Source organism: Scleropages formosus, chromosome 21, assembly GCF_900964775.1.
Source record: "Scleropages formosus chromosome 21, fSclFor1.1, whole genome shotgun sequence".
Classification (NCBI taxonomy): Eukaryota; Metazoa; Chordata; class Actinopteri; order Osteoglossiformes; family Osteoglossidae; genus Scleropages; species Scleropages formosus.
Window position 1 is genome coordinate 22,469,610 of NC_041826.1, and position 246,158 is coordinate 22,715,767.

The window sequence follows — 246,158 nt, forward strand, 5'->3', positions numbered from 1 at the left end:
GACCCACCGGAGAGCAGGACCGGGTCCAACCCACTGCACTGCCATCAATTTCTAATTCCGATGCAATATAATAAATCACAAGTGTGGCAGGTGGTGTTTTATTAAAGGAAACACACTTTGACCAAAACTTTGACCAAACTTTGACCAAAACCACTGCTATTTTGAACTAAACTAACTATACAGTATAAAATGCAAATGTATTATTGCTGCAAAAGCACATTTTTTTCTAATGCAGTCTTTTTCCCATTCCCGTTTATATCATGACTTTTGAGCAATTTCTATTTAGATCGTTTCCATTGTGCGCTTGTTTCAGTGGAATTCATTACATTTTCACAATGTCAGAGTCAACATGAGCATTATTTCGTTTTAAAAATTCCATGTGAGAAATGAGGTCAGTGGTGGCTGAGACTGTTTTAGTCATTGGTTTGTTTCGAATGTCGTAGAGGCTAAGGGGGGAAATCACATGTTCGCTGCGCACATCTGCGCTGCAGGAGACGCCAAGTCTCATGGTACAGCGCTGACATCTTAAAGATTGGCCGGGTTTGGAGGCTAATAAACGTGAAAGTCAAAAGCGGGATCTTTGCAAAAGTGGCAGGAAAGTGGCTCTTAATTGATGGGAGGAGACTGCGGAGGGCAGGGCGCCATGCGTGGGCACATTGGCTCGGTTGCCGGATGGCACAAGGCGTTTTTGATGGGAAGCGATGGGAGGAGTGGGGAGAAACAAGTCGAGAATCTCTGGAAAGCATGGGGTGCAACATTATTGCTATTATTATGTATTATTCTTTTGTGCTACATTCTAGTGTAAATGTAGCACTTTGTGTCATACTGTAGATACCGTACAGCGTGAGATTTTGAGGCAGCGGAACCGGTCGTGCGGCGCTTTGGCGGATCGACAAGTCGGATGCGCACGCACCCCCGATGCAGCGTCCCACAGGAGGCCTTACGTTCGCAGATATTTCTGCAGACTCACGAAGGGCCCCTGGCCGGATGCGGTGAAGATGAAGAAAACCCCCGGTGTGACAGGCAGAGCACGGCGGCGCGGCGGAATAGGTAGATGAGTAAGGGGGTGGGTGGGGGATGCCAGGGTGGAGGCTCTCCGGCCTCCCGCCGCGTCGCCGAGAAGGAAAGGGAGGTTCCTGCGCGACCTCTCGGGTTTTTCTATGGGCCGCAGAAACGCGCCGCGTCAAGTGGGGAAAGGGGCCTCCCGGTGTGTGCCGAGCCACTTTCGTCACGGCGGTGTAATTTCCACAGCCGGGGGGTACCCTCTCGTGGCGTGATGTACGCTGTCTCTAGGCATGGGCCCCATGAGGTATGATGACTCAGAGCCTCGCTCTCTGGCAGTCGCATGGTGCAACAGAGACGCCCACTTTCCGCACACACACACACACACACACACACACACACACACACACACACACACACACACACAACCTGAACCGCATGTCTTTGAAGTGTGGGAGGAAACCAGAGCACTCAGAGGAAACCCCTACAGACACAGGGAGAACATGCAAACTCCACACAGGCTGAGCAGGGATCAAACCCATGTCCTCTCACACCACCCAGGCACTGTGAGAGAGAAACACTGCTGGCTGTGCCACCGTGCCACCCTGCAGTACCTGAATAGATTTGTGAAGAAGGAGAAATGAACTCTGTGTAAGTCTACCAAACCACTTCCTCTGGGAACCTTTAGCAACACCTTCTCACTGTCAAGGAACTTGTGTGGATTTCATGGGCCACCGCTGGCTCTCAGTCGCACGTCTCCCGCGAACAAACCGAAAACCATTTCGGCAACATGATGTGTCCTCTTCCATCGTATACAGAAGGGGGTCCTGAGCACCCAAGCCCACAGGATTCTGACACTAACTTGACCTTTTTCAAACACTGATGAAGTCATACAGTCAAAATGCACAAATCAAATATGACTATTTCGTTGAGCTGCTATGTGCTGCTCAGTATTTGCTTTAGTTTTCCACGAAAGACAAATTTATTGTTCAGTTCATTGTGGGCCTGCAACTTCTTTTTGGTCAGAAGAACAGAGACCCCCCTCTGTGAACAACCGTAGCTCAAGGGCCAGTGCTGCGGCCTATTGTGCCAATTGTCCCTCTCCTTTCCTACCAATGAGGTGACTTTTCATGTGCCAAGATCATCTCTGCCTGCCACCTGACAAGTGCCCTCGCACCTCAGCTCACCTCACTGAGAAGTAAAAATGTGATATAAAGTTGGCACGTTACCTCCACACATAGCGTGCCCTGTTAATGCCACATCCTTCGAGTCAGTTCGTTTCGGATCTAACCAAAGCTCTGACGACAAGCCCATGAGGGAGATGCAGCCAGTCACCCGCTGCAGCTTTTTTGCGGTGAACATTTCTAGTTTTCTATACATCTGTCGCTGTAGCCTCTGAAGCCATGAAGACTTTCGGTGGTATGAGATGGCTCACCTTGAAGCCATTGCAGACCTCCTGCTAGACCCCACAGCTGAGCTAGAGAGCTAACATGTCTGTGGACGGTACAATCAGGGTACAACTGCATTTTTCACTCCAGCACCTGTGCCACCCAAGGATTTGCGTGACGCTCCTGTTCGTGGCATTTAACTCCCCGTTTAACGCCATCATTCCCGAGCTGCTTTGGACCAAAATGTCTTAGCTGGCAGTGCCCCTCTGCAGGTGAAGCTGGACAAGCATGCATCCAACACGTTGAGTCTGAGCATGAGAGCACCACGAGGTTGTGCGCTCTCAGCTCTGCTTTTGTCTCTCTACACCAGCAACTGCATCTCCGCGGAGTCTCTAGGAAGCTGACAAAGCCGCATCGATGCGTCTCGCGCACACCGGTGATGGGCAGGAGGCCCAGCAGCGTGTTTCCTGGTGCAGCTCCATCCACTTGGAGCTTCATGTTCAGAAGACCATAGAGATGAAGGTAGAGTTCAGGAGAAGTCCTGCTGCCACTCATTCCATCCATGGTTTGACAACCACTAGGGTAGAGTCCTTCAAGATCCCGAGACCATGATGAGAAGCCAACATCAAGTCCATCATGTACAAATCCATTAACAGAACTGCTCTCATCTATTTACAAGACTCGATCAACCACTACACCCCAACAAGACCACTACGCTCTTCTACTTCTGCTCTTTCGGTGGTCCCTCGCACAAAAGGTAAAGGACAAAGGTATCGGTTCTGGCTCCGTTGTGGTGGAACGGCCTCCCCCTCTCCCTCAGAACTGCTGAATCTCTGTCCACATTTGCAAAGGGTCTTAAAACTCACCCCTTCCAGACTCACTTTGCCCATCATCTCTTAAGCTCATGTAACATGTAAACGTTCATGCTCTATAAGTTTAAGATGATGCCCAGACAACCTTTTACACAGCTACTCCTGTAATGTAACGAAAATGTTTGTGTATCTCAAAAAAAAAAAGATTTTGGAAGGTGATCGGAAATCATCGATATTCTGAGTTTTATGCAGCTACTCGTGTGATGATCATTGGTTCATGTGGTGGAAAGAAACAAACTAACCTCACTTAAGAATCACACATCTGCATCTAAGTGTCTCTTTCTGCTAATGTAATGAACACTTTGTGTTTTCTATGAGATGTACGTCGCTTTGGAGAAAAGCTTCTGCTGACTGAATAAATGTAAATGTGTAGAAACCACAGCAGAGGATCTTCTGCACTGTTATTAACTGCAGATACAGAGTACACTGCAAGTCATAGATGATGACTTTCCATCACAGGCTTTTGCACATGCTTGTATGTGTTGGAGGAGCAATTCTCATTTCTCTGATGTCTGTAGATCTCATTCTGTCGATGAAGCATTCTGATATGTGCGCTTGATTATTACCTTGTTTCGGCTACATTTTCCGCCATAAGCAAATGCAATAGCGGTTCATTCGCTAAAAATGTTCATCCTAAACACATGTTCTTCCACCTCAACACGATGATCTGGAGAAGATCGCTGTCGGTTAATTGAACTGATTATCCTGATGCAGTAGAACTTGCTGGGAATGGATGACGAACCAAATGGAGAAACCATACGAAAGAAATAGAATTCTATTAAGTTTGTCTGCTGGTATAATTTATGTATGTAGAATTATAGGAGTAACTGCAAAACGAACGCAGCCGACCTTAAGGGAGAGTCCACTGTCAGATCGATCCCTCAGATTAGACCTTTTGACTCAAAGTGAAAATCACGTTCTCGGGCTTCAGGCATGAAATGAGACTCGGTGCTGACTGCTGATTTGCCCCCAGTTCATTTACAATAGCAATGATAATATTGTAACATTAATGTTTTGGATCATTCTGCTCATTTCTGGCACAGATTCAGTGATGTTCTGCTGGTGGTTCTTATTAATTTCCTTATACTGTCTATATGTGTGTGTTTATTTATCGTATGATCGAAGACAGATCTTCAGCAACACAGGGCAAGCTTTAAGCTGTAAAACTGGCTTCATGGAGCCAAAGTTTACCATCTGTGTCGTCGATGTTCGTCAAATCCACTGGTGCGAGTGCGTACGTGGGCATCCAGGGCTGTCTGCTAGTCCCGTTTTGCGCACGCGTGGCCTGAATCGGCCGTGCCCGGTGCGTAATCGGTTTAGCCGCTCCCAGCAGTGTCGTTGTAGCCGGCTTCCAGGTAGTTCAGAGGACGGCACTGGGATAAATCTGTGCAGCCATGGGTCACCGTCCTTCGTCCATTGCTTTTGCCATTCAGCTTCCGCCCAGGCCTTCGGTGACATGCCACCGCTGCCGTCAAGCAGCTGCGCCACGTTCCGATGGAATGGCCTTCGAGATTTCAGGCGGAGTTGCTTTTGTTGGCCAGAGGTAATAGCGGTTAGGTGACTGTAAAGCAATGGGCTAGATCTCTGTAATATGTATCTATGTAAGTATTGAGGATAACTACGTGGTGCGGCAGGTAGCACTGGTGCCTCGCAACAACTGGGCTGTGTGATTGGACGTAGGTTGGACCCCCACTCAGACTGTGTGGAGTTTGCATGTTCTCCCCGTGTTGTCCTTAGCATGCGACTGCCCTGTGATGGACTGCCGTGAAGTCCAGGGTTTACCTTGTCCAGCCAAGAGCCCCTGTGCTCCTTCAATAGGCTCTGGACCACTGCGACCCTGACTCAGACACATGCTTATCGCTACAGACCAAAGGAGATGATGTGCTAATTTTTTAACATCACTTTTCATGTCGTATCAGACCCTTTTTTCAGGTTTTGTTTAGAAATAAACCTTTTGTTATTTGTTGCTTATTAAACCAGTCAGTGAGTAAACTGACAGCTCAGTTTTCCTCATGTTTGCGGCACTCGGCCTGCTAATTTATTCTGTTTCAGTTTATTTTATTTTATTCATTTAATTATTTTCTTTTAGTTTAACTTACTGCGCTTTATGTAAATTTGATGCCTGAACTAAGGCGCAGCAGGTGGCGCAGCGGTTAGAGCTGCTGTCTTGCACTCAAAGAAATCAGCTTTGAATCCTACTTACTGCTGTAGTACCCTTGACCAAGGTACCCTGATAGAGTAAAAATTACTTGTTCTATAAATGGGTAAATAACTGTAAGCATCGTAACACCGTAGCTCGTTTCGGAGCAAAAAGTCACCTAAATAAGTGAAAGTGAGCTAGATGAGTACACAACAACAATAATAATAATCATCATCACCATAATAATAACAATGTTTAGAATTTTATGTGTCAACACAATATTGCTTCTTCAAGTCTATTTTTTCAAAAAAGTCTTGTTACCGTCTTTTATTACTTTCTGTTGTTGACATTTTATACCACTTCTGCTACAAATTTTTTTGGAGGGGGAAGCAAAATTTGCGGAAAAATATTTTGTAATGTACCAGCGTAGAGGGTGGTTTCGGATGTAGATTTGAATGTTGCTCAGCCGCACGGAGTTTGCGTGTTCTCCTCGTGTCCATGTGGGTTCACTCTCAGAGCTCAAAGACGTGAACTGCCTGCGGAGCGCGTGTCCGTGTGCGTGCGGCCGCCCTGCGTTGGACTGCCGTTCTGTCCGGGCTGCACCGCACCCCACGCCCTGCGTTTCCGGAATAGGCTCCGGGTCGCCGCGACTTTGCTTTGCTTGCATTGCAAAAGCTGTCATTGGTCATGGGTGGAAAATTGATAAATGGATAGGGGTATATTGAAAATATCTGAGCATCAGTACTTTTCCTGTTCAGCAACAAATATTTCCATTGACTCAACAGCTGTTGTGCATTTTCTTTATCTGCTACTAAGGCAGTTAAATATTTTCCTCGGCTTTAATGGTCCGCCGTTCATGAGTGGAAACTTTTTTTTGCTGTGACGTGTGACTGTTGTCCAAAATGGATATCCGGGGCGATATTTTCCGTTCTTTTATTGCATTTTTCACCAAAATGGTGTGAAAATGTGGTTTTCACGAAGCAAATATGAGTTCAGCCAAGTAAGCATCCGGTGAATTCCGACACATAAAGCTTCTATTTCACAAGCAGATTTTATCATTATATTCAACTGGCTTTCAGAAAAAGGAGCGCAAATAAATAATAATCTAATTCCCATTTTTCTTCATTCTCTCGCTCTCTCCTTTTATGCACATGCGGAAATTTATGTCTCGGTCTCACATTTCAGCTGTCGGGTCTCAAAACACACGCGAAATGTGCTCTCCAGCACCACTCGCTGGGCATCTGGCTAGTGGGAGCTTGATGTCTGCGAGCGAGACGTCCTCTAGCTGCCCTCTGCAGAGACGTCCCAGTTGCAAGCGTCACCTTCCGCACTCACCTGAGCACGCGGTGCTCTCGAACCCCCGGACAACCCGCTCCGCTGTATCCATCACATCCACCTGGCCCGTTGCAGCCTGGTGCTGACCAACGGGTCCCACAGAGCCTGTCTCCTCACTGTCTCCCATCCCTCATGTCTCCCTTATGTTGTGTGTGTTTGTGTGTGTGTGTTTTCTCCAGATTTATTATGGAAGTTTTTCTAAGAGGGCTCCTTAGATTCTCATTAGATTCTCCATCGCCTAGAAAAGGTTAAAAACCAGGCGTGAGCTAATTAATAATAATAATAACAGGTTTAAAAATAGCCATCATCTAATTATTATTATTATTATTATTATTATTATTGTTATTATTATTTTTATTATTATTATTAATGATAAGAACAACAATAATAATAATACTAATAACTCTGATAAAATACACACACACACACACACACACACACACACACACACACACCTTCTGAACCACTTGTCCCATACAGGGTCGCGGGGAACCGGAGCCTACCCGGCAACACAGGGCACAAGGCCGGAGGGGGAGGGGACACACCCAGGACGGGACGCCAGTCCATCACAAGGCACCCCAAGCGGGACTCAAACCCCAGACCCACTGGAGAGCAGGACCCGGCCCAACTCACTGCACCACTGCACCACTGCACCACCGCACCCCCTCAATAAAATAACTTTTTAGTATTATGTGGAAGTGCCAAAGGCATAAACTGTTAAATACAAATTTAGAAATGAGACATTTTTCTGTAGCTCTCATTAAATTAAGCAGCATTAAATATTTTCTCTGTCAAGAGAAGGCATCTATCCAGATGTAATGAAATGTATTTGGTGTGAATGTTTTTTTGAGAAAAACATGTTGACTGAGGACTGAGCTGCTTAGTCACACTTGGAGTCCTGGCTACTGTAGTTGTGTGCGGTGTTGAGTCAGTCCGGGCACCTTGCTCGTGTCACACCACAATAAAGAAGCAGGAAGCTCGAGAAAAAAGTTACGAGTGCTAGTGGGTGATTGCACAGAAGTATTAGTCACCGTTTTCTTGAAAATCTCACTTTAGTCTTTTTTCTTCAATGTCTCCGTGCAAAAGTGCCGTGCGTGTACTAACTGCAAACATTTTGTGCTCAAGAAATATTCTTCTCGATTCGACCTCAGAAAAAAGTCATCAGATTTTAGTTTCAAGTCAGATGCTTCTTTAAAATAAACGTTCCTTCATTCATTATTCCAATTTTTATAACTTCTTTTGGACAAAAATCCTCAGAGGTCAAGTTTATTATTAATATTATTATTATTACTATAAATGTTACTATTATTATTGCTCTTAGGTACGTACTTTTTTGACTCTTCTGCCCTTATATGCTTGTACCCATCTGTACAGCTAAATATTTTTCCCTTGTTTGTGGTGCTTTGGGGATTCAAACCAGCAACATTCAGGTCACATGTCTGTCTCCTTCATCACTTTGCTGCCATGAATGGTGATGTTTGAGCCGAATGTCAAAAAGTCAGATATTCAAAATACACACACACACACATTGTCAGAACCGCTTGTCCCTTACGGGGTCACGGGGAACTGGAGCCTACCCAGCAACACAGGGCGTAAGGCCGGAGGGGGAAGGGGACACACCCAGGACGGGACGCCAGTCCGCCGCAAGGCACCCCAAGTGGGACTCGAACCCCAGACCCACCGGAGAGCAGGACTGCGGTCCAACCCACTGCGCCACCGCACCCCCTATTCAAAATATCACAGAGGTATTTTCTCCCAAACAAACGTAATTGTGGTGCAGCCGACGGTCACAGAGCGTCATTCGATTGCGTTTTCTGTGCGGTATTTCATATTTTTGGAAGGTCTGGGCAGACGGGGAGGCTGGAAAAGCGAGCTGATTCAATTCTTATAGGAAGCTCTGCGTGTTGCGGTGAAAACGGCCTGTGGGCGGCCGCTCCTCTGCTCTGGGATCCGCGCACAGCAGCCGCCGCACTCAGCCCTGTCTCTCCCTAACATTATGAGTTCTCCGTAAATTTCCGCAAACGACTTCCGTCGAGCTGGAATCACCTTGCGGGCCGTGGTGCCGCGCACGGATGACACCCGGCGCTGTGGCGGCGAGCAGTGCGTTCCGGCACCTCCGCACAGCAGCCCAACGCACCTCGGCCGTGTCTCTTACACACTTGACGCAGCGTTGCAGCTGCTGTAGGGACAAGTGCTTTTTGCCCACGTAAAAGTGGTCAAGTGTACCAGCTTTCAGAATGACTGAGGACCAAAAAAGAGACAACAACTGCCCTTTATTACGGTAAATGTAGAGGAAACGGAACCAAGTAGGTGGGGGACGGCCTGTGCCGGTCCCTTTCTGCACCACGCTGGGATGCGGCGTTGCACGAGCCTACGCTACACCGCCGCCGGGGTGCCGGGGCCGCGCCGCAAACCCTCGCCGACAGCCGAGCCGAGCATAACTATGTCCACGGCTACAAAACAGCTCGGGTTCCCATGTTCGGGATCCCAGGGAAAAACGGAGAACGGGTTGCGTGTTCTTTTACCTTCATCACCATCAAAAATTCACTCTCACACAGGGCCTTCGTGTTTCTTTCAGTCTGAATGTGAATTTCCTGAGGCACAACCACATGCTTAAAAAAAATACACATTTATTTATGATATTATCACAGCCTAGAGCATATAAGATGAAGCTATCATATGGATACATATTTACCAATGTATCCCTACTCTTGTTTTATGTATAATATGTGATGCCCATTTTGCTTAAAATTACTTAGGCACTGATTTTTGCTGTTCCGCTGCTAAGGTCTCTGAGGTGATTTCTGCTTCCGAAAACACTAAGATGATGATGAGATGTGCGCTGTTTTAAAATAAACCGTTAAACCGCCGCATACTGATGTCGATGATGTTATGAAGATTGTTTGGAAAGTTTAACGCGATTCTCCTTTCTGTTTTAGCCAGGGGTACGATTGCATGGTGCCGGCCCGCTACATGCGTGCAGAATAAAACTCAAAGCAAGGAGATGATGAAGAACCTCAAGGCGTCATCTACATGTTTCACTGGCAACGCTGCCTGAGCTCTCTTTCCAACTAAAGCAATGAATCGTACACATAGGGAAAATTTAAAAAAAAAACTGTAAACGTAGCCAATGTATTGTTTTAGTAGGAAAATTCAAAATTCACCAATTGCCTGGAGGAGGCAGAAGGAATAAGGAAGGTGCTGAAAAGTTTGTAAAACTACTTCAGTACAGCTTCAGGATGGAATGTAATGATTTCTGAAGCCATTACTAATACAATATTTAATTGTGACGATATGATGTACAGTGAATAAAAGACTAGACAATCAGCCTTCTAGTTAACCCCTCCAATTTTGCCCACTTCTAGTTACGCAATAAGCAATAAACATCTGGCACACCTTTCTTATGCTGTGTTTTCACTTCTCAGTAGGCTAACACAAAAAGGTAAAATCTGAGTAAAATTAAATATGTTACTTCTAGCAATAAAAACCATGAGATACTGTATGTACAGTAAGTAAGAATATTGAGATATACATACCAAAAGGTAAAGGAAGCTTACATGGAGAATTATCTACTGTAGTCTGTAGTCTAGGGAGGCGAAACATAACATTTTCTGCACTGAGTTGGAAAACGTTCCCCTTTGCTTCAGAGGGGCTACCCAGATATTAGGCCAATGAGAAAACCGCATGCAAGCAGCGTGCGCTTTCCTCTCTGCACTTGACCTTTAGGCTTCAACGGCTATCCTCGTTTACATGTAAAGGTTAAAAAAATGAATCACAGACTCACTGGATGAATTGAGATTTAAGAGAATGCCAGTGAGAAGCGTTGAGGCCGTAGGAGTCTCAGTGTGCGAATGCTCTAGAGATGAATAGTGCCGCCAAACCCAATGATCGTTTCTCTTTTAATAAGTATCAAAAGTGCAATACATATGTTTCAAGATGCTGAGAGTAACATTAATTCTCAACGAGCAGGGAGTAACGGGGACAGCTGGTAGTGTGTTAGTTGGCTCTGTTTCCTTTGGACCCAAAGGTCACAGGTTTGATCCCCACCTCTGGCTGTAGTACCCTTGAGAAAGGTACTTCCCTGAGTTTCTCCAGTAAAATTACCCAGCTGTCTAAGTGAGGGAATAACTGTAACCTTAACACTGGAAGGTGCTTTGGAGAAGTTCATCAAATGACCAAATGAAATGAAACAGCGATATCTGTGCGTTGCCCAAAAAAAGGTCATATGCTTTAGGATCATAAAGTGTGAGGCATCTGTGCTCGGGAGCCCTTCTTCCCTCCTTTCTGTTGTGGACGAGGCCTTTCTCTCGGGAGCCCACGTCCAACTGCGCAAAGGTGGACAAACGGCTCCCATGGCGGATAACTGTGTCGCCGGCTGTTGGGCCGATCACGTGCGTTCCACGGGGTTAGTACGTTTACCGCGGCTTATAATTTGCATTACTAGTTGTCCTATTTCTTTATTTCTGTTGCATTTATTTGCGAAAAAAAAGAAAAATCCACGGGAGGAAAATGACAGAAATAGAGAACAGAATGTGCCCGGGGAGCTCAGAAAACCAACAATCTTGTCGAAATCGAAAGAAAGGTTGAAACACAGATAATTCAAGCGACTGCGGTGATTAAATCAGCTATTCACAAACCAGAAAGAAGCAGATAACAGCACGCTGAACAGATAATATTCGCTACTGTATGGTGAACAACAGATCGAAACGTGTGTCCGACGTCTTATGTTCGCCATGCCATGAATTATGTTGTTCCATGAAATATTCGAGTAATTTCTTGAGTAATATAATACATGAGCATGACTTCAGATGGACGGCAAGATTGTTCCATACCTTCTGAAGTAGGGAAAATGAAAGTACGGTGTGGTCTGGGTGGTAAACCTGTGAACTACTCCCATTGGGAAAGTGAATAATCCCATAACGGAAGGAGATTCTTTAAAAACTGAAACCAAACACTTCTAGAATGGATTTATTTGGAAAACACTCCAGATGCCAGGATTACTGAACAAGGGAGGAACTAGTCGATGGCGATGGAAAAGCAGCCATCCGAACAGGTATTTTTGAGAAGATGTTTTCGAGAGCTTCTGTAGGTGCCTGCCCACGCAACATCGCTATATGAAATGTAAGGATTAATCGGACAATAATTCAAGGTGATAAGAAGTTTGGTGGAGAGAATATGTCTAACGTGGCTGATGGTACCTATGTTTTTGCTGTTGAAATTCTGGAAAATATAACACAAATGTACAGTATGTGACCGGTTAAAGTCCTCAGCTGCTGCATTTTAACAAATATTTACACAAACTACATCTCTTCATTAATATTGGTCTTAACCACTCTTGCATTTATTTGTTTAGCTGATGCTTTTCTCCAAAGCAACTTACAGTTATTTACCCATTTATACAGCCAGGTCATTTTCCTCAAGGAATTCAGGGTAAATATCTTGCTCAAGGGTACTACAGCTGGAGGGGGGGATTTGAATCTGCAACCTCGGGGTCTAAAGGCAGCAGCCGCTCTAACCAGTACACTACCAGCTGAGCTATTCCGTGTACTATACCACGTCTGTACCATATCGGTACTATATCTGTTTAATGATTACTGTACAGTCTTCAGTCTGGGAAAAAAGGGGTGAAAAGGAGGATCCAGCAAGGTAGTACTAGGGGGGGGTGGTATGTAGTGTTGTGGTTAGCAATAATGCCTTGGGATACAAAGGTTGTAGGTTCAAATCCCACTTCTACCTGTAATATCCTTGAGCAAGATATTTACCCTGAACAATTCTGGTATAATGACTCTCAGTTAGTTGGGAGAAGAGCATTTGCTAAATGAATAAGTATATTTGGAGCACTTAGACTGCAGGTAGAAAGGTTTGAATTGCAGGAGGACCATATCTTTGCAACACCTATACAGGTCAGAGCTGTGAACTGGTTCGGCAAGAATGAGCTGGAGTCTTGAGATCAAAGTCGTTCGTGGACTTTCTGCAAACCGTCGGGTTATTTCCTAGAGTAGGACTGCATCACGGCGACAGTGCAGAAATACACACTTCCTCAATTTGTACTGTGTGGCTGTCATGGAACGATTTTTCAAGGCTGGAAACAGTTCCCTGTTGAGCTGTGTCAAATGCGCAGTGTGAAGTTCCCGGTGCCGCTGCCGTTTATCCGGGAACTGCTCAACACTCGCTTGCAGCGTGAAGTCGGCGTCAATTTCCAGCCGGTGACGCGTTCCGCTGCCCAGCTGCTGGCTCACTTTTTCCAGTGCATGTCCAAACGTCTCGCCGGTTTACATCACGGCGTTTCACTTTCAAGGCCGGGGTTCGCATTGCGCGTTCTGCTCTGTCCTCTCGGCATCCAGAAAGAAAGTGGCCGCAGCTCGTAGGCAGAAGGTTTTCTCAATCGGACACGCTGAGTAGGTGATCAAATGCAAGGATCTCGAAGAAAATAAAGCGCACAAAGATCAGGAGAGATCCTCACTTTCCCGAACCACTTATGCTAGTCGGTGTCACGGTGGCCCGGAACCTCTCCCAGAATCCCTGAGTGCAAGGCTGGGGTGGGGGCGTACACCCTGGACAGGACGCCACTCCATTGTAGGGTAGCCACACACATGCGCCAGCTCAGCATCACCAATTCAGCTGATTTGCAGGGCTTTGGACTATGGGAGGAAACCAGAGCAGCCAGGGGAAACCCACACAAAAAGACGCAAACTCAACACAGGCTGAGACAGACCTGAACCTATCGCCAAACAGTCCAGGCACTGCAAGGTGGCAGCACCACCCGCTGCACCACCATGCCTCCCGAGGACTAAATATGTTCTGTCTATTGTAAATAATACATAAAAATGGGGTGAAATGCTGCAGCTCAGGAAGAAAATGTTTCCCTTTGGGGTTGAGGTTATGGGTGTTAAGCTTATGGTTTTCCTACTTCACCATGTTCTCAGCGGTAGCTGAACGACAAGCAGCCCCTCCTCCTTTACTGAGAACAGCGTGAATTTTGATTATGTGGGTGACACTTTTGTTTGTGGGTCATAACAAATGTTAAAAGACAAGTGTTCAGTGCTATTCTTGTGTTTCAGAACCAAGGATAAACATTCAAACTGAGCTCATACCGTGGATCCATAATTTATTTCTTATGCCATAATTAGTTTTTTCAGTTTATTTGCACAGCCATGATTTTAAAGCTTGTTTCAGTAAAGCAACAGTAACGTTAATCAATTCTGAAGAAAAATGTCTGATGCCATGCAACTAGTTAAAGGATAGAAAAAAGGAAAAAACACTTTTTTTGTGTAAAATGACACTTCAGATGCCCTGTTTGTGTTGCCCGTTACATTGATCACAAAATGTTAAATACTATTTGCGTTCTTACATCCTGTGGGTGTTTCTCCCTTGGTTTAACCGTTCTGCGTTAGGTAATGTTCGCTCATTACCGCTTTCGTTCTTGGGAGACGGAATGATATTTCCTCTGTGTCATGCATATCTGCATGTAAAAAAAGGTTTGAGTGCCGCAGATTCATTTCCATGTCAGATGGAGACTGTGCTTAATATCGAAAAGGGACTCATATCTGACAGGTAGGCAGAATGCTGTCGTAATGGGTGAGGGGCAAAATAAATATCAAATGCAAATGTATTCATTCAAATGTTGAACCACTGCAGGGCCTTTCCTTCATAGTTTTTCAGTGGCGACGAAGTCGACGTCAATATTGTGCCAGTATCGGGTTTTCGGATCACGGACATGTCGGCGCAACAGCTTCTTGAGGGGCTTTCGAAACAGATGGACACAACTCCAAATTCATTTTTTTTTACCGGAGGGACAGGATTCCATCTTAAAAATAATTTAGGCTGGATCTTTCAGAAGGAAGTTGTGTGAATTCTCTCTAATCTCTGGGCACAAGTCTGCAGATTCTATTTCATAATGAGATGATCACCCCCCTAAATTAACAAAACTCAAGTGGCCAAGAAAGCCAGTGACCAGCTAAGTGTCCAGTTTTAAGTGAAAAGTCCACATTAATTTCACTTGAAATGTTTTTATTGTGGGGTGCGGTGGCGCAGTGGGTTGGACCGCAGTCCTGCTCTCCGGTGGGTCTGGGGTTCAAGTCCCACTTGGGGTGCCTTGTGGCGGACTGGCGTCCCGTCCTGGGTGTGTCCCCTCCCCCTCCGGCCTTACGCCCTGTGTTGCCGGGTAGGCTCCGGTTCCCCGTGACCCCGTAAGGGACAAGCGGTTCTGAAAATGTGTGTGTGTGTGTGTGTGTGTGTGTGTGTGTGTGTGTGTGTGTGTGTGTGTGTGTGTGTGTGTGTGTGTGTTTTTATTATTTACAGTACATTGACACTTTTACCGATATTTACATATTATTGGATATTGTTTAACAAGATTTTAATTTGGGTTCTTGTAAAAAGTAATATTAAAAAAATTACATTTGTGGATATTGATATTTTAAATCTGATGCCATGCAGTAATGAAAATTTATATTAAAAAATTGATAATATTTATTTTAAAATATAAAATGATCATAATATAAATACTTTTTAAATGTTGTTGAAGACCTGCAGCTGGTAGGGGGTGTGATGGTGCAGCAGGTTTGACTGGGTCCTGCTCTCCAGTGGGTCTGTGGTTCAAGTCCTGCTTGGGGTGCCCCATCCTGGGTGTGTCCCCTCCCCCTCCAGCCTTGCTCCCTGTGTTGCTGGATTAGGCTGTGGTTTGCCATGACCCTGCTTGGGACAAGTGGTTTCAGACAGTGTATGTGTGAAGACCTGCAGCTGGTTTAAGGGTAAGCAGCTGGAATTGCCACAGACACCATTATTCATTAGTTCATGATATTGTCTCAACCCATCTTTTAAGAGAAGGTTGTAGTGGTCCAGCACCAATCCACAAGCACACGGTGTAAGGTTAATCAGAGTACGGCCTGGACAGCATGCCAGACTCCTCACAGGATAGTCACTTACACACACACACACACACACACACACACACACACACACACACACACCATCTGAAGTTGCTTGTCCCAAGCAGGGTCACATTGAACCTGAGCCTAGCCCAGCGACACAGGGCACAAGGCTGGAGGGGAGGGGACACACCCAGGACAGGATGCCAACCCATCACAAGGCACCCCAAGCAGGACTCGAACCCCAAACCCACCAAGGGGCAGGACCTGGACAAACCCACCGCACCACCGTGCCCGCCCCAGTCATTTACACGTTACAGGTAATTTAAAGAAAGAAACAAACTAAGCTTACTCAAGAATCACACATCTGCAACTCTTCCTCTCTTTCTCCTAATGTAATGCACAAATTGTATTCTTCTGAGATGTACGGTGCTTTGGAGAAAAGCCTTTGCTGAATGAATGAATGTAGTGTCTCCAGTTTAAATGTCTTTGAGTTGCAGGAGAACACACAAACTGAGCCAAATTTGAACCTGCATCCAAATGGCCAAGACTGTGCAGCAGCAGTGTTATCCGCTGCACCACTGTGCCACCCACAGGGCTGCCTGACTTAGTGATTTATTTGTACATGTTTCAACATCAGTCAAAATGTTATCACGAACCAGAGAAAGTGAGAATGGGGGGTGTAATGTAAACTTTCTCTGCTCTGATGATGGCCTCTCGACTGATGCTGAACCGTGTAAATAAATCACCCAGACCTGCATACACCTAAAAATCAAACTAATTCAATTCAGTTCGGTTCAATTTCTTTTTATGGAGCGCTCTTCTCACACAGTGACACAGAGCACTGAACGGAGGCATAGGACAAAGGAAGGGAAATTGTTTGTTCTCACTTATTCTTTGGGGCTACCAGCCTTCTCTCTTATTTCTAAGCCTGTGACTTTTGTTTATTACACATTACAGCCAAACTTAGCATGTACATTGTTTTAAAGAACAACATCTGATCTGAACAACTCTGCTCGCCTTGCGTAGTGCGTGACTTCACCGAAGCGCATATTTTCAAATGAGGAACTTGTTCGCTCAAAGCGTTTCCCATGAGGATTTGTGAGGCCAGCTTCTGTGGCCGGTGGAGGGGTGGAGGTGGCTACACGAGCGGGACAAAGGCACAGAGACAGGAGAGTCCTGGAATAAAAAGGCTTTATTGAACCACAGCAGCAAGGACATGGCCCCACTGTGGACCGCAACCGCAAACAAAAACAGACATAAATCAAAGCAATAGAAAAATGATCAAATAACCCAAACTTGGCCCTTCCCTGCCCCCTGTCCACACTCCGTTACACCATAGCTACACATACCTCCTAGCTCTTGTCAAAGCTGTTTTGTGCCAAAACAAGTATATTAACCTTACTGTTATAAGTTACATTTGTATGTAAGCTTTTGTTGGACCTATGCTCCGCTTTCCAGGTGGACCACAAAAGCAAGATTTCAAATGGAAAAAAGCTGAAGATTTTTCATGAAGTGGTTTCTGTTTAAGTCTAACAGATATTCTATGACGAGTGTCGGAAGTAAAGCCCACATACTGCGCAGCCTACAGTGGGATAAAAGAATGTCACCGCATCTGATGTTATTAATGGTAGCAAAATAAAAGTTGTCAAATGTTGGTGTACGATGAAAAACTGCACCACATTCCATTAACTACTCGACTGCTGTGAAAGTAAAAAAAAAATAAAAAATTAATTTAAAAAAACAATTTGTTTTAGCGTTCAAGGCAATGATACTAACACACCCATTTCTCGCGTCACAATGAAACAACACTATTCAAAATGAACTCTTACTATTCACGATTAACTTAGTTAATGTGAAGATTATTCACATTGTTCACAATGATTGAATCCAACATTATTGTTAATGTTCAATAAAATCAATATTCTAACTCATCTAGCGCCTGCTACTTTTACTTTCAATTTAATGTTTAAACTTGACGTTTTGATAAATATCACGGAGGTCATCAGTCATCAGTGCAGAAAACAAGCCTTCATGAAGGCGGGAAGGGTCTGCGTCTGTAACGCGTGGCTTCCTCGGTCTCCTAGCAACAAGCTCGGGGGTTTACCGAGGAACTCCTCTGCGCATGCGTGCCGTGAACGCGCACGACCGGAAGTGTGCGGAACGCTGCTGCTTTTAGAGGTTTGTGTCGAAGTGGGGAGCGGTTGCAGTATGACGGGGCTATATTAATATATAGAAAATGTATTTACGAGTTACCAATCATGTTTTTGCTCATAATGTTAAGTACCACAACTATACACATCTCACCAAGGTAGCGTGAATGTAGTCTCAACACAGGCGGATGTCTTCCTTAACTATTACTAATAATATTATTTTTATTATTCGGTAGTGTAATTTTAATAAGACGTGTTCGCTGCTTTTTTTTTTTGTTCGAACCAGTGGATATTTCTATAAAGGCTGAATATCCTGGTATCGAGTGGTGGCGCTGCGAGCCGGTGTTTAAAATAAGAGACTCAAACTTTTAAGTGCTTTTTTTTAAAATCACATGATTTTACGCACACGCGGCACGGTTTGCGCAGGTTTCCTCTGTTGAAGCATGTAATAGTGTAGAATTACTCAGCTGTCTGAATATTTTAAGCGTTCGGTTCGGGGTGACTACAGTTCAAAAGTGGCGAGTTTAATATGGTAATAAAGTACTTTTCAACGAGTCTTTGTGTTAAGTCTGTCTGCAGGAGATGTTACACATTTACCTGACACTTTTCTCCACTTAAAAGTTTTTAATGCATTTATACAGCTGGGTGATTTCATGAGAGTTACTCAGGAGGAGTACCACACTGGTAGGTACTATAGCTGGGATTCAAACCCATGATCTTGGGGTCCAAATGCAGCAGCTCCAACCACTAGGCTACCAGCTGCCCCTTTTTTGAATACCTCCTTAAAACGAGCACATTGCCAGGTTCAGGACTGACAACCACCTGGCTGGTTTATGCTTTCGCTCGTATAAATACCAGATTCTTTCTCGTCCAGCTGTTTTAAACAGACATTTCGCGCATGCAACTGCTTGTTTTATTTTTTTGATCAATGCCTTCAGATGCGTGACAGTGTGACAGCCATCCTTCCCGTTGACCCCACTGAGAAAGTCCAGTGTTGTCGGTTCCCTGTGCAACATGAGTCACGTTCGCTGAGCCGAGGGCTCTTTCTTCGGCTCGTACCCCACGCTGGAGTGTAGAAGCGCCGCGCTGCTCTGTCGGCTCTCCCCTTTGTCCATGTATCGCGAAAGCGCTCTCTATTAAACTGGGTGTTAACTGTTAATTTGTCTTCGTTGCAGATGCCTTGGGGGTGTGGGGCAGTTGGCGGTGAGCAGCATGCTGGGCTACAGCAGCTCATCGCTCTCGCAGCAGCGACTAAGTCCTTCCTCGGTCCCAACAAGAGCTACAAGTTTGTGGACGATCAGGCCGGTCACGGTGGCTCGTTCTTGGTGTGTTCGCCGTCACGCCTGCTGGAGCACTTAGAGCTGAGCTGCCCGGTCAGCCAGCTGCTCCTGGAGACCGTCCAAGCCCATCAGAAGGCCTTCTGCACCGGTGCTGGAACACTAATTTTTTTGGCTGGAGCATGGAGCCTTGCAGCTCTCGAGTGCCTTAGGGACGGCATCCCTGTGTGCGACATCGTCTCGGCCCTCACGGAAGGCCTGGACTCTTGCACCGAGGCCTGTAGGATGAGCTGCGTGACGGTCGCCGAGGCCATTCGCAGCTACGGTTCGCTGAAGAGCAGGCAGGCGAACCGGGCTCATGGGGACGCTACTTCTGTCAAGGTGTCGAGCCAATCGGCGACCGGTTCGGATGTGTTCCACAGCTCTTCGGCTCATTTGCCCGGACAAGCTGCAAGCAGGTGCGGCAGCCTGCGGCCAGATCAGGAACACAAGGCTCTCGCATCCCTCCGACACCGAGCGAGACTCAGACACAGCAGGTATTTCAACGAAAAAGAGGAGAGCACCGGGGCAGAGAGCGGTTCGGAAAGGTCACCGAGGTGCGAGTCATCGTCCTCGCATCTTTGCGATTTAGGAAGTGAAGATGTTGCGTTCCTTGGCAGCACGGTCAGTCATGGAAGCGAGAATTTGATGAATCTGGTCATAGAGGCGAGCAGGATTCAGAGGGAGAATTCAGAAGGGCGACTGCTCGGTGGCACGGTCTTCGACGTGAGCAAACTGGCCACGTGTTTGGTAGAAGGGTTGTGGGAGGAGCACTCGTGTGTCACATCTGGGCTGGTCACCTTCGTATCTGTGGATCAGGCTTCTCTAATCCAGGGCCTGACGAATCAGAGTCTGCGAGTGGCCATATTTGACGGCGACCTGAGCGAAAAGTACCGCCACTTGGGCTTCCGCAAGCCCTCTGGCGTCCGGCGTGTCGCAGAAGTTTCAAATGCGCCGAGGCCACTCAGGGAAGGCGGGTGGCTGGAACGCGTCTTGGATACCCTGCTGCAGCTTGAGGTGAACCTGCTTCTTGTGAATGGGGTGGTTTGTACACACTTGGCCGAACTCTGCCTTCGCCGTGGTATTGCATTCGTAGAGCGGGTGGAGTCCGGCGTGTTGCAGCACCTGGCCGAAGCCACGGGAGCCGTGCCGCTCACTTACGTGACGCAGATGAGCGAGCACTGTGTGGGGGAGGGAGCGCTCGTGGCCATCTGGAGGGAGGGCATCGGAGACGGGCGCCGTGTGGCCGTGAACATCCGCGCAGGTAGGAGCGCCCTGGTGACCGCGGTCATCACCAGCACCGTGCAGAGCAAGTTACGGTCCCTAGAGGATCGCTTCTGGGGATGTGCCCACCGGCTGCACCACTCCCTCCGAGATGGAAAGCTTCTGCGCGGCGGCGGCGAGGTTGAACTGGACTGCATCCGTCACCTCCGAGGACTCCTGAGAGACGGCCCTTCAACAGGCGCATGCGGTCAGAACAGGTCGGCGGTGCTGCAGCGCATGTCGCACGGCTGGATGGACTACATCGCAACGCTCTTGTGGAACTCTGGGGAGTGTTCATCCAAGCTGGAGGCCTGGGATGCCTGCAGCCGAGCCGCCGAGCAGCAAGTTCCAGGGTCTACCCTGCCGACTGTCATCTCAAATCTGCACCCGCAGCTCAATGCTGACTGGCTGGAGGGCGGCAGGGGTGGCAGGAGCGCCACGCCAGTCTATGACAACATGACGGTGAAGCTCGAAGCCTGGAGGAGGGCTTTAGATCTGGTTCTGATAGTGCTCCAGACAGACATGGAGATCATCGCTGGCTCCTCGCACAGAGACACCGAGGGGCTGCCTGCACACTTTATCATCCTCTGAGCAAAACAAGGAGCGTTTGATCAAATTAAAATATATTAATTTAATTATTTTTACTTGCATATTGTGCTGCTAGGGCAGCTGCTAGTCTATTGATTAAAGCTCTTACCTGTGGACCTGAAGATTGCAGGTTCAAATTCCACCTCCAGCTGTAGTACTCGTAAGTAAAGTACTCCCCTTCAGTTGCATCAGCGAAGTTACCCAGCTGTATAAATGGGTAAATAATTGTGTCAGCTGAATGTAGCCATGTACAACAGAACACAAGTGCTGTTAGAATTTATAGGTAAAAAAGTGTTTAACAATATTTCTTTTTGCTCACCAGCGTTTGAACGATGAGAAATACCAATGCGCCCGTCCGTATGTACTGTACGTTCCCAGCTGCTGTGTCACCTCTCAGCCAATACACTCACGCTCTGTGGATCAAACGCATGAGCGGTTGTATTTCCCGTGATTGCAAAGATCAACTTAACGAATGCAACGCATGAAGACCTCCAACGGGAGCCACTGTCGAGCGAGATCGGCTCGGACCCGGGGCCGTACGCTGAGCTCCTGCTAGCGACAGAGAGGCCACGGAGAGCCGGTCCAGCTGTGTCCTGGCGTGGAGTGAGGGTGGGTTGCCAGTGTGGTGCTCCCTGGTCCTTCTGCAGCATGTCTGTTTCATTGTGTGTTTAAAAATCCCATACGGTGTGTGTGAACAGGGCTGGTCCAGGCAGCAGGAAAATGTACACGATTACAGTGAAAATGAAAGGAGGAATAAGAAAAAGTGTCAGAACCTAGGTGGAAATATTTCCTGGGCTCTCAGCATGAATCAGAACTGTCATAAATATCACTGTGTTACCCATGTGTATTAGTCAATTTTGACTTTTGACAAAATCCACGAGAACTGGTCAGCGGTCGGTCGCTCATTAGCTGGCAATTTCCCGTGCTTATACTTGGAACGTCCGTTTCCACGTTTCTAAAAAAAGGTCTGGTTGTACCCAGTCTAGGGGGGGTGCGGTGGCGCAGTGGGTCGGACCACAGTCCTGCTCTCCGGTGGGTCTGGGGTTCGAGTCCCGCTTGGGGTGCCTTGCGACGGACTGGTGTCCCGTCCTGGGTGTGGCCCCTCCCCCCTCCGGCCTTACACCCTGAGTTGCCGGGTTAGGCTCCGGTTCCCCGCGACCCCATATGGGACAAGCGGTTCAGAAAATGTGTGTGTGTGTGTGTATACGCAGTCCTTTAACTTGAAATGATGACGTCGTGCAAAAGTAATTTTGAAAAAAGAGGCGAGATTAGAGAATTATGGTATGTGCTCTAAGTGAAGGAAAAGGTCCTTTAAAATTGTGAATACTCAGTGAGTGACCATAACGGCTTCGCATGCATGTCTTTTGTACTCCCGGTGGTGTCCCTTCGGAGAAAAGCGTCTGTCGCTTGACTGTGAATGTAGGAGGCTCACTACTCCTCACCCTGGTCAGCCACGTGGTAACGCTATAGCAACGTTTCCCCAGTGGATCTCCGGCTCAAAGTCACCCACCCAGCTTGGCCTGTTGGCCGCTCTACTCATTCACTACAAATTTATGTACCATAAAATCCACTATACTTTGATTTCCTCCCACTTGTAAATTTGTGAAAATACATCCAGGTTGAGTCAGTATGTGTTCATTTTTACGTTTCATGCTCTAACTTGAAAATTCCTGATCGTGCAAAATATGGTAGCAACTGGATTTTGAATTATGTCTAATTTCTGAAACCAAACAGGTTGTTTTTTCATAACCTAACTAAATACCTGTTTTTTTTTTTTTTAGAGGTTTTTACACCAGAATGTGTTTGTATAACAGTCCATGACATGAGGTTTCAGAAAGTGCTGAAACATAAAAAGTGACTTTCTGGCTTTTTACTCGTATGTCTTCACTCTTTTTCTTTTTACTGATGTTCTCAAAACACACATTTTGATTAATACTTTTCCGCTGCAAGACAAGGAAAATGTCTTTATGAAAGACAACTCACTTTCAAAGGACTTGTATGCCATGTGTGAAAATGATGAAGGTGATTCACAGAATTTACTCAACACGTCAATTTTCAAGTAAATACAAATTCACTTATAATAATAAAAATAAAGGTGACTTTTTAGAAATTAAAATCACAGTACATTACTACTGTCCAAGACTACTAATAAAAAAGTATTAAAACTGTTACATACTCTAAATGCTTCGATACTTCAAAACCTGAATTGCAATCTGTATTTATATTCCCCTGCCTTTTTGTATTTTGTATCATTGTCCTCTTTTTATTTTTGTTATACTGTTTGCGTCGTTGTCATTAATGAAGTGTAAATAATGAAGCCAGGCGTCCTACGTAATTCGTAAGGCAGTTGCGTCACACGCATGTGCGTGTGTTTTGTGCACATGCGCAGTGTCTCTCCGAAGTGGCGCTGTGCAGCCGTTTGCAGCGGATTTAGCAAATGCTCTATTGAAATGGCAGGAATTAAAGGTAGGTTCGGCCGCGCTTTTGAAAAGGTTCTGACGAAGAGTCAGTTTAACACTTAATGCTTGACCCGCTCTGGTGCTGTTACGCTGTATCTGTATGGAGTCCTGAAGCAGCGCAGACTAGCACGACTCGTCGACTGGCTGCTAGCACTAGCAGTGCCGCTGGCGATTTTACCTCAGACTGAAATGTAACTCTAATCTACACTGCACAGCTCGCGCAACGCGCTGCAGCGCCTCCTCTGAAGTGGGGATAAAGTGTTTAGTGCGTTTAAACCGTTTAGTGCTTCGAATGCGTGGTTCCCGGACAACTAGTCTGTTTTCTCGACGTAATTATTATAATCTCAGCAGCGGGTCGTTGGGCGCAGCCGAGTTTCTTCCGTCAGCAGCGAGCGGGGAGTTGAAGTGCCCAGTCAGTGCAGTGAGTCCGTAGACTATTACGTGCTAAGTACTCAGATTTGTACTCATCTGTAGTGTGAGTAAGTTCTCAGCTATAGTATCAGTACTCATCGACTAGTACTCCTGTCGTGTCTATGATGTCACACAGTAGACTACTGAGTAGTAGAAATTTTATAATTTTTACGTTTAGCTGACGCTTTTAGCGACTTACTACTTAATCTCTTTACAATTATTTACCCATTTTTAAGGTAGGGTAGGGTAGGGTAATTCTACTATGGTCCTAGGATTGCTTCTTATTCTTCAGCATGTTGTCACTTCCCATTCACTGGTTTTTTACCATCATTCCGTCGTAGGTTATTGGTGGACTTTTAAGACAAAGTCTTACAGCTCTGCCATTTGCCTTGTTCTCTCTGAGCCATTACCATTGCATTTGCACTCCAATACAATACACACTTGATAAATCCATTTGCAACCTCTTGGAATACAGCTTTTATTATTTAAATCCATCTCTGTGGGATTAGAGTTGTTTCACTTGGTAAAATCTTTTTCCACTCTGTTAGAAAAGAGCTTTTACTCAAATTAATTTGCACTCTATTAAAATCCAGCTTTGACTAAGTGCGTCCATCACGTTGTCCAGCCCGGCCTCTGGAACACGGGGGCATTCGTCCAGCTCCCATTCACATCTCCAGGCTGCTGTGTCCTTGTCCTTTTAAAGCCATCTGTATTCTGCATCAGTCCAATACAGCAGTATTTCATATCCGTATTACAGTCCATCTAGAGTCTGTGTGTGCCTCATTTACTCTGTATGTTTAGTGTAAACACTCATCCACGAAACTGAAGGTTTAACACAGAGTCCCGCTTTAGAACAGCTGTGATGTCCTTGCAAAGTGTGGCCAATCCTTGGAAGGTGAGACTCCAGCCACAGCACAGTGTTGTGGTTCGTTTTGAGTGGCACTGCACTGAATTCATCAAATTGTGCTGTTTTGTTTCTTCCAGCGCTCATCAGCCTGTCCTTTGGCGGAGCCATCGGGCTCATGTTTCTCATGCTGGGCTGCGCTCTTCCGGTTTATGAGTAAGTGTTTGCCCTCTTTCCAGACTGAAGACAAAAATTGCTGCAGTGCGTATTGCTGCTCTTGCTACGAAGGACTGAAACAATGTTTTTGAAATCCAATGCAGATTAGGTCCTAGAGTAAGCAAGTACTCAAGAGTGGATGGGTGGATACACATATAATATATATATATATATATATATATATAATATACATACATACATACATACATATACAGACTGGCTGCTCAGCTAATGAGCACAAGTGCAGCAGCAATGTGTTTGCAAATAACTTTTACATTTGTTCATTTATCTGACCCTTTCCTCAAAACTACTTACAATGTTAAGGTACTTAGAACTATTTACCTATTTATACAGCTGGGTAATTTTACTGGCACAATTTAGGGTAAGTACCTTGCTCAAGGGTACTATGCATTTCAGGGGAACTGAGGTCTTTATTAGTGTCTCTGTGTGTGCAGGAGTGAATGAACATGTGTTAATTTGCTTTATTGTGGAGGAGGGTCTATTATCTAAGTGGCGCAGGAAATGAATTCAACTGAATACATAATAATTGTAACAATTTTTTTTTAATGTGTAACTGCTGTTTATAAAAAGAAAAACCAGTGTATTTTCTTAGCCAGCTTTTTTTTTTCCTTGTGTGTTTAAAGTTAGTTTCTATAAATGGATATCTTAGTGAGTGTCGTTTGTATGTTTTTTCCCATGTTTGCACTGTTGATGCTTCAGTTTTGTCCCTCAGTCCAAAAGCCTGCTTCAGTTGAATTGGTAATGCTTACTGTCACTTAGTGTGTGCTTGAAGTGTGTGTGTGTGATTACCTTGCAGTTGGCTGGTCACACACACACACACACACACGTGCGGTAATTCACGTCACCCTGCCCAGCTAAGTTGGCATGCAGTTAAGGGGATGCGGATTGCGGGGGGGCCCACACTGGAGTCTCGCTGTGTTTTTGTGTGTTGGACTTAACATTCTTTTGCTACTCTCGTAACCAGTGACCTGAAAATGCCTTTTTTAAGTAATTTCCTGGTCTCTGTTAGAACCACTGGTTGTTGTCTTCAGTGATGACTGTGATGCTCTTTTTCCTGCTCTGCATGACGAGACAAAGCCTGCTGAGTCGCTCTACTCTCTCTCCTCCACAGTAAATACTGGCCCCTCTTTGTGCTCTTCTTCTACATTCTCTCTCCCATCCCATACTGCATCTCACGGAGGGTCGTTGACGACACAGACGCTGCCAGTAATGCCTGCAAGGAGCTTGCAGTCTTCCTCACCACAGGCATCGTGGTCTCCGCTTTCGGCCTCCCAATTGTTTTCGCCAGAGCTCAGGTGGTGAGTGTGCATTCCCGTTGCTCTGCAACGAGCAGCAATGATGGTCTTCCCAAATACAGGCTCCCTTCTGTCTGTCAACATGCAGGTTGTGTGGAGCAAGTCGTTCTAACTCTGTCTGGAACTTGTAGCCGACAGACCCAGCTGTCGTTGCATTCAGGGCTGTGAATCAACACCACAGAGGGTGTGAGTTCTGTGCAGTTCGACTCTGGTTTTATGAGGTCCAAGCCCATTTTCAAGCGACAGCTGTGTGCAGTGCCGCCAGCTGCAGTAGAGCTCTGCTCTGGGACAGGCGTTTTTCATGGCAGCTTAATGAAGGTGCTTGCCAACCGGCTGGCCGCTGTGGGGACAAGTGATCTCGTGGTCTGATGGTGAGCTTACGTCCACCTTAGATGCACGGTCTAACTGCTGGACACCAGAAGGGTTGTGGGGTTTGATCCTTAAAAAGCCTGTGAAATATGAGGCAAAATCTGTAAATGAACAGTCAGAAGAATATGTGGCACTACATGTCCTCTTGGTATTTTCTGCTATCAGTAGGTCTTTCTGTGTTTTACGATGTCTGCGTTTAGTCTTTTTGTTCAGTGGTCAGTATGAAAATGTCTGTGTTTTGTATTTAAGCAGGTGTTAAAATCCATGTTCTTTTTAAAAAAAAAAAAAAAAAAAACCTTGGCTGCTGCATGTGTAAGATTGATGGGTTTGTTGTCTTCCCATGCAGATCGCCTGGGGAGCCTGCGCACTCGTGCTGACGGGCAACGTCGTCATCTTTGCCACCATTCTGGGCTTCTTTGTTGTCTTTGGCTCCAACGACGATTTCAGTTGGCAGCAGTGGTAAAGGCTTGTGCGCAGACTGACTTTTTAAGTGTAGTTATTTAAACGAGCAGCCATCCATTTGGGTATGCTAACAATCTGTGCAATAGCCAGTGTTCTGGTTCCATCTCGATGTTATGGTCTGTACAGTTTAGGTTCTTTCTCCTCATTTTTCTGTCTTTTTCGTCTAAGCATCCCTTGAATATAGAAGAGTAAGGGAACAAGGTTCTGCATTGTAGCCCCGGTTCTGCATTGTAGCCCCAGTTCTACATATCTGCTTGACCTCGTCATAATCTAAGCTATATTTATATTGGACAATATGATAAATTGCTTCAGTCAGATTGTTCCCTCAAGTCCTTTGGGCTAAATGGGTGCTGCCTATAGCAAAGGTCTGAAGAAAATGTTCAGTTTTGTTTTACCTTGTGTTACCCCAGACTTTGATTATTTTCATACTCGCAGCAATTCCAACCACTTTTGACTCATACGTTGTTTCAGCATCGCTGATGCGGCATCTTAAAAATGTCTTGATGGCCGTTCTTGACCTTGCATTTATTGACTGACTGTGGCCACTGAAAAACTGGGATTTATGAACCAACAAGAGAAGCGTTTTTCTTGCAGTCGGGGGTGGGGAGGCTGTGTGCCTCATGCTGGTGTTACACTGATTCGGTCTGGGTCAAAGTGTCTCAAATCTTTCCTCATGGGATTGTTCATCCACATACCATAGAACCGACACGACAAAGTGACTGCACTCTGTCACTGTAAACATTTCCACCTCTAGAGCATCACTAATAGACAATTTCTCATAAAACTTGTGGGCAGAACCAGATTGACAATTGTAAACAGGAACACTTTGAATGTAAACTAGTGATGGCTGATAGTAGCTATGAACAGCATATATGTTCTGTTAATTGCATGCGGTGCTGGGTGGCTTGATCAGGACTTTTCCCAGTTGCTCTAAATGTAGAAATAAGAATGTTGGGTCCCAACTCCGTTATATACACTGATTAACTTCCAGTTGACTGGTTGTCAAGTTCCCTTTTACTGTGTTCTGTGAGGATTGTTCTCAAACCACCATAGAATGATTATATTTTTGGTCAAAGCTGTTTGCTAACCACATTTTTAGACCACTCGTCCTACTTGAGACACATTGTAGGAATCAGTTTTCAGCCGGCGCAAAACTCAGTGTGTGACAGCATGAGGAGTGCAGCTTCTATGCAGCATGGTTTTGGCATTAAGGACTCCCCTGTGTGCCGAAGAGTGACGCTGTTTGCCGTTTTGGAAATGTTAGAAAGCGTCTGTTGGACTACCTCGGACTTCCTCTTTCTTTGTTTGTACCCAGTTATCTCGGTGGAATCTGCAGCACACAGGTTCATTTCCTTGAACCGTAATTCCGTAATGAATCTGAAATTTCTTCTTATGCATGCTTTTATAGCCCATTGCATGTCATTGGAACCTGTTAGTTCAGGGCCCCCAACATGAGCTACCGTTTATACCACACTGTGAGGTGACAGTGGTAAAACATACCTTCTCTACGTGGGTGTTAAAAGGGTCTTGAGTGAACTGACAAAAATTGTGCACCTCTTATTTTAAAATGACAGCCACTTTCTTTCTACTTCTTTAAAATCCTTATTTATCTTTTATGTACTTTTTTGCAGGGCTCTTGAGAATATCATATGTGAAAAGGTGTTAATTCTCCCATTCAGTCAGTTGAGCTTCATATTCATACAGTACTTTGGCTAATACCTTAGGGATATGTGTGAAGCTGAATTCTTTGTAAAAACCCTTAAAACAGGGTTAAAATATGTTGTATGTAAGCATCAAAAACACTTTATTTAAGGGACAAATGAAAGTTACGTTCGTATTGTTGTTTATGTAATGCAAGACCACCGAAGCGGTGGACTCGAGTCAGCCTTGCGGAACGAACACTGAAGTTCTTCACTCCACTGTGAAAACACATTTATGCCACAGTTTTGTTTTGTCAACGGGTCTGCTTATATGTAGAACAAATCGAGGTATCTGAGTTTTTTTTTTTTTTTTTTTTTTTTTCTTCATGCATTTCTGAATTCCTTACCAATAACCAACCAGAAATAATGACTGAATTTATTGAAGGGTGAAAGTTTATATGTTTGTCTGTTACAGTGAGTTGATTGATGTGTTTAAAACTCCCTTGAAGTCCCTTTGCCTTTTCCTGTAATATGTTAATTTAACTGAAAGCATTTTGTGGGTTCTGTTTGTTATTTATAAGGAAGTTATATATGTAAAATGTGCTGAACAACGTTATTGTGTTGCATCTGGACTCTGATGTCGGGGGTTCCATTGAAAATAAATCACATTTTTTGGATACCTTTTTTCAATTGGATCACATGTGCTTAGTGTTCATCAGTTACCGAGTCAATACTGATATTTATTCCTGTTAGCTGGTAAGCATCTGCTAGGCACGTGCAGGAGCTACAGAAGTAAATATTATGGTAGGTCACACAGGCTGCTCTCTTGCTTATGGTTTGAACACACCATGTCACCAAGAGATGAACATTGGCAGGATGCTGTATCTATGAAAATTTTATTTTATAATTGGCTGCAGAAAGGTACTTTACCGTATCTGGAGCCAGGAAATGTAGTCAAGTGCAAAATGCTGACATCAAATGGTTTAAAATTTCTTTTCATAATTTATCACCAGCATTATCAGATTTGATCCGTGTCTATTTCAGTTGAATACCTTTCCTGTGCAACAGACTGTTAAAGTGTGACATTTTCTGATTTTTGGTGACATTTAATTTTGGATGAAGCTATAATTGAGAAATATTCTGTATAGAGCTTTATATTGTTCTCTGAAATGTGCATCTCTTTGGAGAAAAGAGTCTGCCGAATGAATGTCAATTTATTTTTAATCAGGAATTTCATACACAAAAATCACATTTTTGCTGTTAAAAGTTTGTGTACAGATGCTGCATGATAAACATGAAGTTGACATCAGAAACATCCATAGCACCTATTTGATGTTATGTGACAGCCCTAGTAACACTATGATGCCCTCCAGAGAACATGTTGTCCATGATGGATGGTCCCCAGATCGTGGTCCCTGAATGATGGGAACTGAGATGAGGACACAGGCCTTACATCTTCTCATAAACGAGCTGGTGGCCACAGGTGAGGCAGACCTTCTGGTAGGTGTCCTCATCCAGCATCTCTTCAGGTCCATACTCGTGCTGGTGGACGCTCGTGTCCTTCTTCCACATGCTGCTCCGCACAGCTCGCCGCAGCTCTGCCAGTAACAAGACACACGCACACATTCGGGTGTGACAGCTGTGTGTACAGTGCAGGGGGAGGCTGGTCAAAGAGCTCATGTGTTAATAGCAAACTGAAGTGAGGATATCAAGATGACTGAAATCCCAGCCTCTTTGTTTGCTTTATGGCTGCAGTTTCCAATGTGTAATTGCAAGTATTTGAGTTTTTGAACAAACCAAGACTATGGGCTCACAGGGCTTCTACGAGTACCATGGTATGAACACAATGGTACAGCACGAGCACCAAGCTCTGACGGATATCCCCTACCTTTCACTTTCTTGTTGAAGCGTTTTTGCTTCTGGATCTCTCTGCCTTCCTCTCGGGACACCTTTGCTGCCTGCAAGGCCGCCTCAGTGCCCCAGACCTCTATGGAGCGCTTGACCACCTAGGCACAAAAGACGCAGTGATGCCTCCTGCTGGAGATTGGTGGGACAGACACTAGTGCCTCTGAAGAGTGACTCTTGGAGCTCAAATGCCTACCTGTAGCTTCAGGTAGAGTTTCATGTCGCCCCAACGTGGGTTGTGTGGGTTCTTCCTGAGCACAAACTTCAGCACGGGTTCCCTGAGGTCCAGGTCACAGTCCTTCAGCAGGTACATCTGCTTGGCCTCTGTGCGGGAGATTAACTTGTGTTTTGTCTCGCTGTCCCTGAAGGCACATTGAGACAAGGGAGCAGTCACTGCACTCGTCACCCTCAACAGAAGTTTCACATTCACCTTTTCAGTCACCGTTTGCTACACTATACGCGTCCACATTACATATTCATTATTCCCATTCTGTCTACTCCGTTCATGGCATTACTTTGCATTGGATGCATGTTTCTTGTGCGGGAAAAATCGCCCACGTACCTGCAACTGTCACATACAGACAGGTCAAAGTTATTGCTGAGGTACGAGTCCATGAAAGGCTTATTGCACTCTTCACATAGCAGATAATCTGGTTCGATCACGGGGGCTGAAAAAGGGACAGTTTCATGTGAACATGCTGAACCCTCCAGAGAGTTGGGGGGGGGGGGGGGGGTCTGATGACACATGCAGCTCTTCAGTGTCTTTCAGTGCAGTTTCAAAAGTACCTGGCTGGTGCACCACCTTCACGAGTGCTTGCTCTTCTTCCTCCTCCTCAATGAAGAACCCAGCCCCAGAGTCAATTATTTTGGAAACCTTGGCGCACACACCACCTAAAATGTCATTACAAACAAATACCACTGGTCAATATTCTGTATTAGAAGAACTGCTGCTTGGGGATTTTTTTTAAAGCTCCTTTATTACATACTGCAAACATGTCATAGTTAATAATCACCATCAATGTAAGTTAAAGTGGGTTTTTGTCATTCCTCTATACAGCTTGTATACAGTGGAACGAAATGTCATTTCTCCGGGACCATGGTGCAACACAACAGTACGCAAGACTACACGAAGTGCAAATACACAACGGTGTGAGATGAGTGCCGATGTCCAGCGACGTACTGTGGTTGGTGTGTCTGCGTGCAGATCTCTCCGTCCATGGGTGTGTTGAATATATGAAGACTGTGAGGGCCATGCTTTGAGGGAATGGGACATTATGGGCAGTATGTCTTACTGCTCATTCTGAGAGGAAGTTATAAGTGTAAAAATTGAAGTTACACTTGAACATTTACATTTATTTGCTTAGCAGATGCTTTTCTCCAAAGCAGCTTACAGTGGATACTATGTAGTGTTACTAGCCCACATATTTTTCAGCTCTTTTTATCCAAAGTGATAAAAATGCAACAAGTGCATTACACCAGCAGTGAGTGTGTTTTGTATCGTGCCAAAATCATGGGTTCTTGGTTATGTAGATGTTGTAGTGTCCCTGGGATATTTGTGTGGCACAGCAAGTAGCACTTCTGTCTCACAGCGCCAGGCTGGTGCGAGAGGATGTGGGTTCAATCCCTGCTCAGTGTGCGTGGAGTTTTGCATGTTCTCCCCATGTCTGCGTGGGTTTCCTTAAGGTGCTCTGGTTTCCTCCCACAGTCCAAAGACATGCTGTTCAGGTTTCCCCATAGTGTGTGTGTGTGTGTGTGTGTTCCACTGATGTATGGATGAGTGACCCAGTGTATCTAGCAGTGTAAATCACCATGGTGAATAAGATGTGGGGGCTCATAACACTACATACATAGAGTTCACTGGAAGTCGCTTGGAGAAAAGCGTCTGCTAAATAAATAAATGTAAATATGGCGGTCTGGGGTGGCCTGGGAACGCATAGGAATTTAATAAGCTTTCGATATCCTCGAAAGGGGTCCCTGTGTGTAAAATGGAATACACATGATACAGAGTATATAACTAAGTGCGGTGTCTGTCGAGGGGACGTTTCACTCGCCTTCGCTCCCGCACTGCGGTCGCCTGGCCAGCCGGGCCTGTCGCAGCATGAGAGCCCGCTGCCGCTTGCGCTCAATCTTGGCCCTGGTGGCCGCAGACAAGGGCGCCGGGGTCCCCGCGTCTCCGCTGAGCCTGGGGGCAGCGACGTCCTGTGTGCCGGACCGCAGCTCCATCGTGTTCCCCTGAGTCAGCGCCGGCCTGGCGGTGGAAGAAGAGCAGTCAGCGGTCTGCGATTCTGTCACTTGTCGGTCCGTCGGTACAAGCCGGGGGGGGGGGGCGGCGATCCGTTACTTAGTGTCAGAGTTAGTTACGGCGGTGCGGCAGTAGCTCTTCTGCTGTCCCGTGCGATGCCGCGGTCGGACCACACACGAACGAAGGCAGAACGCAGCGAGGGGCTACGAAGCCCCAGTAAGCGACGAAAAGTTTTGTTTTTGCCGCACAGGTTAATTAAAAGATGACACCAACATCATTCTTTAAAGCATGAAAACTTACAGGCAGGGCGTCTTCCTTTGTTTTGACGTAGGCGCTGGTCGCACAATAATGACGCAATTACACGTCACAAAGCCGACGCGCGGGCGGATGCTGGTCTGCTAATTGTGCGCCGCACGGGGCGGCTGCAGCTGCGGAGAGAAACTTCACGGTCTTCGTGTTAGGACGTTACTCTGGGCTCCGACAAGTATGTTTAACAAATATAACCGTGTTGTGCACGCTTTAACACTTCCATTTCTTTTTTCCAAAACTACTGTGTCACACTAGCCTAGGTCAAAACCATGAGTGACACGTTTTGCGCTTTCACACCTCAGCTGACACGTCAACGTTTTATAATATTAGGTGCCGTTTTCAGAAATACAGAAATATAATATTAATGAACAGAACAGTTCGACAATGAAACCATAATAGACTAGTGCAGAACAGGTGGATACACAAGCTAGCTGTAGGGTGTCGGACTGCAACTGACAGAGCGGGTACACGATTCCCACAATGCAGTGTTTCAGATTGATTATAATTTGTAGATGTACTGTAAACACCACTATGCCAAATTTTACATTTAGAAACTTCACTTACTAATTAAAACAAAGCAGCTTTATTTCTGTAATTTATTAATTAAAAACTTACTCATTAAAAACATAATTATGTGCTTACATGTCTTGTTTTAAAAATATGATGCTTTTAGCACTGAGACATATACTGAATGAATGTTTTTGAGTAGTCTGTCTATCACAGACACATTGACTGAAGCTGTTTGTCCCGTGTGAGGGTCGTGGCGAGCTGCAGCCTAACCCGGCAACACAGGGCGCAAGGTTGGAGGGGGAGAGGACACACCCAGGACAGGATGCCAGTCCATTGCAAGGCACCTTAAATGGGACTCAAACCCGAGACCTACCAGAGAGCAAGCACAGGCCAAACCTGCTGTGCCACCACACTCCATAGGCTGTCTATGATTTACACAAAAAATGTTTCTCAGATGAAATGCGTTTCTTTATTTTTATTTTTTCAAGGCTAATGATTCCATCCAGGAAAGAACAAGAGTCACACATGTGGCTGGATGACCTGCAGTGAATGGACATAGGCAGTTTAAACGCAGAGGACACACTGCAGTCTCTTAGCAAACCTGCTGTTGAGCAGATCATGCATGCCTGTCAGCATCAGCAGAAACGTTCAACAACAACAGATGGAAAAAGACAAGAGTATAAAGTGTAAAATAAGACAGAAAATGGACACATGCTTCAAAGGAAGCACCAAGGACATAAACATTAACACCAAGGAAACGTATTAACTGCTTTTTTCTAAACACACCAGAGAACATTTATTGATGGCGCATATAAACATGGATATGTTCAGGGCACAACGGGGAATACCGTGGTTTTGTTTTTATGGCACAATTTTGGGAATAACTAAAGAAGAACTTAAAGTAAATGCACATAGTCTGCATATTCATATCTTATGCAAAATTCATACAGCCAGTAAGAATCAGCAAATGAATGAGTCGTATCAATCCATCCGCCCATTATCAACTTGTCCACTGCAGGATTACAGTGGTCTGGAGCCAAGCCATAGGGTGTGAGTCAGGGAACATGCCAGTTCATCACAGTAAAGGTCATATAAAAATATATAACAAAAATTATTAATCAAATTAATTAAAACAAACTCTTTCATGGTTTAACAAACCCGTGGCTTTCCAAGTACTTGACACAAACCTAGGAAATATTTTGCAGTGTAATGCATTTGAATGGCCAGTATTCTAACAGATATTTTGTGAAAGAACAATTGATTATTGACTTTATTGCTATATTTGCAGAATTAGATTAATAGCAGTTCTTAATAGAAAATTGTTAAATATATACCAGTGTACATTACATGTATCATAAAATGTAATTTTGTATTTGCATCTCTTGGGAATAACCTTATATACATAAAGTATTAATTTGTCTGAAAATATACATAATGCGTTTGTTTAATATTTGAACTCACGGCTGGATAATGTGTGCTCCAAAGTTGAATAGTACTGTTTTTACACTTTGCTGGTATATCTAAATGAATCAAGTTTAAGGTTTCAACAATTTATTGTGAAATGACTGTGAAACATTTAAGTTGCATAATAACTTTACTGGAAGTCTCCAGTAAAAAAAAAAAAAAAAAAAAACATTAATAGCCACAGTGCAAATAAACAGTGTTACATTTGATTACATTTTATATATAACCGGAAATGTACATTTCAGAAACAATAATTAGCCTAAACAAAAATTTTACATGTATTAAAACAGTATTTTATCATGTGATAAAACATTTTCTGTACATCATTTTAAATGGTTTTCATTTACCATCAGTATTGTACATAGCAGCAATATCTTTATACTACGTCAGTATTAGATCAGTTACAGAGATGAAAATTTCACATTCCAGTTTCATGTTGTGTACATCTGAATATACAGTGGTTTTGCACGTAATTCACTATAATGATTTTTACATATATTATGGCCATTTAAGGAATTATTTTTATTTGGCCCAGTGAGCCCCATAGCATCTGGAGTTCTGTCCACATATCACTCAGAAAGACAACACCCAAAGAGTTGATATTATTTCTTGGATGCTGCATTATGGCTCTTGCATGGAACTTGAAATCCATTATTTGGTGCAGCTTATATGTCACTGGCCTTTAACTTAGACTAGCAAATTCCTTTTCATTTATGTCTTGTGCAAGGTAAGTTTGACGGGTTCTAAAATTACAAAATGCACAAACAGCTGCTAAGGTCAGTGTTGCAAACCCTGAGCTTTTCAGTCAGCATGCATGCATCATATATACATAATCTACTGAATAACTGTAGCCTGACACTCCACAATGATATTTTTATTACGGCTACTGGTATTTACTTATTACTGTACATTTGGGTACAAATGCAGCCTCACCATTTTCAGTGCTGTTGTGTAAAGCAAATGGGAGCCAATCCTTTCAAAGGTCTTAAATGATGCTTTCTTGTTTCACAATTTTATTTCAACTAACGGATAAATATTATGTTCCTCTACTGAATAAATCTTCTTCATTGTCAGCTAGATTTTCATACAAGATGTTCATCAGTAAAATTGCACGTTTTCCAGTTTAGAATTTGCGACTTAACAGTGAAACAAGTACTTGTCATTTTACAATCCACAGCATTTTGTTTAATTACCTCTAAATGTCTAACTAACTAAATGTTCATCACCTGTAGTAGGAAGATAACACTGTAATGTACAAATGACTATTTTCTATGTAACAGGCCAAAAACAGCAAATTATTGTCCATTTATCATTACATTCCTCTGTAATTAGGCAACTGGTATAGGACAACATAAACAATGATATTGCACCAGCCTTTGTCCTCTTTAAATCTCTAAACGTGGGAAAGAAGTAGAAACTGAAGACATTCATTTTAAATTTGATCTCACCAACAATATCTACTAATATAAATGTATTAATGGACATGCAGAAGCAATCAGGCCCGATATCTTAAACATCGCTCTGTTCTCTCTAAAAGCATCCAGTAGATCATTTTCAAGTTAAAACGTGAAATGTTTAGCTAATGTAATGACACCATAGCATGCATCAAGCTTCATTCTACATCTCGTGCATGGCCGACATTTAATGTTTAATGATTAATGCATTCAATATAAGTGCTTTCTTTATTATTTCAGCCTTGACAAGACTGGAGAATCACAGTTATTGCTTTAAAGTTTTTTTGAAAAATGACGAAACTGACATTTCACAGATATACACGACTGGCTTCACCACAGGCATGCAGGGGGAAGAAACATTCAGTAAGTTATTCAAGACAGCATAAAAGTGAAGAAAAAAAAAAATTTTACACTAACAAAAGCTGAGTAATGTACCATACGTAGAAATGAAGAAGCTGCTATGTGATGAGCGCTGCCCTAATCGGTCCTTGCTATGAAGAACAACAGCATGGCAAGGTTTCCTTCGGCGATCAAAGTATGGCTTATACTCTTAATTGCTTTTATGTACATTTATTATTGATTTCTATAACTCTGAACAAGCTGACATTGACGAACCGAACGGCTGGACCCGACACTAAGTCTCTGAAGGGAAAACTTCACAAAGCTAATGCTAAGAGGCAAGAGACAAATCCATGATCGTGTTACTTTTTAAACATGTCTTGGAGGGGACCGGGGAGATATTTCATGACGGTGTCCATGATGCTCTCCTCTTCTTCCTCTTCATCCCCACAGCCAGCAGGTACAGCCTTCTTTGGCCGGGTAAGGCTCCCCTCGGAGGCCTGCTCCATAGCGGCCTGGGCCTCTGCCTCCGCGTCCTCCCGCTTCTTGATGCCGTACTGCAAGGAGAGCTGCGGTTAGATGGTGCCTCCATATCATCCCACAGCATACACGGGGAGATTCCAAAAACTCACAGTACCTACAGATAAGTCACTCCGAGACTTTCTTACCTTGAAAGCCATCTATACCGACACTGTTCCTTCGCATATGCGGTCCATGCGGCACAGCCAGGCCATGTCAGCTCTAGGACGTCATCATATGCAAGGCGGCAACAAACTGACCTACTAGTTTTCTTTCTACTTCCAAATTATGGAATCCAAATTCAAACAGCACCCCTTCAAAAATTAAAAAAAAAAAAAAAAAAGAAAAAGAAAATCCAAAAGACTTTCAACTGAGGCGACAAAAATAAAGTGAGACGAAAAGACGACGCCGACTCAACTCCGAACGGTAAAGGAACACAAACAGCAACCGCTATCGCAGACCAACAATTCCAAACTCATTTATGAATTCAAAGCCTCCGACATCAAAAAGCCAACTTTCCTCCTTGTTGTTTACTCATTTGGCTTCTTATTTTTTCCAGAAAGCTTTCTCCCAAAGCAGATTTCGAAGTTATGTTTCTGTGTTTGTTCACTGAGCAGCTTCATAGGGATTTACTCATTTATGCAGCAGGGTAACTTTTACTGTATCAGCCCACGGACTTTCTCAGCACTGCAAACTGTCAGTGAACATTTACATCATGTTAGACCCTTCACTCTTATACCTGTAAAATGCTCCATACATGTAAAGATGTTTAAAATTGCTAAGAAGAGAAACACGCCCTATCCAGAACCTTCAATGTGCACACACACATTGAGTGAAACCGCTTGTCCCAAGCGGGGCTGCAGCGAGCCGGAGCCTAAACCGGCAACACGGGGCGCAAGGCTGGAGGGGGAGAGGACGCACCCAGGACGGGACGCCGGTCCATCGCGAGGCGCCCCAAGCGGGACTCGAACCCCAAACCCACCAAAGAGCGGGACTCGGCCAAACCCGTCGCGCCTCCAAACCCTCGCACCTTCAATGCCGTTGACCGAATAATCACATAAACATGTCCGCTGCTCGTGAGCTACAGGCCGATTTCAATTTTTTATCTAGACAGTAAATAAAAGATTAATAAAACAAATGTCCCTCGGTTTATTTTTAAAAAAATTCTAAAACATATGTCGACACAGGCACACCTCACTGTTTACAGGACACCTTCCAATAACGAAAAACCTCACAATACAGTTTTACATTTATGTTTATTCATTTTCCATATATTACAGGTTGGCCAATTGTTAATATACTGTAGTATTGCTTGCTTACCTTTCCGCAGCTGTCAGTTTTGCTCTTATTTATGATCACATACCTTGTCCCTTATGCCCTGGCGGATGACTTCTCGTTCTGCTTCCATCTTTGCGTATTTGGCCTTCCGTTCCTCCTCCTGCTGTCTCAGAGCCTCCTGCCTCTCCTCCTCCTTCTCCTTCTCCGCTTCAGGGTCCTTGTCCTCCTCCCCACCAAGCATCTTCCCCATGTCTTTGGTGGCCCCTTTGCGTGACACAAAACAAGGCCGTGTGCGAGAGCTCTGCCACGTCGACACGTCTGTTGTGCGCGTGCCGTGATAACGCTTGATGCATGTGACATTATTCCTTCCACGTAAAGTGTTTTATTTATAAAGATCCGAAAGACTATTTAAGCCGGTTTACACTATTTTAGTGAGCTGGAGTCCGTTTGCAGGGTTACATTGCAGTGATCACTATAAGACCTGCTTTGCAAGTTTACTAGTGTAATTGTGTGTGTGTGTGTGTGTGTAGACGCACTTTGCATAAGCAGTATTTTGAATATTGTGGAACATATATAGAATAGCAGCAGTTTGGCTTCCGGGCTCCGTACATTGGGTTGGATGAACATATTAACCATGTTTACCCATGCAAATTAAGCCTAAGTTGTATTTATTTGCTATGGCAAAAAATTGCATAACATATTTTGTAGGTATGTGTTCTGTTTGCGATTTAGGACAGACCACTGTACTCTGCTGCATTTCACTCCACTATGCTGTAATGCTATTGAGATTCTGTTTCACAGTGCTTTGTGGTGGTTTTCGTTATTAACTCTGCACGAGCTGTATTATATTATAATATAAATATTCTGTTGTGGGGGGGGGCGCGGTGGTGCAGTGGGTTGGACCAGGTCCTGCTCTCCCGCGGGTCTGGGGTTCGGGTCCCACTTGGGGTGCCTTGCGACGGACTGGCGTCCCGTCCTGGGTGTGTCCCCTCCCCCTCCGGCCTTGTGCCCTGTGTTGCCGGCTTAGGCTCCGGTTCCCCGCGACCCCGTATGGGACAAGCAGTTCCGAAAATGTGTGTGTGTGTGTATTCTGTTGTGTTTTTTTTTTTTTGCTCCATTGAATTAGCAACGTCAGAAAAAGAGCCCCATTATAGTTCAGTGTCCTGTCTGAGACACAATAACAATAAACGATAAGAAATGCGTTGCAGAGCTTTTTCCCACCTCGCCCACAAGCTCCCAGCTGCTGCATCCCTACAACCTTTGCAACACTTAATATCACAAATACGCACAACATGGACATTAAAATTCGCCTCACTTATACTAAAAGTTCACCTTCTGCTACGTAAAGGCTGAAATCGTATCAGACCTTTTTTCACCTTCACTAAGACACTGATTCCAACAAAATTTTCCTGAAAATTAAAATAAACTATTGTCAGGAAAATCATTCTGAATAAAAACCTTTCATCGCTTCGGTTTCATTAAGTGTTCGCACCCTTTATAACGGGGGTTCTAACAATGCTCAGACGTAACCAGTCACGCTGCAGATTACGCACAGAGAATTTTCCTTCGTCTGACATCAGCTGCGGTGATTCTGATCGGCCATAAATAAGATCTGCTGCTCCTGCAGAATTTCCCTGAAGGATTCTTGGTTGCATAACGTAGAGCTCCATAAGTAGCTGATAAAAGGGGGCACCTCAAGGACGTTTAAGATAAAAATGGGCCATCACTCATACTGACTGGGAAATTGAAGACATTCTGCAAACTCCGTCCAAGCCATTCAGCTGAGAAATGTGGATTTTACAACATTCTCAATATGTCCAGAGAGGGACACCGGAGCACGTTCTCAGCGGCTGCCCAAGAGCCAAAAGCGAGGGCCGCTATCATTGTTGTGATGAGCAGGTGCTCAGAGGTGCGGCACAGTCGAACCCGAGTTAGGGAGGGAAGGGTGAAAGAGCAGAATCATAATCATAGTACCAGTTCAGTGCTATTGCTAAGGGTACGATACCGACGGTTGACGGTCAACTCGGGAAGGCAACTTAGGAACGCAGAGGTTCTAAGATCAGCCACCGTCCTGCTCTCTGAAGCTCCTGGACAGGTTGCCTTGTTAGAGCTTACAGTCCCATTGGAATAATACATGGAGGAGGTCAATGAGGTGAACAAGATCATGTATGAGGCTGGAGGCCAAAGTGTGTGTCCATCACAGTAGCAAAGTTGGAGTGTGTTGGGTTTTACAGGCAATTAGAGCCAGTAGGCCATCACAGCTACATACCAAAAAGTGTCTTTTATTTGGGTTTCAAAAGCTCCCTTTTACACGTTTTACACAGTTTTTTTAAGTACGAAGATAGAAGATACATAAGATACTATTATAGCAGCACATCTGAGCGGAGTGTCATGATCTCACACTAAATCACACGGCGCTGCAAACACGAGAAGAAGCTCATAAAGCAACGAAGGACTGTCTTTGACCCTTTTTAAACAGCACTTGTAATGTTTTAACTTTGTTGTTATTATGCAGTCTTTATACCTGCTTGCAGACTGCTTCAAAGCTGCAGAGCAACTGCACGACTAACACAGTGACATTTTTCCCTAAATACATCACTGAGCAGTTGAAAGCTGCACAGCAACTGTGTTGTCTAGGGAGAAACTAGTTTTCTCTAAAAACTGCTGGTTGGACAAGTGGATTTCTTTCATTTATCATATTTATTGCCTCGGGGGGCACGGTGGTCCAGCGAGTTTGGCCAGGTCCTGCTTTCTGGTGGGTCTGGGCTTCGAGTCCCGCTTGGGGTGCTTTGTGATGGACTGACGTCCCGTCCTGGGTGTGTCCCTTCACCCTGTGTTGCCTGGTTAGGGTCCGGCTCACAGCGACCCAGACAGTGCGTGCACGTGTGTTATTTACTGCCCACAGTTTTTATGACCGTTTCCCTCATTCAGCTGTTTTGTGACAGTGTACACCTATACCTCATGTTACAAACATTAAAGTTACAAATTTTCAAAGATGCAAGCATTTCAGGGTCTATTCATTTCGATCGTTTGTGAAATTTCCTGTTGCAGACTGAAAAAAGGCACAGGGTTCGAGCAGCGCATATACACTGCAGCAGTGATGCACGACATAAGACCAATGAGATGTCCGATGAGTACATAAACGCAGTTTCTTTGCAGACAAAGACGAGAAGTGCAGATCTGAGAGCTCAAGTGCACCAGTTCACCATTGACCAAGTCCTGAAATGTGCCGGACGAGTGACCGAGAGCTGCGTCCACTAAAGGGCAGTTCAGCGAACGCAGCCACTGCCACACTTCTCTGTGGCACGTGTTAACAGGATGCTTTACTGATGCAACCGCATTTTACAGCAATTTGGAAAAATATGAAGTGTGAAACATTACGACTCCACATGTTACACTCATTACTCAAGAAAATATATTCCTTTTATGTAACTGTGTTAAAGAAATTAAAAGAAGGGATGAAACTGCATAGTTGCCCGAAAAACAAAACGACACTGAGATATTGGGCCTGTGCTGGAGAGTCTGGGCAGTAAAATTTCTGTCCTATACTGTCTAACAAGTAGAATTAGTAGATGATTCACAGTGCCTTGTTCCACTCATTCGAGTAGCTTGTGTCCCTCATTCGAGTGGCTTGTGCCCCTCATTTGTGTGCATTGCGCCCCTCCTTTGAGTGCCTTGTGTCCCTCATTCCTCATTCGAGTGCCTTGTGTCCTCATTCCTCATTTGTGTGCCTTGTGCCCCTCATTCGAGTAACTTGTGTCCCTCATTCGAGTGGCTTGTGCCCCTCATCCGAGTGCTTTGTTTCTCTCATTTGTGTGCCTTGTGTCCCTCAGTCCTCATTAAGTGACTTCTGCCCCTCATCTCTATAGGACAATTATCTCTATGGAAACACGTTAGCATCTATTGAAATATTATGCATTATTATTATTGTATTATCTACAATATCACATACTTTCTGTTATATTATTGCATGATTCAATTTGTGTTACATTTCATTCTTTGCATAATGAAGTAACTGGACTGTATCAGTGGAGTGGTAGAAGTCTCATTTTCCACCGTATGTCGAGGTCACTGAAAAGTTAAGCCTCCGAACCGTTTCCTCGCAACACGATCCATTTACACCGCGTGACTGTTTTTTTATGGAAAAACTGTCATTTTACTGCCGACTGCTAACCGTTACGAGGAAATAAACCGCTTAAAATGCCATGATTTGTCACGTTCTCAGGTCCTCCTTTCAGCTGCAGCCTAAAAGACGCGACCGCCGTTTTCTTACGCGGAAAAACACTTTCGACTTGTTGTCCCAGAATAAAAATAAATCCTCGGTGCGGCACAGAGTGACGCGCGCGACGCGCACGCAGAGCGGGGTGAGAAACGAACGTACCTCCGAGCGCCTGTTTCACGATGAAGTTCATGGCGATCGATGTCCAGCGCTGCGGAGCGACTCTTTATCTGGAAGAGGGAAAAGCGCAAAAGGAACGAACGAACACACACACACACACACACACAAACACACACAGTGAGTGTAAAAGTACACATCGCAGTGGGCAGCACAGCTTCACCTCCGTTTTCCGAATGGTAATAACTATTATAATAACTAATTATTTGTAGCAACAAAAACATGTGTAAAGACTAATAACATTTCATATCTGCTTTTTTTATTTTTACATATTACAGTTTGAGGTCAGTCTTTTTTATTTAAATTTCCTTTGATCGGACACACATAATAATCACAATTTCCTAAGGAACTTCTCAGGTTCCGGACACAATGAATAATATTCACAAGTGACACAAAGAAAGACACTGGGGACACGACCCGACCCCCCCTCGCGTCTCCACCTGATCGTGATTTATTCATAATATTCCGTGACGGCGCTACAGTCAGAAATATTCACACCCTTCGAGCACATTTTCCAAAAAAAAAGCACCTTTAGAACCGATGTCTACAGTCGGAGCAAAACGCGCCACCGCGTGGACGCTAAAGCACCAATACTGGGTGTGTGTGTGTCTGTGTGTGTCTGTGTGTGTACCAAAATGTGTACCAATGTGTGTGTGTGTGTGTGTGTGTGTGGGGGGGGGGAGTGGTAGGTTTACCGTACCCGCTTTTGAGTCCACCCGAAAATGGCCCCCCAACCCCTCCAGCCCGGTATTGCCGCACACCTCACCTGTGTGTGTGTGTGTGTGTGTGTATGACCGCCTCCAGCTCCTCCGGTGGTCAAATTTTGACCCGACGAGCTCTTGACCTGTACCGGTTACGTACCGTCCAGGTGTGTAAAGTTCACACGACGACATTTGGTCCCCACCACGACCGTCCCCGGAAAACAACCCGGGGGTGTGAGTGGGGGTTGGGGGTTGGGGGGGGGGGGTGAACATGAGCTACTGTACAGAAGAAGCGCAGAATAAATGAAACGAGGTAAGCAAGCAGCGCGAGGGGAGACCCCCCCCCCCCCACAATCCGCGCGGCCGGATCGCCCACAAATACCTGCGAGGTGCACGCGGGTTCCGGGGGTCCACGATCCAAGGCTCCCCGTCGAGGTCAGCACGCGCACATGCGGCGATCTCTCTCGGCTGTCCAGCTCATCTCATCTCCGTACGCCGTTTCCAGGTGCTGAGGCGGAGGGAGGGGGGGTGCGGCGCGCCGAGCGCGATCCCGCGCTCACTCAGTTCGGACCAGCAGCTACGGGCATCCGGGGTACGGAGCGTGACGGAGCGTGACGGAGCGTGTCCAAGTTCCCGGGCACGGAGCAAGAAAAAAAATGGCCAAGGGACAAAATCGGGGCAGCTTTTGTAGGGCCGGACGCATCACGCGGGCGCGTCCCCCTGCTGCGCGCGTCCTGCAGGCTGCTCTCGTTCTCCTCCGAGTGTTTACGGCGTCACCATGGCGGAGCGCGCGCGCGCGCGCCCGCCCGCGAACACTTTAATACCGGCTGGAGGCGGGTGGCACGTGCGCGCGAGGGGCTTTTCGGGGGCTCTGCTCGGGGATCACTGTCCCCTTCGTGTAGCAGCAGACACGACCTCCAGCACTGGCCCGGGGTCTGGGGGGCTGGGTTAGGGTTGGGGGGGCGCGCCGGTGCTGACGAGAGGGGCGACGTGTCACTTCCAAACGCCCTGCTCCTCCGGCCTCAGTGTTTTACGTTTAAAAGAGCAGTGAACACACAGTGGGGGGGCACACTGTGTGGCAGGTCTGGGGTTCGAGTTCTGCTTGGGGTGCCTTGCGGTGGACTGGCATCCTGTCCCGGGTGTGTCCCCCCCCAGCCCTGTGCCCTCTGTTGCTGGGTTAGGCTCCAGCTATCCACAACCCTGCTCGGGAAGAGCGGTTGCAGACAGTGTGTGTGTGTGTGTGTGTGTGTGTGTGAGAGAACACATAGTGGACGTGAACACAGAGTTCAGACACCAGTCCACGGTCGTGATGCACCGACCAAAGACCGAGGTTCTTGGAACATCTGTGACCTGGATTGTTTGTCTCACGCTTTCACTGGGAAGTTGGACTGGACACTATTTTTGTGACTTTCCATATCAAGTGAAAAATATCAGCCCGTTGCAAGTATTAAAGTACCTTAGTGGTACAGTGATGCTCTGCGCTTGAGCGCTTTGCTGTTGTGCTTTGGAGGCACTCATCTCTCACAGGAGCCACATCGCTTCCTCGCGCAGCAACGCCTCGTGATGACGGCCGTCTCATCGTCTCCCCGCTCTCGCACCATACGGAGCACCGCCGGAACACGTCCTGCTGCCGAGATTTTGGCCGGACAGTCGCCGATAGAGAGACTCTCCTCGTGAGTATTGGTCTGACCGTGGTTCGACTGAGGTTCAGACCCTTAGAAATGGCTGCGTAACCCTGTCCAGGCCCTCGGGCTTCAGCAGCTTTTCTCCAGAGGTCTTCAGAAACATCCTTAGACCATTGCAGGATGTGTCTCTATGAATCTCTGCTCATGGTATTCAAACAGCTCACTAATTACCCCCTTAATTGGGCTGAAATTGGAGGGGGGGGGGACACCGACTGGACATTTCATCACCTTCCGCACCAGGGAATGACAGAAAAATAACACCGGTGTCACTTTTCCTCTCTCAGGCTCCATGATCACTTTTCCACACCACTGCGTACTTATTATTCTGCACTTTCTCTTCTTAAACTTGCGGTTCTCTTCATGTCTGCGGGTGACGGACTGAAATTTTCAGCGCAATGTTTGCTGGGATTTCAAACGACCGTCGGCGCCGAGCGACGCGTCACAAACGCCGATTGTTCCAACAACGGTGACAAACGGAGTTGTTTAAGCAGGTGGAACAAACGTTCGGTACTTTTACCGCACGTCCAGATGCGCAGTGGAGTTGGATGGTATTAGTTCTTATTGACTGAGGGCGCAAGTTGTGAGAGCGTGCCGGGCAAAGTGCATGCTGGGAGATTTACGGCCTCCCGCCCGGCGCGTCAACGCGGTTCCCCACTCTTCAACGCTCGCCGTACATTCTGCTGACTCGGCACTCAGCCCAACAGCTGGGCCGCTTCCAAGCTACGCACTGCAGTGGAGAGACCCCCAGGGGTGTGGGGGGAGGGGAGGAGGGGGGGCACGTCTCTTTCTTTTAGAAATGTGCTGCGCCATTCCGTAAAGGAAATGTTGGTTTCCGCCTCAGTGGGAAATACAGGACCATTGTGTGTGTGTGTGTGTGTGTGTGTGTGTGTGTGTGTGAAAAGACACTGAGCTGTGCTCAGCGTACAGGACTGTTATTAGGAGTACGGTTTGCGACACACACACACACACACACTTCAAAGGATCTGCACCTGCAACGATCGTGTTGATCTCTATTCGAGTCGGGTATCAAAACACGCTTCTTTCGGACTCACCGTGCGTCCCATAAACATGCACTATGTCATCTGTTTAGAAATTATAATGTTATTGTTATATATTATATAATTATGTATTTTTACATTGTAATTTAGAAACCATTCGCAGCTACTGATGTAAAGTACACTGGTTTACACTCTCTCCTTTTGTTGGTGCACTGTGCTGCTGTGCTGTGTTGTTCTCGTGATGTGCGTCGCTGCGGAGAAAAGTGTGCGCTGAATGAGTGTCGTCGTAATTGTAATTGCAATTGCAATTGCAATGTCCTCCAGAACACTGACCCAGAAGCGGACAGCAGCCCCTACCGAAGGTGAGATTTTCAGTAAACACAGAATGTTTCCTCCTTCCGTGACGGAAAGTGAGCGTCACTACAGTGTAACTCTAACGACTTTGGGTCGTAGATCCTCACCACGGAGGATTTCTAACCGTTCGTATTTGACTCCGCCCATCGTCTCAGTGCACATTGTGGAGATTTGAAAGTGACCGAAAACTCAAGGTTTGGCTCGGTGCGGTCGATCGGCTCGTCTTTCCTCCGCGTCTCCCAGGAGACGGCAGCGACGCACCACGAGAGCCACCGACCGCTTTGACCCCCCCGGTGACCTGTCCTGTAGGGGCCCGCAGCTGGTCCTCTAAACACAGCAGTGAAACACAGCCCTGCATCTCACACACCTGGAGAAGTGACCCCGGCGTGACGGTTTGAGGCTCCACCACCTCTGCGCCCCCACCCTCCCGTCACGGGAATCCACAGGATGCGGAGCCTCACGCTCCTGCAGCACTTTGCAGTCGTCACTCCCCCCCCCCCCCCCACGGTCGATGACAGAGTCCTGCAATGCAGCAGACCTGTAACCGAACCCTGGGAGGACGAGCGCTGGGGCTCCTGCAGAGCGCTACCCCGAGCTGCTGGTCACGTGACCACACGTGGGGGAGGGTCGCGCTGCGCAAACGGGCCGCTCTTCGCTCCTCCTTCCGCACGATGCTCGTTTCGCAGCGCAGCATCAGTCATTTGTGATCCGCAGTCATAACCGCGCAATCTGTCCGCCCAGCGGCGACGCTCCGGACGCCAAGGGGTCGAACCTTCCAGCTCTGTGTCACGCTGACTTTGAGAATCCAAACAAAGGAAGAGACTATGAACGCAGTGTGCGTGTGTGCTGCCTGCAGCAGAGCACTGCAGCGCAGCATTGAAGTTCGCTCCAAATCTACAATCATAGCTCCGGTTGAGGGACGAGTCTCCGGTATTTTTACTGTATTTAGTGACGTTGCTGGCAGCGGCTTCCATTGTTAAAACAGCAGGGTAATTTTACTGGAGCAATTTAGGTTAAGTACCTTGCTCAAGCTGGAGGTGAGAGTCGAACCTGTGACCTTTGGGGCCAAAGGCAACCGCTCTAATCACTACATTACCAGCTGTCCCAGCTTTTTGAAAGGATATAAAAGATGCCTGGATGTTGAATGTTTTTCATCTTTACTGGAAAAGTGTCACTTAGAGCTGCAAGTCAGGCTTTCGTTCACCAGCACCACGTGGGACGGTCAACGCGCTCATCTCACAGGGCACCAAACATGCTGCTACAGGCCAAACCGAGTTGAGCATGGTCACGAGACCCAAGCAGCGGAACTGAGGATGAGTCAAGGTCCCCGTCACTGTCACCACCGCCGAGGCCGATTGCCCTCCCATTTCAGAGCAGAGCGCCTCCTAGTGGCACGAGACGGCAGCGCGGTCTGCAATGGGACGCGTGCGACGTTAGCAGATGAAATTATTTAGCTAATGCGTTTCTGCAAAGCAACTTACAGCGTCAAGTTATTTACAATGATTTACCCCATTTATACAGCTAGGTAACTTTTACTGGAGCAATTCAGGGTAAGGAGTTTGCTCAGGGGTGTTATAACAGGTGAGATTCAAACCTGGGAGCTGAATCCCGTCCATCGGCAGCAACTGTAAAAACCCTCAGGATCAAGCCGTGAATAAAAACGCTGAATACTTTTAATTAACTTCAAAACACTGAAACTAGTTTAAAAATACTGAAGAACAGAAGCGATTCCCACCGACATATTTAATCACAGCTGCGCACTGCTCTGTCACACGTACGTTGGGTGTTCGTTGCCTTCTGGACACTTTGGGTTTTATTAGGCACACAATCAGTAACATTTTCATAGGGACACATTTACCCCTCAGAGTCTATAAAAGTCCTGGACATGGGATTGAAGCAGAAAAATACTCCGCGAGACAGTGTAATATTTTTATTCATTTTGAGCTACAGGAAAAGCAAAACTGAAAGTATAGTAAATATCCACAAACTTTTTTTTTTTCCTTTTTTTACTGCTCACTGTTGACCAATTCATCCTTTTAAGGGAAAGAAAAAATCAGTGCTGTCATCCTGCTACTGACTCCTAACACAAATTCATTTCTTTTTAGTTTATTTTCACAGAGTGCCCTTCTCACCCCTGACGCACACAGCAGACAAGAGCTGTAAACACCGTGGAAGCGAGTTGAACCACGACGGATGCACTCTTCCAACTGGGAACCGTTACCGCGTCTCGCCTTCCCTCGGCAGCACATTTTGGATAACGTATAGAGAAAACGCAGTAAAGTTTGCAGGAAATTGTATTTTGGAAAATGAGTCGCTCGCACGGTTGTAACACGGGGAGCCCCGCGCGCACACACTTGTACAGAACAGTAGTGTGTGTATACACACACACACACACACACACACACACACACACACACAGCGAAATAGAGAATTATTTCTTTATTCGTGGGAAGCGCAAAAAGAAAATGCATAGATAGGAGACTCACTGCTGCACCCCAGTGAAGCCGCTCTAACGGTGCTCACGCTTTTGAGTTTGTTTCTCAGAAGAATAGAAAAAATAAATCGCTATCTTAATGGGAGAGAAGGAATGACTTTGTCGGGGTCCTCGGGCGATGGCTGGGAGCAGTAGGAGTGCGGTTCTGTGCCCGGCGCGGAATCGGCGCGCCATCAGCGCGCCAGCGGAGTCTGCTTGAGGGAAATGAGCACGGAGCGCATGCGCGACACGTCCTTGGCCTGCTTCGTGGACTTGGGGTTGAAGTCGCAGAGACGTGCCACGCGCTCCCACTCCGTACCCGGGTTGTTCTCGTCCGCGTCCGACAGCAGGGCTTCCTCGGCCGCCCTGCAATCGGTAGCACAGGGGACACGCTCAGCGGGCGCGGGGAGCCACGACGCAGCCGCGACACGGCGGCGCTTGTGCCGAGGACGAAACGCTGGGGATGAGGACAGCGGCATCGCACCGACTCCTGACGCCCAGTTAGAGACCACAGCGATTTAATGAGGTCATCTCTTCTTCATGTGGCACAGGGTCCCACTATGATCAAGACTCCCAGATAGAAAGTGGACATCTCAAGCCATTCAGTAATCACTAATAATAATAATGACTCCAAATGACAACATACAATAATTGAGGAATATTCCATTTAGCACTTAGGTAAAAATTTGGATCAAAATTTTAAAAAAAAAAAAAAAAAAAAAAAAAAAAAAAAAAAGGCTTTATCACCTTGCGAAAAAGTGAGATTTATTCTTCATTACTGTCTTACTGCAGCTCTAGTTGGTAAAAATGCCCTTTCTAGGGAAAAATCCCCTGATCTAGAATATTCTCAGGATCCAGAGAGGCGGAACTGAATATTCTTTGCAGCTGCAGATCAACAGACACATTATTGTGAGTTAGTCTGAACGTCAGAAAAAGCTCCAGTATGCGAGCAGGGGGATATAAAAGATTTTCATTTTCTGAAAGTTCAAGACATTCCCTGAAGAAAAAAAACACCCTACTGATCACAAGTGTGTATCAGAGTGACGTAATAGACCTGTCCAGGGTGTGACCCCAGCAGCTTTGGGCCCAGTGATTAAGGGATAGGCTCCAGACCCCCGCGACCCTGACCAGGGCAAGCAGGTAATGAGAATGAATGAATGGATGGATGGGATTGTCACAAACGCCTGCAGAACCAGAGCCAGCAGTGAGCGCCTGGATGATGGGAACCAAAGGCACTGCTGAGAGCAGGCCTCGCCCCCCCGGTTCGCTCCGCCGACCCTGAAGACACAAAACTCCGCCCCCCAAAGAGCAAAGCGCGCCCGATAACAAAGCAGCGTTCCGCAGCCGGGCACGTAGAGCCTCGCGGCGCCAGGGCCGCGCGCTCGGACGTCGGTGCGAATCCCGCCGAGTCGGCTCTCCCCGTCCGTTTCGTCCCACGGCCCGAAGACGTGCAGCAGGAGGCGACGGTGACCTCCTTAAGGGGAAACTGCCCTATCGTACCGCGGTACGCGGGGACGGGAAACCGAGGGAGGATCAACACACTAGAGGTGGAGCAACACATGATCACAGGAGGACATTCGCCTCATCAGGCACGCCGCACTGTGAGCGCTCAGCTCAGCATTTTTTTTTTTTTTTACTTAACTGTTCTAGGCGGTAGCAAGGATGGTTAATGTGTGTGCTTTAGGGCGGCCAGAAACAAAAAGAGAAAAAACAAGGAGAAACGAGAAGTGAGACACAGAAATAAGAAGCAGCTTCATGCAGACGACACAAGGCAGCCATGCAGCGCAGAAGATCGTCCTCTCTGGGCCGTCTCCCTCGCCTCAGCCCGCAGCCTTCACGCGCATCGCATCGCAGGCGGCCTCGCGAGCCGGGCCGCGGCTCGGGTTCGAACCCGAGCCGCGTGCCTCGTCCCCGCCTTTACAAATCCGCTCCTCGTCCGGCCTGCCGGCGCATGAGGGCTGCAGCACTAAGAAGGCAAATGAGGCATGAAAAATTCATGTCGCTAATGGACAGCAGTCTGGTCTAGAACTGAGCTACTTTCTAACAGTCTGCTGTGCTTGAAGCAACTGTGTATCCAGAGCAAGTGTTATAACAATGTTATTTTATTATTAATAATAATAATAATAGCAGCCATTAAAAACCTGGGACGGTGCTGTTGGGAATCACCTATATGGCGTGGAGCGTGTGTGCGCCTGTCGTTCTGCCGTTTGCTGGGTGATGTACGGAAATGTCACTCTGTCATATAATAAGGCCGCCGTATGGAAAAGGGGTATATTTCCGAACGCGGCGGTACTGTGCCGTACTTTTTCGTTGCGCCAGGGCCGAGCGTACGTGAAACGCAGAGTGTGCGCGCGCTCGTTCCGCATCTCCGATGGCGCTAAAGTAGCGTAAGGAAACACCGTCCCAGGTCCCGTCCCCAGAGAGGAGGCGCACGAGCCACGCCTGTTCACGCCACCCTGTGGCTGCAGGGAAGAAGGCGGCGGCAGCGGCAGCGCGAAGATGATCGGAATGAGGAACGCTGCTCTCCAGCGTCATTTTTAAAGCGATGATCATAAAACAAAAGCCTAAGTTGACTCAAACTGGAGACACAGTTGCTTTGAACAAATCTACGGTCGAGTGCAACTGAAACACACAAAAAACACGCATTACTTCTAATCAGCCTAATGAAACCCTCACCATTTACTACGAAAATCCTATTGGAAATTTTGGCTTTACAGCTATTATTAAACATGAGAGAATCCAAGAATCAATCAGATTTTCACTGATATTACAGAGTTAATATCGAGCACACAATGCTACAAAAGCAGTGTTAGAGAGGCACCCTTAATGTAACAGCCAAAGGCATTCTGGGTGGCAATACAGAAACTAAAAAATTAATTACAGCATATGATTCATGATGAGTTGATGGGGAAACCCAAATTCCAGGGATATTTTCAATAACTTCAGAAGCATTAATTATATGTGTCATAATAAAAGTCTTGTAGACTTTGGACAAAGTCCAGCGCGGCTCAAGTGCTCCTTTCAAGCCCTGCTAACAACACGTACCTCGACTTTACCTCATGTCTGTGGGATGTGCAACAGCACTGATGCGGAACACAAATATTAATGACACATGTTGCAAAACGCATGGAGAGGAAAAGGAAGACGTCCGTTTAGCAACATACACATAACCAATGAGCTCAGAGAAGGGCTGTTTGTAGAAGTCTTCGTCCAGCACCCTGGGTGGACGGGCATCCGAGAGGACGGCAGCGGGCAGGAGAGACGAGAGAGAAGGGTGAAAAGGAGGAGAGAAAACACAGCGACGCGCGAGCGAGGAGGAGGAGGTGCGGAGTACGGGGCTGACTAGTTAACAGCCGGTTAACAACTAATCACGACTGTTGAGTGAGACTTCACTGACCTGACAGTACAGTACCGTGGGATTAACAACTTGAGGGACAGACTGACAAGTAGATGCACTTCAGTTATGAAAAAATCCTCCGGAATTATCGGCACCCTTGGTAAAAATGGGCGGCGCTGCTGTCTCACGGCGCCTGGGTGGTGCGAGAGGACGTGGGTTCGATCCCCGCTCAGTCTGTGTGAAGTTTGCATGTTCTCCCTGTGTCGGTTTTCTGAGGGTGCTCTGGTTTCCTCCCACACTCCAAAGACATGCTGTTCAGGTTCCCCTGTGTGTGTGTGTGTTCCACTGATGTATGGATGAGTGACCCAGTGTAAGTCACCGCGGTAAATAAGGTGTGTGGGCTCATAACGCTACATAGAGTTCACTGGAAGCGGCTTTGGACAAAAGTGTCTGATAAATAAATAAATGTAAAAATGAGCAAAAGTGTACAAAATGCCTTGACTGTTTAATTCTTGTTTCATTCACGTTTAATCTTTACCTCGGTGAATGGTTACATCTCCCCTCATAAGCCGAGCGTACGATCGAGCTCAACAGTAAAGATATTTCTCGTAGCCAAAGGTGCCAATAATTGTGGAGGGACTGGAACGAGTCTATTAGGGGCGAGAACGTTAAGGTACACGGTGGATGACACATTACCACAGAGCGCACTGTCGCTTCAATCTGCGATGAGTCTCAGGCGCTGTCAGCATCTCTTACAACCTCCACTTATTTCTGTTCTCGTGATTAGCAAAGACCCCGATAGACGGGTAAGGCGCCATTCCCGCGGGGGAGGGGAACGCCGGCCGGTGCCGGCCGACGCCTACTCGTACCTGTTGTTCACCTTCGTTTTCTCCAGCTGCTCGTCCTGCCGGGCGTGCCACTCCTCCAGCTCTCGCTTGGCCTTCTCTTTCCACTCCACCTCCTGCTGCCTCGAGTTGGCATCTGGGACGGAAGGAGAGACGGCAATTCGCCCCGGGAACGCGGCAGCGGTAAGAACCACCTAGGAGCCAGTGCTCTCCGCCATGCCCGCGTACGGTCCAAGCAGTTCCAGGAAAAACTAGCGAACCAGCAAAACTAGCTGCTACACCCTGTGCTCAGATGGGGGCCAAGTGGCACGAGGTCAACTTGGCTCTCGCTAAGAGGCGGTGCCTTACCGAGGACCTCGAGGCGCTCTCTCTGCTCCTCCCTCCACTTGCGCAGGCTCTCCGGCTCGGCCCGCAGGCGGTCGACTTGGGCGACGGCGGCGTAGGCATCAGACGGGCCGTTGCTCTCCTGCCGAACCGTACACACGTACACAGCGAAGGCTAGTCTTTGGTCTCCAGTGGTGACCACAGGTGCCCCTCGTGGCTCTCCGGCTCGACTCGGACGACGGCGGCGTAGGCATCAGACGGGCCACTTCATTTGCTCCAAAGCCACGTACAGCTCAGAGTAAACAAAGTCTAAGAGTTCTAAGCAAACACAACCTAACGTGCCATAAAATTTGCACAACGCGTTATCAACTGTGTCTTACGAGAAACGCCTTTCTAGAACTGGTGTTTCAACCAAGAGCCGGTGCCCTGGTGATGCGCGGCGCCACACAAAGGGCGAGGCCTCCCCTGTACGTCTCAGGTGTCTCACACCTGCTGGCGAGCAGCTCAGAAACCATCTATAATAATGAGTCGTAATGCAAAAACTTGGGCTTCCAGAAATCGGGAACATTTGAGAAGGCAAAACTTAGTGATAAAACGCACAGAATTCCCTTGAAAGGCAATATCATTACTTGTGGCTCAGTGCTTTCAATGACTGTTCTTTTATCCCAAAACATACTGTCTGAATTTCTCAGCGTAGAGAGGGTACGAGCGACTGCAAAAGTAACATTACGAGAATTGCCTAGATCAGGAGTGTCTCGAAAATAACGCATTTGTACCTTGTAGCATGCCGAGGTCGCCCGGGGAGAGAGCGGCGACGGGGGAAAAGCAGCCACAGCTGGGGCTGATTACACTCGCTATTTCTTCCCTGGTGCCCAGCAGTAGAGAGAAGAGACAGAGGAGGAGAACGAGAGACACGAACCCGATCCCAGAGACGACGCCCGGGTCCCGACCGACCCGACTCTCCCAGCCCCCCTGACGAAACCTCATCCTACCTGTTCCCTAGTCCCCCTTTTCCATCACCTTCCTTCTCCCCGCTGTAAGGGCAAATAAAAGCCTTCACCAACAGGTAACTGCACGTCTTGTCTCCTGCCTCGTCTCTTACATCCCTATTTTAATGTCAGCATTTATTTGGCAAAAGCCCAAAGACAATAATAAAAATAATTTAAAAAAAAAGTTTACTACTGTAGGACCACAGGACTTTTAATTCCTAGATCTTCATTTGTCACCACAAGCATTGATACCTACATTACTTACAGCTCCTTAAAACACTGTATACTATTACATGCATTTCTATTATTTCATTTGTCCCTTGTTAATCATTACTTGCCCCCTACAGATGGCCAGAGGGGTTCATCTACAGCAGCAGCAACAATGGGAATTTTACCAGGACAGATGGTTGCATCATTTACATGTATGGATTAGGCACACAGGTTCCTCCAAAGAGATGTACAACTCAGAGTAAACCAGGGTGTACTCCACATTTACCTCATGAAGCTCTCCGTTAATGACTCCGTCAACAGCATCTGGTGGAAAAGCATAATTTGATGTTACGTTATTGATCAACTGTCCAGAATGCAATACAGTATCCCGGTGAAAACCAGAGAGTTGATTAATAAATAAGCCTCATCCTATTAGATCAATCACATAGGAAATATCAAACCAGACACAAATTTTTCAATAAAGAATAATTAGATGCAGGAACACTAAAACAGTGAAGATTTGATAAACACTTTACAACCACAATGCAACAAATTTTCAGTGGAGCATCACAAGCCCAAATTGCATTATAATAAAACATCAAAAGAAAGACTGCACATTAAAAAAGGTGTGTGGGTACCTGACTGTTTATGTTACAGAGAATTATTATATTTAACGCCCAACAAGTACAGCGAAGGAAGTGCCTTTAGGCATACGCTGCTGCGACAGGACGCTGCTTCAGGCTCCGAGAGCCCCTCTCACACGGATCGTGTGTGTTTTTTGACCAACAAAAAGTGGGTCCAACCGATGAGCAGCACCTTTATCCAGGTGCCTCTCGCTTTGCGTGGAAACCGGAGAGTGGCTCATGAATTACTGAAGGCCTCATCGGGTCACTGCGGCACACGTGCGGGGCCAAGTGCTGCGGCTGTAAAAGGACACTGGTGGCACTGCTAGTGTTGCCATGGTAACGAAAGGGCAGCCAGCATTGTACAGGGGGGCAGGTTTCTGGCCCAACTGCATTAGTGGACTGTGGTGCCAACACTCTGATGGACCATCTCCTCTCTCTACCACCCCCCAGGGTCACACTGCTCTCACGCCCGGGCGGAAGGGACAGTGCTGAGCTCGGTGCTCCTTCGCTGCTGTGCGGAAAGTTGCTTCTTGGAGAGCTGATGTGGACAACACGTGAGCCCCAGGGGAGGCCATCCGCTGCTGACGCCCGCCCCCCCCGTGACACCTGTCACCCGTCCCTGACTCCGGGGAGGAGGAGGAGTCACCGGGCTCCAGGGCCCCAGACACCGACACGGAATCTGTGAACGCGCCCAGCCCAGGCACGTGGAGCTCCCGCAGCCCGAGCGCACCGAGTCCAAAGGTCTTGCCTCGGGGGGGGGGGGCGGCCGCCTCCATAAAGCGTATTAAAGCGCAAAGAGAGAGAGGCCAGAGGGCGGAGCGAGAAACAGACAGTGTTGCACTCAGACACACAATATAGAAACAATGTTACACTCCAGTCCAAGCCCGCGTGACACGCACGCCGGAACAAACACATCCTGATCCTGGGAAGATATAATCTGGCCGAAAACAATCGGCACACTTGAAAGAAACTCCCGCGTCCCGCTGCCCTCCCCCCGCCGAGCCATGATGATTAAACCCCGAGAGGCGGAGCTCAGCGACGTCCCCGCCGCCGCCGACGCCGGCACCGCGCTGACCGCATCCTAGGCTAGCTTAGGCTACCGCCGCGTACCGGGCTCGGACAGCAACGACGGCACCGCTCCGCCGTCCAGGATGCTGAAGCCCTCGTCGCTCTCGATGCCCGCGATCTCGCTCTCCTGTTGGGCCAGGAAGGCGGCTGCGGGGTCCTCCTCCAGCCCGACGCCGTTGCCCATCGCGGACTGGGCCGTGTCTAGCATGTCGAAGTCATCCATGTCTCGCCAACTAACTGTTACTGGCCGTTACCCCGCGCGTAGCTCCGCCTGTCCGCTCAGTGCGCGATTAAAGCGAGGGTGGGGCAAGGCTCTGATATACAAAGAAGCCGAAAGGAGCGTTAGGCCAATCGGAGAGGGGCGCTTTTGATGGACAGTACTTTCCACCAATCAACTTAGCGCCAGCTGCCAGCTGAGTAAACGCAGCCGTTAAACCTGGCACGTACTAGTCTCGTGATGTTCGCGGTGCGCGAGACGTGGATAGGGAGCGAGATGCATGACGGTCCTGAGAAAGAAAGAAACAAAGGAAGGAAGGAAGTGACGGCGATGTGCCGGTTTGTCCCACAGAATGAGCGTCGTTCGTCAATAGAAGGTTGTTCGTGAAAGGAATTTGTGTTCCCTTTAAATTAGGAGAGCGTTTCATCAATCTTTCACCAAACCTGCAAAGCTCCTGCCTTGTCTTTTAAACGAAAATAAATCTAATTAAAAACCAAGACTGGAGCATCAGAACTGCACAGCGCACCTTTTAATCCGGACTTCATACCCATGTGTTCCCAACTTCATTTCCATCACAATTTGTTTAACTATTGTTTATTGTCAGTATTTTCTTGCTTTATTCTATTGTTATTGGGTGTCATGGTAGCTCGGTTGCCTGTGTGGAATTTGCTTGTTCTCTTTTTGTGTTTGTGTGTGTTTCCTCCCACAGCCCAGAAATGTGTTTGTTTCAGGTCAAAAATGGTTGATTCTTAATTGCCTAGGGGTGTGTGTTTGCGTGTGTGTGCTCATGGCGCATGCGTACAGTTAAGCTGTGATGGATTGGAATACATTCTGGCCTGACACTGCCCTACTATACCACTTTCTTCCGGGATAGGCTCCAGACCACCGTGTTCCTCCATTGGACAAGCAGTCACTAATAGCACATGGATGGACGTTTACTGCTGTAATTTGTAATGCCCCTATTTCTTGTAAATTTGTTTACCGTACAATTGTAACCATCTTTTTTAATATAAAGCACCTGGAGAAGCTATTTTTAAGTGCGTGATATAAAACTATTATGATTATAACGCTACCTAATGTGCCAGTTCTCATAATCTAGTTATGCTAATCACTCATATCCCCTCTTTTGCGGAATTATCAGTAAAGCGCCATTTGAGATCAACAAATAGTGAATCACACAGTTGTAATGATATTGACTTTCATGAAAAATGTAGCCATTTTGTCACATCAACATCTGATGACAAATGTCCATTAAATCTTTTTTTGCTTTTGTGCTCATTGTTATGATAGGTAGTGGATTTACACTGTGGTAACTAAAGAGCGACATCTGGTCTTGAGGATGGTGACTGAGTGTTCGTGTCTGAGCAGAGAGCAGTTCAAGTGGAGAAGGAGAAGGACAGCATGGGTGGAGAAAATGCATTGATTCACTTTATTTTTATTTATTAATTATTTAGATGCTTAAAATTTAAATATTTCCCAGTTTGTACATTTTTTCATTTAAGGGATGTTTTTCTCCAAAGTGACATACATCTCGCTGAAAAATACAATGAGCATATTACAGCCGAATGAGTTTAATTTATGAGTCTTGTATTTAAAAAAGGAATGAGTCATTTCATCTTCTTTAATTGTTCAAAATCCTATAAGAGCATCTAATTACAACCCTAGAACTGGAGAAACATAAATGGTAGGAATTTCCTTCAGGTTAAGATGAGGAGACTAGGAAGAGCTTTGCCCAAGTAAATTTTTTACACTTTTCTCCAAATCAACTTACAATGAAAATTTACCTACAATTACTTACCCATTTATACAGCTGGATAATTTTTACCAGAGCAATTTTAGGGTAAGTAGCTTGCTCTATAGCCAGAAGTGAGATTCCAGTCTGAAACCTTCAAGTCCAAAGGCAGCAGTTGTAACCACTACACTACCAGCTGTCCACAACTCTTCTAAGATACAAGCCAAAATTCAATCCTAGATTGTCTGGAGAAGTCTTTCTTACTTAAGTGAGACATCTGTCGCTGGAAAATTTTTATCTCCAAATATCAACAATATTTAAATTCTCAATAAACATCTTAAAGTTTGAGTTAATAAGTGGAGATACTTTGGATGGTTTCCATTAAGTGGAGTGGGGAGATGCTGCTGTGTAACCTGTACAACCTGTGTAACTTGTATAATAAATCTCTCTGTGCCCAGGTATATATGTGTGTGTCCCATGTCTATCAGTTTACTTTCTGTAAGCTGTGGAAGATGCCACTCCAATTCGAGTTGTGTCCCGGCCGGATGATCGGCGGCACGAGCCCCTGTTTCATTATCGCGGAGATCGGACAGAATCACCAGGGAGATGTAAAGATTGCCAAGAAGATGATCCGAATGGCCAAGGTAACTTAGAGGAGCGCTGTGTGATGCTCATTCATCGCTTCTACACTTGATATTTATGACACAATGTGTTCTGTGTATTATTGGTTTTGTAGAGATGCACACAGTGTTTATTCAGCAAATGGGAATGGGTTCTTATTATTATCCGTAAGATCAAATAAATTTCCTGTTAGTCGCTACCACTTTACACTTGGTCCTCAATTTACGAACACAATTGAGACTAGAAGTCTGTCTGTAACTCCAGTTATTTGTATGTCCAGCCACTACATCACAGTCTATTAAGGTTAACGGTACAGTTTAATCCCTCAATTTATCCTGCGGTGAAGTTCTGCCAGAAAACTATGACAGAGCTACAGTAAATTAAAACTTCACTGTAAGACTACCAAGACCAGATAGGAATTATACATGCGTAACTCTGTAGGAATGTGTGGAATGAAGGCGATCCATCACTCCTACTGGGATTTCCATTCTATTTGAACGCATTTTGTTGACAAGTAAAAGTTGGAAAAGACAATGGGAAATGTTTGTGTTTTTGAAAGTGCATAACTCAAATGTTAGCCAGCATCACCCAGATGTAATTGCAGGAGTGCGGAGCGGACTGCGCCAAGTTTCAGAAGAGCGAACTTGAGTTCAAGTTCAACAAACGCGCTTTGGAGCGGCCCTACACGTCCAAGCATTCGTGGGGGGCAACGTACGGGGAGCACAAGCGTCACCTGGAGTTCAGCCACGAGCAGTACAGGGAGCTGCAGAAGTACGCCGAGGAGGTCGGCATCTTCTTCACCGCCTCGGGAATGGATGAGGTAAGGCTGCACGGCCATCCCTTTCCAAAGCACGACCGACTGTCCTACTCTGCTTGGTAACGCCATTGTATTTGAGCATTTATGGAAGGCTTCTGGAAGGAAGATGTTCCTTTTTCCACATCCTACCATCTAAATTGTTCATTTAGAAGAGAATGTGATTTCTGTTTCACTCCATTGACACAGGGCTTCATGCATTGTCCTCTTTCTGTTGTTAGATGGCGGTGGAGTTCCTTCATGAGCTCAACGTGCCGTTCTTTAAGGTTGCTTCAGCAGATACCAACAACTTTCCTTTTCTGGAGAAGACTGCTAGGAAAGGTGAGTCACACTCCACAAGTGACTACAGCTATGTATGTTAGAGAAGTTGTAAACTTCATTGGCACAGTGGCTTAGAGGAGTGGCGGGTAAGGTGAACAAGCTCATTCTACTGCACGCAACCTCGATCAGGACCCCACCGGGTTCACCTAGTATAGCATTCCCGCTATAAGCTTGAGTGATCGCAGTGATTTTCTGCTGGACAGAACCCCACACCTATGGGCAGGGCAACAACCAGGCTTAGACTTGTTATTCACTAAATGTGCTAAGCTAAAGAAAGAAAGAAGGAATTGGATGGCAAATCATACATGGTGCTTTGGTGGCAGAAATGACAGCTGTGTCACTGTGTGTCCCTTCAGCGAGTCTTCATTTCTGCTCATTCTCCAGTCTTGCCATCTGATGGCGTACCAAGAATACACAGATACATATGTTCCTCTTACATTTCTCATTTTCTTCAAGGCAGAGACTGCAGCTCTCAGCAGTGTCTCGCCCTACAATTGTTTAGGTGCAGAGGAGCACAAACCTTTCTGTGTGTGTTCGACTGACATGAACGTGAGCGTGTGTGTTCTTCAGGCCGCCCCATGGTGGTGTCCAGCGGGATGCAGTCCATGGAGACGATGCGACGCGTCTAGCGGACACTGAGGCAACACCACCAGAACTTCTGTATCCTGCAGTGCACCAGCAGCTACCCCCTGGAACCCGAGGATGTCAACTTGCGTGTCATTACCGTACGCGTCTTTGTCCGCCACAGCTGGCACCACTGGCAGGACCCAACACTCACTCAGGGTGCCCGAGTCATGGGTTGTCGTAAATTTAACCATAAACTGAACCTCCAGCCCCATTCAGCTCTGCTGGGTCCTCTGGACAAACTACCACCAGGAGAGCTTCGGCACAGAGTGCAGAGTCCAGATTTGCTTCATTCTCATGTTGCAGCAGGTGGCACAGCAGGTAGCACTGGTGCCGCACAGCTCTTGTGGGTTTGAATGCTGCTCGGTCCTTGTGCAGTTTGCATGTTCTACTTGTGTTCATCTGTTTTCCCTCCCACAGTCCAAAGACATGTGTTTCAGGTGAACTGGTGACTCCCAGTTGCCTGTAGTTTTCTGTGTGTGAGCAGTTGTGTTTGTTTGCCCTGCGATGGAATAGCGCCCCATCTAGCGGGTGTTCTGCCTCGCACCACCTGCTTTACAGGGATAGGTTCCAGATTGCCGGGACCCTGCACTGGAAGAACTCCTTGTGATGATGGATGGCTCCATCCGCTTACTTTGCTGTAATACCTGTCTCCACCTCTAGGAGTACCAGAAGGAGTTTCCAGATATCCCCATAGGCTACTCCGGCCACGAATCTGGCATCTTCATCTCGGTGGCGGCAGTGGCACTTGGGGCCAAGGTCCTGGAGCGCCACGTGACCCTGGATAAGAGCTGGAAGGGGACCGATCACAATGCATCGCTGGAGCCGGCGGAGTTGGCCGAGCTGGTGCGCGCCGTGAGGACAGTGGAGCGGGCATTCGGCTCCGGGCTCAAGCAGATGCTGCCCTGCGAAAAGTAGTGCCACGACAAGGTGAGGATACGGGGAAGTGCATGTCGGAGAAGAAGAAGCTTCGCAGAAAAATAAACACTTTTTTATTTGTAGAGTCAAAGTGTATATTAACATTATATATGAGTGTAGAAGGGGTGCGGTGGCGCAGTGGGTTAGACCACAATCCTGCTCTCCAGTGGGTCTGGGGTTCGAGTCCCGCTTGGGGTGCCTTGCGACGGACTGGCGTCCCGTCCTGGGTGTGTCCCCTCCCCCTCCGGCCTTACGCCCTGTGTTACCGGGTAGGCTCCGGTTCCCCGCGACCCCGTATGGGACAAGCGGTTCTGAAAATGGATGGATGGATATATGAGTGTAAATGTTATATTTGAAACCCAGAGCAATGAACTGAGACTTTGAGTTGCTAAAAAGTTAATACAGTCCTGTTTATGGTAATGAGGCCGAGTAACACCTGACACCCCCCCCCCACCGTCTGTGTGTATGTCTGTATGTGTCTTGTGACCTTTTCTCCGGCACCTCAGCTGGGCAAGTCGATCGTAGCCAAGGTGGCCATAGCCAGCGGCACCGTGCTCAGCCTGGACATGCTGGCGGTGAAGGTGGCTGAGCCCAAGGGTGTCCCTTCAGAAGACATCTATGAACTGGTGGGCAAGAAGGTCAGCAAGGACGTGGAAGAGGACGCCAGCATCACGGTGGACGTCGTGGACGGCTACTGCAAGAATAGCAAATGCTGAGCTGACCTTGTTTGCCCCCTGCTTCACCACACCAAACTGTTCTTAATTTTTACAGAGTGGGGTCCTTATTCCTTTCTGTTTTTCCCCTGTTAAAATGACGTGATTGAAACTGAGTTGAACTAAATAGAACTGAAGTGGAAAGTGATCGGAGGAGGCAGTGGCTGCGTAAGCAGCTGGAGGGGAAGCAGCGTTCTACTGTATGCGCTGGGAATGTAAAAGCCATGTAAGATGTGTTGAGGCTGGTGCACGGAGACCAGCCAAAGTGGGAAATAAAGGTGGTGTAACAGATGTGTGACTCCGTCTGCTTCTTGCATCTTCTGTTGCCATGAATTGCTGTGCTGTGCAGGGAGTGGAGCCTCGCCACAGCGCCTCCGCTGAACAGCAGAGCAGAAATCGGACCAAAAATAACCTAAATGCATTTATGTATGTTACTTAATTTAGCAAATACTTTTCTCCGAAGCAACTTCCAGTGAACACTATGTAGTGTTATCAGTCTATACCTTATTTACCAAGGTGACTTACACCGCTAGATACGCTACTTACAATGGGTCACTCATCCATTCACCAATAAAGCACACTTTGTCTCTATCACTCACTCACACACCGTGGGTGAACCTGAACAGCATGTCTTTGGACTGCGGTAGGAAACCAGAGCACCCAGAGGAAACCCACACAGACGCGGGGAGAACATGCAAACTCCACACAGACTGAGTGTGAATTGAACCCACATCCTCTCTCACCACTCAGGTGCTGTGAGACAGCAGCACTTCTAGCCCCGAATAGATGATAGATGGTTGAATTACAAGGTTTGTAAATATGTTTTGATCTCCGCTTATTATTTATAGCACATATGCTCATCGGATCTCAGGCAGCATCCACATAGCGGTGCTTTGAACCCATGGCAACCATGAAGATGCCGTTTACACAGCCTCAGTAATTGCGTTAAAGTCCTTCTCTCTCGGACTCTGACTGCCTGTAATACCCAACACACTAAAGATCCCGTTCAAAGGCTCCCCAGCAAACCCCTTGCGGCTCCTTCAATGGACGCACACCCTGCCCTCCAGCCTTTGAGCAGCTCTTCGCCACCAGCTCCTCATACTTCATCTTCTTCCTCTCACTGTCCTTTATCTGATCACCTCATGGAACTGTGAGCTTCACCAAGATACTTTCAGGAAGAAGTCAATGAGTCCTTTCAGGGAGGTCTCTGTGGCGGTGACTGGAAAACTACTGAACCATCGGCTGCCAACTTTGTGGCATCACAATACACGTTTATGATATTGTAATATTTATGGGCGGCGTGGCGGCACAGCGAGCAGCACTGCTGTCTGGGTGGTGCGAGAGGACACGGGTTCGATCCCCACTCTGCGTGGAATTTTCATGTTTGCCCTGTGTCTGCGTGGGTTTCCTCTAGGTGCTCTGGTTTCCCCCCACACTCCGAAGACATGCCGTTCAGGTTTACCCATAGTATGTGAGTGACAGAGAGAGTGTGTGTGTGTTCCACTGGTGTATGGATGAGTGAGCCAGTGTAAGTAGTGTATCTAGCAGTGTAAGTCACCGCGGTGAATATGGTGTGTGGACTGATAACGCTACATGGAGTTCATTGGGAGTCGCTTTGGAGAAAAGTGTCTGTTAATGTAATGAATTTCTGCACTTTTGCCAAAATGTTACATTATATATATATAAGCACTGGCAGAACGAGTGTCAAACAGTGCGAGCGCCCTTCACAACATACACCATTTGTCTCCATGACTTTCTTCCTGAAGGTAATGATAGGAGTGACTTTTTGGGTAACTTCTGTGAATCATGAGTTTGAACTGGAAACACATCCTTCATCTTATTAAAGTTTCACTACCGTTATTTATTGTCATTGTTTTTTTAAGCATTACTCATTGCTACTGCTCTGTTTATGTGCAGTATTAATTTATTGTTTGTCATACAGTCTGTGGAGAAGCATTCATTTGATTCAAGAAGAATTTCATATTACTTGTACCTAGATTATACTTTCTACGCTAAAAACTTTCTTTCGGCGCAGAAATACTACCGGTGGCTGTTGAATGCAGTAAATATGTGAAGGTGTTTCGGTAAATAAAACACTCCCCGGCCCACCTGTGTTTGCTAAGCTAACTATAAACGGGCTCTAAACGCACCTTGCTGTGACGTGGCTCATGCCGGATATAGCGAAACGACCACTTCCGGTTCCGGCGGCGTGTCATTGCGGAAGTGGGAGTTGCTGCTGCTGCTGTTATTGGGTACCTGGCAGTGCGGTTTGTGTGTGAGGAGTGTATCGTCTCTTTCCGTGCCTGTTTATTTTCTGCACGCTCAGACGCTGCGGAAGATGCCGCTCCAGTTCGAGTTGTGTCCCGGCCGGATGATCGGCGGCACGAGCCCCTGTTTCATTATCGCGGAGATCGGACAGAATCACCAGGGAGATGTAGAGATTGCCAAGAAGATGATCCGAATGGCCAAGGTGAAGGTGGTAACTTAGAGGAGCGCTGAGTGTGTGGTGTGTGATGCTCATTCATCGCTTCTACACTTCACGTTATGACACAGTGTGTTCCCTACATATTATATATCATATGCACTATGCAGTGTTTGTTTAGCAGCAAATGTGATTTCATTACATTTCAGACACTTTTATTTCTCCAAAGCGACTTCCAATCTATGTAGTGTTATTAGCCCACACACCTTATCACCATGGTGACTTACACTGATAGATACACTACTTACAGTGGGTCACTCATCCATACATCGGCAGAACACACACACTCTCTCTGTCACTCACACGCTATGGGTGAACCTGAACTGCATGCATGATTTGGAGTGTGGGAGGAAACCAGAGCACCCAAAGGAAACCCACAGAGACATGTCCTCTCGCACCACCCAGGTGCCATGAGGCAGCAGTGCTACTTGCTGTGCCACCGGCGAAACGTGATTGAATGAGAGTTTCAAATTAGTCACTTATATGACGCTTTCCTCCAAAGCGACTTACTTACAATTATTTACCCGTTTACACAGCTGGGCAATTTTACTGGAGTAATTTAGGGTAAATATCTTGCTCAAGGGAACTACAGCTGGAGGTGGGGATCAAACCTGCAACCTTTGGGTACAAAAGCAGCAGCTCTAAGCCCTACACTACCAACTGTTTTATTATAACAGGCAGAATGTGTAAACGTATTAGTCGCTACCAGTTTACACTCAGACCTTGACTTACGAACAGAATTGGGACTAGAACTCTGACTGTAACTCGAATTGTTTGTATGTCCAACCACTACGTTACAGTCTGTTAAATCTTAATGGTACAGTTTGATCCCTCAATTTATTTTCCAGTGAGGTTCTCCCAGAAAAATAAGATAAAGATTCATATGGTGGAAAGTAACAAATTAACTATATTTTAGAATCATGTGTCTGCATCCAGGTCTCTATATTTGGTGATGTAATATTCTCATTGTGTTTTTCTGTCACTTTGGAGGAAATTGTCTGCTAAATGAATAAATGTAATGTAGATCTACAGTAAATTAAAAATTTACATTTTGTTTTGTATAATCCTAAATATTGACTGAGTGTAACTGAGGACACAGCAAAACGAGTTTTTTAAAAAAAAAAAAAGGTGATTAATTCATCATATAAACATGTGCAGCGTTTGTCAGCATCTGGTCACTTTCAGTTTTCTTTATCTGTTCAGTCAAAAAAAGGTAATAATGGAGACATTACTTGATTTATTTGTTGGGTTTGTACAGTTGATTGTACAGGATGAGTGTGGGCTGAGGAAAGAGTGATGTAAACAGTGCTCATCGCCCGCTTTCCACCTGAAGTTAGCCAGCATCACCCAGATGTAATTGCAGGAGTGCGGAGCGGACTGCGCCAAGTTTCAGAAGAGCGAACTTGAGTTCAAGTTCAACAAACGCGCTTTGGAGCGGCCCTACACGTCCAAAAATTCGTGGGGGGCAACGTACGGGGAGCACAAGCGTCACCTGGAGTTCAGCCACGAGCAGTACAGGGAGCTGCAGAAGTACGCCGAGGAGGTCGGCATCTTCTTCACCGCCTCGGGAATGGATGAGGTAAGGCTGCACGGCCATCCCTTTCCAAAGCACGACCGACTGTCCTACTCTGCTTGGTAACGCCATTGTATTTGAGCATTTATGGAAGGCTTCTGGAAGGAAGATGTTCCTTTTTCCACTTCCTACCATCTAGGTGGTTCACTGAGAAGAGAATGTGATTCCTGTTTCACTTGACTGACACAGGGCTTCATCCATTGTCCTCTTTCTGTTGTTAGATGGCGGTGGAGTTCCTTCATGAGCTCAACGTGCCGTTCTTTAAGGTTGGTTCAGGAGACACGAACAACTTTCCTTTTCTGGAGAAGACTGCTCAGAAAGGTGAGTCACACCCCAGAAGTGAGTATGGCTTTGTGTGTTAGACAAGTTGTAAACTGTAAATATGCCAAGTGAAATGAATGAATGAATGAATGAATCCCGGGGGGAAATTCAGTTTGGATGCAGCAGCTTACAATGTAGATTGTAGAACATACCTCTACATATACAGGTAAAGTGGACCAAATGGATAAAATATGTCAGTAAGTTAGTAAGTGGACAAATAGACAAGAATATTTAAATGCAAGACAGGGAGGAGTGAAGTCGCGTAAGATGATCCATGAAATTGAGGTGGTACAGGGTGTCGGAGCAGCCCGGTGCCACTTGGTCATTCAACCCCCTGGCAGTGTGAGGACTCACTATAGAGCCTGATAGCTGCTGGTAGAAATGACCTCCAGTAATTCCTCTGAGCACCACAAGTAGAGCAGCCTGTTATTGTAAGTGATCCTGTTTAACCAAGGAGGTGTTCAGAGGGTGTGACTCATTGTTCATGATGGACTGGAGTTTATTTAGAGTCGGTCTCTGTGTAGCCTTCACCAGCATGTTCACCTTCGCTGGATCCCAAGATTGAACCACCTGTCCTGATTAGCTTGTCGATCCTGCTGATATCACCAGTGGCAATGTAGTTTCACAGTGTAAAGCTTTAACTGCATATGGTGGAAGATACATCTGGGGTGTGCCCTGTTTCCGGGATGCAGCACAGCACCAGGAACCTGCACTGGACAGTCCGTAAATGAAAATAGATTGATGGAGTTATAACGGGGCGTTTATTTCAGCTATATCTGTGTATTCTACAGAACTTGATGCATTAATAAGTAGAGGGAAATATGTAGTATACAACTTTCATTGACTGCAGCTCAGTGACAAGTTACGAACAAACTGCTGGTCTCTCCTGATTCCTGAAACTGGCACAACTTTGAAATGATAATGGATAAAACACTTTTTTGCCCTTTTTTTAAATTTTTTTTAAACTGTTCTGATACCCTAAAACTGTGGTATTTTTGCTCTATTAAGCTAATGTTTCAGTGTTCAGATGATGACACTCAGGGATCCAGTGGTTTTGGAAATTTTATTGAGGTTTTTTTAAACATAGTACAAAAATTATAGTCACACATACAGTTTTAATTGACTTCTTTCATTATAGGTAACAAGATCTGAATTTGTGGCATATTCAGAAATTTGTTTTTAGTTGAGAAAATCAACATCAACCTGTTTTATCATATATGGACCTGTAAGCATCATGACATGAACACAAGTATGTGTGTTTTTCAGGCCGCCCCATGGTGGTGTCCAGCGGAATGCAGTCCATGGAGACGATGCGACGTGTCTACCGGACAGTGAAGCAACACCACCAGAACTTCTGTATCCTGCAATGCACCAGCGCCTACCCCCTGGAACCCGAGGATGTCAACTTGCGTGTCATTACCGTACGCGTCTTTGTCCGCCACAGCTGGCACCACTGGCAGGACCCAACACTCACTCAGGGTGCCTGAGTCATGGGTAGTCGTAAACTTAACTATAAACTGAACCTCCAGCCCATGTGTTTGTTTGCCCTGCGATGGAATAGTGCCCCGTCTAGCAGGTGTTCTACCTTGCACCATCTACTTCTGGGATAGGATCCAGACTGCTAGGACCCTGCACTGGAAGATCTCTCTGTGATGATGGATGGCTCCATCCTCTTACTTTGCTGTAATACCTGTCTCCACCTCTAGGAGTACCAGAAGGAGTTTCCAGATATCCCCATAGGCTACTCCGGTCATGAATCTGGCATCTTCGTCTCGGTGGCGGCAGTGGCGCTTGGGGCCAAAGTCCTGGAGCGCCATGTGACCCTGGATAAGAGCTGGAAGGGCAGTGACCACGAGGCGTCACTAGAACCGGCAGAGTTGGCCGAGCTGGTGCGCGCCGTGAGGACAGTGGAGCGGGCACTCGGCTCCGGGCTCAAGCAGATGCTGGCCTGCGAGAAGCAGTGCCACGACAAGGTGAGGATACAGGGAAGTGCATGACGGAGCCAAAGAAGCTTCACAGAAAATACAAACCTTTTTATTTGTAGAGTCAAAGTGTATATTAACATTATGTACTCACTGAGCACTTTATTAGAAAGACTAGAGTAATTAAGAAAATATTCCCCACAACATTACACTACCACCACCAACCTGGGCTGTTGACACAAGGCAGGTTGGATCCTTGGATTTATGTTGTTTTTTGAAATTCTGAGCCGACCATCTGCATGGCTCAGCAAAAATCAAGATTCATCAAACCAGGCTGTTTTTCCAGTCTTCAGCTGTCCAATTTTAATGAGCCTGTGTCCTCTGCAGCCTCAGCTTTTTGTTCTTGGCTGACAGGAGTGGAACCCCATGTGGTCTTCTGCTTTCGTAGCCCATCCACCTCAAGGTTTGATGTGTTGTGCATTCAGGGATGCTTTTCTGCTGACCACAGTTGTAAAGAGTGGTTAACTGCATCTGGCCATTTTTCTCTGACCTCTCTCATCAATAAGGTGTTTCTGTCTGCAGAACTGCTGCTTACTGGATGCTTACTTTTTGTACCATTCTGAGTAAACTCTAGAGACTTTTGTGTGTGTGAAAATCCCAGGATATCAGTAGTTACAGAAATAGTCAAACCAGCCCATCTGGCATCAGCAGTCATGCCACAGTGAAAATCAGAGATCACATTTTTTTTTTCCCCCCATTCTGGTCTTTTATGTGAATATTAACTGAGGCTCCTGACCGGTATCTTTTATGTGTTGTGCTGCTGCCACATGATTAGCTGATTAGATAATTGCATGAATAAGCAGGTGTACAGGTGTTCCTAATGAAGTGCTCCGTGAGTGGGTATGAGTTTAAATATTATACATGAAACCTTGAGTCATGAGCTGAGACTTTGAGTTGCTAAAGTGGGACAGTCATGTTTACGGAAATGAGACAAAGTAACACCTGTGTGTGTGTGTGTGCGCGTGTTTATCCTTTGACCTTTCCTCTGGCACCGCAGCTGGGCAAGTCGATCGTAGCCAAGGTGGCCATAGCCAGCGGCACCGTGCTCAGCCTGGACATGCTGGCAGTGAAGGTGGCTGAGCCCAAGGGTGTCCCTCCAGAAGACATCTATGAACTGGTGGGCAAGAAGGTCAGCAAGGACGTGGAAGAGGACGCCAGCATCACGGTGGACGTCGTGGACGGCTACTGCAAGAATAGCAAATGCTGAGCTGACCTTGTTTGCCCCCTGCTTCACCACACCAAACTGTTCTTAATTTTTACAGAGTGGGGTCCTTATTCCTTTCTGTTTTTCCCCTGTTAAAATGACGTGATTGAAACTGAGTTGAACTAAATAGAACTGAAGTGGAAAGTGATCGGAGGAGGCAGTGGCTGCGTAAGCAGCTGGAGGGGAAGCAGCGTTCTACTGTATGCGCTGGGAATGTAAAAGCCGTGTAAGATGTGTTGAGGCTGGTGCACGGAGACCAGCCAAAGTGGGAAATAAAGGTGGTGTAACAGATGTGTGACTCCGTCTGCTTCTTGCATCTTCTGTTGCCATGAATTGCTGTGCTGTGCAGGGAGTGGAGCCTCGCCACAGCGCCTCCCCTGAGCAGAAATCGGACCAGTAAGAGCCTGAACAGATGGTCGAATTGCCAGCTTTGTGACTCTGTTTTGATCTCCGCTTATTATTTATTACACGTGTTGATCGGACCCCAGTCCACATCCACATAGCACTGCCTTGAACCCATGGCTCTGCTCTACTGATCAACAGCCTCAGTAACAGCTTCTGTGTCCACCCCCCTGGCTTCCTGTGATACCCAGCATGCTGTAGGCCCTCTACAGAGACTTCCCTACTAGCCTTCGGTACTTTGATAGACACACACCTTGTTTTCCAGCCTTTTGAGCAGCACTAGTTCCAGTAGAGGAGGGAGAAGTCCCTCTGGTGCCAAAAAAAAAAAAAAAAAAACAAAAGTGTACTTTTCCCTGCATAACTTTAATACAGCACACAAAACAACAGTACAAATAATGAGAACGAACAGAAAATGATACGAACATACAAAGAGCTGGGAGAATAGACAACATGGTACAATTTAGATGAAAATATTGGAGGCTTTGTTAGTGGAGTCTTGAATAATAATGTGCTGGTAGATCATTTGAGAGTTGATTTTTTAGATAAAGTTTGGTTTCTTGTTGGTGAATCTGCATGTATGGATATTTAATTTGGTTGATAGTAAAATTAAATGGATTGATTGAAATTGATTTTCCTTACAGCAACCGAACAACCCAACAGCACATTCTCCCACAATAGTGACGTGGCGATGGTTTGCGATGGATATTTATGAATTTTTGCACTTTTTTTGCTAAAGTTTTAGTGTCTGAGCACTGTCAGAATCACTTTGAGTGCTTTTGACAACAAATACGGTTTGTGTCAGTGTCATTCTTTAAGTTTTTCAAAGGTAATGACAAATAATTTTGGGTAAATTTTGTGAATGAGCTTGAAGGAAACCTCCTTCATCTTATTCAGAAGAAGGTACTTCTGTGATAACAGTACTTTCTTCCAGCACTAATAAATAAAAGCTCTAAATACAAATGACACAGGGTTTACTGACTTTAATTAAAGTCAGAGACCCGATTGTAATATAATTGGCTTTTTTCCTCCGCAACTCCATAATCAGACTGTCTCAAAGTGCCTGGGTGGTGCGAGAGGATGTGGATTCGATCCCTGCTCAGTCTGTGGGGAGTTTGCATGTTGTCTGCGTGGGTTTCCTCCAGGTGCTCTGGTTTCCTCCCACACTCCAAAGACATGCTGTTCAGGTTCCCCCATAGTGTGTGAGTGACAGAGAGAGTGTGTGTGTTCCACTGATGTCTGGATGAGTGACCCAGTGTAAGTAGTGTATCTAGCAGTGTAAGTCACCGCGGTGAATAAGGTGTGTGGGCTCATAACACTACATAGAATTTGTTGGAAGTCGCTTTGGACAAAAGTGTCTGCTAAATAAATAAATGTAAATGTAAACTGCGCGGGGCCGCGCTGCTCCATGTGGCTGTAAAATGCGATGTTGCCATCCGGCCAGCAGGGGGCGACAGCGCGCGCACTCTCACCTGACGTTTAGCGTCACTTGCGTCACACGCAGTAACAGGAAGCCGGAAGTGTCTATGTAATGGTGGCTTGTCGCTGAACGTTTGCTTTATTTTACATTTTAGTGTGGTTGATAATTATTACTTTTTGTCACTGCAATGGGTCTCTTCGGAAAGACGCAGGAGAAACCACCTAAAGACTTAGTAGGTCTCTTATGTCTGACGAGGTTTTTGCCTTGATACGGAGCGCTGCGGCGAGCAGAAACAAACAAACGCCCGCGCAATTACGTTTAGTTATTCTGCATTTTTCTCACGATTATGGTTTCATTTATGTTCTTCTCTGCTCGCCTTCACTTTTTTCTTTGTTTGTTCCGCCTGTGAAACGAGCAGCAGTTGTTTTCCGTGGCCATGGTGGGCATAGCTTTTTATTTAACGTGTTTCGTGTGACAGACGGGTTTTTATCCAGTTTCATCGAGGTTTTTTCCGCAGAATTAATTATTTACAGCACGATATTGAATTTTCGGCGGGCGAATCGTTGTGTTTGGCCTCTTTCTGTGTGAAAAGTCACTTTTCTTCACGTCACTTAATAATCACTGTGGATGCGTACAGCACCTAGTAGTGGTGCTTAGAACTGCTGTGTGTGTGTCGTGGAGCCCGAAGGTCATACGTTCGAATCCCGCCCCTGGCAGCTGTAGCAGCCTGGAATCTGGTACTACGTACTTACCCTGAATTACTGCAGTAAAATGACCCAGCTGTATAAATAGCACACACGCAGCAGATGGTAGAAGGGATCCCAAGGGAAATGTAGTGACAGGTGTGAGCTGTCTGTGAGGTGTAGAGTACCATGGTACCAGGGACTGATCAGGTGAGGTGAGGTGAGGATGTGTGTGAATTGTCCTGCAGGAGTCATGTTTCCAGTGGAGGGAAAAGTGTAACATTTAGGTCACTCACATGTCTGTGTTTCCTTCACATTTTAGAGGCTCGAGTCACACGCCGGCTCTGACCGATGTCCTTACGCACCGTGTTACATGTTCCTGTTCAGTAAACAAACACACACACACAGAGCTCCCATTTCTCACACGCAGCACGATTACTGAGATTCTACTTTCTTCATAATAGTTATTAGCAGAGTTACTTTCCAATCTTACATTCATGTACCTTAGTATGATATTGAATTTTTGCTCACTTGACAGTAGTTTTTCTTTGATATGGTTGAATCCACTCTGAAAAAGGTGCCATGTTCAGAGCCTTCATATCAGTGTAAATAAATTACCTGTGTTTATTGTAGTGACGTGATTAGTAAAAATCCCAAATCCTGTTTGACTCGCTCAGTATTGATAACCACTTGATTCATACCTACATTCAACAAGTTATGTTTCTGTATTTGTGCACTGTTAGGTAGTACTTCATAAAATGCTAATATTTACATTTTTTCCCCACTGAAGAAGTGATTTTTAAACTTGAAGCTGCCTTGTGAACAGATTCCCAATTTGTGTTTGTAACTGGTGTCCCTGTGGAGAGGATGGGGTGCTACTGAATCAAAAGCCAATGGATGTCGTTTCTGTGTCTCTAGGTCAATGAGTGGTCACTGAGAATCAGGAAAGAGATGCGAGTCATTGACAGACAAATTCGAGGTAAGCTGCATGTGGTGAAACAAGGTGCACGTGTTCAGTAATGATAGGCTGAGGCTCGACTCCCTTTGGAGAGACTGTACATGCAATCACACAGTGGATCTTCACAGCTTGCCCTCAGTGAGTTGATAATTTAAGTTGTGTTGTCGTATTGGCCAGACATCCAGAGGGAGGAGGAGAAGGTGAAACGCTCCATTAAAGATGCTGCCAAGAAGGGTCAGAGGGATGTGTGTGTGGTCCTGGCCAAGGAAATGATCCAGTCAAAGAGGGCTGTAGGGAAGCTTTATGCCTCCAAAGCCCAGATGAACTCTGTGCTGCTGAGCATGAAAAACCAGCTGTGTGAGTAGCCTTGCAAAGGGGACCCTTCTGCTCCTCACAAAGTTCTTGTGTACATGTCACGCGATTATGTACGCTGCCAGAGTTGTGACTGTTGAATTTGACAGCTGTCCTGCGGGTTGCGGGATCCTTGCAGAAGAGCACAGAAGTCATGAAGGCCATGCAGAGTCTGGTGAAAATCCCTGAGATCCAGGCAACCATGAGGGAGCTGTCAAAGGAAATGATGAAGGTCAGTGAGGAAGCGAGCAGCAAAAGTTATGAAGATGCGCGGTCCCTGGCGTTGCACATGGACCACACATTTTCACGTATGCATTCCGAGCAATTCGGAGAAAGAGCTCCGCAGTGAAGAGACGCGATCTGGCAAAAAGCACAATAACTGTGGGCTACTGCAGCGCTGAACCTCAGTTTGTTGTGTGATCTGCTCAGTCCTTTGACCTTTTGTGTAGATCAACACAGAATACAGTGACAAGATTGCTGTCAGTATGTGATTTGGACGCTCTTGGGTTTTTCAGGCTGGCATCATCGAGGAGATGCTGGAGGACACTCTGGAAGGCATGGAAGATGAAGAGGAGATGGAGGAGGCTGCTGAGGCAGAGGTGGACAGGATTCTCTTTGACATTACAGCAGGTAATGGGCTCAGGATTCTCATTGGCCACATGAACAGCAGAGAGTAAAGAGACAAGTACATAATATTCCTATATTTATTAATAATATTTAATCACTCTGAATGTATGTGCTCCAAACTGATGTAAGGAATATTCTGTTTACATTTTACTGTTTTACGTGTTTAGACTTTATGGAGTTTCCTGAATTTGTTGAAATCTTGGCACGGTGGGGGGAGCTCCAGTGTTTTCGTGACTATAACAGGCTAGTTGGTGTTCGGAACTACTTTAACAGGTAAAAGTAATGTGTTCCCTGCTGTCAAGGTCCACTGGGACACATGGGAAAAAATATAGGAAATCAAAAACTGAAATAGTATTTCTCAGTGACTCTTTAATTTCAAGTGCGTTCCAGACCACTATTAGTACGAGGTCAAGTGTGTCGAACATCAAAGTGATGAGTATTAAAAAAGTAATAAAGTAGTAGTAGCAGACTGCGGGAGCAGTTACCTGGGTTCAGCGTAAAGATGTATGAAAAGTACTATAATAGTATAAAATGTATTAGTAACTTTTATTTAGCTTATGTCAGAAACGTAATTGCAGCCTTTCATATATTTCAAATATTATATTACTGTGTATTTTAGACACATTATTTCCCGAGGGCTTTTTCTTTGTGAAGTCAGTAATAGTGAAAACTTAGCACCTGAAATGCCCAGTCTGAGCAGAGATTGAGTTTTCCTGGAAGGGTAACACCATGTTTTCCCATGCTCACCCTGGTTAGAACTGATTTAAGTTGCTGCCTTTTGTTTATCGTTGGATGATCTTTGGCTGCAGTGAAATCGGATTTAAAGGTCAAGCCATCGCTCTCATTCGAATCCAAGATTTTCTTCATCGTTGGACCCTACTAGTGTGCAGTCCTAGAGACTCTTAACACTTGGTTGAAGTAGTAAAAGAAAATGCCAAAAGAAAAGGGACGGGGATGTAAACGTTGTACCTGGTCAAATGTGAGGTGGCGCTTCATGATCCCATGTGACTGCTGTTTCAGGTGCCCTTGGAAAGGCCCCCAGCAAAGTGAACGACCCCCTGCCTCAGGCGGAACCAGCCGCGGCCAAGGCAGCCTCAGAGGACGAGGCAGAAGAAGACCTCGAGGAAATGCAGTCAAGGCTGGAAGCCCTGCGTAGCTAGAGGGGGAGTTACCAAACTGTTCGTGTACCGGAACCTTCCAGCTCCGAGTTCACACAGCCACTTCCTGTCATCAGTATGTTTGTGCCCTTTTCCACTCTGGACAGCAAAGCCGTTAACTGTGGAAAGCAGGACCGCTGCGTCGGCTGTTTTCCCTGGCAGTGATGTAGGTGATCAGTCCTTGGTACCGTGGTACTCTGTCTATACCTTGTTTATTTCCCATGGGATCCCTTCTAAAATCAGCTGCATGTGCATTCTTTTTTCATAGTCCTTGAGTAGTCAAGTGCTGCGGCTTTATTAACTGTGGCTTAAACTCTAAAATGTCTATTTTTTCAGTGTAACTGAATATATTTTCCATGTTTCAGTATTTATATGTTGGCATTATTTACATTAGTGTCCTGGTTCAGTGCAAAGTGAGCCCACAGTAAAGTTTGGTAATTATTTGAAAGCTGGTCAATGACCATGAAACACTACCTGTGTGTTAAGCATATTATATGGAACTGTACTTTTGAACCCTTTCCCTCTGCTGCCATGTGTTAGAAGGTTCCAGAAGTGAGTAGGGGACACTAAGCAGGAGCAGCACACCTGGAAGTTAGTATGGAGAAGTGTGAAACATGTCGAATTCTCTCAAGCATCTTTAGCTCTTTATTGAAGATTATACGAGGGGGGCACTTAAGGGTTATATAAGTAACCAACATGGGGTAAGAGTTAAACATATTTGATTGTCAGATTTGGACTGCAATAAATACTTTTGAGAAATAAGCTTGGATGAAGATAATAACCCTTTATGTTTCCTCCTAGAAATGTAAGCGATCAAACAGCACTTCTACAGCTTGAGGTTTGTGCGTTGGTGGTATTTCTGGTAGGGGTCGTTCAGGAACCAGTTCCTCCGCTTCCAAAAGGACGTGGTCATTTTGTCCAGGAGTTTGGACTGTGTGCCATTACAGAAAACATGCTCCCTCAGGCGCTTCTTCCTCACAGACTTCTTCTTCCACAGCTTCTTCTTGTAACCGGCCTGTGAGACGAGATGAGATCAGAGCGCAGGTACCACACTGCTTAGTGCTGCAATATATGGTGTCAGGTTTCAACCCCACTTCCTGCCCTTAAGGAAGGCATCTACCCTGAATTGCTCTAGTAAAAATTACCTGGCTTTGTAAAAAGGTACATCAGTGTAAGTAGCATTAACACTGTAAGGTGCTTTATGGGAGGCGGGATCAGCTAAATAATTATATAAAAGTAAAGAGCTGAAGGATGCAAAAGCTTACCTTTAGGGTTTCAAACAATGTACTGTGGTATCAGTTTCCTCACCAGAGCATCAACTGATTGTCATTCTAAACACGTCAATATACATGTTCACTGTGCTTTCCTGAGTGAAAAGGTACAGGTGAGATTTTACCTTCCGTCTCAGCCATAAGCCACAGTGTAGCCGCAAAAACCGTCGCACTACAGATTTCACCGTCTTCCTCTTGCCCTTCTTCAGACTGTAGTATGTGAGGCTCCTCACAGGCTGGGGCAGCAGGCCGGGGCAAGAGCGCATCACACTGCGGCGCAGCAGGATTAGGGTATGGAGAGGAAGATCAGACAGAGATCACTGAAATAAGATGTTACGTAATGTGCGGTGCAGAAAAAGTAATGTTATCTCAGGGGCTTCAAGTTTTAAAGCTGCACGTCTGCATAACATAGTACAGCTGGTGACTCGATGGTCAAATACAAAGTGCATCGCTGTGCTTTTACTGTCTCTTCAACAAATATATTCAGCGAATGACAGACTTTGAAAACTACAACGTTATTAGCAGTCTTTTCTATAACTACACTATGCTGAGTTACTGAGTTACTTTACATCTTTATGACCAAAGTATATGGGTTACTTGCCTTAGTACTTAATGTAGAAACGTTTTTTGTTTATTTTCTAAAACTGCTGTTGCGGAGCGAAAACATGCAGCCATTATCTGGCAGAAAAACACGCTAACGGGGCAAAGGACACCTACATTCAACTGTAAATAAATCAAGTGCCATGTGTTTTACCAACCTTTCTTTGAGTATGTAGATAAACAGTGGTGTGAAAACTGACAAGTGATGAATCAAGGACACCGAATAGGAGGTTGGGGTGATGACCATTTATTTTCACCAATTTTAAATGTTTTAATTTTAGTTTAGTAAAACTAGTAAAAGGGTTACACCATGATGTCGGAAGGTTTGTCGGTGGGCTTCATGTCACGTGTGAAACAGGAACGAATTCAGCTGAATATGCCTCACCTGTGAAGAATGCCCTGCTGCCTGGTCACGGTGTCCACATTGGTCCAGAGGACTGGGCGAGCAGCTGTGAGCCGTTGTAGCCCTGGGGCTGTGGTCAGGCTGGAGAAGTGGCAGGACAGTGGGGTAACTTTGGGGGGCATCACTACAGCACATCCCTGGCTCAGCAGTCTCAGTGGCCTAATGGCACCTAAAGGACAGGAGAGCAATAGCAAAACCTAAAATCAGCTCTTCAGACATTACAGGTTCACGGCTCATTCTGTAAATAAAGAGCAGAACACCTGTACCATTAAGATTGATAGTGTAGAGAATAATAAAGTAGTCAGAAGGTGACAAACACTGGACAATGTGTACGGGTTCAGTCAGCCAACATTCAGCACTGACGAGGTTGTGGAGATCTACACCTATTTCTAGTCATTTTAAATTAGTTCAAGTTTTGCTTGAAGTTAATAAAAACATTTTAAAATACATATTACAAACTATCATAGTTTCAGTTGAAGATTTTACAGAATCTAATCTGAAAAAATAAAAACTGCATTATGAAGCCTCTATTGCTTGTTTTTGTGGTAAAATTGATTTTGGATTTACAAGTTCAGTGTACAAATTGAGATAGCCTTCTTGCCCCAAATGTGTCTGTTAGGTGACGAGACAAGGCACCACACGTCAAAATGAAAAACAACACACACATCACATATTCTCTATGACACGGTTGCACAGTGCGTAGTGCGGCTGCCTCACAGCGCCTGCGTGGTGCAAGATGATATGGGTTCGATCCCCACTTGGTCTGTGTGGAGTTAACATGTTCTCCCCGTGTCTGCGTGGGTTTCCTCCCACACTCCAAAGACCTGCTGTTCAGGTTCACCCATAGTGTGTGAGTGATACACACAGAGAGAGAGAGAGTGTGTGTGTTCCACTGATGTATGGATGAGTGACCCATTGTATCTAGGAGTGTAAGTCACCACGATGATTAAGGTGTGTGGGCTGATAACACTACACAGAGTTCATGGAAAGTCGCTTTGGACAAAAGCATCTGCTAAATAAATGTTAGAGACCATGAAAAAGCCATGGTCCTGTAGGACGTGTGCCTGTGATTCCCCTTTCACACTGAGTTCCTGACCTCACTGTCACTGCTCTTAAATGCACTTCTATCATAGGTATCTTACAGCTTTAAACCACTGACAGTTAAGCACCGGGGTAATTTTTACTGTCATTCCTAAGCAGGAGAACTGACTTGAACCCAGGATCTTCAAATGCAATATAACAGCTGTAACCACTTACAGTACTAGATAAACCACAGTAAAATCAATTTTTAACTCTCTTGGATTTAGAGCATGTACAGATAGTGGGAAACTGGATAATTTAACAAACATTTTAAACCTAAACTGTGAATTAACACAGAACTCATTCCCAGCTCGGCTCACAAGTGTTCACAACAATAACATTTATAACAAAGTATCCAAAACACGACTATATTTATTACAGTGTGTATGGTAACGCAATATACTCCACTTCAGCGTGGTCATACTCACATATTACTACATTTTACGTAGCTGCCGAGGCCCTAGTGTTTAATTGCTAAGAGAAATCACGCACACGCACACACACACACACACTGTCTGAAACTGCTTGTCCCAAGTGGGGTCGCAGGGAACCAGAGCCTAACCCGGCAACACAGGCATGGGATGGGACTGGGGGGGGGGGGGGGGGGGGGGGGGGGGGGTACACCCAGGACGGGACACCAGACTGTCGCAGGGCACCCCAACCAAGCGGGACTTGAACCCCAGACCCACCGGAGAGTAGAACCCGGTCCAACCCACTGCGCCACCGCACCCTGATCGTATTACCTCTCCTCCATATTAATACAGAATAACTGTGTGCTATATATCTACTGACTGTATTTACATAATGATAAATTATCAGACAGTTTTCCCAAAGCAACTTCCAATGAATTCTAGGTAGTGTTACCAGCCCACACACCTTATTAGATACACTAATGGGTCACTCATCCATATCAGTGGAACACACTGTGTGAACTTCATGTTTTTCTCTGGACTGTCACTGTGGGAGGAAACCAGAGCAGAGCGTCGAAACCCACGCAGTCGGGGAGAACGTACATGCAAACTCCACACACACAGTAACAGTTTACTTATATCTGCGTTATATTCAGTGATGCTGTTTTACACCTTCAGCACTAAATGTTGTCGTTTCGTAGATTCAGTATTGCTACCTACGCTACGTTTCATTTAGCTGCGGGAGAGTCCGAGGTCGTCTCTTCTCACACACACACACAGCGAGACTGAACCCGCGAATGAACCGAGTTTGAAACACTAAACATTAAATCATAAGCGTTACACTTTAGTACACGTGATATGCGGACTGTAGAAATACCATAGAAAAGCACGGTAAATGGTTGCATGTGTAATAAAAACTCACCTGAGACCAGTCTTGTCGTGACGGACGCCATTTTCCCGCCCGCTTTTGACCCTTGACCTGTGACCTACGGCGTCTCCCGTGGCCAAACGGAGCGCACGAAACAGGCGCGTATCGCTCAAGTACGCACACATGATGGTGATACAAGGCGACAATACGGCTAATTTTATCGTCAGTTTAAGACAAAGCAAAAAAAAAAAAAACAAACGAAACACGAACAACAAGTGCTCGTGCGTAAAGTTTCTCGGTGACGTTTCGAAAATAAACCCAATCATGTTCAGACAGGCTAATATTATTTGCTAACTCGTGTCAGTCATTTATTTATTTATCACAGAAAAAAACAAACAATCGTATCAGAGGGTGAAAAGTGCCCCCCAACCCAGTTCTCTACATTTTCATATTTCATAAATCATCGGTAACAAGGCGAAGACAGGCGTCAATAGACATCTTTCTACAGCTGGACGCACTTCTTATGTAACAGGAGAGCTCGTGCGCAGCTCGTGCAGCCTTTTGTTTTATTTATAATCGACAAAAATAGTAACAGAAGCACTTTCACCAGATGTGAGTCTCCTAACAGTGCAGAAACAGCTGGAAGGCAAGAAGGAATCATGGACATTGACTTACACACACACACACGAACACACTCATATCTCAGTTAAAATGGTTAAATAAAAAAATACTCAGTATGAATGTCTCCTGTCCTGTTACGCTACAGTGTTACTGTCTTTATTATACACACACTTGTATCTCAGTGCCTTGTGTTTTTCTCCCCTCGCTACTGTACAGCATCAATAGTCGCACACACACACACCTGCAGAAGGAGACTCAGCAGTCCAGCTGAGGACACTATTTCATTCTGAGCTATGATCTATGATATATGATGTACACACAGCACATAAAGGTTTATGGAAAAGTGGGGGGGTTTGCTCTATTATCCCAGAAGAGGCTCCTTCCGTCGCGTATTTCTGCATAAACGTAACTTAGGGAACTTCTGAGATGAGACGTGCTGCAGGTGGACATAACCAAAGAGCACTGATGTCCAGTTACATGTCCAGCAGCAAAGGGCTCAACACCGAGTTCTGCTGGTCTTCAGCCTCTGGCCACTCAAAGTGCCTGGATCACGGCAGAGGGTCGAGCAGGGACACGGTGGCCAGGAGCCGCTGGGCAAACTCGCGGCAAAAGAGGTCCAGCGAGGACAGCGCAACATTCAGGGACAAACAGGAAGTGCGTCTGGTTCACACTGTAGCAGCCCTGGGGTCGGTTACCATGGAAACCATGGAGAGCTTCAGTGGTGCTGAGGGGCATCGGAACATCGGGAGGATGCGGAGAGGACATTGAGAGGACACTGGGGGGACAAAGGGAGGATGAAGGGAGGACACTGGGAGGATGCAGGTGGCCTGTGCACGTGGGACGGTACGAGTCACCAGCCGGCGTAGACCGGCTCTGCGCCGTAGAACTGGGCCGGCAGTCGCTCCTTGCGCAGCAGCGGTGTCCGCGACGGAGACAGCTCTCGATCCACGTCCCTTCGCCGGCGCAGCAGCAGCACAACGACGAAGAGAAAGGCCGCTGAGGAAGGACAGCAGGCCTCGTATCAGCACTGACTCTGTGCGTAAAGCAGTACACGCGTCCATACAGAACGGCACCGCGTTCCGCCGCGATCGCACCCTGCGCTTATCCATCCATAAACACACCGGTTCAAAATACATCAACAGAGTGAGAAGTGTGTGGTCAGAAAAACACAACACTGGGTCAGGGCAGCGCAGCAAGGACCTCCTCCGCTGGGTTTCAATGCGCTCTCTCTGTGCTCGTGGGGGCGCTCTGGTTTCCTCCCACTCTTCAAATGTGTGCTACAGGTGGACTGGGGTCTCTGCTGTGCCTCCAGTGTAGGACTCTGTGTGTGTGTGTGTGTGTGTGTGTGTGTGTGTGTGTGTGTGTGTGTGAGTGAACGAGCACGTCCAGGATAGGCTCCGACCCCATGACCCCACGCCGAACAAGTGTTTATTGATGATGGATGGATGAATATTTTCAGTGCAGAGTCAAGATAACAGAATTATCGGAACATTATAAGATGTGAGGTCATGATGTAATAAAGCGCAGAGGAACTGGTTCCGGCGCCACTCCACACTTGCCCGGCCATACGTACCGCCCCCGGCGATGACGAGCAGGGCGATGGTGACGGGTGCGAGCTCGCACCTGTGGCCCACCTTCCGCAGGAACGTCTCCATGCAGTATCCAGGAGAGGTGCTGCCCTCGGGGCAGAAGGCGTCATCGGGGCACAAGACCGGATTTACGTCTGGGCTCTGCGCGCATGGATCGGGGAGAGCATGACACACACCTGCGTCCGCAGTCCCGCCTGCATGGCGCGTGGGGCTCATTTGCATACGTTGCGGACGCTGCCGCGTTCCGTCCAAACGTGAAGCCGCAGCCGCGTCAGTGAAAGACGCACCACGAATGTGCGCTGTTGCGGTCTGTACTGCACGACGTTAAGATACACAGGCGAACGGGTGAAAAAGAGCGAGAGGGTGCGTGAGTGCGTGTGTACGGTACGTGCGGGTCACGCGCACTCACGGGGCAGTAGTGGTTTTCCGGGCAGATGTCACAGCTCTCCTGCCCCCAGCGCACCTGGAAGAAGCCACTGCTGCAGATCTGACACAAGTTCTGCACGGCCGTCCTGTACATACCTGCGCCGGGACAGGTGAAGGACGCGCGTCAGTCTGTGCCCCGTCGCCGTTTGACGTTCCACACCCTCACGCTGAGCTCAACGAGGGCCCTTCGGTTCACACACACACACGCACACACACACACACGAGCCACACTAAGGCTTTACTTACACTCTTAATCCACACCTAGTACTTCTCTACAGCTTCCTCGAATGTAAAAGGAACGAAACACACACACACGCGCACACATGCTCCTATCCTACACTCTGCCCTGGCACATACCTGGGCGACACGGTGTACACTCTTTGGCTGCCACCTGCAGGGATTCGCTGCCCGGAGAACACACCTGGCAACTGGTACAGTTGGAGGCGCTGTGGTGGGACACAGGAGGAGAAAAAATGGTAACGGTGCACATCAAGTGCCTCCGATCCCCCACTGTCTCTGACGGCTGTTAAAAACAAACACGGTGGCAAACATGGCAGCCTGGACCACCTGGACCATCATCTGGAGCAGAGCCTGGACCACAGCTGCTCCAGTCACTGGTGTAAACACACACACACACAAATTCCAGATCAATCACTCACTTGCAGAAAGTTCCCTGTGGACACGGATCACAGGACGTTGCATTTTGTTTCCATGTATAGAAACCTGCATGGGGGGAATCACATAAATGTGTCATGAATAACTTTGTACAAACAGGAAATTAATATTTATATAAAAATTTGCCTAGAAGTTTCAGAACATACCTGTAAACATAGACAGTTCACTAACAACACTGTTGTTCTAATGATAAAAAGTAAATACACACACACACACACATTTTCAGAACCGCTTGTCCCATACGGGGTCACAGGGAACCGGAGCCTACCCGGCAACACAGGGCATAAGGCCGGAGGGGGAGGGGACACACCCAGGACGGGTAAAAAGTAAATATTTATAGGAAATTAATAAATTAAAAATGAGGAGATAGATAGATAGATAGATAGATAGATAGATAGATAGATAGATAGATAGATAGATAGATCACGAAGGCTACAAAAATATTATAATCTGTGGATGAGAACAGATCAAACGGTCAGTAAGGATGCTACAGACAGTGTACACGGAACACAGCACCTCACCCAAAATCAGAATTAATGAATGTTCATGTCGTACAAAATCACATGGCTAAACTTATACCTACATCATCGCCACTCCGTAAATAGTCCTTCATTTCTTTCCATTTTTTATGGGGAAATCATATTTCATTGGTGTCGGTGTTGACGTGGCAGGTCTGCGCTGGGCTGCGCAGGTGAACCTGGTCACTTTTACTACTTGAACTGTACATGAATTTTTGGGCCACCAGGTTAGCACAATGGTTAGAGTATCCAGATTCCTGGTGTAAATCCCACTGCTGACACAAGTACTAATCCTGAATGCTCCAGGAAGAATACCGTGCTACACAAATGAGTAAAATCATGGTGAAGTTGCTCATACAAACCTGTAAGTCACCTCAGGCAAAGTGTCAGGCAAGTAAAGACCAGTAAAAACTGCAGTGCCAACACTTTTGATTTACCACGTTTCACCGCTTACCACTGCTTTTGAATGGACCTGTACCTTGTCGTCTTGTCATGAGAGAAGACTGAGGCCTCAACTTACAAACAAAATTAGCACTGAAAGTCTGATCGTAATTTGATTTGCGTGTTAACAGGAACTCGCAAGTCACTTCGGCCACAACGATCCAAAGTTCTGGGCTTCTATTCAGTCCAATTGCTTTTTGTAATGCAAGAAAAATGTTGTTAAAAATAAAGATTGAAAATGTTCGCATCTTGGAAAATTTGTAACTCAAATGTTCATATAATGAGCAACCGGTGAACCGGAACCTTTTTCACCTTTAGCACTTCGAGTACTCACTGATTCGATAATTTCTTTGAAAACAAACTGTCACAAAATGATTCATGGATGATTTTCCAGAAAGGAAGAAGTGAGGCACAGATGGGAGAACCTGCTCAGCCAGCAGCAGGCGCTTACCTGGCGAACAGCTGGAGCACGACTCGGAGCCGCTGCTGTTGCTGTAGGAGCCCGCAGGACAGGCCAGGCACTGACTGCTCCCCACAGAGCTGTGTGCACAGGCGGGATTATTAGCGTTTGCACATACGGCAGACGATTAATGTGAGAAAGGAGAAGGGAGAACGTGGTGACGGGAGGGGCTGAAGGTATAAGGCAGAGCATGAAACAAACTGATGTGGATTTTAAAAAAGGTCATAATGCATAAGGGGGGTGCAGTGGTGCAGCGGGGTTGGCTAGGTCCTGCTGCGTGGTGGGTCTGGGGTTCGAGTCCCACTCGGGGTGCCTTGCGGCAGACTGGCGTCCTGTCCAGGGTGTGTCCCCCCCAGCCCTGCACCCTGTGTTGCCGAGTTAGGCTCCAGTTTGCCGCGACCCCACTTGGGACAAGCGGTTTCAGAGGGTGGGTGTGTGCGCATAATGCAACATAAATGATGCACAGAAAGGCGTAACTCATCATATGATGCCTTGTTACATCTTTAGAAAAACTGTAAATCCCCCCACAGCGATTTAAAAAAAAAAAAACTAGCACTTGGACTTTCAGGGACCACACATTTCCGACACAAAGTAGTCCAACAAGATTCATATGACCCCTCAGAAACAATAAAATAGCTTTTTCATAGAATAGCTATGAATTGAGTATTTTTTTATCAACTTTTGCTATTTATCCTGATTATCTTATGATGAAAAAGAAATTACCTGAAAGCTCATACGCCACGAAAACCACACAACAAGGAGCTCCTGCACTCGGCAGGATCCGATTCCTTCGAAAGGTAAACGGTTTGAAGGGATCAATTTGGAACCACGTGTCATTTTCCAACTACACTCAGCTACACCACATCTGTCTTATATCTCCTCTCCACCATGGAGAAATCTGGACTAAAGAGACGAGTGTGTTTAGAGGTACATTTAGTTAGTAACCCGCTCCAGCCCATGTGGCATTTCTACAGATTTACGAGGACCGAATTTCGATTTTGCTCGTTTCCTGACAGCTGAGCAGCGCGAGACCAGAGTTTCCACCCGGTCCTCCTCTCGCTTATAGTTTGGCTCCTCTTCTAAGTTCTCAACAGGTAATCATGACCCTGTTTGGACTGTCCAAACCGTGTCCACTTGTTCAGCGACTATAGATTCATCTCCATTGTTTTCATTGATTTGTTTTATCTTTACTGTGCCATTTTGATTTTTCTGGGATTACAGGTTGAATTAATTCATAAACAATTACTTTTACATTGTAGCGTCCCACCCTACTGAAGGGGGCCCCGTAGGAGCTGTAAATAGCTGTAAGTAACATAACAGAATTATGGGTAATGTCAATAGTTGTGCAACTGCAGAGAGGCCTGCGTGTGGGACCGTAGGGATGGTAGGCATATCTTGATGGGGGTATGACTGGTTTAAGGTGCAAGTTCTAGAAAAAACGGATTCTTCCATCAGCAAAACGTAACCCTTATCCTCCATTAGAAAACACTTCTCCTTCAATTAAAATATTTGTTAATGTTGTTTTATTGTTACCCGGTGTCGTAATCAACGTCCTATTAATACAGCCTGCGGCAAAGACGCACCGGTGTACACACACCTGCTGTAGAATCCTTGCGAGCAGGGCAGGCAGAGCTCCTGGCCCCCCTGGGGCTGGAAGTGGCCGATAGCGCAGGGTCGGCATGCGTCTTCCTGGAGACACATACCTGGGTCCGAGCAGCAGGAGCACAGCAGAGTTTCTGGGGGCAAAGCAGCAGCAGCAGCAGCACCATGAAGCAGTCAGTTCAATACACACGTGGTGCGCACACACACGCACACGCACACGCACACGCACACACACACACACACCACAGGCAATGCATCTGCAGCGGAGACACGCACACCGCGGCTCCACAGTGTACCGTTGTCGGCGCGGGTGCCAGGCGCGCAGGCGGCGCAAGCGGAGGTGTTCAGTGCAGAACAGCTGGAGGACGTGGTGCTGAGCTCAAACGCTGTGCTCGCGCTCACGTTCTCGTCGGCGGTGGGGCTCGGAGACGTGGCCGGACTCAGCGTGCTCTGGCTAAGGGCCAAACCTGTGCAAACAACACACGCAGATGGCATGGAGCTCCTTTAATATGGTTACGAAGCACAAAGAGCCGTCTATTCTATTCACCCAGAATTGAAAAGTAAGGAAAAAACACAAAATCAGTTGATATTGCGTTCATCATAAGCCTGAGATCATCTAATGAAGGCACATGGAAGGTACTTTCCTTGCTGCATTCTGTCTATATGTGACTCTTTGTGAGCAGCTGAGACACCAGGTGCTTTCAGACGTCTTTCACTTCCTACACTGCTGGTTTTTTCCCCGCTTTGTTCACATGCGTTTCAACGCAAAAAAAGGGGACTTTAACCCTCTGAAATAAATCCTCTTTCACAATCGGCCGCTTTGTGAACGTGCGCGGAGCGCATTTCCGCACGAGATCCCGAGTCCCGTGTCCTGCCTTTGGACGTCGACGAGGACAGGTACGGCACTCGGTCCACCCTGACCAGGGTTCGAGCAGGAGCTGGTTCACTGGTTGGCATGCTGAGAGCCTCATGTTCTCGCACCCTGGCCAAAACTGGAGGAAAATAAGACTCTTTCCATCTGCTGAACTGAGAGTGTAGGGTCTCCGCAGCGTGCAACGTGGTACTAAACACCTGGTACCGGAGTGAAGAGCACAGCACATGAAGAGGAAGTGAGAGTGTGTGTGGAGCTGTGACTGCAGCGTGACGGTGAAGTCCGGTGACGCGGAGGAGCTCCAGCACACAGAAAAGCCACCTTTAACACTAGAGAGAAGCACTGCAGTAAGACATGGTAAAGTCCCATTTACTGCATGTCACAGCTGGAGTGGGAAAAACACGGTCTCATAGCTGTTACTTGAAGTGGGGGTGGGGCAGGGTGGGCAGGATCCAGCTCCATAAGGGGATAATAAAGAATGTACGGCTCAGAGAGCAAATCACGGAAAGAGGAAGCCCATCACTCTGAACACACTTGAGGTCTTAACTGAAATTAAACTATTAAGCTCATTTTGTGCGACTAATGGGCACAAAGGTGTGTGTGTGTGTGAGACACAGGACCAGTGAGAATCATATCTTTGTCCCCCATGGGTTTAGGGCTGGATGTACTCTACCATTGGACCTTCGGGAAAACGACGGTAAAAAACAAACACGAGGGCTGGAGGCTGTTTGTGACAGTCGCTACATTGTGTCCATAATCATATTAGTGCACATTGGTCCCCGAGAAACAGCCGGCGCAAGAATGCCATTATTCAGAAGCTGGTCATATGATCTTCCGGTCGGGTTCCAAAAACTCAGCAGCGTGGAGCTGGGCTGGCGGCACGTTGGCAACTCGCACACACAGACACGCCACACACACACTGTGCAGAAACAGATGAGCTGTCACATTATATGTGTGTGTAGAGTGAACATGTTCACTACCAGTAGAACCACAAAGGACCGAGAAGGGAGATGAGACTGGTCAGGCAGGGGTGCCACACACACACACACACAAAACGGGCGCTGCTGTACTCGGTCGGGCCTGGTTACTCACACCCTATGACTCATGGCTCTTCTGGAATTATAAGTTATGAGAGAACACTGGTGCTCTTCCTCATTCCAAGGGCCACACAGGTGCCTGCGGACAGGGCGCCGACCCCTCGGACCCCTCTTGTGTTTAAATGGGCTGGCGGCTGAAAGCGCTTGTCCCAAGTGGGGTCGGGGCGTACCGGAGGCTAACCCAGAAACACAGGGCACAAGGCTGGCAGGGGAGGGGACACACCCAGGACAGGACACCAGTCCATCACAAGGTACCCCAAGCAGGGCTCGAATCCTAGACCCGCTGGAGAGCTGGACCCGGCCAAACCCGCTGCGCCACCGCACCCCCTCTGTGTCTAAATAAACACCAGCAATAATAACACAGCCTTACTGGCAGACACACACACACACACACACACACACACACACACACACACACACACACACACACTGACAGCGCTGCACAAACAGGACAGCGATCTTCATCCACCGGGCTCTCATCGCGTTTCTACAAGGTTTCATATTTCCATAAACATACTTCTGTCATACCTACCTACCTACCTACCCCCCCGGCAGTGCACGCGCCGCACAGTTAACAGATTCATTTACAGTACAGTTTCCATACATTAACAGTCAGTCCACGATGAAGCACGACGCCAGACCGCAGTGTCCCTGTCGCGAGCTCCTTCGTTTCACGTCACGGTTCTTCGGTAAACTAAGGTAAAGTACCACATTCGCTCACCGAGGAAGCAGGCGGCGGCCGCGGCCACAAGCGCCGCACAGGAGCGCTCCATCCCGGCGTGGCTCGGCGCTCCCGCGGCCCGATCGCAGCGGCGCTGGGGCTCGAACTCAGTGTGTGTGTGTGTGTGTGTGTGTCAGTCACACAATCATATGACAGAACACGCGTCATGTGACGCCCGATTTGAGGAACCCGGCAAAGGGGCTCCACGGGCGGGGCGCGGCGCGGTGCGGCGCAGCGCAGGGCAGCGCGTGTCCTTAACTCTTACATTGTTACAAGTTCAACTCCATTATTAGCGTCTTTTACTGCGCTCATTCACTCTTCTCTACTTTTCATTTATGCACTTACGTGCCGTTACACGTGTTTCTGCGTGTGCGAAAGCACTCGCCACGTGCCTTTGTTTACACAACTCATGCTTTTACGTCACTGTGGTCCCTTTACCATGTTCTTGGTTAACCTGAAGCTACTCCTATAAAGAGCGACCCGAGACTCGAGGGCGTCCCTATAGGCGGGGCAGAGGAAGTGCTCGGTAAACAGCTGTGATTTCATCACGAGATCTTCCCAAGTTGGGCTTTTTATTGACCATTTCCACAGCCACACCACACTTCGGCAGGTCTCCACCCGAGCAACAGTGGAGTCGAACAAAGAAGCGAAGCGTCGATGACTGCGTCCAAGGCCTGGCTCACTTTTCAGGTAAACAGCACAAATACATCAAGGAAAGTGCACATTAAAAGTAATTCATTTTATTTATTGCAATCAATACTTTTCTCCATGAGCTCCCACTTGTTACACTTCTCACTTGTCTAACATCACAGGGCATTACTACAGTGCAGATCCCCCCCTTCTCACTTCCTAAGAACAGTCTTTAGGTGGCATTTTATTTAAGCGCACGAGAGCTGATGCTGTGGCACTTTAGAGGGTACTACAGTAAAGTATCTCTACGCTCTACTGTTACAGGACTTCCGGTTAAAAAGAAAAGCCCACACACAGTGTTGTGGCACTTTATCATGGCACAACTCAAACATCAGAACAGTGCCAACACTTGCATATTAGGACAACGACAGCTTAACATTAAAAATTGAAAACAAAACAATACAAAAAAAAGACGAGGACAGACAGAGGAGAATCTCAGCGTTTCTGTACGTTCACTATGAGGTCATCACAAAGCTTGGTCAATTCTTCCGTTTCTTTCACCTGGAAAAGAGGGAAATGAGTCATGCCTCTGGAAAAGGGCTGCAGTAGGAACACGTACAACTTGGCATTCGGACCGCAAACGTTTGCGGTCCGAATGCAAAGCTCGGCGAACACCTGAATCAACCTGAGCTACGAACACCAATCTTCTCTACCATTTCCAGCATCTACAACACCTGTAAATGTTTCAAGACCACGATGTCCACCTGCAGCAATGAATGCTTTACATTTAAAATGCAACTTTGCAACTGACAAGGAACGGATGCAATTCCACCCTGAGGAGAGTTCATGCAGAATTATGGCTCCACAATAGCACACCTTCTGCTCCAGGCTCTTCTCGAGCGACTGCACCTTCAGCTGCTCCCTGCGCAGCTGTGCCTGCAGTGCGGACATCTCTGCCTTTTGTTTGGTCCGCATCTGTGCGATCTCGCCGTTAGCCCTGAGGAGGAAGAGAAGCTGAATTTCAATGGAAATCATAGCCAAGGCTCTGTGAGGAGTTGTTTCCATCCAAACTCCCCGAATGTAGATGAATAGATGAGCACAAGATATAGTGGTTTATTCATAATAATAAAAGCCACGCAGGAAGTGAGAGGAATTATTTTATACTGTGGTCTCATACAGGGCGATCTTCTCCTCAGCGTGAGCTTTGAGTGTCTGGTACCGCTGCTCTTCCTTTCTGATTCTTGACAGGTAATCCTGGGCGCACTTCTTCAATGTTTCTTCATTCTGGGGAGGGAAGGGAAGAAACAGGATTGTAGTCGAGTTCTTAAGTGATTGTGCCCAGTGCAAGTCTTTCACAATTCAACATTCCTGCTGAAAGGGTTAGGGTTGTCACTCTTCACATGAGTTCAGCATCTACAGATATAAAGACTATCGAGACCATTTACAAAATTGACACTTGACATTGTTAAATGGAACAACCTACTGGCAGATGTCAGCAATTCTCCTTTAGTCAGACAATCCGATTTGAACCTGAAGCCCAACACTTTATTTATAGTTTATTTAGCACCTCACTGGTTGCCTCTAAACACCAGTCATGTGACTGACCTTCTTGTACCCCTCAATGATCTCTTTGTACTTCTCCAGTCTTTTGAAGACCTCTGAGAAGGAGCGCTCCATGGCACCGAGGTCCTGCACAACCTGCTCCTTCTCCTGCTGTACTTTCTTCACTTCCTCCTGCAGGGCCGACTTCTCCTGCTGGCTCCTTGCTGGAGGACGACACACACAGACGCAAGGCTGTCCAACGTGCCACGTATTAACTAAAACTAACACTTAAAGTACCCATCTACCTGGAATTATTAAATATGGATTTTGGAACATGCCTAGTATTTATGTACAACAGAATAAGGTACATACAGTGTTTAGGACACACTTTAAATACAACATACCTGTGATTTGAGATACTGTTGTCTCAAACTCAGACATTATTTTCCTGAAAGAGAGAGAGCGTTATGGACTGCGCGCGCGCGCACGCGCGCACACACACACACACACACACACACACACACACACACACACACACACACACACACACACACACACCTTCGTATTTCTGAAGGAAAAACTCATACCCTTTAACACTCCCCACTTACCCCATTTCATAATTATCCGTGCACACTTTATCGTATTTTGCTTTCCATTCATCTTCTCTCTCTTTTGCCTGCAAAAGGTAAGGATTTGGGTTGGTGCTGGTCTGAAACCTTCAACCACGGTTACATCTGGTAAGAACAAACCCCACAGCTGAGCCCCAGGTCCCAGAGACGGTCCATCCTGAGAGGCTCAAACTACCTCTTTATGAGCCTTGGCAAGGGCAGTGTCCATGTCCTTCTGGCTGTACCGCAACACTTCTATGATGGCATCCTCTGCACTTCCTGGCTGAGGGAGGTGAGGAACCAGTGAGTCTGGGGCAATCAATGGATAAGGGATGAGTGGATCTACAGCCTGAAAGAAATACAATTTACACTATTAAAAGGCACTTTGAAAGTTATGGATGCAGCTAGCAAATGAAATCCAGGAGACAACAGCTCACTGGTGCTAGGAAGTCCTCCACAGAGCTGAACATATTTGACTTCTCTGCACACATCTCCTTTCCTGCTTCAGATCCACGCATCTCCAGCCTGTACAAGAGACAAGCCAGAACAAAACTACTCCTTAACAGCGAGTTTGCTTTCATTTAGATGCTCAATATTTACACTGCTGCCCCTCAGCAAGTTGGTTAATCAAATTTCAGCACCACATTTGACAGAAAGTGGGGGGGCTTTACATGGGCACGTAGACAAATACCTGCTGGAAAAGGCTACAGGGAGAGGAAGGCCGCCAAGCTCACAAGATGCAGCAAGCATCTTTTTGGGGCTGTCACGAAGAAGAGGGTCGAACTTCAAGTACAGAGATTGCTTCCTCAGTGCCGATTCCTTGAACTGAAAAACATTCAGACATGGCAGCAAACACCCCAACAGTTTGACATCAGTTCATCGGTTACAGGTTGTCCTGATACTCACTGTACTTGATCCAAACTGTTCCAGATAGTCTATTTGTCCATCAAATGTAGTAGACAGGACTGAAAGCAGAAAGAAGTGCCTGTAAGTCACGGATGCTGGCACTGACTGTAGTTTAAAAGTACAGAATGAGAACAGTGCGGGTTCTAGTCCAGCTTACATGTGGTTCCAGGAACAAACTCCTCCTCTGCCTCAGCCACGACACCCTGAAAACAGTCAGTCTGCCTTGGGCCAGCACCAGGGTCAGGGCTCAGGTCTGGCAGAAATGTAGGTTCTGGGTTGATGGTTTCAGGCATTGTGGGAGGCTCCTCGGCAACAGGAGGCTGAAAGGAGAGCACACCATAAAAATTATATATTTCTCATCCAAAACAAGAGAAAAGCCCCCTGACAGCCTTGCTAAGACAAACCCAGATTACATTAACTTCTAGGCTACAGCTCTCGTTCCTACAGCTCTGACTGATGGCCGCAGATGCCTTTAGAAGACGTCCACACCTAGACTAGAGCAGGATTTCACATTTTCTATAATTTCAGACACAGTAAAGCTTTTCCGTAAACCTACAGCAAAGGGTGGGAATTTGGCAGACACTTAAATGAAACCGTAACTATCCTTTTACACTTTAAATAAGGTGAAGGTCCTATTTTGTGCATTTTATTAAGTTTGTCAAATACTGCACTTAAAGGATGAAAAGTTTCAGACACTCATACCTGTACTGTGGTTAGTGCATCATCTTCTTGTAATAAGGGAGGCACTTCCTGGACTCTGCAATGGAGAACAATAATGTTCAACTGCCATTACTACGAGTACAAGCAGTAAAACTGGTATAATTAAGTGTCCACTACCCCTTTTCTTAATGGTATTTACACAAAGGGTGTACCAGTAAAGCATAATTTCTAAAACGAACAGCAGATTTAAGAAACCCAAGACTTTGCACTCTTGTGGAGAAGAATTAACCGTGCGCTAGAAAAATGACATGGTTAACTGGAGGAAATATGGTAGAGCCCAATAATGGAAGGAACAATGAATACAGGACAGACTTACAGTGATATGGACTCAACGTGACCACCTTCATCCCCAGTGTCTGCTGAGGGTGGGATGACCTCCATCGCAGTGTCAGAGCTCAGCTCCACTGCAGGCTGAACCGGACTCTTCTGCTCTGGCTGAGACCCCCGTGATTCGTTCACTGGATAAAAAGGTTTAGAAAGAAAAACTGCAGCGGCTGGAGCTTAGAGGGAATTACGAGGAGGGCAGTAGGAAGAAGCTGCTTACCATCTGCAGCAGGATTCTCAAGTTTGCTTTCCCCAGCTTGCAACGGGTTGAAAGAATCATGGGACATGAAATCCAAGGCTTCTCTCAAGGGTGCAGACAAGTTGTGTAGCTCAGCATGCAACAGAGGGCTGTCTGTCTGAGTGTCATTGTTAGTTGCGTTGCATTCTTGTTCAGCAGCCACATCCATCTCCAGAGTCGTCTCTGACAGGTGCTTTATGTTAATAATCAAGGTGCTGTCAGAGGAACACCTCCCTGTGGACAGATCAGATACCGAACCATCCACGGGTACAAAAGGAAGGGTATCATCCAAGAGTCCCGCTACATCAGCTGCCGCCTCCAACGTCTGGCCACCTATAGCCTCAGGGGTTTCATCGACGTCACAAGGGATCACGAGTTGTGCCTTCTCAGAGGGTCCAGTATTGCTTGGGGAGAAGCCTAGAAGATTTGAACCCTTGAAGGGGTTCACAGCCTCGTGGTTATCAAAATCCCAACTGTAACTTCCCTTACTCTGAATTGGCACATCTTCCACAGGAACGATTGTACAACCGACACCTATGGCAAAACAAACAGTGAGCCGTCGCACTTGAGGGGCAAGTTGCTTTCAGAAAAATGATGTCTGGTAACAATAAGAATACTCTACCCAGGTTGGCATCTGCCTCTTGCTCTGCAGCCTCCATGGAAACAGCTCTGAAACAAAATAAGATCTTATGATCTTCAGAAAAAACCCATGGAAACACAAGAGAGAACAGAATGAAATAAACAGGCTGAACATCAACATCATGGGGCAAAAATTAAATAAAAATGGACTGGAGTAAAAAATTTCTCAGAACATTCCATCTACTACAGACATTACAGAAGAAATGGAGTTTGACACAGATGACAAAAAATGGGACAGATTTTATGATCAAATTCACTCCAATACTGAGAGGCCATGTAAACAACAAATGTTTCCATTAAATGAAGTGCCAGGGTTCAAGATAGGAATGAAGAAACTGCTGGACCCCACAGACTACAGAGGAATGGATCAGGAGAAAACCCAGTGAGCTTTCATGAACCCAACAGCTTATTTGCTTCCAACACATTCTTTAAAAGAAGCACCACTGGTACACCACATATCTCACATGTAAACAATAGTTTCACCTCTTACTACCCGGAAAGTGACTATCCTCTTTCCAGCCATCCGCACGCGCACACATTGTCTGAACCACTTGTCCCATACAGGGTCGCAGGGAGCTGGAGCCTAACCCGGCAACACAGGGCGTAAGGCCAAAGGGGGAGGGGACACACCCAGGATGGGACACCAGTCTGTCACAAGGCACCCCAAGCGGGACTTGAACCCCAGACCTACCGGAGAGCAGGACCCAGTCCAACCCACTGCGACCCCCCCCCCCCCCCCCCAAGCCAACCGCATGGAGATTAAAAACACTAATATGCCTGAAAGTCTGAGGAACAAGGAATACCATTTAGTTTGCAACGTGACTACATAAGAAAGCTCTGGAAAAAGGGATGTCGGAGTAGAAGAGCTCAACAGCACGGCGCACACGTGCAAACCCCTCAACCCGCACTTACTCTTTAAACACATTGTGTGACACGTCCGCGCAGTCGTTTAAACCCGGAGGGACAGCCATGCCGAGGGACTTTGTGGGAGATACTATGCGGTTTGTGAGAGGATCCCGTCTTGGGGTCTGAAAACACACCTTTAAAATAAACAAATACATAAATTGAATGAGACTGGTAAACAATTCCAATTTTCAAACATGCAGGTATTTATTTAGAGCCCCGTTGTACCTTTACTCCCTTAGGTGCAATTTTGGGGAGCAAGTTGTCCACTTGGGACTGGCGCAGGATTGAAGGTCTTCCTGTGGGCTGAGCACAGCTGAAGATATCACCGGTCGCCTCAGAAGAGCTGTGCTTGCCGAGAGGGAGAACTCCACAGTTCTCATCGTTCACAGGCGAGCTCATTCTGCAAGGAGAGGTCGAGGCAGGGCTTCAACAAGGGACCAGCAACAGGTAGGAAAGCTGCAACCTCCCATCATCCCCAACAGCGCCCATGCGGATGGGCGCACAGAAGCAAAACAACAACTGCAGGAAATTGCACCCGGCCATCCTGCTGGATCTTGCCTGCCAAGTAATTAAGGGACCCATTTTGGAGAACAGAGCTCGAAACCATACACCACTTCTTTCATAGTAAAGAAATGCAATTTTGAGCCATGTCTTGAAACGAGAACACTTCTTAAATTCTGAGGGAATTTTCCCCAATGCGATAATTTTTTTCTACACTGGAAAAACCTAACATTTTTCTGTACGACAGCTCTATGCACTGTCACCTGAAAAAAAGGTAAATAGAAGGAGTGCTTGGAGCTGTACTACATCAGAATGATTATACTGTGTGCTGCTGCTGCTGCGGTTGCAAGGCAGCGCCGCACAGTGGTCGGTCTTGGAATTTACCGACAGTAATATTTTTTTTTTTGGACAGTAACACTTAGAAACCCGTTTTCTATAGCATCTTATCTCCCTCAAAAAGAAACCAGACCTTTAGTTTTAGGTGCAGCAAGCGGAGTCGTGGTTTTCAGCAACCAAGTGCACCCTGTGGTGCAAAAAGTGACCCGTATTACAAGAGTAGGCCATGGCATAGTTGTTCGTCACCGTCTCCGCACCGTACCTTTCCGACATGCTTGACATAAAGACTCGGGAGGTTATGAGGAGAGCAGAGTATGAGGTTCAAAGGGCAACAGGATTGCAGGAAGATCTGAACCTTCTCAGCACAAAGGCTTCCTAAGTTTATGCAAATTCGTATTCCTTAGTTTCATACATAGAAGTTTCTTTTACTGTGCAATTACTACTTTAGACATACAGGCGACATTTCATGGTGTTTTCACCATATTATTGCCACGTTTCTGAAAACAGTGACGGGCAGTAAACAGGAGGACCGCAGCCGGTGCGAACCGGGCACCAAACAATGCAGTGACGTCACAGCCTCGAGCTCATTTGAATATTCATTACGCACGCCGTGCACGCCACGGAGCTCCGCCGTTTGAGTGAACGATCTGACGCCTCAGGGACATTGGGGCAGGGCACGGGCTGCCGTTTTACCGTGTTTTTACTGCGCCCACACAGTAATACTGAAGGATCAGTCAGACATTTCGCACACCGAGCGCACGCTTAACGGACACTTTAGTTTATATAATTTCCATGATGAGAAATAACGCGCGTCGATACTGGAAAAAAAAACTTAGTGAGAATACAGTAGAGTAGTAGGCGTAACAGCGACGCCACTGCAACGACACCAAGAAAGATTAACCTTATTTTGCTTCCAAAAATCAGCCTAAGCCAACATCACATCACTAGTTTAGCAATCCAAACGCGGCGAGTGGATCATCATCATGAAGCGCAACGAATAACGGTGATCGCAGAAGAAAACGAAGCAATCTAACAAACCTCCGACCGACGCAAAGCAACAGCGTTATAGACAGTGAACAATCTGCTGTGGGGCCGCTAATACATGCCACTGATGAAATTAGCGATTAATAAAGACGAACCGTTAGCATACCTCAGCGAAGCGCTGCCGGCCTGGAGAAAAACCAGGGTTTAGAGGGAAGAAGGAACTTGGTGTAACAGCGCTGGAAACGGTCTCTCAGGGCCTCGCGTGCGATAAAAAATTTGAACCGAAACGTCTCTCAGTCTACCAATCAAATGAGCAGGATCCGAGGGACATGATTGGTTGCTGCAATGACGGACATCTCGTTTAGCCAATAGCAGCTTGATACCGTTCTCTATCGGAGGCTTAAGGAGTTCTATTGACTTTATACAGCCCTCTTAGAAGTGATGTAAACACACACACACAAAATCAGAATTATATGATATTGTCATACCATCCTATTATTAGAAAGTATTTTAGAAACATTTAGAGATTGTGGTATGATTTTTTTAAACTGAATGAAATGATACATTATTACGAGTCAGTCAAGAAGCATAAAGGGATAAAAAGACAACTTTCCTTGAGTAGCGCACGATGCTACGTAACAAAATGACATAATATAATGACACCCCATATGATATGACACCACTTCCTTATTAACTTAGCAGCATGTTTTCATGTTAGGTGCAATGAGTCACTTCGTTTTGACGAACAAAATAATCGTCCTTTGGGTGTAGTCCGTACGCCGTTTCGAGTGAACATTTAACATTAAGTCAAAGCGATGGAAAATTTTTTTTTTATGTAGTAAGTGAGAAAATATTTCCGAAACTTCCACGCATCGCATGTCGCCAGTTGCTTCACGAAACACGTGACTGTTCGCGAGCGCTCGCAGCGCCCCCTGCTGGTCAACGGTTGTAAATGCAATTGTATCAATTATTATTTACTCATTTAGGGGACGCGTTTCCTCGCAGCTGCTAACGGTCATTTACCCAACACAGGCTAATTTTTTATAATAAATATACATATTTTAAGTATTAAGATCTATTAGATACAAGAAACAAGACGGCAAAGACTTTTACGAAATTTTCTTTTATTAACGTCAATCTCATTTAAAGAGTGATGTATTAGAGGAGAAACCATAGCAACGCTCATGTAAACAAAATCATACTTAACTCACTTTCCAATGTGTTGAACTTATTTCCTGCCCTGTTAACTATGCTCCAGTGCTCTGGGGCAGCATCCCCACAATATCATATTCCACCATTAACAAACTGTGTAAGGGAAACTTGCTGATCAATACTGTCAGTTAAGTGCAATTATTATTTCAGCAGCACTAGGTAACGAAAAGTTCGGCTTCCACTGGCAGTGGTGGGAGCAAGTAAAATCAAGTATTTATTGCTGAGAAAAAGGTGCTTAAACTGAGACAAAACATGCACACACATAGACCTAACACACCTTTCTTCCCTTTAAAATTATTTCTTTGGTTACGAACACACCTGAGCAGTTCAGTGAGAAATAACGGCCCTTGGGTACACATGCGGAAATTTTACTGCAGCTTCGGATGTGCATCAGTTCTCGTTTTGTGAAGCCGCAGCATTTCCTTACTTCCCAGCTGTACAGCAAATCCTCGAGGGATTTGCTGTACAGCTGGGAATTAAGATCCCTTTTCTGGCACAACAGCATGGTTCTCTGGACCCGGATTTCAAGAACAAATCAATGTCCTTTCCTTCCAAAATCGAGACATTGCTGTCTTTTTTCCTGCGATTGGTAGCAGCACTCATGGCACGGATGTGGCGTACAAGTAGTCGAGGGGGTCAAAGTGACACCGAGGCTCCCAAGTCTGTACAAAGCAGTTACCTGTAGGAAAGACATGGTGCTGGAGGTCAGAACACATTTGCCGCGCAACGTGAAGTGACACCGACTAAATGAAAAGTAAACGTAAAAATGAAACATTTTTCCATATGAAATTAAATATACTCACGTGTCCTTTTATTTAATGTGATCCAAGCTGTGCACATCAGCTTGTTGCACAATTAGTGAGTTGTGGGAGAATCCTAGGAGACACACAGAGACTCAGACTCGAAATCATCAGTGGATCTGCTCCCCGATAGGTTTAGGACCCCTTATTGCTTGCTATGTCCCAAAATAAGACTGCTTCGGTCCCCCCACCTCTCCCTGCTTGGTAATGCACAAGAGGTCCAAAATCAAAAGCCCGAAGGTTTTCGGTTCTGGCTTCAGTGTGGTGGAATGACCTCCCTCTGTCACTCAGGACTGCTGAATCCTTCCCAGCATTCAAGAAGGGCCTTAACACTCACCTTTTTCTAACTAAGATCTCTGTTAATCGCCTATGTGTTCCATAAACATGTACTACGTTATCGGTTTAATAATTAACTTTAAGAAAAACCACATGCAGCAACTGCATTAGTTTATACTGTGGTACGAGACAAATTCACTGTACTCAAGAATCACGAGTGTGTATCCAGATCTCTCCTCCTGCTGATATGATGTACTTGTTTTGTTCCCAGACGCAGATCGATTTGGAGAAAAGCATGTGCTACGTGAATAAATTTAAATGTAGTGCAGACATAAGGGGAAATGCACATGACCAGGCTTTCTTCCTCTGGTGATTCATTCCTACAATCTAGGGCTTCTCTCCCAGGAGCAGAGCAGCCTGAGAAGACGAGCCACCGGCTCCATTTACACTTTAAACATTTTCACTCCTTCGCAAGCGATCAACTCGCCGAATCCACAGTTCTTTCACACTGCACGCTGGGAAAAAAAACACCTTCGGGTTCGAACCTACAGGTGACGTCTGTGAACCTTTCGTAACAATCTGCACAGGTGACCATACACTATTATAATGATAAATTCACAATTGTTCACCTGAGTTTCTCCAGCTTGAATTTGGGATCCTGCAGCAGAGCAGAGAGCACCTTCACTCCCGAGTCTCCAAGGTGATTGTAGCTAAGGTCCAGCTCTCTCAAGTAGGAGGGGTTCGAACCGAGAGCTGAAGCGAGAGCAGCGCAGCCCTCCTCTGTGACCCCACACAATGACAGCCTGCATGAAGAAAATTACACAGGTTACTGTTAACCAAACAAAATTATTATGATCAGGAAAAGAGATGTTGGTTGAACAGCGAATAGAGCTGCTACCTTCATATCAGAAGGTTGCAGGTTCAAATCCCACCTCTGGCTGTAGTACCTTTGAGCATGGTACCTTGTAGAATTATACATATACCTACCAAATACACTGTACTATGAATTCTACTGAATCACATGACAACACAGCCGTCATAAATACACAATAAAACAATAATCCTTTTTCGGTGGAGACAGTACGTCACTTACTGTGACTTTTACACGTGTGACCCTCGACCATCCCAGAAAAGTACTCACTCAAGTTTCTCCAGTTTACACGCAGGATTCTCCAGGATGCCGGCAAGCAGCGACACCCCAGTAAGCCCCAGGGGATTGTGGCTCAAGCGCAGCTCCTTCAAGTGCGAGGGGTTCGAACGCAACGCTGACGCCAGAGAGGCGAAGCCTTCTCCTGTGAGCCCACAGCTCATCAACCTGCAGAGGGAAGGAGAGACACTTCACACCACACCATTGGAACTTATTGCTCTCTAGTGGCGCCCCCTAGTACTGAGCACATGAGCAGCAGTGTGATACTGGAAATCCCACCCACCTCCATTCCTACAGTGACTCTGTATAGAATTCCCATAAATAAAATCTAAATGCAGCATGTGTGGGATTAACAGGTGGTAAAACCATGTACATCTGTCAATTCTCCCTGCTATTACTTGAGTGAGTTTTCCCAGGTTAAGCCCCATCCGGCGCGTGCTGGTCACGCCGTACCGCTGTTTTACTCTATTATTCTGGTCAAGCTTCCTATGGCAGAATAAAAAAAAAAAAAAAACAGGATACACATGTGAAACACCCTGTTCCTCACCAGAGCTTCTCCAGCATGCAGCGGGGGTCCTGCAGTAGATCAGAGAGCCGTACTGCTCCTGTGTCGCCCAGAAGGTTGCAGCTCAGGTGCAGCTCTCTCAGGTGTGAGGGGTTCGAACGCAGAGCTGAAGCGAGAGCAGCGCAGCCCCCTGCTGTGACCCTACAGCCGGAAAGTCTGCAGAGACGAGAACTGCTTGTCAAACTCTCAGTGCACACAGCTCAGCTGGAAAGAGCAACCAGTTTACACTGTGTATTCCCCTGCAGTACCGACCTGTGTCCAGCTTAGTGTGTATTCCCTGCAGTACTGACCTTAGCGTGTTCAATTTACAGTGCTGATTGCTGAGCCCAGCAGAGAGCAGCTTCACTCCTGCGTCCTGCAGGTCATTGTGTGTCACATCCAGTTCCCTGAGGCAGTTGTCACTGCAGCTTATTGCTGATGCCAGTGCAGTACAGCTCTCCTCGCTGAGCTCACACCCGTTCAGTCTGGAGAAGAAAGACATGAAGTGGAGAACCACACACACACACACACACACACACACACACACACACACAAACTCCATTTTTTATGATTCTGGAGAATCGTTTCAGGAGGCAGTAGCTTCGCATAGCCTTCTTCAGAAAGAGACACTGGGTCGTACTCACAGAGCTGTTGTGGACACCCTGAGCACCGGCAGCAGCCTCAGCAGACATTCTTCTGACCTGAGGAACTTCTTCAGGTCAAACACGTCCAGCTTTGTGCCAGAGATCAGCAGCACAACAACCAGAGTGGACCACTGACCAGGAGAGAGGCTTCCGGCTGAAAGATCTCCTGAGTTCAGGTAGAGCTGAACCTCCTCCACCAGAGAGCTGTCGCCAAGTTCTGCTAGACAGTGAAAGAGGCTGATGGCCCTTTCTGGCGAGACCTTCTCCTTTAGCTTGTTCTTCACGCACTGGACTGTTTGTTCAATGTAACTTTCGTTGCTTTCCATTTGCATCTGTGAGCCATCAAACGGAGTCCGGCCGGAGTCCATAAAAAGTCCGAGCAGGAAGCGGAGGTAGAGGTCCAGGTGTCCACGCTCGCTTCTCACAGCCTGATCCACTGCATTCTTCAGCAGATCACACACCGTGTTCTTAGCGTCCACCGAGTTCACGTCGGTTAAGACACACCTTTCTTTGTCCAACAAAAACACATACAAAGCAGCAAGATACTCCTGAATACTGGGGTGAAGAAAAGAGTACAGCTTCTCCTCGCCCACACCGGCTTCCTCTTGAATGATTTTCCTACACACATCATAGCAGAGTGGTGAGTCCCTGGAATCGATTCCACACTCAATCAGGTCATCCTCACTGAAGACCACACTGGCCCTCTGGAGATGCTGGAAGGCCAGCCGCCCCACTTTCAGAACCACGGCTTTGTGCAACTCCATCAATCCCGACTGCTTTTGGTCTGCTCCTCCGGGAAACACGTGGCGGATCAGAAAGTGTGTGTACATCTGTGTCAAAGTCCTGGGAAGTTCTTCTCCTTCCATCTCGCCAGGGAGCTTCTCGAAAACAGCTGCTGAGATCCAGCAAAAGAACGGAACGTGGCACATGATCTGTAGACTTCTTAACGATCCCACATGTCTTATCACTCGCTTGGTCATGTCGGCATCGCTGAATCTCTTCGTGAAGAACTCCTCCTTCTGTTGGTCATCGAAGCCCAGTATCTCAGTCATTCGGTCGACGTGCTCCAGGGGAACTCGAGCGGCTGCTGTGGGTCGAGACGTTATCCAAACAAAGGCCGAGGGAAGCAGGCTCCCCTTGATGAGGTTGGTCAGCAGCACATCCAGTGACGTTGGCTTCGCCGCATCTGACCAGTTCTCGTTGCTCTGGAAACTCAACGGAAGTTGACACTCATCTAAGCCATCAAAGATGAGCAAGATGTTGTAACTGCTGAAATCAATGGATTCAAACATTTTTATTGCTGGAAGGAAATGCTGAAGAAGCTCCATCAGACTCCACTCTCTATCGTTCAACAAGTTTAATTCTCGGAAGGGAAGATCGAATATGAGATGAACATCCTGGTTCTCTGCTCTCTCAGTCCAGTCAAGAACGAACTTCTGTACGGTGACCGTTTTCCCGACACCAGAAACGCCTTTCGTCATCACAGTCCTGATCTGCCCACTTTTCCAGGGCGAAGACTTGAAAAAATCACAGCACTTGAGAGCAGAACCTTTTGTAACTGGATCCAGTGATGAGGGGTCAATCCAGCTGCCAAGGTCATCACTGACCCCTCGAGGTCGATCCTCACTTAAGTGGAGCTCAGTGTAAATCTTACTGAGCGGCATCACATTTTCTTTGGTAGATTTCCCATCAAATTCACTTTGAAACTTTTTCTTCAGTCGACATCTCGCGATACGCTGACAAGCCATCTGGAGTTCATCTGACGAAAAAGAGCAAGATTTAAATCCTCGTCTTCTTTACACTCGTAGATATTTAAAACAAATCAACATAATGTAAATGCCTAACACTGTAAGATAAGATAAGATAAGATAAGATACTTTATTGTCATTGTATGCAATACAATGAAGTTTTGTCTGGCAGCCCTCAGGATAACATCAGCAGAAAAAGAACACTTGAAAGTGAATGAATGAATGAATACATAATAATTAGCTTGAAACTTTGAAGTCCTCAGTCCTGGGGGGAGGGAGTGGATGGGGGGGGGCTAATGGAGGTGGGAACTGGCTTTTGTGATCAGTAGGTATGTTTGGCCAGATTTACTGTCTTGGTCGAGTAAATCTAATTGTGATCGAAGAGCTAATAAGAGCCTTATTATAAGTGTGTAAGGTTTTAAAAAACATTTCTCCGCTTGCTACAGTATAAAAACATACATTTTATACAGTTTTTTTTAATGAAAAGCACCCATGGTGATTATGATGACATTTTGTGAAACTGATCTTGAAAGGAACCATAAAGAAAAATAATAAAAGGAAAAAGGAAGAAAACTGACAGCTGACATCATCCACTGACCAACCAGAAATGCCACTGTGGTCAATTATCTGTGCTTTGAAAATTCAAATTGTTTTATCAGGGGTACTGAGAAAGAAAGGAGGAGGATGCGGTCCAACCACTTCATGTGACCCTGCACTATACTGAGCTGCATCACATCAGGTCTACAGTGACTCTGCCTTTCCAGATAGCAGCTTAGAGCTCCTACCTTTGGACCCAAAGGTCACAGGTCAAGTGTCACCTCTAGCTGCAGTATTTAATAAAAAAGTTTTAAAAAACTACCCAGCTGTATAAAAGGGTAAATAATTGTAAGTCGCTTTGGAGAGAAGCATCAGCTAAATGAAAAACTGAATCTTCTCTGATTCTGAGACCTCCAGAGATTTTAATTTTACTCCAAAAGTCTCAAGATTTTCTTTTCCGTTCAACAGTTTGTGATTACTGAAGTCCTGTGAGAGAAGAGAAACACCGATCTGGCAGCGCACAAGGAAGACGCGACACACTTACTCTTCTCGAGCCTGTCGGCGAGGTCGTGCTGACCCATCGCCCTCAGGATGTTCAGCGTTATCATGCGAACCCCTTCTCTCGCAGCAGCGCTGTCCTCCACGCCCTCCTCATCGTCCAGGACGCTGTCCTTGTCGTCCTCCGCGTGAGGCTCAGACGCCGTGGGATGGTCCTCACTCAGGTACCTTTCGGACCTTTTCAGCTCATCCTTGAGGAGACCCACAGCGCTGTCCTCCAAGATCTAGAAGAGACGTTTCATTTCATTGACGAGTTGCACTAACGATAGCCCTCACGGTCAACGGCGGTTCATTTTCGGCGTGTCCACAGAAGCCGGGTCCCAAAGCCAACGCGCTATTTTGGGTTCCCCCGGTGGACACCTCCGTCGTGGCGCTGACTCCCAGCACAGAGGAGCTAGAACCAGAGACACGCAATAGACCCCGGTACCTGCCGGCACCTGAAGTACTGCAAGAGGACACTGGTAAATTACAGGCTGGGTTTGTCTGCCCTCCCTTCCCAGGAAAAGCCAGCAATGCTGTCGACGGACACTGACGGCCCTAACGTGAAGCGGTGCTCCATACTGCAGACAATAGTAAACACTTACTGAGAAACACAGTCATGGCTCACTGAGATAAACAAACACGTAAAAATGATCAGATATACACCACTCTGTTCTGTGTGTACAGCGAGGGGTATCAAGGGGACGGGAGTCTCCTGGCAGGGGATCCACGTCTGACCACCAGCAGTGAGCACAAGTGTGAGAAGAATTATCCGTGGACACGAATCAAGTCTTGTATATATTTACCCTCAAAGAGGCAAATATGTAAATAAACCCGCGGGTCGCAGAGGTTACTCGACTCCACGAGGTGAGGGCCACGTGTAAAAAGTGTCCTTCGTGTACAAGGGGTCTCGTCTCTGAGCGGCAACCTGAAAGATGGATGACAGGTCCATCTGATGCGTCCCACCGGACTGGCTGGAGCTGGCGGGCGAATCGGACAACTCCTCTTCATCTCTGTGAAGCAAACATCGGGAGGCAGTAAAGTTGGTTTTGTAGCACAATTTGCACTTTAACAGTCACAAATATCCCTCTTTCCCCACCCCCACATTCATTCAGCTGATGCTTTTCTCCAAAGTGACACAGTTATTTACCCATTTATACAGCTGGGTAATTTTACTGGAGCAATTTAGGGTAAGTACCTTGATCAAAGGTACTCCAGCTGGAGGTGGGATTTGAACCTGTGACCTTTAGGGCCAAAGGCAACAGCTCTAAGCGCTACACTACCAGCCGTTCACAGCGAAAGACTCGAACTCTTGGCCACAGGGGGCGTCTACCTGTAGTCCAGAGCACAGGCCCCCAGCGGAGCATCGCTCTGTACTTCCTCTGCCGCTGCTCCGCTAGCGCTGCTCCCAGGTGAGTCCATTTCATCCGGCTGCCTGCAGCCAGATCACACACAGGACCATCGTGTTGTCAGCGACATCGCTTTCCTACGCGTTCGTCTATTAACACCTCCGAAGGTGTTGGGATCGAAACCTAAAGCGGACACTTCTCTGCTCTGTACCCAAGGGCAGGAAGCTCACATAACACACATCGTCCTGTGTCACACTGCAGACGGCCATCTCTTATTTTTAGGATACATTTGAAAAAAGACAACTAACCATCCTGTGTTCAGAGCAGCGGTCAGGTGGTCACTCTTACCTGTCAGTGCTTTCAGAGTCATCGTCCAGCTCCACGGCCTCATCATGGCTCTCAGAGGAGCTCATTTCACCTTCCAGTCTCTACATGGAAACATTGCATTTTAAACACAAGGACTCATTTACTGATGACATTCTGCTTTCATTGGCAATTATTTATTTAGCAGACGCTTTCGTCCAAAGCGACTTCAAGTGAATTCTGTGCAGTGTTATCAGCCCACACACCTTATTCACCGCAGTGACTTACACTGGGTCACTCATCCATACATCAATGAAACACACAAACTCTCTGTCACTCACACACTATGGGGGAACCTGACCAGCATGTCTTTGGAGTATGGGAGGAAACCAGAGCACCCAGAGAAAACCCACACAGACATGGGGAGAACATGCAAACTCCACACAGACTGAGTGGGGATCGAACCCATGTCCTCTCGCACCACCCAGGTGCTGTGAGACAGCAGCACTACTTGCTGTGCCACCATGCTGCCCCGTCACATTCCGGAGCTACCGTAGTATTTCGGAGAGAACATGACTCGAACAGCCGCGCCGCCAGTCGAACCCATGTCTCCGAACTGCGCACGAGCACCGAATGGAGGCTGAATGAGAGCAGTAAACAGCGGCCATAAACAAAAAAAACCAAGGGACAAAAAGGTGTGGTGTCGCTAAGCATTCTGGGAAACCATGATTCGAGGAGCCAGTGGACACTAGATTACACAGTAGAGCGTTTTGGAACAAAACACCGCGTTCTTTTACTGTCACTTTCACGTTCACGAGCTGCGCCGGAATTCCACACTATTTCGAGGTGTACCATAGTAAACGCGCTACTAGGCCCCTCGGCGCGGAAGCAAAGGAGAGCGAAGACGCCGCGCGGATGGTGCGCGCTCGAGCTCATGATACATAGTCATACGCGCGTTCTCGCAGCTGCAGTGACTTGCAGTCGCACCAGGCTTAATATTGGAGCCGTTCGCACAAGTACTGACCTGTCTGTCCCGCGCTGCCGGACTCCTCGCCTCCGCTGTGTTTACTTTCGCTTTCGCGCGAGGGAGCCGGAAGCCACGCGCACCCCCTGCCGCGCGCCGCTCTAAATGCCGCGCCGCGCCCGGAACGGGTTCGCAGGCCCCCTTTCGACCCATTTGACAGAGAAAAAGCACGAAACAACCTTCAAACTTGATCTCCTTTTAAATTACTGTGAATATATATATATTTTTTTTGTGAAACAAACGTACCCCTTATAATTTCCCCACATTTCTGTGTTGTTTTGTACTAGTGTGTGAGTGACAGAGTGTGTGTGTGTTTCACTGATGTATACATGAGTGACCCATTGAGTAGTGTACCTAGCAGTGTAAGTCACCATGGTGAATAAGGTGTGGGGGCTGGTAACGCTACATGGAGTTCATTGGAATTCGCTTTGGACAAAAGTGTCTGATAAATAAATACATGTAAATGTTTTCTGTGTTCACCTTTGTTCTTCTTTCCATAGATACATACAAGTAGAAATGCACCGCTGCACCTGGTAAAATAATGGTCACCGGTCTGCCAAAATAGTTCTCTGTATAATTATCTATCTTGGCAGCATCATCACAAATGATGGCAAAACTGAATGTGATGTCCGGTGTCGGACTGGGAAAGCATCATCGGTATTTGAGCGGATGTGGTGGATTTGTTTTTGTTCCTCCATTAGCACACATCAAAATCAGACTGTACGACAGAATTGTGATCCCAGCAGCCATCTATGCCAGTGGAACCTGGAAGATTACGAAAGGGATAGCCCACAAACTGAACGTTTTTCACCAACGCCGTTTACGTCAAATTCCGGGTATCTCCTACCGCGATCGGATCACGAACGAAGACGTGTTACAACGTAGCGGTCTGCTGCGGCTGGAAGACACTTGCCGAACGACAAATGCGAATAACGGGTCACATTCTGCGACTTCCTGACCAGAGACTTCCAAAGGTGGCGATACGATAGGTGCCGCCAAAGGGAAAGCGCAGACAGGGTCGACCACGGAAAACGTGGCGTTCCACCTTTCGAGAAGACCTCAAGACCGTGAACGTCGAATGGACAGATGCTGAGATCATTACTGCCAACAGAGCCCGTTGGAGAACAGTTGATGCCCAATATGTCAACTGACGTTGGAGGAACTAACTAACTATTACTGGTCTGCAACGTGGGTCAATAATTCTTTGATTCGACACTAATGGATCTGTTTTCATCTTTGGAAAATATTACATGACCTTATCCACAGGTATTAAAATTCCTTGGGCTCGTAATGAAACCTTTTGGACTTTTGTTGGATCCTTTCTACCCTGTTGAGTTCCATGTTCATGAAGCTCTGTAGGCCACAGTGTTTGGAAAGGAGGGGGGGACGATGGGGGTCACCTCTTCATGATCTACCTACTCATTTTGCCTTCATCAGTGTGAGCCACAGCACTGCTGTTGCCCCGCTATTCTGGCATGTTGGCCAACCCTTGGGTGTCAGCGACAGCTACGTTGACTCCAGCTCATGGAACGAGGGAAACATCTGGCCGGACACAGTGGCACAGCGCCTGGTTGGCGCGAGAGAACGAGAGCTCATTTCCCGCTAGGTCTGTGTGAATTTACATTGCGTTCAGCTGGTAGTGTAGTGGTTAGAGCTTTGGCCCCAAAAAGTCACAGGATCGAATCCTACTTCCAGCTGTAGTACCCTTGAGCAAGGTACTTACCCTAAATTGCTTGAGTAAAGTTACCCAGCTGTATAAATGTATAAATAATTGTAAGTAGCTTAACATTGTAAACTGCTTTGGACAAAGTGTGAAGAAATTAATAGATGTGAGTTCATGTGGCTTTTCTCTGTATGTTGCCATTTCCTCCCACAGTCCAAAGACGTGTTGGCAGCTTAAGTGAATTTCCCCATGGGGATTAATAAAGGATGATCACCTTCATTATCTAATGCATGAAGTTGCAAAAAATGGTTAAAAGTATGCTTGGACTGATGGTGACAAAGAGCCATAACAGATTGCAGTCATGGAGAACAGTAAAAAGCTAGAACGGCCTAAAAACAATATTAAAAAATCATAGCCCGGTATTAGGAAAGACTAAGTGGGGAGACCGTTTCTCATCAGAAAAGTCCTTGCAGGCTGGGCTTCACCTTGCTGGGCTCTCAGTCGTTGCTCCTCGATTTAGGAAAGTTGTTGTGTGTCATTCTGCAGCAGAGTGTTTGGCTGACAGCGTGAGGAGAAACCGCAGTTCACCCGAGGATAACTCACCTTCCTTGTCAGCTTTCCTGGCTTCATGAAAGCTTGTGGTCAGTTCTCCTGAAAGGGGAACCTGGGATGAAGTTTGTATCAGTGATTGTGTGCAGCAAGTTGGTCATGGGGGTTGGGACCATATTGCAAATATTGCTACCCATTATTATACAGTCCTATTTATGCTTGCTGTTGTACAAAATATGGACATATGTCTCTACAATTTTATTTTTATGGCCAGAGATTTGAGGCCTGGCTGTGAAGGTATGGCAGAGAGACGTGCTGGAATATCAGTGTGTGGTGCGTGAATTAGTGGAATAGCTAGTGAGATGTCCCACACTGTCCACCACTTCCTGATTAGCCCAGACTTGGTGATGCAGGAATCTACAAAACAAAGAAACTCATCCAAGTTGCTCCAAGTTGATCTTGAAATGACCTATGTGTGCTAGGGTGTATTAAGTCTAGGTGTGCTCTCCACCACTGTGAGGCTGGTGTTCTAAATGGAGTCTCAAACAAAGAGATGGCCCAGATCCCAGGAAAAACGTAAAAACTGCTGATTCTCCATCCACATTTCAGAAAGGGTCTTAAAACTCACCTTTGCTAGACTTACTTCACCCATGATCTCTTAATTTCATGTAAGGTGTAAATGTTCATGCTCTATAACTAAGATGATGCCCAGATAAACCTTTACACAACTACTCCTATAACGTAATGCAATTGTTTATATGTATCTCCAAAAAAAAAAAAAAAAGATTAAGAAGGTGATCAGGAATTGTGGATATTGGGATAAAGTTTCATGCAGCTACTTGTGTGATGGACATCAGTTCATAGGATGGAAAGAAAAACTAACTGCACTTAAGTATGTGTCTGCACCTAAGTTTCTCTTTCTACTAATGTAATGAACACATTGTATTTTCAATGAGATGTATGCCGCTTTGAAGAAAAGCGTCTGCTAAATGAATATATGTACATGTAAAAACAAATAGAAATAAAGGAAACCTGAAGTCTGAAATATTCCACTGGCTACTGCACTATGAGCATGTGCATGGTCAGTGCCCAAGGGACTACCTGCACAGTTAGTATCAGGAAGCCTGTTCTCACAGCTCACCTTCTTTCTTTTTCGAGGAGACTACTAAACCAAAACGGTGGCACCTGCAGCCTCGTTGATGAAATCCAGGAGTTGCTCTCTTTGGTCAACAAGACCTCCACTTGCCCTGGTGCTCACTGTCTGGGTGGTGCTGCAGGGACATGGGACTGTCCATGGTGCTTAAACTGCTTCACCTTTTTCCTAGTTATTTGGGCAGTATGCTCATCCAGTAGGTGGACAGAGGAGCAGGGCCACCCATTCCCCACAAAGGGGGAAGCTGTCACGTATTTTCAAGTATTCCTTTGTTATTGCAGTATGAACGACAGTTTATTTTCACACTCAATTTTTCAGTGCTGCACTGGTAAAGCTAAAATTTTAAAACTGAATAAATTTACATTACACTTAATATTTCATAATTATGGTGAACATAGTACTGTAGCACTACTGTCTTTTTTTTCTGGTGTAAATTAAATCTTCAGATTGTTGCACTTCATACTTTTCAGCATAAAGAAAAGCCATTAAAGCACATCACTAACTACACGTCCACCCAGCCTCTAGACGTTTATTGCTGAAGTTCCTTTCACAACTCATTGAAGCTTTTGTATTATTGCAAAAATAATTTTTACAGAATCACTGTCAAAATACATAAGAAAAATATTTTAAAATGTAAGTTATTTTACATTATTACTAAACTGTACAATATAAAAATATTTACACATACTGTTTTTTAGTGCTGTCCAGCAGGACAAGCTAAGAGCCCTAGAATGGATGACAAGCAGTGCAGTTTCTCTTTGACATGCTGTGGCAACTTCTCGTTCTCCTTGTACCTTGAAAAGAGGGAGAGAGATGACTCAAACAAAACATTTCAGCTGCTGCTCCTTTTGGAACAAGCCCGGACAAATCTCCGCAATGAACGTGATTCCTGTGCCGCACTTGATACCTGGTGGTGTGTCCTTCAGGAGAGGTGTAGCTGATGGAGGAAACCCCTGCCTGCACTACCAGTTGAGAACCATCGTTGAACTGCACCCAGACCTCTCCACTGGTAAGCTGCCAGACAGGGACACAGAGCAACATTACTTTAATTTTTCTTTCAACCAGGGTTTGATGCAGTAAAATAAACAGGTAAATCACTGTAAATAACTGAATTCCCACATAGAAAAAAGTACTAAAATTTGCAACTACTACTTATGTGCTCACAGTCTATGGACACAAACACCACGACCCTTATCAGAGGACACTTCTGTACAGGCAGTTCACAATAAAATGATTGTATTCAAAACTCCAAATCCATGGAAGAAAACAATTACAGAATGTTAGTCAAAATCTTACTAATACACAGGAATATATAAAATAGACAGATACAAATCATCATTGTGCACTGTTTCAGCTGAAAGTGGAAGCTCACCTGGGAGGCCCAGCCAATTTTTGGAACAAAGACAGACTTTAAAACTTTCCCTGCCAGATCTGAAGAGTCCTGGTTAGAGGATACTGGAGTGCAGCTCTTGGTCAAGTTGCCAGAGGTGAAGTCTGAACTATCGCATGAGATCATCTAAAGGCAATCAGGTGACATGTCAAGACAATCTAAAAACAAAGAATATCTTTAATGTGGCAGGATCCTGGTGTCTCTCAGCTCACCGAAGGGCTGATGGGGGTCATCTTGGTTGGACCTTCAGCTGGAACATGAGACGACCTGCCAGCTTGTATGCTCTGAGAGGTGGGGTTTGGGAAGCCAGCATTGGTGGGCCTCCTAGTGGAGGAGGACGGTGGCAGGAGAAGGATGAGTTAAACATGACATTTTACAGATGGCCCAGAACTACTGGGGCTCACTGCTAGGACATCTGTGACCAGCCACAACTAATGAAATGATCCATTCTAATAAGTACTCTTATTTGATGTCAACGTAGGGTAGCACTTACCTCAGTTTTCCGGCACAACCGACACGTCAAGCTTAAATGAAATAGAAAAGTTACATCTTTATCACTGTAAGGCGTGATAGTGCAGGTGTACCTCACCTGCCAATGGTGATGGGAAAGAAGGGTGTAGTCCTTGAACTGCGCTGCTCCTCAGCAGAGACTGCTGCCTCCAAAGCCAGGCACATGTGGTGTCCCTGGAAGGGTCACCAACTCTTAATGTACTGTTCAAGCTCTTCACTCCCTCAGCATTGTTCCACGATTTTTAAACAATGACTTCAAAGTTTAGTGGCCATTTACAATATTTAGAGAAACAGGGTACCTCGCTGAATTGTTCCATGTAGGCCTTGGTCTCAGGACTTAAGCCAGACAGCCCCACCTCACCCTTCACTGTGAATGACTTCCCTGTCTTCTCGACAATTCGCACAAGTTCTGCAGACCTGTGTATCTTTGTTCCTTCAGAGAGAAAACACACTTTAGTAAATGTGTTGTTCCAGAGTGCAAAAGAATGGTACCCCAGAGCATGCTGTCAGGATCTCCTCCGAGTAAGACCACTTAGAGGGACCTTACATCCAGCACAAACTTCAGTTAATAACTTGAAGTCCACTGTTTCAGCATAAACTGCTTCCAAAGAAATAAGATTGAACAAAGCAATTATCAAAAACAAAAAAACATGGTGGACATACTCTGCCTCTGTCAATAAATATCTTCCCTAAAGTCACTTGCAAATTTACACAAAATGGTAAATATTTCTCATATATACACACATGAGCATCACCTTAACCACATTTCAAAATTTTAATGACTCTTTAGGGAGCAGAAGTCATTCCATTTGAGAGTTTGTCCTCTGAAGGCATTTATTTAACAATTATACTGAAAGGTTTAAACTGAGGACCTCAGTACTTGGGCTAAGATAAACTAGAGTTTCAGAAAGAAAAGCACTCACCATCATAGAAGCTCATTTCCACATCTGCATTTGGGGAATTCTCCATCAGCATACATTTGGCATATTTTGTATAAAGGGTCACTTTCGGTGTCTTTGATTTGACTAGCTGAACAAACTTGGAGGCATAATGGTACTTCTTCCAGTATTTCTCTGCAGAAACATTGAATATTCAAAAAATATTTTGTTATATATGGTCCTACAAACACTGCTTTCAAAAGATATGAAAAAGTCTGCAAATGACACCACTCAGTGTTACAACCAAAGTCCAGGACGCACAGGATGAACAGGAAAAGAACACAGACTGTCCCTTGAGGACCCCTTGTGCTGCTCATGGCCATGTCTCACTAACAGCTCTGCAGCCTTACAAACTGTTGTCTACCAGTTAGGTAACCCTATATTAATACACAGGTGAATTTGTTTGAATGTCTTTATAGACTTTTCACATTTTGAAATGATACTTAGTAATAGAGAGTGGAAAAATATCCAATTTAAATATAGTGTAATGTTTTAAATTTGATCTTGCAACACTGCAAAACGTTATTCACCCTGACTGATTAGATCATTTCTAAAGGCACTGAAACACTACATGATCATCTTTCAGGTTCTTAAGTAGTGCTACATAAAGTTCTTCCTCTAACGTAAGCAGACCTGGTAGGTCCTCGTAACTGCAGATGAAAATGTCCTCAGGCGGACTTGGGGGGCAATCCAGCACAGGGGGCGCCTTTCCTTCACCCGGCTGGTAGATTGTTACCTGCAGGAGAAAATTAGGCCCAGTACTTTTTATTAAAATTTTAATACGACACAGCAATTAGATATATGTTATAACTAAAGTAGTACATAAATTCTGGAGATAATTCAAATTGTTTTAAAATAAAATTTGCCTACTTTGACGCAGGGTGGCTTTTTAAAGCTTGTGTTGAGTGAATACCTTCACTTTGTATTTGCTAGAATGAGGAGTTAAACATGATGTACTACTCTAGCAGAGCTGAAACAGGACAGCTTCTCAGCTGAGAGATCCCAGTTGGAAACGCTGTCAAACTGGCTGACAGCACAGTTACACTGAACAAAAGCCTGAAAGAGCCAAAAACTCTCACCATGGACCCATCGCTGGAGATGCGGAGCACCTCTTTGACCCGCTCCTGAGAGCCCTGGCCCTTGAGAAGCTCCATGCACACCTCACCTGTTTCAAGGATGCTCACCTGTAGAGATATCACATGTATAAGTCTTCGTGCTGCAGTAAATCAAGGCCACAAGAGAACACAGTACTAGCTGCTTTACACACACATGACAACTACACAGAACACTGAATCCAAAGGAGGCCAGTGTCATTTTCAATCTGGTGATAACAGCAGTAATTATGGGGGGGGGGGGGGGGGGGAGAAGAAAATATAGTGAAAACACAAAACTGTAAATTATATCTTGTGATACTCTTTCAGTGCATAACACCAGAAAGCAGCTTCAGCACTCTTTCCACGTGTCACCATTAGTACATTAAAAGGGAAAGTACAGATTACCTATGAGTACTTCAATAGGAAAGTACTGCACTACTTCACAGATTTCTTTAAAATCAGATTCTGCATGAAACAGGAAGCCAGTGAAATATAGCAATCTGATATTTATCTAGATGTAATATAGGCTCGATTTTGGTTTCCAGCTGCTTCATTTTGTACCAAATAAATCTATCCATTTTGGCAGTCCTGTTTTAAGGTCAAAGACAAGAATATTTTTTTTTTCCTTTTCAGCATTTTGGTTCATTCTGATAACTGTGCTAAACAAATAGCTAGGATGGAGATCTAAGTGACAGACAAACAGTTGCTTACCACAGCATTCTTTGTTTTTTGTCTTATGGGCTTCAGTCTACCTGAAGACAGAGGTGGCAACATGTTCCTGACCAGCTGTTTCTGCTGGACAGCACTTGTCTCTCTTTGTGGAAGCAGATCATCTTTAGGTGGAGGCTGGCAACTGCTGCTTTGGGTGGCAGGAACACAGGCTCTGGGTTGGGATCGGAGCTGGGCCTGGGCCTCCTGGTCACCGCGGCAGCTGCTGTTGGCCATGTGAGGGCTTGTGTCTGTGGAGTTGTGGAAGGAACCTGGGGAGAACATCCTCGTCATAGGCAGACACTCACTGCTATTAATACTACAGTTCGCAGCATCACCATCTCCACAAGTGTAATCATTTGAACTATAGTCAAATGCTCTGCATCCACAGGCACTTTCCATCACAATTATTGTCACTACATTCCCACCAATATAGTTCCTTACAGCCTCATTTTCAAAGCCACTACTGCTACATTTCCAGTATATTTAACTCCCCAGAAATGGTTTTCTCTGACAGTCTTATGCATCAGTATTAAAGGTCGAGAAAGGCTTACCTTCAGTAATCCAGCATGGAGATCCCTCTGAACCCTGATGGGTGAGCGACAGTAGCTGGTGCGCAGGTGCACAACATTTGGAACTGAAAAAGTGGCGTTTAACTTAAGACACCGCTTGAAACCAACATTTCAGAGTCACTTAAACAGTACACTATACAGTATTTTAAAATTTATTTGGCAGCATGATATAGTGGACAATAAAGTAGATCAATACTTACGTGGATGTCACTTTGACTGGGAGTGAGGTCTGATATTTGGGCTCTGGAGATGAGCTGCTGCAAGTCTCTGGCAAGGCCTCTGCTGAGTAGCATCTCTCAAGACCCCTGCTACCCACAGCCGGGAGTGTGTTTACATAGGAGTTTAGCTGATCAGATGAGTGAACCCTTCGCAGACAGCGAGAGTGAGACTTCCCACTGTCACTCCCCTGTGTTGCCGTTGGTCTGATCCATGTCACGGGGGCATTGGATTCTTGCTGCCACCCTCTGTCCTCAGAGGCCAAGTCAATGTGCTGCAGGGCCAGGTTAGCTGGAGGCACGATACGATTAGGCAATGTTGACTTAATCACGTGTCGAGCCTTCTTGTGGAAGAAGCTGCTGCTCCTGGTGGTGTTGGTGGACAATGCAGAAACAGTGGCAATGCCGCTGTCTACAGACCTTTCTAGACCCCCAAGATCTGTGCCCCTTACTGAGAAATGACCCGTCATGAAGGGGTGGTCCAGCACTGCGGAAAGGCTGGGACGCTCCGCTGGGTTCTTGCGCAGCAGCAGTTGGATAAGATCCTGGGCCTCCTGGGAGATGTGGGTCGGCATTTCATACTCGCCCAAGACAACCCTGTTCAGGGTGTGCTTGACGGTGTCGGTGTCAAATGGTGGACGGCCCATTAAAAAGGCATAGAACATGCAGCCAATAGACCAGACGTCTGACTCAAGCCCATGGGCACTTCGAGTAGCCACCTCCGGGGAGATGTAGTTAGGGGTCCCACACATGGTGAAGTGCTTCTCGGAAGGGAGCTTCAGCTGAGTGGCCAGACCAAAGTCCGCAATTTTGACATTCATACTGCTTGTGAGGAGCAGGTTGGACAGGGTCAGGTCCCTGTGCATGATGCCGTGGGTGTGCAGGTACAACAAGCCCTTCACTATCTGACGCATAAAGTGCCTTGCTGCAAACACAAAACATTTTAAATCATTACTACAAAAAACACCCTAAACAGCAAACTAACGGGATGCCAGTCCATTTGATGTGTAGCTCTGCGTGCGCACACACACACACACACACACACACACACACACACACACACACACACCTTCGTCCTCTGTGAAGGGTTTCTTTCTGTTCTTCAAGCATTGACTCATCTCTCCATTGTGGCACATCTCAAGAACGAGGTACACATAGTTACTATCTTCAAAGTAACTGTAAAGCTGTATGAAAGGAGACACTTTTAGTACAAGGAAAGTGAAAGCAGTTTAATCTAAAACAAACATTTTGACTGCACAACAGAGTGCACATTTATATGGTATGGATATATAACAACTTTTCACTGGTTCCACTTCATAATTTGTGTTAAGTAGTCAGTTGGTCAGCTTTCTCCAGCTTGTCCTGGTGATTATGATCTCTCCAATCCGTCCAGGGTCTGCCACAATGTCTACTTCCAACAGGGTATCTCCAGTATAAGTCCGGTGTGAACTGACCGGGGCTCGTTCTTTCAACAGCCTTGGACGCCCTCAGCTGACCCCTTTCGGTACCATGGCCTCAGAGTCAGAGGTGCTGATTTAAACAGTTCTTTAAATCTTAGCGATCAATAGTGGTTTTCATACCATACAAAGAAATAACCTCACTTTTTATTTCTGTTCAAAGCAGCAGTCAAAACTTATTAATGCTTACCTCAAGAATTGAGGGATGTTTTAATCGACAGTGGATCTCCACTTCATTGCTGACACGCTGGGCCATGCCTGCCTTGTGCATAGCATTCTTGTCAATCTGCAGGGGTTACATCAAGTGTCAGCTGTCAGTTGTCATGTACAGATGTGCTGCGATCGAATGCAGAATTCTGTGTTTTGTCATTTGCGGTATCTAACAGTTAAGGCTTTGTATAATTACCTTCATTGACAAATAGTAAATCATACTTACTGGAAAACCTACATTAAAGAGACCTAAAATAACTAAATAATAAATGGAAAAGGAGCTACATGCGAGGCTCATTATATGAAATACCTGTAACCACTGAGAAATGATCAAAGAGTCAGTGTCTGACTTGCAAGCACATTTAACCAAAAATTGCTAAATTAAATAAGGGGAGGAGCAACACCAACAATCATAAACATATTTTTAAATATTGAAAAAAAAAAAAAAAACGCATAATGAAAGAGGAGCAGTGTTTACACGTTACTAATAAAACTCTTTATTTCACCCAAATATGCATGTCCCTTGCTGGAAGGTACCACAGCAGGAGTGGGAAGTGGGGTGTGAACCGGGGTGTGAACCAGTCATGGTCACGTTACAAGACAATGTTGATAACTGCTGCTCTACCACTTTCATCAGTTAAGGAGAATTCTTTATTTTAAAATGCGCTGACAGGATGGGAAGAAAAGTAACAACACAGTGGCTAAAAACCATAAACAAATGCTGTAAAACAATGAGTAATGTGGATCAAAAAACAGTAGTGAAGAATCAGAGTACACTGCTTCTCTTACCATTTTGATGGCAACTTCTAAACCGGTGTTCACAGACTTTGCTTTGTACACACAGGCGAAGGAGCCTTTCCCGAGCAGGTTGAGGACTTTGAAATCCTGTAGGGGACAGATGCAAAAACACTGTAGCTGTCGCTCACATAACAAAGGCCTGATGAGGCGTCAGTTAGCAAGACACTGCCAGCGATCAGATTGATGTATTGAGCTACCTACTGCTGTGCATCCATATTTACACCCCTGGATAATTTTTACTGTATCTGATCAGGATGAAGTCTGTCCAGCAGTAGGAACGGAATCGGGATTCAAATGTGTTTTCCCAGTACTGGGAAACAGCTTTAACCACTGCGCCACCCACTGCCGCCCACAATGTAGATAAACGGAGAGCTGAAAACGGAGCTGCGACTCTGTGAGCCCGGTGGTGCGTGAGCCGGGAGCCCGGAGCCCAGACCCGCTTACCTCCATACTGCCTTCGGTGGCCTCGCGCACCTGGCAGACAGGTTCCGGCGGAGGGCGAGAACCTGGGCTGGGGCTGGATGAAGGACCAGCCTCCGATCCACCCTCATTTCACTAACGGACTGCTGCGCTTCCCGGGCTCGTTCCCGCGCTCGAGCCGCGGCAAACCAGCGTGTGAGGGCGCGCGATCGCAGCGCACGGCTGTCACGGCGACGCGCGCGTGTGGGCTGGAGCTCGCGCGCAGACACAGCAGCCGCAGGTCCTCGCGCTGGAGAGCATCTACACACCTACTCCTAGAGCACCTTGCTGGAGCCCCACAGCCACCGCAGCGAAACACTGAGTCCGGCCGCTTTCGCGTGTTTGCTTAGTTTTATGCTGTGTGTGTAAGACACCTTGGACGGAAAAAGTGTAAAAGGGAAAAAGACCAGTATCCGTCGCTTTACAGAAAACTGAAAAGCGTCAGCGAAATAATGATCATGTCAATGTTTTTAGCTATAGCAACACGGCTAACTCCGCCGCGCAGGAAGCTGCACCGCTCTCACACGCTTCAGTTCAGGTCTGACAAACGATACTTTACTCTGATTCAGTGTGGCGCTTGACAGCAAGGCGTCACGCGCTCAGCGAAACCGAGTAATTATTTTTACAGCGGCAAACACGCCAAACGCAGCACGAATCCGTGTCTGTTCGCAGAGTGAGAGTGGCTCGCGGCGGCTCCCCAAGTTCTGATCTGAGCTGAGGCGATTACTTACCCCGATTTTACTGCCAATTGAAGCGCTCATCTTGTATCGCGGATAGTCCACAATCACTCGTTTATACATGTGCATATGTTTTTTTTAGTTATTTATTAACTGTAAGACTGTCTTACAGTTGAAAGATACCCATTTTAATTACGCAAGGACTCTGCATTTTCTCGTACTTAGGACACTTTTGTGTTTCCTCCATTTTGAAAATATGCGCCAGTTAGTCTCACGCAAACGTCAGATGACGTCACCTGAAGGGGGCGAATCGTTTTGCTCAACGGACGGCACGCAATGGCGTCTATAACCAATCAGAACGACGCAATTTGGTTTCATTTTAGTTGAAAAAGTGTTCATCCTGCCATTGTAAAGAAATCGCTGAAGTGACCCTAAGCGACTTCAAACCAAACCCCATTTCCTCCGTTTAAATTAAAAATTTTTCAGGTCTAGTTTCCTTTTTTTGACCGGAGTAATGTACAGATTAGGGTCTACATTTAAAGTAGGTGTTTTACGCTAATCGGAAACGGCATGTTAATCATGCATTTTTGCAGTAATGCTGCACAGAATATCACTCACATACCCATAATAATTCAAGCGTCATAAATGCTTGCCAATTTGCCAGTAATGTACTCACAGGAACAAATGTGTACAAGTGTACAAGAGCTCATTGCGTGTATAAGTCACAACATTTGAAATCTATACATTAGCTATTGGCATTAGGTGTACCAAAGGGGGTCCTCGACAGACGACGACGGGGTTCCATTCAGACAACCTTGTCGCAATGCTATGTTGTATAATAGGGTTCTGTTTTTTCCGCTAATTTTTCATGTTGAAGTAATATCTTTATGAATAATAATGATATAAATCCAGTACAGTATTGATATATTTTCTTCTAATTTTAATTACAAAGCCAGTGAATTCAGGAACCAGTGTCCAGTCACTGCTGGGTGCTTCTCAGATGCCTGGTGCAGAATTAGGGAGGGACCCGTTGGTACCCCAAGGAGATGAAGAAAACTCTTCTGTTTATATCAAAAAAAGCATATAAGCATAATCTAAGTGAACTGTGCTACCAGTTTCAGAGATCTTAAAACTATTAATGCTTTTTCCTAGCAATAATCCCATAGATTATTATGTTTTCACAAAGCACTTTCCCAAACAGATCATGACCACATCATTTATTTTTCAGAATGGTCATATAAGTGAATGATGTAACCAATATAATATACTGGCTTCTTAATTGACAGTTGAGACAGATTGTCTGTTAATATGTGTTTCTTGGTTCAAAGCTACTTATACACCTAAATCAAAATCAATCAATGAATAATACAGAAATCCCATAAATTATTCTGGGGTTGAATTCTGCAAAAAATCTGAGGCACAGCTATAATAAATACTAAAATCTTTCTACAAGATTTTTTTTTTTAAACTTTGAGCTTTGGATTTAATTTTAAATTTGTGAAAATAAAACATCTCTGCAAAATGCCAATTAATCCCAAATGTTGACCCATTCATCCCCAAAATATGCAACATTCCTCATCAATCTATTCATCAACATCTAACAATGGCCTGTAAACAGTGTGGAAGTGAGTTGAACAAAGGCTGTACCACTGTCTCTGGGTGCATTTTACCCACAGCTCAGCAGTTAAGGGTGGGTCAAAAAAAAGCTCAGTACAATAGTGTTGTGCAGAAAGGCATTTCTGAATACACAACTCAACAAACCTTGAAGCAGTTGGGCTACAGCAGCAGAAGCCCTTGCCAGTTTATATTCTTCTTCTGAGCTCACAGGACATCAAAGTTCCAGTGGACATGCAGTAACCAAAACTGGATGAGTGAGGAATGGAACGTTACCTAGTCTGTGAAATCCAAGTTCCTGATGCAACAGGAATGAATCCATGAACTCATGTCAGGTGTCAATACTACACACTGGTGGTGGAGGTGTAATGTTGTGGGGAATGTCTTCTTGGCACACATTACTTTCTTGGTACCAACTGAGCATCATTTGAAGGCCACAAAGCACTGAAACGATTGCTGACCAGGTGTCCAGTTCAACCTCTCCCAAGGTGATATTTCTAGCAGGATGTATCATATCACAGAGCACACATCACCTCATAATGGTTTTTCAAACATGGAAGTGCCTGAACTGTACTCCACTGGCCTGCAAACTGAGGATCTTTGGGATGAGATGGAATGTGATGTTACCAAAATGAATGTTCTGTCAAAAAAATCTTCTGGAGTTGTCTGAAGATGTTAAGTCTGCGTGGGACAAGAAGCCTGTATCGTCAGCAGCACTTGTTCCTGAATTCATGCTGTTCTGGAAGCAAAAGAGGGTCCCACCTGGTGCTAGCTAGGTGTACCTCATAAAGTGGCTGGTGAGTGTGTGTTACCAAGACCCATCTTCTTTATCCCAGTTTCTAGAGTTCAGAAACCTCTTCAGATCTGGTATGAATTTAGGTTTGTCCCTGGTTTTGAATGGGCTACGGGGAGTATTTCAAAATGTTTCCTAGCTAACTCAAATTTATAGAAGACTATGTAAATATTTCAATGTATGCTCATACCTAAATGATCCCTATAAATATCAAGATACTTATGATCAACAGCTTCCATAAATTCAGTAGTATATACTTGTTTTGTCTTAGTGTATGCCACCTTCCATACCTTTTCACAGGCTGCTGCTTCTCAGAACGGTGTGAAGGAGGGAATGTAGCTATTTCTACAGTTATTCAGCAGACATCACTAATTTCAGCGTTTGACACTTTACAAAACTTCCGCTCCTTGAATTCACTCGTTACATTGAATCTCCAGCATAAGGGTAGAAACATACTTCTCGCTCCTGATTTTTTATCTGGGAACCATGGACCACAACCCCACTAGAAAATCTGTCTACTGTCCCCACCCAACTGTTGAGACCTTGAATGAGTTAAGGATTTTTTTCAGCTTCTCCACAACTCTTAATTTAGTGTCAATAACACAGCTAAACAGGTAAATTTTAGGAAGATTATGCAAATTAGCATTTACATTCTGAAGTGTAATAATAGGTTTGAGTATCAGGACTAAACTTTTTATTAACAGTTCTTTATTGCAACCTCAAGGCATTCTGATACGCAGTTTGTCTGAACATCTATTCATTCAACTTCAGTTTTGGGCACAAAACCTAAAAAGATGTTAAACATGTATAGTAAGAGACAAAAACACCAAACAGTTACAAATTCATCAGGACCATTACAGCTAGACTGGGCAGCTTCCACAATATGTAAAACTATAAATAATGTTCTACAGAGCAAAAATGGCTGATGGCCACAGCAGTGTTGACACAACCCAGGCAATTGTAGACTGACTGCTAATTTTAGGAAGAAGCTGTTTTCAAATGAGATTCAGAATAAAATGAAGGAACAAAGGCAAGGCAGAAGAAAGTAAAACCCAGCAACCCTAGACCACAATGTTAAGACCGTTACTCACCTTCCAGACCAGTGATGTACAGAAAAACCATCAAAAACACACAAAATATAAACGATTTCCAAGTTTTTTTCCTCCGTTTCAGCCGGTCACTATCGACTGTTATGATTTCAACACACTCATTTGTGTCCGAGTAGCAAGTCACCACAGGTGCATGTCTAGAAGAACAGTATGTGGAGATCCACCACCACCTACAATGAGTGTAATTTTGGTTTTGTTCTTTCCCCCAGAATGAGCAACAATCAGAGTGGAAAACGGTGAAGGACACCACGGTAACCTAGTGCCTGTGTGTCAGAGCAGGCCCCACGGCAGTAAGCAAAACGCAAAAAAAAAAAAAAAAAAAAAAAAAAACTCGATGGCTGTGGAAAAGAGAAGTGATACCTGAATGCTAAGAACATCGAGAGACATTCCCGCTAAACTAAATATCAAACCAACAAAACTGTTCTTAACCAGACTATTACTGTTCACGTCCCTTAGTTTGAGAGAGACACACACGTGCTCTCTTTCTCTCACACACGCACACACACACGGATATATAAATACATGGAGTTGGAATTCAGCATAGCCCATGGCTGTTGTACATGCTTTAATAAAATGGTACACTTATTTACAGGTTCCCAGGCCTCTCTGCACACCACTTCAATACACCACTCTGGCATCCCCACACTTTTAAAATAACTTGCAACAAAAACAAAGCTTAAAAAAGGAAAAGTACATCAAGTGTTGGATTTTTGGCCGATGCAACACAGTAGAATGGATTCCATCAACTACATAAATATGGCAGTAACACTGAACGCAGTTTGAAACGTCTACATACAAAGTGGTGTCAGGAATATTCACTGAGCATTAGAGATGGACGAGAGCAGGGCGAGCCTGAACCGCGGTTGAGGAACGACCCTTCCCAGCAAGCATATTACAGGGAAGCAAACTTATTTGCTGTGACCGATTCCGGTTCAGTAGAAAACAACTGAAATAAGGCACAATTAATACCATTTTGGGGATACAGACTTCCAGCTGATGTATTGCATGTAAACAGTTGATGCGGAACTGCCAAAGTAACACCTCTTCGCCAACGGTACACACGTGACCTTCCTTCCCTCCGACGCGCAACTCTGCGCAAGAGACTCTGAAGCAACGAGTGTCAGGGACTGTCGACCTGGATGGGAGGAACGGCGCCGTGATGAATCGAGACACTGGACGTGCATACGACACACACACACACACACACACACAAACAAACACACGCAGATAAAAGACACCCAGTGGCAGAGGCCCCAAGGAGGTCCATCCAGACACGATGGTCACAGTATAGACTACTGAGAAGTGCTGCAAATTAAACGCGGGTGTTACACGTGTGTGAAGTGTATGCAAACGAGAGGAAAAATGCCCAGCCCTCCCCAGCCCCCCATCCACCCCATCCCAAGCCCTGCCCAGGGTCCCAAAGTGCAGAACCATCTCCCAGTAACTCACCTACCGCCTAGGAACTGTGTGAACGCTTCCATGGCATTCCATGACATGACACGTAACTGACACATGAAGGAAAAGCTACTGAATAAAAAAAAGCAGACATAGTGAATCACTGAAACCCCAATGAGCCCCGAGCATCGGTGCACGCGTGCGCCACGGGAGCGCGACTCGAGGCCTAGATGCAATCTGGCGGCGCACGGTCACTGCGGAGCCGCCCAGGAGGAGAGGACAAGTGGAGGGCAAGGAAGACGGGGACGTGGAGCAAGGCGTGGAGGCCCCCAGGCGGCTGCAGCTGTCACAGGTCCGAACTTTGGTCATGTGTGCCGTTTAGTCGTGCTTCACGTGATCCTTGATGTCCTCCTCATCCGTATACTCAGACGGTTCGTCCCCTGGTTTCAGCAGCCGGCCTACGTAGTCGTACTTCTCTGTGGGGATTGGGGGGCAGGGGCAGAGGCAGAGGCAGAAGGTCAGCTCTCTTGGCACGGTGCTGCTTGCGCGCGCACACACGCACGCATGCACGCACACACAGAGTGTGTGAGCAACGACTCAGCGCAAACACTTGAATCCTGTTCAGAAGCGATGACCTTGCCGGCGGCACAACGCCGTCTACCCTGCAGCTCATTACATAAGACCCATAACAACCGTAGGGGTGTCATTTTGTCCAGAAGAGTCATGTACAATCTATGGTCGTCCACACACTGCTCAGACGCAGATGCCGCACCTTCCCTGTGGATATTGAAACCCGTTTTAGGATAATTTGGCAGAACCGCTTACGATTACTGCCTTCCTGTACCATTGTACAGGAATATTACAAATATTATGAAGAAACATTTTCCACCGACAGAGCAAACTGCTCAGATGCATAGCAACAGAAATGTTGCGGCAAAATATAGGGAGAAAAATAAAACCAATTATCAGATGTTATATAGTTTAGCGTTCGAGTTTCATCAAGGTATTTACAGTTTTTGTTGTACGGCATTATGCCTCAGGGAGCTATACAAACTGTTTTCCTTGGGCCTGCCATACACTACGGTACTGGTGGATGACTAGCGAATGTGAGCAGTGCTAATGGACAGTGCAGCGGCTCACTGCTCTACGGGAAATTTGAGCAGCTGGGAGTCGTTACGTTTCGATTCCCTGATTGATCTGGGTCTGAACACCTGAAAGCTTTATGGTGCAGATCAAGGCAAACATTTACATTTATTCACTTATCTTACACTTTTCTCCAAAATGACGTACAGTGTCCATCTATCTACAAATATTTACCCTTCTACACAGCAGGGGAATTTTACCGGAGCAATTCAGGATGAGTACTTTGTTCAAGGGTACTGCAGCTGGAGTTGGGATTTTAACCTGGGACCTCAGATTTCGAGGGCAGTGACTCTGACCAGTACTCTACCTGGTACCCCACAAACAAGAGAACTCTTTCCCTTGGGCCATGGGCACATCTTCGGAGAGCAGAAGGAAAGAGCCGAGCGAAAGAGCACACATACGCAGAGCGTCCATGCAAACACAGCTGGAGCCGCATTGGACAGACAACGGTGAGGACAGCAAGACCCCCTGCAGACCCCTGGGACTGTGGAATTCCTTCCACAACACTCTGCAGGAGCCCCCCCAAAAGTGTTTACAGCTAAATAACATGACATTAACAGTAGCACTTTAAATAAATAAATAAATACATTTTACATCATCATCTCATGTCCTCCATTCTAAAGAGATCGTGGGTCAAATTTTCCATTAAATTAACCTTTAATTACTAGGTTTAGCGCATTACCAGGAGCTAGCATTAAGGTATCCAAACTGAGCTTGATTCTTTTTATCGTGGCACAGTGATGCAGCGGGTAGTATGGGGTACCTCACACAGGGGTTTCTTCCCGCAGTCTAAAGACACGTTTCAGGTGAGCTGCCGACTGAATTGCCTGTAGTGTGTTAACGTGTATGTGTGCGTACACACAAAGGTGTTGGCCACATGTGAATTAATAAATAAAAACAATAGACACACGGTCGAGCGGCGACAGCCCTACCCATGAACTGCATCTCCCACTCCCGCACGCTTTCCATCTGCACAGCGTTCAGGTCCGACAAGTCATCGTACTCATCCCTCAGAGCATCCTTCTCGAGACAAAAGGTGGCCAGGCCCCTGGAGGCATCCCTGCCAGCAAAAATCCCATAGGGTCCATCTGCGGGCGAGAGTGAGAACAACTGTGGGAAATGGATATGTGCGAGAGCACCGCACGTGGTTCACCTGGAGACGAGGGACAGTAAACGTTTACCACATCCTTCCAAGGCCAGGAGGTGTCCGAGCTGTTGTGGCTGTATACATCTGTACATGACTGTACAGAACTATCGATGACTGTATACGGCCCACTGGCAGAGGAGTGGGCAACAGGGAGACTGTGGAGCAGAGACCATGTAGCGCTCTGCTCACTTCCAACTCAGAAATAAATATGCAGTTTAGCAACATCAGGTAACACCTTCATAAACAAACACAAATGAAAAATAAATATGTGAGCCTTTCAGGTTCAGGTGCAGCCAAAAGGCCCTGAAGGAAGGACTCCGATGCTGTCAGAGATGAAGAGACTGGGCAAAGCCATCACCTTACAGCAGCCAACGCCTGTGGCGACATCACACACACGCACACAGAAAGACATTCCCAAGAGGCGGCATCACACACTTCAAAGTCGCGGCTCTCGTAGAAACACTAAAAGATGAACGCCGCCACAGAAGGTACTCGTAGCCCTGTGGAGCCCCAGTGGCGCTGCATGGCTCGTGTTGTCGTCGATGAACCTGCATGGCACCAGCTAAAGGAATGAGGAACAGGATGGTGGTACTCATCCTGCTTCTGTCTTACTGTGGCAGCGAGTCATTTGAGGAATGCAGAAAACACCACACTGCTAAAAATGAAGACCGACTTGAAATGTCCCTCCTTGTCCCATATTGTCCCTCGTACCACAGTCATGCTCTCATCTTAACCACCCCTGGTTGGTGATGTCTCACTTACAGCAGCCCCTCCTACCCACACGGGCTGTATTTCCCTCGCGAATAACATCCATCCAGCCGCTGACGTGGCGACCGAACACCATGGAAGCAGTAGGTGCTACTACGCTGTACCATCACCGGCCACTTTATTAGGTACACCCAGCTAGCACTGGCTGGGATATTCTATTCCATCCCATCCCCTTCTGGACACACTCCACAGGCTTCCTGGTCCATGCTGGCTAGACAGCTTGATGGAGTTTCTGCACATGAAGCGCTCATTTACTGTTTGTTTATTGTTAAAAATGTAAATGAGTGTTTGACACATGCCACCGAGTTAACTTGGAGCCACATTCTTTTTAAATGAGCCAGACATTGAACGGAGCCGAGTATAAATCCTAATGGTGTGTAAACATCACCTGACCTGGAACGAATTTTCACAGTGGTTTCTTTACTCTGACATGACGTGTGTGGAGGCGCGTGACGCCCCGTGCGCGTACGCTTGGGGACTGGCGATCGTTTCCTGCAGCGGTACCCATGTATCTTATTCTATCATTACTGTACCCTTACTGTAAAATTATTGCATCAGGATTGTACCTATATTGTATAACAATACAATTATTGTATCATAAGGGGAGACTGTGCAATATAAGGATACAGAAATGATACAGTAATTTCTAAAATTATGGTATCATTGCTGCACCTATTGCACAACTATAAAATTATTGTCTCATTACTGTACCCCTATATCATTACTACAAAATTACTGTATCATTACTTACTGTATACCCTTGTTTCATTTACTGTAAAACTATTCCATCATCGCAGTACCCAACTTGGTTATACTGTATCATAGTGTACCTTTCATCTCTGTACCCTCAATGTTTCACTGATTGCTGCACAATCTGTACCCTGGAGACGCGCGCGTCTCTCAGCCGTACCGCACAGGGAGGAAAGAGAGAAGTAAATCCGAGGTAAAGGTGCCATGTATTACACGATCATGCAACAAACACAAGCGACCTGCGATCCCGGTCCATAGACGATCCAAAGGCTCCACCCAGCGCTGCTGCCACGTGCCTCTTTCACGGCTTCCGCGAGTGACAAGAGGGAGGGTGGGGCGGACACGCGCTCCCCAGAGTTAACATTTTTATGATTATTATTGCCACATTGTTGTCATTGTTATTTTGTATTACTCTGCGCCGACGGTGGCGCCCTGTGTGTGCGAGACTCGTGCTGCTGCTTCCACACACTGGGAGCGCGCGCGCGCGCGCTGAGCAGTGACTGTGTCCGCGAGCAGGGCGCTGCAACGCCCGTTGCGCGCGAGCCGCCTTTTCACACCAGCACAGCAGCCGTGTTTCAACCGCCAAAACAGCTAGCTAACACTTAGCTAACAGCTAGCTAGCCGCAGCGACAGCTCTCCCGGCGGCAGTGAGTCGGGGGAACGAGTCGAGTCCTCACCTGGGCCGTAGAACTTCTTGCCACTGGTGACATCGAAGACCTTCATGTTAACGGCTATTAAAATGCGCGGATTCCGCGCCCCGTCGTACTCGGCCAGCTGCTCCAGAGTGAAGTCACGTCTCCTCATCTTGGGCAGACACAAGGCCTCGCTCCCCTGGGCCGCGTCAGCGCCGAGCCGCTTTCCCCACCGCCGGTAAAGCCCGTAACAGACAGCTACCAAGAGCGCTAAAATGCTAACATTGAGCAGCATGCGAGTGAGCCAGAGGCTTGCTTCCGTGTTCTCTGTCGCGCCCTGTCCGCCACTGATGTCAGCTGCTGCACTCTTACTTTCTCCATCGTTCGCCATGCTGCACGTTAGCGCCTACCCACACAACAATCCCGCCCTCTTTGGGAATAAATCAAATTTTATTGGACGTCTTCGCAGACACGTGCTTCGTCGAGTGGGATTCCGCCAATAAGAGGAACGGGCGACAGCGTCCAATCCAACTGAACTTTGTGACGACGGCAGCAGTTTTAGAGCAGGATAGGCCGGCAGAGCTGCCAATCAGTGCTGGCAACAAATCACGTCGCAGGAAACGCTATTTTGTAGGCGACTCATTGCTTGTATGAACCGCGCGTCAGCCATTTTTAATACGGCCAGTCATCGCGATTCAGTGTTAGAAACTGTTATAACATCCGGTTATAAACCGTTCATTTCGGATGCCCCGCCCTTAGGCGTTTGGTTTGGATGTGCAAAGCAACGCACCGTGAATATAAGCTGGCAATAATTCATCAAGTAGTAAAAGAAGACATGCAACAATTAATTTTAGCTGTGTTTGGGGTTCTTGTTGTGCGGTATTTCTGGATTTCAAATTGGAAGGGAATTTTGCAATTTGTTTTGTTTTATACCCAGAATAGTTATTTTTGTAATTAGATGTTTAATAGATTTTTTTCTAGACGATTTCTTAATTCACTCCGGTCGTCGGTAGTTGTTGGGAATCCTGTACAGAAATAAAGTTTGCGTATGTAACTATATGTGTACTTATACTATCCATATTATATGTATACATATTAGCGTCTCCTAATGCTCAAAGGCGCCCCTAGCGGTAAGGCTAAGGAATTACCCGTAAACAGGTGTAGCGATGTAATTGCAATATTTGTGCAACCGTGCATATCAGTAAAAAAAAAAAAAAAAGAATAAATAAATAAAACTAAATTGGAAGAATTGCATGAAATGCGTTATATTTAGAAGTGTTCTGGCGTTTTTAAGTGGGGGAAAATTGGAGCCGCGCTTCAAACGTCTCTCCTCACGGTTTCCAAATTGTGTGGATTAAGATTCAGCGACGATTCTGCTCCGATTTAGCGAAACGGACCATTCAAACCCAGCTGGATTTGGAAGCGAAGGAGGGACAGCTCGTTGTAAGCCGCTACTGTGCTCTGAACGAATAAGTGCCAGTCGACCAACTGCACACACGCGCGGTCAGGCGGGGGGGCAGTGAGTGAGTGAGTGAGTAAGTGAGTGAGTGCGCGAAAGTGTCCGCGGCGAAGCGAGCGCACTTTGTGCATCCAGTCCAGTCGGTTCATGGCGGCGAAGCGGTGCCGGCGGCGCGCGGTCGCCCCCAGCAGACATCGGGCTTGATGAGCGAACGAACCGGCGGCCGAGTTGTTCGAGAGGGAGCGGTCGGTGCGGCTCCGCTGAAGTCGCCAGGATCGCCCGTAATAAGTGACATTTGCGTGACCCCGGTTGCCCCCACGTTCCCCATGTCGCATGTGTTCGCCGAGCGCTCAGCCTAACTAACGTGACGGACGGAGTCGCTCATTCGACGACGGTAACTCGCGGACCGGTGAGTTGAGTTCGTCGCTCGCGACGCTGCTGCGCATCATTTGCCAATTTGCCCGCTCCTCTAGTCTTCGTCGGTTTAGTCCGCGGGTGGAGACGAAGCTGTACGAAAACGCGCTCCGCCGGCACCTTCCGTTCCGACCCGATGGGTCGGATTAGGGCCGGCACGCGCGATCACGATGGATGCGCGCGCCCCGTCTCACACTTTGCGCGCTTCACTTGTTATTGGCGCGCGCCTTATCGCTCTCGGCGGGCTTTACGACCCGTGCGGATTAAGGCAGGAACTCGTTTAAATATATATATTGTAATATTGCGCTTATTTTGTAACGCACTTGTTCTTAGCCAGAGTGTGTGCCGTCTCGCGCACAGAGTCACCCCTGCTGAGGAACCGCGCGTGACACGCATGAAGGCCGATTGATGAACGTGACACGTTCATGTGTGCGGCCCGCGGGGGGGGGGTTAATGCGCAGACGTGCATTAACTACAGCTCCTCGGACTGGGACGAGCGCGAAGGCTGCCGCCGAGGCGCTATACGGGATAACGGGCGCGTGACGTCATGGCGACGCGTCGCTGTCTTCGCACGCGAAGGAAGAGTGACGTCACGTCGGAGGACACGGCGACTTCGCAATTTATCTCTCCGCATCACTAAACGAGCGGCCTGCGGCAGTGTTCAGCTCAGCTGCTTTCAGCTCTACCAGCTCTCCTGTGTATGACACGTTCGGCTAAAAAGTGTATTTGGGCACCGAAATGCAGGTCTCGCGCTTCGTCACGGCTCGCGCACCTCTCCTCATTATACTCATAGCTTCAGTACCGCACAGGCTTTTCCGCTCTCGTGCTCATGATGTTGCAGTCCGAGCATCGCGGCGCAACACGTGCTCGTCAGAAGCCGGAATAATGAAACGGTTGCACGTCCTCGAAATACTGAAGAAACGCTGTGAGAGGCGCTACGCGTTATCCGCACCTCAAAGCCATCAACATTTCAGTGAAAATCCCACACAATAAATAAATCTGACAGTGTTCTTGCCTTCACTTCCTGCCTGTGTTTGTCAGGGTCCTGGCGGTCCGGAGCCCATCCCAAACGCACTAGGCACTAGGCTAGGAGGGGCCAGTGGACGGGGCCAGTATCTCATGAGTGGTTGTTAATTGTAACAAATCTATAAGTAATATTAATGAATATTTACATTGTATTTTCTATTATTATCACTCATATAATTACCATTGTTTTATTATGGTGGTTTTCTTTAAACCAACTTGAAGTGTTAAGTGATTTACAGTGATTTACCCATTTAAACAGGTGGGATATTTTAAATGGCGCAATGTAAGGGAAGTACCTTGCTCAAGGGTACTACAGCACAGGTGGGATTTGGATCCAAGTCTCGAACCTCGGGGGATGGAGCATGACCCCGGTAAGGTCACGAAGGAACGTAATGTTGTTCTGTCGGGTCTCTGCAGGATCATCTGTCATGGCTGAGCACCTGTCCCAGAGCGAACTGGATTACCCCTTCAAGCTGCTCGAATACATCAATGGATTCCGAGTGTCACAGGTTTGCATTCCGTTATTAAACCGACTCTCCAAAATGCCGAGAAAAAAGGAGGCTCCGCTCTGTTCGAGAGTCACACACGGCACCGCTCTTAACCTCATCCCGCCTCCCAGAACGAGTGTCTTCAGTTCTGAGCGCATTTAAAGACTCTGCTCATTTTCGCTCCTTGCTGCTTTCCCACAATGCACTTTGCCCAGGTGATTTTCTCTGCGTGTGACCTGGGGGTCTTTGACCTCTTCCTGAGGTCTCCGACGCCTCTGAGCGCCGAGGCCGTCGCACGGGAGCTGGGCGCCAGCGAAGGAGGGACCGAGAGGTTGCTGGACGTCTTGGCTGGGTTCCACATCCTGGAAGTAGAAGTCGTTGAGGGAAAAGGTGAACTTCTCACATGTAATGTGTGTGTGTGTGTGTATGATCACCACAAGCTCCTTCTGGGATTCCTTCAGTCCAGATCTTGTACGCAGATTTTTGATACCAGGTTGAATTGGGGAAGGGTGTTGAAGTGCTCTGTACGGTTTCTCGTTTCGAAGCAATTAAAAATTTAATTAGGCTAAAACGCACCGCAATACAAACACCCTTCGACTTGCGCAAATAAACCATTCTTGACGCCCCTACGTAAATCTGGACTCCGCCATCATTCAGCATAATGCATTCAGCATAACATTAATAATTTTTCCACCTCAGTTATTCCACCTTGACGTTTCTTCATTATTACTGTTGTTTTCATGCTAACTTTTCCTTTCACGTGCTCCTTTATACGTGCAGCATCCTTCACTATCGTATTCACAGTCGATACGACTAAACCTGCTTCCCGTGCTATAGACGATCATCTTTGTCCACCTTCATACTTCCTTATTATTTTCAGTTTCATCTTCAAATCGATTGCTGGAGGCTTGCGAGACGCTTCTCGTTTTCCTTCAGGAGCACGTTCACCACCAGGCATTGTGAATAATGAAAAAGGTAGAAAATATGCGGGAAAAAGCACTACATTAACGAGAGGATATGTGTTCGCGCACAAAACACGCGGGAACTGGGAAGATCAGGCTTTCTGTCTTGTCTGGTTACACCGACTTGCACTTAAAGTATTTCAGATGTTTTGCGTAAAATAAAAGCGCTATCTGTAAATAACGTGTATGCCAGGATTTTTTTGCGTAAATCCGGTTTCGCGTAAGTCGAATTTATGTAAGTAGAGGGGTGTCTGGTGTTTCTTGAACTTTTATGACGGTGACTAACAAAAGCACTCATGGAATTTGCAAGAGAGCAGCTGCTTTTGTCGCTTATTAGTGAAGGGATGGTTCTGGTTATGAAGAACTTTGTCGGTCAACACCGTACATAGCTACTCAACGTACTGTACCTACGTACCTGTTAATGTGAAGAAAGTCCTGGATTTTTTTATAATGTAGCAGTTAGTGGTTTCATGAAGTGAAAAGTTTGTGGATCAGCTTTTACCTGGTTTTCTGCTGATGTAAGTGTTCCTTTTCCCCCATCGCTGACCCGGTACCCACGTTCCCTCGTAGCACTGTACAGCGGCACCGATGTGTCCAACCTCTACCTGTCCAAGGCCGGCGCCAAGTCCCTCTATGACATGATTGTCTACTTCTCCCAGACCATCTACCCACTCTGGGGAAGTCTGGCAGATGCCATCAGGTGAGAGAGTACCCTGATTTCCCAGGCAAAAGAGATGGGGTGGGGCTTCTATTCGGAAAACATTGGGTCCTCAGCTTAGTAACTCAATAAAAAGTTATGAAATTGAAAAAACAATGTAAGCTGAATGTTTTTCACCCTGAAGTGCAGAAAACAACTGGGCAGCATCTCAAGGATGGAGGACGATGGAGAGGCAGCGCTTCACTGAGGATCATCTACTGCTCGTTCACCTTTCGTTTGCCTCTTTTACCCCTTCCTTCCTCTTTGTCGTGTGATTCGAATTGGTACATCAGCTCCGTTTATGAGAAAATAACTAAATACCTTTCAAAATTTCTAACGGTTGCTACTCAACTACTAGTTGATACATCGGGGACCCTCTGTATTCTTGAAAAAGGGAAAAAGTAGTCATTTCATAGTAATGAAAAACAAAATTAACTTTATTTCTTGGCATCATAAACATTCAGGAAGTTAACCAGCATCACAGTTAATTCTTTCTTCCAGCTGTTATTGATAATCCACTCCCTCACTGTCACTAACCGCTTGTTCTAACAGGGTCATGGTGGTCCAAGTCCTATCCTTGAATCATATTACAGTAAAATTAGTGAAGTTACCACAAGGACAATACCAGTGAGGTAATTATAGCTACAGTGACAGTGTAACGGTGGTATTGCACAGCACATCCAGATTGGAGATGCACATTGGGTGGAGACCCAGATGCCTTATTGTACTTTTTGTCACTCAGTGAATATGTTGGTTTTACAGGGAAAGGAAGAACGAACATGAGACAAACATTGAATCCGAAGACCTTTTCAAGGCCGCATACAGGTTATTTTTTGATAATTTTCTCATTAGATGCACACATTTATCATATGCACATTATGTATACAGGTATGAGATAGAGAAATGTGTATGAAGGGATGAGCTTCAATCCCTACCTGCTGTAGGTTGTTATCGTTCGGGTTGGTTATGAGTGTTATGAAGCCATAGTTTCCACGGAAATGTCTGTGACAGCTTTGCTCAGGAAACCGTTGGAAACTGCTTAATATTTGCATTGTCCGAAAAACACGACCCGATAGAACCCCAGGTAGCGTAGGGATTGAGAAGAGGGACACTGCAACGTAAAGGCCAACATTTCCAATTCCAGTAGGAGATCTGGTTCTATTGTCCTTCTGCGAAGAACATCACTTTGATTTTTAAAGTGAAATATCCAGCTGTGTTATTATATATGTTATTATGGATATGGTATACATTGTCCTTATTATCGATATCAGCAGGGAGTTCTCACTGGAACAACTGAGGACAAGCACTTTGTCCAGGTGCACTAGAAGAGCGGTAGGAACTGGGTTCCAGTTATCCATGTTCAAGCGCTTAGCGTTGCAAACAGTGGTATACTGTGTGTACCTCCTGGTGCCACTTTCTGAGGTGTCTGATATGAAGCAGTGACTGCCTTGCTGTTTCAGATCAGATGAGGAGATGCTGAAGTTCATGGGATTTATGAACTCCACCTGGGTCATTGATGGGCATGATGTTGTGACTGCATTTGACCTTTCACCTTTTAACACAATAATTATCCTTGGAGGTAAGTGTTATCCTGTATGCACTTTTTTTTTGTTACTCTGTTACAAGCATTGTCCATGACTGATAGCTGAGGTAGGTGAAACTATCATATTAACATACAGTTTTATTACATTTATTCATTAGCTGATGCTTTTCTCTAAAGTGACTTACAGGGTTGAGGTTACAAGTACTGTATTTATCCATTTACGCATGGGTAATTTTACTGGAGCAATTTAGGGTAAGTACCTTGCTCAAGGGTACTGCAGCCAGAGGTGGGGATCAAACCTGTGATCTTTGGGTCCAAAGGCAGTAACTCTAACCACTATTCTAGCAGCTGTCTGTTTTATTAAGATGTTTTTGCTCCCAGTCTAATTTTGCTGCTTTTTGACACTAAATTTGACTATATTATTTTGCTAGATCTAATAGTATCTCAGGGAAACACTGACATTGGTATGGATATGACTGAATTAATAATAATGCAGCAAATAAGATGTCAAATTTTTCTGAAATACCAAACCATTTATAAGACTTAAGGAAATCTTTCATTTGACCCAGTGTTCATCACAGACAAAAAAAGCTATGTAAAGGATCACCCTTCCAGTTTAAATGACACGAACAGTGTCAAGTGTGGATTTTTGTCCGACAGGGTGCTCAGGGGCACTGGCCCGGGAAGTGACCCGGGAATATCCTGCTGCCACCGTCACAGTACTGGATTCATCAGCGGTGCTGCAGGCTGCTAGGGAGCACTTCTTACAAGCAGATGACACCATCCAGTTCCAGGAGGGCAAGTTGGCTCTGGTTATTCGCACTGTTCAGATATACGGGACCAGACTCCCTAGGAAACTGGTACGAAAATGAACGTTATAGTAGAATCACCTCCTACTCCATTACCTTGCAGGGGATTTCTGTGCTGGAGAGATTCCGCCAGCAGACCTCTATGTTCTGCCAAGGATTATCCACGACTGGAAGGAGGACATGGTTGTGCAGTTACTACAGAAGATCCATGGAAGCTGCAAACCAGGTGTATACAGACCAACCAACATGTACCTCTATGGACCATCCAGTTTCATGTCTACCGGTTAGAATTACGAAAATCACTATGGTGCGTATGGGTGTGTGAGTTATTTACAGATCATCCAGGTCTGGACAGACCAGGTAGAATTGTGCATACAAAGCTGGGTAAACACACTTTCAAGTAAGGCATCCCTCGATTTACAAACACTCAATCTGAAATTTCACTGTAATGGCTCTTGGAAATAGATTTTGTTATACTAATTTTTTTTTTTTTTTTTTTTTCTATCTGAAGGATATCCACAAAAAAAACAGAAAAGTTGCCCATCACACAAGTGAAGTAGAAGTGAAGTAATGTACTATTGGTGTTTTAGTGTATGTGTTGCTTTCATAATTTCCCACCACCCGCTTAATTTAATTTGAAATAGGGTTCCTGTATCCAAAATTGATATCCTCACCATTTTTAGGAACAGAAGTTTTGTAGATAGAGGGATGCCTGTACTCAGTAGGGTGATCTTTTGCTTAATCTGTCTATTCATGTCTTCTAGGTGGGGGTATCTTGATTGTTGAAGCACTGCTATTTGAGAACAAGCGTGGTCCTGTTACAACTCAGATCTTCTCCCTGAACATGCTGGTGCAGACAGGCGGTCAGGAGCACCCACCTTCTCACTACTGCCGCATGATGGCTACTGCAGGCTTCCACGGTGTGCAAGTACGCAGGACTGGCAAATGTTACGATGCGATCCTGGGGATCAAGTGAGCTGTCCTGGGCAGACGCTGCAGTACTAGAGTTCCAGTAAAGCACAAAGCTTGCCCCTAGCAAGGATGAACATTGTTTCCAACTGGTCCTACAGGTTCTCCTCTGCTCCACTGTTCCCCAGGCAGTGCTCCTCGCAGGTGACCCCTGAGGCATGTTTACTTACACTTCTCTGGCTCCTAGTGAGTGTTCAATCTCTACAGGTTGTAGAGATTGCCATCATCCCTCTGCATGTTCCTCTCTAGTCCTTTAGTTCTGACATCATGCTGAGGAAATAAAAGTAAACCAGACACCTTTGTGTGCAGTACACTGCTCCTTTATAAAATTTGTATCTGAAATTATTCACCCACTAATTGAGAAAGTGTTTATATACCTTGTGTTTCCCAAAACACCTCCAATAAAACTTATGAAAAAGAAACTGACATGTTTAAAGCATTCATTCTGAAAGAATTTTGAGTTCTTGGGGGAGGGGACCTAACCTGCAGGATGAATGGATGAGCTGTGAGCACCAGGAACTCATGTTCCTTGTGTGCAAGGAAAACTGTAGAAACTGTCTGCATGAATAATTACATATTTTATCATATAAAGTAGATTACTTGAATATACATCTTAATACATGTTAAGAATTATCAGCATTGACTTTGAAAAAATATCTCCAGACCATTACACTACCACCACCATATTTGGCAACAGGTAAAAGGTTCATGCTCTAAAATTACATATTTGCCAAACACAACAGGGTCCATGTTGTCTGAAAGGTTCTACTTTTGACTCATCACTCCACAGAATTTTCTTCTAGTCTTGTAGGGGCGTACTGGGCCAATCGCATTTCTGAAAGTGGTGCCTATAGACTGAATAATCCAATGAGGAAGATGACTTGGTCCTGGAAGTTAGGCTGCGCTCAGAATCTTTTCTTTTACCACTTTCTTCAAATTCCCCATCAGTCTTGGAGAAAGACATTCTCCCTCTGCACAGCCCCCTAGCTAAACAGATGAAAACCTTCAGCAACAGACTGGTCTAGCTTTATTTATCGTATGATCAAAGACAGATCTTCAGCAACACAGGGCAAGCTTTAAGCTGTAAAACTTGCTACACGAAGCCAATTTAACATCTGTGTCATCGATGTTTGTCAGATCCACCAATTTGAATATGTACTGGTGCACAGTATTCTGCTGCAGAGTATGAGTGCTATTGAGGTTATTTGTAGCACTTTGAAGTTTGCTCCCCATGAGAGGCCAGCTAGTTGTTTTCTTAAGTTGTTCCTTGCATTGCCTTTGACAGTTGGCCTAAATGGCCTGTGGTATGCAGCTGGTTCAGCTGTACTTTTTCTTGCACTACTCAGTATGTCACATGGCTGCAGGTAGAATAGGAAGTAGAGCTGGGGCCTTCCACTTGATGGACCCAGGTTCAAATCCTGCCTCCTGCTGCAATATCCTTGATCAAAACAGCTGCCATAATTTGCATCAGCAAAAAAATACTAAGATGTAAAAGATACGCCAAACATGTAATTTAGCTCGATATATGGTTACAGATTCTTACAGCATTTTGTAGCTTTACAACTATTGCAGCTGCAGCCAATCACTGAATGGACAAGCAATGTTGCTTCCTTCATAACGCTTCCAAAGTTGGGCCACTAACTTGTGCCGAGTGTTAATTTCTGGCCCTGAACAGGAGACAAACTCAAATGGTTCAACAAGACTGGTCATTTTAACCAATACTGCAGTCTGCTATGCTTCCAGAGCAGATTAAACTCTCAGATGGAGTAACACAAAGAGGGACGAGTATATTTTCCTAGTAACATGGTCCAACAAATTATACTTTTATTAAAATAAAGATTTCAGCATCATACAACAGCAATTTAAAGGATAAGCCTATTTGTACACTGGGCCACATGAAACCACTGCATTAACTTCCTGACATCCAATATATTCTGCATGCAGAAACTAAATATTAGTCTTGTTTCTGGACAGTTTTTGCCCCCCCAAGGAATCATGAAAGATCCTTTCAACAGAGGCTGTACTTTGAAAGTCCACTCATGTCACTTGGATGTAAAATCAGTAAAGACTATTGTAAACTGTACAAAATGCTTTTTATTTTTCAATAAGACTCAGATTCACACCCCTGGACATTTGTACAGTTTCTGAAAAGTAAAGAGCTACAACACAAAAAAGAAATTTAAAAAGCAACTAAATGCAACCTACACCTCTATTACAACATATTAACAGCTACTAATAGTGTCTTTGTGTTTGCGATGCTCCAAAACACATGATCTGGCTGGCAAACTGTAACTCTACAACAATATTCCAGTCATATTATATAGCTCTACTATGTATAATGATCTCAGGAGATACAGTAAAAATATTCAAGTTTGACTGTAATGCTGTGTAAATTATGAGCCTGATTTCCCTGTTGCGTAGTCAACTTTTTGTGCCAGTTTGCGTATCAGTGCAGCTGCATAAAACATAAAATGGAATGAAAACGGACCTGTCCTGATGGCTCAGAGGAACTGGTTTCCCTGAAGGTAGTATCCTGTACAGTGCTGTTCGTTGAGGACTTTGTGTGATTGCTGTACACTGCCGTCTCCATACCTAAGCCTTCTGGGAGTTCTTAAGGGGCCTGGGCCCATCCACAGGAGGCGGCTCTGTCTCCCTATTGTCTACAGCATTTTGCAGCTCCAAATCTTCGTGCTCTTGGCAGCACAACTGTCCTGTAGGCACCCATAATCGCAGTGCACCTTCCTGGTGTGCCTTGCAGAAGGAGTTAGGGCACAGCTGGCAGAAGGCCTCCGAGTTCTTCCCACAGACATCACAATGGTGCCATGGGCAGTCCCATCGACCTGCAGGTCCAAAGTGAAAGGGAGTTTGAGTATACCCCATCCTCTCAGACAAACAAACAAACAAACAAACAGACAGGGTACGAGAAGGCAACTTACCAAAGGGCCGCTTGGTGCGGTCCAAGCAGGACAAATGATAGGCCTTTGTACAAGACTTCCTGTCACAAAGCACCAGCTGGCCTCCATCCCCACAGCGGAAGCATTCATCTTCTGACCTCTTCTTCCCCTCGGTGCGAGCCTTGCGCTTCCTCAGCTTCTTCTTTGGCTTCTTCCCTTTGATATCTGAAGTCTGCCCACTGGAGTTCTAAAATGACACAAATGAATAGTTGGGTCTCAAGATAACACGGTTATGGTGAGTTAAGCATTCTCAGCCACATGTACACAAAGTAGCTTAACAGGTTGAGAGAGGAGGGGGGGGGGGGGGGGGGGGGGGAGAAGGGTCTTAATGAGCATGCTTCGCCAATCAACTGGAAGAGTTCACATATCATCACCTTGGGCCTGTCGCCAAGAAAGCCACTACAGTTTGGGGCACCACAGCGACACACTGTCTTCTCATTGCCCAGACAGTCCAGGTTGTAGTTAAAGGTCAGCTCTGTGTCTACATGTCAGACAAATCACATCATTTTAATCAGTCAGTAACTGCAATTAAACAATTTGCTTCCGGTACAACAAAAGCTGAATTAAGTTATACTGGGTAAATACATTTTAGTCTCATTTCTCAATTGCCAATTCCCTCTCAGCATTCAAGAAGGGTGTCAAAACATACCTCTTTCAACCTCACTTCTCATCTACTCCATATATTTAGATCACTTGTTACAAATACATTTCCTACAGTTTTTATACATTGCTATCAGAGACCTTATGCTACGCGTTGCTACTGTTATGTAACATTATTGTTAAAGTTACTGGTTCTAAAGATTCCAGCTACTCATGCAATGTATCCTGGTTTAAATGGTGCCACCAGAAACTGACTGTACTTAAATTGCACCCCTGCATCTATGTTTATCTTGCTAAAATGTACACCACTTTGATTCATTTAGCATTTTTCCCAATGCAAATGTAGTCCTCCACTCGGAGACAGACAAACAATCGTTAGCTACTAAGGATACTCTTACCTGCAGGGATGTCGCAGACGGCAAACAGCCCCACCCTGGTATCTCCATTCACTGTCCACTTCTGAGTCTCGCAGTTGGGTTGGCAGCTGTGGTTCATGAAGCGCGAGTAGTTACCTTTGGGGCCAGCATCAATGATGCGATCCTGATGGCAGAGAAAGATTCTCAAGGACAGTTCACAGATAAGGCTCTGCAATGCTTCTACTTTCAGTAACTGAGCAGTAAAGGTGCCAAAAGTCTGGAAGTGGTAAATGCAGAATAGAAATGATACCGTGCATTGATCCCATGTGGCATGGTGGTGCAGTGGGTAACTAAGTTTATTTTGCGCTTGTATGTTCTCCATGTTTGTGTGGGTTTCCTTATTTACATTATTGTATTTGGCACTTTTAAAAAGTTTATCATATATAACCTGTAAGGAACTAGCCAAACTTACTAATTTTATCTGCCTCATTGGTCAAGAACCAATTTTAATCCTTCTAGGGAAGTCTAAGTCTACCTACTATGCCACAATAAAAAAAAGCCTATGGCTTAATCCCTCAATTATTCATGCTTGAGGTTCCATCAAAACATGAGAAATCTATAATGGAGTTACAAATTCATGGTAAGACTTATTGATGAAAACAGGATAAGTGGGCATCTCATATAAGGCAGCAATACAAACAGGGTTTCAGTGCTCCTCTACATAGGAAACATTGAGCATAAGAGAGGGAACACCATGGACAGGGCAGCAGACTATTACCATAAAGCAACATTAAATGTTAAATTAAAATTAAACACCACTTCCACAATCTCACATGCAAAACAGTGCTGTGTTGCTTCTGTGGATGAGGCAACAGAGTGATATAAATGACAATGAGTTGCAGCGTAATGGAGCACTGCATGGGCATAACGAATTAAACGTTTGATTTCAAATGCCGACCGTGTGTTTTGTGGTTAACTTTACAGAAGTGTCTGTGAGGAAGAGACTGATCTCTGTGACTGAATCACACAAATATTAGTTGGTATCTGGTCATTTTCAGACTCCAATAAAAATCATTAAACCATGTACATCTATTTCCTTGGTAGTTTCTGCAGATGTCCCAGGTAAAGCAGCACCCCATAGTGCTGTTTCAGTTTTGTTTGCTTTTGTATCTACACCATCACTAAAAGTAATAAAAGTTTCAATTTGTTCACTGAGTAAGTTCTGCAAGTCTTGAATATAGCTATAATAAAAAAAGCTGCAAGACTAATTTTAATATTTCTAAATTTATATTAGAATTTAAAAGTACTTTGACAATAGAAAAAATGTATCCACAAATTCCTATTGAATGGCAATGAATACTGACAAATTTATCCCATAAACATACATTTTTCATCTTGTTACAGATTACCTACACTCACAAAACAAGAAATGAGCTATATCGACTGTGGATGGGAGTTGAATTAATGTGGTGTCAACACTTTTGTGCTATTTGAGTGCTCCTTACTGAAAACAGTGGAATTAAAAATACATAAGGGGGGGGGGGGGGGAATTCTCTCTCCAAATTCTATTTAACACATGAGCCCAGTATACTTGGTTTCCAAGACTAGTTCTAGAACAAACCTTTCCAAAGTGCCTACCTTGTCAATGGTCAGCATATAGAAATGGGTGATGCCATTTTCCTGCGCATATTTGATTCTGGCTCGGCACTCTTCTTCATCAATGACTTCACCCACGTACTCATTCACAAATTCTCCCTGAGGGAACATTCACATTGACACAGGTTGTGCTCCTGTTCATAATGTGGGAACTTGAACCATACTTATTTTCAACTTGAACTAAAAAAAAAAAAATTGTCATTTTGAGGGATGGTAAAAGCATAATTCCAAAGTGCAGAGAAAGATATGAAAAGCAACAAAGTGTGTTGCGGAGCCGCCATGAGACTTCTGGGGCAAAGTGCATGACAAATGGGTGAAGATAAATGAGCTTCATCAACACAAACAGCTATATCTTAGGCAAATTTTAGCCAAAAAATCTAAATAGATTTTAATGTCTGCAAAATGTTTGCATTTCAGTGGTGCCATCTGACAGAAAAAGAGAGGTGAAGTGTTCTCCAACATAATACTTCCGGCTCCACTGTGTCAGTTACATGTGGCTAAATGTGCACTGATGAGCTGTATGTCCATAGAAGACCATAAGAGGTGCACATGTGGTATGTGTACCTTTTTGATGTCTCTGAGGGTCACCAGGCCCCAACCCTTGCCAGCAGTTTTGATGACCTTTGTGTCGGGGTACTGGCGCTTTGTGAAGGCCTGATTGTGGCAATATGCACCTGCAGGGCACACTTGTGGGTGGCACTCGTACATCAGCATTCGGTTCAGGCACTCAGACTCAAAGCCACATGGCTTTTCGTCCGTGGGCTTGCAGTTGCATTTTGGGATCTCTGCAATGTCTGCTGTGTAGATCTGGACTCTTCCACATGGCTTGTTGACCTGGCATAGTTAAAAGATGAGGGCTTACACTTCAAAGAAAAAATGTCCAGGAAAACAAACTAACTACCAACTAACAAAGCAGCTTTACTCTGGGGTTCTTCTGGACTACCTAGTCCTGTAACAGCAGGTATAATGTGCAACTTCTAAGAAGCACTGTAATGTCAGTACCAATGCATCTGCACTTGGGGACCTCCAAGCCTGCTGCTTTACGTCAGATTTCAGTGCGTTTTGGACATCAAGGCATGGGCACGTTATTGCCAACATAACACTACATCTCAGCTGTGTTTGTTATTGGTTTAAAAATAAAAAATAAAAAAAAAAGGGGGGGGGGGGGGGGGGGCAAAAAAACCAAAAGTAATAATTTGTCTCAATACACATAAAACACAGCACCTGTAAAAAGAATGTTACATGTCACAAGGAAAGACAAGTGCCAGTCATTAGAGAGAACAGCCAAACCTTGATATACTTGGCAAGGATAGAGAATGAAGAGCTACAGACAGACCTTGATATACTTGTAGGGTGGAGGTTTCCTTTCATTCTCCTGGGCCTCCTTAGCCTCACGTTCCACCCTGATCTCATTGAAGCGCATCTCAGCCTCTAGAAGGGCTGCCAAAAAACACCACAGGTATGAAGGATCACAAAGCACACAAAGGAAATTCTCAATCATCACCTCAGTACATCTGCTGTAAAGTATCTATGCCCACAGTACAGACACAGCATGTGCGTATACTCCACAGCTGCCACACACAATTAAGTTACACAAAGTACCAGTACACTTGTTCAAAACCTGCATGGGATGAACTGTCAGAAGAATGAAAGAAGTGAATCACAAGTATGCTGCATCTCTTGGAACTGCTGAATGTGGGCTCATTTGCTCAGACTTCCTGCCCTAATGCCTCAGTAAAACTACATTCCACCAGACAGTTTCAAATTTTTGACTGGTGCTGTTTATTTTCCATCTCCCACAGTTTGCTCAAAAACCAGCATGATCTTACCATTCTGGAAAACTTTGCCAATTCCATTCTTCTTGTACTTGATTCCCCGGTCACCTTCCATGTATGGAAAAACCCTTGCCTGATGCGTCCAGAAATAATCTTTAGAGCCAAAGAAGAAAACTGGGAATTCTCCAACATTATGTGGCATATGCTGGATGTTGACAGGGACACTGCGTGGGTGTCGAATCTCAGCAGGCCACCATCTGAAGGAAATAAAAAGTATATTTGCAGGAGATGCAGTGTATGTGGACTGTGTGCTGCTCAGTGGAGTACATGTACACTGGAAAGGTGGCAGTCAGAAAACTGCATCAGCTCATGCAAACACTTGCTTGAACATTACCCTTTCAGACAATTTGCCACCCTGAAATACTGCAATGTACCATCTGAACAACAAAGCTAAAAGACTTGCATCCACAGTCCTTTGGGTGCATTTAATGTAGGTAACAGTTCCAGCCATAAACAAGAGCACTTTTGTTCAAGTCAGTCTGATGGTGAACCAGTCACTGAAATTAATATAATTACTGGGTGATAAGGCAAACTGTGGTACATAATCTATTGGCGAAGAATTTTGTTTGCTGCATGAACTGCTTCACAAAAACCTCCCACATCCCCTGTGTGAAATTATAAAGAGCACCCCCCCAACAGATGATCACCAGTTCATACTTCATTTTTGGGGCACACCTGAACCACAAACACTTCTCTTTGTACAGCTGTAGCAGAGAGCTAGCCAGGGATCAGTTAAAGTTTCTATTAGGTATAGAAGCTGTGCTGTAACTTAGTCAAGATTTTAAATCCAGTGGAGAGGGGAGGGAAAAACAAAAACAAACTTTCCTCTTGGATCATTTGAAGGGGGGGAGGGGAAAAAAAAAAAAAAAAAATTCTCAAAATGCTGATCATACTATACATGCACATCTGCAGTCTGAGTGTGCATACAGGATACACACTTGCAGTGCTAAATTTGGCTTAATGAGATTACTAGAGAGTAACTTTCAACTTTGTAACAGGCATCTAATACATTACCAGATAAATGGAACTGACTAATCACTTTGGTATTTCACACCAGTTTTATCTGACATTTGCTTGGGGGGGAGGGAAAAAAAAAAAAAAAAAAAACAAAAAAACATCTTGATTTCAATACTTCAAAGATAAGAAAGTAATGTGATTATTTAGCCAATGGAATATGGCCACATTTGTTGATATAAATGTTACAGAAGTTCTCTTCATTTTTAACTTTGGTTTATGAATTTGTGATTTTATCACAAAGTAGGAAATGGGTTTTCAAACTGAAACACAAGCAAAAAAGTGATAAATATATTAGAGTTATAGAATAGTCTCCATGCCACATACTGGCTAGAGCTTCCAGTTACAATGGGTTTCACTGCACATACAACACATATAATCAACAACCATAGACACACCTGTACTTCCCAAGCTTGACCCAGATGATGTCCTGGTACTTTGGCTTTTTGCCAGCTCTGCAGTCATTGCAGAACCAGCTGCCATCAGGCATGGCAATGTTGAGGCAGTCTGGGTGGAAGGCAGCAGGGCAAGACTCGCAGCACAACAGACTGCCCCCTAGAGGTCCAGAAACAACATCTGGTCAATTTGCAGGAAACAGCATCAAAATTTGTGGCAAAGATGTCAAGTGACAGCATCCATTAAAAAAAGGTATTCTGCAAAAAAAAAAAAAAAAAAAAAAAAAACACCTGCAACATCGCATCCAGTAAGAGGAGGATACAAGGCTGACCTCTTGACTCACTGTCCGGTTTTTCCAAGATGTCCCCCCCGCATTTACATTTATTTATTTAGCAGACACTTTTCTCCAAAGCAGCTTCCAATGAACTCTATGTAGTTTTATCAGCCCACACACCTTATTCACCACAGTGACTTACACTGCTAGATACACAACTTACACTGGTCATTCATCCATACATCAGTAGAACACGAACACACACGGGAACCTGAACAGCATGTCTTTGGACTGTGGGAGGAAACCAGAGCACCCGGAAGAAACCCACGCAGACACAGGGAAAACATGCAAACTCCACACAGACTGGGAATGGGGAACGAACCCACATTCTCTCGCACCACCCAGGTGCTGAGAGACAGCAGCACTACTCGCTGTGCTACTGTGCCGCCCCACACTTAAGTATGGAACAGATCTTTACTGCTACATATTGCTGTGGCATAACGAAGGGCAAGTACTTTAATGGAATCAGCAGGGTAAATCCTGCAACGTCCAACATCCCTTCTCTACAAAAGTTGTCACAACAAATGTAGACCTGCACAAACTCTTGCACTGCATTCGGCCATAAACTTGTGTAATTAACATAAAGGAAAGCCTTAATTGTGTAACACACAATGGTGGTGTGTAAAGAGAGACACTGGAGTACTACTGAAGAAGTTCAGAGTGCTACAGATTACTAGTTTGGTCAGGGTTTGTTGTAATGAATTTGCACATCTGTGTTTCACTGATCAAGTATGACATGGGGAAATAATCCGCTCAGCCTGGTCACACCCCAGAGCGCCAGATACAAACTATGTGTACCGAAGCCACACTGAAGCTGTGAATATTGTTCTGCATTTTAGGGGACTGAAGATTGACGGTGCAGCATAAGCACTGTCACATGGCCTATAGTGACCTATCACTAACAAGCTTAATTGTTTATACAAGTTCATTTCAAATAGACACTCCAGATGCAGTTGGCTTAATTGCAAGATGTGTAAAGTACAAGGTACTTGTACAACCACAACACTGACCTTTGGAGCAGATGAAGCACCAGCTGACATTGACATGCGAGTGGTGGCTGTAGCTCTTCTTGCGGTTGAAGTGGTTTGTGCAGATGATGGAGCTGGGTGCGAGCACCTGGCTGCCTGCTGCCACGCAGAGGTCACCGGTGTGGTAGGCCACGGGACACCGAACACAGCGAAACATCTTACCTGCAAAACACAACACTTGCACCACTGCTGCACACAAACATGAGGCAGCACAAAAGTACCTCCAAGTACCTAGAAACAACTTCAGCTGACAAGACACCTCTAAATGCAGGCATCCATTTAAACAAGTCACCAGCAAGGTTTATGGAACATCTGCACTGGAAAGTGCTACAGCAGTAAAGGATTGAGAAGCAAAGTGTAGATTAGGAGTAAAATACAAGATTCTCGCCCTTCGCGTGCCATGGGGTCCCCACCTTTGGTGGCCTTGTGCTTTGTCCGGCTGCTCAGGTGACAGCTGAGGCACGTGTGAAGGGGGCAACGAAAGCCCTTGCTCTGAAAGACGGACAGGGCGCTGAGCCGGGCACAAGCCTCGTGGTAAAATTTCCCACACTGCTGCACCGTGCAGCGCTGTACCTCACCGTCTGTCCGCTTACAGGAGAAACACGGGTGCACACCTGGCCAGAGACGAGGCACTTGGATGAGCCAGAAGGCACTGCAGCTATACCATAAACACCGTGCAAAATGCACAGTACAAACAGCAGACTGACATGAAAAGAAAGGAATCGATATGTTTTGAAAATAGTACATTTACCAAATTTCATTAGTCATTGTTTTAGCCAAGTTTTTTTTTTTTTTTTTTGAAAAAGCAGGCATGCATGAATAAGGAAGGTTTGCATTACTATACTTTTAGTGACCATCACATAGCTGTTAGTCTTATTTGAGCTAAATTTAGCATTATATTTTCAACTGGGTTCCAAAATTGAAGACCCAGTGTACATTCCAACCAACTGCCTATGAACAGAAATATAATTTCTGTATTCCTGCTTAGTTTTAAATGTTGAATTGTATGCTAAATGGAGCCATTTTATGAAAATGGCTGTAATGTTTTAAGACAAACATAAGTTAATAGTTTTTACATGCATGCATGCATTAAGATCTTAATTATAGTTCATTTGCTATGCAGGAACAGGCAAACATTTATCAAAAAGAGATGCTTGTGTTAAAATTGTCCTGGTCCCACTGGTGGCACAAGGTGTGTGTGTGGTTCATGAAAACACTACTCTACAACCTACAGATACAGCAGTCTCAACACTGATCAAACACACCAAGTAGAGTGCCCACTGGTGCAGCTTCCAGCTACAGGTCAGAGTGTACGAGATAAGAACCCGGGACAGAGTACTCACCAGTCTCACACGACTGGCACAAAAACTTGCCCCGTGGCTGGGGCAAGACACCGAGGCACTGCAGGTGGAATGCTCCACAACACTGGCCCTCACACATCTGGACCTCACCGCTTTCCTCACATACCTCAAGAAAGAAATCATCCAACATACATTAGCTCTACCAAAAGATGCTGTGGGTTATGTACATACACATTTACCTTTGTACATCTCTGGAGTATGAATGAAGCAGATGAATAGAAGAAAGTGATCACCAGCTCACCTGGCAGATGATGTCCCTCTTGTGACCACGCTCACCCTTCTTGATAACACATGCTTCTTCTGTGGCCTCCACCGGGGATTCGGGCTGCTCGCTGCACTCAGATGCTTGGCACTGGGTGGCAATAAAAGGCCAAAAAACTGAGTGACAAATAAGGGGAGGCAGAGCTGAGGTTCCCGGGACAGCAGGAAGTGTTCTCACCTCTGTTTCAGGGTCAGATGGGACACGACTCTTTCGCTGGGGAGACACTAGTGATGAACTGTCCAGCACTTGTTTCCGCTTTCTACCACGTTTAGATTTTGCAGGTGATGAGTTTCCTAGCAGGAATGGGACAAAGATGTACAGCATGATTGAATTTTGTTATTTAAATCCAAAACAGAAATGGCAGAACTACAATACAATAAATACAAGACAAAAACACACAAAATAATGGCTGGAAATGTTAAAATATAGAATATTAAGCAGTGTTTTATTTTTATGCTATAAACCAATATAAATAGTACCAAAATTTACCTGAGTTGTCCATTTGTGGGCTTTCTGACACACACTTCCTCTCCAGACTGGAGGCCTTTATTTTCAACATTGACTTTACTGTGGCTATAGACTCAGTCTTGAACAAAAGGAACAGTCCACATACATGTGTAAGAGGACAGACAACCCAGGATGGAAGAAAATTTTATAAAATAAAATAAAAAAAACCCCAAATCAATAATCTTGCATGATTTCGGCTAAAGTTTTTTTTTTAAAACATAACCCACATCTCTTAAACAGAGGACCATTCAGCATTACTACTATGCAGTGTTTAGGAGACTGAGGACAAGGGTACCCAAAAGCCAGCAGCTGTCGCCCCTACTTCTGATGGCACCCATTTTCTGACAATTACCTTCTGCTTAACCACACAGCCATTTACTTTCACTCGTTTCCTGGGAGCTTCAGCACTGTCCACAGCCACACCCAGTATCCTCTTTGGGGCCTTTTTCACTTCTTGTGAAGCTTTGCTCCCTAAGAACAGGCGGACACAGCAAGAGAAGACAAAGACTGATGGGTAAGGCATGTTCCTACAAACCAAAATAAAGAAGGAAAAAAACTGGACATGTTTTAATGACAACTATGACAGTAAATACTGCATAAGAATGACTGACCAATTAAGCTTCAATATGACAAGCCTATAATGTGGTCTCTCCAAGTGGTCAGTCTCCATACTGCTTCTGTGTTTCAGATAGAAACACTTGATGCAAAAATAGTCTTGTATTTCAGTTATGGACTGAGAGGATTGAAATAGCACTACTCCCTTCCTGCTGTTTCTCTGAGCTGATAAAACACTGCTTTCTGTCTCAGTTTTTGTAGCTAAACTCTGTAATAGTACATTAAAGTCTCATACTGTCCCAGCAAAGGTGGCTGCCATGGATTTCATTAAAAATGAAATGGGTAGGAACTCAGGTACAGGCAGTTCAAGAAAACCTAGCTGCCCTGAAGTTACTCAAATCGAAAACGATAATAGTGGAAGTGTCTCCACAGATGGGGAGAATCTTCTCTCAGAGAATTGAGAGAAAAAAAAAAAAGAGAAAAAAAAATGCTGCTTATGTCAAGCAACAAGTGACTTCAATGACACTGAAGGTCTTGAAGACAGGTCACTGGACAACGCTGCATTCACATGATTCGTGCAAGAACGTGCAGAAGACATGCCAATTTCGGGAAAAGTTACCAGGAGTCAAGATGGACAAAGTCCAAACAGACACACAGCGTGAAGTATAAGTGGACAAGAAAGGGGGGCATGGAATTTACCGTGTTGTGGTTTCAAGAAATTTGATCTGCAGATACAAGGGCTGCTGACAAATATTCATTTACTGTTAGTTATACAAGGTGGCGGCTAAGTTCCAGAAATTTACAATTGTAGCGAAAAGGGACTTGATCACATACTTCCCAATCAGACACAGTTTGTAAGTGTGACAAAAGGCACATGGTTTTAAACTGATGGAGACATTGCTGTTGAGTCAATGAAACCAGCATACACAAAGACAAAACTCTGTAGGAAAAACAGACAGCAACAAGGGGTCTTTGGCACAAAAATTAAGTATATTTTAAATTAGATTGATTTTAAACAAAAAACATTTCTAGTTTAAAGCCATTAAATTAAAAAAAGTGAAATCTTTCCAGCACCAAGATAAGTTTGACAATTACATGTACTGTAGAGCTTAATTTTTATTCACTGAAATTATGACTTTTAGTTACATGCGCTTGGTTTGGATTTTCTAACATTCAAACATGGGTAAGTTTATGGGAAATTCATACATTAGACGCAATGCAGATCTACTTGTCACTCAGTCCAATATTATGGACCCCACTGCCTGCATTACAACTGGGCCAAGACCATATTATGGTTAAATAATTAACAAATAAGCATGGAAGAATAGTATTGTGGACATTTTTAACCTTCTCTTGCTCTAGGCTACATATAAAGGCCCTACTGTTTCACTGCAATTTCATTAGTCACAAAGAGTTGAAAAATTAAGTTCATTTCAAGGAAAAGTTGTTTAAAAGAAGAGCGTTACAAAAGACTTAAGTGACTAACCTTTAGAGTCAGACTTTAAATTCCTCATCTTCTCTTGCAAGGGTTTTGTCTGACCAGTTTTCTTTGATTTCTTTGCTAGAAACAAGACGGGAAGGTCAAGGTTTGTGCAACACTTTGACCAACTCTCACAAAGAGCACAACACTCAGCTGCTGTCCACCTGGTTTTGGCACAGAAGTTATTTCAGTCTGAACAGCTGGAGAAGAAGCATCCTGGTGTGCCGCCTTCGCAGTCTTCTTTTCTTTTGATTTTGCAATCTTTCCATTTTTCCCAGATCCAAGTAATTCCTTGAAACAGGGAAAAAGAAAAAAAAAAAGTCAGCAAGGCAATTTTAAAAAAAAAAAAAAACTATTTGGCCTAAAACAGTGTTTAAAATGCTAATGACAAATAAATGTGTACAAAGCTATCAGATAAGTTTTACCGATACAGAAAGGGTGTGCATGTGGCTCATTTGTCCTTAGCAAATACACAAGATCAAGGAAATTCTGTACTACTGATCACAAAGCACTGAAAACAGCTGTCAGCAACTCCACTAGTTATTCAACTTACAGCCAGAACTTTTCATTTTTCTCACAAAAACTTAAGTTCATTAATATTTTGTTAATACAGATGTCCCTCATTTATTTGCTGGTTTGGTTTTGCAAAACCCTTAGATAAAGCTGTAATAAATTCTTAATTTTATGCACGACTTTACCTAGTTGCCAAAGTGCCCATGGGGTTGCAAACAAAGTTCTAAGAATGTAAGAAATTTTTAAAGCATTATGTTAAACAATACAGGTCTTAAGGTATAATTATAAACCTCCAAACAATTTAAAGAGAAAGTTCCAAGTGTTTTTTTTTTTTTTTTTTTTTTTTTTAAATCTGCACAATTTAATAAAACATTGTGTATCAGAACAGCATTCTCTTTAGTAACAGGGCAGCGGCTGGTGTAGAAGACACATTCAGAACACAGAAAAAGTTTGCTAGAAGCCTTGTTGCGGAAGATTAAAACAAACTCAGTACTGAAGCCACAGCCAAGAAGAAAGGAGAATGGAAGAGATGAGACTCCCACTGATGTTTCAGCAGCAGAGGAAGAATCATCAAGGTATTAACCAGTTTATATCAATAGGTCTGCTAAACATTTCCGACAGGTAGGAAAAGATCAGCGCAGATTTCAGTACCAAGAAAAAAGGACAAGAGGATGAAAAAATCCACAAGGTCATGCTCATGGTTGCTCAGCATTAACTGCAGTGATACACAGGGAGAACTGCATACCATAGGAGTTGGATTAAGACCAGGAACATGGCAATTTACCATGTGAGAAAAGCCACAAGGAGATCTTTGGGCATTTGATTGAGTACAGCAAAAATTTTGACTGTTCACCACTGCAAAATGTGGAATGCAGATTTAAAAATGGGTACTCCAGATCATCTCATTATCATGATCAAGACTGTGTACCCTGGACAGATGGTAAAAAGGCAAAAAAATACAAATTACTTTTCATTTGGCAGAGGAGTAAGACCTTACTTCATACTTTCTACTCATGTTTTTACCTTGTAAATCAAGCATGAGAAAACAAGGAGAATGTGGAAAACTGACAGAAGAAACATCAATCCTCAATATCATTATAATAGTAGATTAAAACCTCAAAACACACACACACACACAAAAATCAAAAGCAGAAAAAAATGGCTAAAATGAAATCTCAAAAAAACTGAAGTCATAGTGACAGCAAAGACAACTAAATTCTGGTTCCTGGGATCCAAAAATAAAACTGCAAACCAGGTGTTGTAGGCAAAATGTTAATTTTTTCAGCAATTTAAGACATTGATGAACCTGCTATAGACCAGCTATATATAAAGGGTATTCAGCCTAAGCAATTATGATTAAATTCTCAATCTTGCTATTAATTCAACCACCAGGATAACAAAGCTGACAGGGCTAAGAGGTGGAACAAGAACAAACAGGCACTGTCCACTGCCCAAGCCAGGCCTGAGCACCATTGGTCACCCATCCACCCATACGATTCCAAAAACTGCTTTTCCTGATAAGGGTCATGGTGATCCAGGGCCTTTCCCACAAGTCTGAAGGGAGCGTACACCCTGTAGTGAACACCAGTCCAACGCAAAATACACACACACACACACACACACACACACACACACACACACACTAAGGGCAATTTAAAAGTCAACAGTCCACCTGAACAGAATGTCTCTGGACTATGGAAGGAGAGACCTCACCTTGCGGAGAGACTTTCTGCAGCGTTTAATCCCGCTGATGGCTGTCGGCTGGCACTGCTCTGCTGCAGCAGCTGTGCCACTGGCAGCGCTGATGGCGGAAGGCAGCTCCACCAGCACACGAGGATTCAGCTGCGGCCGGCCGCTTATGTAGGTGAAGGTGAATTTGGCAATACGGTCCTCCAGGGCCATGCCAGCAGCTTCCGTGGCCTGGGAGATGCCCACACTCCACTGAGCCCTTAGTTTCAGGGGTACACTGGGCCGAGTCTGACAGGAGCAACAGGAAAATCTTTTCACACTTATACTAACGCACAGCAAAAGCTCAAAATTAACATCACCACTTCAACATGGGAAGAGATGCTACTGGCTTCATTAATTCTGAACTACAAGTCTCTCACTGATACTGATGGCAATTAAATTTGAAGGTTGTGTTCTGTTCCTTTAAACAAACTGAGAACTGCAGTCTGATGCAGATAAATCCAAAGAAAAACTTGACTGAGAATATTACTGCTTGTGGCAAAAAAAGCTAACATACACGCAGTTCCATAACATACCAACTAATTTTAAGAGGGACAATAAGGGCTTTCATGGCACGCTTCAGGAAACTGGTACCTTTTTATGGTCAGCACGGGAGGCCAGCTGCTTGCCATTTCCTTTACACAGCTCCTGGTACTGTTCTTTACCCCCAAACGTCACCATACTCCGTTCAAAGATGTAGCCTCGCTCAGGAGTATCACCAAAGTACTGCACGTGATACAGCAGTCCTCTGCGGCTATTGACAGCTGAAGCCAGACAAAGCAATTTTGGTAAAGACCCACACAGTTCACAAGCACCAAGTCTATATTCACATAGAAAACCTTTGCACAAAAATTATCCCTGGTCCTTTAGACTGCATTTTTTTCTGGATTGACCAAAAATAAAGAAAAAAGTCAGGACAAGGTAACGTTTAGCTTAGACGGCATCAGTCACTGACAATAAAACCTGAAGCCACTTACCTTTCTGCTTGACATGCTGGTTGAGCGCTGGATCCATAGTCACCATGCAGGGCCACCATGGGTAGCCAGACACCTTGGTCCACACCACATCACCGACAAAAAAGCGCACCTGCATTGGCCTGTCCCCCTCAGGGGGCACCGGGGGCTTGGACTGCACACAGAACTGTCAGGAAGGAGAGGAGAAGGTGGCAGTGACACAATAAACTGCCATTACAAAAGATGTTCACACATTGTAGTAAAAAGGATCACTCACTCTTCACAAAAATATGAATCCACACCCCACCAAACCCTTTAATTTGTGACCATTTTACAACGGAAACACCTTGTGAAACCCTCGCAGCCTGTGGGCGGCCTGAAACAAGCCTAGATAGGAAATTTTTCATTTAAAAACAGAAAAAAGGCATTGCCTCTAATGAGAGACCATGAAAACATTTTGATGTTATTATATTAAAATTCCCCTTTGTTTAATAAGCTATTGCAGGCACCTAAAAAAAACCCCCAAGAGAAACTAAGGTCGGAGGTCACGTCTCAAGCACATCAGTGGAACAAACAGAAACATGAGGGGTCCTACCGAGCTGACTGTGGTGCTGCCCTGGGCTACCTCCCCCTTCACTGGAGAAGCTGGTGGCACAGCAAGTGGGCTCAGCTGAGGCTGGGGGCACGGCATCACGGACCTTTTCCTCTTCTTCTTCCTCCCAGGCTTTTTCTTGATGGGAATGCAAGGGGTGTCCTCCGGGGCAGCAGCTTCAGCAGATAGAGCACTGTCCTCACTGAAGGACGGCGGAAACAGCGGAGGGCTCTTTGGCACCATTTTGGTGATCTGAATTTTGAGCTGTTGAGTGCTTTCCATCTGGGGAGCATCGTGCTGCGGAGGGCCATCTGCTGCCTTCAGGAGGGACCCCTCGGCTGCACACAGCTTGGGCACTTTGTTCTGTTCGCCATTCAAAACGCGGGAGGTCAAGTCCTTGAGCCGCTTATGTCCGTGCCCAGCCATGTTCTGAAGTACGCTGTCTTGAAGAGTGGCAGCCAGCTGTGCGGCCGCCTGGTCCATCAGCACGGCGGGATCAGCACCCATGTCCACATGGCCTTTGTGGCCAATATGTGTGTCTGACGCCTGCTTCATACTGATCGGGTTTAGCGGCTCTACAATCAGAGGCAGAGAGCAGCTTTTGGTATCCATCAAGTCACTGTGCTGCAGGACAAAGAAAGGGGAATGGAATCACTCTGCGCCTGAGCATGGAGCACCTCTCAAGGATGGAACATGAGCCATGATGGCTATAGAACTCATGGGATTTGGCTACAACACCCATGTGCTTGTGCTTCTGATAAACACTGATATGGACATTTAAAAAAAACCCACACCAATCACTGTATCTGTAGTCATTCTGAAGAACTCAAAGTAAACATATTTCAAGTGATCATTGTGAACATTTAGAAAAACACCAGGAGAGCTTTTCCAGGCGCAAGCACAAAGAAGTGTCAGTGACTACATACTAACACAGAAATGACACATACAGTACTATAATTTTTTTTTTCCCCACATTAAATTTAAATCAGATTTTTTGTCAGTTCCAGTAGTGTTTGAATGGACCTTGAGAAAGTGACTCCAATATTGTTTTATGTCATTTCCTTGGTGTGGAAGATTAGGAAATGTACAATGAAAGGTTGGGGAAGGTAGAAAACACTTTTCTGCACCACATATCACACTGAAGAGTGGAAGAGTCATATCTGCAACTCGCAGAATAAGATCAATAAGGCCATTTTTCAAAAGATAGCACATAAAAGCAAATTCTCATGAAATTCAGCAGGTAAGTCATCTATGGATAAAAGAAGACACTAGATGGGATTTGAACAAAAGACAGTTTTGGACAGAAATCCAAATGCAGAGCTAAACAGACGTAGCAAAAGCACGACACATACTGCCACGGTTACCGTACACATAGACTGGGAAACCACGGAAACTTGTTCAAAGAGAGCAAAAAAACGGTCAAGGGGTTAAATACTTAGAAAAGCAGGAACCCACAACATTGTAACATGTTCTAAGGATCTAAGGATTTTGGACACACAACACTACAAGGAAGCTCTGGGAAAACCATGTTTCACCTTCCAACACCAGTGAACTTGCTTTCCTACAGTAAACCCCGACAGCAATTTATTCCCACGGTAAATTACGCCACTGAACTACTACGGTGAGCTCACAGTAATCTGAGTAAACTACTACACTGTGACTGAAGTGGTCCGTGAGTACAGTAAACTCCAACATTACTACTGAAAAGTCTCACAGTAATCACATTACAGAATGAATAGTAGAGTACCACAGTCCAAAAAGTAAAAATCCAACATTACTACTGTAAACTCCCACAAAACGTCCTACACCTACAGTATAAACTTCCACAGTAGTAAATTCAGAGAGCCAGGCCAGTAAACGCCCACAGCAGAGCACCCACCGGTGCAGTACGTACCGTGAACACCCAAGTACCACAGTCCTGCGGTAAAGTCACACACGCCGTACCGGGTACTGCAGTGCAGTGCAGTCCGTCCCAGAGCAGGAGGAGCCGCTGCAGGTCAAGTACCACAGTGATTCACTGAGTGAATTACCGCGGTACCGCTGAAAATGGCCCCCACTGACTGGGGAGCTCGAGCACCGACCGTTCGCCTCACGGAGCGGAGCGAGGGCACGCGGGCGAGCGGGCTGCGCGTGTCAGTGGGCGCGCGACCGCCTAGTCTGTGTCAGTCCTATGCCTCTGTGCAGCGCAGCTCCATCATTGTTCTCCACGCGCAGCTCCGGCATGCGCCCGCTCCCTCTCCCGCTCTCTTGCTCTCCCCCCGCTCCCCTGCTAACTGAGCGCTAGCGAGCGGCTCCGCACATACTACTCACCGGCAGCCGCAGGCGCTCCGTCGGAGCACTTTCTAGTCTAGACTAGTGCAAACACATAGACACAGAGGCACACAGACAGAGGGACGGACGGACACACACCGATACAGGCAGACAGGAGCGCGCGCGCACACACACTGACTCAGCGGGGACAAGTAGCTAACATGATGGCTGGCGAGCTCCTCACTCACTGGCCACTGCCAGCAGTAGCCGCACTCAGTGCAGTGGTGCGGGCCCTCGCCGCCGCCGCCGCCGCCGTCACCTCGGAAAGAGCACGCAGCACACAGTGAACGAGCACACGAGCGATGTAGAAGAACAGCAGAAGGTAAATACAAAAATAACCTGTTTGGAGCATGTCCACCGCGTCGCTGAGCTCTCGCGCCACTGCACGGAATGCCTGCTCGAGCCCGGCTCGTCCCAGTCAGCGCGAAAAATGCTCACTTCCCATTGGCTGACGGCGGAGCGGCGCTCAACCGGCCTTTTCAAATCGCGGCTCCGCGCAGAGGCTGCTCTCGCCGCCGAGGCGAAGCGCCCCGCGTAATTCTTTCAAATTATTATGCGCCGAAAGCGACGATTCTCTCGCTCCTTCCGCCAATTTTGCGCGTCGCGACTGCGGTGGCTGTCCGCTCCGGTGCAGGCGCGGAGAAGGACGGCCATGCGGTGACGTCACAGCAAACACGCGACGGCGGAGCGCCCGCGGGGTTTCCATGATGCCCGAGAACACAAGCGTCTGACACAAGTAGTCCGCGCGCATCGCCTCGTATCCCGGTCGCGGCGAGGCGCGCGCGCCGCTTTGAACGTCCCGTCTACTTACGGCGCTTAAGTTCCTTCCTTCCCACGTGACTGGCGACACGTTACGAGCACATGAGTTATGGGCCCTTGGGAGCGCAGGCAGAGACGCGCCGTAAAGTAATCTGTGTTTTTCATTCGCCTCGTGGATTCACCGCGTGGGGAGGAGCAGCACGTTGGACAAGTGCACCGTCGCTCAGATAAAACGGGCATCTTAAAATTCCCTTTACGAGGAGGTGTCTTTGACTCTTTCTGGGTGGGGAGGGTGCGCTTTGGAGAAAATTCTGGAAAAACCAAATGAGAATAATCATAATATAATTAGAGTGTGGATGTGTTACTAAGCATTTATTAACTATTTATTGATCTACTCGGATACACTTTGGGCTGGTTTTTCTTCTGTAACGGGTAAGAAAACAGCTAAGGACATCCCCGCTTCGGCCGCACCCCATCTCTCTGAAAGTCTCATTTCAGGCAAGTTTAAGTAAATACAGACAACCCCTATAAACGTACCATGTTCAGCCATCAAATCAATGTAAATCTACTACTATTTTACTCAAGAGAATAGTGGCAGGTGGTAGTGTAGTGGCTGCAGGTTCAAATCCCATCTCTAGCTGTAGATCCCTTAAGCAAAGTAATTTCTCAAGGAAAATATTTTTACTGCTTTTATTTTCACATAATTCCAATTCTTGAGCTTCCAATGTTAATTTTAGCCATATATAGGGAGTGTAGTTCATGGACAGCTGGTAGTGTAATGATTAGAGCTACTTGCCTCTGGATCCAAAGGTCACAGGTTCCCTCCCCACCTCTGGCTGTAGTACCCTCGAACAAAGTATTTACCCTAAATTGCTCTGGTACAAATTACCCAGCTGTATAAATGGGTAAATAATTGTAAGCCTGTAATAAGTGTACCCTTAACATTGTAAGTTGCTTAGGAGAAAAGTGTCAGGTAAATGATTCAAGAATTTGATTTTGGGCCTAAACATTCCAGATCGGAATGTAAAATACCATGGCAGCAAAGTGTGAGTCTGTGACTCAGGTCTGTATATATTTGTGTTCTGAGAACAAGCTGTGTCTTCATTCCCCATTCCCACTGTTTGGAAATGAGCTACTTAAATGTAGAGGAATAGCAAATGTGAAGTAAGAGGTCTGGAACATCTTCAGATCTCTAACATCTGTGAAAAATGCTAAATGTCAGCAGTAAATAAAGTACCCGGCAGCCCAGTCTTTGGCATTCTCACTTCATGTGGCAACCAAGGCTGGTATTGTTTTTATTTTGTTTTTAAATTTTGTTATTCAATATACTCATGCAGCAAAAACATCACTCCTTCTGAAGCTGGTAATAATTTTCTAATATTTATTTAAATTATTGAAGCAACATCAGAATTTAAATAAGAGGTTTCCACCTAATTCAACATCAGTTGAAATGAGCATATCTGAAAAGTATTTGAGATGCCACAAAGCTCCCTACACTTTATTTCAGTGCTAATTTCCTATTTATTAATTATAGGTTAACCTTGCAGATTAAACAACTCAGCAGTTTTATACTATAAAAGTTACACTAATAAAAAATTCTATACAACTTTCTTATTCCTGCATACTGCCTGGAGATTTTAAGGCCTTTTGCTTCCGACTTATGTTTCACATAGATACTATACTTTCTGGAGGTGGTTTACATTTTCAGTAATAAAATATAACCTTGTGGTTCACATTGAAAACACCTCTTGCACACTTGACCATGAGGAGAGGCACATGGTCCTGTTTTGTGCACTTTACTCTCAGACAAGATCGGGTGTTAAGGAGGCCAACGTGCGGCGGAAATGAGAGAAGGAGCATCATGTGTGATTTCCCCGACACACTGTGCTGAGGCGGGAAGCGAGATGTCATGCATGAGAGCCCAGGCAGCAGGATGCCCTGAAGCTGGGCCCAAGGTCTTGGAGCTTGTGGCACTACACACTGATGGAGGCCCTGTGCAGTAGCGGTCGAGCTCCACTCTTGATGGGTTCCTTTCTTACGGGTGTTTGCTTCAAGTGTGTTTGAACAGCTGTGTGCAGCAGAACAGGTATGGGGTTGGGGTTAGGGTTAGGGCAGTTGGTTGTGCAGTGCTTTAAGCTGCTGCCTTTGGACCCAAAGGACAAGGGTTCAAATCCCACCTCCATTTGGACAACAACCTGTCTCTAAATGTCAGTAAAACTAAGGAGCTGGTGACTGACTGCAGGAAACAGGATACAGTTCGTGCACCCATCTACATAGGAGGGGACATTGTAGAGAAGGTCAACAGCTTCAGATTCCTAGGGGTCACCCTCACTGCAAAACTCACATGGACTGAGCACACAGCATCGACCATCAAAAAGGCCCATCAACATCTCCACTTCCTCAGGCGTCTGAAGAAAGCCAGGATGTCCACTACAGTCCTCACCACTTTCTACAGGTGTGCTGTAGAGTTCGTCCTCACAGGGTTTATTACATCCTGGTGTGGCAGCTGCTCCGTACAGGAAGAGAAAGCCCTACAGAGGGTGGTCAAAACAGCTCAGGGAATCATGGGCACACAACTACCAGCGGTCGAGGACACCTACACCACAAGCTGCCTCAGAAAGACGATGCGCTTCATGAAAGATCACAGTCACCCCGCACGGGCACTTTTCTCTTCCCTGCCATCTGCAAAACGGCTTAGGTCTATTCGAACCCGCACAGCTGGGTACAGGAACAGCTTTTACCCCACTGCTGTAAGAGTATACAACACTCACCAATGTGCCACGTTTTGTAACTAGAGTTGGACTGCTCCTTCCAAACACATTGGTAAATTACACTGTCACTTCAAGCATTCTTATTCTCATTCTGAGTTCTCTGACTGTTACCATTATTGTTACTACTGTTACCATTATTTATTGTTATTGCTGTCATTGCTGCTATTGTTACTTACTGTCATTGACACTGTTTTGTTTGTGCAGTTTTTCTATTGTCCTTCCCATAGCCTGTGGAGAAGCATTCGGGAAGATTTTCATGGTACATGTACGTGGTACTTGTATCTATGACAATAAACTTGAAACCTGAAACATTTGTAGTGGCCTTGAGCAAGGTACTTACCCTAAATTGCTCCAGTAAAATTACCCACATGTACAAATGGGTAAATTATTACAAGTACCTAAGGCTTAATATTGTAAGTTGCTTTGGAGAAAAGCATCAGTTAAATGAATAAATGTAAATGTTTTTAGCCAGGCCTGGAGGCACACTTTCACTGCACTTACAAGGCCAGGGCCACTTGGGAACACCATAGAAACAGAAGGTCAACACTGGTCAAAAAGGAGTAAAGAGACAGTAAATGTCCGCAAGAGTGCGATCCAAACAGTGAGTGACAGGAGCCAAGGACAAACACATGATGGAGGAGTTTGACACAGACTAGTTGTAACATGGACGGGTAGCGCGTGCACATGTGACTACGAAAACCGTTACTAAGAGATTTCGGAGCTTACTGTATTTGTATAAAAAAAAGCATCATTCGTCAATTTGGGAATATATTTGTGCGTTTCATTACGTACTTCGCGGAGGAATAATAAGGCACATTCATTTGCGGGCGATCAACGTCACTCAGCTCCGCCCCGCCCCGCCCCGCACATCCGCCATCTTACATCCGCTACGGCCGCGTGCGCGTGCTGTTCTCCATTGGAGCGCTGGCTTCGTGTCACATATCGCGAGATTTCAGCGGTTCCGCCGTACTGCTTCACCTCAGCACATTTCCGTGTTTCCTGTGTGAAGCGTCGAGTAGAAGAACGGCGGCGGCGGCGGCGGAGTGGGCTGTATTGGACCGGCCAGGACAAGACGGGACTCTGTTGAGCTGGACCTCTTCGGGACCGTGTGTTTCTACTCTTTAAAGTCTCTAGAGCCGCGCACCATGCTGTTCTGCGGGAGAAGAAGGAGTGCTTCTGTTCTGTCAGCTGAGTAGCTGAAGGAACTTACTGAAGAGAAGACAAGACTCAGTCGTCTGTTCTGCCCTGCTCCTGTGTGCTCGCGCTGGTGGTGGGGTTGGCTGCGCGCGGCAGGATGGCGCTCGTGTCGCTAGGCAGGACCTGGTCTCCGGCGCTCGTGAGGACGTGCCGCCCCGCCAGAGGTGCCTCGCGCCCCCGCCCCGGCCGCGTGTCGTCGCGCGGCCCCGGCGAAGTCGCCATGATTATGAATATTAGTAAAAGCGTGACTCCTTTCCAAGGTGACTGACACTGACTGTAGTGTTAGCGTCACACTCATTTGTCTGTGCAGCTCACTCAGTCACGTGCACAGCATCGATCGATCGATTGAGGGTGAGGGGATCGATCAAGGGCACCAGAGCTGAAGTGGGATTCGAGGCCGGGTCTCAGGCGATGGTGCCGCCGGTTGTAACCACTGCGCCACCCGCAGGCCTTTCGTGGCAGGAGACGAAGAAGGCGAAGCCCATGGGACAGCCAGGTGCACTTTCGCTGTAGAGGTGCAGCTCCAGCAGCTAGCAGGTGGCTGGCGGTGCCGGACCTGTGCCGTGGCCCGTTCCTGGAAAAGAGAGAATGCGGAGGGCTGTCGTAGAGGCCCCTGCTGTCTGTCTCCTCACCTCCAGCACATTATAGCCTCCTTTTTTGACCGAACGCGAGTCGAAGAGACGTGACGAATGTCAAACTTGCGCGTTTCTTGCGCATCTGCAGTTTAAATCCACAGAAATATTTGATGTCTCCGCCGCCGGGTGGCGCGAAGCGGTGATGGATGCGTTTTGGCGCGTGTGAGCGGCTCGACGGAAGCTGCGTTTCCAGAATGAACCGCGCTGAGCAGAGTGATGCGCTGCCTTTGTCCCCCTCTTTCACAGCTCATTTGGGGACCTGAACAAAGTGTCCCCTGTGTCCCCTGTGCAGCCGCGCTGCAGGCACCTCGCTCAGGTTCTGCGTGGAAATCTGTCCTGATGAACCACGCTGTGTGTTTGTGTTCTCTTTAGCGCAGGTGTTTACACTTATGTAACACCATGAAGTATGGGTAAAATCTGCACTCTAGCAAGGCACCTGGAAACCCAGGTAAGGCGAGCAGAGTAAACTGATAGAATACTGTTGGACAGAGTGAACTTTTCCAAGGAGCCTGTGGTTGCTGGCGTTCAGTTTCTGGTCAGTTTCTCACAGTCAAACTGCCTTGCGGTTTAATCCTCACTCCTGCTGTAGTGCCCTTGATCATGGTACTTACCCTGAATTGCTCCAGTCAAAATTACCTTGCTATATATTGGGTAATTCAGTGTAAGTAGCTTACTGCGCACACAATGCTGTCAGTTACCTTGGACAAAAGGAGTCAACCAGGCGCACACTCACGTCAGTGTCCACAAGTCGATCCCCCCATTGCAGACCGATTGATCCCAGAAATGTTTCACATTTGCCATCTTTTTGTTGGTCAGGAGCACCAGGTGCTGTTTGTAAACAATCGGAAAGTCAGTTGAGTTAAGGTGGTCCCGCGCTCCTGTTTTCCCAGGGGTGCGTTTCACTTCCAGCTGCGAAAATACCGGTCGCAGAAGTGTCCGAAAATAAACCCTTACAGCCACTAGTGGATTCTTTAACTGTATTTAATCTGGAAAGAGTTTGTATTTTAGAAAAATTTAACTTGAATGTCCGTAACAGGAGGAACCAGCGTGTGTCACTTTAGAAGTGACCGAAGAAGAGTGTTTTGCAGAAATATTTTCAGAATCAAGCTCCAAAAGCTGTCACAAATATCTCTTGTGCAAGTTGCTTTGTTTTACACTACTGGTCATGTGAGAAGTTCCAAAAAGGGACCAGAGATTGCACTTTATAATCATGTTGCGGCTCAGATGTTGAATTTTTGAATTCTCTGAAGTTAGTTAAGTCGAGCACATATTTGTGGAGCTCAGTGCTGTTTTGGACAGCAGTAGAAAAATACTGAAAAATTTGACTATTTTAAAGTAAAAGAAAACCAGTCAATTCCTCAGTATAGTGTTTTACCAAAAAAGAAGGAAGCGAATAGGTGACACATTGTTTAAAAAATGTCCTCTTTACATAATGTTGTTGATGTGACTTTGAGAAATATGTGTTTATACTGCTGTTTTTACCACAGCTCTGACTCCTCTCCTCTGCTTTCCTCCCAGGGAAGTGGCGAGATCAGGCCTGTTTCCCATGTGTTGTTCTCCGACTTTCCAGCCATGTGTGAGTATTAAAGCTGCACTTTGCTCATCGCCATTGCTTGCATTTAATAATGAGATTGATAACCTGCGATTGTAGCCCTCATGGCTCTTTTTGTTTAAATTACAATAATGGAGGAGAGAATATTAAAGAGGAAAAAGCTGGGGGACTTTTGACCCATGCGGGGATGATGCTTAATGGCAAACTTGTCCGTAGCTGAAGAGCAATAAAACTGCATCAATAAGAGGATTCCTCGTTCTGCTCCTTTCCTGCAGGAATGACGTCTTTCCTGTCAGCGTGTCGTTGCCGGTTCCCTTTGCTCCCGGTCCTCACCTGCATGCCAGTTTTGGGGATTACGGACACATCCGCGGAGCGTTGAAGTTGTACTGCGGCCGAGCGGCGGACCCCTCGGTTCGGGTCTTTGGGGCACCTGGTGTGAAGGTTCCGGTGCGTTGGTGGCACTGCAGTGCCAGGTTCTGTGATGACTCCAAGGTGGAGAAGTCTCTCAAGCTGCTCAAGGACAAGAACAAAACACTGGAAGAGGGGGGACCTGTGTACAACCCGGTGGCTGATGCACCCCTGGCACAGCGCTCTCTGAGACAGCGGGTGCTGGACGAGGTGAAGCACTATTACCATGGCTTCCGGCTCCTGTGGATCGACACCACCATCACTGGGCGCATGCTGTGGAGGGTCCTCAATGGTCATGCGCTGTCACGCCGAGAAAGACGACAGGTGGGAGTGCTGAGCAAGTAGGTGCAAATGTTACAGGGTGGTCGACTGTAGAGGCAGTCTCCAAGTGTGTGTGTTTCTGTACCAGACAGGTATGCTAGTCGCCCGGCTAATATCTCGGTTCGGGACCCGAACGCTGCCGGTGACCACGCTTGTCCGCTGGGAACTGGTGGACAGTCGCTGTCCAGCAAGGTCCTGTGTCTCGTACCGTTTTAGTTCCAGATGGGAAGTGGTAGGATGTGGTTATTTAGTGTAAAAGTGTGGAAATAACACGACACTTTTGAAGATGGGGACCAGAGTTGCAAAATGAATTAAAAAGCCCCAAAATATTTTGCAGCCAAACATCATCAGCCGCATCTGGCTCAGGAGACGAGGATGAGGTGCAGCCATAGCGTGTAATGGACTGAGGGGGGATGGGAGTCGTGGCGCTGCGGTGTTCAGGCTGCTGTTGGTGCACTTGCTTCCAAAAGCTTCTGTTTTGTGTTTTCCCATTATGCTTTTGTTGAACTTTTTGTTCTGCGTTCATAATAAAACATTGCCTAATTCAACCCTGTAACCTCGCATGCGGTCATTCCCTGAACCTGATGGCGTTTTAAAATACACACACACATTTTCTGAACTGCTTGTCCCATACGGGGTCGCGGGGAACCGGAGCCTACCCGGCAACACAGGGCGTAAGGCCGGAGGGGGAGGGGACACACCCAGGACGGGACGCCAGTCCGTCGCAAGGCACCCCAAGCGGGACTCGAACCCCAGACCAACCGGAGAGCAGGACCCGGTCCAACCCACTGCGCCACCGTGCCCCTATTTTAAAATAACATCTAATAATTTCTTAACATTGCCCATGATGTTATATGATGCAGAATGTATACTGTGAACTTAAGCATAAAATATAAATGATAGAAATGCATATATATGTTAATTTTCTGATTGTCAATGTATTTTTATCCCCCTCCTCCCCCGCCAAAATACAGCTTTACCATTTATAGGAATGAAGACTTTCCAGGCAGTACCCTGTCCCCAGTTGCGTATATGTTCTAATGTATGTTTTAGGTCTCTGTTGGCAAGCAGTGAATAAATATCAATATTTATTCTTTGTACACCTGTAAGTTACACGTGTGCAAACTGTTCTGCCTGTGCAGCACATAAATAAAAATCAGTTTACAGTTCTTACATACACACTTTAAAGTGCTGCAGAGGCAGCTATGATTGTCTAAAAATGGGGGGATACTAATGAATATAATCCCCATGCACAGAATTTCAATAAGCATATTATGTCATTGTAACCAGACATAATTGTTTATCTGCAGCTTTTACATATCTAAGAAGCTTAAGCAAGTCATCAGGCAACTGGCTATTTGTACTAAAACTAGATTAATTTAGTGATTTATTTTATTCGACTAAGCAGCCTTCAATCCTTTCAAATATGTATATTTCGTCTGGGTATAGTTTTTGTATTCTGTGTTTGTTTTCAGAAAAATGTAATGTTGCTGCTCTAAAGAAGTGTCCTGAGCTCAAGATAACTCTTTTATTCCCTCGGATGGAACCATCTATGAATACCAAAATTGTTAATGCTAATGTAATATTTGATTGGTTAACCATAGCATTAAGTGTGTTCCTTTTCACCACACTGGATACTGACTGGAGAGTTCTGTCCAACCCTGAATACAACAGCATTTATTAGCACTGCATTGTACAGCAGTCAGGGTGAAAGCTGTTCATCTTTCCCTCACACCTTTCCTCCAGTTCCTACGCACGTGTGCCGATGTGTTCCGGCTGCTGCCCTTCCTGGTCTTCATCATTGTGCCCTTCATGGAGTTCCTGCTTCCTGTGGCCCTCAAACTCTTCCCCAACATGCTGCCTTCCACCTTCGAGACACAGTCCAAGAAGGTGACCACAACGCAGTTCCCTGTGTGCTGTTAGAACACGTTGTATTTTCATACGTAGGCACATTTGGTCTGTTTTTCGTCTTGTGTTTGTGACCGAGGTGAGACCGCACTGGTGCGTGATCTGCAGTGTACTGTTTGCTCCTTGTGCAAATTGCCGTGACTTCCTTTTGCAGGAGGAGAGACTGAAGAAAGAGCTCCGTGTGAAGCTCGAGATGGCCAAGTTTCTCCAGGACACTGTGGAGGAGATTGCCCTACGAAATAAAGCTCCCAAGGGCAATGTCACCGAGGAGTTCTCCACGTTCTTCCAGAAGGTATTGTGGCAATCAGGAGGAAACTGACTGGATATCACATCCTCGGCCACTTGCCCACACAATGCTCACAATCTCTTTATTTTTACGTGGTTTTTAACCAAGTCCTCTCTTTTTAAAGTATATTTGACAGATTTTTAACATACCTAAATTATTCTTGATCACTGGATCTTGACCCTGCCAAGTGAGATGTAAAGGTTCTTGTGCTGTTAGTTATTTAATTCTGAGGTCTCTGGACCTTGTTTTGGTTTTTAGTACCATACTCAGCTTTTTCTTGTAACTTTCATCAAGAAGTTAGTTGCATTTAATTTTTTGCAGACAAATAGCAGAGAATACTTATACCTCCCGTTATGAACATCTGAATTAGACATTTCCAAGTTTATTTTTAATTGTTTGGTTTCTAACATTTGTTGCAGAGCAAAAATTCCCTACACTTCTGCTTTCTGCCACTAGGGGCAGCAGAAATCACTCATAGAACCTCAAGCTGTGGAGAGAGGAGGGTAGGGGAGTAGGCAGCTAACAGAGAATATAATTAGTCTATTTTTTTCTTTATTGGTATTTCTAGAAACTTCCCCGCAAATGAACAGAGGGCTCTTTCTATTATTACAGAATTTTTATTACAAACTTGCAGGTGCTGATGAACATGATTATATGATGCATTTGTCTCTGCCTTGTGGCCAGTTTTGTGAAGTTTATGTGACAATGCGGTTTGCATTTAATGTGAGATGCTCTTTTTAATTAGTTTTTGCTCGCGATCCTCCATTGCACTACAACTCGGATCTTTCTCACACGTGAAGAACGATACCATGAATAGGAGATTATGCCGACGGTGGCACAGCGTGTAGCGCTGCTGTCTCTCAGCACCTGGGTGGTGCGAGAGAACGTGGTTTCATTCCCCACTCCCAGTATGTGTGGAGTTTGCATGTTCTCCCCGTGTCTGTGTGGGTTTCCTCTGGATGCTCTGGTTTCCTCCCACAGTCCAAAGACATGCTAATAAGGTTCCCCCATAGTGTGTGAGTGTCACAGAGAGAGTGTGTTCCACTGATGTATGGATGAGTGACCCAGTGTAAATAGTGTATCTAGTGTAAGTCACCTTGGTGAATAAGATGTGTGAACTGGTAACACTACATAGAGTCCATTGGAAGTCGCTTTGGAGAAAAGCGTCTATTAAGTGAATAAATGTAAATGCAGACCACATATTTTTATTTTTGCTAATTTTAAAGTAGAATTTAATATTGCTTCATGTTAATAAAACAATAAAATAAACTTGTGTTCACCCTGTAAAATAAATAAAAAACTGAGTAATGATCAGCTAGCTTTTTCATTTGGTGTTCTGTTGCCCAAATGCACTTGTGTGTTCACTATGCATAGGTGAGTGTATTACTGCGTTTATACTCATGGATGTGTATGCATATGTTCATGTGTGTTCCATTCTCTTGCTCGCAGATTCGCAATTCAGGGGAAAGGCCCAGTAACGAGCAGATCATCCGCTTCTCCAAGCTCTTTGAGGACGAGCTGACGCTGGATAACCTGACGCGGCAGCAGTTGGTGGCACTGTGCCGGCTGCTTGAGCTGCAGTCCATTGGCACGAACAACTTCCTGCGCTTCCAGCTCATCATGAAGCTGCGGGCCATTCGGGCCGACGACAAGGCTAGTCCCACGTTGCTAACGCTGCTCTAAAGCAGCTTGTTTGCATGGTGCTAGACGCTCTGCCTTGAGCCACTTGCTGTTAAATACAAGTAGGACTTGTACCACTTTACCTTGCAGTGATGTTAGTGCGCTCTCACTGTGTTCGTTGTGTGTGTAGCTCATTGCAGGCGAGGGTGTGGACAGCCTCACTGTGAACGAGCTGCAGGCAGCCTGTCGTGTGCGGGGCATGCGAGCGCTGGGTGTCACCGAGGACAGATTACGAGATCAGCTTCGCCAGGTATCTTGCACCTTTGTGCTTTGGCAGGAGCGGCCTTGGTGTCTATAGCGTGCAGATAACGTTGGTTACCACAGTCACACGGTACTCTGGTTCACAAATGTACTGGTGGCTGCAGTAGAAACTGTGTACCCAGTGTGCCTCTCTTGCCTTGCAGTGGCTGGAGCTGCACCTGAACCAGCACATCCCCACCTCACTGCTGCTTCTGTCACGGGCGATGTACCTGCCAGACACGCTGTCTCCCGCAGACCAGCTGAAGAGCACACTGCAGACCCTGCCGGACAGCGTGGTCTGTGTCTCTGTTTCTCTGCTAGATAAATGCGCCCCAAACCCTGCTGGACAGTGTGGATTTTGTGTTTGTGTGTGTTTGTATTCTGCGACTTTATGAAAAAGATGTGGTTCAAAAATTCAATCCATAAGTTCTGTCTTTCTTCATATATGGGAGACTGACAGTGATATACATCATACACACCCCTGTTTTCATTTTTGCGTGAACTTGTTCAGTGCAGGAATGGACTATAATTTTTCCCCATTAGAAATAAGTGTGTATTTGTAGTTTGGCTGTGTGTGTGTGTGTGTGTGTGTGTGTGTGTGTGTGTGTGTGTGTGTGAGAGAGAGAGAGAGCGAGAAGGACCAGCATGTGACCTCATTGTGTTTCAGGCCAGGGAGGCCCAGGTGACTGTAGCGGAGGTGGAACTGTCAAAAGTGGACAATAGGACCAAGCTGGAGACCACACTCCAGGAGGAGAAAGCCATTCGACAGGAGCAGCGCGAGCGCCTGGCGGAGGCGGCCCAGGTGGCCCAGGTGAGCCCTTTCAGCCCAGTTTCCCCCCCGCGCGTGCACACACGTTCATCCTCAGGCGTTGACACGCTACCACATAAGTTTCCTGTTCAATTACAAACATTTGTTAGCCGGCAGGATCCATCACCTTGCAGCTGAAAGACGCGAGTTCAGTTCCCTGCATCTGCTGTAGTGCCTGTTCTGTTAACCTGAACTGATGCAGTAAAACCCATCCTGCTGTATGAATGAATGTCGGTGGTGGTAGTTTAACACAGTACCTTCCTGTGGCGCAAACATGAACATGTAAATGTGGCTACATGAAAGTGAAGGAGGTCATGAGCTGTGCTCTGGCCCTATAGAAGGAGGTGGAGTCTACAGCTGACAGGGGCCTGAAGGATGTGGATTCTGAACTGATCGGTGTGGACTTGCCTGTTTCCACGGAGACTCTGAGAGATGCTGCCCCCACGCTGGAGGGCATGAAGGTACAGTGGGTCGAGCATCGTCATCTTCTGCTGTGCTTATGAAATGGCCTGCAGCTCTGGCTGTGATCACCAGCTATACCTCTGGTCACACTGAAGATGAGAAAGGGCAGGGCTGAAGGTTCAAGGTGGTTCAGGATTTAGTTTACCCCTTAAGCATGGTACTGTTGCACTTATAAATGAAGTTAAGCTTCTGCTTGCTGTACTTCATGTGATGTGCATATACAGTCATGTGAAAAAGAAAGTACACCCTCTTTGAATTCTGTGGTTTTATGTATCAGGATATAAAAATCATCTGGTCCTTAGCAGGTCTTAAAATTAGGTAAATGCAACCTCAGATGAACAACAACACATGACATATTACACCGTGTCATGATTTAGTTAAGAAAAATAAAGCCAAAATGGAGAAGCCATGTGTGGAAAAACTACACCTTATGATTCAATAGCTTGTAGAACCACCTTTAACAGCAATAACTTGAAGTAATCATTTTCAGTATGACTTTCAGTCTCTCACATTGTTGTGGAGGAATTTTGCCCCACTCTTCTTTACAACATTGCTTCAGCTCATTGAGGTTTTAAGAGAGCTGTGCATAAACAAATGCATGCAAACCTCAATGAACTGAAGCAACGTTGTAAAGAAAATGATTTTTTCTTATGTTCTGATACATAAAACCATAGAATTCAAAGAGGGTGTACTTTCTTTTTCACATGACTGTATGTACCGCACCTCCCTACAGCTCCATCCACCGTTGCATGTTTACTACAATATTTTACCCTCTATGTACGGTAGGAGCACATGTGGTATTGTTTTGACTTGGCCTCAGTTCGCCTGTGTACCGTCTTAGTGCTGTGTTCTAGACTCTGCCCCTGTGCACTTTGAACGAGTTGTGGTGCCACACACAGGGGGAGGAAATTACCAAAGAGGAGATCGACATGCTCAGTGATGCCTGCTCCAAGCTGAAGGAGCAGAAGAAGCTGCTCACTCTGGAGAAGGAGGAGCTGGAGGAGCTCAAGGACGATGTCCAGGAGTACAGTGAGGCAAGGCAGTTTAAGCTCTATGTGTGTGTATGTGTTTATGGGACTGTGTGGTTGTCAGTAGTATGCGGGATCTGTATGTGGTATGTGGGCATGTTCATGTGTGTTACACGTATGCCCTATGGTGCCAGGACCTTGAGGAAATCAGGAAGGAGTTGTCCAAGTCAGGCCAGGAGGTGACCATACAGGAGTCCAAGGCCAGCCAGAGGTTGTCTAAAAGGGTCAACCTTATGATTGGCCGCATCGACAATATTATCACAGAGCTGGAAAAGGACAAGGAGGTTCTGGATGGACGGATGGACAGCGGAACAACACCACCCATTGGGTAAGGTTGCCTTTGCTGTTTCAGTGAGGAATCTCTGCACGATGGTTCAGTTTCCTCCCAGTCTCTGGAACGAAGCTCCCGTAACCCACATCACTTCAAGGGAACTGTAATGAATGAGAAATGCATGAGTGTGTGTCTTGTGTGAGTTGGGTTGCCCGATGCTGCTCAGATTTCCAGCTCAACAAGCTGCCAGATGCTGACCAGAGCCTAAAATCTGTGTTTTGGAAGTTGGCTGTTTCAGGTCCCTGAGATGTTTCGGAGGGACCTTAACTTTGCACCTCCACACATACTCAGTTCAGTTTCTAATCACTCCCCATTAACATTTTTCACTGGTAGTTTTTCCGTTCCAGTAATTTAGACACTTCAGATGTCCAATTTCCAGCTACTGTAAATAACTGTTATTGTTTTGCATGTTAATATTAACAACAAATAATTTGTTTATAAAAGAATTGGTTTTTTGCATGCATAGAATTACATGCAAAGTGACAAATTCATGTTGGCTACAGCCATTGAAGCCATTAAATATTAACATTTTTATATGCCAGGTAACTGGAATTGCTTGTGAACTAAGCATCACCGGTACATGGCAGGAGGGTGCCAGAACTCGCTTTCTCTGTGTTGCTCTTGGCTGTCTGGGGTAAAATGGTGGTGGTTGCAGGACTAACATATTTGTTCCTAACAGCTGTTAACTTCAAATATGAGATTCTCACCAAATTCCACATTTAGCTTCGCTACTCACACAACCGTATGATAAGACTGGGAGACCCAAATGCTTTGGCTCAAAGGGCCATATTATTCGCTTTATTCTTTCAAAAGTCATTTATGAAGGAATGGAAAAAATATATTTAAGATGAAATTTATGTGCTGTGTGTTGTTTTCTGCCCAGGGAAATAAAGTAGCAGACATTTCCTCTGCATGTCTCCACACTGCCTAAGTTTAACATAGAACTGTCTGCTACTTTTTTCTGCTGCTAAGTAGTGCTTAGCACAGGAACTGAAATTGACTATTGCAAATGTTTTGTTCCTGGCAGGACTTTCAATTGAAAAACTGCAGTTTTAAGTGATTAAGCACAGCTGTTATAAATAAATATTATTAAATGTGACTGACTTTTTGACACCATAATGGTTTCAACGAAAGTGTGTAGGGAGCATCTCTCTCAAAAGCCAGAACGCAAATCCAGATTGCACCACCACCATCTTACTTTGCGTAAAACATAGTAATCGTTTCCTGTATGCAGCCTCTACTCCAACCTTAGGGAGAACCTGATCAGCAACAGCGAGCTGATTGCCGTCATGCGCCAGATCCGCAGCATCCCAGAACACAAACTGCAGAGCATCGCCGATGCGCTCGATGAAAATAAGGACGGCAAGATCGACATCGACGACGTCATTAAGGTACACGGATGGGGGAAAGACGTGCCGCGGGTGGTGTTGCATCCATGTCGAAGCTCAGGTCAAGGCTGTGAGTTGGGAATATACAGCTGTAGCGGTGCTGAAGTTATGGATTTCAAGTGTAGAGCTGGTGCTGTCATTATTGAAGGAGAAGCGTGACAGCGTGTCCACATTAATTCTCATTTTAACTCAGTGTTTCACTGTGAAAAGTGTTATGAGCCCCAGCTGGCCCCTCCGGTGCCCTTTTCCAGTTCTTTTTTCCTCTCACCGTTTGCCTTTCTCCATCACACCTGGACTAGGAGCTGCAGCGCTGCTCAGGTGTGACTGCCCAAAGCCCAACGCTCACACGGTTGTTCTGTGGCCATCTGTGTCGTAGGTGGTAGAGCTCATCGACAAGGAGGACATCGATATCTCCACCACCCAGGTGGCCGAGATCATGGTGATGCTGCAGAAGGAGGAGAAGCTGGTGGAGAAGGAGAAGGCTAAGGAGAAGGCTAAGGAGAAGGAACATGCAGCAGAAGTGAAGAACTGAGCTCCTGTGCGGTGGGACAGCACTGACACATGGCTGGACTCTGCATCTGGCTACTTCACACAGTTTTTTTTTTTTTTTTTTTTTTTTTTTTTTTCCCCCCCCCCCCCCTCTTTAACTTTTATTAAATGAAAACTAAAACTCGCCCTTTATAATAACCATGTGTAAATAGGAGGGGGGAAAAAACCATAAAGGTGGAGTAATGATGTTCCACACACGACTGAAATCTGTTCTTACTAGAAGAAAACAAAAATGTTCAGTATTGATAGAGAATGCTTAAGGGGTGTAGTTTTTCTGCAGATGATGCAGCTTGTGAAGAAAATATTCGTTTGAAATTCTTTGCACTTGCACATGAAATTATCAGGGTTATTTCACGGGTGCATGGATTCAGCACATTTTTTTTAGCTGTCAGGTCCGTGTGATGCAAGGCATTTATTTGAAGATTGTATTCGTTGTAATTTAAAGTCACATCAATTGCTGATGTAGCATTTCGTAATGAAAGCTTCGAGATTGAGTGGTGAAAGGGTGGGTTAGCTGCAGTTGCGTCGAGCTTTGGGGAGTCAGTCCACGAATGCTACACCTGTGTGAAGCCACGCTGACAAGAACACACTGAGACGCATGTATATACCCGTCACACAGAGCCACGGAGGGCCGCAAGCTGTGCATCGAAGGTTGTGTGCACATATGTGGGGCTGTGTGAGAGAGAAAGCGGCAAAAATTAGGAGTAGGGGGTTTTGTGTGCGTTAATGAATTAACTCCTATTTCCTAGGGGGGTGTGAGGCCTCCTGGTTTTGTGCCGTCTCTGAAAACAATGTGGTTTCCTTGAAATGCAAAGAATATTTGCAGCGATGAGTGTGTCAGAGGGCCGGTGCAGCAGCCCCTGTGTGTGGACGAGAAGCCGTGTGGCTCCATGTGGAACCGTACTGGGGGGTGTTCCACACTGGCGAAATATGCAACGTGTTTGAGTGGAACAGGAGCGGCCGTTTCCTCTTGTCGGCTTTGTTCAGCACCCTGTGTGTGCATGCGTGGGTGTGTGTGTTTTGAGCGTTCTCAATGATGGCAGGGCTGCTTCCATGTGTTGTGCTCCACATTCTGCTTACTTCTCCAGCTGCACTGATGACGGGTCGATGGGTTGCCATGTGCTGCTGTGTCCGGTGTCAGTGTGCAGCCGCTTGCTTTACACCTTGATGCAGTATAGATGAAACCTGTCTGTGTGTTTGCACCGTGATTGTACTGAACTTTTAAAACCCTTTAGTCTGAGCTATTGATTTTGTGTTTGGACTCCCCTCACAACATCTGTGCAAATTCGTGGGAAAGGAGGCTGCAGGACGTTCAGTAGCACACATCTGCCAGTGAGCTACCACTGTAGGACCGTCGAATAAAGTACTTACCCTGAGTTACTCCTGAAAATACCCAGCTGTAATGTATGTTGCAGTGTAAGTCCCATCACATACACTTTACATTTATACTGTATTTAAGGCAGCTTAGCACATTCAACAAATGTAAACTGAGGGGAAACAGTATAAGTTTAACGATACTTCAGATGACTGGAGTGTAATTTTGTTTTTAATACAGGCTCGTTCTGGTCAGTGCATATGTGCTTTGAAATGTAAATAAGGCTTCATATTTTTCTCATCAGAACTGGACCCTTTCACCCCAGTCAGCCCATAAAATTAAGCTTCTGCATAAAGACTAAAGATAAGGAATTTTGAAGTGTTGCTTTCATGTTCCATATTTGCACTACATATTTGTAATATTTTATCAAATATAGCATTGATGCGGCACATATTTTTCTGATTGTTGCTCTTTGCCACCACTGTGAGTTTGTGCTTTTTTAAGGTATCCTGCTGACCATCTTCCTTATCAAACCAGAAAAATGTGTTTTCGGTCAACAAACTAGCTTGTTCCCCTGGTTGGGGCAAGAAAATATCCGCAAGGATATTTCACTTTGTTAGGATAGATTTCACCCTGGTCATGCCGGCACTTGGGAAACTGGTATATCAATTCTGTAAATTACTAGGCTCAATTCTGACCCACGTACTGCTCCTAACAAGAACAAAAAAAAAAAGGACAAGCTCAGCAGAGTTACAGTCAGAGGAACGGCATCGGAGATGCTCATTGCTAATTTTTGGTTCAGTAGTAATCAGTGTTCAGTATTGATAGCCATTATTCAGTTTTGCTTAAATTTTATCAGTATAAACATTTTATGCACCTTTTTTTTTTTTTTAACAAACATATATGGTCTCGCACAGCTGGAAAAAAAATCCTGATTTGAATTCTAATTCAACTGAATAAATGCCGTAAAATATGATCTTAGTTATCCTGAAAACCATCAAATACGTACACTGGGAATTGCTATGCCATGGCTGAAACCTGCACTATTTCCTCAACTTATTAACCCAAACGAATCTGGACGTCCACTCGTAATTCAAATTTTTCTTTAGACTAAAGTCACTCCAATCACCAGTTCAGTCAGTAAAAGTTTAGTAATACAAACCTGCCTCAATTTATTTTCAGGTAACTACAGATAAGGATATAAATTTAAAAAACTTCAAAAAATGTTTTGTTTTATTCAACCAACATCAAAATGAAAGTTTATTTAAACTGGGTGTGGATATGCAGGTGGCTTTTGCTCCAGAACACACATTTTAGAAAATGGATTAGTGAAAGAAAATACAAAAAAATATAAACAATTCTAAGCTTGTTTATGTATCTTTTAAAATTCATAATTTGAATGTTTGTAGTGACAGTTTCTCTTCCACAGATTGTCAGCATTTCTAAAATATGAGAATCACTGGAGAAAATAGCATCAGGGAGGAACCTGGAGGAAAACTGGTTTGTTTTTTTGTGAAAAAGTAATGTAGTATGTTTATTTACATGAAACAAAATTTGAGTGTTTTATTAAAGTTTGGGACATCATTGAATTGCTTGCTTTTTAAATTAATGCCATTGAAGTTTTTCTACGGAAATCTACCATGCAACACAAGCTATATATAAAATTTAAATATATAAGGGAAGTCACTGCTAGAGGCATTTTTCTATTGGTAGCTGGATTTCTTTGGACAGAAGTGCAGATGAACTATGAGACAATTTGTCCTCACTTGAGAACACAGATACATATCTCAAGAGGCAGTAATATTTACAATGGCCTTAGGGGAGATAACAGGAGTCAGTTATCACTTATATGAGAAGAATGTGTATTTACTATATGCCTGCAGGTACAATACAGTAATGTGTGTATTAATAATGTGTTTAATCTAAGTTAAGGTTAGCAGATTGTTGGAAAAAAAAGTATCATACTTGTAATGTTCTAAAATGACAACGGGGAGCGAAAAGAGACTGCAGGAGGAGTGTGAGGGGACCAGGGGCCCCTTTCCTATTTCACAGCCTCGTTAAATGGGTCCATCGCGTCTCTATCAGTCCTATCCTTGCTTCCTCTTGCTACATTGAATGTATTGGTATTAGTGAAAATATGGTAAAATTATTTTGTGTGCGTATTTAATTCCAGTTTATTTTTCACAGTTAGTGATGAATGTGTAATACCATATTTGATTAAATCAAGTCTACTTTGGTGTTTTTTACCAAACATCCAAATAAACTCAATTTAACCCATTTTACAGTGGATGCAGTCTTCCCGCTCCTTAAGGTCATTTGTTTCTGAAAAACCCTTCATAAGGTGAACTCTCCAGACTCAAATATGTGGTTACCATTAGCTTTAGTTAGTTAGAATTATCGGAACAAGGCATTTTCCCTTCATTAATACTGTGACTGTCTAGACTACCTGTGCTTGTTCAGCTCCTTCAGAGCTATTACAAACTGTGTACTTAAATGCTCTCAAACAAAGCATATACATGATACTCACATATTGTATTAAATTAACCTTTAATGCAAAAACCGAATCAGAATAATCAAAACAGGAAATCATTGAAAACAGTACAGATGAATTTGGACTCAGAACAACTTCATGTGGTGCTTCACTATACATGGGCTGTGCAATCAGACATGGGTTCAGTCCTCATCTGTGTGGGGTTTCTATGTTAGTTAATAGTTTAGATTTAGAATAATTCAGAATCGTCTTGATTTTAACCCTTGTTGACTACACTTGAACTGACACTCTCTTGTTGGCTGAATTAGATGATTTGATGATGATCAGTGTTATATTCCAGTAGAGGATGGGGAGGTGAGGCTCTGCACTCTCTCCTTACTCACACAACATGAGTAACACACCCAGTTCCTCCTGACCAGCATGTCTGGAAGCCAGAAGGCTGACGAGAAATGTAAGTGATATAGTCAGTAAATTCTAAGGTTGGCCACCGTGTGATGCTGCTGTGCCGCATGCATGACGGCTTCCAACCGCAGCACCGTTACATGGCTGCAAGTCTCAGAACTTACTGGCTGTATCAGGTATTACATAAACAATATACTGTCTTAACACGTAGGCTTCCGCGGCCAGTGTCAACTGACTGGGGTTCTAAGTCTTCTGGATGAGACCGCTTCGTGTAGGAAACTGGTTCCAATGTTTCGATTCCCATGTTGGAAGCATCTTCAGGGAGCTTCCACATCTAGCGAAGGTATGCTAGATGTGGATGCTTCCAACATGGGAAGTGAAACGTCGGAACCACTTTCCTACACGACACGGTCTCATCCAGAAGACTCAGAACCCCCGTATACGGGCAACAAACCAGTTTGTGCCTTTCAAATTTCTCCAGGGCTCACAGGGCAGAGGAATGGCCTTTTTCCTACCTGGAATTTTGCTCCCTGCATCTGGATGGAAGAATGTGATGACTTAAAGACAGTCATTAGTGTTCGTCCATCCATAAAGTATACAGGACTTGAAGTTTGAGCACTTAGCAAAGCAAGACACTTATTCTGCTTAAAAATGCCCTCAGTAGTACAGTTGAGGCCTAGAGGGGCATCTTTCCCTCCATGAGCTCAGCAGAAAGGATGGCACCAGCTGTCCAGACAAATCCACCACCAACAACCTCCTTGAGGATGAAGTAAAAGTGATCACACAAAAGCTATGAAATCATATAAGTTGTATAAGATATCTCACCATAGGGGAAGTTTTAAAACCATCTCTGACAGAATAAAAGATGGGAAAATCTATGTAAATTATTCAGAAACACTGCCTTGCATTGAATGTTGTCAGATTTAAGGCAATAAATCAGGCTTGACAGAGACTAAATGACCAACTAGATGTACGAGTAAACTGCAGCTTTCATTTGGATCTATTTTACAGTTTTTAGTGGCAAGTGGGTGGTTTCACCGCTATTTACTATTGGAGAAAGGTATAGGATCCTAAATCACCACTTACGCAGAGCTGAAGAACAGTGGTAAAACACGCTGTTATGTATTTGGCAATAAAATCCACCAAAGAAGCAGAGAATTCACCACAAATGTACTATGGAGGAGGGATGAGCAGTGACTTTTCCCTACAGACATACGTAATTTGACATTTGTCCATCCCAGCCGCCTTTTTATTTTGTAGTGCGTTATTGAGATCCAAGATTAAGAAATGTGTAGAGATGCAACATCCGTGGAACGCCAACATCAACCAGACTGTCTGTTATATTGCAACACATTTGAACATAAAAACGCTGAGCGTGACAACGCATAGAAATGCACCAATGTAACAATTCACTGTTTTTCTTGCTTTGTGGAGTTCTTTCACTCAACCACAATGCACGCCTTCATATGACAACATATTAATAAAATCATCAAAAATCATTTGCTACATTGTTCGTATATATTTGATTTCCTTTAAACCTAACAATAAGCTTATAGTTGCCACCTTAAATCCAAGATTTAATTGCAAAAAACCAGCACGGCAATCGAGGGGGGGAAAAAAAACCCGAAAAAGCACAGCTTTAACATAAACTGTCCCTTAATTTGCTTCTACATATTAAGTAGCAGTATGACATAAGATACTTTTTCATACATTCTTTCAGCTGTAAACAGAAGAAATTAAAAGTAAGGATCAAATCACTTACAAAACATTCTACATAATTTCCTTTCTTTATAAGTTACAAAATCAAAATCTGGAGAAAAAAAAAATCAAGTTTATGATACCAAAACCTACACTGACTTAAACAGGAACAGATGTTTTAGGTCTATAAATACCTTTACAAATATACATGTAAATTAGATAGAACTAAGTTTTAATGTGTAAGTTCACAGCAGTATATCCTCGATTGCAATGCTCCGAATTTAAAGACACCATCTTAAAATATTTCTTTAAAAGTATACCCCTACTTTTAGAAATATGATGCACGTCTATATTTTTACAAAACGTTAAATAAAAAACAGTGATCCCTTTTGTGAAGATAGCATAACATGGAGTAAATGTGTGTGTGTGTGTATGCAGTACAGGTGTGTAGGATGTATTTTCTCGTTCCCCCCATGAAATACGTGAGAGCAGATGCTGTCTTTTTATTCAGCGAAGAGTGTCCGTGTCAAACAGAGACGTTTTATTCTGGACATAAAAATACTGTCCTTCAGGTCCGTTCTGAAAAATGAAAAAGTTACAGTCAGTAAATTCAAAGACTGGCCACCATGTGGTGCTGCAGTTTGACCTTGCTATGGAGGGATGCAATGCCTGAGGTCCTGCTGCTTCTACTTCTCCAGGGCTCCTGTGTTTGCATATAAAGATCTTTCTTCTTCTTGCATGTAAGTACCAAATATGAGAGAGCGCCGCATTCCCCACACCTTGCTGGTGTTTTCCCGTACCGGGAAGGCACAAAGTGGCGTCGATGTACATAGCAAGAAACAAACGGCTGCGAGGAATTTTCGTTCTGACGGAAACGCTCCTGAAGACCCTATTCTTCAGGCTGGTGCTGGACAATTTAAAAAAAAAAAAAAAAAAAAATTAAATTTAAAAATTACGCGCTCATTAAACGTTTCCCTTAAGCTGATGGAGAGGAAGCAGATATTTATGTCCTGAGGATGCCACCGTTCTGGTAATGTTCAAGTAGGCAAGGCTCCTCCGTCACAGAGTCATGGGCAAAGACAGAGTCGTCCCCCAGTGAGCCAGAACTGCTCGAATCCTGGCAGGTAGGAGAGTACTGCTCGAAAGGCACCAGCAGGTCCAGGTAGTCCTGTAGAAAGCCGAGAAAACAGCAAAGACCCACAGATCAACTCAGTTTATTCCACTTAATCATTTAGATCACCCTGTTCTCCAAAGCAAATTACAGTTATTTACCCATTTATATAGGTGGGTAATTTTACTGCAGTAATTCAGGATAAGTACCTTGCTGAAAGGTACTACAGCTAGAGGCGGGATTCAAACCCACAACCTTTATAGCCACAAGCAGCAGCTCCAACCACAATGCTACTGCCCTTTATTACCTTAATGCCAGAAACCATGGACTTTTTCTATTTCAGTACACTATGAGTAATCTGATTAAATGTTATATATTTATTTATATGCTAATTGTACCTTATGTTTCATATGTACTGCAGTTCTGAGCCCACGTAATATATAAAATAATCTAAAAATGGAAAATAAAGCTTTGAACTGGCCTGTAGCACATATCCTTAGCCACTATGTCACTTGCACCAACTAGGCATCGGATTTACAGTTATTTATAAGGTATTTCGTTAAGGAATAATTAATATTATTAATTATTAATACATGGACCGGAGAGTAAAGGCACGACTGAGAAAAAATAATTTTCACGAAAACCAGCGACAGCGATACGCCGCACTCGGCAATTTTTGCAGGATCCCAGCTTGAGATACAAATAGGAAGTTATGATTTTTCAGCGTATAAAATTTATAATGCTGGCCATCTGGAGTCAACAAGATGGTGAACATACATTGGAAGAAGTCATCGACAGCACTCGGTCGTGATCCTCCACAAGCTGCCTGAAGGTTGGCCTCTGCAGGGGGACGGCATGCCAGCACTCCCTCATAATCATGTACCTTGAAGCAGAAAAGACAAACTTTGCACGTGTGTATGCTGTCTGTAGGTGCAGAAAAAAACACCTGGTGCATCTGTACATCCGTGCAGAGAGCAACTGATGAATTTTTCACAGAAGCGTGAGTGACAAAGAGAGCGTGTGTGTTCCACTGACGCATGCATGAGTGACCCCGTGTAAGTAGTCTATCTAGCAGTGTAAGTCTTTGGGTGCTCTGGTTTCCTCCCACCATCCAAAGACATGCTGTTCAGGTTCACCCATGGTGTGTGAGTGACAGAGAGAGAGTGTGTGTGTTCCACTGACGTATGCATGAGTGACCCAGTGTAAGTAGTGTATCTAGCAGTGTAAGTCACCGCGGTGAATAAGGAGTGTGGGCTGATAACTCTACATAGAGTTCATTGGAAGTCGCTCTGGGGAACAGCATCTGCTAGATAAATAAATGTAATTGGTTCCCAGACACTTGAAATTCATTAAAATATCAAAATGAATGTTTTATAATATTTGTATCAAATATTTTTCTGTCCTGTCTTTCAATATTTTAATTTAGTGTTTAACTAATAACCCCTTGTCCATGGAGGTCCAGAGCAACATTCCCTCTTGTGCTTGAACATGGTAAACCACCAAGTGTACGTCGAGCATCTGCTTCCAGTCGCGCACAATTTTACATTAGTTACACAAATTTATATGACACCAGTGGGTGTAAACCTGCTCCTAACAGGCTGGAGTACACTGTAAACGCTGTTAATGCTACCGTTTCTTTTCGCAGGCTTACAATTTACATGATGCCACACTGTTTAATTTCTTTGTGGTCATGGAGCACATATTTCAGCTACAGTAAACAGCCTTGCACAAAAATGGTTTATTATGCATACAGCCTCATGGAAATTAGAGGGAACGTCGGAAGGACTGGGCATAGGAACTCTTTCTAGCCCATCTCTGCTAATAGTAATAACGATGTAAGAAAGGCCTTTATACCATAATTTGAGCGAATAACAAGGATGGTGTGATGATGGGGCGGTGTATAAAGCCCATTTGTTCTGTGCTGGAACACTAATAGGAAAGAAAATTTGTTTGCTTGTCTTATTAGAGACATTTCCAGTTTGTCTGAACGTTCAGATGTGTGTGTGTGTGTGTGTTTATGCATTAACAAGTTGCCCTTACAGCTCATGGGTGCAATTTGCTGGCTTTTCCATGCGATGGCCCTCCTTAAGCAACTTGAAGAGCTCCTCAACAGGGATTCCGGGATAAGGAGATCCTCCCAGGGTGAAGATCTCCCATAGCAACACCCCATATGACCACCTGAGGATACAGAAACCTTTCGTTATTATCGTTTTCATCACTGCTTAACTCCCAACAGAGCTTTATAAAGAACATCATGTCTCCATCCTTCATCCAAGAGCTTTACCCAAGAGAAGAGATACCAAAGGACATTCCTGCTCTTCGTCTCGCCACTTCCAAGTCTTCGCCATCCCCTTGAGTTTGACTTTCCAATGGCTTCGCCTTACTATTGACAGGCAACTCTGACTCTTCCCAAAAGACTTCATAAAGTAGAACTGGTGGTGGCAGCTGTTGTGCAGGTGTAAATAGACTAAACTGTGCACTTTCAGAAATCCCCATGTTCTACATGGTTGCTTCTAAACCAATAGCTTGTGAGGACAGAAATGGGGCCTCAACATCGTTCAATGAGCTCTTCATCTCCCGCACTTCTGCCAAAAACAGTTCCTCCCTCTTCTGGGGGGAGCGGAGTGGAAGGTTCACCGCTCAGAGAGCAACTCTCTCTGATTTCACTGACGAAAGCTTTGGTGCCACTCAATATTAACATGTAGTAGATCAGCATCAGTGTGTATTTTAGCACGTTGCGTTGTAAACTCACACATCGCTTTGGTGTGTGTAGACCCGGTCAAACAATGCCTCCGGAGCCATCCACTTCACGGGCAGCCGACCCTGAAACACAGGGCACCACGAAGTCATTGACCAAAGCAGAACGACCTTAATCCTCAATCTCAACGCTTTCTATTTTTCTGACGACAGACCCTTACAAGTCACTGAACATGACTAAGCAAACTTACTACGGTAGAGCTACGAACATGGGATGAAAATGCGTTCCATGACACATACAGTCAGTGGTGATGACACAGAGATGACCGCGTGTCCAGTCATTCGCTGAACATCACTCTGATTACATATTTACATCAGATGTTTGTGGAAAAAACGGTACAGCTTTACCCCAGTTACTTGGTTTGCTTTCAGACTGATTCCCTCTTACTGCTTCATGACATGACTCTACTCCTTCTGCCACATAACCTCTACCCTCTTCTTGTACCCTTGTTACAAGGTATTGTGTTTAGCCCTTCCAATCCATTGCTTCCATTGTTTCTACACCGTCAAACTCCATCGTTTGGATGCCTCCCCATGTGACGCTTGGCCTTCGTCGGTCCATATCCACTCACGTTTGTTGTTTTTTTGTAGTAGTCAATGTTATGTACATCTCGAGCCAGGCCAAAGTCGGCTATTTTCATGACATTGTCCTCTGTAACAAGGACGTTCCTAGCAGCGAGGTCCCTGTGGATACACTGCAGAGATAACGAAAAATAAAAGAGGCAAGGTCACTTCCAAGGAAACCCTGAAAGGAAAAGTCTTACAATCCTACATGTTCCATCACATCCGTACTGTTCTTCATGCCCTGCAACCGGTACACATCGACTGATGAAAAATAATAACTCAATATTCAATAAGACTTTTAAGGGTCTCAAAGTGAGTTTCAGAATTCACACTTTCTTCTTCCTCCCCACCACCACAGTGTATACCTCAAGATAGACCTCAGTCCTCTGTTTAGCTCATTATGTTCTGTAATACTGTATTTTACAGTATAACATAGTATACAGATGCTCCTCTACTTACGATCGTTCGACTTAGGATTTTTCAAAGTTACCATAGCGATACGCATTCGGTAGAATCCGTACTTCGAATTTTGAGTTACGATCTGTTCCCTTGCCTGCAATATGCGGTACGATACCCTCACCTGATGCTAGATGATGGCAGCGAGCCGCAGCATCCACTCAACCACGCTCGCATTAGGGAAGATCACGTCAACGAGTGTAAACCACCGATACTGTGTTGAAAGCATTTTTTTATTTTGCGTTTTCGCATCCCATTACGTCTACTAAATGCCAATGTGTGTCTCCTGCTTAAATTTGCCCAGCTGTAGGCTACGGTAAATGTTCTGAGCACGGTTAAGGTATGCTAGGCTGGGCTATGATGTTCGGCAGGTGCGCTACTGTATTCTTCTTCCACTCACGATTTTTCCACTTACGATGGGTTTATCGGAACATAATCCTATCGTTAGTCGAGGAGCATCTGTACACAGGTATTATTACACAACCCTATTTTCAACACATTTTGAACCATAATTCTACTCCATCACATACACCAGCTGTGGAAGTCCACGCACCTTCTTGGAAGCCAGGTATTCCATCCCTCTGGCCACCTGGTACGCATAGGATACGAGGTCCTTGAAGGACAGCTGTTCTTGGGGGGTCTTGCATGTGTCAAATGTGTAGTCCATGCCAGGGGGCCTCCGTGCCCGCAGGTACTCCCTCAGGTTCCCCTTCGAAGCAAACTCCACCAGCACGTACAGAGGGCCTGTACCCGAGGTAAACAGCCAAGAAAGTGGCGAGCAGAGGCACGCGTGAACCCGAGGAAACTCCGACCTCCAATAACAGCCTTGCACTGTGTACAAAAATCCGCTGCTTTTACATACTAGCTCATAAAAAATTCCCCTTTTTTCATCCCAGCGCTACAATAATTTTCACTCGAGCTCATTTAAACAGATGGGAACCGGGGAAAAAACACCATTTAACACGTAATAAAAATTCTTATTAGGAGCTCACAGGAGTGGAACCCAACACAATTCAGTTTTAATTTTAGCCCATAAATTTATATAAGTATTATGGAAGCCGTGCATCAACAATCAAGCAACGCACAAAGAAGCTTTGACCACATCTTAACCATGCTTTATATACTATATTCTGTATACTGAGTGCTTTATATACTACAGACACCCCTCGATTTGTGCAAATAGACCGTTCTTGAACCCCTTACGTAAGCGAAAAGTTACGTATGTCGGATTCCCCCTCCTCCCCCACCATACAACATAATAACATTAATAATTTTTCCATCTCACTTATTGCACCTGGACGTTTCTTCGTTATTATTGTTGTTTTCTTGCTAGCTGTTCCTTTCACGTACTCTTTTATACGTGCAGCATCCTTCACTATCGTATTCCCAGTCCATACGGCTAAACCTGGTTCCCGTGCTATAGACAATAATCTTTGTTCACCTTCATACTTCCTTATTAATTTCAATTTCACCTCCAAATCGATTGCTGTACGCTTGTAAGACGGTTCTCGTTTTCCTTCAAGTGCACGTTCAACAGCAGGCACTGTCACTAATGAAGAGTAAAAATATGGGAAAAAAAGCAGTACGCTAAGGAGAGGAGATGAGTTCATAGCTTAAAACATGCGGGAACTGGGAAGATGGAGAAGCTTCCTCCCTCGTCTGGTTACGCCGACTTGCGCTTAACGTATTTCAGATGTTTTGCATAAAATAAAAGCGCTATCCATAAATTATGTGTATGCCGGGTAGTTTTTACACAAATCCAGATTTACGTAAGTCGAATTTACGTAAATAGAGGGGTGTCTGTATATTGACTCACAGCCTCATAACTCGCCGTCTGACAGGGTGAGATATATGCATAAACGGGCAAATATACAGTACAGTAATTTTTAACTCAGGTCAAAAAGTTACTGCAATTTAGGTTACTTTAGAAAAAAATAGCAGGTTAAACACTAAACTCCAGCTGTAAAACACCCAAAAAAAGTTGTCAGTTTGTCTTGAAAATGTGGTGAGAGGAGGCTACAAAAATGGATATTAAACAAACAGTACCTGCGGTTTAACCCAATAAACTGAATGTGTGCTACTATATGAAAAAGCCATCTCAGCTTCTATAAAATAAAGCTGCACTTATAAAAACTCAGACAGCTACAAACTTATCAGAAAGAATCTTATGTGAAAGTGGAATCGTGTTGAAATTAAAATTACTGTAGATATACTTATTATAGTAAATGCATAATGCAGAAATATATCCTACTTTAACTACTGACTGTGACATCTTCATCCTCACCTCCTTGTGTACAAGCTCCAAGCAGATTGATGATGTTCTTGTGCTTGCCAATCATCTTCATCATCTCCATCTCTGACACCAGATCCGAGAGGTCTTTGTCAGTGGCATCATCTAGGAATAAAACGAGAAAATGAGTCATTGTGTTATGCACCATTCCTCTCCTGGAAGGGCTCTAAGGTTTGCAGAAATCATTGAGCTTCCTGAATTTTTACCCTTGGTTAAATCATTCAAAAACATATAAAAAACCATGTTTCTGATTTATTGGAACTACCTGCAAGACTTCAGAGCTCACTTTTCACATCCCTCTCATGGAGTTGTTGTCCTTCATACATTAGCGACAAAACTATCTGCAATACTACAGCAGTCAACAGCTATCATTCCCTAACCCTAACCATTCACCTTTGAGATGGTAACCAAACAATGTGGTCCATATAGTCGCTTAAGGCTGAGAACAGCTGGTTTTCCCAGCTCTTGTTGTTGTTCGGTGCCGTCGAGTCGATGTTGACTCATGGCGACTCTATGGATAGTTGTCCTGAAAAGCGTCCGGTCTTCTACCAACCAGCTAAGACTTGAAAATGGGGCATCCATCGCTGTGGTGCTTGTGTTGATCCTCCGCATAGCTGGCCTTTCTCTCCTACGTTCACCTTCCACTTTGCCCAGCATGATGTCCTTTTCCATTGATTGTTCTTTCCGTATGAGGTGTGCAAAGCGAGAGAGTCGAAGCTGTGTCACCTGAGCTTCCAATGATGTCTTTCCGGGCCGTCTAGGTAAACGTGGAATTCTTTGCCAGCACCATAGTTCAAAGACATCAGTTCTCTTCCTGTCCATCTTCTTCACTGCTCGACCCTCACATCTGCGAGACCATGATTTGAACTAGGCGGACTTTTGTGTACAGAGTCATATCCCTGCACTTGATAATTTTGTCCAAGCTTATCATGGCAGTTCTGCCCAGAACAATTCGTCGTCAGATTTCTTGGCTGCTTGTCACTTCTTTATTGATTATTAATCCGAATAGACTGAGGTTATCTATTGTCTCTATTTCTTCTCCATCTAGTGTGAAGGATTGCATTTTGCTAGTTGTGAACAGCTTCATCTTCATCACGTTGAGATGCAAGCCCATTTCCAAGCTACGTTCTTTGATCTTGGTGAGCAGATGTCTCAAATTGTTCTCGCTTTCAGCCAGTATGGTCGTATCATCAGCTTAGCCAATATTGTTGATGAGTCTTCTACCAATTTTAACGCCCTGTTTTTCTACATATGGCTGCTTCCCTGATGATCTTTTCTGCATATAAATTGAAAAGATAAGAGAGAGTATGCAATACGGCGAGAGTATACCCAAAAGTTGCAAGACTACACTAAGCTGGGGCCTGACAACAGAGGTGGATACCATTAACCTTCAATTTGGATGAGATATTCTAAATAACTTTATGCTGGTTCATGGTGGTCTTGTTTGGTTTGGTTTTGTCTGGTCCCAACCTTGAACCAATTTTGCTAGGGGTGATCCCACCAAGAGCACAAGACTTCAGAAAACACTCAAGACCCATGGAGCTCTCAAGCCCCTCCATTGCAACGACGTCGTGATCCGTGGAAGTGAAACAGTACCACCTACATCAACATTTGGCTAATTAAATCAATACATAATTCACACCAGTGAACAAATGCAACTGTATTAAGATAGGCAGAGAATTACAGTAAATCCATACATCTTCCATATAATTTTTTTCATCATCAACCACCTGCACGACTTACAGATTCAAAACTCCTAAAAACAGAGATAATTCTACCCTTTTTCTTCCAATTCAGAAAAAAAAAACTCAATCCATACAGGGTCCCAAGAGTGAGAACCATCAGTTCATAGATACTGGGGCAGTATTGATCTTCAACCAATAAATATTAACAGAGCAAAATTTAATAAAAGTTTGCAAAATATTTAATCTTAGACCCACCTTTCAACATCTTGACAGCAACTGTGAGGGACTTGTTGCGATCCTCTTTGTCTATACCAATGGCTTCGGCCATTACCACCTGTCCAAAGCAGCCCTCACCCAGTGGCTTGCCCAGTGTCAGCCTGAAAGAGGGTACCAGACCACAGCATCTGAGTGTAAATCCCCGATTGTTTGTGTGATAGCGTTCAGACGGAGATGCTCTAAACCCAGACTTTCGGAGTGGGAAATTGTCCAAGGTTATACCACTGAAATAAATCGCAGTGAAAGTACTTCTGGTTGCAACTCAGATGAGTTGCAGCTACAGGATCTTGACTGCTTTATGCTTGTCTCACCTATTCCGAGGAAACTCCCACTTTGGGTCTGCAGGTATGTCCAGTTCCGACACGTTGGCCAGTACTGGTCCATCGCTGGACGACAGACGGGCAATTCTAACCAAAGGTGTGTTGGAGTTCATGGATGAGTTGGACTCCAAGGACACCTGCTTGAGTATAAGACACACATTGTTCTAAAGTCTGAAAAAAATAAGTTAAATTAGAAAAAGCTCTGGGATCTAATGGTAAGCTTTGGCATGCATGGCTCTGAGGGAAGATGCATGTAGGTAGAGCAGTCAGTGAGAGTGAGTACAGGGTGTGTGTGAATCTAGTAGAGTCAGAAAAAAACATACATGCGGCTAGAGTGTGGTCTTCCGGTTGAGTTTTTAAGGAAATTCCTGTGATCCTCTTGTTAAATTGCTCTAGGCAATACAACATCACACTCAACTGAAGATTGTTTTCCTATGATTGCTACCTATGAAGGCGGTAACACACACCTGCAAGCTTAAGCTAAAACAGGAGAGGCAGACAGACCATAAGAACCACAGAGACTCCTGAGTTCCTGTGCAGATCTTCTCCGTTAGGTCAGCCGAACTCTTTAAGGTGAGCCGGACTTGAAAGGCTGAGTCCGTCTCACGTGCTCAGTGCCGTCTCATCTTTCCACTTACACACCTCTTCCGATTACACCATACTGCAAATGGAGCTATGGGTTTTTGCAACCCAACGAGTACAATGCTCCATTTACCATTTACCACTGCCCTTGCACTTTCCTGATGCACTTTCAATGACACAGATGGCATCAGCTCAATGGTAAAATAATGGTAAAATAATGTTAGTAACAAGGACTTCAACACTGAAACACATCCTTGGACCACCACTAATGTTATCCTGCAACATGTACCAAATTGTCTTTTTCACTCCTGAAATGTTATTATTTTGGAGTATCCCCAACAAATTACTGGAAGGAGTGGAAAGTAAATGCTTTTTTTACACTTTGGGAAAATAAGCTGTGTCAAATGAAGGGAAATATCCAAAGGAATCTTCCCAACATCCATCAAGTTATGTCTTGAGAGCTGAGAACTTTGAGATGTCCCTAGAAACAAAGGGTTGAGGAGGAAAGTTTGAAAGAACCTTGTATCTACTTTCTGTTACCTGTCTTTTGAGTGGGAATTTTGAGAGTTTCTGCACTGGGGGGCTCGGCAAAGTCTTCTGCGCAGACATCCTCATGCGACACAAGATGACGATGACAACAGTGAGTATGAAGAGCACACAGCCAGTCACGTAGATGAGGATATCAGCATAGTCATCATCGTTATGATCTTCATCAACTGTCACGGTAAGAAATCAAAGACAAATCAAATCCAATTTTAAGGGAAATCCAAACACCAAGTAAGACATATTTTTGTAAAAGACCAAAATTCCAGCTGAGCAAATAATTTAATTAGACCCTGTGCACATGTACATTTCTTAGAACCCAGCAGCAAGTATATCAAACCTCTAGATTATGAGTGCAAAAAGGCTGAAGTTCTCAGATTGATTTAATGAGTTATTTACATTGGGAGGGAAGTACAACTGTTAGGGACACACACTGAAAACTCAGTGTTACAGACGGAGGTGCTGGGAGGGGCCCTTCTGTTGGAGCCACGCAGTTGGTACTAAGTGGCACATTGAAAATCTAGCTGAAAAACAGGGAAATAACTATGTAGCTCTGGATAAAAATATCAAATGTAATAATTTCAACTGTATGTAAAACAGTGAAATATTTCTCTGATGACACAGAAAAGAAATCAGTATGATACAGGCTGTTCTGTAGTCCAGGCATTTTCAAACGGGGTTCAGTGTCACACCTATGATGAGTGAATAATTGCTGTAAAATCTCTGCAAACTGACTGAAAAAAAGCTTTAAAAAAAAGAAAAATTGAAAATAGTTCCCCTTTTATGCTCGATTTTTTTCCCCGCTTCTCAGAGTCAGACTTAGCATCATAGTGACAGACACAGAAAGGGTCCTGATAGACCTTTGCTGCTGGGTAATAAGGTGACGTACAGCAGTTCTCACCCCATTTTACATCGATTTTCTTCACACAGCACTAAAAAGTGGCATGCTTCATGTACATTAGAACAAATTCATTCGTGGAACAGATTCACATGGCAGCCACTGCGCAGAGAGACGTTATTAAAGGCTATTAAAAATAGAGAAAAATACACGATGTAAAATATTTAGTTAAAAATAGACGGAAGTAACGAAAGTTATTTTTCATCATGGTCATTTTCACAAGGGTGAATGGTCATGCTGTAAAGGGAAGGGAGATTATAAATCGGCGTGACACGGAAGAAAGAGGAAGGGTCTTCGAAGTACCTGGGAGCACAGTCAACCATGCAGAGTGGAAAGTGTAGCCAATAGAGTTCCCCGCTAGACAAGTGTACTCCCCTGCATCCTCAAAGGACACATTGGTCAAGAACAGAATCTCTAACTCCTTGTCCGTGGTGTTTATACCTGCCGTCTGGGACACAAGGGAGACAGGAAGAGAGAAGGGATGGGAGGTGGGATTTCATCAACTCGGAATTTCAGAAGAAAGAGGCTCCCCATACCATGGAGAACCACGTGGGAACAGCACCAGGAACACCAGCACATGTTCTGCAAGCAACCCAAAAGGCATTTCTGGACAAAGCAGATCCCCGCACAGATACCCATCAGAAAGCGGGGCCAGAAGGAGTCAGTCAGTCCCACCACCAGCCAACACCTTTGTTTTAGTCAATATATTTGTCTGAAGAGCGGAGGTGCAGATGTGCAGGAGACACCGGCTTTTCACTCTGCCACTTATTTGCCCGGAGGAACACCGTAGCACAATGAAAACCCGAAAGCGAAAAGGATGCGATCCGATAAAGTCAACGTCGAATCTGCCGGGCAGCGAACAGATGTTTGCCTGGATGTTTTAAAGGAGAAACTGATCAGAGAGGTCAGCAGGTCAGTTCTCAAGAGGGGGCTGTTTCTTTGGAGAGCACATGTCCCGAAGCCAGGTAGAATTTAGAAGTGGGATTGTGGGAGCTGCTGAGGAGGGCCCACCAAGGACACCGAGGAGGGGAACAAGCTGGGGGGTGGGGTGCTGTGTGTGTGTGTGTGTGTGTGTGTGTGTGTGTGTGTGTGTGTGTGCGCGTGTGTTTTTTTTTACCTTGTTTCCTAATAAAAAGCCAGAAGGAGTTTTCCGACTTGCCTACGAAATTAAAGGCTCGACAGCCGTATTTGCCCTCATCCTTCTCTGTCACATTGAACAGAGTCAGCTTATCATGGGTCTCGGTGCGTTCACTGATCAGAGTCTGGAGGGACACACAGACAGGCGTGTGAGCGCTGCGCTTTGCCGCACAGAAACATTCTCATTGTGCATAAACGCTTAGAAGAGAAGCACATGAAACAGCGTGAATAACGCATGCTCTTCAATACATTGACATCTATTCGTACCTGGCGCTGATCTCGCTTCATTCTGCTGTTGAGGATTTTAGATGTAAGATCACTCACATAGAAAACTGTTCGATACACCACGTTGACTCTGTGAGCCATAATTAATTCTGCTTACATCCCCCATCAATTTTCATTGTGATTTTCAGACTGTTTCACCAATGAAATCAATAATATTCCATCCATCCATCCATCCATCCATCATTGTTCCGCTTGCCCAGTGTCGGGTGGTGGTGGTCTGGAGCCTCTCTCGGAAACAGAAGGCACAAGGCAAGGTGCATCCTGGATGGGACTCCAACGCATCACAGGACACTCAGACACACATGCATTTCACACATGAATAGCCATTGGCAATTTAGAGTCACTGATTCACATGAAAGACTGTGGGAGGAAACCAGAGCAGGCCATACAAACATGGAAAGACCATCTAAACACTCCCCACTGGCTGGGCCAGATCTGATTCTCCATCCAATCACAGAGGCCAAGTGCTGTGATGCATCAGTGCTACCTGCTGCTGAGCTGCACTAAAATTAATACTGATCAATAATATTATTCAGAGTAAAGAGGGCGACTCTAAGTTGCAAAAGTGAGCAAAATTATCGGATATGATCTCCCTAGGTGGTCTTAACGTAGTGTGTCTGTCTACGGAAACCAGGCTTTCGAATGAGCAGCAACGGGTTTTTCTTCTATCATTTTGGACTTTAAATGCTGCTCTATAAACTGAGAAGCGACAAAAAGCTCTTTTCTTTTTTTTTTTTTAAATCTGTGCCACACGGCTGCGAGAGCGCGCCGAAAAGTGAAGGAAAATTCCAGTAAGCGCTGTTCCAATTACGTCCTTTTAAAACGGGCTAAGGGTGGATTGGCCCCCAGCCGCCGCCACTCTGCTGGCTCAGCCCTCCCTGCCCAGCTCACTTTTTCCAGAAGCTTCTTCTGCAGATAGAGGGCTACGTCTTAGCTGTGGCCCCCACATGCTGCCGCTGTGGCAGCTCATCTGCTCCAAACCAGATGTTTATGGCGTTTGTTTTCCTTGTGAAAAAACTGGTAGCAGCCTTTCAAAGGACTTCCATATTTAAACACGAAGAGCTCCACGACGTGCGGCGGGGAGTTGCCCCAAGCCTCTAACCCTAACTGGGGCACCGAGGGTAGGAGGGCGTAGAAAAATAACCAGAAAAAGCAATTAAACCTCAAGAAATTATTTTAAAAGATGCTAATCTAGTTCTCTCAGATGTGGTCTGATAGCAGCACCGAGCATTTCTGACTTTAGACCAAAGGGAACCGACAATCATATCAATTTATTCATTTATTCATTCATTGCTCATTCATATTTCACTGGGTTGCTCAAAGTATAGGAGTACAAAGACATAGGAAAATCATTGTAACAGCGATATCTTACATTTATTCATGAAGCAGAATGCTTTTCTATAAAAGTGACGAACATCGGAATATCGATGATTCCTGATCACCTTCCTTACAATTTTTTTTTTTTGAGATACACAAACATTTTCGTTACATTACAGGAGTAGTTATGTAAAGGTTTATCCGGCATCATCTTAAAGTTATGGTGCATGAACATTTATACCTTACATGAACTTAAGAGATGATGGGCAAAGTGAGTCTGGAAGAATTGAGTTTTAAGACCCTTTGTAAATGTGGACAGGGATTCAGCAGCTCTGAGGGAGAGGGGGGAGGTTGTTTCACCACAACGGAGCCAGAACCGAGTAGATTCAGTTTGAATTTATAATCAGAATCGTTCACTCGCACATTACAGCTGTTTATGTCTATTTATGCCTTTTAAAGCTAATAGTCCACGTAATAATAACGTTTCATTAACGTGAAGGTAGGATAGGCCTGTGAAACTGGATTAGATTTTAGAGACTCGGCTTGGAAGAGGCGGCGGTACGACTCGATCCTGGTCTCGCGTTCCGAAGGCAGTGACCCAAACATGACCACCGAAATGCTAAAGCTATTTGGATTTGTACTCGACCCAAATGACAATAAATGCTGATTTTTTTCTTTTGATAAAACTTTTATCCGCAGCAGACGACTGTATCCAACCCGTTTAAAAAGAGTGGAATTTAACCTGAGAAATTCAGGGTAAGTATCTCAATTACTGCTAATTTCTCAGAAATCTGCACGTCACATAAACGTCTGGGCAAATAAAAGTATACAATTGCGCAGTGTAATTTCCAGTGTAATTATGGAGTACATTTACCGTTCGGGGACAAGAGAGCAGTAAGTACTGAGCGATAATCACTTCCTGAAATAATAAACTGAACATGCACACATAAGTCAACATATGGAGATAATTTACTTGGATATTTTTGTCCCAGAAATATCTTCACATCTTCCATTAATGCCAAACATTTCAAGGGTATCTGAGGAACTAAGAGGCGAAGTACAAACTGCGCTCGACGGCAGAAGGACGGGACTCAAAGCATCACCATGGAGCTGCAATGTTTGGAAAAATAACAAAGAAACAAGCTTTTACTCACGTTTGTTTACACATTGAATATGGACCTTTTTTTTTTTTCTTACCAGCTGCCTTTGTGTTACTCTGTTTTCTGGGTAAAGTTTGTGGGGAAATGGTACCGTGGACGCAAATGCTCCTCATGGGAAATAAGTCATTTATACAATTTCTGGTTAAGAGACCATCATTGGTCACTGTAAGGGGACATAAGATAACCTGAGTATTGCTGGTATTTTAAGAATTTTTTTGTTAATGTAAACGTATAGATTGTAAATGTTGTACTGTGAATTGTAGTGTGAAACTGGTGTAGAGACAGGAAAACTATGAATAAAGTTCAGTTCTGGTGAACTGAGCTGTGCTGCATCCAGGGGCTGTACTTTGTGTTCATTTTGTGTTTTTTTGTTTTCACTTTTGTCTGTAAAAAAGCAAAAAGGGTCTAGGTCCAGGCTCTGCTGTGGTGGAATGACCTCCCCCTCTCCCTCAGAACTGCTGAATCTCTGTCCACATTTACAAAGGGTCTTAAAACCTACCTCTTCCAGACTCACTTCGCCCATCATTCGGAGGCGGTTTTGTGCATTGCTGAAAGTTCCGGATCTCTGCCACGGCTATCGGACGCTGCAACGCCAACCCAGACTCCATCAAGAGCTCCTCAACGACGAGGTTCATGGGAAGTTCGCTCTCAGCTAACAACTGTTGCCTGCAATCTACAGGAGGCGTCTTTCCCAAGGCATCTCCTTTCCAGGATTTTATTCTGCACACTGCTGACGCTTTTATTGCCCGGAGCTGCAAGCACGTGACAAGTCCTGTTGGAACCGGAGGTCGTTTACCCTAATTTACCGCGTCGCTTCGCTGCAACGTAAAGTCGTGCCGAGCTGACGATGGCACTTTGACCACGCGACCTAGCGAAGGAAGCTCCGGAAGGAGTGCCAGGGCAGCGCAGGTGCCGTTACCTTCAGGATGCGGACGTAGGGGACGCCGCCAGGGTCATAGCGACTGCCGTTCACCTCGATGTGTTTCAGCCACTGGATGTGGGGCTGGGCGTCACTGTAGACCTTGCAGTGGAACTCCACGTCGCTGCCCACCAACACTGTTTGATTGGCTGGCAACCCTGCCTGGAGGATGGGTCTGTGGGGAGATCGCTCTGGGGGTGGAGGAAGCTTCATGAATATTCATACGCGTCTCACACGCTCGCATTCAACAGCGCATCCTACAACGCCGTCGACTAGTCGAGATCCTCAGAGCGTGATGCGTGAGCCCTTTAGCAGCCCGAGATAGTGGACTTTCGGAGCGGGGGGAGGGCTGTGTTCAACTCTACGAGGTTTTCACGGTCCTTTACTTTCAGCGGTGACGCTACAGCTTGTCTGGGAACATCTTAAAGGGGACCGTTCCACGCAGGGAGAAGCATCAAACGACGGCCCAAACGACGGCCCAAACGGCGCCCCACGGTGCCCGCATTCCTTACCCAGCACGTCCAACTGGTAGGTGTGACTGATGGTGCCGTACTTGTTCTGCACGACACAGGTGTAGTTTCCGCGGTCAGACGGCACCGCGCTCTCCATCACCAGACTCCACTGCTGGTGCCTGAGCTGGGTGGGGTTGGGGTTGGGGTGGGGGCGGGGGAGAAGCACACTGAGCTGCCGTGGGTCTGCTGTAGGTGCAGCACATGACTTAATGTGCTCACAAGAGGGCGGCTGGTAGCACAGTGATCAGAACTGCTGCCTTTGGAGCCAGAAGGCTGTAGGTTCAAATTCCACCTCTGGCTGTAGTGCCCTTTAAGCGAGGTACCGCAGTCCCCCCTCGTCTGCGGTTTCAGTAACCCGCGGTCCGAAAATATTAAATGAAAAACTCCAGAAATAAACAATCGATAAGTTTTAAATTGCGTGCTCTTATGAGTAGCGTGATGAAATCTCACGCCATCCCGCCCGGGACGTGAATCATCCCTTTGTCCAGCGCATCCACGCTGTATCTGCTACCTGCCCGTCCGTCACTTAGTAGCGTCTTGGTTACCAGATCGACCGTCTCCATATCGCAGGCTTGTGTTCAAGTAACACTTTATTTTTTAAAAAAAAAAACACACACACACACACACATCCCATACAGGGTCACAGGGAACCAGAGCCTACCCAGTAACACAGGGCATAAGGCCAGAGGGGGAGGGGGACACACCCAGGACGGGACGCCAGTCCGTCGCAAGGCACCCCAAGCGGGACTTGAACCCCAGACCCACCGGAGAGCAGGACTGCAGTCCAACCCACTGCGCCACCACGCCCCCACTAAATAAATATACTTTATTTAAAAAATCTATACATATGAAACCCCGAGCACTGGTCCGTAGTTTTCTTTCGTCTTCTGTACGTATAGGGTTCAGTACTATCCGCGATTTCAGGCATCCGCTGGGGTCTTGGAACATAACCCCCGCGGATAAGGGGGGAACTGCTGTACTTACGTTACATTGGTCCAGTAAAATTACCCAGCTGTATAAATGGATAAATAATTGCAAGTTCCTTTAGTGAAAAGCATCCGATAAATAAATCAATGTAAATGAGACCGAAATGTCATCATTTTAAAGGCCTTTTAAGAAAAAGCTACATAAGGTATATTTACGCTCGCAACACTTACAGTTACTCATTTCGCAGACACGCGATTCTTCAGTGCAGTCAACCTGTCACCTCACACCCAGAGTCGCTGCAGAGTTCTTATGAAAATATATTTATTTTTTAGACTTTTTAATATAAATGTTTTAAAGCAACTTTTTAAAAATAAAATGTTAAAAGCTAAGAAGTAATTGAATTTTTGGCAAACAAAATGACAAAATATTATTTTTAATATTGTCAAAATATATATAATTAAAATATTATTCCTTATTTATTAAAAATAATTAATTCTTTCATAACTTTTATTACTGTTACTACTTATTTCACTGGATCCTCTGTTCAAGGCAACTTAGGAAGTCAAAGACTAAGCTATTTGATGTACATTACATATGTTACAGTTACATTACATATTTGCACTGATTTGTCAAATTCAAACAACTGGAACGATTCAGAGTTACTACACTACTCAAAGGTGTAAGGATCTGAACCCGGGACTTCAGGGCTTGCGGACTACAAAGCGAAGAAATGATGAACGAAAGACAGTAAACCGGGGCAATCGAAGGGTCGTTACCGTGGTCTGTTACTGTGGTCGTGAGGACGAGGACAACCAATGAATGCAATATGTGGGTGACACGGTGGCGCCTGGGTGGTGTGAGAGGACGTGGGTTCGATCCCCGCTCAGTCTGTGTGGAGTTTGTATGTTCTCCCCATGTCTGCGTGGGTTTCCTCTGGGTGCTCTGGTTTCCTCCCACACTCCAAAGACATCCTGTTCAGGTTCATCTGTTGTGTGTGAGTGACAGAGAGATGGTGTGTGTTCCGCTGATGTATGGATGAGTGACCCAGTGTAAGTAGTGTACTAGCAGTGTAAGTCACCGCGGTGAATAAGGTGTGTGGGCTCATAACACTACATAGAGTTCATTGGAATTCGCTTTGGACAAAAGCGTCTGCTAAACAAATGCATTATTTGTTAATGGAGGAAAAATGGGCCATTTGCTAATGGTAGATTCCGGAAAAAGGAGGTGGAATGTGTGAAGGCTCACATTGAGAAGAGTCCATTTAGCAGAGGAGCGAAGGCAACGGGTCTTGGGGTCGAGGAGGGAAAGAGCGCCAGTTATGACTCTATGGAAATATGGCGATCTTCTCGTATGGCCTTGGGAAAGAGGCAGGAGGGCAGGCGTGTGAGCGTCGGGAGAGAAATCCTCGCAAAGAACCGCTTCGAAAAACCAGTTTCGGCTCCGTCGAAAACCTCAACGTGTTCGGACACGTCGAAACACGCAGATGTGTACATTTAATTTGGCTCTAGGTGACCTGGGTTCAAGAAGCGAAGCTCAGGAGCTGCGAGGCACCGGCGCTACCCACCGCTCCACTCACAGTAAAAATGAGACTCCTCGACCGGGTAACTCACAAATGACGAATACATCAAAGGATTTTTTTGTGTGCGCGTGAAACCTCTTCGTCCGAAAGAGTTTAAACGTTTCCCGCATTTCCACAGCCGATTGTTTTTCGACGCGGCGATACCGGGTAGGTCTCTCGCTCGGTGGGTTTAAGCCGGCCTCGAGTTTACAAAAGCAAGATCTTCATCAAAACCTTTACGCAAGACACTACTCTTTTCACTTGACTTGCACAATCTGAACCGGAGGAAAAAAAACGCACTTATGTAAATATTATTGCTGGGAATACCCACAGTTGCGCGGTAACGTGGTATGGGTCCCACCCACTCGCTGCACGGCGCCAGGAGCGGCGTGTGCGCTCTAACGCGTGGCACACGTCGACGGAGGAGATCGACGCGCTCCATCTAACACGCCGGGAAATCGGCCACGCGGCGGACGCGCGGCTAGAGACCGCAGAGCACCGGACTCGGCGTCACCCGCGGTGACTTCGGACTCACGTCGTCACGTTTCCCCGGAAGCCGACGCGGGGCGTTATAAATCCCGCCAACGGCAGGGCGGTCGAGGAGTCTGCATGGGGTTTCAGCTCAGAGAACTTCCCAGCAGCTCGGGGATGTACACAAAGCTGCTTCTGGCTAAACAATAGGTCTGCCCTTCTTCGTTCATGGCACCGGCCCATTTTTACCACGGGTTCTGCCTACGATCGGCCCGGGAGGACCCCAGCAAGGTAACAGAACCAAGGACACTCGGCGTATTGGACGAAGTCTCGGCTCGGGAGACTGTCGGCCGGGGCACGCAGAATACGCTCAGCTTTCATCCAATTTTTGAAATCCAGAATTCCAAGTGGGACAAATTTATTTACCGAATAAGTCCTGTGGAGAACAGCTACGTTACCAGGAGCCATGCGTGAACGACGTGGTCATTTCGTATTTGCATCTATTCATTTAGCTCACGCTTTTCTCCAAAGCAACTTACAATGTTAAGGTTACAGTACCAGGTTTTAATCATTTACCCATTTGTACAGCTGGGGTATTTTACTGGAACAACTGGGGGTAAATACCTTGCTCAAGGGTACTACAGCTGGAGGCAGGGATTGAACCTGTGACCTTTGAATCCAAAGGCAGTAAGTCTAACCAGTACACTACCAGCTGTTCCACAATAATAATAATAATAATGCCATGACAATGTCATGTAAATATATTTATCATAGCATTGTTATTATTATTATGAAACAGAGCAAAAAGGTGAACACACTATTAAACAGTTCTTAATTATAATAATTTACATGAGATGTGGCTTTATGTGGTATGTCGGTCCCCCAACCTTTTCATAAATGCATGAACTCCGCTGTCTAACGCTGTTTCAGCGCATCAACCTCTGACCTTTGACCTTACTGAACTGCACCTGGAGGTCTCACGGTCCACTTTAGCTCTCCGTTTGATAGCTTATAATAAAAACCTGCAATCGCTCAGTGCACAGATTATGTTTCACAGGAACGGAGGTGTGGTTTACGATACAACGTTTTAAAAAGCCGGACAATTAAACTATTTAGAGCTGATTTCTGATTTCTATCTATCAGCAGCTCGAGGTGACGGGAAACGTCACGTACACATTTACTGTGCCCAATACCTATAGAAAAAACTGCCCACTGCCTTCGCAGAAGAGTAAAGCAGACAAAGAAGGATCACGGAGCCCAGAAAATATGGCAGAGCACAAATCACTGCACACGACTGCATGTGTTGTGCCGTTTTTACCAAATGTAACCTTCATGTACCTGTCAGATGCTCACATTCATACACAGGAATGTACAGCGGACTGGGGCACGACGCAGGTAATAACGACTGGACCTTTATCACGCGGGTGACGAGAACGGTGACGGGGACCCCGTACCCACCTTGATGCCGCCCATCCGCTGCTCTCCTTTGAAATCCTTGCCGTTCTTCAGCCAGTGTATGGAAGGCGTCGGTCTCCCGGCTGCCGCGCATCGGAACTTGACCGTGTTGGCTGCCGGCACTGCCAGCAGCTTCTTCTCCATGCGGTCCGGTCGGGTCCAGTGGGGAGCTTCTGTTGGTAGCAAAAGTGACACCGATATCTCATGCATCCTGTTTGGTAAATAAAACGACTGATTATGGAAAAGCATCATGCGGGAGATGTTGCCCTGTTCACAAGGGATGAGTATCAGAATATTAACAGACAAAAAAACACTATTGATACAATACAGCGATTACGGACATGGGAAGAAACCTGCACAACATCGTAAAAGGTCCATTATAGCTCTATTGACACCAGGATTAGTTACATACAGCCATACAATCCCCAGCCAATCAATAACACCTTTAATAAATAAATACATGTAAACACCTTTATATTATAAACATAATATAAACATGTAGTTTTTAACTGAGACATTTATGAGTGTCTATATACTTCAGTGCGAGGTTTGACAAATGATCTGTTGTTGCACTTGGAAGGGACCATCTCTTTGCCCCGTTTCTGCAGAGCACTGTACTTTTTATGGTGAAGTACATGCTATTTTTGACTTTACGCGCTATGAAAATACCCCGGTCCCGACATAAATTAGGATCCCATTACTGAAGACCGCTTAGGCGAAAGCAGTTAGAGAAAAATAACCTGTTGTGTACACAGCGTAACGGAGAGAAGTGGAATCGAGAACAAGTCGCGTCCCTCACCTCCATCCTCCGAGTCCACGTCGAAGTCTTCATCATCACCGGAGGACAATAAATCTTGAAGACAAACATAAACATGTGTGTATGGAGCAGCAGAGTGAAGCAGACACACACACATACACACGCCTTTTTTCCTCTGAATCAACCAGCGGATAAATAAAATGGTCAAAATTAACAAAACATGTTGAATTAACGTGTGTCTTATTTGTACCCTATTTTTCACTATAACACAACTGTACCTGATTTTACTCCTTCCCTTTTCCTCAAACACAAATAAAATGTCCATGTCTCACTTTACAACATTTACAAAAATTTCTTTTTTACTAACAAATGAAAATTGTACACTGGGTCCACAACTGATGTCACTTTTACCTCTAGCTTGGTCAATAAGAGTAAGAGCTGATTAATAGACACATCACTCCACTTACTAACCAGTTAGGGTCTGTAAAAGCTTTAGACCAAGCTATAATAATACAGTAAAAATTTACAGCACAAAGAAATACATGGAGTAAAAGTGCCGCACAATCACTTCACTGCACTCGGTCACGAAGTGGAAAAACACTCGACGAGCAGCACAGCAAAGGCACTGTCTCCATCTCCGTTCTCGAGCTCTGTATTCACACGTCCGCACGTACAGCACCCTCAAGTGAGACATTTATTATAGGTGTTATTTAAATGTATGACTTTGATTAAAACATTTAGATTTTAATCAATACGGGCAGTCCCAAACGAGTTCCGTTCCTAAGTCTGTCTGTAAGTCAAATTTGTATGTAAGTCGGATAATTGTAGATTTCATCGGGACAGAGCCTTTTACACGCTCCATTATTCACTTTGTCCTTTGAAATTGTCCCGATTGTTGACTGACTGTAGCCCAACGCTTTTCCAATGTTCGTTGGCGTTTCACTTTTTTTCCGATCACTTTATTATTTCTGCTTTAGTTTCAGTCGTGATCGTTTTCCTTTTTCTTAGATGCATCACCATCACATGCATCCCAGTTATGCTTTGGTGCCATGTTTACGAGGGTAAAAACAAAAAAATTGAAGCCAAATAGAGTAACACGAGACACTGTTAACAGCAACGCGGTGCGACTGAAAAGAAAGAAGTCTGTCCTCCCTCGGGCTCACGAGTCAACGAACCGCTGTAGATGCTCAATGTTTTAATATAAGAGGCTTTACGGGGGGTAGTTCATAACTACGGGTTGTACGTAAGTCAGACGTTCATAACCTGGGGACTGCCTGTATACAGAACTTCCCTATAAAGAGTGTGAGCTACAGGAAAAGCAAGGCCAGTTGATGAGCAGTCCCAAGTGGGCCTGTGTTTTATTTCATTATTTTTGATGTTATAGTAACACATTCATGTGTCCAGTGTGATCACATTTTCACACAAAGTGATAAATTACACCTAAGGTTAATTAAAACACGGGGGGGGGGTGCGGTGGTGCAAGGGGTTTGGCTGAGTCGCTCTCTCTCGCGAGTCTGGGGTTCGAGTCCCACTTGGGATGCCTTGCGACGGACTGGCGACCTGTCCTGGGTGTGTCTCCTCCCCCCCAGCCTTGCACTCTGTGTTGCTGGGTTAGGCTCCAGTTTGCCACGACCCCCAACTTGGGACAAGCAGTTGTAGCCATTGTGTGTGTGTGTGTGTGTGTGTGTGTGTAAGTGTGGCACTTGCATCTTCCCACACTTTTTCACTCTCCATTGGATTCTTGTGGCAACCTGTATCAACTTGGTAACTATGGTTATGGTCTACAAAACAGCTAAAGGAACTCTGTTTTAGTGCCTGAAGGACCTGACCACACCCTACACCCCAGCTATAGCGCTGTGTTCCTCCACCTCCAGCGGATTGATTGCTCCACTAACAAGTGGTCCAGGCTACCAGTTCTAAGCTGTGGTTCTTAAGTGGTAGGACGAGCTCCCTCTCTCCCTCGGGACTGCTGAAGCCCTCCCAGTATACAGAACGGGATGCTAAAATCTATTTTGTACTGATTGCTTCCCCAGTCTCCTGACAGTTACATCTATTGTTTCAATATCGATATCTACTACCATCATCGACAGTTGTGTACAAAGTGAACCCATCCACCGTATCCCAGCCAAGGCTTCAAAACAACGCTCCAGCCTCAGTCCCTCAAATGTAAACGTTTAATTCCCCAGTACAGCTCTATATCACAAAAGAGTTTGTATTCCTACTAACCTTCTTCCTATGATTTCATCAAAGCAAGAAAAATATGACAAATACAAAAATAAAAGAAACAGATGCAGACGTATATGTAATATTACAATAAACTCTGCATCGCCCATGGGATTCACTGAAGCTTTGCAGGATTCAATGAAGTGTTTCGGGGACTGCGGAACTGGACAAAGTTCAGCTGTGAAAGGACACGTATCTTTCTCTAGTATCTGAAACCTTAATCAAATATTAAAAAATACAATGCTCCATTCTGAGAGATGGCGTGTTGCTTCATTTCCAACAGCCTGAGAAGAACCAACAAAGTCTACGATAAAAACCATGAAAACCTCATTTACCTTTGCGGAGCTTTACACAGGTGCTACCGCTAAGTTCATAGATCTCCCGATCGCATCGGTTTGCAATTAGGAATCGTTTCCAGCCAACTCATTTTTCCGCCAGTCACAGGCTCACTGAGTACCTTACACCTAGGGTGAAGTGAAGTAAAACCCTTTCAGGTTTGCATTCTGAAATTCGCAATACTGATTTCAACTTGATCCCTTTTTATTACATTGAGATCCTTTTTTCCGTTCCTGATATTGGCACAGGCGCAGCGAGTTGTGGTGGCGCTACCGCTGCAGCACACTGTAGTGTAAATTGCATGGTAAATACTCTTAGTCATGTCTATGGAGCCACCTCCACCCAAAGCTGTCAGCCACAGCTGTCTGATCTGCAGTTAATTATTGAACACTTTTCTGATACACATTTGGGTGGAAGGCAGAGGTGGGAAGTAATGACTTTCGTTTACTCAGTTACTTGTATTTAAATGAATTTTTACAGAAATTTTATTTTTCAGAGTAAATTTTGACACGGATACTTTTACTTCTACTGCAGTACATTTTTAAAGAAAAAATATTCTTCTATTCCGTTACATTGTGTCACCCTCTTCTTGCTGCTTTTCGGTTTTTCACACATCATGTTTTAACTTTCCCTTTTTAAAACTAATCAAGTCAGTTTTATGATGAACCATGATGTCACCTATGGATTTTACCAGCTATTGCTGGCTGTCAGTCACAGTCACAGTCACGTTCATGGTGAACCAATAAAAATATATCTTCGCTGTCAGGTGACTTCTTTTGTTGATTTCATTGGCCGAGTTTACTGGCAGTGAGACCAATCACAACTGGAGCTGAGTTTCATCCCGCCTTGGCTGACAACCTATTTCATTTGTCCACGGAAGTGAATTCAAGAAAAAAATGTGAGTTGAAATATGTAATATAGCTTACATGGAGTGTTTTATTGTGAGAAAAAACAAATAGTGCAACATACATAATAAATCACAAAAGTTTTTAGCTGCAACCACATCAGTAGCAGTCCAAGCTCCGGTGCCACAACTCCTGCCCTCCATCACTCCAATAACAACGGTGATTGACCTGGGGCCTATAGAGGGTGGGCGACTCTGCACTGAAGTGTTTTAGATCTTTTATAAACTAATTTAGTAACTCTGGTGCTTAATATGTAACGTGTCATTTCGACAAATTCATGCTCAATAACTACACATTTCTCTTCCCCAGCTGGTTCACTAAAACGGTACCAGTGACCAGTCATAGGACAGGGCTTGTCCTATAGTCATATAGAAACCAGACAAGTGCGGTTACCAGCAGTGTTTCGCCCTCTAACCGTTAGATAACCGGTCAATAACTTTATGAAAGTTATTTAACCATACATTTACCTACACTTCACACGTGTGTTCTCACACTTTCCTAAAAAAAAAGAAAGTCATTGGCCCGAAGAGAGATCATTACTATCCCTTATGGACAAGCCCAGAAGAACACAGACCTTAGAAACATCACAGGTTGCAGGTATGAGTACAGGTGGTCCCCAATTTACGACGGTTCGACTTAAGATTCTTTCGACTCTACGATGGTGAGCTGGCGACAGAAATTCGGTAGAAACCGTACTTCGAACTTTGAATTTTGATTTTTCCCGGGCGAGAGTGATACTCTCTTGCGATGCTTGGCAGCGGCAGCGATCCGCATCTCCCAGTCTGCCACGCAGAGGTGTGTATTGGGTGTATTAAATGCATTTTCGACTTACGATATTTTCGATTTATGATGGGTTTCGCGGAATATAACCCCGTCGTAGATCGGGGACCACCTGTATGTCCTGGCCAGACCATAGCGAACTATAATAAATTGGAGACCTTAATTGTGTGACAGCTCTGTGAGCTCGGAAAGGAACTAAAACTCACCTGTGACTCTTACACTGTACTTGCTGAGTAGCATACTGCCACGCTGTGACCTGCAGGCATACACTCCCGAGTCCGCGTGTGACACATTGATGACCCGTAGCATGTTCTGCGCTAGCAATGTCCGGTTGTCTGATGAAACAACCACTCCATCCTTCAACCAGATGAGGGACTGGGTTCCAGTCTGAACGGGGCAGGTCAGGTCAAGGGTGTCTCCGGGTACCAGGAGATGGTCTTCAGGAGAGGAAGTCTCACCTGGCAGAGCATCTGAGTACAGGGAAGAGCATTCCTGTAATTCTGCTGATCAAACTGCAATCCACCACTCTGTCGAATTTTAAAAAAAATACACTAAATTTATATCTTCAAGGACATTGTGAAGAATGAATCTAATCTCATAATTTTGGTTTTTATCCAACATCTGCTGCTTTAAAACGGTATTTGCCAACTTGCTGCTGCTTTTTTACACTTGAATTTTTCTCGACTGTTGGTACAGAGCACAGTAAAGCTGTTTTCATCTCCATTCCCTGTATTATAAGTCCAATTATTGTTCTTCTGCAGTAAGTTCTTCTATGCATTCTTCAGCCCGCAGTTCATCAGACGTGACGGAACCGACCACTGAACTGACCACGCAATCGCTAGATGACATGTTGCCATGGAAACCAGCGACCATCACTTTGGTCATGGGCTTTCCATCAGCGTGTGTGTGAGTAGCAGGAATCATACCAGCACCGTGGGTCCACCACCCAGCTGGAAGGTCATTGACAGGCTATTTCTGGTCAGCATGGTCCGCTCATGAAGAACAAGTTAAGCTATCATGCTCTTTCGTCATGTACCCCCATGAAAGTGGTCACTGTTCCTGGAGATGTTCCCATGGTGCCGTCTGCTGCATAAAGGGTAGGCGTCAGTATCTCCTGGGGGACCAGCAACAACACAGCGCCCCCCGCGCCACGATCTCCCGACTCGGACAGCAGACACAGACGTTTTCTGTGCTTTCGTGGGTTAGACTAAGCAGACACCCCACTGCCCCTGGCTCCACCCAGCCGACCCCACCCAGTGAGGAAAAACAAACATGTTTACCTGCTCTTCCCCTGAAGAAACAGCTTAGGGTGGAAGGCCAACTTTGAAAAAAAAGCAAGCTTTCAGGAAGGGGCCCCACTCTTGGCCCCGTGCCCCTTCTGCGTGTTTCTCCACAACACTGAGGTCCTTCTTTCCGCGGCAGTCTGGTTTGGGGCAGCGCTGCGACGGGGAGCTGTGGTAATCACCATAATGTGGACGTGGCCATGGGAGCCAGAGTAAACACGGCCTGCTCGGGCTGTCGTGTCTGTGCATAGGAGCAGGATGTCGGGGGACACGTTAAAAACACGTTCTCTCTGTGGCTGCGGAGCAAGCGACTGACACCCCCCCCCCCACACACACGAAGGCTGTGCTGTGAGCCCCTACTGACCCTGTTGGTCATATTTAAATGCAAAAGGAAATCACTTATTAGTCGTACACTATATTGCTTAGACCCAGCCCTAGGACCTGGAGCCTTGAGCGGTAAACGCGGATTTCATCCAGCCTCACACAAGGCATTAACGCAGGAAATACCTCGGATGAGTCCCTTCACCAGGCACTTCACGGGTACATTCGATTTCTCTAAAACCTGCAGCTGGAGGATCGAGCGTGACCACGATGCTTTGAAAAGTACAGCCCTACCATGCTGTTACACTTGGTTGATGGACTCTTCTGGTACCCGACAAAATATCCATACTGTATATTACCCTTATATTGTACATCTTTAGTTACTCAAACACTTGCATCCTGGTGGAACACCACTGATTTGCTGCAGTTTCACTTAGTCCAACTGTGTCCGGTCCTTTTTGGACCAGTTCAGTCCAGGTGGTCCAATACAGGCCATTGCTGTCAAAATCTTGCCCTGTTCAAATCTAGATCAGCTCAGTTTAGCTCACCATTCACTATACCTGTGGCTGCCTGGTTATGGCCAAGTTGAAGGTGTCCATCATGTGTCTACCATGTTTCTAGGGTCAGAACTACGTAAGAAGTAGACCCAGCGTTTGCATCCTGGCTAAGAGACCTGAGACAAAGCTGGGAGATACCGGCAGTCTGATTTATACCAGAACACCTTAAATTAGTTCAGCTGAAGAGTATGTACAAATGTCCCACTATGACAGTATGACAGCATCCCATTTTTCTTTGCTCCTATTTGGGGGAACAAAACGCTATTAAATCTTTGAAAGGCCAATAAACATTCCGCAATAAAATAAAAAAAAACATTTTTGTGCAGTCTCGGAGTTTAGAAAACCTAATCCAGCTGTTTACTGTGTTTGTCCTGTACTTTTCGGATTATGCCTCATTTGCATTTATGCACCGAAATACTAATTACTTTGCGACCCGATGTGTGTGACACACCATCGGGACACGAGCACACACGTAAAGTTGTAAACACTCGACTCCGGGATTATCAGGTACTTTACCGAACACCTTCTTTAATTCCAAAACAAGCAGTTCATACCTTTTAAGGCAAACACTGTAGTAAACGACTGCAAAGGTGACGGATTCCAGACAGACGAGCCGTTTGTCGTTTACGGCCTGCTTTGACCGTACCGTTTTATTGCGTCTCGAACATCCATTCAACTCGACGTCGTACAGCAATGAGCCAAAAACAGTAGACACTCAACAGCAGTTTTTACTGAAATTAACCACTGTATCTCAAACAACTTGACTTCTATTCGTAGGATTTTGAAAAATATAGTTGCCCCTTTTAAATGTGTCCCTGGCAGGCGTATTATTTCCTACGTTTGAAAGTCAGTCAGTGTGTTAGACAACATTAAAGTACACGTGCATTTACGAAAGTAAGATGGCTTATATTGAAAAAAGTTCTTTAGATCTGAGCCACCTACACAGGTACTGCCATGGAGTGAACATGAATGCGTACTATATTACCAGGGAATACACACACTTGTCCTGAGCAGGGTTGCGGCAAGCCGGAGCCTAACCCAGTAACACAGGGCACAAGGCTGAGGGGGGGGAGGGGACACATCCCAGACGAGATGCCAGTCTGCTGCAAGGCACCCCAAGCAGGACTCAAAGCCCAGACCTGCCACCCAGCAGGCCCCAGCCAAACCCACTCCGCCACCGCACTCCCCACCACGGAATATATTATGGTAAAACTCCGCAATAGTTAGGTGGTTCCTCCCACATCGGTTGACGTATTGGGCAACGAGTGTTCTCCAATGGGTAACGTTGGCAGCAATGGTCTCAGCATCTGTTCATTCGACGTTCATGGTCTTGAGGTCTTCTCGAAAGGTGGAACGCCACGTTTTCCGTGGTCGACCCTGTCTGCGCTTTCCCTTTGGCGGCACCATCGCATCGCCACCTTTGGAAGTCTCTGGTAGGAAGTCGCAGAATGCGACCCGCTAGTCGCATTCGTCGTTCGGCAACAGCGTCTTCCAGCCGCAGCAGACAGCTACGTTGTAACACGTCTTCGTTCGTGATCCGATCGCGGTAGGAGATACCCGGAATTTGACGTAAACCGCGTCGGTGAAAAACGTTCAGTTTGTGGGCTATCCTTTTCGTAACCTTCCAGGTTCCACTGGCATAAATGGCTGTTGGGATCACGATTCTGTCGTACGGTCTGAATAGAGCAGGTTAATGCAAGCGTGACTTTCGGAAAGAAAGAGCATTTGTGACAACAGTGTATCCTATCCAGCCGGAGCATCGATCCTTGCTCACACAGCCAACCTCGGCAGGAAGGTGTTGCTTCTAACAACGCTGCCCCGTCAGCAGGTTCACAGTAATCCCGATTGCCGGAGCCCTAATCTCTGTTTAATATGGCACGGCTGAATGGAAATACCCCCCGAGGAGGCCTTTAGCCTTCAATCTCCTGCTGCCTGACAACCACACGCACAACCAAAGAGCTCCTCGAAAGGAGAGACTTATCGCATGGAGATCAAGGGAGAATAGTTTGCCTCGTTGCCACTTTTCCCTCCGAAGTCGTGCCTTTTTATATAGTAAAAAGCCTCCAAGTTAAAGACAGGCCGAGCTTCTGCACGCCTCCCTCTCCACTGTAGTCGTTCGTGGCCAGCTACTCTGCATCGAGTGAGATATGCTCATGCCAACCAGTCCTGGCACTGACAGCTTGGGTGGCTTTCAGTCACACTGACTGTTAATCCAAGGAAAAACCTCCCTGCTCTCACCGTACTTCATACATTTATAACTTCAATCTAGCAGGGAAGAGGAAAATTTCCATTTATTAGCCTTTTTGTGATCAGACCCTCGCAGCTCTCACAGGAAGATTCATCCCTACTCCATGAACCAACCAGTCCACGATCGTCCTCGACCTCCTATGGAGCTCATTCTGCCATCACTTTCCACGCGGCTCTGGGCGCCTCCTTCCCACGCATGAACTTTGACAGCTGACTTGGATCCTTTCGCTCAGCCCTGTATCTTCGGTGGAGTCTCCTACTGTTTGCCCTGGTCTGAAGATCGATGTCCAGGCCGGAGAAGCCAGAGAGCCCCATCGAGAGGAACACCGGGCACATCTGATGGAGTCGTACCCAACTCTTTCGCCAGGAAGACCTCACAGGCCACACAGCGAAGTCTTGAAGTGGAAGTATCTCTGAGAGTTCGGTCCTAAACGTGCCTTCAATGGCCTTTCTTAGATGTTCATGTCTTGCAGCACCAGTAGTTTCTTGTCGCCCACTGACATTGTGCAGATTTACATTTACATTCATTTACTTTAGCAAATGCTTTCCTCCAGAGCAAGGTACTGTATATCGCCGAGAAGAATACATGGTCTGAGTTGGGCGAAAAGAGAACCCGACACCAACAGAAGGAGACATTTAGATGCAGACTTGCGATTCTTGAGTAAGTAGGTAACTTACACCTTAAGCATTTTCAACTTTAAGCACATTTTTAAATGAATTTACTTTTTGATTTAGGATTTATTATTTATTGTAAGGGGGTGCGGTGGCGCAGTGGGTTGGACCACAGTCCTGCTCTCCGGTGGGTCTGGGGTTCGAGTCCCGCTTGGGGTGCCTTCCAACAGACTGGTGTCCCGTCCTGGATGCGTCCACTCCCACTCCAGCCTTACGCCATGTGTTACCGGGTTGGCTCCGGTTCCCCGCGACCCCGTATGGGACAAGCGGTTCTGACAGTGTGTGTGTGTGTGTATATATATGTATTTATTGTAACAGATCATAAAGGAAAGCCAGAGCCCATGTGCTGCTGGGAGCTGCCGGCCCGGTCTGGTACGATGCCACCGAGACACGTATTTCAACTGAAATATGCCCGTGCTCAAAAAATGTTTCTCATAACTGTGAGCTGACAGCTTGTTACCACAAATTTTGCGGTACAAGTTACATTTACTGGCAAGTTGGCCCTCTGGTAAAAGGAGGGATACCTGTATAATAATTTTAAACACAGTGCGTAAGGGACGTGGAGGAAAAAGCGGTCGGGGGGCTGCGAGGAGCTCACCTGTGCTGAGAGCGGACATGAGCTGGTGCAGTGTGAAGGAGCACAGGCAGAAGACACTCCAGGGGGCCATCGCAGCCTTGCGGGACACGATCAGGCCGAGCTCACGCATGCCCCACGCTCATGCTCTCGGAGGCTGTGCTCTCACTCCCAGCTTCTGCTCCTGTCACAGAGAAAGCAGGGTGTCAGCTTTACCACCAGGGCCACTTTCAACCACCTTGTGTGTGTTTAGAAAGAGCAGCAGCACCACAGATTATTCCTGCCTAGACAAGACAACCTATGTCCATCCATCCATCCCTCCGTGTGCATCAACCGCCTGTCCTGTTCCCGGTCGTGAGGGTCCGGAGCCTATTCCGGAATGACTAGACACAAGGCTGAGAAGGGTGCGCTCTGGATGGGACACCATCCATCGCTGAGCAGGTGAGCAGGCATTCACTCACACACACACACACACACACACACACACACACACACACACACACACACACACACACACACACCATGGGAAATTCAGTGTCACCAGACAAACCTAAGCCTTGGGACAGCTGGTAGCGTAGTGGTTAGAGCTGCTGCCTGTGGATACAAAGATCAGACCTTCAATCCACACCTCCAGCTGTAGAACCCTTGAGCAAGCTACTTACCCGAAATTACTCCAGTAAAATTACGCAGCTGTACAAAGCGGTTAATACCTGTAAGCTTCGAATAACCATAACCTTAATCGTAAGTTGCTCAGGAGGGAAGTGTGAGCTGAATTTAAATTTGTCTGCAAACGACAGCACCAAAGTACTGCACTGTCTTTGCAGGACTGCAAAGGGAAAAGAGAAAGAAAAGAGCTTAAATAATCATCACCGTGGAACACACAGCAGCACACACCACATATAGGTGCTGCGGCACCGGCTTCCGGGCACCCTGACCGTAACGCCGAGCTTGAGGGAACCAGCAGCTGTGAGGCCGGCTCCTTCCACCGTTTATTTTTACAGCTCGATAAGAGCGGCGGCGCACGCGAGAGGAGAGCTCAGCGCACCGTTCTGACGTCAGGGGCCTTGGCCGGGGCGTCCGTTTTCCCGGGAATGAGGCGAGAACAGCGGCGACTCTGTTAGAAGAGACGCGCAGAAGCCGCCCGACTGCGAGCGGCACCACACACTGCGAGCACTTTGCCGCGCTGCGGACCTCCCATGTGGAGCGCGGCTCTGCGCGCTCACACTGGGCCGACTGTTGGAGCCGGAGGAGCTCGCACAAGCCACTCCTTTCAACATATAGCCAGGAACACAGGGACGTGTAATACGGTATCCTTGACGAGGGAAGCACGGACCTGAAAAGCTGCTTTACTGCACAAAAAACACATGAAAACTCAAGGAATGAGTTTCAGGGGTAAGAAAATACACGCAAACTTTCATACAGCATCTGCATATTAAGGCCTAAGAGAGTGTCCTCTGGTTCCATATGAAACCTAATGAAGCCCTTCAGTACTTTGCTTTTATTAGGACTTGGGCTCTGGGTTCAGGTTCAACGTACATTTATTCATTTAGCTGATGCTTTTCTCCAAAGTGACTTACAATGTTAAGGTTACAGTTATTAGCTTTCAATTAGTTACCCATTTATACAGCTGGGTAATTTTTACTGGAGCAATTTAGGGCAAGAACTTTGCTCAATGGAACTACAGCCGGAGGTGGGGACCAAACCTGCGACCTTTGGAGCCAACGGCAGCAAGTCTAGCCACTACACTACCAGTTGTCCCATCTGTCCCCTGTCCCACCCATACCAGCTGTCCCATTTGTCCCCTGTCCCACCTGTCCCCTGTCCCACCCGTACCAGCTGTCCCATTTGTCCCCTGTCCCATCTGTCCCCTGTCCCACCCGTACCAGCTGTCCCATCTGTCCCCTGTCCCACCCGTACCAGTTGTCCCATCTGTCCCCTGTCCCACCTATACCAGCCGTCCCCTCTCCCACCTGTCTCATCTGTCCCCTATCCCACCTGTACCAGCTGTCCCATTTGTCCCTTGTCCTACCTGTACCAGCTCTCCCCTGTCCCACCCGTACAAGCTGTCCCATCTGTGCCCTGTCCCACCTGTACCAGTTGTCCCATCTCCCCTGTCACACCTATACCAGCTGTCCCCTCTCCCACCTGTCCCATCTGTCCCCTGTCCCACCCGTACCAGCTGTCCCATCTGTCCCCTGTCCCACCCGTACCAGCTGTCCCATTTGTCCCCTGTCCCACCCGTACCAGCTGTCCCATCTGTCCCCTGTCCCACCTATACCAGCCGTCCCCTCTCCCACCTGTCTCATCTGTCCCCTATCCCACCTGTACCAGCTGTCCCATTTGTCCCCTGTCCTACCTGTACCAGCTCTCCCCTGTCCCACCTGTACCAGCTGTCCCATCTGTGCCCTGTCCCACCTGTACCAGTTGTCCCATCTCCCCTGTCACACCTATACCAGCTGTCCCCTCTCCCACCTGTCCCATCTGTTTCCTGTCCCACCTGTGTCATCTGTTCCCTGTCCCACCTGTACCAGCTGTCCCATTCAAGTACACTATTCAAGAATACATTCAATTTAGCTGGTAGTGTAGTGGCTGGTGCTACTGTCTTTGGCTTTGTAGGTCGCAGGTTCGATCCCCATCTCCGGCTGTAGTAGCCTTGAGCAAAGTACTTATCCTAAACCGCTCCAGTAAAATTACCCCACTGTATAAATGGGTAAAATCATTACAACCTTAACACTGTAAGTTGCATTGGAGGAAAGTGCAGCTGAACAAGTAAATGTCACGAACAGAGGTGGCAGCTGCATCATTTTTCCGTCAGAACAATTCCACGAAACCACTGCACGTACACCTCGACTGGCAAAGTTGTGCTTTTATGCACCTCTGTACTAAACTGAAATTGAACAGAATGAATTAATCTCATTTTACCAGTTTCAAGAGAACTGAACGGTTCAAAGACTAATGACGATTCAGGGGTCAGGAGAGGAGAGGAGCACGAACGACCAGTTGTTTCAATGTACAAATGAATGTTTCACATCTTGATTCATTTCAGGGGAGATAAAACATTCCGGAACATCTTTAGTCCAAAAAAAAGTTCTGTGAAAAACTATTTTCCCTCATTCGAATTTTCCAGATTTTGCAGTTTTTTTGATCAGATATTCTGTACCAGTAGCACATGAATGGAGCCTGAGAGAGAAAAAGTGACACCGGTGTTATTTTTCTGCCATTCCCTGGTGCGGAAGGTGATTAAATGTCCAGTCGGTGTCCCCCCCCCCCTCCAATTTCAGCCCAATTAAGGGGGTAATTAGTGAGCTGTTTGAATACCATGAGCAGAGATTCATAGAGACACATCCTGCAATGGTCTAAGGATGTTTCTGAAGACCTCTGGAGAAAAGCTGCTGAAGCCCGAGGGCCTGGACAGGGTTACGCAGCCATTTCTAAGGGTCTGAACCTCAGTCGAACCACGGTCAGACCAATACTCACGAGGCGAGTCTCTCTATTGGTGACTGTCCTGCCAAAATGTCTCCATGAGCAGAAAATGAAATATTTAATAGGTTTAAACAGAAGCCCAGAACAATAGCATGGTCCATCAGCCATACAAGAGATCCACAGTGAAGATATTCCACTTTCAGGACAAAACAATTTAAATTCTTTTAAGGTTGAACCTCTTCATCATCCATAGAGGGGCCATAGTCCTGCAGGTATGTGTGGTCCTGGCATGCTCATCCAAAGACATGATGCACTAAAGATGCTCCTCACTCCACGCAGCGGGATGAATAACAGCTGAAAGCAGACTTTGGTTTACCTCGGTACCCTGTCCTTTGAACGCGGTACAAACGCGGATTTTGCTTTTCGCTGATTTAAGTGGCACGCTGAGATTTTTTAATTCCACAGCCTTTGGTGGAAAATCCACACCGGTTAAGAAGGCCACTTGATGCTCATCACAGAGGACGTCACGTGGTACAGAGAGGCTCCTGAGAGCAGCAGCACCACACACACACACACACACACACACACACACACACACACACACGCACTCCCCAGGCCTTTCACTGCAGTTTCTTCCACGTACAATCGGAGTCACTGACAACAAAGAAGAAAATCCCGGAATCCTGCGCACCCGTCTGACCAAATCATGGGCTTCGGGACCCACTGCAGTTCTTGCTTTTTGTGCTCGCAGTCATCAAATGTTCAGCAGTCAGTTCGTACCTCCCAGTCTCACTAACTTCAGAGAACACCAACAGGAGTTGCCTCACACCAGTAGGCCTGTGGAGGTTCTGGTATGAGGATATAAGCTGTAGAAGAAATATGTCACCACTTAAACAAACAAGTTAATTTTGAGAGACAGCACCTAAGCCAACACCTACTATGACTCAGATACCAGTTTGGACCTGTATGACAGGTCAATAAAGCACATGCAGCAAGCAGCGACATGCAGCTCAACTGGCTTCATGGTCGTAAAATTGACGCTTTTCCTTAATTTTTTTTTTTTTTCCTAGTCAGGTTGTGCAAAAATTGCTTTCGAACATGACTGTGACACGCAGAGGCACGTCAGATTTCGGGAGTGACCGCGGATGGACACGCGGGAGCTTTTTTATTTTCCTTCCCCATATTTACAAAGCTCTTCAGCAGAAATAAATTATTAACTGAAAAAAAAAAAAAAAAGCCTTGTTTTTGGTCTAAAATTTTTTTTAAAAATTGTAAGTAATGAACAACTTGTGTTTTCACCATCTTGCTATTCTAGCACAAAGTGCTACATCATAAAGACCAAACTGAGAAGTCACTCAAAATTTCAGAGACTCCCTAAAGCGCTCCGACGAGAGGTGCTCAGCGTGCCCTCCCCAGGAGAGGCGCCGAGAGCGCCCAGTGGGCGTGTCCACAAGGGCCTTCTCATTCGAGCTACGAGCTCCTCTGAATGATTCCACTTGTGTTCTCTGCGTGTGATGGATTTATGTGTGTCGGCCTCCGCAGCAAAACACACTGCAGGGTAGGGAAAATGAGTGTAGCCTTTGGATCTGTGTGTTCCTGTGGTCGCGATGGGCCAACCTTCAGACACGGAAACCGTTTTGGTTTCAGAACAGAACGCTGGACTGAGCTCTTTTTAATAAAAAGGCCCCAGCAGAGAATGTTTTTTGGTTCCCTAAACATAAAAAAGTTTCACCGCCAACAGTAGCTAAAGAAAGTAATCCTTGAACACACACAAATCCCCAGTCCTTGTAGCGGAAAGTGATAAAATATATTTTGAAAGAAAGGAATGCAATACGGAAATCTAATACGCAATTCTAGCCGATTAAGTAGACCTTTTTCAAAGATTCACATAAAGAAATCTATTGTATATTAAACCGAACACAAAGTAACAAAACTCGATTATGTGTCACGGTCACAACAACTGAATAAGTAAATAAGAAATCTATCTTCTCTACAGTTTTGTGGTAAACAGTTACCGGGAATTAATCAACAGGTAAAAAGCACTTAAGAAAGGTATTAGGGCTATAAGATCGTTTCATCAGAGATCATATTAAAATGCAATAGTGTATTCCGTTCAAATTTTGTGCCTTTACCTAATACACACATAATACATGCAACTACACGTGCACTTTATAGTCTGTCTTTTATTTATTTGTCTTTATTGTCTGTCCTACTGTCTCACTGGTATACTGTATTATTTTGTTTAAATTTAATATTCTATTTTTATACTTAAGTGTTTGTGTTTTATATCGTTGTCTAAAGAAATCAGGGAGTACCACTATCATTTCATTGTATTGCACAGCAGTACAATGGCAATGTCTTTAATCGAATCGAATCGAATTGAATTGAATTCAATTCAATTCAGTTCCATTCAATTCAATTCAATTCAATTCACCTAATGTGGACTACAATGCACAGCACCTAAAACACAAGTTACTGAGAAGTATATAACTCACAGTCGTGGGGAAGTACACCCCATGTGAGCATTTGTCATTTTAAAAACAACACGTGGATGTCTGACGCTCGCTGAAATTCTGTCAATGGGTTCAGGAGACCACATAAAAAAAACAAGGGTGGAAATTCTGGCCCACTCTTCCCCACAAAACCGCTCTAACTGAGCAGCCTTTGCAGCAAAGCTCACTTCCCATCCCCGCAAAACGTTTCATCTGGATTCCCACCTGCACTTGGCCGCGCACCCTGCTCCGCAATCCTCTGCTACGCTGCAGAACTCAAGGCTGACTCCACAACAGCACATTGCTCAGGTCCTGAAACAGCTCCAAACCATGATACTCCCACCACCACTTTTTATAGCCAGTCTGAGGTTCTTTTTTCAAAGGCTGTTTGCTTTGCAAAACTTTCCAGGCTGAATGCTTTTCACATCACTGTACATAACTTCCCAACTTATTATTTTTCCAGGGTTGGACTTTCATTATTAAAAACTGTATAGCTCTTTTTCTCTCTATCTCTTTTCTTAAACACCCGTACGTACACTATATTCTTTAAGATAAGATATGTGGTCAGCTCAGGTCTGCAGAAGATAAGTTTGATTCCCATCCCAGAGGTGGGGACATGGATTGTGTACACTTCAAAGGCACAATTTCAAACACCCACGAATCCCATCGGTTACTACTACACACAGTGTCAGAAAACATGTAAAGAGCGGCGTTAGCGAACGGGAAGCGCCCAGATGTTGACGGCGAACAACATCTGGCACAAACCCTTCTTTCTCTGTCTGTACCTGGAATGAATCTGCTTCCGATACATGAAGAAGCCTGATTTGTTATTACAGCACACATTTCTGAGACACTCACTCCATCATCATGTCTAGACTATAATAATATTATAATAAATCATATTATCAAGACGACGCATCCATCAGTTGAAACGCTGCTCAAAGTGCGCAACTCAGTGTCTCCCTTGATACACAGATCTGAAAACGCGCTGCTTTTGAACTCCCGTTCAACCTGTACGTCTCACAAAGAAAGGACACTTTCTCCATACTTACATGACCGCGCGCCGACCATCGCCACCAGCGGAGCGCAGTCACGCGTTCGCGCGCTCCCTCCGCTCGCGAGGACGGCGTCTGACTCGACGACCGTGGCGGCAGCGCACCGCATTATGACGTCGCGCAGAAGTTCTCCGGTGCGACGCCCCGCGCGATCAGCGCAGAATTTCGCGCAATACTTTCGCGTTCGGTGGCTGGTGGCGCTTTCGCTCTCGGCGTGTCTTCCTCGCCCGCACGTGCCACTTATTCAGTTCCTCTCATAAATAAATTGCCTGAACGCGGGGAGACGAGCGCGCAGCTGCACCGACGCCGCATTTTACACATCTGAGCACAGCAATGCGTGGAAAAGAAGCGAGAATATTCCAGAGGACAGGATTGTCACTCTTGGCTCCGCTACAGTCGACAGCGCTGCTCACACACCTGGAGACACATACACACACACACACACACACACACACCTTTCCCGCGGCGGTCCCAGTGTGTGAATTATTATTGCATAAAAGAGGGAAAGACTCAAAGAGGCGGAAAGCCGCGGCGGTAACCGGGTGTCTGTGTGTGTGTCGCGCGCGCGGAGCTTCGACTCTGAGCCACGGGGGCGATGTGAGCAAAGAGGGGAAACACGGTAAATCACCGTGCAACCCGATCCTCACCTGAGCAGCAGAGGTGCGTCCGTGGCGCCGCGCACCTTTCGATCCCCTGCGGGGCCGCGTGTCACCGCGCGCTCTGCGCGCGCCTGCGTCTGTGCCTGTCCGTCCGTGTGTGCATGTGTGTGTTAAACCGCCGGACTTTCTGGTGGGGCAACAATCCGCCTCCAGCTCCCAGCGCTCGCGCGCGTCTCCCCGTTCCGCACCCAGCGCGCCCACGTGTTCCTGTGTTCACACACACACTGCACGCACACACACGTTCACACCGTCAATACACACTTTTTACATTTTTACTCTCAGGCACATTTTTAAGCTTGAGTCCATGGAGCAGAACTCAGTGTAACATTTGTTACAATTTGTAGCCTAGTATTTATACTTTCAGAGCATAAATTCATAAATGTGTTTTAACTGGGGCTCAAAGTTTCCCACGTCTGTTTGGCTGTAGGTTCGAATCCACCTCACTCAGCCTGTGTGGAGTTGGAATGCTCAGCCCATGTTCACCTGGGGTTCCTCTGGGTGCTCTGGTTTCCTCTCACAGTCCAAACGTGTGTTTCAGATGTACCTCGAAATTGCCCATGGTAGATGGCCAGCGTGCCTCTGCGTCGGTCCCCTCGCTAATTTGCACCCAAAAAGAACATTAGCTGTGCAGAGAAGAACAAGGAGCACCTCATTGTTCCCTTTCGAGCAGAGCGCTGAACAAGAGGGCAGCGGAAAGCGGTGAGCAGCACTTCAGCAGATCGCTGGCACGTCCCCGGTGGCGAAACAGAGAGCGAGAGAGAGAAACGGAGAGTGCTGCTGAACAAGGAACCGGGTGTGAATGAAGCCTCCTCCTCCTGGTCAGCGTCGTGTTGCTCGCCTTGTTACCGTGACGTTTCTGAAGCATCGGCCCGAAGGCCGGGCTGCTGGAGCTTCTCATTTGTGTCTCTGTGTGTGTGTGTGTGTGTGTGTGACTACAAGCGGAACACACACCTCCGTGTCCTTTTCTGGTATGGATTATACAGCTCTCCTTGATTACTGAATAGTCAAAGATAATAAGGTAGAGTAGTAAATGCGGTTGCTTGGCAACCACTGGAAGGTTTAGACCAAAGGCTTTTTTGCCAGCAACCGATCAACCCCAGTGGAACAATTCTCACCCAGCTACTTTGTATCAGTTACACATTACCTGTCTCTTTTCATACTTTTGGTAAATTTATTTGTTAAATGCAATTTGTTAGTTGTGCACATGTAATGTAGCTATTTACAATGATTTCATCCATTTATTTAGTGTAGAGGGGTGCGGTGGTGCAGCGGGTTTGGCTGGAGCCTGCTCTCTGGTGGATCTGGGATTCGAGTCCCACTTGGGGTGCCTTGCGACGGACTGGCGTCCCGTCCTGAGTGTGTCGCCTCCCCCTCTGGTCCTGTGCCCGGTGTTGCCGGGTTAGGCTCTGGCTCGCTGCAACCCTGCTTGAGACAAACGGTTTTGGACAACGTGTGATTTAGCAGGGTGTTCTTACTGGACCGTTTCAGGGTAAGTACTTTGATGAAAGGTTGGAGGGAGATTTGAACCTTCACACTGCGAGAAAAGAGCATGTGCACCATAGGATGAAAAAGGACTGTCTAAATGGTTCTTGGGGTTCTTAAAAGTTCTTTGCAGGGAAACCTCATTTGAGGCACTTGTATCCCCAGTGTGGATCTTTCGGTCACTGTCCAAAGCTCATGACCGTGGGTAAGGATGGGAGTGTAGAGCGGGCAGAAAACCGAAGGCTTTGTTCAAAGACTCTGCTCCTACCTTGCCACCACAGATCATTCTTTCTTGTTGTTAAAGCATGCAGACTAACTACTCTTACATATTTGGCAAAAAAAGGATTTTAATATTGTGGCTGACACCAGAAGTTCCGTCCCATAGAGCTTCAATTTTCCACTTGATATTTGATTTGCATGACAACTGTGATGAATTCTGGAATATGTGGGCAACTTTCTGGAATTTCCATTTATTCATTTAGCTCACAATTTCCTCCAAAGCAACATATAATGTTAAGGTTACAGTTCTTACGTTTATTTATCTGTCAGACGCTTTTCTCCAAAGCGAATTCCAATGAACTCTATGTAGTGTTATGAGCCCACACACCTTATTCACCGCGGTGACTTACACTGCTAGATACACTACTTACACTGGGTCACTCATCCATACATCAGTGGAACACACACTCGCTTTGTCACTCACACACCATGGGTGAACCTGAGCAGCATGTCTTTGGAGTGTGGGAGGAAACCAGAGCACCCGGAGGAAACCCACACAGACACGGGGAGAACATGCAAACTCCACACAGACTGAGCAGGGATCGAACCCATGTCCTCTTGCACCACCCGGGCGCTGTGAGACATATTACAAGCATTACACTTACATTGTTACAAGCTTCTAATTATTTATCCATTTATGTAGCTGGGTAATTTTACTAGAGCAATTTGGAGCAACTACTTTGCTCAAAGTGGGTGCGGTGATGCAGTGGGCTTGGCCGGGTCTCGCTGCGTGGCAAGTCTGGGATTTAAGTCCCGGTTGGGGTGCCTTGCGGCAGACTGGTGTCCTGTCCTGCCCAGCTGGTCAAACTGATGTGTTAATTCTGAGAACAGATGCGAAGGGGAAGCAGCCATAAGGCGACGCTGACCTTGACGCGTCGCCCTTCGGATAAACCTGGGTTCGAAATAAAGGCGACGAGGAATCATAAACGCAGAAGCGGAATACACACTTGCGTGGTAACCGAACAGCTCGGAATGGTGATGTAACGTGGGCGTAATTTAAAATTCAACTTAAATAGTTGCAGATGTTGCTGGGATGCTGCTTATTAATGACGGCAAGTTGGAGATGGGACCTCAGCAAGTGGTGCCTGCTTGTCTACGTTGAATTTTCAGACTCGTGGCCCTTTTCAGTCCCCAGCTAAAGCCCCCCCCTGGCACCCTCCCCCCGGCCCGAGGCCTTTACCGCTGCCAGTTCTCACACACCAATGACAGCAGCGCGTTCACGCCAAACAGCACTGTTATTACGGCCGAGCATTTATCGTGTCATCAGAGCCATTACATTTCCATGCGAGAAACCATCAGTGCGGCATGAATATGAGAGCTGTCATCCAAAGGGAAAATTTTCCTCACAACATTTCCATACCTAAGCTTTCATGCAGTTAGTTGTACTCGACTTTATCTCGCTTTGCGTGTCGCCACATGATGCGGTGCTTTCGAACGTGTTCGATTTAAAGCAATACAAATGCTACGCGAAACTGCACCATTTCTTCAAATATTACATAATGCATGCAGTTCATGTAGGAAAATGATGTCGTTCTCTGCTCAGTCCTTTTACTTAGAGACAGTAAAAGCAGGACATTTAATAACGGTCAGCTTTTAGAAGGTTCCTTGATCCGCGCAAAAACTCTCAAGACGTTAAATAAAGTCCTTTTATTGATGGAGCTTCAAATGCTGATACATAACAATATATATCTATGTACTGTAAAGTGTTTTGAGAAGCTCCTTTTACATGCACTGCATAAAATAAATATCATTCCATTCTATTACATTTTCATAATAATAATAATAATGTGGTCATTATTCCTCCAGTCCAATATTTGTACTTTTCATGAAGTCGGAGCTCAGCAAGAAACCGAAGAAATTCACCCAGGCATTTCGAGTAGGATATGTGCAGTTTCATTTAGTGTGATCTTCTCCACTTAATTGTAATTGGACATCCTGGGAGCATTATTATTATTATTATTATTATTATTATCATCATTATTATTATTATTAACAGTAGTAGTAGTAGCAGTAAATAATAGAAAATTGTCCCATTAGCAAGACCATTAGTAACAATACTGTCCTTAAAAGGAATTTCATGTATTTTATCACTTCTAGTTTCAAACCTCTAAGATCTTTCGTTGCCGTTTCAGCTCTTAGCACTTTCTTTAATTTGTTTTTATTGCAGGTCATATTACTAGAGACAGTAAAGAATCACAAGATTTCTGAAGGATGCTTCCAAGGCTGCACAAGGCTCAAAGGTAAAAGAAATTTGCAGAAGCCATACTGTGTGTGTTTGTGTGCGTGTGTTGGGATGGGGGGATGGTGGCGGCCGCCTGCCTTGCGCTCTGCTCCGATGTCACCAAGGCTCATATTTTGAATGGTGACTTCCATTTTTCGATGTCTTTCTCCAAAGTGTGGGCTAACTTGTTACATACATTACATTAACATTACATTTATTCTACTACTACTACTACTACTAATAACAATAATAATATCATGCAAAATGCAATTGCTTGTAAGTCTGAATTCTTGCACAAGGAGGCTTCTGTGTAGGAGGGAAACCTGGACATGGAGTGTGTGTGCGCACCTAAACTTTGCACCTGTCATTCCGTCTGCGTGTGTGCTGTCTGAACAGTGCTGAATATTACAAGTCCATGGAACCACACAGGTAAAATAGAGCTGTTCAGTTTTATTTATTATATAAGATATCAGAACGATAACATTGCAAACAACAGTTTATTCACTCATGGGGGATATGCTGGTGCAACGGGTTTGGTCGGGTCTTGTTCTCTGGTGGGTCTGGGGTTTGAGTCCTGGTTGGGGTGCCTTGTGATGGACTGGCGTCCCGTCCGGGGTGTGTCCCCTCCCCCTCTAGCCTTGCACCCTGTGGTGCTGGGTGAGGCTCCGGTTCAGTGGTTTCAGTGTGTGTGTGTGTGCGTGTGAGAGAGAGAGAGAGAGCTGATTTAATCAAAATGTTTGAGGAGCCCTATTTGGCGGCACGGTGGCACAGCAAGCAGCACTGCTGTCTCACAGTACCTGGGTGGTGCAAGAGGATGTGGGTTTGATCCCTGCACAATCTCTGTGGAGTCTGTATGTTGTCCTTGTGTCTCTGTGGGTGTGCTCTGGTTTCCTCCCACAGTCCAAAGACATGCTGTTCAGGTCCCCATAGTGTGTGAGTGACACAGAGAGTGTGTGTGTGTTCCACTGATGTATGGATGAGTGACCCAGTGTGAGTAGTGTATCTAGCAGTGTAAGTCTTTGAGTGCTCTGGTTTCCTCCCACAGTTGAAAGACATGCTGTTCAGGTTCCCTATAGTGTGTGAGTGACACAGAGAGTGTGTGTGTGTTCCACTGATGTATGGATGAGTGACACAGTGTAAGTAGTGTATCTAGCAGTGTAAGTCACCGCGGTGAATAAGGTATGTGGGCTGGTAACACCACATAGAGTTCGCTGGAAGTCGCTTTGGAGAAAAGCGTCTAAATAAATAAACGTAAATGTCATGTAGATGCTCAATGGAAAACCAGTCTGAGATCTTTCCTTTATGCTGCATGTGAAAAATGTCCAGTTAAAAGGACGCAAGTGGAGACCCGCTCATAGCTCTTCTGTGGCCCTGTGCAGAAGACTGGAAAGGCACCCAACCAGCCGTAATATAAACAAACTAAAAATAAAATGTAGCGTGCTGAGTGTTTATTGGGGTATATAACTGTGGCAGCGCTGCTTGTATATTCCCTATTATTTCATGAACTTTTCTTTGTGAGAAACGGTGGCCCCCGATTCTGTTTTTTGAGTAAAGTGAGTAGAAGAAAAGCAGTGAGTCGCAGCGACGGACGGGTGTCACCGGGATGAGGAGCCGCTGCCCGCAGTGAAGAGTGTGTCCCGCATACTGCGCGAAGGAGAAAAAGCGTCTCTCAAACGAATAAATGCAAACGTGGATGAATTCATTCGTTTAAAAGTTTGTCATTTATAGTCAGAACCCGCAAGTCGACGCCGCTTGGGAAAATGAATATGAAAAACACAAATAAACGATTAAAGCGCTTCTGGGAAATGTCAGCACTGCGTGTGTAGCGTGCTGTGTAAACACACATCGTACGGTTTTTCAACGAAGTTGATGTTGAGTGTGTGTTTTGTTGACGAAATAGATACACCCCACATCAGCTCAACTGCATCTCGATAAGGCAGACAGAGAGAGAGAGAGACGCATTTATACAAAGCACACACACACACTGTCTGAAACCGCTTGCCCCAAGCAGGGTCGCGACAAGCCGGAGCCCAACCTAGCAGCAAGGCTGGAGGGGGAGGGGACACACCCAGGACAGGACGCCAGTCCATCGCAACCCACCCCCCAACAGGACTCGAACCCCAGACCCGCCGCGCCGCTGCGCCACCCCTTGCAAAGCAGACTCTCACAAGTGTGTGTGGATAAAGCAGACAGACCCAAGTGTGCTGTTCTCTGGGTCCTGCTTTCTGGGCCTGGTGGGTTTGTGGTCGCACCGGGGAGGGTGTGTGCCGGGGGGTGCCGGGGGGGACGGGGGAGGGGGTGCTGGGAATAAACTATATTTGTCAGCACAAAACTGCGCTTTTGTGGCTACATGGCAGCGACTCCGTTGCCATCTGTTAAATATACTGAAAGCTTTAATGTGTTTTCTCCGCGTTACTGTCTGCTAAAAGCCGTGTTCTGGGACGGCCTGTTGGGCGCCTGCTCTGGCTTTGGCATCTCGAGAAGTTCCCCATTTACTGGTCTCACCCCTCGCGACACATGGCGTCTCCATCGGTCTCTGCATATTGTCAAATATTGTCGTTATTAAAATGCGCTCGTTATTGTTTCCCCCGTACGCTGGAGCACGTGTTTTTACTGCAAATGAAACACACACACACACACACACACACTCTCTCCCTGCCAGCTACGCAAACTCGTCGACTGTGAGAAATACAAAATTATATCACATTACAAAACTGCACTCATTGCTGCAATAGCGGATACTAAGAGCTGGAATTTTTCACCGCTGTCAGAAATGAATTTAGCGCAAGTTTTTCTAATTACACTTTACACGGCAGTGAGCGTTTTACCGCGGTGCACATCACCCTCGGGCCGGGGGACCCGGAGAAATAAAAAGCTGTTGAAACACATTTGAGCCATGAAAAATGGGGCTGATTTTAGGGCAAACTCGACGTCCCTCCTAACGGTTGGTCTTCGCTCGACTCTCCTCACAGCCCTGACATTCCTTTGGCCTGACGGGAGCAAACTGCACCAAATTATAATTAATTAGGGGTTGGAAAAAACACACAGCGAATGGTTTGGTCAAAATTATACACTGCATTTTCTGTGGAAGGGGCACCACAAAGTCACATTTTCGAGAAAAACATGAATAAGTTGGGAGCTGCAGAGGCTGAACGTTTGCCAGCGCTGTGTGAACGTGCAGCGGAAAAGTGGAAGCAAACACGCGGTACACTGCTGCAACGGGCCTTGAAAAAAGGGCTTTACCAGTGTACGGGGTCACTGAGAGGGTACCTGAAACGGAAGGCGAAAGGGCTGTTGCGGAGACCAGGTGGCTCAATGAGTAGTGCTGCTGTCTCACGATGCCTGGATGGTGCAAGAGGATGTGGGTTTGATCCCCACTCAGTCTGTGTGGAGTTTGCATGTTCTCCGCATGTCTATGTGGGTTTCCTCTGGGTGCTCTGGTTTCTTCCCACAGTCCAAAGACATGCTGAGGTTCACCCAGAGTGTTTGTTTTCTGCTGATGTATGGATGAAGGACCAACTGTAAGTAGTGTATCTAGCAGTGTAAGTGACCATGGTGAATAAGGTGTGTGGGCTGGTAACACTACATAGAGTTCCTTTGAAGTTGTGTTGGACAAAAGTGTTTCCTAAATAAATATAATAGGGGTGTGGTGGGGCAGTGGGCTTGGTTCAAGTCCTGCTGGGGGTGCCTTGTGATGGACTGGTGTCCCCTGCACCCTCTGTTGTTGGATTAGGCTCTGTCTTGCTGTGACCCTGCTTGGTACAAGTGGTGCAAATTGAGAGCCAGCTGCAGAAACCACTTTGAGTGGATTAAGGAAACTTTGAGGTCTGAACAAGGAGCCTACATGACTCTATTGTACATGAGAAGATGGATGAATGACACCTCTCTGGGGCCAGTGACCATAGCAGTAATGTACAATTTTTTGAAGTATGGTAAAACTAAACAGTAAAATACCTGGGGTGTACATGTATTTTCCTGTGCTCTTTTTTTACATTTACATTTATACATTTAGCAGATGCTTTTCCCCAAAGTGACTTTCAGCGAACTCTATGTAGTGTTACAAGGCCACACACCTTATTCACTGTGGTGACTTACACTGCTAGATACACTACTTACAAGGGGTCACTCATCCATACATCAGTGGAACACACACACACTCTCTGTGTCACTCACACACAGAGTTTTCAAATTAATTAATTAATTTTTAATTAATTTTTAATTTAACAGATTTTTTTCATATTCAAGTACTCCAAGTGTCTTTCCGGACATACTGTATACCGCGGTTAATTATGCATAATGCAGTGCTTATGCAGCAGGTACTTGAGGTGATAGAGAGCTAAAGGAAATGCCAGCATTTAGAGGCCTAAGAGATTTGCATGGGAGACTAGAGAAAACAAGCCATCATAAGTTCCAGTCCCCTGTGGAGGTGGGTCAAAGGGACACGAAGCAATCGATGGGACCTAACACTGAGCCCTGCGGAACACCGACGGGGGAAGATCGGGAGATTCCTTGTGTTTAGTACAAGCTTTCCTTTCTGTGAATGAAAACCATTCTTAAAGGCCAATAAATGGACCGCATGTAGACACACTTGCTGATATGAAGAACGTATTCATGGAGGAGAGTAAAAAATTGCATGTACGTTGGTGAGGTTTGCCCCTTTGCCTTTACTTAGCTGATGCTTTTCTCCGAAGCGACATCCAGGGATCAGCGTCGTATTTACCTGACTCCTTCACCCAAAACGACTTCCACTGCTTGGGGTACAGTTTAAGGCACAAGTTTGGGTTATTACCCTGCTTAACGGCACTAGAGCAGGACACGTCATTCGAACCCAGGCCCTTCTAGCGTAAGGGAACGGGTCGAATCGGCGCGCTACCTGCTGCCCCGTGCTTTTGAATTCCTTGCTCGAGCGCACGGCGCCCGACTCTGGATCCTGTTGTTTATGCTAAGTGGAAGGTTTCTTGTGCGCGATGATGAATGTGCTGCCCACATGCCATGCTGCTGGCGTCGGACAGATAGCAGGTTCTGGCTCCCGTCAGCGCTGCTCACAAAGCTTTGAAAGCAAAGGGCTCCTTACCAGCACACACATTAATGTCAGAGCCTCAACTTTCCACTCAACAAAGAGTGAATTTAAATATTTATAGAGCTTGGCAGGGAATATGCCCAGGTATACGGCGCGGCGGAGTCTTTGAGGGCTTAGCCATGCAGAGAGCCACTATTCTCAGCGACAGGACTCTGGCAAAACACGGAAGAAAAAGAGCGGCCATCAGCGTCGTCCTCTGGACCGGCCTCCTCGCCGAGATCTCTGCAGGTTTTGCGATCAGCGCTGATATCGTTGTATAAACACGACGTAAAATCTGCCGAAATTGCGCCTTGGGGAGTTTACACAAAATATTCAGTGAAATTTCCTGGTATGCGCTCATGTATAACGTACAACACATACGAGAAAATAGAGAAAAGTGGGAAAATATGTAACAGTTATTCTGAAATATGACTTACTTCATACCAGTATGACCTGACATTTACATATTTAGCAGACACTTTTCTCCAAAGCAACTTCCGATGAACTCTATGTAGTGTTGTCAACCCACACACCTTATTCACTGCGGTGAATTACACTGCTAGAGAGACTACTTACACTGGGTAACTCATCTGTAGGTCAGTGGAACACACACACACACACACACACACACACACACACACACACACACACACACACACGCACACTCTGTGGGAACCTGAACAGCATGTCTTTGGACTGTGGGAGGAAACCAGAGCACCCAGAGGAAACCCATGTAGACACAGGGAGAACATGCAAACTCCACACAGACTGAGCAGGGACTGAACCTACATCCTCTCACACCACCCAGGCACTGTGGGACAACAGCGCTACTCACTGTGCCACCCACATGACACTGGGCAGCTGGACCTAAGGTTGCAGGTTTGAGTCTCACCTCCAGCTGTAGTACCTTTGAGCAAGGTACTTACCCTAAATTGCTCCAGTAAAAAATTATCCAGCTGTATAAATGGATCAGTAACTGTAAGTCACTTTGGAGAAAAGCATCAGTGAAATGAATAAATGTAAATGACTTTAATTGGGAGTTGTAGCCTGAGGCTGGCGCTGAGCGCTGTTCCTCGGTTCTCCGCTCTGCGGTCCAACAGAATAACCCAGCTGAGTGTAAGGACTGTGTTTAAAATTTGTCTTTTTTCTTCTTTCTCTTGCTGCTGTTTTATTTGCCTCTTAGCTGCCCGTTTACCCTCGCTCACGTTTTTCCACTTTCTGCGCAATAAACCCTGCCTGAGCTCAGCGGCGCGTCGCGCTCTATTGTACCGCTGAGCGGCGGAGCGACGCTCTGGAGGTTCAGCGCCACCTGCTCTTCTCCTTCTGTCCACGTGGGGGCGATAGCGGAGCAGCGCATGCGCAAATCCGCGCGCTACCGGGGCAATTTGAATGTGAAAGGCGGGATTACGGGCCGAGTGCAGTTCGGTAGTTTGCAGTGTTTAGTTTGTTCAGTGTGTTCGGGAAGATTGTTTTCAGCAGCTCGTCGTAAACACTTTTTGGAGTTAAAGAGAAGCGCCTTTTCTCGGTGTTATTCATTGAAAGCCGTCTTCGCGATGGCTTCCAAGATTCCGGTTTCCGCGGAAGGTCGACACGCACAGCCGACCAAGGGTGAGAAGACCGTGTCGTGTGTTTCTTCTTTTTTTTTTTTTAAAAAAAAATAAACGCTACTTTCTTCGAGCCCTCTCTTTCATCGGTTATAGACCGTTGTGTGAGTAGCGGTGCTGTATTTTTTTGTGCAGTGTGTGTGCGCAGTTATATGCGCAATGGTGTTGTTTCTTTGCGCAGCGGTGCCGTTGCTAACGTCTCTGAAGGGTGTCGGTCCGTTCTGGACTCAGTCCAACACAATCCGGAAAGGAGAGCGGCTCACTTTATTTTTATTTATTTTTTTAATAATTTGACTGTTCTTGGCTCTGTTCTGTCCCATCTGTCCCCCCGGCCGAAGGCTCTCTCCGTGATTCAGCTGCACACACCAACGCTTCCTTTTCGCACAGTAAATAATTTCTGTATTCTTATCGTGTTTTCTTTCTTTTTTTCTTAAATTCTTTTGTGAGCTGCTGTGTTCTGGAAGGAAGGGCTCCACAGAAAGTGGTTCGTTCTGGATTCCAGCTGTTCAGTGCGTAGTTTCGTCACCAGGTCGCGTGCGCGGCACGAGGAGGAAATTCAGTGGCGGGCTGCCGCTCAAATTATGATACAATATGATACAGAATGACGTTTCGGTCTCTTGTAGTTCTACTGAAGTAGTCACGTTCATTCATTCAGTTGTGGGGCATACTCATATTTCCCTTTAAATCTGGAGGATTTTGTTGCATTTTTTTCTGTCCCACAGACTGCGATGTGATTGACAGCTCGTGGGTTCACACTTCTTGGACGACTGACTTGGTCACTTGCGCGAAACGTTGTTGTTTGATTTCCTTCATTCGAGCTTGTGGTGCTGAAAGAGAACGTGGGTTCGATGCCCAACTCATGCTTTGAGGGGTTTGGAAGTTCTGTGGGTGCTCTGGTTTCCTCCCACAGTCCAAAGACATGAAGTTAAGGTGGACTGGTGACTGTAAAATTGCCCTTAGTGTGCTTCCAGGATAGGCTTCTGATCACTGTGACCCTGACCAAGAGAAACAGCAGCTGAAATTAGATGGATGGATTCATGCTTCCAGTTGGAATGTAACTCTCTACTGTTACCATGTTCAGTATGTCACTGTGACCTGGTGGTGCCGCTGTTATAATTAAAAAAGAAAACTGAGTCTGTGAAATATGCTACTTGTTGAGGACATATGGATTACACACGTTGTTTCCTACTCTCTGGTTGGTTGTGTGTTTGTGTGTGTGTGTGTGTGTGTGTGTGTGTGTGGTGGTCCCTGGCAGGGTGTGAGCACGCATATTCTCTCTTTTCCAGATGATGCTGCTCCATTGGGCCCCTCCAACATGAAGAGAAGTGCTCAGGATGCCGAAGTCACGTGCGCAGCAGCAAATGTTAAATATGGTGCAAAAACAGATGTTTGTGTTCAGGCGAAGGAAGGAAGACTTCATAACAATTTTAAAAGGTACTTTTTTTTTTTTTTTTTCTTAAGCAATTCTTCCACATATTTTGTTGCAACTCAGAAGTATTGAAATTTTGTATTCTGTGTATGTTGTTTACAGGAAAAAACCTCCGGTGAAAGACAACAGAGGGTAAGCTTTGCTGAAATTAAGGTTTTTAATATTTGGATAATTGCTGCACAAAGTTTTCTTTCCATGAAAACACACCGGGGCTCATTTACCTGCATTAGACCTCAGTCCAGACTGGAAGCAGAGCTCCAGGACCAGAATCGCCATTTGCAGGCAAATGTTGAGGAGCTTAAAAGAAACTTGTCAGAATACGAGGTAAGTGACCATAAATGGTCGTTGGGAGGGAAAACGGCGTAATATTTTTGCAATGTTGCATTTACATTATACACTTCAGTATGATTTCAGTGAAATATTTAACCACTTCTAGATTTTAAATATGAATAAATATTTAAATATGTACTCGTAGACATGGTAACGAAGATGAATACTAAGAAAGTGTCTTTTGGAGTCAATACTACGGTAAAGTCTTATTCCGAATGCAGGACAGGGTCATTAAAATGGAGCAGCAGTATTCAGATCTTCAAACAGAGAAATGTGAGATGCGGAAACAGCTGGAAAGCTGCCTTCTGTTGCTGGTGGCCGGCGATATCGATCCAGGTAACTTACTTTTTATATTTCATTCGGGCCCATTTTTACATGTGTTTTCAAATGATTGTTTCTCTTAGTTTTAGGGCAAAGAATTGCTGAAACAAAGGAGCAAAAAGAAGAGCAACAGAATGATGTTATGGTACGTTCTTGTTGTATAATAGAGGATCACAATATTTTGCATCTACGTATTTTACATGGATTGTAAAATTTTGATGATGTGCAAGATTACTGCTTGATAGTTATTACATTATTATCTGCCATATAATGACCAGCAATTTCCATTGTTTAAGAATGCTTCCAGAGAGCTACTGAATGAGTTGGAGATGTTTAGCGAAAAGATGTCAAGACAGAGGCGGCAGCTGGAGGTAGGCGTTGTCTTTAATTTTTAGCGTGGTTCTGAGCTTGTAACTCGAGCTCCATCGAGTTCATGTTTTTTGCAACAAATTATAGGAGGTGGAGCAAAAAATGGCGACGCTGAAGAGGAGCCAGGAGCAGCACGCTGCGGAAAGGGGCGAGTTTTCGTTGGAAGTGGAAGAAATGGAGCGGGCCATGGAGGAGGCCGAGGCACTGCTGCTCAGTGAGATTTAAATATTTTTGTGACTGGAGGTAGGGTGTTTTACCCTTCTGGAACAGACTGAGGGCACAGTAAAATCCTTCAAAGCTCTATCTGTACTCTAAGTAACCCAGAAGGAAAGTGTGTTAGTCTTTGTTTTAAAGGTGGTTCAATTAAATGGGATGTTTTTCTTGACTTCAGATGGATATAGTAGCTGAGTAAAATGTAAAGCTGATAGAATCAACCAAAACATGTCTTTTATTGATCTGTAACAGTTTTACTTATGAATTTCATTTACATGAATTACACAAATGCTGTTAATTTTTGGTAAAGCTGAACACACCCAAAGTTCCATTATTACAAAGCACTTCTCATCTGGTTACGCACGTATTGTATACATTTTTTACTTAGACATAGAGGTATGTATTGAATTCTGACTGTGATATAATGTTAACAAATTAAGAATTCAGAAATGTTAATTAGGCATATTATTACCACAAACCATTTGTTGTTGTATAGTAGTTGAACACTTAGATTGCTGTCATTAAAAACAAAAAAAGGCCAGATGTTGAGATGCTGTTTGGGTTGGGGATGGCCATAGTGATGCCTTAGGCCAGGCTTAAGGACATCACCTTAGCTGACCTCTAATGTTTCCGCTATCCGAAAATAACAGGTTCAGTGGTAGTTTCTGTCTAAGTGTCATTAGATAAGTTTTCATCAAAGTCTAATTGAAAAACTCAAAGAAATCATAATGGTTTCGCTCTCGGTAAATAAGACTAATTTACATAAGTATTTCCTATTGTATTATCTACTTATCTTCTTAATACCTACATTATGTTGTAATTGCAACTGATGCTCAGCATTTGCTGAGTGAGAAGAGTTTTTGGCAACTCAAAGTTCCTTTTTTGCCTTCCTTCCTGTTGCCTTTTATGAGTGGCTGGTGGCTGTATGGCCAGATTTTAGTGTATCGAAGTTTGCGTATGGATTTTGTTCCACGATGCTGCAGACAGTTGCTGTACTTTTGCTTGATACGCTGAAAGTTTTGCCATCTCCCAGGACGTTGGAGCTTTTGCAATAATACAGGAACAAAAAGAAGCCTGTAAAATGAGGTACCACATTAAGTTCAGAGTAAAGTTTACAGAAGACACTTTAGGTGTAACATGCAGGGATCCATCAATACTGCGGTAAACATGCATTCTCAAGACATTCGTCAGGCTTACCTTGGAAGGAGTTGAGAATGGTGAAAATGTAGAGGCCTGGTAGGCGGAGGGGGCCGTAGCTCAGGAAAGCGAAGCCCCAACTGATCCCTAGCAGGCAGCACACGCCCATTATAGTAAAAATGTCCCCTTTTCCTGATCCTTTACCGCTGTTGCTTTTCTGGCTTCTTATATATATTAGTCTTCGAATAATAATAATGAAAACAGTGAAGGTGAAAAGGAAAACCAGCGAATAATAGCCAATGTTTACAACGTACTGAACGAGACTGTCAGTAATCCAGCACCTGCAATCACAAGGAGAAAAGTGTAAGTGTTCAGTGGGTGAGCTCAGATGGATCAAAGTAACGTAATGCAGGCTTTTACCTAAGCCGAACATTCAGTCTCTCCATAAATTATGGAACTGTTCACTTACATTTTTGCGTTTCTCCCATCATTGAAGTCAATGGAGTATTGGTTGTACTTTCCAAGGGCCAAAAGAACGACCACAACTAGAGCAGGAAGCACTGGGAAGATAAACGTGGATGGAGTAATTAGTAGGAGGCACAAGCTTCATGCAAATGCTGAGAAGCTGAATCGGGAGATCGCGTGAAAATGTGCAGAGCGTCACTGGTTCGGTGAACTGACCCCATCCCGTGAGGCACAGCTTGAGTACGTAATGATCGCCGTTGCTGCTGGAGCCCTTGCTCAGCTGGAAGCACAGGTGGAAGGCCTCGACCGCAAACCAGCTGAAGGTCGCGAGCATGGAGTAGTGCATGACCGCTGCCATGACCTTGCAGCCAGCGACGTTATCCAGTGACGAGACCCACTCGTTGGAAAGGAACGTCATGTTCAACAGGAACATGGCGACGAAAAGGTTGATGAGGATTTTGGTCGATTGGCTGGTTTTGGCTTTCCTGGGGACAGAGCGGGCATGTCGGCGCTGGGCGTTGTACAGGCGGCCCCCGGGTTACGAACATCCGACTTATGTACAACCCGTAGTTACGAGCCTCCTCCCATAAAGCCTATTATAAAAAAATTTGAGTGCCATACAGTGATTCGTAATAACGAACGACGCTACGTTGCGACAAGCATCAAAACGTTGTGTGTCCACAGCGGTGTGTCGGCTTGTGAGCCCGAGGTAGGACAAACGCTTCCTTCTTTTCAGCCGCAACACATTGCTGTTAAGTGTCTTGTGTGCGTTACTGTATTTGGCTTTAATTTTTTTGTATTTATCCTCGTAAATGTGATGCAAGTGATAGTGATGTATCAAAGAAAAGGAAAACCATCACAACTGAAACTTAAGTGGAAATAAAGTGATCGGGAAAAGGTGAAATGCCAGCAAACGTTCAAAAAGCAAACAAAGTTTCTTTAATGTTTTTTTACTTTATATATAGACACACACGTGCACACACACATTCTCTCCTCTTTATTATATATATATAGTGTACATTTATTATCATTACATTGTATTATTACTCTGATATATATTAAAGATGTTTGTATCTGGTAGTGTTTCTTTAATATTTTTCATGTATGGAAAGGTGCTCTAAATATTATATACTAAGGCAAACATTTGCCTAACTGACGTTAGATACCCACCATACCTAACTGTTCCAACTTGCGTACGAATCCGACTTAGACAGACCTGGGAACGGGACTCGTCATAATTCGGGGACTGTCTGTATTTCCTGTCTCTGCGTCCTCATCAGGGAACGGTCGCGTAGGGGAACGTACCTCAGCACAAAGTGTGTGAACAGGACGATACAGAGGAAGAACGTGGACAGTCCGCAGCCGATGTAGGTGATGTATGTGAGAGATGTGAAGTCGGAGGCGCTAATGGTTACGTCTGGGACCTATGGAATGGCACATGAAAAAAGGTCTAAGTGAGTAAATGTAAATGTGGGCGGCCAACATTTTTTTTAAATTTTTTCTATTTATTTATTTTATTTTTTTAAAAAAAAAAAAAACAAATTCCACTCTTACCATGAGCACGGCAAAAAATGTCAAGTGATTACACTGGCATGTGACGGTTGTGTTCTGTTGCACGGTGTCGCACCCGCTTGGTGTCCAGGTGAGCGGGTCTTTAAAGGAAAGGGAGGAAACGCTTGTCAGTTTTCCTTGCTCTTGGGAATAGAGTAAATTGTTGAGATTTTACAGTGTGTGTCTGAATGGTTGATGTATCTGATGGCGTCTTGTGGAGCTGCGCTACCTCTACCGTTCCAAGACTGGCAAGACAGCTTGGCTGAGACCTGCAGGAACAGCTTTAGAACATGAGCTCCTCACGTCTTGACTTCTATGCAACTTTTTATGTCTCTTTTTTGTAAATTAGGATTCTGTCCCTTTACTTACATTAACAATATTGTTGAAGCTGATGTTTATGGTAGTTTTGAGGCCCGAAATTTCTGCTCCCATGTCTATTCCAATAACCTTATCGTTTAAGACAGTGCTGTTCTTTGCATCCTAAAGGGAAACAAAAGGGAATTATTTATCTGACTTTTACTCCAACTTACCTACTTAAAATTATTTACCCATTTATACAGCTGGATCATTTTAATGGAGCAATTTGGGGTAAGTACCTTGCTCAGGGGTAGGATTCAAACCTCTCAACTTTTGGGTCCAAGGGCAGCAGCTCTAAGCGATGCGCTACTAGATGCCCCAATACAAGCATAGTAACTGAATTTAAGTGTAATTTCTTCACCTGCCCCAAACAGCTGGAAATGTGTTTACATCAGTGATGTGGTTATTTGGTGTGACTCATTTTTCCCATGATAAAATTATTTTTGAAATTCGAACATTTTTATACCTTTGACATGTTTGGAAATACAAAAATACTAAGCAAAGCTTTGCCCTTTGAGTTTGCTTTCTGCAAAGCCTCCAGGGGGATGGAGACTGACGTAGCAGCTTCCTTTGTTGCACTGCTTTCCTCAGCCATCTGAAACACAGAGATGGATATAAATGTTTTGATCCATCAGTTCTCAGGTATGTGCAGCATATTCATTCTTAGATGTTTCTTAGATGAGGTTTAAAAAAACTTTTCGTATAATGTTAGAACTGAAGGGTATTTATATGAAATATTGTCTGTATTCCGCAAAAGCCAACTTGCACCATTTTTCTTCAGAATTTGCTGTACGGTACAAATACTTACGTTGATCCCTGAGTCATCGATTGCAAAATCAGCATCTGTAGTCAAGTTTTCTGTTTTAATCATGAGCCCTTTGATTTCTCCAGCAGAAACGGCCATGGTCGTCCCGTTACCCATCTGATCATACAGTGATGTGAGGTTTCTCATCAGCCCCCTGTCAGCATTAAACAACTGAGGCTGAATTTTACACCAATTTATGAGCTCACTCATGTAAAATAAGTTTCACTTGAAAATACTGCATTGTTATTGTGTGTGATAATTTATTAAGCAATATTTTCAAGCAAAACCTGTCAGTTTATACTGGTTTGATTCAATTCATTACAGTAAAACCACACACACACACACACACACACACACACACACACAAAATGTCTACTACCGCTTGCCCAGAGCGGGGTCACGGCAAGCCGGAGCCTAACCCGGCAACGCAGGGCTCAAGGGTGGAGGGGACACACCCCGGACAGGACGCCAGTCCACCGCAAAGAACCCCAAGCAGGACTCGAACCCCAGATCCACCAGTAAGACAACTATATAAACTTTTATTACCATTTATTTAAATAGATTCAGTCTGAAGCCCTAAAAACCCTCTTTTTGTTTCATTTGTTTGTCAGACCCATTTTTGTTTAATTTTGCGAAGCTCCTCTGTGGTACAATACACACACACACACACACCAGTCCACAGGTTGCAGTCTGTTCAAGTGATGTTTTGTTAGTATCAGGAAACCAGTGGGAACAAACACAGTCCTTGAGTTAGAAACATTAGAACAAACGAGAGGAAAAAAGTAATAGAACATTGTTCTTACGAGGCAAAACTGGGATTTCCTTGATTTGTAGCATTACACACAGGTATAGAAAAAGTTTTGTCTGGTGCTAGAAGCCTTTCACATTTCACACAACTAATGGAATTTCCCAAAATGTTTATAATGTATCTTTTTTCACCTAGAAACAAGAGAGAAATTAATTTAGTTTTTCAAATCATTTTTATCATTTACATTTATTCCTTCAGCTGACACTTTTTGCCAACGTGAGCTGCGATATTTAAAATTCAGATGGAACGAAACAGTATGAGAGTCGACAGTTTACTGCATCATTCTAGGAACATTTGGTTGGGTAAAGAAGCAGGTGTCCTGTGCTGCAGCGCTGCCTTAATCGGCTCACCTTACTGGCAATCAATAAAGTGACCGGACTTTTCCCTATTTGAAGGTGGTTTTGTATTTCAGCTCCAGTTTACATTTTCAGGAAGAGCTGACATGACAGGTAACTGAAACTGGATCTATGGATTTACCACTAATTCACAGTAAAAACCTACAACTACGGACATTCCTTCATTTGTTCAAGGTTTGGACTTTGTTAAAAACCTCAGATGTAACTATAATAAACTATAAATTAATCTGTAGCCCTTTTCTCCCCTCCTTTCATCCACCCAGTGTCAGTTTGAATGTTTTTTTTCCCTGTTTAACTGTTAGAACAAAGACTTACCTTTGCACAGATTCTCATTGTAGGTTTTATTTTGACAAACATTTCTGGTACTCAGAGTTACATTCAAACACGGTTTCCCTTTTTAAAAAAAAAAAAAAAAAAACATAAAAAAAATGGTTATTCTCAGTAGAATTTCAAACAGTACATGAGCCAGCTGCTTCAAACACAAATACTATTCTAATTGAGTTCTCGTAAAAACAATTATGAATCGATAAAAGACAGATGTCAGTTTCCAATTATTTATGGAAACTTCATGGCTCTACGACTGTAGACTGAGGAGCTACATTCATGTTTGTTACTGGGAAACTAGCAGTTCAATTGTTTAATCAATGTATATATAACAATGTGCATAATAAAGTAGTTCTGTCTCCTTGTATGGTTTTTTTACATGTCTAAAACAGTTTGAAACGTTTCGTAGGAAGTTCCAGTGGCGCCTCTTCAGCTGTGTTCATTTACACTGGCTCCTCATGTTATGACTTGAAGTTATGAATTTTCAAACCTACAATTATTTCTTTTCAACAGATATGTTCTTAATTTCCATCCCAATTCAGTAAAACATTCTGAAGTGCTACATAAATAACGTGAAAAAACTGAAACACAGGGGTACCTGATGAACTCTGCTGTTTGGTCATTACAAGGGTCAATGAAAGGTCCTGATCTATAGTGGTTTGACTCAGGTACACTTTGTAACTGTTGTTTTCAGTTGATAGGAAAAAATTCCCTAAATAACCTATAAAAACACACAAAAATGTAAGTACTTCATAAGTCATGGCATTTATAATTTACATATAATACATTAATGTATGAAATTGCTTTGTATTATTGTTTTATATGGCTTACCATTGGCTGTTAAAGTTCCATTAGAGTTCAGTGATATAACAGTGTCAAGTATCGCTTGATCTGTACAATAAAAAAACAAAATCAGTTCCTCAAGTTGCTTACATCCCACATTCCCCGTTTTACTGTTAAATACTGACTTGGAGACCTTGGCGTTGGACACTGAGAATGGGTACCACCAGGTATCTTTGGTGTACTCTAGTGTATGCCATCTCATTCTTTTTACATGGAGATGTTCAACAACCTCGTTTGATTGCAGGCATGAGACCCCCAACAAACTAACATCTGCCCAAAATGCACAGACAGTCTAGTACTTCCAGCTCCAGAAGTCAATCATCATGTTCTTTGTAGGGTGTTGTGTTGGGAAGTCTTTTCAGCTGCACATCTCCACAGCCAACATTAAATCCTGCTGGGCAGGGTCACTAGTGCAAGGCCTTGGTTCAACTTAGGGTACAGTACTATGCCTAAGAGACTCTCGGCACTTGGGTGGGTCCCTCAGTCACAGTGCTGTCGCGCCCAGCTACTGCAGCCCAGCTCCCCTCCTCAATTACAGTATTGCACTCATGAAGGTCCATCTGAGTGTTCCTGATTCACATGCATTTTGATTCCGTTTTCCAAAACGAACAAAGCAGATAGGCTTACTGTTGTAGGGATTATGGCAGGACTCTTTTTGCAGGACTCCTGAATATGTTTCATTAACGATCACAATTTTCTTGCATTCGATGCTTGGGGCTGCCGGTGCAGTTAAAAGAGGTAGAATTAGGAACAGTACCAAGGTTGTCACTGAATTAATACAGTTTAATTATAATAATGGATATTTGAGCAACAGTATCGCAGTAGCCATGATCAGACAATAAACTGTAACAGACTGATGTATTTGATATGTACAGTTTATACTTGGAAATTATACTTGCACAAACGATGCACATGGAGGTGTCCTCTTTACTTACAGTGTTGCCAAATTTTACAGGACTGTGCTTTTTCCCCCTCTGCTATTTAAGACAAAGAAAATTATTCTTAGGAAGCTGATAACAAATGACAGCATCTGGTTCATCAAATAGTTCAAAAATCAAATAGTTTTGATGGGCTTCAAACTTAGAGCAGCTGAACGTGAGATTTCAGAGCAGTTTTAAGATTATAAAACATACAGAAAAATTTTTAAACGAGCTTATTAAAATGTATTGAGCGTTGCTTACATGTGTGTAAGAAATGGTTATTTCTGTCTGACAGGTGAAATCTAGAAATCATTGTAACAAATATTTCCACAGATTTTCATCTGGTTTGCAGGAAAGCAGAGGACCCGCTTTGAACTTACTGTTGCATGACAAAATGACGAAGATGATCTCCAGTATATTCCACAGCATCGTTGGTCCGTTTCAGAGATTTTGAGGTTTTTACCGCCAGCGTACAGACAGTCACAGCCCTCGCCAAGTCTGGGTATGAACCCACAACCGTTAGGTTCTTAACCCTACGCCTATATCCCATGACCTCTCATCATCTCACTGAGCATTTAATTAAATCCGTCATGAAAATTCATGCCACGTACGCTTCCAAAATATTAACTGAAAAAGAACTAAATTATATTAACTCAAATATTTACATTAAGAGCAAATAATATTGCTTAATGTTGTAAAAGTTTAACTATTAATGAAACAAAACTTACAGTTTGCCACCAATGACTGGAAAAAGTGAAGGATGTTTGTACTGCAACAATAACAAAACCGGCCTTTCAGATAGAGGTCTAGAACCCATGAGCTTTGCATTCCTGTCATTTCCCTTGCAAAGGGAGCCTAATACCATGTCATCATGCAAATGAACAAACTCCCTAGACAAATCCGCTTGTGTTAGAGCCATAGTCCCCCTTCTTCAACTCTGCAAACCTCAAAATTCTATTATGTCATACTATAAACTTATATTTGGCCATTACAGGGTGATGAACAAATTAACATTAAAGGTAGACAATCTTACATTTATCTGACACTTTTCTCCAAAGCAACTTACAGTGTTAAGCTCCTCTACAGTTATTTACCCATTTATATAGCTGGGTAAATTTTTTTTTGTTACTTTAACAATTTAGGGTAAGTACCATGCTCAAGGGTAATACAGCCAGAGATGAGATTTGAACCTATGACCTTGGGGTCCAAAGGCAGCAGCACTAACCACTGTGTGGAAAGACTTGATTTCATACAGCCTTTCTATACAACCTTATTTTCATTAATGCCCATCCAACACAACCATTTTTAATCTTTCATACATGTCTAACTGGGACTGTATATTTGAGAATATGGTAAATATATTAAGGGGGGCATCATGGCGCAGTGGGTTGGACCGGGTCCTGCTCTCTGGTGGGTCTGCGGTTCGAGCCCTGCTTGGGGTGCCTTGAGAAGGACTGGCGTCCCATCCTGGGTGTGTCCCCTCCCCCTCCAGCCTTGCACCCTGTGTTGCCGGGTTAGGCTCCGGTTCCCCGTGACCCCATATGGGACAAGTGGTTTCAGACAGTGTGTGTGTGTAAGTATATTACAGTAGGAACCGTTTTCTGCTGCTCACGGTGTGGTGACAGTATAAACACCTTTTCTGTACAGTATACCAGTGCAAACATTTGTTCGCTTGCTTCACATCAAAGCAATGCTGATCCAAACCAATTTTATAGACTTTATGAAAAAAACACACACACGGGGTCACAGGGAACCAGAGCCTACCCGGCAACACAGGGCATAAGGCCAGAGGGGGAGGGGACACACCCAGGCCGGGACACCAGTCCATCACAAGGCACCCCAAGCGGGACTCAAACCCCAGACCCACTGGAGAGCAGGACTGTGGTCCAACCCACTGCGCCACCACACCCCCTACTTTATGAAATAATGTTAGTCAAACACCTTAGTGAAATGTACCAGTGTTTTTAAAATTATTTTCATTAGGTTGTTAGCTTTGGAAATAGAATTGTGTAAAAATGCTCGGTAAGACTGTGTTTTGTATGTATGTTCTATGAACACTATATGAAAACAAGGTGCTGGTGACGTGCTGTGAAGCATCAAAACCTTTGGTATTTATTTTGCGATAGTGGTCTTTTCCACATAAAATCAAAGACTAGAAAGCAAGAGTTGATATTTTATAAAACTTGACAATAAATGAAAGCAAACCAAACAAAGAAAGCAGTATGATTAATGCACTAGTCAGAAATAGACCATCTGGCAACTGTGGAGAGGAAAACAAAATACCCCCAGTCCAAGGAGGTGGAAGAAACATAATCCTTAGGGGGTCCAAGTACCAGCAGCTGCGCTCCTCCCTGGGCATTCTGGTGTGCAACACTGGGCCTGTGTGGGGTGCTCTGGTTGTTGATCTCGACTACATTAACAAAACAAACTGGTGTCAAAAAATGCAAAATTTGCTTTCATTATGCGGTGTTTGCTGAAACAAACTAAAAGGAAAACTTGGAATTGGATCACTGATTTTAAATGAAATCTAAGTTTTGTAAGTGATAAAACAATACCTTAAAACATCATCTGCTGAATAAGTTATACTGTCCTCATCCAACAATACGTAACCATATGAGTTACATAGTATTGCGAGAAGGGGAAGGTTTTTTCTTGTATCATATATAAATATTTCACATAAGCTGAAATGCTTTACAATAGGGGGTGCGGTGGCGCAGTGGGTTAGACCACAGTCCTGCTGTCCGGTGGGTCTGGGGTTCAAGTCCTGCTTGGGGTGCCTTGCGTCGGACTGGCGTCCCGTCCTGGGTGTGTTCTCTGGCCTTACGCCCCTGTGTTCCCGGGTAGGCTCCGTGACCCCATATGGGACAAGCGGTTCTGAAAATGTGTGTGTGTGTGTGAAATGCTTTACATATCGTTATGTATTTTGCATTACCGAAACAAATTTTGACGTTCCTGTTGACTTTATATTTGCCTAAAACAACAGTCAAAGGGATCAACTATTTTCACTTGTTTGTCGTTGTATTACGAAAAAATATAAGTCACAGAGGTTAAGTTAAAGGAATTTAACCAACATATATTAAATTTATGAGTTTGGATTTAAAGGCTGGAGCTGAATTTCTGCGAGTTCTGATTACTTTTCTTTTAGGTGGAGCCACAGAATCCAAAGTGTGTTTTACAACAGTTCTTCACTCAACTCTGTGCTGGCTTTGCTTAAAAAGTTTGATTCCGTCACAACTCGAATTTTGCAGCACTGTTATCATCTAAATTCTCCACTGCTCTGGTTTCATTGGAAAAAAGTGACACCAGCAGGTGCAGACAAAGGGCAGAAATAATTTCATTTTGCTAAATTTGCAAGTTTGCTTGAAAGAGGACTAAGCATTCTGTCTTATATGTCATAAAGATTCATTAGTCTTTATGGTAAATCTCAGCAGCTGCTTTTTTTTAGCACCAAAAGAGGGTTTTCACTCATGCTTAAAATTCATAAATCTGGTCCTTTGTAGGAAAACCTACTGTCCTTGGCCTTCGTCCTGCTCGCGTGGCTGCCTCTTGCCCTCAGCAGGCTGCACTATATTCTTATTCATCATCCTTGAATGTTTTTCAGACCTGCCAGTACAAAGTGCTTTTTTGTATCACCACACACAGTTGGTTCAAATTTACCTGAACACATTTTGGTTAGCACAGTGACTGTGACTTATCAAGCATAAAGGCACTACCTCATTTACAGTGTCTTATGACTATATTGTAATTATCTACAAGTTCATATACATTTGGGCCCGAGTCCCACTTTTATTCTACTAATAAATGTTGTCGAGGTGGCACTGCACGGGTGTCTCATGGTGTGATTCCTTCCCCGGGCCAATGGTAAAGAGACTAAACGATAACAAGTCAAAGGTAATTAAGAACTGATATATCCCCTGATGATACAGCATGTCTCTCTGACATCTCTTCTTGATGACTAAACACCATTGAGAATTTAATCTTTGTAAGGTTAAACTTGTCCATCTCCCTGTTGGCCCATCAATGTGTCACAAACTCTCTACCCAACTGGACAACACATCAGTTGGACCACTTTACTGGACAAAAGCAGTCGAATCAGGTCTCCGCTTCTCCCTGCACACTGAACTTGTCACCCAGTCTTGCTCCTCCTCTAAATCATTTTTAGAATCGTCACACTTTTTCATGCTCCATGCTTCCGTCTCTGAAATATGAAAGCTTATAATATAAATGCTTTGTATTTCAAAGTAGTCTTGAAGACTGGTAGCTTGTTGATCGGTGAGTAGGTGAAATAACCTGTTGTTAGTGACCCCTATTAATTTACTCCTCACCTCACAATCTTGTTGTCTCCTACACATCCCTGAAGCGCACCTATGGAGCGCTGTTCGGCAAAACTGCGGAATTCCCTCCCCTAAAGTATTAGACATTATGTTTCTCTGAACACCTTAAATCCAGACTTAGGACCTACATGTTCAGAACTGTCTTTAAATGACACTTCAGTGCTGCTTTTACATTTATTTTTGTACTGTAAAATGCTTTGTGATGCTGCTTTTCAAGCTATATATATATATATATATATATATATATATTCAACTTATTATCATCAACTTCAGTTAGGTAAACAATCTCATGCAAAAGCAGGTGTGAGCTCTTCAGCAAATCTGCATCTCAGCTGAAGTACACCTTGCATTCCCCAACGACATACTTTAGACTATTACACCTGTCTGCCTTTCCCTCTTTTCAAGTTCCTTACAGTCTGTTTAGACAGTGAAACATCCGGCTGATCAAATTTACAATTTGAAGATATTATTTCAGTGCTCATTCCTATAGTTTAGGATTTGTGACCTTTTAGACTGATCAGAAAACTCTTGGCAACCTGTCATGCTCCACAAAGACTTGAGTTTAATGTAGTAAAACAGGGAGTGTTCAATTTAAACGGTTTACATTTCCATACAGTTACACACACACACACACACACACACACACACTGTCTGAAACCGCTTGTCCCGAACCGGGTCGCGGCGGCGAGCTGGAGCCTAACCCAGCAACAGAGAGCGTAAGGCTGGAGGGGGGAGGGGACACACCCAGGACGGGATGACAGTCCATCACAAGGCACTC

At 45.3% G+C, this 246,158-nt stretch overlaps 19 protein-coding genes, 1 long non-coding RNA gene and 1 pseudogene across 32 annotated transcripts; 9 read left to right on the top strand and 12 right to left on the bottom strand.

Annotated features, from left to right (window-relative positions):
- The first annotated feature begins 17,749 nt into the window (after positions 1 to 17,749).
- bbs12 (Bardet-Biedl syndrome 12) lies at positions 17,750 to 21,700 on the top strand. The gene is made up of 2 exons (XM_018729902.1): positions 17,750 to 17,785; positions 18,933 to 21,700. Exon 2 carries the CDS (start codon positions 18,933 to 18,935, stop codon positions 20,925 to 20,927), a length of 1,995 nt encoding a protein of 664 aa, XP_018585418.1. The 5' UTR covers positions 17,750 to 17,785; the 3' UTR covers positions 20,928 to 21,700.
- A 1,585-nt stretch (positions 21,701 to 23,285) lies between these two features.
- On the top strand, positions 23,286 to 29,318 carry LOC108920767 (leptin receptor overlapping transcript-like 1). Its single transcript, XM_018729792.1, has 4 exons — positions 23,286 to 23,390; positions 24,779 to 24,854; positions 25,987 to 26,173; positions 26,886 to 29,318. Exons 1-4 carry the CDS (start codon positions 23,306 to 23,308, stop codon positions 27,000 to 27,002), a joined length of 465 nt encoding a protein of 154 aa, XP_018585308.1. The 5' UTR covers positions 23,286 to 23,305; the 3' UTR covers positions 27,003 to 29,318.
- Positions 29,319 to 29,842: 524 nt separating this feature from the next.
- xpa (xeroderma pigmentosum, complementation group A) lies at positions 29,843 to 33,173 on the bottom strand. Of its 2 annotated transcripts, none has more exons than XM_018729917.1 (7): positions 33,089 to 33,173; positions 32,598 to 32,794; positions 31,333 to 31,437; positions 31,109 to 31,214; positions 30,743 to 30,908; positions 30,530 to 30,647; positions 29,843 to 30,239 (listed from the first exon to the last, which is right to left on the bottom strand). In XM_018729917.1, exons 2-7 carry the CDS (start codon positions 32,767 to 32,769, stop codon positions 30,091 to 30,093), a joined length of 816 nt encoding a protein of 271 aa, XP_018585433.1. In that variant the 5' UTR covers positions 32,770 to 32,794; positions 33,089 to 33,173; the 3' UTR covers positions 29,843 to 30,090. The 2 variants fall into 2 exon arrangements, with proteins under 2 accessions (XP_018585433.1, XP_018585434.1); XM_018729918.1 differs by having other exon boundaries at positions 32,888 to 33,135.
- Positions 33,174 to 35,416: 2,243 nt separating this feature from the next.
- On the bottom strand, positions 35,417 to 44,536 carry LOC108920764 (complexin-1-like). Its single transcript, XM_029247111.1, has 4 exons — positions 44,141 to 44,536; positions 43,043 to 43,110; positions 38,747 to 38,925; positions 35,417 to 37,421 (listed from the first exon to the last, which is right to left on the bottom strand). The coding sequence occupies exons 2-4, from the start codon at positions 43,071 to 43,073 to the stop codon at positions 37,227 to 37,229; spliced, it is 405 nt and encodes a 134-aa protein (XP_029102944.1). The 5' UTR covers positions 43,074 to 43,110; positions 44,141 to 44,536; the 3' UTR covers positions 35,417 to 37,226.
- Positions 44,537 to 49,193: 4,657 nt separating this feature from the next.
- clta (clathrin, light chain A) lies at positions 49,194 to 56,973 on the bottom strand. 2 transcript variants are annotated; one of them, XM_029247326.1, is made up of 6 exons: positions 56,710 to 56,973; positions 55,260 to 55,297; positions 53,799 to 53,916; positions 53,475 to 53,586; positions 52,433 to 52,486; positions 49,201 to 49,634 (listed from the first exon to the last, which is right to left on the bottom strand). In XM_029247326.1, the coding sequence occupies exons 1-6, from the start codon at positions 56,888 to 56,890 to the stop codon at positions 49,463 to 49,465; spliced, it is 675 nt and encodes a 224-aa protein (XP_029103159.1). In that variant the 5' UTR covers positions 56,891 to 56,973; the 3' UTR covers positions 49,201 to 49,462. The 2 variants fall into 2 exon arrangements, with proteins under 2 accessions (XP_029103160.1, XP_029103159.1); XM_029247327.1 differs by lacking the exon at positions 52,433 to 52,486 and having other exon boundaries at positions 49,194 to 49,634.
- Positions 56,974 to 57,097: 124 nt separating this feature from the next.
- LOC108920960 (sialic acid synthase-like) lies at positions 57,098 to 62,845 on the top strand (annotated as a pseudogene).
- A 1,991-nt stretch (positions 62,846 to 64,836) lies between these two features.
- LOC108920829 (sialic acid synthase-like) lies at positions 64,837 to 70,475 on the top strand. The gene is made up of 6 exons (XM_029247128.1): positions 64,837 to 65,097; positions 66,473 to 66,688; positions 66,904 to 67,003; positions 68,270 to 68,424; positions 68,710 to 68,976; positions 69,983 to 70,475. The coding sequence occupies exons 1-6, from the start codon at positions 64,966 to 64,968 to the stop codon at positions 70,190 to 70,192; spliced, it is 1,080 nt and encodes a 359-aa protein (XP_029102961.1). The 5' UTR covers positions 64,837 to 64,965; the 3' UTR covers positions 70,193 to 70,475.
- A 1,616-nt stretch (positions 70,476 to 72,091) lies between these two features.
- chmp3 (charged multivesicular body protein 3) lies at positions 72,092 to 76,030 on the top strand. The gene is made up of 6 exons (XM_018729757.2): positions 72,092 to 72,240; positions 73,610 to 73,670; positions 73,827 to 74,006; positions 74,111 to 74,232; positions 74,516 to 74,630; positions 75,648 to 76,030. Exons 1-6 carry the CDS (start codon positions 72,196 to 72,198, stop codon positions 75,785 to 75,787), a joined length of 663 nt encoding a protein of 220 aa, XP_018585273.1. The 5' UTR covers positions 72,092 to 72,195; the 3' UTR covers positions 75,788 to 76,030.
- A 414-nt stretch (positions 76,031 to 76,444) lies between these two features.
- On the bottom strand, positions 76,445 to 80,561 carry mrpl35 (mitochondrial ribosomal protein L35). Its single transcript, XM_018729758.2, has 4 exons — positions 80,471 to 80,561; positions 78,041 to 78,227; positions 77,181 to 77,325; positions 76,445 to 76,799 (listed from the first exon to the last, which is right to left on the bottom strand). Exons 1-4 carry the CDS (start codon positions 80,499 to 80,501, stop codon positions 76,611 to 76,613), a joined length of 552 nt encoding a protein of 183 aa, XP_018585274.1. The 5' UTR covers positions 80,502 to 80,561; the 3' UTR covers positions 76,445 to 76,610.
- A 209-nt stretch (positions 80,562 to 80,770) lies between these two features.
- Positions 80,771 to 89,557, bottom strand: LOC108920846 (sushi, von Willebrand factor type A, EGF and pentraxin domain-containing protein 1). Its single transcript, XM_018729897.2, has 9 exons — positions 89,438 to 89,557; positions 87,045 to 87,215; positions 86,744 to 86,882; positions 85,138 to 85,226; positions 83,712 to 83,775; positions 83,410 to 83,498; positions 83,036 to 83,148; positions 82,611 to 82,767; positions 80,771 to 82,033 (listed from the first exon to the last, which is right to left on the bottom strand). The coding sequence occupies exons 1-9, from the start codon at positions 89,487 to 89,489 to the stop codon at positions 81,888 to 81,890; spliced, it is 1,020 nt and encodes a 339-aa protein (XP_018585413.2). The 5' UTR covers positions 89,490 to 89,557; the 3' UTR covers positions 80,771 to 81,887.
- A 633-nt stretch (positions 89,558 to 90,190) lies between these two features.
- Positions 90,191 to 98,043, bottom strand: tacc3 (transforming, acidic coiled-coil containing protein 3). The gene is made up of 18 exons (XM_029247395.1): positions 97,938 to 98,043; positions 96,176 to 96,350; positions 95,957 to 96,084; positions 95,028 to 95,074; positions 94,388 to 94,939; positions 94,160 to 94,301; positions 93,826 to 93,880; positions 93,281 to 93,443; positions 93,124 to 93,182; positions 92,909 to 93,042; positions 92,655 to 92,742; positions 92,411 to 92,566; positions 92,218 to 92,318; positions 92,014 to 92,057; positions 91,673 to 91,833; positions 91,245 to 91,351; positions 90,944 to 91,064; positions 90,191 to 90,628 (listed from the first exon to the last, which is right to left on the bottom strand). Exons 2-18 carry the CDS (start codon positions 96,347 to 96,349, stop codon positions 90,563 to 90,565), a joined length of 2,298 nt encoding a protein of 765 aa, XP_029103228.1. The 5' UTR covers position 96,350; positions 97,938 to 98,043; the 3' UTR covers positions 90,191 to 90,562.
- Positions 98,044 to 98,894: 851 nt separating this feature from the next.
- On the bottom strand, positions 98,895 to 108,035 carry LOC108921011 (NACHT, LRR and PYD domains-containing protein 12-like). Its single transcript, XM_029247091.1, has 12 exons — positions 107,893 to 108,035; positions 106,914 to 106,993; positions 106,550 to 106,651; positions 106,145 to 106,229; positions 105,224 to 105,461; positions 102,395 to 104,153; positions 102,062 to 102,235; positions 101,754 to 101,927; positions 101,201 to 101,374; positions 100,689 to 100,862; positions 99,787 to 99,859; positions 98,895 to 99,662 (listed from the first exon to the last, which is right to left on the bottom strand). The coding sequence occupies exons 2-11, from the start codon at positions 106,976 to 106,978 to the stop codon at positions 99,823 to 99,825; spliced, it is 2,982 nt and encodes a 993-aa protein (XP_029102924.1). The 5' UTR covers positions 106,979 to 106,993; positions 107,893 to 108,035; the 3' UTR covers positions 98,895 to 99,662; positions 99,787 to 99,822.
- A 3,916-nt stretch (positions 108,036 to 111,951) lies between these two features.
- Positions 111,952 to 119,599, bottom strand: plk4 (polo-like kinase 4 (Drosophila)). Its single transcript, XM_018729879.1, has 16 exons — positions 119,594 to 119,599; positions 119,141 to 119,236; positions 118,332 to 118,427; positions 117,754 to 117,868; positions 116,670 to 117,609; positions 116,452 to 116,534; positions 115,901 to 116,169; positions 115,175 to 115,279; positions 114,729 to 114,831; positions 114,081 to 114,230; positions 113,457 to 113,590; positions 113,237 to 113,331; positions 112,860 to 112,971; positions 112,630 to 112,773; positions 112,165 to 112,271; positions 111,952 to 112,051 (listed from the first exon to the last, which is right to left on the bottom strand). The coding sequence occupies exons 1-16, from the start codon at positions 119,597 to 119,599 to the stop codon at positions 111,952 to 111,954; spliced, it is 2,655 nt and encodes an 884-aa protein (XP_018585395.1).
- A 3,784-nt stretch (positions 119,600 to 123,383) lies between these two features.
- pgrmc2 (progesterone receptor membrane component 2) lies at positions 123,384 to 130,056 on the bottom strand. Its single transcript, XM_029247586.1, has 3 exons — positions 129,682 to 130,056; positions 127,272 to 127,427; positions 123,384 to 125,672 (listed from the first exon to the last, which is right to left on the bottom strand). The coding sequence occupies exons 1-3, from the start codon at positions 130,025 to 130,027 to the stop codon at positions 125,575 to 125,577; spliced, it is 600 nt and encodes a 199-aa protein (XP_029103419.1). The 5' UTR covers positions 130,028 to 130,056; the 3' UTR covers positions 123,384 to 125,574.
- A 760-nt stretch (positions 130,057 to 130,816) lies between these two features.
- On the top strand, positions 130,817 to 138,394 carry asmt2 (acetylserotonin O-methyltransferase 2). 4 transcript variants are annotated; one of them, XM_018729819.2, is made up of 9 exons: positions 130,817 to 131,079; positions 132,953 to 133,044; positions 133,239 to 133,413; positions 134,556 to 134,685; positions 135,445 to 135,507; positions 136,143 to 136,261; positions 136,886 to 137,023; positions 137,138 to 137,260; positions 137,799 to 138,394. In XM_018729819.2, the coding sequence occupies exons 2-9, from the start codon at positions 132,964 to 132,966 to the stop codon at positions 138,008 to 138,010; spliced, it is 1,041 nt and encodes a 346-aa protein (XP_018585335.1). In that variant the 5' UTR covers positions 130,817 to 131,079; positions 132,953 to 132,963; the 3' UTR covers positions 138,011 to 138,394. The 4 variants fall into 4 exon arrangements, with proteins under 4 accessions (XP_018585335.1, XP_018585334.1, XP_018585337.1 ...); XM_018729818.2 differs by lacking the exon at positions 130,817 to 131,079 and adding an exon at positions 131,184 to 131,504; XM_018729821.2 differs by lacking the exon at positions 130,817 to 131,079 and adding an exon at positions 131,184 to 131,504 and having other exon boundaries at positions 137,138 to 137,341; positions 137,799 to 137,872.
- Positions 138,395 to 139,815: 1,421 nt separating this feature from the next.
- On the bottom strand, positions 139,816 to 159,270 carry nsd2 (nuclear receptor binding SET domain protein 2). Of its 2 annotated transcripts, none has more exons than XM_018729794.2 (23): positions 159,249 to 159,270; positions 156,131 to 156,751; positions 155,560 to 155,722; positions 155,177 to 155,346; positions 154,568 to 154,831; positions 152,506 to 152,632; positions 152,348 to 152,422; positions 150,659 to 150,777; positions 150,289 to 150,385; positions 149,977 to 150,092; positions 149,779 to 149,889; positions 149,520 to 149,643; positions 148,590 to 148,790; positions 148,159 to 148,338; positions 146,817 to 146,973; positions 145,399 to 145,601; positions 144,906 to 145,009; positions 144,134 to 144,403; positions 143,552 to 143,668; positions 141,956 to 142,097; positions 141,332 to 141,438; positions 140,940 to 141,144; positions 139,816 to 140,843 (listed from the first exon to the last, which is right to left on the bottom strand). In XM_018729794.2, the coding sequence occupies exons 2-23, from the start codon at positions 156,737 to 156,739 to the stop codon at positions 140,596 to 140,598; spliced, it is 3,909 nt and encodes a 1,302-aa protein (XP_018585310.2). In that variant the 5' UTR covers positions 156,740 to 156,751; positions 159,249 to 159,270; the 3' UTR covers positions 139,816 to 140,595. The 2 variants fall into 2 exon arrangements, with proteins under 2 accessions (XP_018585310.2, XP_018585309.2); XM_018729793.2 differs by lacking the exon at positions 159,249 to 159,270 and adding an exon at positions 158,777 to 159,179.
- A 3,669-nt stretch (positions 159,271 to 162,939) lies between these two features.
- On the top strand, positions 162,940 to 174,824 carry letm1 (leucine zipper-EF-hand containing transmembrane protein 1). 2 transcript variants are annotated; one of them, XM_018730159.2, is made up of 14 exons: positions 162,940 to 163,328; positions 165,318 to 165,375; positions 165,627 to 166,083; positions 167,827 to 167,970; positions 168,143 to 168,280; positions 169,724 to 169,927; positions 170,085 to 170,204; positions 170,359 to 170,490; positions 170,862 to 171,005; positions 171,341 to 171,463; positions 172,364 to 172,498; positions 172,627 to 172,820; positions 174,058 to 174,214; positions 174,588 to 174,824. In XM_018730159.2, the coding sequence occupies exons 1-14, from the start codon at positions 163,262 to 163,264 to the stop codon at positions 174,741 to 174,743; spliced, it is 2,229 nt and encodes a 742-aa protein (XP_018585675.1). In that variant the 5' UTR covers positions 162,940 to 163,261; the 3' UTR covers positions 174,744 to 174,824. The 2 variants fall into 2 exon arrangements, with proteins under 2 accessions (XP_018585675.1, XP_018585676.1); XM_018730160.2 differs by having other exon boundaries at positions 171,344 to 171,463.
- Positions 174,825 to 180,883: 6,059 nt separating this feature from the next.
- On the bottom strand, positions 180,884 to 219,900 carry fgfr3 (fibroblast growth factor receptor 3). Of its 5 annotated transcripts, none has more exons than XM_018730035.2 (18): positions 219,512 to 219,900; positions 212,569 to 212,728; positions 207,097 to 207,360; positions 202,689 to 202,742; positions 201,893 to 202,062; positions 197,479 to 197,602; positions 196,967 to 197,157; positions 192,452 to 192,596; positions 191,248 to 191,423; positions 190,117 to 190,262; positions 189,785 to 189,906; positions 187,839 to 187,949; positions 186,108 to 186,298; positions 185,107 to 185,229; positions 184,530 to 184,600; positions 183,818 to 183,955; positions 182,555 to 182,660; positions 180,884 to 181,834 (listed from the first exon to the last, which is right to left on the bottom strand). In XM_018730035.2, the coding sequence occupies exons 2-18, from the start codon at positions 212,675 to 212,677 to the stop codon at positions 181,670 to 181,672; spliced, it is 2,406 nt and encodes an 801-aa protein (XP_018585551.1). In that variant the 5' UTR covers positions 212,678 to 212,728; positions 219,512 to 219,900; the 3' UTR covers positions 180,884 to 181,669. The 5 variants fall into 5 exon arrangements, with proteins under 5 accessions (XP_018585551.1, XP_018585548.1, XP_018585553.1 ...); XM_018730032.2 differs by having other exon boundaries at positions 190,117 to 190,265; XM_018730037.2 differs by lacking the exon at positions 192,452 to 192,596 and adding an exon at positions 193,266 to 193,410 and having other exon boundaries at positions 219,512 to 219,899.
- LOC114909269 (uncharacterized) lies at positions 212,716 to 220,347 on the top strand. Its single transcript, XR_003797189.1, has 3 exons — positions 212,716 to 212,730; positions 215,836 to 215,838; positions 220,167 to 220,347. It is a non-coding gene; the product is annotated as an uncharacterized LOC114909269 (long non-coding RNA).
- A 10,256-nt stretch (positions 220,348 to 230,603) lies between these two features.
- knstrn (kinetochore localized astrin (SPAG5) binding protein) lies at positions 230,604 to 233,563 on the top strand. Its single transcript, XM_018729802.2, has 8 exons — positions 230,604 to 230,822; positions 232,105 to 232,252; positions 232,350 to 232,379; positions 232,478 to 232,571; positions 232,799 to 232,913; positions 232,982 to 233,043; positions 233,195 to 233,269; positions 233,355 to 233,563. The coding sequence occupies exons 1-8, from the start codon at positions 230,768 to 230,770 to the stop codon at positions 233,490 to 233,492; spliced, it is 717 nt and encodes a 238-aa protein (XP_018585318.2). The 5' UTR covers positions 230,604 to 230,767; the 3' UTR covers positions 233,493 to 233,563.
- A 129-nt stretch (positions 233,564 to 233,692) lies between these two features.
- Positions 233,693 to 241,956, bottom strand: LOC108920770 (adhesion G protein-coupled receptor G3-like). 2 transcript variants are annotated; one of them, XM_018729801.2, is made up of 18 exons: positions 241,775 to 241,956; positions 241,427 to 241,544; positions 241,062 to 241,100; positions 240,754 to 240,843; positions 240,115 to 240,174; positions 239,882 to 240,004; positions 239,275 to 239,352; positions 238,599 to 238,734; positions 237,799 to 237,949; positions 237,457 to 237,585; positions 237,003 to 237,113; positions 236,863 to 236,902; positions 236,637 to 236,734; positions 236,388 to 236,506; positions 235,299 to 235,567; positions 235,087 to 235,177; positions 234,678 to 234,958; positions 233,693 to 234,554 (listed from the first exon to the last, which is right to left on the bottom strand). In XM_018729801.2, the coding sequence occupies exons 2-18, from the start codon at positions 241,473 to 241,475 to the stop codon at positions 234,385 to 234,387; spliced, it is 2,034 nt and encodes a 677-aa protein (XP_018585317.2). In that variant the 5' UTR covers positions 241,476 to 241,544; positions 241,775 to 241,956; the 3' UTR covers positions 233,693 to 234,384. The 2 variants fall into 2 exon arrangements, with proteins under 2 accessions (XP_018585317.2, XP_018585316.2); XM_018729800.2 differs by having other exon boundaries at positions 241,062 to 241,103.
- Between the last annotated feature and the right edge of the window lie 4,202 nt (positions 241,957 to 246,158).

Excerpts from the sequence above, each read along its gene's own strand:
- clta (XM_029247326.1), bottom strand. The coding sequence starts at position 56,890 with ATGGATGACTTCGACATGCTAGACACGGCCCAGTCCGCGATGGGCAAC. Across the intron at positions 55,298-56,709 it reads GTCGTTGCTGTCCGAGCCCG|ATGCTGTTGACGGAGTCATT; the intron begins GTACGCGGCGGT and ends CTTTTCCACCAG. Across the intron at positions 53,917-55,259 it reads TTAACGGAGAGCTTCATGAG|GAGAGCAACGGCCCGTCTGA; the intron begins GTAAATGTGGAG and ends ACGGTTCGGCAG.
- chmp3 (XM_018729757.2), top strand. The coding sequence starts at position 72,196 with ATGGGTCTCTTCGGAAAGACGCAGGAGAAACCACCTAAAGACTTA. Across the intron at positions 74,007-74,110 it reads GAGCATGAAAAACCAGCTGT|CTGTCCTGCGGGTTGCGGGA; the intron begins GTGAGTAGCCTT and ends TGAATTTGACAG. Across the intron at positions 74,233-74,515 it reads TGTCAAAGGAAATGATGAAG|GCTGGCATCATCGAGGAGAT; the intron begins GTCAGTGAGGAA and ends TGGGTTTTTCAG.
- plk4 (XM_018729879.1), bottom strand. Across the intron at positions 115,280-115,900 it reads AAAAAACAAAGAATGCTGTG|GTGAGCATCCTTGAAACAGG; the intron begins GTAAGCAACTGT and ends ATATCTCTACAG. Across the intron at positions 114,832-115,174 it reads TCTCCAGCGATGGGTCCATG|GTAACAATCTACCAGCCGGG; the intron begins GTGAGAGTTTTT and ends TTTCTCCTGCAG.
- asmt2 (XM_018729819.2), top strand. The coding sequence starts at position 132,964 with ATGGCTGAGCACCTGTCCCAGAGCGAACTGGATTACCCCTTCAAGCTG. Across the intron at positions 135,508-136,142 it reads CTTTTCAAGGCCGCATACAG|ATCAGATGAGGAGATGCTGA; the intron begins GTTATTTTTTGA and ends TTGCTGTTTCAG. Across the intron at positions 136,262-136,885 it reads CACAATAATTATCCTTGGAG|GGTGCTCAGGGGCACTGGCC; the intron begins GTAAGTGTTATC and ends TTTGTCCGACAG.
- LOC108920767 (XM_018729792.1), top strand. The coding sequence starts at position 23,306 with ATGCGCAGTGTCTCTCCGAAGTGGCGCTGTGCAGCCGTTTGCAGCGGA. Across the intron at positions 23,391-24,778 it reads TGAAATGGCAGGAATTAAAG|CGCTCATCAGCCTGTCCTTT; the intron begins GTAGGTTCGGCC and ends TGTTTCTTCCAG. Across the intron at positions 26,174-26,885 it reads TTTTCGCCAGAGCTCAGGTG|ATCGCCTGGGGAGCCTGCGC; the intron begins GTGAGTGTGCAT and ends CTTCCCATGCAG.
- letm1 (XM_018730159.2), top strand. The coding sequence starts at position 163,262 with ATGGCGCTCGTGTCGCTAGGCAGGACCTGGTCTCCGGCGCTCGTGAGG. Across the intron at positions 167,971-168,142 it reads TCGAGACACAGTCCAAGAAG|GAGGAGAGACTGAAGAAAGA; the intron begins GTGACCACAACG and ends TTCCTTTTGCAG. Across the intron at positions 169,928-170,084 it reads CCATTCGGGCCGACGACAAG|CTCATTGCAGGCGAGGGTGT; the intron begins GCTAGTCCCACG and ends TTGTGTGTGTAG.
- bbs12 (XM_018729902.1), top strand. The coding sequence starts at position 18,933 with ATGCCTTGGGGGTGTGGGGCAGTTGGCGGTGAGCAGCATGCTGGGCTA.
- LOC108920846 (XM_018729897.2), bottom strand. The coding sequence starts at position 89,489 with ATGGAGCGCTCCTGTGCGGCGCTTGTGGCCGCGGCCGCCGCCTGCTTC. Across the intron at positions 87,216-89,437 it reads GGCCGCCGCCTGCTTCCTCG|GTTTGGCCCTTAGCCAGAGC; the intron begins GTGAGCGAATGT and ends TTGTTTGCACAG. Across the intron at positions 83,149-83,409 it reads GTGTACACCGTGTCGCCCAG|GTATGTACAGGACGGCCGTG; the intron begins GTATGTGCCAGG and ends GTCCCGGCGCAG.
- fgfr3 (XM_018730032.2), bottom strand. The coding sequence starts at position 212,677 with ATGCGTGAGCTCGGCCTGATCGTGTCCCGCAAGGCTGCGATGGCCCCC. Across the intron at positions 197,158-197,478 it reads CTACCAGTTGGACGTGCTGG|AGCGATCTCCCCACAGACCC; the intron begins GTAAGGAATGCG and ends CTCCACCCCCAG. Across the intron at positions 185,230-186,107 it reads AATACCTGGCTTCCAAGAAG|TGTATCCACAGGGACCTCGC; the intron begins GTGCGTGGACTT and ends TTATCTCTGCAG.
- knstrn (XM_018729802.2), top strand. The coding sequence starts at position 230,768 with ATGGCTTCCAAGATTCCGGTTTCCGCGGAAGGTCGACACGCACAGCCG. Across the intron at positions 230,823-232,104 it reads ACACGCACAGCCGACCAAGG|ATGATGCTGCTCCATTGGGC; the intron begins GTGAGAAGACCG and ends TCTCTTTTCCAG. Across the intron at positions 233,044-233,194 it reads AGCAACAGAATGATGTTATG|AATGCTTCCAGAGAGCTACT; the intron begins GTACGTTCTTGT and ends CCATTGTTTAAG.
- LOC108921011 (XM_029247091.1), bottom strand. The coding sequence starts at position 106,978 with ATGAGCTCCTCTGAGAGCCATGATGAGGCCGTGGAGCTGGACGATGAC. Across the intron at positions 106,652-106,913 it reads GACTCTGAAAGCACTGACAG|GCAGCCGGATGAAATGGACT; the intron begins GTAAGAGTGACC and ends ATCTGGCTGCAG. Across the intron at positions 106,230-106,549 it reads GCCTGTGCTCTGGACTACAG|AGATGAAGAGGAGTTGTCCG; the intron begins GTAGACGCCCCC and ends TTTGCTTCACAG.
- LOC108920764 (XM_029247111.1), bottom strand. The coding sequence starts at position 43,073 with ATGAACTTCATCGTGAAACAGGCGCTCGGAG. Across the intron at positions 38,926-43,042 it reads CGTGAAACAGGCGCTCGGAG|GGGCCACCAAAGACATGGGG; the intron begins GTACGTTCGTTT and ends TGTCACGCAAAG. Across the intron at positions 37,422-38,746 it reads GCCAGGGCATAAGGGACAAG|TACGGCATCAAGAAGCGGGA; the intron begins GTATGTGATCAT and ends CTCTCCTTGCAG.
- tacc3 (XM_029247395.1), bottom strand. The coding sequence starts at position 96,349 with ATGAGCTCGCCTGTGAACGATGAGAACTGTGGAGTTCTCCCTCTCGGC. Across the intron at positions 93,183-93,280 it reads GTTTGTTCCTGGAACCACAT|TCCTGTCTACTACATTTGAT; the intron begins GTAAGCTGGACT and ends TTCTGCTTTCAG. Across the intron at positions 92,058-92,217 it reads ACGGATAATTATGAAATGGG|GAAAATAATGTCTGAGTTTG; the intron begins GTAAGTGGGGAG and ends TCTCTCTTTCAG.
- xpa (XM_018729917.1), bottom strand. The coding sequence starts at position 32,769 with ATGGAGCTGCGGTCCGGCACACAGGACGTCGCTGCCCCCAGGCTCAGC. Across the intron at positions 30,909-31,108 it reads TCTGTATGTGACAGTTGCAG|GGACAGCGAGACAAAACACA; the intron begins GTACGTGGGCGA and ends ATGTGCCTTCAG. Across the intron at positions 30,648-30,742 it reads AACTCTACCTGAAGCTACAG|GTGGTCAAGCGCTCCATAGA; the intron begins GTAGGCATTTGA and ends TTTTGTGCCTAG.
- LOC108920770 (XM_018729800.2), bottom strand. The coding sequence starts at position 241,475 with ATGCTGTGGAATATACTGGAGATCATCTTCGTCATTTTGTCATGCAAC. Across the intron at positions 239,353-239,881 it reads CAAACAGCAGAGTTCATCAG|GGAAACCGTGTTTGAATGTA; the intron begins GTACCCCTGTGT and ends TTTTTTAAAAAG. Across the intron at positions 236,507-236,636 it reads CATTTTTTGCCGTGCTCATG|GTCCCAGACGTAACCATTAG; the intron begins GTAAGAGTGGAA and ends GCCATTCCATAG.
- nsd2 (XM_018729794.2), bottom strand. The coding sequence starts at position 156,739 with ATGGATACCAAAAGCTGCTCTCTGCCTCTGATTGTAGAGCCGCTAAAC. Across the intron at positions 154,832-155,176 it reads CCCGTGCTGACCATAAAAAG|ACTCGGCCCAGTGTACCCCT; the intron begins GTACCAGTTTCC and ends TGCTCCTGTCAG. Across the intron at positions 142,098-143,551 it reads ATATGCTGACCATTGACAAG|GATCGCATCATTGATGCTGG; the intron begins GTAGGCACTTTG and ends CTCTGCCATCAG.
- LOC108920829 (XM_029247128.1), top strand. The coding sequence starts at position 64,966 with ATGCCGCTCCAGTTCGAGTTGTGTCCCGGCCGGATGATCGGCGGCACG. Across the intron at positions 67,004-68,269 it reads GGAGAAGACTGCTCAGAAAG|GCCGCCCCATGGTGGTGTCC; the intron begins GTGAGTCACACC and ends TGTGTTTTTCAG. Across the intron at positions 68,977-69,982 it reads AGAAGCAGTGCCACGACAAG|CTGGGCAAGTCGATCGTAGC; the intron begins GTGAGGATACAG and ends CTGGCACCGCAG.
- pgrmc2 (XM_029247586.1), bottom strand. The coding sequence starts at position 130,027 with ATGGCGAACGATGGAGAAAGTAAGAGTGCAGCAGCTGACATCAGTGGC. Across the intron at positions 127,428-129,681 it reads CAAGAAGTTCTACGGCCCAG|ATGGACCCTATGGGATTTTT; the intron begins GTGAGGACTCGA and ends TCTCGCCCGCAG. Across the intron at positions 125,673-127,271 it reads GTGGGAGATGCAGTTCATGG|AGAAGTACGACTACGTAGGC; the intron begins GTAGGGCTGTCG and ends CAATCCCCACAG.
- mrpl35 (XM_018729758.2), bottom strand. The coding sequence starts at position 80,501 with ATGGCGTCCGTCACGACAAGACTGGTCTCAG. Across the intron at positions 77,326-78,040 it reads CAGCAGGGCATTCTTCACAG|TGTGATGCGCTCTTGCCCCG; the intron begins GTGAGGCATATT and ends GCTGCGCCGCAG. Across the intron at positions 76,800-77,180 it reads GCTTATGGCTGAGACGGAAG|GCCGGTTACAAGAAGAAGCT; the intron begins GTAAAATCTCAC and ends CTCGTCTCACAG.